Source organism: Pristis pectinata, chromosome 5, assembly GCF_009764475.1.
Source record: "Pristis pectinata isolate sPriPec2 chromosome 5, sPriPec2.1.pri, whole genome shotgun sequence".
NCBI lineage: Eukaryota > Metazoa > Chordata > Chondrichthyes > Rhinopristiformes > Pristidae > Pristis > Pristis pectinata.
The window spans coordinates 78,660,477-78,909,719 of NC_067409.1; the positions used below are offsets into that span (position 1 = coordinate 78,660,477).

General features: G+C 41.9%; 3 protein-coding genes across 8 annotated transcripts; all 3 read left to right on the forward strand.

The window, feature by feature from the left end:
- Positions 1-33,121: 33,121 nt before the first annotated feature.
- On the forward strand, positions 33,122-146,582 carry LOC127570177 (N-acetyllactosaminide beta-1,6-N-acetylglucosaminyl-transferase-like). Of its 3 annotated transcripts, XM_052015432.1 has the most exons (4): positions 33,122-34,201; positions 54,371-54,466; positions 118,361-118,450; positions 145,029-146,582. In XM_052015432.1, exons 1-4 carry the CDS (start codon positions 33,235-33,237, stop codon positions 145,202-145,204), a joined length of 1,329 nt encoding a protein of 442 aa, XP_051871392.1. In that variant the 5' UTR covers positions 33,122-33,234; the 3' UTR covers positions 145,205-146,582. The 3 variants fall into 3 exon arrangements, with proteins under 3 accessions (XP_051871392.1, XP_051871393.1, XP_051871395.1); XM_052015433.1 differs by lacking the exons at positions 118,361-118,450; positions 145,029-146,582 and adding an exon at positions 67,353-72,036; XM_052015435.1 differs by lacking the exons at positions 33,122-34,201; positions 54,371-54,466 and adding an exon at positions 104,584-105,812.
- rbm24a (RNA binding motif protein 24a) lies at positions 81,415-227,964 on the forward strand. Of its 4 annotated transcripts, none has more exons than XM_052015438.1 (5): positions 81,415-81,425; positions 216,352-216,570; positions 216,770-216,893; positions 217,139-217,193; positions 225,929-227,964. In XM_052015438.1, the coding sequence occupies exons 2-5, from the start codon at positions 216,403-216,405 to the stop codon at positions 226,269-226,271; spliced, it is 690 nt and encodes a 229-aa protein (XP_051871398.1). In that variant the 5' UTR covers positions 81,415-81,425; positions 216,352-216,402; the 3' UTR covers positions 226,272-227,964. The 4 variants fall into 4 exon arrangements, with proteins under 4 accessions (XP_051871398.1, XP_051871397.1, XP_051871396.1 ...); XM_052015437.1 differs by lacking the exon at positions 81,415-81,425 and adding an exon at positions 192,619-192,886; XM_052015436.1 differs by lacking the exon at positions 81,415-81,425 and adding an exon at positions 192,619-192,855.
- Positions 161,476-181,593, forward strand: stmnd1 (stathmin domain containing 1). The gene is made up of 5 exons (XM_052016952.1): positions 161,476-161,679; positions 173,607-173,769; positions 178,439-178,596; positions 179,738-179,878; positions 181,152-181,593. The coding sequence occupies exons 1-5, from the start codon at positions 161,476-161,478 to the stop codon at positions 181,482-181,484; spliced, it is 999 nt and encodes a 332-aa protein (XP_051872912.1). The 3' UTR covers positions 181,485-181,593.
- Positions 227,965-249,243: the final 21,279 nt, after the last annotated feature.

Genomic DNA, 249,243 nt, shown 5'->3' on the forward strand with positions numbered 1-249,243 from the left:
GAGACCATTCCATTACACTCCTGACTTGACCCTTGTAGATGGTGGACAGGTTTTGGGGAGTTAGGAGGCGGGTAATTTGCCACAGCATTCATAGTCTCTGACCTGCTCTTGTAGCCACATTGTGTGTATGGGTACTCTAGTTCAGTTCCTGGTCAATGGTAACCCCCAGGATATTGATAATGGGGCATTCAGTGATGGTAAAGCCATTGACTGTCAAGGGGTGATAGCTGGATTTTCTCTTGGTGGATTTTGTCATTGCCTGGCACTTGTATGGCATGAGTACTACTTGCCACCTATCAGCCCAGGCCTGGATATTGTCTAGGTCTTGTTGCATTTGGATCTGGACTGCTTCATTATCTGACAAGTCATGAATGGTGCTGAACATTGTGCAATCATCAGCAAACATCCTTAATTCTGACCTCATGATTGAAGGAAGGTCATTGATGAAGCAGCCTAGGACCCATATGTTCCTACTTTCAGAGGGAGACCTTAAATCAAATATGTAGGCAAATTCCTTAGAAATACGAAAATAACAAGGAGATTTCAACAATCCCAATATAAACTGCAGCAGTAGCAGAGCGAAGGATATATGAAATGCATTCAAAGGAACTATTTATTCGCTTAAATTTGAGGAAGTTTGGAGTCCATTTATTCAATATTTTCACATGATATAGATCCCCTTGTAATAACCTTTCAACTTAGAGGAATGGAGTTGATGACATAATATTGCTCTGTTTCTACTGAGAAATTTTAGTCCAGTTTTTTTTTCCTGTTTGTTTTTTTTTAAATTTTTTTTCCTTAGCTTAGTTTGGTTTGATATACTGTTTATAAATTTTCTTTTATTGTTTTGGTTTTTTTTTTCTTTCTTTTATATTTTATAATAAATCTTTTTCTTTCCTTTCTTTGATATTATATTCATTCACTAAGAGATCATTGGATCTACAGACTTTTTTATATACTTTATTGTTCTTTATGATTATCGATGCCATGATTGTTCTCCCAATCTCTTTGTATGACGTACAAACATTGATGTTATATATTAATCTGTATTAATTTTAAAACTAATAAAAAGATTGAAAAAGAAAGGAACTATTTAATTTCAATCACTGCATAACAAACTCTGCGAGAGTCACGGTGATAGTGGGCTTACTTTGTGAGAATGTTTTGGAGGCAACAGTTCTAATTCAGTTAAATTTAGCACAGGACAAAGAACGAACTATGTGCACAAGTTTTAAACTGACGCAAGGTCAATTTTACCAGGCTGAGGTATGTTTTAGCAGAAGTAAATTGAGAGATAAAACATAGTCAGAACAATAAGATGCACTCAGGAAGGGTCAGATCAAATATGTTCCCAATGTATGGGTAACACCCAAACAGAAACACAGAGTGCATGGGAAAATAAAAGGTAGGTACAAGCTATCAAAGTGAAACACCAATATCAGAAAGTTCAGAGGAGGACAGAAAGAGCTGAGGTGGAATTAAAAAGGAAACTAGGAAAGGAAAGATGGTACACAAAAGAGTACGGTACGGCACGGTAGTGTAGCGGTTAGCGTAACGCTATTACAGTGCCAGTGACCTGGGTTCAATTCCAGTGGCTGCCTGTAAGGAGTTCGTACGTTCTCCCTGTTACTGCATGGGTTTCCTCCAGGTGCTCCAGTTTCCTCCCACATTCCAAAGATGTATGGGTTAGGAGTTATGGGCATACCATGTGGGCGCCGGAAGCATGGCAAAACTTGAGGGCTGCCCCCAGAACACTCTACGCAAAGATGCATTTCACTGTGTTTCAATGTACATGTGACTAATAAAGAAATCTTATCTTATAAAAGAGTATTGACAGGTGAAATCTAGAAAAAGACACATGATTTACATATGCATGCAAAGACAGAGCAGGTCCTATTGGATACTAAAACAGTGGCTAGTGTGTAGAAATGGAGAGCACTTGTTTAATTGTAAGTGAATACTTTGCATTTGTTTCCAAGAACGAGGTGAATGATACAGACAGCAAGGACGGACGTGAGGTATTGGAAATGTTTTGAGAGAGAGAAAGGAAGAGAGAGAGAGACAGAGAGAGAGCACGAGGTGGAGAAGGGGGAGGGGGAGAGGGGGAGGGGGGAGAGGGAGAGAGGGAGAGAGGGAGAGGGAGAGACGGAGAAGTGGACAAGTCAATATGTGAATGTATTCCAGACTCTAGAAAGAAAGGTAGGATCTAGCACAGATTTAACATTGCCAAACCAACATTTAGAGCCATGATGCTGGACAACTGGAAGATGAGTGATGTGGTACCTTTGTTTTAAAGAAGCGAAATGCTGAATAACTACAGGCCAGGCATCAGAACATTGATGATGGGTAAATGATTATAAATTATCACTTATTATCACAGGAAAAGTGGACATGACATTGAATAATGAGATATGTATAGATCGTCCCCAGGTAACAAACAGATTCTCCATGAGTCGATTTTGTCTGTAAGTTGGAAAATACAAATTTCGCTCAATATGATAACTACATCTCCACAGTATTGTAATGAATGACATAACACTGACAGGAAAAAAGTTATTAAGAGTGGAGAAACAGAGGAAACTAGTTCTGCTGTTCGTAGTGTTACGAACCAGCAACAAAAGAAACACACTGAGTCATGATTCAGTGTTAAAAACTATTTTATTAATCACTACTTATGATAATACGAAAAATATAAGTAAAATGTTAGTATGTTAGAGTTCAAAAAAAATGTTAAACCTTGAACATTAACCCCAAAAACTAAACTCTTCGTGTGTGTGTGGCAAAGTCCCAAACTCCAAGTCCAGGAATGGTTCTTAAAGTTCAGTTCCGCAAGCCATAAGGTGAAACACGAGCAAAGGCTTCTTCAACAACCACCGTTGACTGAAGATAAGACGTAGATGTACAGAACATAGGGAGAGTAATTACGAAATCCAAATGTTCCACGATGGAACCCAAACGACACTTTAGTATTTACTCGGTAGTGACTTCCTCACCACGAAAAGCATCCGAATCGTGGTCGTCCACACAAATACCTGTTTCCTTCTACAGGTCAGCAACAAAGTGAACTCCACCGGATTACTTCCAATTTCCATACATGGATTTCAGTGGCAGACAGAGTTATTGTTTCTCATCCATCGATAGAGAAACTAGCAGGCTGGTGTCTCTCTCCCTTCTTCTGACTTCTTCAACAACGTCATTACGTCCTTTATCTTTTATTGACATAAGCACGCCCCACACACACACACACACACACACACACACACACACACACTATCTTAAAGGGACTTTCACCAAGTCCGTAACAGTAGGAACGAATGTATGTACGTTTGTCAGATTTTTGAATTTAATAATATTATGGGAGCTCGTTCATATGTAGGGGGTGTCCGTAAGTGAAGCATTCTTAACCTGGGGATGGCCTATAGAACAGGCTATTTTAAATAAACTAATCAGACTCGAAGGCCATTTGAAAAGGTATCTGAACAGGTTAATGACAAAAGTAAAAACAGCAGATGTTGGAATTGTGAAATAAAAACAGAAAATGTTGGAAGTACTCTGCAGGTCAGACAGCATCAATGGAAAGAGAAACAGCATTCATGGTTCAGGTCATTGACCATTCATCAGATTAAGTTCATCAGTAGAAGAATTAGAGAGTTGAGGAAAAAGATTTTCACTGACTGAAAGGGAGATAAAGGCCTAGAGTCTCAAAACATTTCAATAAATTACTGGATGAGCATTTGAAGCACTGTAATTCATTAACTACAGATCAAACTCTGGTATGCAAGAATAGCTTAAACAGCTTTTTGTTTTGCCTGCTACAGTCTTAATGGCCCAAAGAATCTTCTTCTGTGCCATACATTTCCATGAGTGGAAATATTTTTGATTATTACAGGGCTGAATAAAGTCCTTCCTGTTTGATTCCAACAGAAATAAAGTAATTTTTTTGAAATTAAAAAAAGGTAGTTTTCCCATGGATGATAAATCTATCAACTTTGTGAAAGATACTTTAATCTGCTTGAAACTCACTGGTCTCCAAGTGCAAGGAGCTGTCCACAACCAAATTGTGCAGGTTTGCAAAGATCGAGGACTACGTGGTGAGGGATGGGATGAAGCCTGGTGCAGGTTTTGCAAAGGCTCCACTGCAAGAGTCAAAGGGCGTCCCTCCACTCCACTGCACATTGAGGGGTGGAACTTGTGTACAATTCCCTTGGACTGTTTACTCATAAAACATTTGCGGATGTAGCGTAAATGTAATGATGTGAATGTACCAAAAATGACAACACTGCTGGAATTCTTCCTGGTTAGGCAGCACAAGGCCATTCCACAACTGTCCGTTATGTTTTGAGCTACAAGCAACGGCCCTACCCTGGAACCTACTGTTTGAAAGAGTGGTTGCAGTAGAAAAAGGCACAATTGAGGGATATGACCTACAAGGTAAGAGTTGGGAAATGGATTGCAAATGATTACTTTTCCTCAGCCTGCACTAATGATTTTGTATCACTATTACCTGAAAATTAGGCTGAAATTTCTATAAACCACACAAGAAACGGGCTAAAGGATTACATGAACCTTCTCACCCCGGGGTCCTCTTATCCTGGTCTGTCCTGAATACAAATGGTAACGTCCCAGGGCCACAGAATCAACATGTCCTTGTCTCCTGGACTCTGGATGGCAGGAACCATGTGCAGCCTGTTCCCAAGCACACATACTGTACGCTGCTCAAATCGCACTACATTCCCCAGGCCACACCAGTTGGCACAGTGCGCCAGGAGTCCCCCATACGCAATCCTTTGCTACAGACAACCCGAGCTCTCTCTCTGGGTGCATGGCTCATACCGATAGCTGCTGCGGGTTCCCGGGGTCACCGGTCGGCCAATACTGCAGGAAAGCCCAGCGATCATACACCGCTCAGTGACGGCGAAGGCAGCCACCAGAGACCAGCCTCCAAGCCGACGTGCCTGTGACGTGCACGGCGTCTGCAAGCGCGCCGCCGCCCTGGAGAGCCTTCCCAAGGGCAGAGCCACGGATCCCAACTCATCCCCCTCTGAACGTTATCCATGGACCTGCTTCATGTTCTTCCGAAGAAATTCCCGTTCATTTATCTGGCTGTGAATGACTGCTTCCAGCATATCGTCTAGATTTCTGGTATCATAAAGGAGCACTTTATGGGAACCTTTGCCAAGTTGTCTGCAACTCTCAGCAAAGGCACTTAAGTTGAGGAGAAGGTGTCCACATCCCCTTGTCCTACGTCCAGCAAGCTCTGAGCCCCTGTAACCACGGCTGACAGACAGAAAGGGTGTGATCACATATTGGAGAGTACAATGGGACTGTCTTGGGTGCTTGGGGCATCTAACCAGGACACCCATGTAAGGCGGCTAAAACAATAGTCGTGTCAACACTAGAAAGTTTCATCCTGTTGAAGGGACTCACTGTGAACTTCTCAAGTCACCAGTACTTGTGGAACTGGAGGTTATTCACCCGCAGAAACCAAAACTGGAGTTGTTAAGGCAGCTGGAGAGCAGCTGGTGTTTAGCCAGTGTTAACTTCAACCTTAAGAGCCTAGAGTTGTGTGTGGAACTATCACAAATAGGCCTGGGTGGTGTGTGGTCCTGTATGGAGCTCATGTGGTGGTGGTTCCCAAATGGATCCACTGCTTTGGTTGAGTGGCAGGGCAGGGGCGAGAGTGGGCATCCCTCTTCTGCAGCACTCAAATGAACAAGTTGGTGACAGGCGTAAGTAAATGTAAGTGTCACATGCATTATGCAGCAGGACTATGGAGGTTCAGGTGACCATGGTTCTGGAAGAAAGAGGATAAGAGTGGTTGGGCCACTGCCCCCTTCTCTGCTTCCCAAAGAAATTGCAAGGCTTCACCTGTAACAGGTTCCATCTGTGCTTCAAGAAGAAGTCATTGTCTCATCTGCGTGGATTTCTCAGCCACAGTCCAGGTAAGGTCTACCCTTTTAAGCAGCAGTTGAACCAGCTTTCTTCTGTTAATGCTGCTTTCCAAGCTGAGGTCCTTGCTGTTTTATAGTCACATATTTGTTCTGCAGCATTGCAGGAGCAACATCAAATATGTTGTATGCTGATTAGGGACACTAGCCTGCCTAGGGGATCTCTTGGATTGAAGCAAGCAAATCAATGTCATGTTATGTCACATCACATGCATAATAGAAAGTATAGATTGTATTTTTAATTGATTTTCTACCTCACTTCAATAACCCGGCATATAAAAATCAAGCGCTACTGGATTGAATTTTTAGGCTGGAGGCATTTCAATTTGCCATTATCAGCAGCCAGTTAAGGTTGTGTTCTCAAATGGGCTTTCAAATTGCATACACCAAAATTCAACAGGAAAGCTCATGTAAAGATAGAACCAAATGAGACCTGCTGCACAGACCCATGCCAGGGTTGATTGTTGAATTACTGCTATGCAGGTTGATGCTTCTGCTGAGTCCACAGTGTGCCAGAGAAATAAAGGGAGAGTGATTTCGCATCCCAGAGACTCGTCTCTGGAGTCTGTCTCCAACTTCTCCATCAAAGGTGCACTCTGGCTGCAGACTGTAAGGAATGTGCTGCAGCAGCTCTGCTGAATAGTTGGTGATGTGACAGAGTCCCTGCAGCTTGGTGGGCAAATGAGGAAGAATGTCAACCAGAGGGAGAATTCATATGCAGCAAGTAAGACTCAGAGCATGCATATCTCTGTTGTTCCAGCTAACTCAGTCCAGAAAATGCTGCAGAAACTCAGCAGGTTAGGCAGCGCCTGTGGAGAGAGAATCAGAGTTTCTTTTCATACCCTCTAAAAGGCGGCCATTGTTGTGACCTGTACAACTTTGTTCACCAAGCTATCACAGACATTCCATTTGTTCTTCCCACCCTTCCCTGCAACTTAAAACATATTTTTTCTCACTTTTCCTGTCCTGATGAGGGGTCATTGACCTGAAACTTTAACTCTGTTACTCTCTCTCCAGAGATGCTGCCTGACCTGTCCAGTGTATCCAGCATTTTCTGTTTTTTTTATTTCAGATTGCCATTATATGCAGTTTGGCTTTTTAATTCAGCTTGAGATCACTAGAGCCATATTGATATTTCCCACTAATTATCTCATCATTTTAAAAAAGTATGGGAGTTTAACTGAATGTACAGCTCTCCCTAATACTTGTTATCTTGTAGTTGTCAATTCCCATTATTTCTTTAATTTTGCATTGCTTCTTTCGAAGCTAAAGAATATGCAGCAGAACTAGGAAATATTTCTCCCAGTAATTGACAGGGCACGGTAGTGTAGCGGTTAGCATAACGCTTTACAGCACCAGTGTCCCAGGTTCAAATCCGGCCGCTGTCTGTAAGGAGTTTGTACGTTCTGCCCGTGTCTGTGTGGGTTTCCTCCGGGTGCTCTGGTTTCCTCCCACATTCCAAAGACGTACGGGTTAGGAAGTTGTGGGCATGCTATGTTGGCGCTAGAAGCGTGGCGACACTTGCGGGCTGCCCCCAGAACACTCTACGCAAAAGATGCATTTCACTGTGTGTTTCGATGTACATGTGACTAATAAAGATATCTTATTATTATCTCTCTCTTAGAGTCGTACAGAATGGAAACAGGCCCTTGGTCCACTGTATCTGCTAGCTATCAAGTACCCATCTATGCCGATCCTATTTTCCAGCACTTGGCCTGCAGCTTTCTACGCTGTGGCATTTCTTAAATGTTGTGAAAGTACCTGCCTCTACCACCCAGTTATATTTAAGATGTGACACAGTCAATGGGTCACAGGATTACAATGGTTACAATGTCAAGTTACTGACACCAGTGCATATACACTCATTTTTGACTCATCCAAAAATATAATTCATTCTCTGACAATATAATTGCATGGATTTTGTACCAGCTGCCAGGTACCTATGCAATGCAACCTGTAAAACCAGAATGTGCTCCAGTCTTAATCATGTATTGTCAACAATAAATCTCTATAAAGACAAGTAAGACATTTCTTGGCCACTGTTCCATGTTTTGCATCATGACTCTCATTGATCACGTGTGATCAAGATACTGATATTTAGAATACAATGAAGGTGGCCCTGACAAGGAAATGCAAAAACAATCCAGTGAAGCCTACAAAGGAGAACTCATTCAGGCAACTTGTCGAGAATTTGGAGTAACAGTTGATACTAACGTTTAATAGTTGTAATTACTTTTGGTAGCTTCTTTTGTGTGTTGGAGAAAATTCAGTCTAAACTCCTTATGAACTAAGTCTAATGCAGAGATCAGAACAAGAGGTGGGACTTTAGCAGGAGACAAACACACAGTGTTATAGGTTATCTCATTAACATCTAAAGTTTGCATTTTGAGTCTGCTATGAGTCATGGACATGATGTTAATCCAAATGACATGATTCACCTCAATAGTTTTAAGTCTAACCTCAGAGTTCACAAATGGGGAAGAGGCTTGGAGTTTTTGTTTGTTACAAAGAAAAAAGGGAAGAAGGTAGTGAAAAGGCTGTAGTCAGATTCAAAGAGCTAAGTACTGCTGGGTGCAGTAAAGGTTGCAAAGATAAATAACAGAGCAGAAGCTATCAACAGAACATCCTCTATTGAAAGCAGCAAACTCTCAATTAATGGCAATGTCTGGTACGACAGTTCATCAAAAGTCATTCCACAAAATATGCTCAGGTCCTTACGTTACACTCACACATTACACTAAGATTGTGGACGAAAACATGAATCAGTTAAGATATCTCTGCACGTAACCTCACGCTTAGCAAAATCAAGGGGCTAATCGTTGACTTCAGAGAGGGGAAGTCGGGAGACCATGTAGCAGTTCTCATTGGTGGGTCATAGTTGGAGTGGGTCAGCAGCTTCAAATTCCTGGGCATTATCATCTCCAATGAACTGTCCTGGGCCCAGCACATAGATGCAATCACCAAGAAGGTGTGCCAGCACCTCTACTTTCTTAAAACCTTAAGGAGATTTGGCATGTCACCAAATACTTTAACCAACTTCAACAGATGCACTGTTGGAAGTATCTTGATTGGTTGCGTCATGGCCTGGTATGGCAATTCCAACACAGGAATGCAAGAGGTTGCAGAGAGTTCTGGGCACAGCCCACCTCATCATTGAAACCATCTACTGGAGCGTTGCCTCAAGAAGGTGGCATCTATCATCAAGGATCCCCACCATCGGGGTCATGCCCTCTTCTCGTTGCTACCATCAATCAGAAGGTACAGAAGCCTGAAGTCCCACACCACCACGTTCAGGAACTGCTACATCCATCAGGTTCTTGAACATATCTGCACAATCTTAACCCTACCTCAGCAATGGAACACTGTGGAACACCTCTTACACTACCATGGACTTGTCTTTGATTGCGTCTTTGTTTTTGGAGTAAGGTCTTGCGTTTGCACAGTTTTCATTTTCACTGTATGGTATAATTTTATGTATAATTTATATTCTGTGTATTGTCTGTACCTACATGCCTTTGATGCTACTGCAAGCAAGTTTATCATTGTACTGTACCTCACCATACTTCTGTACAAGACAATAAACTCAACTTGATTTGGTGAGCAATAGGAGCTTAAGTATTGTGAAGGCACAATCAGCACAGTAGGCATTAAAATGATATAGCCAAATAAAAGGTTTGCAAAGTTGCAGATTCACTTACGTCCTGTTGTGCACTTACCTCTAACTCTGTCTTTTCCATCACTCTTCACACCCACTGATCTTTCAGTGACCATTGTTGTTCCATTTTAGTGCATTCCCTCCCCCACCTTCTTCCTTTCATCACTAGCGCTCACTGATCCCACCTCAATAAGCCTCCCATATCTCAGTACATTTCCTCACTGTTGACCAATTCCTAATATGCAGGTCAGTGAAATTCACAATGCGTCTGCTTTATTTGTTACCCTCACTGAATCCATTGGATAACAGCGTGCTGTACTGCTACTCAAACATTAGTCATGCTGTTTTCAAAAGGAGAAAATGCAAAATTCAAGAAAAGAGCAAAAACAGATCCCTTAAAAATTATGTAGTCCTACAGCACAGAAGCAGGCCCTTCAGCCTTCCGAGCCTATCTTGACCATCCAGCACCCATTTACACTCATCCTACACAGATCCTGTTTAATTCTTCCCACATGCCTATCATCTCTCCCAGATTCTACCACTCACCTATACACGAGGCACAACTCACAGCAGCCAGTTAACCTAACAATTTGCATGTCTTTGGAACGTGAGCACCCGGGTGGCCACAGGGAGAACATGCAAACTCCACACAGACAACACAGGAGATCACTATTGAACCTGGATCACTGGAACTGTGAGGTAGTAGATCTACTAATAAGGAAAAGGAGATTATGGAAATGAGTGATGCCTCATCTTTCCTGAGCAGTGAAGATAGTAAAATGGTAATTTTTTTTGCTGCAGGGCCACATAATTAATTGCTCAGATCACAATCAGATTTATTATTACTGTCTTATGACGTGAAATTTGTTGTTTTGCAGCAGCAGTACAGTGCGAAGACATAAAATTACTATAAATTATGAAGTAAATAAATAGTGTAAAACAAAAGGAATAATGAGGTAGTGTTTATGGGTTCATGGACCATCCAGAATTGTTGAATGTGGGTTTTCAGGCTCCAGTACCTCCTCCCTGATGGTAGTAACGAGAAGAGGGCATGTCCCGGATGGTGAGGCTCCTTAAGTGATGCATGCTTCCTTCTTGAGCCACCGCCTCTTGAAGATGTCCTCGATGGTGAGGAGGGTTGTGCCTGTAATGGGGCTGGCTGAGTCTACAAACTTCTGCAGCCTCTTACAATCCTGTGTATTGGAGCCTCCATAACAGGCTGTGATGCAATCAGTCAGAATACTCTCCATTGTACATCTATAGAAATTTGCAAGAGTCTTTGGTGACATACCAAATCTCCACAAACTCCTAACGAAGTAAAGCTGCTGGCATGCCTTCTTCATCATTGCATCAATCTGGTGGGCCCAGGACAGATCCTCTAAGATGTTGACACCCAGAATCTTGAAGCTGCTCACCCTTTACACCACTGACCCCTCAATGAGAACTGGTGCATGTTCTCCTGATGAGATGCTCACAGCTGCATCTCCTACTAAACAAGATTGCTTAACTTGAATTCAGCTCCTAAAGAAATATTATCATCTGAGTCATGTTCATTTCAACATTCGTACATTCTCATACCACATTATGTAGTAATTTCCTCCTAAGAGTTACCATTTCAAAGAATGGCGCTGTTCGCCATGTGTGGTTGAGAATTACTTAAAGATTATTCTTGCTGAGATGGTACAAGTACAGGATGCATGTAATAAGAACCAGAGAATACATGGGCATCTTACTGAGTGTAGTATGAAGGGCCAGGGGTCAGGTGACAGTGACAACACTACTGACTCCCATGGTCGGATGATAGCATTGCCTATCAGGTCGGAAGCTATACCACTGTCAATCAGGGGTCCGGCTCCGCCCCATTAGGTAAACACCTTTGTCTTGCTGGACCACTCGGATTGGTCTGTGCGAGCACCTTTGTTGCTGGGCACATCTACTATTGGCCCATTTAAAACACCTTTGTCCTTGCTGGGCCACCCAGCCCCCCAGCAGCATAAAAGTGCTGTATGTTTGGTTTTTCTTCCTCTTTTTCTGTCTCCGAGGATGTTGAGGTAAGCTGTGCACTACTTCAGGGTGGTTAGTTAAGGACTCCCAAGACCAAAGAGCCAATGTTTGTCCAGAATCAGGGCGTCCAAACATTGTACTGTTTATTCCTTGATCATTTGTACCCAGGTATTTGTGTGTGTGTGTGAGTGTGTGTGTGTGTGTGTGTGCACTTTACCCTCTGTCGCGTTTTCCATCCACATTCGTGCTCCTGCTTGAGAGTGTGTGAGTGTGCATCTGTTCCCATTCATTCTGTCCCTGCGTTTGTCTTTGTTAATAAACCATTTTTAAATTACAAAGACTGTGTGTCCAGATCTTTATTTTTAAGATACCAAAAGAACCTTTCTCACAACACTGAGACATTGTCTGATGTGATCTTATTAGGTGAATTGCAGTTCAAAAATGTGCACTAGCAGAGATCAGGTTAGGACAGCAATGATGAATTGATGACGTGTACTTCATGACAGCACTTCAGAAAGCTGAAAGACCTTCTTTCCAAATTTAGACAGAATAAAGATTCCTCATTTATGTTACACAACAAAGTACATTTTCAAATTGCATCATCAGCATATTACATTCAGGTAAAGGCATTGATCTGAAACGTTAACTCAGATTTTCTCTTTATATATTTTTTTGATCTTAATTTTAGATTTTCAGCATCTATAGTATCTTATTTATATTTAGTAAACCATAGAATATCTGAGAACATAAATATATGATTCTTGTACAGCAGTCAGCTGGGGATGGATATCAGCATAGTAAGGGTAGCAGAGTGGCAGGTAATCCTGCTGTCTCACATTTCCTCCAGTTTAGGTTCAATCCTGACTTCTGATACAATCTGTGTGGAGTTTCTCCCAAGTGCACCAATTTCCTCTCACATCCTAAACATGTACTGGCTAGTAGGTTAATTGCTTTCTGTAAAACATACCCCTGGTGTAGGTTGATGGTAGGAGAATCAGAGTAGAGTTCATGGGGATTGAGAAAGAATAAATTACAGAGCACTGAGTAGACTCACTTGTTCACTCACTGAGTCAATGAGGCTGGCGGGTGGCCACTCTTCCCCTGCCTACTCTCCCATTGCAGCTGCTTCTGTGATCTTCTCCCACACACTGTTTCTGTTCATTTCTGACTTACAAAAAATTCAGGTTATGAACAGTTCTCAGGAACAGAGCCCTGTTGTAACCTGGGACTTGGCTGTATGAGGGGTCTGGGATTATCCTGAGAGCTGGCATAGACTTGATAGACCGAATAACCTCCTTCTATGTTGTATGAAAATATGAGAACATCAAAAATGTTATTAAAGAGAGACACAAGGCACTGCAGATGCTGAAATCTGGAGCAACACACAAAAAACTGGAGGAACTCGGCAGATCAGGCACCATCTAGATGAAGGGTCTCGACCTGAAATGTCAACTATCCATTTCTCTCCATAGATGCTGCCTGACCTGCTGAGTTCCTCCAGCTTTTTGTGTGTTAATTAAAGAGAGAACTTGCAGTATCCTCCATTCTAATTATTTACCCTAATTGCCTATCTACGTGGTTGGACCAGGATAGGTGATGTTCACTCCTAGGAACTTGAACCTCTCAACTCTCTTGACCTCAGCACTGTTGATGTAGACAGGAGCATGTGCACCACCCATCTTCCCGAAGTCAATGACCAGCTCTTTTGTTTTGCTAACATTGAAGGAAAGGTTGTGTCAAGACACCATGTCACTAGGCTCTCTGTCTCCCTCCTGTACTCCGACTCATCGTTATTTGAGATAAGGCCCACTACGGTGGTATCATCTGCAAACTTGTAGATGGTGTTAGAACAGAATCTGGCCACGCAGTTGTAAGTGTACAGGGAGTAGAGTAGGGGGCTGAGGACGCAGCCTTGTGGGGCACCAGTGTTGAGGATAATCCTGGTGGAGGTGTTGCTGCCTATCCTTACTTTTTGCGGTCTGTTGGTCAGGAAGTCAAGGATTCATTTGCAAAGGTCTCAGAGTTTGGAGATGAGTTTACTTGGAATTATAGTATTGAAGGTGGAGCTGTATTCAATAGATAATAGTCCAACGTAGGGGTCTTTACTGTCCGGATGCTCCGGAGATGAGCGTAGGGCCAGGGCGATTGTATCCACCATAGTTCTGTTTCAGCAGTAAGTGATTTGCAGTGGGTTGAGGTTGTTTGAGAGGCTGGAGTTAATGTGTGCCATGACCAGCCTCTCAAAGCACTTCATGATGATGGATGAAGCCACCGGTCGGTAGTCATTAAGGCACGTTACCTTGTTTTTCTTAGGTACCAGAACAATAGTGGACTTCTTAAAGCAGGTGGAAATCTCATCTTGAAGCAGGGAGAGGTTAAAAATGTCTGTAAATACTGCTGCCAGCTGATCTGCACAGGATCTAAAGACACAGCCAGGGACACCATCCAGACCAGATGCTTTCCGCGTGTTCACTCTCCAGAATACTGATCTTACATCCGCAATGGTGACTGTGGGTTCAGGTGCATTGGAGACTGTCAGGGCAGGTAGTGACATTCCAATCCTCTTCTGTTCAAAACGTGCATAGAATGCATTATGCTCATCGGGAAGGGATGCGCTGTTGTTGGCAATGCTGCTCTACTTCATTTTGTAATCCATTATAGCATGTAAGCACAGCTGGTCTGGGACTCGATTTTAGGCAAAATTGAGGGCAGACGATCAGATGGTAGACAGAAAAAGAGATTCAAATACTCACTTAAAACATTGCTGAAGAGTTTCAACATTGACACAGAGCACTGGGAACAACAAGCATTGGATCATCCTGTTTGGTATACCTGCATTAAACGCGGTGCTCACTCATACAAGGAAACTAGAATGAAGGAAACTAGAATGAAGGAAGCAAAGAGGAACAGAGATTCTCCAAAATCAAGAAACACTGATGCCACACCATCCCTATACCTCTGCCATCTGTGTGACAGGAAATTGCGTGTGTTACGGACTCGGTGAATGTTCCTTTAAGATAGAGCATAGTGGTGTGTGTGTGTGTGTGTGTGTGTGTGTGTGTGTGTGTGTGTGTGTGTGTGTGTGTGTGTGTGTGTGTGTGTGTGTGGGTGGCGTGCTTACGTCAACAGAAGATAAAGGACATAATGACATTGTTGAAGAAGGCAGTCGAAGTCAGAGGAGAGAGAGAGAGAGAAAAGGGAGAGAGACACCAGCCTGCTAGTTTTCTCTATCGATGGATGAGAAACAATAACTGTGTCTGTTACTACAATCCATGTATGGAAATTGGGAGTAATCCGGTGGAGTTCACTTTGTTGCTGACAGGTATTTGTGTGGACGCCCACGATTCGGATGCTTTTCGGGGTGAGGAAGTCACTACCGAGTAAACACTGAGGTGTCGTTTGGGTTCCATCATGGAACATTTGGATTTCATAATTACTCTCTCTATGTTCTCTACATCTATGTCTTATCTTCAGACAACGGTGGTTGTTGAAGAGCCTTTGCTCATGTTTCACCTTATGGCTTGCTGAACTGAACTTTAAGAACCATTCCTGGACTTGGAGTTTGGGACTTTGCCACACACACCGAGTTTAGTTTTGCGGTTAATGTTCAAGGTTTAACGTTTTTACTTCTAACATTCTAACATTTTTACTTTTATTTTCCTTATTCTCATAAGTAGTTATTAATAAAGTAGTTTTTAACACTGAATCATGACTCAGTGTGTTTCTTTTGTTGCTGGTTTGTAACAAAATTGGGGGTTTGTCCAGGATTGTTCCCCAGATTGAGAAGATTCATCCGGGATTGTTCCCCAGATCAACGAGATTCATCCAGGATTGAATCCAACGATTGACGAGGGAGGTCTGAGTTTGAACAAATTGGTGTCTTAGTGAATGACTGACTGTGATCGGTCTCATAAATTCTTTTTAATTGGCTTGTGTGTGTGGAAACCAGCAGCAATAGACATTAAGGCATTTTTGGAGTCACCAACCCTAAAGTGATTGGAGGTGGTGAAAAAGGATGATTTGGTAAAAATTGCTACAAGGCTAAACCTTAAAGCAGTAAAGTGGTCTACGAAAAAAGCAGTTATTCATAGAATGATAGTTGACTATTATTTGGAGAAGGAAGTGTTTGAGGTGAGTGAGGTAGTCGAGTTTCCTGAGATTAAACCAGTGATTTCTGATGTGACTTCTCAACCAGTGGAGTTGGAGGATTTGGAGGAGGAAGAGTTAGAAGAGTTTCCTGAGAGTGAGTCAGAGATTCCTGATGGCCAGGTGCAGTTAGCAAAGATGGAGTTAGAACAAATGCGAATGAAGTTCGAGTTGGGACAAAAGAAACTAGAGGCTGAACAAAGGAAACTAGAGTTAGAGGCTGAACGGGAACTAACTTGGTTGAAGTTTGAGGAAAGGAAGGCCCAGATGGAATTGAGGAAGATGGAGTTGGAACAAAAAAGGATGGAGTTAGAAATGAAACAAAAGAGTTCTGATTCTGATGATGGTTTTTTAGCCAGTAGGGAGGTTCGATTAGTCCCTCCTTTTGAAGAAGATCAGGTTGATCAGTATTTCCAATATTTTGAAAAGGTTGCTGTGAGTTCAAACTGGCCTAAGGAAGGATGGGCTTTTACGTTACAGAGTGTAATTAAAGGTAAAGCTCAAAAAGCGTATTCTGCTTTGTCTGTTGAGGATGCAGCTGATTATACAAAGGTAAAACAAGCTGTGTTGAAGGCCTATGATTTGGTACCTGAAGCTTATAGGCAAAAATTTAGAGACTTGAAGAAATCTGCAGATCAGACGTACATGGAATTTGCCAGTGGAAAGAGAATATGTTTTGAACGATGGTACATGGCTAAAAATGTAGATGGGGATTTTGATAAATTGAAAGAATTGATGTTAGTGGAAGACTTTAAAAGATGTGTCCCAGCTGAAATAACAACATATTTAAATGAAAAGGAGGTGGAAACTTTACAAGAAACTGCTAGGTTGGCAGATGATTATGCTTTAACCCATAAATCCAAATGGGGACCACCTAAAACCTTTCAAAAGAGTTATAAATACAATCCAGGTAAACCGGAGATTAAATTGGGAGCTAATCAAAAAGGGAAGGATGAAAAGAAGCCAGTGTTGGAGAAACCCGTTGAGCGTACTTGTTATTACTGTAAGAAACCTGGCCATGTGATATCTAATTGGGCCCTTTTGAAGAAAAGGAAGGAAGCCGTGCCCAATGCTTGTTTTCTGGTAATTAAAAATCAAAAAGGTTTAGGGGATGTTGTTAAAGATCAGTCCTTGCCAGAGGTAAAGGCTGAAAAGTTGGAGGAGGTGAGAAAGGAATTCTGTTCTCATGTATCAGAGGGTTTTGTTTCACTGAGTGATGGGTCACCCCAAGTGCCAGTGAAAATCCTTAGAGATACTGGGGCTTGTCAATCTCTCTTGCTGGACAGTGTTTTACATTTTGGTGAAGAAACTGACACTGGTGAGGTAAATCTAGTGCGAGGTGTTACAGGTGACACCATGTCTGTCCCTTTGCACAAGGTGATTTTAAAGTCAAAGTTTGTAGAAGGACCTGTCGAGATAGGGATACGACCCAGTTTACCAGTGGAAGGAGTTTCTTTGTTATTGGGGAATGACCTTGCGGATGGAGAATTTGTCCCTGTGGTACAATTAACGACCAAACCAAGGATTGATGGGTCTGAGAATGATCCAGATGTTTACCCATCCTGTGCGGTGACTCAAGCTAGAGCTAAAGAATTAGCCAAGGCCGACAGTCCTGTGCAGTCTGATGTTGTTCCCTGTGACAGCCCTAAACAGGAAGAAAATTATGATGCCTTGTCTGAAACTTTTGTGTCTTCACTGGAGGATCAAAATCCTTGTAGTAAGCCTGAATTTAAAGATTTGTCTTTGTCAAGGAAAGATTTTATGGTGGAACAAACGAAAGACCCTGAGCTTACAGAATTGAGAGAAAAAGTACTCTCACGTGATGAGATTGAGAAAGTGTCAATTGGATATTATGTCAAAAATGGAGTGTTAATGAGGAAATGGAGACCTCCTCATGTCCCTGTTAATGAGGAATGGGAAGTTATTCATCAGGTTGTGGTTCCAAAAGTTTATAGGAATGAGATTTTAAATCTGGCCCATAGTATGCCTTTGGGTAGTCATTTTGGTGTGAATAAAGCTGTAGGGAAGATTTTGAAACAACTCTATTGGCCTGGTTTGAGAAAAGATGTGGTGATGTTTTGTCAAACCTGTCACACATGTCAGGTGGTAGGTAAACCAAATCAAAGACCCCATGTGGCTCCTTTGAAACCCATTCCTGCTTTTGGTGAACCCTTTTTGAAGGTGATTGTGGACTGTGTTGGCCCATTGCAAAAGTCTAAGGCTGGAAATCAGTATTTGTTAACCATTATGTGTGCAACTTCTAGATTTCCAGAGGCAATACCCCTTAGAAATATTAAGGCCAAGACGGTGTCAAAGGCTCTTCTAAAATTTAGTTCTTTGGTTGGTTTGCCAAAAGAAATCCAATCTGATCAAGGCAGTAATTTTATGTCTAATTTATTTCAGCAACTAGTCTATGAGCTGGAAGCAAAGCAGATTGTATCATCTGCATATCACCCAGAATCTCAGGGAGCTCTGGAGAGATTTCATTCTACTCTCAAAAATATGCTGAAGACTTGTTGCTTTGAAGACACAAAGGATTGTGACGATGGTGTTCATTTACTTTTGTTTTCCCTGAGAGAATCAATACAGGAGTCATTAGGATTTAGTCCGTTTGAGCTTGTATTTGGACATCGGGTGAGAGGACCTTTAGAGTTGTTAAGAGAACAGTGGGTTAATGAGGAAGTGCATTTGAGTCTGTTGGACTATGTCCAAAAACTTAAAACTCGGTTGGAGAGAGTCTGCCAGCTGGCGACAGAGAATTTGAAAACCAGCCAGATGAGAATGAAGGCATGTTTTGACAGACGTGCTCGGCCCAGGACATTTACAGTGGGGCAAAACGTGTTAGTATTTTTCCCTAGCCAGAACAATCCATTGCAATCTCGTTTTACCGGACCATTTGTTATTGAATCCAAAGTAAATGAATTAAACTATGTAATCAAAACACCAGATAGACGCAAGAAAACACAACTCTGTCATGTAAACATGCTTAAGCCTTATTATGAGAGAGATTCAGTTGTGGCCATGGTGGATGATATGAAGGTTGTTTCGAGAATGTCTGATGTTGATGTTGAGGAAGGCCAATTTAGACCAAATATTGTTCCATCGCAACTAAAAAACCAAAATATCCTGGAGAACCTTGAAACGAAGTTGGACCATTTACAAGTTTCACAAAAACAACAGATGAGAGAATTAATTTTAAAATTTAAAAATCTGTTCCCAGATGTTCCAAACAGAACATCGATAATTACTCATGATGTTGATGTTGGGGATGCAAAACCAATCAAACAACACCCATATCGAATGAATGTGGAAAAAAGTAAACTTGTTGACCAAGAGATTGAATATATGTTAGAAAATGATATTATTAGACGTTCCACTTCAAACTGGAGTTTGCCCTGTGTTATTGTGCCTAAACCTGATGGAACTGTTAGATTTTGCACAGATTACAGGAAAGCGAATGCTGTAACGAAGTCAGATGCTTACCCTATTCCTAGGGTGGATGATTGCATAGACAGAGTGGGAAAGGCTAAACTTCTTACAAAGATTTACTTATTAAAAGGGTACTGGTGTGTTCCATTAACAGATAGAGGAAGGGAAATTTCTGCCTTTGTAACCCCTTCTGGATTGTATGAATATAATGTTTTGCCATTTGGAATGAAAAATGCTCCAGCAACATTTCAAAGAATGATTAATTCAGTGATTCATGGGTTAAAACATACAGATGCCTACATTGACGACTTAGTGACAGGGAATGATACATGGGAGGATCATATCTCTGCATTAGAAAGGTTGTTTGAAAGACTTTCCAAAGCTAACCTTACAGTTAACTTGGCTAAAGGTGAATTTGGCCATGCCACTGTGACATATCTTGGTTATGTTGTAGGTCAAGGCAAGTTAGCTCCTGTTCAGGCAAAAGTTCAAGCAATATCTAAGTTCCCTGTTCCCACAGGTACGAGAACTGTTAGAAGATTTTTGGGAATGGTTGGACATTATCGAAAATTTTGTAAAAATTTTGCTGATGTTGCTCTTCCCCTAACTAATCTTCTGAAGAAGGGAGTGAAGTTTGTTTGGACAGATCCTTGTCAAGAAGCATTTGAGAAACTGAAAGCCATTTCATGCTACTATCCTGTGCTCGAATCACCTGACTTTGAAAAGCCATTTTCATTAGCAGTAGATTCCAGTGATGAAGCTGCAGATGTGTTGTTGCAGAAGGGTGACCTTGATGATATTGACCATCCTGTAGCTTACTTTTCAAAGAAATTTAATGAGCATCAAAAGAATTATTCCACCATAGAGAAAGAATTACTGTCGCTTGTTTTAGCCTTGCAACATTTCAGTGAATATGATTGCACCAGTCAGAAACCATTGACTGTGTATACAGATCATAACCCACTGGTGTTTCTGAGCCGAGTGAAAAACAAAAACAGAAGGCTGTTAAACTGGAGTTTAATTTTGCAAGAGTTTGATCTCATGATAACTCACATTAAAGGCAAAGATAACGTGATCGCTGATTGTCTTTCCCGATGCTAAATGGGAAACATGTATCTTTACTAGTCTGACCTTCTGTAATTGTGTAGAATGATAATTATTAACATTACTAACTGTATGCACAGTTAAAATTTTTCTTGGAAAAAAATTTCTTTTTAGGTGGGAGGTGTGACAGACTCGGTGAATGTCCCTTTAAGATAGAGCATAGTGGTGTGTGTGTGTGTGTGTGTGTGTGTGTGTGTGTGTGTGTGTGTGTGTGTGTGTGTGTGTGTGTGTGTGTGTGTGTGTGTGTGTGTGTGTGTGTGTGGGGCGTGCTTACATCAACAGAAGATAAAGGATGTAATGACATTGTTGAAGAAGGCAGTCGAAGTCAGAGGAGAGAGAGGGAGAAAAGGGAGAGAGACACCAGCCTGCTAGTTTTCTCTATCGATGGATGAGAAACAATAACTGTGTCTGTTATTACAATCCACATATGGAAATTGGGAGTAATCCGGTGGAGTTCACCTTGTTGCTGACCTTTAGAGGGAAACAGGTATTTGTGTGGACGGCCCTGATACGGATGCTTTTCGGGGTGAGGAAGTCACTACCGAGTAAATACTGAGGTGTCGTTTGGGTTCCATCGTGGAACATTTGGATTTCATAATTACTCTCTATGTTCTCTACATCTACGTTTTATCTTCAGACAACGGTGGTTGTTGAAGAAGCCTTTGCTCATGTTTCACCTTATGGCTTGCTGAACTGAACCTTAATAACCATTCCTGGACTTGGAGTTTGGGACTTTGCCATACACACACTATGAGTTTAGTTTTTGGTGTTAATGTTCAAGGTTTAACATTTTTACTTCTAACATTCTAATATTTTTACTTTTATTTTTCTTATTAATAACTACTTATGATAATAAAGTAGTTTTTAACACTGAATCATGACTCAGTGTGTTTCTTTTGTTGCTGGTTCATAACACGAGCCCAGGTTGATCTGGTCAGCCATCTCCATACACATTGTAACACTATGGACTAGGTGTCATGGTCTTGCTCGAGAACAAGTGATGAACAACCTCAACAATCCAGAGATGGTGAAATGTGTATAATACTGATGGTTATGACTTGACAAGGAACTGAAAGCAATGGTGTTCCATGCATCTATTGCCTTGTTCCTAGATGGTAAAGGTTGGGAATTTGAGATGAGAAGAAACTTCTTCACCCATTTGCTGGATTCTACAGAATTCTGGAGGCTCAGTTCCTGGATATATTCAAGAAAGAGATCAATGAATGTTTGGATGTTAAGGGAATTGAGATATGGTGCATGCACTGAGTTAAAAGATCAACTTTGATTTTATTAAGCGGAAGAGAGAGTGCAATGAGCTGAATCGCCTTGTTTCTATTTCTTATATCCTTGTGTTCTCCCATGAGTACAATCATACAGCACGGAAACAGGCCCTTCAGCCCAATTCCTCCATGCCAACCAAGATGTCTATCTGAGCTCGACCCATTTGTGTGCTTTTGGCCCATATTCCTCTAGGCCTTTTCTATTCATGAATCTGTCCAAATGTCTCTTAAATGTTGTAACTGTACCCATCTCTACAGCTTCCTCTGGTAGCTCTTTCCACATAGGCATCACCTTCTGTGTGGAAAATCTTGCCCATCGGATTCTCTTTAAATTTTCCCCCTCTCAACTTAAATCTTTGCCTTCTTTGACTCCCCTACCCTGGGAAAAAGACAGTGATCACTCACCTTATCTATGCCCTTCATGATTTTATATGCTTCTTTAAGGTCACCCCTCAACCTCCTATGCTCCAGGGAAAAAACTCCCAACCTAACCAGCCTCTCCTCAACTCAAGCCCTCCAGTCCCAGTAACATCCTTGAGAGTCTTTCCTGCACCCTTTCCAGTTTAATGATTAATTCCTGATCAATTTTCCATCCAAGTGTAGTCTCACCAACAACTTGTACAGTTGTAAGATTATGTTCCAACTCCCGGACTGATGAAGGCAAGCGTGCCAAACCCCTTCTTCACCACCCTGTCTACTTGTGTCCCCTCTTTCAGGGAACCATGTACCTGTACCCTCAGCCTCTGCTCTACATTTTCCAGGGCCATACCATTTACTGTGTAAGTCCTGTCCTAGTTTAAATGACGAAGTTGCAACACCTCACCCTTGTCCAGGTGAGATTCCATCTGCCATTCTTTGGGCCATTTCCCCAGTCCATCTAGATCCTGTTGTGATCTTAGACAACCTTCTTCACTGTCTACTACGCCGCCAATTTTGGTGTCATCAGCAAATGTACTAACCATTGTTAACAACATTGCATTGATTAAAGGCCAAAAGACATAATTCATGTTTAACTCCACAGACATAATACATAAATGATCACAAGTATTACTTCTGGAAAGTATCTGAGTTACAAAGTAAAATGAAGCAATGGTGTCACACCTTTGCAAGTTCACTTGTACCCTTGTGCCAATGCGGTGCTTTAAGAAGCAAGTCAAGCCCAACCCACGATCAAGGAAAATTTTCAAGCTATTACTCAAAAGGGAGTCAAGGGGTGCCTTTAGTAGCTAACTCAACAGCATGAAGCTGTCTTGAGCCCCTATGATGTGAGGATCAGTGACTATCTATAAAGGTCCCAGTGACAGTTAATACTGGAACAAACTAGCCTGAACCATTGGTTTGGGACAATCTCTTCACAGGAGTGTGTGTCAGTCACAACTTGAGGGTAGCATTCTCACCTTGGAAGCAGAAGCTCCTGACACTGTTACACACTCAAGTGTGTGTGTGTATGATCTTGAAGTGACTAAGATCTTCTCAAGTGTCCAAATTTTGCAGGTAACAAAATTATACATCACTCCCCACTCTGAACACATAATCTAGACTAACATCTTAATGTAGCACTGAAGATGTTACTATTCTCACAGTAAGGGCTTTCTGCAAATGAGGTTTCAACTCTCTCAGGCAGATATAAATAATATCACCAATAAAGGTTTATCTCATTGTTGTTTGGAGAACACCACAATGCACAAACTGTCTTAGATTTAAGCTACATTTCAATAGTGACCAAACCTAAAAAGCACTTAATTGATTGTGAAACATTTTTAGACACTCCAAGGACATGAAAAGCATTATAAAATTGTAAGTTCTTATTGTTGATTGTTTATTGTTGTATAAAATCTGGACAAAAGTTTCAGCTAATAATTCAGCTAAGTAATTACTATAATTAAGTGATTGAGACATATAATTAATGGAACGCATGTGCAATAATCATACATTTTGTAATTGTAACTATAAATTACATTGATTGAATTGTATCCACTTCCAGGCCAAAATTAGTAATATAATCCATGAACTGCTTATTGCTTCCTGCCAACAAAAAACAAGGCTTAATACAGTAAAGTGACTGTACTTCTTTGTACAGCCAGAGATATAATTGTTTATGGAGAGTGAACTGACTTTTTTAACCTCATGCATATGTTTGTGAATACTTTGCAACCTTGTACTTACATCAATTTATCTAGCAAAAGGAATTGTGTGTGTGTATGACCTTGAATTTACTAAGACTGTCCCAAATGTGTAAACTTTGTAGATACCAAAATAATATAAAATGCACATGCAGAATGTGCCAAATTTACATTACAGAAATAGCCATTCAGTGCAGCCGCTCTAAGATGGTGTTTACATTCCACATAAGGTTTCCACTACTCAAATAAGCTCTTCCTACTCCATTCCCATGACTCTCTTTACCTATCTCCCTCATGGTGGACAAATATATTTACATTAATTAATGGAATGAAAGTCTTCGTCCAATGTCATTCTAGTATTATTCAAAATAAAGCATTATTTAACAATATTTTTTATGTCTCAATCAACACTGGCATCTGGTGTGAGAAAGTGAAATGCCATGTACAGTTCAGACATTACAAGTCAACAATGAACATTCAGAAACTGCATTATCATTTAATCATGCAATTAGCCAGGAAGGTAAAAATGTTTAAATGGACCTTCATTCCTTTTTGTTCACTTTATGAGAGAAAGGAACTTAGTTCTAAGATCTGCAAAACAAGGGCCATGCTTTTGTACTATAAGTTTGGGGTTAAGAGGCTTATTTAGAAAAGAAGATATTGAGTAGCATTAGAAGCTTACGTAGCAGAGGATGGAGTAGTGTTCTCCTTCTTCACATGGGTGATTCTTAACTGAATGATTGCAGGCATTCACAAAAATACAGCAGCACTCCTAGGCAAATTAAAACACAGCTTGTGAACGTTGTGGACTGGTGGCTGCTTCCTCTTTATAGACTCAGAAAAACACTGGCAAATATGAAATCTCACTTTGCACTTATTCCTTGGCTCATTTTAATGTTTAAATGAAGCACTTGAAAAATAGATAGGTGTAGGGATGGTGACAGAATTTGTTCAAGAAGGAGATACTGAGCACATTGTACTCTATTTTCTCATATTACAGCCCAACCTTAGATCTTACTGTTTTGAACAATACACTATTGTGCAGCCTTGGTGGTTCCAATAGCTTATTATCTAATTGATGAATGTAATTTCAGCAATTTGGACATATCCACTACCTGATTTTTCTGCAACAGCGTGGAAGAATATGGTTTAATGTTCTAAACACTGCACCTGAAAGTCATTGATACAAGACCTGCTAAAACATGCAGTGGCTGTAATTGCGATCATCTTCAAAAATGTCCCAAAAATGTCATCTACTCATTTCTTGGGATCTAGGCATTACTGGCAAAACCAACAATTATTGCCCATTCCTAATTGCCCTTAAGGAGGTGGTAATGAGCTGTCTGCTTGATTCGAATGTAGTCCTTCCCTGTTATCTGCCACAGAGGAACTTATTACCAGGGTTCACCTCAACCATCTCCTCCCTGTGGTTGAAGAGCTGCTCCCTGAATTGCAGCGTGGATTCCGTTCATATACAGATGCATGGTTAATATGATCTACTTCCCAAGCCAGCTCTAATAGAAATTTAAGGAGCAGCCATTATGCATGGCCTTATTGCTCTCACAAAAGGCTTTTATTACATTAATCAAGAAAGAGTGTGGAGCATCCTTCTCAAATTCGGCGGCCCACCGAAATTTGTCTCCATCACATCTGCTACATGATGGCGTGCAGGTCGTCATCTTAAACAATGGGACCATAATAAACTTCATCTCAGTGCAAACTGGCATCAATCAAGCCTGTATCATTACCCCAACATTTCTCTCAATATTCCTTGCTGCAGTACTGCACCTACAGTCTGTAGCAGAGTCTACAGTTTCCATATTGGGTTCTGAGGTGGCTGATGAAGCCGCGGAACTGGGAATGAAAGCACGTCATATTTGACCCTGCTGGATCATCTAAGAAAAGAACCATTTGAGAAACACTTTTCTATCATCACGAATATCCGTACAACATACTCTGGAACGCTTGGAGAAGAATCTACTGCCATGATCTACAGAGTGATGGCTACATTATGTTTTGCCTTACAGACCAAATATAGGAAGCAATTTGCGTATAATCCATAAAAGAATCCCTCAAGAATGGGCTCTAACCTTAAAGAGGCTGTCATATTAGATGAAGACCCTGCAGAAGGGATTCATGGACTGGTGTAGAACTGCCCAATGGGTGGCATGGTAGTGTGGCGGTTAGTGTAATGCTATTACAGCACCAGCGACCCAGGTTCAACTCCCCCCACTGTCTGTAAGCAGTTTGTATGTTCTTCCTGTGTCTGCATGGGTTTCCTCCGGGTGCTCTAGTTTCCTCCTACATTCCAAAGACCTACAGGTTAGGAGCTGTGGGCATGCTATGTTGGCGCCTGAAGAGTGGCGACACTTGCAGGCTGCCCCCAACACATTCTCAGTAATGCAAAAAGACACATTTCACTGTGTGTTTTGATGTACATGTGACAAATAAATATCTATCCATCTATCTAGAAGAGCCCAGCAGCGGTCAATAGTGCCCCAAGTAGCTACAGATCAGATTTGACTTTCAAGCAAATGTTTCATTAGGGTTATTAATGTCCATTGATTTTGAAAGTGCCAGATGCAGGTAGCACCATCCAGGCACACCAATAATGAAGCCCTCAGAATACCAGAATCCAGACAGGTTGTCAGCGAAACGCTGCATCCAATCAAGTATATCATTTTTTTTTCCCAGTAGGAAATCAGGTTAGTAGAAGCTTGGGTGTGCAGAATTTGGAACAAAGGGAAAAACATTGAGGCAAATTAATTGTTGGTGTTGGAGAGATGTGTGTGTTTGGCCTGACCCTGAATCTGGGTTTCACACAGGGCCCAGTCACCCTCTTAATTACAGCTCAAATCTCATACAGCAGTGGTGAGTTTCTCGAACAAGTCAGTTTATTCATGACCTGTTACAGTATACACTGGGGAGCACTTCGAGTGAGAGCTCAAGGATATTCCACTGACCCAATAAATTCCCAGCAATTTATAGTATTTGCATTACAATAGTTACATGTGGATTTTACAATTTCACAATAAGTTATCAGTAACCCTCTTTTTGCAGAATTCGATTTTTGTCATCTCTGCAGAGGTTACTTCTACTGACAGATGGGTCCTTGTCTTCATATGCCAGACAGCCATTTCCCTTATTCTCTCAGCAACTGGGTGAGAGAACCTTATGGTCTCTGGCAACCTTATGGTCTCATTGTTCTGTCATGACTCCACTTATCTTATGATCAGCTCCCCTGCACTTAGCCTACATCCCAACCTCCACTTGTTTATCTCTGCTCCCGGTGGCTAAGCCTTTTAGTCTAAACACTTCCCTAACCAAATGACTGTTCTTCTCTTGAAATGTGACCTTTAAACCACCTGCACTATTGACCAATTCCCCCATCATCCCTTTCTAGTTTGTATGACACTTAAGTTGACCATATTACCAACTTTCCTGATTTTCTTATGATTCCTGGAGATTTCTTCTTCATTGGCAATATTCCTACACAGTCAATGGATCAAAACATTGTACAGATCATTTTTGTGTGCTTAGTCAAAATAAAGCTGCAACCAATGGAAGGCTGGTATTGATGGTACTGCAAGGTGCTATGTGATAGTTTGGACAAACACATTTGATACGTTAATTGCACATTTAAGAACTAGTGCACCTTCTACACTTACTGAATGGCATTTTGAATGAATGCCTTTAAGACTGGCACTGTCAGAGCCGATCTGGAGGCAGGGATTTACTCACAGAACATCTGGACATTCAAAGAATGAAATCCTTTTTAGTTAATTTATCTGCCAGTTGTTTGTACCATGCTCTGCATTTCTCCTCCTGCCTGCCTTTGAAAACAATTTTTTAAAAAACATTATGCCATTGTTCCCTCTCTCTTTTTATTTGTCTTATTTAGTCACCACCAGTCAGGGAAACATATGAAGGTGCCATTCCCTAGTTGATGATTGCTACATAAAAGACTGCTGCTGATGCACGGCAGGCTCAGCAATAATGCAGGGATTCATTTGGATTTCTGAAAAAACTGCTAAATCTGTGGAATTCTGTTGCTCCACCATGTTGATGCAATTAATTAGTGATGAAAGTGCTGAAATTGTTGGCTCTGCTGAGTAACATATTGAAGCAACAAACTGAGTGACACCGTAGAAACCTCCAGGTAGTCAGGAAGAAGATGCATGAAACTTAAGAATCAAGATGATTATTGTTTTACGACCAGCTCATTTTCACATAATAACAATTTGCAATATGAAATAAAAACAGAAAATTCTGGAAATACTCAGCAGGTTAGATAGCATCTGTTAAGAGCAATACTGAGTTCACCTTTCACGTCAATGCTCTTTCACCAGAACTGGAAAAGTGAGAGAAACAAGCTTGAGTTGTAGACGAGGGAGAGGGGTGGAGATAACAAGATGAATATCTGTGATAGTGTGGAGACCAAGAGAATTCAGATGACACAAGTTCTGCTGGTATATGAAAGAAACAGTGGTGGGCATTTGTTGATCATTGATGACCTGCATGGAAGAGATGCAAGTAGAAGGAAATCAAGGAGGGCAGAAGAGTGAAAAAAACTAGAAGTTGCTGGAAATCTGAAATAAAAGAGAATGCTGGAAATATTCTGCAGATCAGGTGATAACTGTGGGTAGAGAAGAAATGAGATAATATTGTGGGTTGTTGACCTAGCATCAGAACTGGCCAGTTTTGACACAAATGGGATTATTTGAAATTGTTGAATTCAATATTGAATCCCAAGGCTATCTTAATATGGGCTGGAGGGGTCTAGGAATTGGACATCCATGGTGAAAATGAGCCTGTTCAATGTGGAACAGCGAATGACTTGCACTCCTTCTAATCTAGCGTAGTACACACGGTGCTCACAATGCAGCCTCTATATTGGAGAAACCAAATGCAGATTGGATGACAGCTGTCCAGAATACGTCCATTCAGGCTACAGGGGTGACCCTGAGCTTCCAGTTTGGTTCCTGTGCCACTCCACACGTTTCACTCCCAAGTTCTTCAGAAATGGCCTAACAACCTGATGGTTAACAAAAAGACCCACCACCATCTTAACAGGAACAAGTAAGAATTTGTTCCTTGGAAGCAAGTTGAAAAATGTTGCAGTTAGGGAGGAAAAAAAAAGGTGACATATATACTCCATGAACTGATGTTGAAATTGTAAAGCACGGAACTGAAAGTGATCTAGGAATCTTAGCAGATTTGGCACTCAAAATGCAAATCAATACAGAGCAATGATCAAGAAATCTAATTGAATGTTAAACTGTACAGAAGAAGGGTTAGCATAAGTTATAAACAACCATGAAGTGTTCTGGTCAGACCACATCTTCAGGGAAAAACTGAAACACGTCAAAGGAAATGTGTGAGGAAGAGAAATGCATAAAGATCCAGGAAGATACGGTAACTGACATAAACACTGTGGGTTGCCTGGTTCCTTTTGTCACCCACTAAGAAATACTCCCTCCTCAATGATCTTTCATTTTATTCAGGACATTCTGTGCCTTTAACAAGCCAGCAGCCTTCTGTGTCTCCAATCTCTGTTTTTATTGTGTAGAGTGAAAATACTGATCAACTGCAACTAATTGAGTTATCACTTTCACATTGCATCTGAGCCCAAAACAGAATCCAAGGAGATTGCCAATTGAACAGTCTAGTCTAGGGGTATCTAGGTTTAGAGTGAATGTCAGTGGACTATAGGATTACTGCTGGGCACAGATAGGAAATCAGGGTGTTAAATCACTCACTGATTTGTTGTATTACCGTTGGCTCTGAAGGGAGAACAAACAGTATTCCTATTAATTATCAATGAAATTCCAATGACTTACTATTATTTATGGCTAGAATCAAGATTTACTCATTTTCTTAACTGCCCTTTGTGACCTCCTTGCCCACTTTTGATCTTCTCCCTTTATCAGATTCTCCTTTTTTGTGGTGACTTCCTGGTTCTCAGAATAGAGCACACAGATTGAGGCACAAATCAGTAATAGGATATGCTCGACGACAAGCGAAACAACAACATGCCTGATCTGCAGATTATTTCTGGCATCTTCTTGTTTTTATTTCGGATCTTTTACAACCATCTGAAAGGATGGGCTTATGCTTGGTTTAACACCTCATTGAAAACGCAGCACAGTTATACAGCATGGAAACAGGCACTTTGGCCTAACTTGTCCATGCCAACCAAGGTGCCAGTCTGCGCTAATCCCATTTGTCTGTGTTTGGCCCCTTTCGCTCTAAACTTTTCCTACCCATGTATCTGTCCAAGTGTCTCTTACACATTGTAATTGTACCTCCCTCAAGCACTTCATCTGGCAGCTCATTCTACACACCCAACACTGGGTGAAAAACTTGCGCCTCAGATCCCATTTAACTTTCCCGTCTCACCTAAAACCTACGCCATCAAACTTTAGACTCCCCTACTCTGGGAAAACACGGTGACTATCTACCCATTCCACACCCCTCATCATTTTATAAGCCTTTGTGAGGTCACCCCTCAGCTTCCTTTGTTCCAGAGAAAACAGCCCCAGTCTATTCGGTCTCTCCTCAGAATTCAAGCCCTCCAGACCACCTTCTTTCTGTGCCTTAATCGCATGCTTCCTTAGAGTGTGGTGACCAGAACAGGACACAATATTCCAAGTGGGGCCTAACCAATGATTTGTACAGCTGTAACTCTATACTTAATGCCTCGGCTGATGAAGGCAAGCACCATCAAGAATACAGTAGTTCCAACCCTGTACACAAGTGTCAGTGTAAGCTTATGGGCTCCAGACTTTGGAATTGTCACTAAAGGTGAAAACCCCATTTGGAATGCAGTCACCATCAGTGTAGCTGAGGAAATAATTCAAGAGACAACAAGACTATCTGATTTCTCCGGGTCCACCTCTATGACTTCAGTAGAGCAAGAAACAAACCCAAATATTGTCCCTCCCTCTCCTCCATTCAATCCCTCCACAATTAATACAAATATTGTGAATAGACATATTTATGAATATGAATTCAGATGGGCTCATTGGATTTTGTACTCAGTAAAGCACCTCCTGAGCTATGCATTCAAAGAGTTAGGTATTAAATTGTATCAGCACTTTGCCGCCTGCTTAGATATCAACTATCAGTGGGGGGAAGGGGTGGGGGAGAGGAGAGAGGATGTAAGGGGAGAAGGGGGAGGGGAGGAGTTGGGGGAATGGCATTAGAAGGGGGGAAGGGAGGACGGGGGTTGGGGAAATGGGATTGGGGAGGACAGGGGGCAGGGGGAGGGATGAGAGGACGGGGGGAAGTGGGAAGGGGGCAAGGAGGAGGAGGAAGTGGGATAGGGGCGAGGAGGAGGAGGAAGTGGGAAGGGGCAGGAGGGGAGGGGAGGACAGTGGGACGGGGGAGCGGGAGGAAGGAGATAAGGGAAGGAGGAGGCGGGGTAAGGGGAGGGGATTGTGGGGGAGGAGGGAGCAGGAGGAAGCAGGAAGGGGTGAGAAGGAGGAAAAGGGGCAAGGAGGGGGTGGAGGGAAGGAGGTTGGGGGGTGGGGAGGGGGGAAGCAAGGGGTGAGGGGGAAGGGAGGAGGGGGGAGGAGTTGGGGGAATGGCATTAGAAGGGGGAGGGGAGGAAGGGGGGAGGGGAGGACGGGGAGGGGGGAATGGGATTGGGGAGGACAGGGGGGAGGATGGAGGATGGGGGCAGGAGGGGAGGATGGTGGGATGGGGCAAGAAGGGAGGGGGTGAGGAAGAGGGGGAAGTGGAATGGGGAGGGGGGAGAGGGGGGGGGAGGGGGGGGAGGGGGGGAGAGGGGGGGGGAGGGGGGAGAGGGGGGGGAGGGGGGAGAGGGGGGGGAGGGGGGGAGAGGGGGGGAGGGGGGGAGAGGGGGGGAGGGGAGAGAGGGGGGGGAGGGAGAGAGGGGGGGGAGGGAGAGGAGGGGGGGGGAGGGAGAGAGGGGGGGGGAGGGAGAGAGGGGGGGAGGGAGAGAGGGGGGGGGAGGGAGAGAGGGGGGGGAGGGAGAGAGGGGGGGGAGGGAGAGAGGGGGGGAGGGAGAGAGGGGGGGAGGGAGAGGGGGGGGAGGGAGGGGGGGGAGGGAGAGGGGGGGGAGGGAGAGGGGGGAGGGAGAGGGGGGAGGGAGGGGAGGGGAGGGAGAGGGGGGAGGGAGAGGGGGGAGGGAGAGGGGGGAGGGAGAGGGGGGGAGGGAGAGGGGGGGAGGGAGAGGGGGGGAGGGAGAGGGGGGGAGGGAGAGGGGGGGAGGGAGAGGGGGGGAGGGAGAGAGGAAGGGAGAGGGAGAGAGGGGGAGGGAGAGAGGGGAGGGAGAGAGGGGGGGAGGGGGGAGGGAGAGAGGGGGGAGGGGGGAGGGAGAGGGGGGGAGGGGGGAGGGAGAGAGGGGGGAGGGGGGAGGGAGAGGGGGGAGGGGGGAGGGAGAGAGGGGGGGAGGGGGGGAGGGAGAGAGGGGGGGAGGGGGGGAGGGAGGGAGGGGGAGGGGGGGAGGGAGGGAGGGGGAGGGGGAGGGGGAGGGGGGAGGGAGGGGGAGGGGGAGGGGGAGGGGAGGGGGGAGAGGGGGGAGAAGAGGGAGGGGAAGAGGGGGGGGGAGGGGGGAGAGGGGGGGGGGGAGAGGGGGGAGGGGGGAGAGGGGGGGGGAGAGGGGGGGAGGGGGGAGAGGGGGGGGGAGAGGGGGGGAGGGGGGAGAGGGGGGGAGGAGAGGTGAAGGAGGGGGAGAGGGTGGAGGGGGAGAGGGGGGAGAGGTGAGGGAGGTGGGGGAGGGTTGTTTGTGGGACGGGGAGAGGAGGGGGGGAGGGAGGGGAGGGGGAGGGGGGGAGAGGAGGGGGGGAGGGAGGGGAGGGGGAGGGGGGGAGGGAGGGGAGGGGGAGGGGGGGAGGGTGTTTTGTGGGACGGGGAGAGGAGGGGGGGAGGGAGGGGAGGGGGAGAGAGGGAGGGGGAGGGGAAGAAGGGAGGGGGAGAGGGAGGGGGAGGGGGAGAGGGAGGGGGAGGGGGGGGAGAGGGAGGGGGAGGGGGGGGAGAGGGAGGGGGAGGGGGGGGGAGAGGGAGGGGGAGGGGGAGGGGGGGGAGAGGGAGGGGGAGGGGGGGAGAGGGAGGGGGGGAGAGGGAGGGGGAGGGGGGGAGAGGGAGGGGGGGAGAGGGAGGGGAGGGGGGGAGAGGGGAGAGGGAGAGTGGGGAGAGGGAGAGGGGGAGAGGGAGAGGGGGAGGGGGGAGGGGGGAGGGGGGTTTTTTGTTGGGTGGGGTTGTGGGACGGGGAGGTTGGGGGATGGCGAGGATGGTGAGGGGAATGGAAGGCGGGTGCAGGGGGAGGGGTGTAACGGGAGGAGTGCGTTGGTGTGGGGGAGAGAGTGTGTGGAGGGATGAGGGAGCGAGAATGCGAAAGAGGAGGTCAATATCGTGATTTCTGTCACGTGGGTGGAGCCAGAGGAATAGGAGAGCGGGGCAGCCAATGCGGCGAACAGGAGGCCGGTCCTAGTGTGTGTCACCACCGCCCCACGGTCCTGTCTCGCTTGAAGCCCGTGAGAGTATGGCAGCGCCAGCACTCTGAAGCGCCACGGACGCCAATGAATCCTGCCAAACTGAGCGTCCTGTTCTGCGCGGCCGTCAGCGCCTTCGTCTGCCTCTGCATCTACCTACTGAGTAAAGCCAAGAAGCCGGTCGCTCGGGGCTGGAGTTTCGACTGCGCCCGGTGTGGCGACTACCCGGACGAGCTGTGCTCGGCGCTGTTCGATGGCAAGGCGGTCGCCGCCGTGCTGGGAGCCCAATGCGAACAAGTGCACCGGGAGCGGCCCGGATTCGGAGCCGGCCTGCCCGTCAACTGTTCCCGGCTGCTAGCTGACCACTCCTACATCACCAAGCCCCTCTCCCAAGAGGAGGCGGACTTCCCCCTGGCTTATATCTTGGTCGTGCACAAGAACCTGCAGACCCTGGAATGGCTCTTCCGAGCCATCTACATGCCCCAGAACGTCTACTGCATCCACGTCGACCAGAAGGCGCCGGCTGGCTTCAGGCAAGCGGTGGAGGGACTGGCCGCCTGCTTCGACAACGTGTTCCTGGCGTCCCGGACCGAGAGCGTGGTGTACGGGGGTTTCTCGCGGCTCCAGGCCGACCTCAACTGCATGCAGGACCTGGTCCTCTCCAGCGTCCCGTGGAAGTACGCGCTGAACTTGTGCGGCCAGGATTACCCGCTGAAGAGCAACCGGGAGCTGGTGCAGCTGCTGAAACAGCGCTGGAAGGATAAGAACATCACCCCGGGCATCTTGCAGCCCGATCACATCAAGCAGAGGACCACGCACGTTCACCGGGAGTACATCTCCCCGGCCGAGTCGTACGTCGTGAAGACGGAGACCAGAAAGGCTGGGGGCGTGCCCCACGGGCTGAAACTTTACTTTGGCTCGGCTTACTACGCCGTCACCAGGGAGTTTGTGGACTTTGTACTGAAGGACGAGCGGGCTAAGGATCTGCTGCAGTGGTCGAGGGATACCTACAGCCCCGACGAGCACTACTGGGTCACTTTAAATCGCATTTCAGGTAACCAGAGGGAGCAAGGGTGAACATAGAACGGTATAGGAACAGGCCCATGATGTCGGCGTCGAACACGATGTCAAATGAAACTAAATCTATTCTGCCTCTGCATTATCCATTTCTCTCCACTCCCTGCAGTCTAGCAGCCTCTTAAACGCCGTGACCGCATCTGCCTCCACCGCTGGGAGAAACCCCGTTCCAGGCATCTACCACTCTCTTAAAAACCCGCACATTTCCTATGAAACTTTTACTAAGGTCGTGAAACGATGCATTTCTTGGCAGTGCGTCTCCCAATGTAATTACAAAGTCCAACTTCTTTTAAAGTACTTTCCTTTTGAGAGAGAATTAATGGCATTTGCTCCAGTGGTCTGTGAGAACGTTCACCATCCCAGCTCGCCCCCGGCTTTGGTTTGAATTCTTGCTGTAGATACCAAAAAGTCGTCTTCCGTTTTTAGCAGCACTTAACCGCACTTATTTTGTTTACATCAAAAAAAAAATGGGGTCATAAACTTTATATAAGGAAAAAATGCTTGGAGAAACACGTTATGAAGCTGAAGGCAGGGTTTGGGAGATGTGGAAAACTATAACTTTGTTCTGGGTTCTTAACTAGTTTATATTTTCAGGGAATGCATTTTTTTAAAACCTACTTTATTCATAAGAAATATACAGGAAATTCAATACAATTCATTGGTATTTGTCACTTTCTGCTTCTGTACCTCAGAGTAACTGCTAATTTGCTCTTTCCTCCTACATACACCTCCCCTTCACATTGACTATGAATCAGTGAAACTAATTGGTTTCCTCTGATGCAGGGTTGAACATGAGAACGAGCAAGAGTAGGCCATTTGGCCCCTTATGCTTGTTCCACCATTCATCACCATCATGGCTGATCCTGCACCTCCAAGTCATTCTCCTGTACTCTCCCCATACCCCATGAGTCCTCTAATATCCAGAACTCCATCTCACTTTTGAATGAATTCAGTGACAGAATGGTTATAGTACAGGAGGCCTTTCAGCCCCTTGTTCTGTATTGGCCCTCTATCAGCCCAACTCATTAGTACCACCCACCAACCCTTTCATTGTAGCCTTGGAAATTTATCTCCACCATAAAATTATCCAATTCTCTTCATCTAGAATTTCAAAGGTTCCCCAGCCTCCATGTGAAGAAACCTCTTCTCGTGTCAATCCCACATAGTCTGTCCTTCATTTTGAGATTGTGATTCCTGGTTCTAGACTCGGGAACATCCTCCTTGCCTCTATTTCGCTGAGCCCTCTGTGTGTTTTAGCGAGGCTGCTTGTCGATCTTTGGTGAACAATTTTCCATTGAAAGGTCAGTTTCTTCTGAATTTCTGGAATGAACAGGATGCCAGTCTATCACTTCCTGCTGTTAACATCTGTGGAATACAGAGAAGCTCCGTTGAAGCTTTGGATGACAGCAGTTTACAGGTAGTTATTTGTATCAAACTCCCACATGGTACCTGTTGGCACAATGAACTGATAATTTCAAAGGCAGTGCATGCTGTTCGTCAGGTGCAGTTTCTGGTTCGCTAATTGTTACTATTGGATCCAAGCCACAAGTAATGGTGATCCACATTGTTATCAAAGAGTTACAGAGTTGTTGTGACACAGAAGAAGACTATTTGGCTCTCCATAAAGCAATCCAATAGGCCCCATTCCCTTCTCTTTCTAAGTAGTCCTTAATTATTTCTTCTTTAAGTGCCTAGCTCATTCTCTTAGCTGCATTCGTGCTCACGCTCCAGGACAGTGAGTGAGCCAGTTGCCAAACCGTGGGGTTTCTGATTATTGGAATTTTATTGTAGTCGGGAACTGAAAGATGTTGATGTTCAGAAGGACCTGGGTGTCTTTGTGCACAAGTGACTGAAAGCTAACATACCAAAAAACAGTGAGCAATTAGGAAGGCAAAAGGACGTGAGTGCAAGACTAAAGATGTCTTACTGAAATGTCCTGCTGAAGGGTCTCGGCCCAAAACGTCGACTGTTTATTTCCCTCCGTGAATGCTGCCTGACCTGCTGAGTTCCTCCAGCACTCTTTGTGTATTGTTACTGAAATTATATACTGCTCCAGTGAAACTGAACTGGGACATTGTACGTGTCTGGTCTCCTTCCCAAATGAAGGATTTATTTATGATGGAGAGAGGTAAATCACTGTTCACCAGGTTGATTCCTGGGATTCTGGGGGGGAATATAGGGCAGAATGACCAAGAGATATTCAGCAACCTGGGTTCTTGAATTTAGAAGAATGAGAGGTAAGCTTATTGAAACCTTGCAGAATATATACAGGGCTTGACAAAGAGATGAAGGGGTGACTTGACTTCTGCTTGGGCAGTCTTGAACCAGGAGTCAAAATCTCAAAATAAGGGGTCAGTCTTTCAGGGCCAAGATGAGAAGAAATTTCTTTACCCAGAGGCTAGTGAATCTTTGGAAATTCTACCCAAGAGGACTATGAAGACTCATTTTCTGAGTGTACTGAAGATAGAGATGGATAGATCTTTGGATATTAAGGGATTCATTGCAGAAAAATTACATTGAGGTAAAAGATCAGCCGTGATCTTAGTGAATGGTGGAGCAGGTACAAAGGGTTGAATAACCTGCTTCTATTACTTGTTATAAATGTTCAACATAATTTCCTGGCCATTGTACTCTCTGCCTCTTTATAAATCCAAGAATGCATGTACTTCACTAACTGTGTTCTCAATATGTGGTCCCATTTTCAAAGATATACCCAGGTTCCTGCACATCCTTTAGAACTGTCATTTGCTCCAGTATATCAACATGGTATGGTGTCTCAGAATGCTTTGGATAACGTGACACACTGCATAATTTTAGGGAAGACGAGAGCTTTTATTGGGGGAAATGGCATGTGTTTGGATAATGGTATGAAAAGTTGTAAGCAAGTTGGAAGGATTGATGGAAAGGATTTCAGAGTTCAGAGGCAAGATGACAGAAGGCATCTGAATGAATAATTCCCTTTAGATTTGGCTGTTGATACTTGGATGAGAGGGAATATTTTTCCAAAGTGTGTAAGCTTAATAAAACCGCTGTACTTATCTTTTATGTATTGTGCTGTTGAAATCCAGTCATTTAAATATCACAGATTTTTTTAGGTAATTAATCTCCAATGACCTTTGTCGTAACACTTGAGCAGCCCAGCCTTACTCTAACATTGTACACCACTTTAACAGCCTACCTCTAGACTTCAACAACTCTTCACATTATGAATTTGTTTTAGGCCACCTTATTCATTTTTCATGATGTTGATGCCATTGGCATACTGAGCATTTATTGCCCATCCCTACACGGCAGTGAGTAGAGCCCTGCAATCTGACCTGAGCTGTGTGTGTCAGGTTTGGGCCAGGTGTATTGGCCCTGGTTGAGTCAGATTTTGATATTATACCAGAGGAAACCTCTGATATTACTGGATGGGTTGTTTCTGGATTTGGATCCAGTGAGGATGTAGGAACAGCAATAGATTTTCCAAATCAGCCTGGATTGTGGAGAGGAATCTGTGGGTATTGGTGTTTCCACATGAAATTATCATTGTCCTTGGTGGTAGAGGTCATAGGTTTGGGAGTTGCTATTGGATTAGCCTAGGTTTGCAAATGAGTAAATGATATGCATTTTATAGATGGTATACATTGCTGCCATGGTGCCCAATAGAATAAATGTTTAGGGTGGTGGATGGGGTGCAGTCAAGCTCAGCACATGGTCCTGAATGATGCCAACCTTTAGAGTGATCAGTGTTTGCTCAATTAAATCTGACAACAATTGCCAGGCTATGGTTCAGTCCGCATAGTTAACTTGCACTAGTTTTATCATAAACTGCTGACAATAAAAGACCTCTCGTACAGAAAAGCCTGCAAGAAGTATTTTTTTTCACCTTCACCAGTGATAGGTCAAAGGGTAGAATACAGTCTCAACCAATAAAGAGCAAAGCTTCAAATTAGATTAGAGATTACTGTCAAAAGATAGCATAAGGCCACGCAGAGACTTTTTTTTAAAACATATTGGTTTTTCAGAAGCTGAATGTCATGAGCAAAGCCAGCATTTATTGCATCATTCTAATTGTCCTTGAACTGTGTGGGTTGCTGGGCCATTTCGAAGGGCTTTTAAGGGTCAATCACATGGAGGGTCTGGAGTAACATAGGCCAGATCTCATCAGGCCAGCAGATTTCATTCCCTGAAGGACTTCATAGAAACAGATTTTATGACAATCTGGTAGTTTTAGCAATAATTATTACTAAGGCTACAATAATTACTATTACTACAATAATTATTATTTTAGCAATAATTATTACTAAGTTTTTTCCAACTTTCAGATACTAACTGAATTTAAATTTCACAGCTACCCTGGTGACATTTGAATTTGGGTCTCTGGATTATTAGCCCAGGCCTCTGAATTACTAGTCTGGTATTTTAATCACTATGCCACAACTATATCCACGTATAGACAGGTAGATGCATTGGGACAATGTCAAATAACTTTGTTTTTAATATTTTCACATTTTTTAATTTGGGTTTTTTTTAGGGGGAGCGGGAGTGAAATTTCATTAATGGATATTTACAGCAGAGTTCTTGACCATGTGACCTACCTCATCTAGTTTAAAAATAGTTTCTTCAGGTTGTTTTATCTCTGAGCTCCTGAATTGAAAGTAAACTTCTCTCTCCCAGATTATAGCACGACAAAACTGTGTGGAGAAATTACTTCCTGTGCGTAATTATTTGCATTTAGTTTTTAATTAACCTTCTGGTCAACAACAATTGTTTATCAAATGGCAGATCAATGCAAACTAAATGCTTCACCTTCTTAACTTTCATTTGAAGCAGAGACATGCTCTTTGACATTATTGTTAGCTAATTTAGTCTGACCCTAGGGTAAGCATTAAATTTGTTCCTTGTAATTTTGTCCCCCATAAGCCAGTAGCCACCTATATGAGAAAGTTGGCCTCAGCACTGATGGACAGTTGCAAAGAGGAGAACATAATTGAGGAAGGAGGAGCACAGTGCTGTATTCCAGAGTGACCTAATGACTCTGTGTGAAATGTGACGAAAATTTCAGATGGAGCGAGAAGTGTTGATGTAACAGATGATTTCAGCATTGTCGAGGCAGATGTTGTCCAGGGAACCATTCTGTGGGGAAAGGATTCAGGTTTTGATGTGACTGTCAAAACTTTCCAATAACTCTCATCACACACAGATTGTGACCTAATGGATTTCATTAGACCCTTGAGGGATTACTTTACATGTAATGCAGAAACAAAATAAACTGCTAATATCCTAGTGTATTCAAGCAAACAAGATAAAAATGACAACACATCAACATGGATGGTTGTAAGTTAATGATGTCTTCAAGTGTATTCTGATGTATACAAGCCTTTTTCCTATCCTTGCCAGCATGTCAAGTTGTGTTGTGTAATTTTTATTTAGTGCATTTTTATTTGGTGGATCCTGCATTCATTAGATGAGCAATCCGAATACTGGGAATGGAGTAAGCCAGAATCTGGTAGTGCTTTTCTCTCTGTGCTTATGAGGCAGTTCTTCTGCTTCACTGATATAACTTTATCCTACTGCAAAATCTGCCATTTTTGTGACCTCAACAGTTGAGATAGTGGGTTTATATAACACCTATGCCTACTTGAACAGGGGAAATTGAGACTATTTCAATTAATTTGACATTGGGTACTTAAATTTTTAAAAACAAGTGTACCAAATGCTGGATTTGACCTTGGGCTCAACAGCTTAAAAGATCTTGCTTCCAGTCTAGTTATTATCAATCTCTTTCTGTATAAGATGCAGACTTGTCTATTTTTTTCATTTGGTTCAATTGTTCTCAAATAATAGAACATTATCATATGACTTACTTGGAGAAAGTCACGGGTCACAATTATTGAAATGTGACCTAGTCTTTGTATGAAAAGACTATTGGCTATCTTGGATTACATAAAAGGGAAACCAAAAGATTTTTATAAACAGGTGGGCACGGTAGTGTAGCGGTTAGTGTAACGCTATTACAGCGTCAGCGACCCGGGTTCAATTCCAGCTGCTGTCTGTAAGGAATTTGTACATTCTCTCTGTGACTGCATGGATTTCCTCCGGGTGCTCCAGTTTCCTCCCACACTCACAAAGACGTATGGGTTAGGAGTTGTGGGCATACTATGCTGGTGCCAGAAGTGTGACAACACTTGCAAGCTGCCCCCAGAACATTCTACGCAAAGATGCATTTCACTGTGTGTTTTGATGTACATGTGACTAATAAAGAAATCTTAATCTTATAAATTGTGAAAGGATAGCCTCAACTGAATTGGGACCAGAGAAACCATCTTGTACAGAAATGGGTATGGGTTTAGATACCAAATGAGTTCTTTGCATCAGTCTGCATAAAGAAACATAAAATACTGCCAATGTAGCAGTTTAAAAAAGGAGACAGTAGTGATATTGAATAGGATTAAAAATATATAGGGAAGAACAAGTAGAAGTTCAAGACCTTAACAATTTTTCCAGCTTTGTTATTGAAAATCAACAATTTTTCCAGAATGAAAGATGGTGATGATCATCTCTGGGTTGTTTCATGAAAATGGAAATGTGACTGGGCTCTTCTGGATGTGAGTCATGCTTATGCCCCTGAAGAAATCTTCACATCACGATCACTTAGAGTGTTATTGATTTGGAGTACTGCAGGGCAACTTGGACCATATTGTCTTGAAATTGACTAATGTTGTGCACACCTGAGAAAACCTGGTCTTCCCATTGCAACCTGGAATCCTTTTGGGCAAGTCCTTGATTTACATTTCATCCTGTAAAGAATGAAAGCGCAGGTCGACTGTAACACTTGTGCTTTCCCCCTTCCACTGACGTTCTCACTCCTGAGGCTGCCTTCTTTTAATCCTGTGATCTGCTGAGACCCCAGTGAAAATTGCCTCCAACACCAGCCCCCAACCCTATCTTCGTCATTAGTCTTGATCCTCAACTGATTCTTAGCATGGAGTCTCTTCTCACCACTTAAGGAACAAGGTCCTTCTTTCCAAGCTCTCCTCTCCCTCTGCTTCACCACCAATTGCTATACCACTACACTAGGCTCCAATTTGATCCCTGCTTTCCTCACCCATTTAAATTCAAGGGGTATTGATATTACCTCTTTTTCAATCTCCGTCACTCCACCATTGTCATAGTTACTGGTGCCCCAATTTTAGATGCCCCAGAATTTATCAGCCAAGATTCTTAAGGCAAACAGTCCCCAAAGTAGAAGTGTCACAGATTTCAAATGGAATGCATCCCAGGTAAGTGTGGGTGGAAGACTCTGGACATACTTTCTAACTCTTCTTGGATATTATGGTGATGCCAGAGGACTGGTGGATCACAGATATTTTTAAGGAGGAGTAAATCTGGTACTATTGGCCATCAACTATACATGGGTGGTGGGGGAACTTTCAGTGATAATTCAGGGGTTCCTCAGGTTACAGAAGAGCTGACTTAAGGAAATCCGACTTTGTGCTAATTCTTGCAGACTGTACTCTCAGGTATAGTCTTTGAATCTCCTCACCAAGGGAAAAATGCAGAGATCACCTGCAGACAAAGCCAGTGGTTTCTCCAAGCTCTCCCTCGGGTAAGCTCAAACATTACAAACCCTGAGCCACCTCTTGTTAGTGCACTCTTTTATTAAATTGCTGTCAGTTTTCTCACAGATTAGCAGATCAGTTCCTCCTCCCCCATCCCCCATCTCTCCACCTGGGCTGCATTCGGACAAACATTTGTCACAGATTACTTGCTGGTAACAACTACCACCTAAACTGACCTTCCTTAGTCAACTCCTTGCAAATCAGTCTCAATCAGCTGTCGAGGCTAAAAATTTCACATTACAATTTTGGGGGATATTGGTTTATTTCCGATTCAATTCAGTTAACAGACAGTTCTTGGGAACAGAACCCTTGTGTAACCTGGGGACCCCCTGTGATCAGAAGCAAAATTAACTGGCATTTAGTGTAGACTAATAAATGAAAGTCAGCATGGACTTATTGAAGAACTGTGTGCCTACCTTGCTGAAATGTTTTGAGGAAATCAGGGAGGTGGCTCAGCAGGGTAATGTGGCTAACATGTAAATGGGTTTTCAGAAAGCATTTGACAAATTCCTTGATCACCATAGGGTACAGCAGCATCTGCGGAAGCAAAGGGATGGTTGACGTTCTGGGTTGAGGCCCTGCATCAGGACTCAACTTGAAGCAGTGACTGAGGTTGAAATGATCTTGGTTCTAGAGTGTTGACACACAGGTTGAACAGTTGCCTGCTCGTTCTGCAGATCGACTCAACTTGTTGGAGGTGTGGGTGTAATATTTTAGTAAAAAAGACAGAAGAGGATTGATGTGGTGACACAGACTTCCTTAGCACTATATCAGACTCTTGACCCAAAACATTGACTTTCCCTCTGCCTCCATAGATGCTGCCTGACCCATTGAGTTATTCCAGCATTGAGCTTTTTGCTCCAGTTTACAGCATCTGCAGTCTCTGTTTCTCCTCAGTTACCATTCTGCATCCATACAGGATGACGTGAGCTCTGATAGTCCCAATCCCAGTGCCAGGGAAGTCTGTGTCACCATACCAACCCCCTTCATCTTCTTTACCACAATTATACACCTCGCCTCCAACAAGTTGAATTAGAATGAGCGGCCAACTGTTCAAAATGTGTCCCCTCCAGAACCAAGATCACTCCAACCTTGCTTATTGATTTATAACAACACAAGTAAATAAGAGCAAGAGTAGGCCAAATGGATCATTAAGCTTGCCCTACCATTCAATACAATTGTGGCTGATCTGACCCAGGCCTCAACAGCTCTTCTGTGCCAGTTCCCCAAGTTGCTAATCTTTCAAAAATCTATTCATCTCTTAACTACTTCTAAAAACCTGACTTCCACAACCCTCCAGTGTAGAGAATTACAGTGATTTTCTTTTTATTTCCCCACCCTTCTCTGTGGGAAGAATTCCAGAAATTCCTCAACCCCTGTGGGAAGAATTCCAGAGATTCCTCACCCATGCTCTGCAAGAAGAATTCCAGAAATCTCTGTCCTGTCCTTTGCGGAAAGAATGCAAACGTTGTGCACATTTGCAGACTGGGCTCTAATTCATTGGCTTCAGTAAAGGTTGACAATGGGAGAATGAGCCTGCATTAAACAACCAGAAGATGTTTTAAAAGGTCCTTTCCTCACTATTCCCTGCAACTCAAATACTGCCTCTCAGACTATCAAGATTCATTCCAAGCCCTGGAAAACATGGATCACTTCCCATGTCTCTGTCTCCATCTCAGGGAGGAGGTTTGTGAAAACATCCATTACAAGCCCGTGGACTCCCACAGTTATCTCAACTATCCTTGCACTCTGTCCCTTGTAAGGACTCCATAACATTCGCCCAGTCCCTCCCTCTGTTGTATCTGCTCCATTGCCAAGACTTTGCACAGAGGTGCCTCTGATGTCTTCTTGAACTCTGGGTTCCCCTCCATCAAAGCTGAGAGAACCCTGACCACACTTCATCTATTTGCTGCTCTGTTCTTGCCTCCTCTGCTCCTGGACAGAGCAAATACAGTCCTTTCATCCCAATAGCCACTGCATTTAACGAACTATCCTTGGCAAATTATGCCACCTTCAGTTTTATTCCACCACGTCTTCTCTCTTTCCCACCACCCCCCCCCCCCCCCGTCCCCCCCATCAATCCCCTTGCCACTTCAACATTCTGAAGTTACCATTCCTTTCTTGACTCCCTGATCCACTTCCCCAATCACCCCTGCCCTCCTTGCAGCACTTTCCCAAGCAACAGCAGCTGATGCAACATCTGTCTTTTACCACATCCTTCCAGGTGGAGCTGTGATTCACTTGAATTTCTTGCAATATAGCATACTGCATTCAGTGTTCACAATTTGGTCTCCTGTGGAGAAACCAAATGCAGATTGGGTGACTGCTTTTTGGAGCATCTGCATTCACTCCACAAAGGTGACTGAGTTTCTGGTTGCCTGTCACTTTAACTCCTCACCCCACTTCCACTCTGAACTAACTGTGACCTCCTGTACTGTTATAATACAGCTACTATAAGCTTGAGGAGCAGTGCCTCATCTTCTCTCTGGGTACATTACAACTTATAGTACTTGTTACTGAATTCAACAATTTCTTGTAACTTTTTTTGTGTCAGAATTGGTCAGTTCTGCTGTAACATCCACCTGTAACATTGACTCAGGTTTTTCTCTTTCCATTAACATGGTCTGACCTGATGGGCAATTCCTACAGCTCAGCACTTCACAGCTTTTACATTCTTTTGTTTGTGTTCTCTCTCTGTAATGGCCCTCAGTAACCAGATAACTTCTTCAACATCTTATCACCATGGCAACGCTGGTATTGCCCTTTCAAAAATATTCTCCTAGCCCTACCTGTCCATTCCCCACCTTCTCTGCAACTCAAAACTAACATTTTTTTCTCTCTTGTTCTGATAAACATCTCTGACCTGAAACATTAACTGTTTCTCTTTCCAAAACACTGCCTGCCCTGCTGAGTGATTCGAGCATTTTCTGCTTTTGTTTCACTTGCAGCTGGTTGTTTGAGATATGCACACACACAGCTGTTCAGGCTCTGCAGTTTTCTTTCAAACAAAGAAAAGAACTTGAATAAACTATTTCACCTCTTGAGCTTGTTCGGTTTTACATGTAGTTAATTACTGATAAGTAACTCAACTCCATTTACTCACCACTGAGCCCTGGTCACAGCCTGGCCAAACAAAATCCAGTGATTTCCATTTTGATTCTTTCGATTGACCCAGCAAATTGAGGAGCAGAGTTCTAAGTGCAAATCCCCTGTGGTGGGGGGCAAGTGTTTCCTAACTTCTTATCTGCAGGGCCTGGTTCTAAGCTAAGTGCCCCCCCCCCCACTCTTAAAATAGAGGAGAGCAACAATTCTGTATCTACTCAACCATGTCTTTTTAACATTTTAACATTAAACCAGAATTAATTAACCTTCTAACATCAAAGGTTTTAAAATGGAGCAATGTAAATGCTGGTAAGTGGCTTGTTGAAGTCAATGTGATTACCATTCATCAGACAGCTTAATGTAGGGCTCAACAAACATCAAAAGGGGTGCTGGAGACTGTAATATAAACAATATTGTCAATTTTAACATGTATCTCAGAGGAGCAATGTTCTATTACTGTGATGTGCAGCCTGCCTCCCCACCCCCATTTGTTCTACTCTAACTTGTTTCAGGAAGTATTCTTTTCCAAGAATTCTATTTCTGACCTTCTGAAATATCACTCCATTTGACTGTGAGTTCCCTCAAAGAAAATTTCCCAGTATTGAAGTCGTCAGAGAGTCCTAATTCCTTTCCAAAGCCAAGTTGGATGTCACGTACACAGAACAAGAAGCCAGTAGTTGTTGCCTGCAACAAACACTATAAAACTGGTATTGATGTGTGGGACACCAGTGTAACTGCATAACTAATGGTCAGATCAGTGTAAAAGTTGCTAGGTGAAGTGATAGCTTTTTCATAGGGAGAGCTTTTCAGCTTTCCAAAGCTGTGGAAGAGAGAAATTTGAGGCATTACTTGCCCAATAATTCAGAGCACATACTGTACTAACAAGTGGTTGGATTTCACTCTCCAGGCCTAGATGTGAAAGATGTACAGCAGAGGTGGCACAAAGTTATCTGTTGTTCCCTTCTCAAAACTGCATTTGAATTTCCGATGAGCAGCCTGTTTATATTAATATTATAATTTAATTTATATTAAGGGAATTCCTAAAGAAAACCAGTGCAAAACCAAAAACTTTGGAAGCAAAAACTCTGTTAGCATAGAGGGCCTTTTTCATTAGCCTGCACCAAAACAAGAACTGGCTTTTTTGCTGGTAGAAAGGATAACTTGGGAGGTGACTAAGCTAATACAGATAGGTCGCAGTGTCTGGGGGAAGAAAAGAAACAACTTTTGTAAGAAATGAAATGGGCATTGACAGATTAAATTAAGGGAGGATGTAAATGGAAATAAAATAGTTAATAGAATGGCAGTGTAAAATATTGATTTAAAAATTAAGTGAACTGCTTTTAAAAATGAGTAACTGTTTGTACAGTAGTGTACACAGTGTCCATAATAAAACCATGGACTGGAAGCAATAATGTTATAAGGATAAAATGTAATTGTTTAAAATGGCAGAAGATAGGAAGTGAAGTTTTACAAAGATCATCCTTTATTATAACAATTTATATATTGAGAGCACAATGTATAATTTCTGTATTTACAAATGACACCAAAAGTTGTGGGGTGGATAATCAATACAGAAAAGAGTAATAATAAATTATGATGGGATATAATAAATTTGCATATAATTAATGAAAATCAACACAAAATATTAGATTTTGGTAAATATAATGTTGCGCAAGAAGTACAAATCTAAATAGGGTAGAGAAGCTAAGGCCTCTGGGAATACTAATCTACAAATCACAAGTACCTGTACATGCTGATGAGGTTGTTAATGGTGAAAAAGCAAACTAGGTTATTTTTGATGCTTATAATGCACAAAAATTAAGCTGGTTTACTTGGATGACACTTGGAGTAATGTGCGCATTTCTCGTTTCCATATTGTATAAAGGCATTAGTAAGGAATCAGAAAAATTCATAAGAAGGAAACTTGAAATGCGAGATTATCATTAATGGAATAAGTGAATAGGATAGCCCCATTTCTCTTCATAAGAGTATGTTATGGGATGAGCTCATAGAGGTCTTTGAGACTTTGGAAGACTTCCACACTTTTACCATTTCTGTTTCTGTTTTGGATTTTTTTAAATTGACCAATTGTGATAAGTTATTGCTTCACCAGAAATAAACACAGAATGCTGAACAGGTCAAGCAGTGTTTGTGAAAGAGAGATAGATGTAACATGTTTAATGAAAGGTAATTACGTGGCCATCCTGATACAAACTAGAAAGGCTGTTGATCTAAAGTGAAGTCTGAAGACGCAATGCTGTTCCTCAATCTTATGACAGGCTTTGTTGGAACAAGCCAAAATTAGAAAGGTTAGAGTGGGAGTTGTTTGGAGAATTAAAGTGACAGACAATTGCATGCTCAGGGTGTCTGTTGCAGAGTGAGTGAAGGTGTTCTGCAAAGCAATCACCCAATCTGCCTTTGGTTCCTTCAGTATAGAGGCTACTATGTCATGAGCATGGAATTCAGCACACTAAGTTGGAAGAGGTGCAATCAAATTGCATCTTCACTTCAAAGGAAGGTTCAAGTCCCTCCATGGTCAGTAGGAAAGGTAAAAGGTGTCGCATCTCCTATGGTTGCAAGGAAAGGTGCTGTGAGAAAGGAAGTGGACAAAGATGAGCCAGAGCATCACAGAGAAAATGGTCCCTTTGCAGTGCTGGAAGGGGAGTGGGGGTGGGGCAGTCAGAAGAATGGTCTGGTGACATTACATTGAAGGTTTTGGAATTGGAGAGGATGGTCCATTGAATGTGAAGGGTGGTGGGGTGGAAGATGATGAGGGGAACCCTGCCCTTTCTCTGTATTTGACATCCCTTGGATCTCGAGGGATATTGAGGGTTTGGCTTTAAAAAAAAGGAAGCATACGGCAGGTATAGAGCACTGAAAACGGGAGAGACCCTTCAGGAACACAGTATAGGGAGGTACTTTTTTTTTTGAAAAAAGAAATTAGGAGAGCAAAGAACAGCCACGAAATATCACTGGCAGATAAGATTAAGGAAAATCCCAAGGAATTTTGTGTGTATTAAGAGCAATGGGAAAGAGTGGAGCACATTAGTGGTAATCTGTGCTTGGAGCCAGAGCATATGGGTGGTTTTAATTGACTGCAGATTAAGTCCTGATGCAGGGTTTTGACCAGAAGCATCAACAATTTCTTTCCTCCTACTGATGTTGCTTGACCTACTGAGTTCCTCCAGCACATTATTTGTTGCTCCAGATTCCAGCATCTGCAGTCTCTTGTGTCTCTACAGATTGTCTTTCTTTAAGAGAAAGACATTGTAGTTGGAGCTTTCATTTGGGATGGTGAAATTCTAGAGCATATTATAAGATAAGATGTAGACACAAGAGACTACAGATGCTGGAAGCTGGAGGAACTCAGTGGGTCGAGCAGTGTCTATGGGAGGAAAGGAACTGTCGACATTTCAGGTTGAAACTGCATCAGGACTGAAATACAAGATGTCTTGGCAGACATAATGGTGAATAAATCCCCAGGTGTCAGAGAAAACTAACTCTCACCATATAGACTTTGAGGCAAAGAGGTTTTATTCGTGATATCATGGAGGGTCCAACAGGCTGAAATCAGATTACACGGGGATTCAGAGGAGCTCTCAAAGTCCCTCTCATTTATACAGAGAGACAAACAAGTTTTAGTGTAAAGCATATGTACGTAGATGAACCTTGTACGTAGATGAAAGGATGCTTAAACAATGCTTATTGTACAGTTGTCAGCATAATTGTGACAGACAACAGATTCCAGACATGGAACTATTGCCCAAGTCTGGCCTTGAGGTCTGTCCTCAAGGCTTCTTTTAGTCATGTAGTTGCTAGTTTCAGTTCCCTTGCTCTTATTCTCATCAGACTTCAGCTGACTTAGCACCTTAAGCATCAAATTCTTCCACATCTGAAAAGTAAATCATCGGGTCTTTGGGGTTCATCAGCTTTTAAACTCTCCAACTTGTTCAGTTCTTCATTCTTGCTAGGTGCTTGATTCTTTAATACATCCAACAGGTTTTGTGTTCTTTTTCCCCATGAAGATGGTGACAAAGTAATTGTTTAATCCTCCTGCCATTTCCTTATTCCCCATTATAAATTCTTCCTGCATCTGTAAGGCCAAGCACCCTGTCAAGTACAGTGGAGGAAATGTGACAGCAGGTTTAGCCTCCTCTCTTCACAAGAGGATGCTAATGAGCAGAGGAGATGTGGATTAATGTTTCCACTGGTGGCCATCCTTGTGTCTGTGGAAAATGGCACACTGAGATTATAATAAGAAACATTAAGGGAACTTAATTGAGGGAGAAGGGGTTTTGCTAAGTTAGTCAAAGAATCACAGGAAGAGACATGAGTGGAGTATAAACACCAACATGGACTACTTGAGTCAAAAGGTGTCATTCCGTTTTGTGAGTTCTATGTAATTGCGTGTAAAACTTGGTCTTTTTAAATTGATGCCATGTTAATCATGGTCCCTACCAACCCTGAACAGCAACTTTATGTTAATTTATGAATTAATGTGACCATATTGTCAATTCACTGCACAAGGCATGGTCTAAATAATCTAATTGACATGTCATTTTTAAATGACTTGAAGCTCAGGATAAAATTAAGTGGAACACTAAATTACTTTGCTCAGTCTTTCAGATTTTTTTTGTTTATCCATTGTTACTGACAGGAAAATGATGTAACTGTTTGCTGACTTCCTGTGAGCAACATTGCAGGAAACCTGTCAGTAATAAGAAAGATAAATGTGTAAGCAGTTCCTGTCATTTCACTTCACAGAATACACTGGTGCCACATTAGCTGTATCAGACTGGCATTACATATTGATATGTTGTTTCTTTAGAGAGAATAACTCCACCTTGGTATACAGAGGTAAGAGTTTTTTTTAATAACCACATACCTTCTGAAAGACGGAGACTAATACAGCAAAAGGCTCCCTGGACTTTGTGTATCCATTTTGCCTTGTCACTAATGTGGGGAGTGGAATTTACAACCACAAATCATTGATATCAGGAGTTTGTAAGGTGATCAGCTTTGCCTATTTACATCATTGACTTTAAACAAATAAGCATAATGAATAAACATACTATACAACAATGTTGTACATTCAAGTCTACATATCAACCGCTGGTGTTTACTTCAATGTGAGTTTATTAAAAATAAAGCTGCATTACAATTTTTGCACCATTACATTTTCCTTTACATCGGTATATGTCACAAAGTTGCAATTTATCCCAAAGTATTTATAGGGAATGGCAACAATATTGACAAATGTATTTCTGAGCACAAGGGAGGTTTCCAAAGGCCAAGATAATTTGGTAATTGTCACTGGGATTGGGATGAGTCGGGTGTTTAGGGCCCCACAAACCTGGTGATACATGGTTCTGCTATCTACTAGTTAGTATATGTTTTAAAAATTGAATTTTTGTTTTGTTCTTAGAATGTGGATAACACTGGCAAGGCATTTTTTTATTGTCCTCCTTTCACAGCACATGGAACTGTGGATGAATACATGCGGTATGGGACTGGAATTATTGTTAGGGTAGGCTAGACACAGTCAACAGTTTCTAGAACACAGAGAACTGAGCACTAACTCTGTTTCTCTTTCCACAGATGCTTGTTGAGAAGTTCCTGCTCTCTGTGCCTTTATCTCAGATTTACAGCATCTGCAGTTATTTGCATTTTGGTTAGGATCAACAGTGTCTTATTTTTGAATGCCATATATAGGTTGGGTTTTTATGACAATGTTACAGTAGATATCTGGTGTCAGTCCACACATGGTTAGATTGATTGAATTTGCTTCCACAAAGGGCAGCACAGTAGTGCGGCCAGTAGAGCTGCTGCCTCCAAGCTCCAGCGACTCAGGTTCGATCCTGATCTCTGGTCCTGTCTGTGTGGAACTTGCATGTTCTTCTTTCGACCATGTGGGTTTCTTCTGGGCATTTTGGTTTCCTCCCACATCCAAAAGATATGCTAATTAGTAGGTTAACTGGCCACTGTAAATTGCGCAGAGAGTAAATGAGTGGTATAATCTTGGGGGAGTCAATAGGAATATGGGGAGAATAAAGCAGGCTTAGTGTAAAATGGGTGCTTGATGGTCAGTGTGGACTTTGTGGGACAAAGGCCTGTTTGTGTGTTGTATGACTCTATGACTAAGAAGCCGTGATGAGCTTTGAAATTCCAACTTTTGTCAGATAGTCTGGTAATACAGTAACCAGCTGCTGATGGAAGGTAAACACTGGAAGCTGCACAGGCAGGATGATGGTATAAAACAATCAAACAGGGGAAAAAAAAAACCACAGCAACACGAAAATGCTGAAGGAATTTGGCAGGTCAGGCAGCATCTATGGAGGGAAATAGTCAATGTTTTGGGTCGAGACCCTTCATCAGGACCAGAAAGGAAGAGGGTAGAAGCCATAATTTAAAAAAAACAGATTCAGATTTGGTAGATTCGGTGTTGCCCCTTTCATCAGTCATCATAACCTTGGAAGGGCACTTCAGTATGGGTCCAGTACAGGAACAAGTGGTGGATATATCTTTACACATATCATTGGCTTTTCTTCTATGTTGTACAATATTTGTGCACATTTAATTTGCTTTTAAAATATGGAAGGAGGCCATTGGGTTCATGCTGGCTCCTGGCAGAACAATCCCATCAATCCTGTTTCCTCATAAATCCCTGTAACCTGTCGGCCTTCACATGTCTGAACTCCCCTTTGATTCTTCTTGGAACTTGCCAGAATTAACCTTCCAACATCTCCTTGACATAATGCAGCACTAACTATTAGTTATCAGGATTTCCACATGGTACTCTGTGGAAATCCTGATAACTAACAGTTAGTGCTGCAGCTTCATGGTTCCAGGAACTCTGGTTTAATCCTGACCTTGGGTGTTGTCTGTGTAGAGTCTGCACATTGTCCCTGTAACCATGTAGGCTTCTTCCAGATGCTTTAGTTTCCTCTCACATCCCAAACAGATGCTGGTTGGTTAAGTGGCCATTATAAATTGTCCCTTATTGTAAGTAAGTAGTCAAAGAACCTGAAGGGAGTTGTTGGGCAGGTAAAAGAGAGAAGTTTCAGGGGTATAGGGAAATTAGTGGGGGGGGGGGGGGGAAGGAATGGGACTGCAGAATGAATGGTCTCCAGTGTCCATAAGACAAAGGAGCAGAAGTCGGCCATTCGGCCCATCGAGTCTGCTCCGCCATTCTGTCATGAGCTGATCCATTCTCCCATTTAGCCCCACTCCCCTGCCTTCTCACCATAACCTTTGATGCCTTGGCAACTCAGATACCTATCAATCTCTGCCTTAAATACACCCAATGACTTTGCCTCCACAGCCGCCCCTGGCAACAAATTCCACAGATTCATCACCCTCTGGCTAAAGAAACTTCTCCGCATCTCTGTTCTGAATGGACGCCCTTCAATCCTGAAGTCGTGCCCTCTTGTACTAGACTCCCCTACCATGAGAAACAACTTTGCCACATCTGCTCTGTCCAGGCCTTTTAACATTCGAAATGTTTCTGAGGTCCCTCCTCATTCTTCTGAACTCCAAGGAGTACATCCCAAAGCCATCAAATGTTCCTCATATGTTAACCCTCTCATTCCTGGAATCATTCTAGTGAATCTTCTCTGAACCCTCTCCAACGTCAGCACATCCTTCCTTAAATAAGGAGCCCAAAACTGCACACAGTACTCCAAGTGAGGGCTTACCAATGCCTTATAGAGCCTCAACATCACATCCCTGCTCTTATATTCTATTCCTCTAGAAATGAATGCCAACATTGCATTCGCTGCCTTCTCCAGCGACTCAACCTGGAGGTTAACTTTTAGGGTATCCTGCACAAGGACTCCCAAGTCCCTTTGCATCTCTGAATTTTGAATTTTCTCCCCATTTAAATAATAGTCTGCCCGTCTATTTCTTCTACCAAAGTGCATGACCATACACTTTCCAACAGTGTATTTCATTTGCCACTTCTTTGCCCATTCTCCTAGTCTATCCAAGTATCTCTGCAGACTCTCCGTTTCCTCAACACTACCTGCCCCTCCACCTATCTTTATATCATCGGCAAACTTAGCCACAAAACCATTTATTCCATAATCCAAATCGTTGATATACGACGTAAAAAGAAGCGGCCCCAACACGGACCCCTGCGGAACACCACTGGTAACCGGCAGCCAACCAGAATGGGATCCCTTTATTCCCACTCTCTGTTTCTTGCCAATCAGCCAATGCTCTATCCATGCTCGTAACTTTCCTGTAATTCTATGGGCTCTTATCTTGTTTAGCAGCCTCATGTGCGGCATCTTGTCAAAGGCCTTCTGAAAATCCAAATATACAAGATCCACTGCATCTCTTTTGTCTAGCCTGCTTGTAATTTCCTCAAAAAAATTGGAATAGGTTTGTCAGGCAGGATTTTCCTTTAAGGAAGCCATGCTGAGTTCGGCCTATGTGCCTCCAGGTACTCCGTAACCTCATCCTTGACAATCTACTCCAACAACTTCCCAACCACCGATGTCAGGCTAATAGGTCTATAATTTCTTTTTTGCTGCCTCGCACCCTTAAATAGCAGGGTGACGTTTGCAATTTTCCAGTCCTCTGGAACCATGCCAGAATCTATTGATTCTTGAAAAATCATTACTAAAGCCTCCGCAATCTCTACAGCTACTTCCTTCAGAACATAAGAAGTAAGCTGACAATTGTTTGTAATGGTTCCTTTTTTTAAAAAAAAGATAATTGCCCTTGATAACTTTACAGTTCATTTTACCATTAAGCTGCAAAAACATTGGTTTTGATGCTTATGAACTCTAAAGGAAAACCATGTATGGGAAAAGTCAAAAAGGTCTTTGTTTTGAGTAATCATGGTTGGAATGCAATGCAGAAATGTCAAGCCTCTTGTGTATAGAGGATCTCCAGACAGCTCCCAAGTTATCAGTGCCCTTTAGCATTACCAATTCATATTCAAGCATGGATAAAGAGAATGTGGAGGTGCCAAGTAAATTACTTGTATCTGTTTCCAGCACGCACATAAAACTACCTTTCAATAGTACCAAGTTGTACCTGTTGTGACATTCATTGCAAACTAACCTGTCTGGAGTGGGACTAATGCAATAGTACGTTTCCAATGTATTTCAGAGTCACAAGAGACTGCAGATGCTAGAATCTGGAGCAAAAATCAAACTGCTGGAGCAACTCAGCTGGTCAGGCATACTTCATACTGGCTATCTCCCCTCTACTCTTTCAGTCTAGATGCAGGGTTTTGACTTGAAACATCAACTGTCCATTTCCCTCTATAGATGCTGCCTGACCCACTGAGTTCCTCCAACCGTTTGTTTTTGCTCCAATATATTTCAAATGGGCCAGTTGGTATTTATTTTAAGTATGTTCAATTTGAATTCCAGGATTAGGAAGAAGTATTTCATTTAAGTTCACTAAACAGCACTCTTTTTTCTTAACAGATGCACCAGGAGCAGATCCCAGTGCTGAGTGGGAAGGCAGTGTACGATCAATTAAATGGCTGGACCAGGCTACAGTGGCCCACAATGGTTGTAAAGGTAAACTCACTGCAGAATGGCAACACTTTCACTGGGAGTTCTAAGCAAAGCAGCAAGTGCAGATTAAAATTGGTCTTCATGTGGAAGCTGAAATGAATGCTTCTGTGAATATAGAGACTTCGTTGCTGGAGGGGGGAGGTATGAAGGCTTGAAGTAGGAGGAGTGCCTTCAGGTTGATGAAACCTAGGATTATTGTGGAACATTGGAAGAAAGTTCATCAGCAAACCCAGTAATTTGATGATTTAGCCAGATTGATATGGAGAACTTCATGACTGACAGCCAGGCTGTCTCATCATTGAATCTCAAAGTGTAAAGCCAACATTAGAGGTTGAGATTTTCCAACCTTAAAAAGTCTTGCAGAATGCAGGAAGCCAGTACCATGGCAGGTAGGACACTCTTGGTCATATGAACAGCATGAAGTTTAGAATTGTTCATCCTTGCATTTTAGCTAATTAATCTCCAGTGCACATTTGAGATTCAATTATGTTGATTCTTGCCTGTGACCTCTGACCTTGTTTACATAATAAAATCTTGTCCTCTCAATATACCTCATCGTGGCCTTTGCCTTGCCTTTTTGTCTACCTGCTTTCTTTGTAACTGTAACCGTAACACTATATTCTGCCTTCTGTTATTGCTTTTCCCTTGTGCTACCTCAAAGTACTTGTGTCTTGAAATGATCTGTAAGGATTTCATGCAAAACTTAGTTTTTCACTATACATGTGATGATCATAAACCAATTCCAATACCAAAGATGTGTGTTGCTACAGATGGAGACTGTGCACTCTGTGCTCTTCTACAAGGACCCTTGTAGTAAGGTGGCACAATGGCACAGCGTAGAGTTCATAGAGTTATACAGCACGGAAACAGGCCCTCCGGCCCAACTGGTCCATGCTGACCAAGATGCCCCAGCCAGTCTAGACCCATTTGCCAGCATTTAGCCCATCGCAGGTTATTGTGGAGTATTAGCACCTGGGTTTGATCCTAATCTTGGGTGCTATTTGTGTGGAGTTTGCATGTTCTCCCTGTGACTTGGTGGCTGTCCCTAGATATTCTGGTTTCCTCCCACATCTCAAAGATATGCTGGATGGTTAAATATTATGTAAATTACTCCTAATGGTAGAGGAATCAAGAGGAATTCATGGGAGAGAAGAAATTTAATGGGAAATGTGGGAGAATGAGATTGCTTTGAGGGTTGACATAGACTCGATTGGCCTTCATGTTGTAAGAAAATATGAAATATAAAACTATGATCTTAGGCAGGAGACACTTCAACATGGTGATGCATGGAACTTGAGGCACTTGCAAAAGATGTTTGGTCTTGAGGCCTCTGTGTGTAATGTACTTTTCCCAAAAATTGTAATAATACACAATTATTCAATTTAATAAATTATTATGTTGGTATAATAGTTCATAACATCTATTGACAGGCAGCAAATTGTATCATTTCTGACCTTGTAGTGTTTGTAGTTAGGATCTGAATGAAGCATAATCTTCACACAAAAACTTAGGTTATGGTCAGGAGAGAACATTCTGAGCTGGATGAAATAGTTGAGTCCCTTGCTCATTGCACAGTCTTCAAACACTTCTTACCTCTTCCGGTTCTTCAGTTGCACATTGTCCTTTGAAATTGCATCAGCCTTCTGTGTAGCTTTGTAACACTTGAACCAGAAGACAACAATTGCAGTAACTGGTGGTATAACCTAATCTATAGATTTTGATCAAAGTTCCAGAGTCAGAATTTTATATTATTGTTAGGGAAAAAAAAAACATATTGCCATCTATATGAGGTTGATTCGTGGAATTGACAAATTCTGTTTAAGATCAGACATGGATTTTACCGTTGACTCAACAACTGCATGCCAGGTGCTGATCTCTCAGGATCAATAAGTAATAACACTCCAAACTTTTTAAATTAGTCATAGATTCCTTGCCACTTTGCTATCCATGGAGAGGCATCTATATTGGATGAATGTTGCCAGCAAGCTATTGTCACTAGATGTTAGTTATAAAGGGACAACTTAAAACATCAAGTAAGCTGTATATTTTATCTAGTTCAGCACTTGCCAATTAAAAGGTCCCACTGATTTAAGGCTAGGTCAGCCTTGATAGCTTTTGCACTGTTAATTTTTACCTGACTTGCTGCAACTTATGACAAGTTTAGTGTCTGACATGCATAATGTACTAATTACATTAGCACAATTTGGCCTGCTGTAAACCAATATTGAGAAGATGACTATAGAGCCAAGAAAGGTACAATGGAAGAAAAAAATATTGAAAGTAAAACCTTTGGAAAATAATATTTGACTTGAAATATATTTGAAAAATTAAGAGCAAACTAGTCAATATGAAAACATAGATGAATAAAAATTGAAATTAAAAAATGTGGAGTACTAGAAGAGGAAACTGGAGCTGTAGGCTGATGATATCTGTGGTCACTACATGGAGTTCACAGATAACCTCCCGAAAAGCAGGATTTGGAACATGGGATTCATAAGTGTTAATTTGCTTGATTTGAATGTCCTTGGTTTGCTGCTTTTACACTAAGTAGCCACATCTTCCTTCCTCAATATGGACAAGATTTGGGGTCAAACAAACCTTGCACTGTAGGTTAAACCCAACGATCTCCTTTGTTGGGTTTGGATAAGGTACTGGTTTTACATATTGTAGTGGGTCCATGAGTTCTTCCAAAATGTATTGGAGGATGACTTCTGTGATCCAAGACTTCTTGCAGTGGATCAGTAAGGTTGGCATATTTTGAGTTTTGTATGGGGAAAATTCTACATTCTTGTTAAGTGGGACTGACCGCCTACCAGCTGTATTTTGAGGAATGATTCCAGCAAATTCATAGTGGGTCATTGTGATTTAGGACAGGGAGCCATTCACAATGTGTTGATTTTAAGATTCCAGTCACTGCCCACATAGCTGATCTTAAATGGGAAACAGCGGGATAAACATTACAACAGTTTGCCTCTCAGTCAGAAACAAACTTCTGCTGAAATTAACAGGGAAAGTGGAGATGCAAGAGACTGCAGGTGCTGGAATCGGGAGCAAATGACAAACTGCTGGAGGAACTCTGAGTCAGGCAGCATCTGTGGGGAGGAAATGGACAGTCAGCATTTTGGGTTGAGGCCCTTCATCTGAACTGGACCCTTCATTCTGACTTTGATATTAACAATGTCTTCAATGGTTTGAGGAGTGCAGCACCTTAACGTAAGCATCGGAAAAGGTGCACAAAAGGAACACCGACCTTCGTTCCTTGCTGCTGAAGTAAAGACTTGCTTGTATTTTGACCATTCCAAACCCAGCTGGTAACGGGACGCTGGTTGACTCGCAAATTAGACAGATTCTTTTTGAGATGAGGCATTGAAGTATGACACTGAGAATAAGATGATTGCATGCAGCTCCAAGGATTTTTGCAAGGTTTCCCTGGTTTGAGGATTTTGAAGACTTTCGTCTGACACCAAGGATATTTCTGCTGGACACAATTTTATTTTACAGATATGTCAGCCTTGTCTATCCCTAATACCAAGTTTCTTCAGATTCAAAGTATAAACAGTCTATACTGACTGTTTTCCTAATTTGATAACCACAAGTAGTTTATATACTTTAAGGTTTGTGGTCAAGAAATGGGAATGCGTGATCAGCGTAGTTTGAGTGATAGTTCCATGGACTTCCTAAGTTATCAGTGCTTTAGAGTTAATTAGCATCCAGGCTATAATCACATGTGGTGAACTTTTCGGTGGTTGAGCAATGGGACATTCAGTAGCTCTTGAGCAGCAGTGGAGGATGTTCCTATGTCTTTGTCATGAGTATGTGAAGTCTATGCTTGTAGCAGTTTTTCACCAGCTCATAATGTGGACCTCATCCTGGGAGTCAAGAAATGCTTTTGCTGTCTCTGGTCCTGTCTTTGCTTGTAACTAGCTGGAAGTAATCTTGTGTGTGATAGGCAATATACTTATTCCTGTAACCCTGAGCAAAAAAAAACAAATTGCTGGAGGAACACAGTGGGTCAGGCAGCACCTACAGAGGGAAATGGCCAGTCAACATTTTGGGTCAAGAACCTATATCTGGACTCTTCATGTGTTTTCACAGAGGGTGGTGAATCTCTGGAATTCTCTCTAGGAGGATTGTGGAGGTGAGGTCATTGGGGATATTTAAAGAGGAAGTAGGTAAATTATTTGAGGTCAGGAAATCGAGTGCTATGGGAAAGTGATACAGAGGAGGAGACGAGGGCTGGGGCAGGCTTGGGCCTGGTGCTCTACTCCTGTTCCTATTTCCTTATGTTTTCTTCTTAAATGGGATTCTGAATGGGCACTTGCAGAAGACCAAGATCCATGTTGTTGCAAGTTATAGTCTCTTGTTGCTAGTCCATTTTCTCTTCATTGTTCCTGAGAAGGGAGGTTGTTTAATGATATCTAATCTCCTTCTTGGTAGGAGGAGATTAGGTATCCCCATACCACCTCCATCGGCAAGACTTACACTGACAAGTATAGTGAGAGGTTGCCGCCACTATAAAGACCAAAGAAATGGAGATTGATCAGGAAGTAAGACAAAAAAAGAACTGGGAAAGTTAGAAGTATGAAATCAAGTTACAGAAGAGTGTGCAGTTGCATCAAAAGCATTAAAACAATATCCTATATAAAGATAGTATAAATAAAAATTGTGTATAAGGTGCCTTTGAATGGTAAACACAGCCACCTTCCTCAGTGCCATCTCAAGCAAAACTATCTATGGATGATAGCTTAAAATAATTCTTCCCCCCACCCCCTCAACTGCCATTTTGACCTCCTTTTGGTTGTTTGCTTCCCTTCAAATTTTACTTGATAAGGAATTAGAGCTTTTACCATGAATGTTTTCCTGCCCCTTCTCCCACACATACCCAGAGCCAAGCACAATCACAACGATGAGGTCAGTGTGCAAACTTGCCTGTCAACGACACATCTCACTCTGGATATTTTTTGAACCTTTGTGTTTCTCGGTACCCATAATAGGAAAACCTAGCTGGTTTTATCTTCTGCAAAATGTATTGTTAATTTAAAAGCATGAGTGGGAAGACAAATAGAATTTAATCAAGTTCTGAGTACGTACCACTCTAGCATGGATCCACAGAATTCCCTGGAAACTTGTGCATGTTCCCAGATGATTTTCTGTAATGTTTTGCTTCGTGACAACTAATTTTTTTAAAAAAGTAGGGTTTTCTTTTTACTGGTAAGGCTGAAGTTTGGTGCCATTCTTGAAGGTAATTTGCACCATCTTCTTAAATCACTGCAGTATTCCTACAGTGCTGTTATGTGAGGAGTTTCAGGAATTTCGCCCAGCAAAGATTAGGTTTGGCAATATGACAATTCAGGATGGAGGCAACTTAGTGTTCCAATGTCACTCTAGCTTTTGTCCTTCCAGATGATGGGGTTTGGATTAATGAGACAGTGCTGAGGAGATCTTGGCAAGTTGTGTATGACTTTTAACAAGCCATATGGAGACCAGAGTGGATGCAACAGGTCTTTATTTAGCACAACAAAGAGACGTGGACAGGAGACCTGGTGGAAGAATATATAGAGATTGTACTCTTTAATCACATAAATAGGTTCGATAGTTACAATTACACAGCTTACTTCAATATTCCATATGTAAAGATATCATTACATATTCACAATGGGAGCACATCTTGTCTGACAAGACCACTTAATATTCAAACACCTTTGTTGGGAATCTAGACACCCAAAAACGCTTTCTTTCACCACTGCCTTGGGATGGCTCTCTGGATCCACAGACACCCCAAATATTGATTGACAGAACAAATATGCCCTTAACTATATGTTTAGTGACAGGATAGCCAGTCTTGACCTTATCCCTGATCCCATCCTGGAAATTTCCGTGTAGTCCAATTAGGATTAATGTTCATCTGTTGTTTTTAAATTAAATTTTATTTACAGCGTGGTAACAGGCCCTTCCGGCCCAACGAGTCCATGCCGCCCATTTTACACCCAAGTTAACCTACCTGTACGTCTTTGCAATGTGGGAGGAAACCGGAGCACCCGGAGGAAACCCATGCAGACACGGGAGAACGTACAAACACCTTGCAGACAGTGACGGGAATTGAACCCTGATCGCTGGCACTGTAATAGCATCGCGCTAACCGCTACATTTACAGTTGTGCAAAACCAGGATGTCACACAGTTAATGTCAGGTTTCAGTGTTAAAGAATCAATGGGTGCTACATTATTTAATGGAATATCTTTCAATTAGAAGAAATTTTCTTGTCAGTTTGCACATAGTGAGAAAGCTGGTGGTTCTTAGTATTAATGACTAATATATCTTTGGCTGCTTTCTAATATACCCTCCTGCACCCTACACCCTGATTTACTTGCACTGCACCCAATTCTCCTCTGTACATAGCCCTTCTGTGGCTCTGCTTGCACACTATTTAACACATTCCATTCCTTGTCTTTTGTTTATTATTGGAATCGATATGGAAATACTTATAGGAGAGAACGAGGTGTCAGGCACAGAAAGGGGTGCATAGTGCACAAATAGCAGAACTATAGAAGGAAACTGTAATTGTAACAATTGAAAATTATTCAATCACCTGCTGATATCTTTGTTCTTAAAGAGTATAAAGCCTCAATGTACTCAGAACTCAGTTTCCTTGGAGAGATTCTCTCACCATGTCTCCTCTGTGTCCTCTTGATTTGCTGAATAAAGACCTGTTACAACTACAGCTTCAATCTCTGTGTGACTCGTACAAAGTCACAACATCTCGTGGCTAATCTGGGATGCATTTACGACTCATCATATGGCCAGCACCTTCAGCAATCGCACTTTACATCTACCTTTCCGGCCCTGTCCTTATCAATATGTCACAATCTTGTGGTTATTGCCCTTACTGATCTAAGCTACACTTACGCTTACTCACCCTCTGGAGGTTGCTGAAATCACTAACCATGCGAACTTGTCTCAGACAAGTTCCCGAATGTCGTGCCTTTGAATGAGTCACACAGAACTGTAGATGTCAGAGGTCTTAATTCAGCACAAGCAAACACGCAGGGGAGACCTGGTGGAAGAATCTCTCTGAAAAGTACATTGAGGTTTTATGGTCTTTAAGAACAAAGATAACAGCAGGCTTATCTGCACGTAAATCTATTCACATTAAACCTTTTTATCACGTAGTTATTTGTGAAGGTTTCTTCACAGATGCTGCCTTCTATTGAAGGAGCTCCACCTGGTGAAGGTGTGAAGTATTGCACCTGGGTACTGATCTGTGGCGAGAGAGAGAAGCCCTTTGTTGTGGAAGAGAATGCCAGCTGTGTTTTTTTGATACTAGTTTATGCTGGGCTGCAAAGGAGGTCACAAAAAGTGGTTTGACTAGATTGCTATCTTATAATAAGTGAAAAGTATTTACAAAAAAAAAGCAAGGGATTGAAAGCAGTTGGTGTTCAAAGGGACTTGGGTGTCCTTTTACATCATTGAAAGTTAATGTCCAGGTTCAGCTGTGTCTTGAATACACTCAGTGACTGAGCTTCCACAACATTCCTAGGTAGAGAATTCCAAAGATCCATCACCTTCCTCACTTGTGTCCTGTAAGACTGACTGCTTATTCCCCTTTTGCCTCACCTCTTTATACTGGCTGTCATCCCTCTACTCTTTCACAAGCTCACAAGACAAGGGAGCAGAAGTAGGCCATTCTGCCCATCGAGTCTGCTCCAAAGAAAAGAAAGGGAAAAGAAAAAAAGAAATGGGGGAATGTCCATGAGAAAAAAAAACTTCCTTTCTAGCCCCAGTTTCTGGACTTATCCCCATATCCCTTGATACCCTGACTAATTAGATAACTATCTATCTCCCCCTTAAACACCTCCAATGATCAGGCCTCCACTGCTGTACGTGGCAAAGAATTCCATAACTTCACTACCCTCTGGCTAAAGAAATTTCTCCTCAACTCTGTTTTAAACCTGTACCCTCTAGTTCTAAGACTGTGCCCTCTGGTCCTGGACTCGCCCACCAAGGGAAACAGCTTGGCCACATCTACTCTGTCCATTCCTTTCAACATTCTAAATGTTTCTATGAGGTCCCCTCTCATTCTTCTGTACTCCAGTGAGTACAGTCCAAGAGCCGACAAACGCTCATCATATGTAAGCCCTTTCATTCCGGGAATCATCCTCCTAAATCTCCTCTGAACCCTCTCCAACATCAGCACATCCTTCCTAAGATATGGGGCCCAAAACTGCACACGGTATTCCAAATGAGGCCTCACCAGTGCCCCGTAGAACCTCATCAACACCTCCCTACTTTTATACACTATACCTCTTGAAATGAATGTCAAGGTAGCACTCGCTTTCCTTACTGCCAATCCGACCTGGTGGTTAACCTTTAGGGTATCCTGCACGAGAACCCCCAAGTCCCTTTGTACTTCTGTACTTTGAATTTTCTCTCCTTCTAGATAATAATCTGCCCGTTTATTTCTATTCCCAAAGTGTACAATGGCACATTTCTCAATATTGAATCTCATCTGCCATTTCCTTGCCCATTCTTCTAATCTAGGTCTCTCTGCAACCTTCCTGTCTCCTCAATACTCCCTACTCCTCCACCTGTCTTGGTGTCGTCTGCAAACCTAGCCACAAAACCATTTACTCTATCATCTAAATCATTAATGTACAAAGTAAAAAGAAGCAACCCCAACACCGACCCTTGCGGAACACCACTAGTAATCAGTAGCCAACCAGAACAGGATCCTTTTATTCCCACCCTTTGCTTTCTGCCTACCAGCCAATGCTCCACCCATTCCAATATCCTACCTGTAATTCCATGAGCTCTCATCTTATTAATCAGCCTCTTGTGCGGCACCTTGTCGAAGGACTTTTGAAAGTCTAAATGCACAACATCTACAGCTTCTCCCTTATCCACCCTACCTGAGATTTCCTCAAAAAAAACTCCAATAGATTGGTCAGGCAGGATCTTCCCTTCATGAAACCATGCTGGCTTGGACCTATCTTGCCTTGCACCTCTAGGTATTCCATAACCTCATCCTTGAGGATCGATTCTAATAACTTTCCCACCACCGACGTCAGACTAATAGGTCTGTAATTTCCTTTATGCTGCCTTTCCACCTTTCTTATACAGCGGAACTACATTTGCGACCCTCCAGTCCTCCGGAACCATACCGGAGTCTATCGGTTCCTGGAAAATTATCACCAGTGCTTCTGCAATCTCTAAAGCCACTTCCTTCAGAACCCTGGGATGCACCTCATCTGGTCCGGGAGACTTATCTGTCTTTAGTCCATTTAGCTTTCTTAGCACCTTTTCTCTAGTAATCTTAACTGAACTCAGTTCCATTCCATGAGACCTCTGACTATCCGGTATATTGCTGATGTCGTCCACAGTGAAGACCGATGGAAAAATACTCATTTAGTTGCTCTGCCATCTCTTTATTATCCATTATAATCTCTCCTGCACCATTATCGATTGGTCCTATATCAATCCGTGTCTCTCTTTTACTCTTCATATATTTAAAAAAAAAACTCTTACTATCCTTTTGAATGTTATCTACTAACTTACTTTCATAATTCATCTTTTCTTTCCTAATGATCTTCTTAGTTTCTTTCTGCAGGATTTTAAAAGTTTCCCAGTCTTCTGTTTTCCCAGTAATTTTTGCTTCCTTGTATGCCCTCCCTTTTGCTCTTATCTTAGCCTTAACCTCTCTCATTATCCACATTTGTGCCTTTTTTCCATTCAAAACCTTTTTTTCTTGGAATATATCTATCCTGCATTTTCCTTATTTCTTCTAGAAATTCTATCCATTTCTGCTCTGCCATCCCTCCAGCTAGCTTACTCTTCCAATCAATTTGGGCCAGCTCCTCTCTCATGCCACTGTAATTTCCTTTGTTCCACTAAAATATCGATACACCAGTTATCAGATTCTCCTTCTCATACTTGAAGCTGAACTCCGTCATCTTGTGATCACTAGTTCCTAATGGTTCATTTACCTTTAGTTCCCTAATCACCTCCGGATCATTACACAGCACCCAATCCAAAACAGCCGATCCCCTGGTGGGCTCATCAACAAGTTGCTCCAAAAAGCAAAAGTTGCTCCAAATTTCAATCCAGATGAAGGAAGCAAAGACTGCCACTGTATCTTGGTACATGTGATGATAATAAACCAGGTACTAATTACCAATTGCCCGCCACAGATGCTGCCCAACCTGCTGAGTTCTTCCAGCAGTTTGTGTTTTGCTCCATATTCCAGCATCTTGTGTCTCCTGCTTATTATGGAACTCTGACCATTTGCACTAAGCACCCCAGCTAGGGGAAGTATCATACTTGCAGCTATTATGTTAAGCCTCATAAAAATTTTCAATGAGATCACCTCTTAGTCTTCTAAACCCTGAAGGGTATAGGCTCATTCTGCATAATCTCTCCCCGTAGACCAATTTCCACAATCAATCTGATGATTCTCTATCGAACTGTCTCTATCACAAGCATCTTTCTTCAGAGACCAGACCTGTACATAATATTCCAGGTGTGATCCCATGACCCTATATAATTGTAGTATAACATCTTTACTCTTATAGTAAAACCCTATTGCCATTATGACCATTTGCTAATTGTCTGCTGATTCAAACCAATAACTTTCAAATGACTTGTGTGAAGGGGACACCCTTTGAATACTATCTACTTACAATTTCTTGCTTTTTTTTAAAAAAAAACTTTTCATTTAATGTAGGATTGCATTCTCTTCCACACAACAGAAGGTTTCTCTTCCCTCACCACACATAGTACCCGGACAACATATTTTACCTCATCACAAGGTGGAGCTCTTCCAACAGAAATATCAATGTGTCAAGAAAGCAATTTTTTTTGTCTGAAGCAAGCTTCACAAATAACTTTGGTTTAAATAGAATGGTTTAATTAATGTGCATAGATTTACATGCAGATAAACTTATTGCATTTTATTTTTAAAAATGTGCTCCAAACTCAGTATCTAGCACACACAGAAATACATCTGCATAACATATGCATGTGATATAATGTAACCCATGGGACTACAACAGGAGAGTGACTACATTTTGCCATGATCTGTAACCAAGTCTATTAAAACAAGTGTGATAAATTGCATGAGTAGTGAAGACTGAGTTTGTCATGAGGGCGAGATCATGTTACTTATTTTTTTCCCATTATATATGGGATAATTTAAATGTCAAACAGGATAGCCTTTCCCTGAAAGATCTTGGTGAATCAGATGGTAACTGATGTGGTAGTTTCAAGGTTACCATTACTGGGACCAATTCCAGATTAATTTATGAAAGGGAAATCACATTGGAAAAATTTGTTGGAATTTTTTGGCATTGTAACTGGCAGAACAGATTAAAGCAAATCAATGGATGTGGTGTATTTGGACCTTCATTAGATAAGGTACATACAAATTACAAAGGAAGACACTAATTGTGATCAGGAGCAGAAATAGACCACTTGGTACCTCAAGGCTGTTCTGCTGTTTCATTGGATCATGGCTGATCTGGTGCACAAGAGGTCATTAAACAAAATTCAAGCAAATTGGATTGGAGGTGACATTCTTGGATAGATTGAGGATAGACTGAAAATGGGCCTCCTCCTGGTAGGGAGGCAGTGGCTAATGGGGCACTGCAGGAATTGGTGCTGGGAGTGCCAGAGCAATGGGTGCCAATTGTTTTCTGTCTCTTTCAATGATGTAGATGAAGAGCCCAAATATAGAAGATCCAAATTTGCTTTCAAGTTTGTGTGCATCTTGAGGATGATGTAGAGGTGTTTCTGGGAAACGTAATTGGGCTTTGAATGGGTGTTGATGTGGGAAATGGAATATAATGTCAAAAAACCTAAGGTCATCCATTGGTAGGAAAAAAAATTGTAAACGGTGAGGGATTGAGGATGTTGGTGTGGAGGACTGATCATTAAGTATATTCCCAACCGGGATTGATATATTTTTGGTTATTAATGTAATGAAGCAGTAGTCAGTGAAGAAAAGTGATGCTGCAATAAAATATGGTGTAACCTTATTGAATGATGGAGCAATATGGCTTCCTCCTTCTAGTTCTTGTGTTCTATCCTGGACCATTGACCTGAAGAATTGAAATTCGTGTAATTGAATAAGTCTGGAATAATGAACCAGTGTCAGTAATGGTGACCACAAAATGACCAGATTGATGAAAAAACTCGGGCCATACAAGGGCACCACAAATAACTTCAGACCAGTGAAGTCAACTCTTAACTTCCCACTTACATGGTCTGTGGAGCGATGAGGGATGGACAACAATTGCAGTCTTGAAGCACAGTGTGAATAATTTTAAAACATTTATCATTGATTACACTTTCACAGTCATTGGCTAACCAAACTTTGGGATATTATGAATTTGTGAAAGACGTGGTATAAATAGAACTCATTCCCTTCTATAAATACAGTAAACGCATACTGGTGTCAGCTTACAGTCAATACAGTTATCAGGGCAATGCACAGACGTTTTTGCTTTGGTTAGGATATGGAACATCATGCAGGCTCTAACGCAGGCATATTGAGATTTCCTCTTTCCAGTCTCGACACTTTTTACTCTCAAGCAGCCTTTCATACACATCATTGGAAGTCAAATTTGAAAAGCATATTGCTTTGTAATGAGTTTTTTGAGTTTTGGGCAGGACCAGTGGACCTTTTGCAAGTCATAATTCCTTGCAATGTTATTGTACCTTACAGAAAAGAGAAATCTTCCTCCTTTGCAGCGCATCAATCTATTAACATTGGTGTTTGTACATCTCAGTTGGAGACAAATAGAGTTTAATTTTTAAATTGAGACCGTATGATTGTAGTGCTGCTGCTATCATCGTGCATAAATTAAGATGCCTTTTTCATCTATTTTGTTTCCCTCAGGTCATTATGTTCGCAACATCTGTGTGTATGGGTTGGGAGACCTGGAGTGGCTTGTTCAAAGGGACAGTTTATTTGCAAACAAATTTGAAGTTGACAACCGCCCCCTGGTGGCACAGTGCATGGAGCGATGGTTAAGACGAAAAACATTATCTCAGTCTGAAGTACCTATTCCACAAGAATGGCACATTAAAAACAACAAGTGTTTCTTTGACATTGAAGGCAATGACTGCAGTACTACTTCGATGTGATATGGAGATCCTTCACTGTTCAACAATTGAAAAAGTGTTCATTTATCATTTTTAAAAAAAGTAACTGCCTTTCTATCAGTTAAATAGAAAAATGGTTTCTCATTTTCATACACATTTTCCTTTTAGAATTTACATAATCATGTGGCCTTTGTATCTTATTGGAGGTTTTATATTTATTTGTTTCCCAAATTCTTAGTTGCTTTGCTGAACATCATTTATGAGCAGAGAGAGGGGAATAGATGTCCAACTGACCCAAGGTGTCTGCCAATGCTGCTGCATAATCATTTGTTTTAAAGCAAATGTAGAGGAGCAGCCTGGAGTTTTCCCTGTCTTCTCCCTTCAGTTCAGTGGTACTAGTCTCAGTTTGCCAAACAAAGGAACATGGTGGAAGAAGCTGGTGTTAATTTAGAAACTCTGAGCTACTTAATTGTTAATGTGATGAACCTTAATAAGTTATGATCATACTGAACTTTGTGTGAATTTATGTAAATATGTAAATTGACATTAATTTTATGGTTAGTAGGAATCAGGGCATTCATTTTGTTTTAAAGAAGTTCTACTAGTTAATGAGACTAAAGGATCTGATTTTGAGCATTTTTCAAATGTTTATGAACATGCTGACAGTTGAGTGTTTATAGTGATTGAGCAAATAAATCACAGCTAATATTGAAAGTAACCATTACGGGTAAGGAGTATCTACAATAACATATTGATCTTAAAAAGCACCATTTAACATAGATAAATAACTCAATAATAAGGGAAGCTAAGAATGCATTTAAATGAAGGAAGGGGACTAGAAGCTAATGTAGATTACCAAAGACTGAAGTAACCAGTGAGCAGGATTGCATGCAGGATCAGATTGAGACAGTTAAGTTTTTGGATAAATTGAGATTTAGGAAGGTGCAAATGTGTTGCAGAAAAGGTGAATTTTCTTGTCGATAGTATTAAAAGTAATGTTGAGTAAATAGCAGTGCAAAATCATTTAGAACATTTTGTCTTGATCTATGGTCATGGCCAAAACAAAACATGAAGTATTATATTTATGGTCACTGTAATTGTAACATGGAAAATCTTAACAAAAAAGGGAATAAGAATTGTATCCAATTCAACAAGAATGGAATCTATTTTCATTGGAGAAAAGATGAGTAGGATTATACTTGCAATTGCAGCAGTGGTATCAATGTAGCATTTCCAGAGTGAGTACTTAAGCTGACTCCAGCGTGATGTTGGTGCTTTGCTTCATTCTAGAGTCAGCTTGGGCCCTGACTCCTAATTTATTCCAAGTTTGCAGATGACACTAAGATAGGCGGAGCTGTTGGAGGGTAGCATCAGGCTACAGGGTGATACTGATGTGATGGTGAAATGGGCTGAGAAATGGCAGATGGGGTTTAATCCTGATAAATGTAAGATGATGCATTTTGGGAGTACTGATGAGGCCAGGACATATGCCATGAATGGGCCTAGGGTGTACTGAGGGGCCACAGTGTGCAAGTCCAAAAATCCTTGAAGGTGGCAACACAGGTAGATAACGTGGCTAAGAAGGCGTGGAATATTGCCGTTCATTAGTTAGGGCACTAATTACAAAAGCAGGGAGGTCACACTCCAACTTTATAAAACTTTGGTCAGACCTCAGCTGAAGTACTGCATGCATTTGTGGTCACCACACCATAGGAAAGATGTGATAGTGCTGGAGGGGCTGCAGAGGTGATTCACCAAAATGCCTTGAATGGAACGTTGTAATAATGAGTGACTGGAGAGGATGGGTCTGTTTTTCCTGGAGCAGAGAAGGGTAAGAGGGGACATGATTGAGCTACTGTTTATGAAATTGAGGGGTATGGAGAATGTAGACTGCAGGAACTCTTCACCGTATCAGAGGTGAATAAAACAAGAGAGCATAGATTTAGGGTGAGGAGCAAGTAATTTGGAGGGGTTCTGAGGGGGACCTTTTTCACCCAGAGAGTGGTGAGTACCTGGAATGCACTGCCAGAGAGAGTGGTGGAAGCGGAATCACTGACAGCATTTAAGAGATGTCTCGATGAACACTTGAATTGTCTCGGTGTTGGGGGCTACAGGCCAAGTGTTGGCAGATGGGATTAATATGGAAGGTTGCCCACTAGAATGGTGTGGATGTGGTGGACTGAATAGCCTGTGTCCATGCTACATGACTCTGACTTTATTCCAAACTGTTTAGTGAAACAAAGTTGCGTCTGTGCTGCTGTTGTAAAGTAAATGTGGCATAATTGCATAGGAAATTGATGAAATGAATGTGAAGAATATCTTTGTTAAAAAATTTTAACCAGTGATGTATTGGCAGTTTGAAAGTTAGGCATAGTATGTACTAGAGTTAAAGGGTACAAGGAATGGTATTGATATTTGAGTACTTTCCATATTTTGTCGTAAAAAATTATATTTATTAAATTTTATGCTGTGCATATTATACTGAGGTGGAGAAAATACTAGCATTTAACATTACAGTAAACAGTTCTTAACAAAAAAATTTTTTTTATGTTGTTTGGAGTCCAGAAATTAATATTGCTGATAATTAGCTTTATATTCCTGTGTCTGCTACTTTAATGCAGGTGCTAGCTCATTCATATTAAGTTAAAATAGTTCTGGTAAAATCACAGATAAGGAAATGTTAAATGTTCAGCTGGTAGCATTTCCGAAATGAAATGGATAAGATAATAGTGAAAAAAAAAACAGCACCAGCAATAAAATAATGTGGATTGGAAAACTGAAATACGTAGTAGAACCAGAAAATGAAACTCGTACATTCTTTTGCTTCAGAAAAAACTGAAGTTATCTGTGTATCCTGGGAACACTACACCCTTGGTTTTAACATACCAATCATAGGCTAAATGTACTTTAAAAATTGGTTGGATGTATTTATAGTTTGTTCGTATATGTAATAGACTAATAACTGTATGTTACAATCATTGCATCTTCAAAATAATGTTCTTTCTATAATAGTCCCATGACAGTCAATTCAGAATACAATGATATTTCCCACGTATATTGTATTAATTTTATACACTGATAATTTGTTCAAGCATTTATGTGACTGTTGGGGGTGTTCAGACACCAAATGGCAAACTTTGTGTCTTTAAAATGAGTATTGTATGTGGTATTTTACCTCAACTTTTGCTTTTGAGCTTTGTGTTCAGCTCCCTAAAGTGTTATGAAAAACACAGTAGCTAGCTTTTGGCTCCTGTTGACATTCAGCTGTAAATGTTTTTTTAATATAGCTTCTGGGCAGATTCTAATAGTAAACCATGAATGGTAGTATGGCTAAGCTGCCTAAAGTGCTTAATTGCACCAGGATCCTTGTGATTACACATCTTTGAAGATGACAACCAGAATAAAATGAAAGGATATTTTCTTTTTAAAGTAACCCAGAATTTTTGGCATTAGAAACAAAAGGCATAGACTACAAAAAAAAAGCATGCTAAATCTTTGTAACATTAGTTGGGCTGCAGCTGGAGTATTGTGTTCAAGTCTGGCATCACACTTGAGGAAGGGTGTCAAGTTCTTGGAGAGGATGCAAGGATTTACAAGTATGCCATAAGTGACTTCAGTTAAATAAAGATGTTGGAGGACTACTGGGTGAAGACATTTAAATATTTCTAAATTTAGATATTTCTCATCTCATTCCTTATCTGCCAGCCTCGTATCTAGAGGTGTGCCCCCTGGACCTACACTATCCAGTCCAGGAAATGGCTCCTTTGTGTCCACCCCACCAATCCCATTCAGAATCTTCTTTTCTCCCACAATGAAGTTACCTCCTTTGTTTTCTAAATTATGCCAAACTTCCTTAATTTCTCTTCATAGGGTTAGTCCCTTGCCGCCATTAATCAATCTGGTGAATTTACCTGGAACTGTCTCCAAGGCAATTACCTTTTATCAGCTACAATGATTTCAGAAGATAAAAATTCTTCTTATGCAGTGATGTGTGACCTGGAACAGGCTGCCAGGTAGATGAGTCAATAACTATCAATGGGGAACTGAATAAATATTTGGAAATAAACTACAGGGAAGAACTGAGGAAGGAGCAGCAGAGCTGCATTGATTGCATGTAGAAAAGAAAATTGACTAGTCATTCTGTGTGCACCATGATATTGTTAGCTGCATTGTGAATGTGCATGATCTGAATATACAACAGAATTCAGGAGCATCATTATGGTGGGGCCATCCTCGATCCATGTAGCAAAGTGGATGAAAGAAAAATCATTGTGGCTGCACATTATGAAGGCAACTACCTATTGGACAGATTTAATTTCCTTGTGCATGTTATGTACAAAAATATGTGGGAACATAAATGTTTATGCATTTTGTAATTTCATGATTGAGCTGCTTTTCAAATGACTGTTGTTAAAAATTATCCTGCATTTATGCCTGCTTTTTGTGTGAACTTTGTCCATAAAGTATGATGTCAAAATTTAAAATGGCCTTTGTGACTGTTTATTTCGCTCCACTGATGCTCCCTGACCTGCTGAGTTCCTCCAGCATTTTGTGTGTGTTGCCTTTGTGAATTTGTTGCTCTGTAATTACATCCTTGAACCATTAGTTGTGCTATGGCATCTGTGTTGAATCTTTCAATTACTCAGGCTGTGTCAACCTAACTCTGTTGCCAAAGTATGAACAAAAAATTCTTCGTTGCTATGAAGCATGAATGAAAATATTTCTGTGCGGAGACCCCGCATCAGTTTGTGAGGGGATGACAGAGGACCATATTTTCTAATATGAATTCTGTGCAATGTATTGCGCGTGTAAAGTTTCTGAATTGGGACCTTTTGCATCACTGCTTTACAGAAATATTTTTACAGACTGATTTCTTGCATTGTCACACCTGCCATGGTGTTTTTCACTGTCAGTGAAACGTTGTCATAGGAGCTGAGTACCTGTGCCAATGATCATGGTGAATGTTACAACATTCCTGGTTGGTCAGCCTTGTATCCCGACTTGTGTTTTTGTTTTGTATTCCTTGTGACGAAATAGGAACTTGCCTTTGAGATTGAAGATATTGGGACCATGTTTGAAAGTTCCAGGTCTTGGTTCACTCACTGGTGCAACCCCCTGACTGCACCTGAGGTCCCTTAACTTGGACCATCTTAGGCCAAGACCTGTTCCTGTGTCGAAGACCCACACCATTTCCTAAGAATGTATTTGCACTAGAAATATTGCAACAGCAATATCAGGCATGCACTGGGTCAATTGCTGTACTGTGCACCAAGTAGCCTCGATCAATAAGCTATGCTGTACATCTGTAACAGTTGCCAATCAGTGAAAGTTTTTAATTCTAAAACCCAGTCATGCCATTCAATAGAACTTCCTACTCCATGACTTTTACAGTTTATTCATAAACCAGATCAAATCATAGAAAATGAAGATATAGGACTTTAAAATTGGGACTAGATTATGTAATTAAAAAAAACAGAAAATGCTATGAATACAGGCACAACCTGTAGCGTAACTCTGACCATTAACACTGCAGGTCTAAACTAACAGGTAAGTTTTGTTTATAAAAGGTTGTGGAAGCTCTGGTGGTGAAGGAATGATGGAAGAACAATGGGGAAGTTCTGTGATGGTATTTAGGGCAGGAGAATGGCAAAAGATAGTGCAAGGTTGAGAATCATAGTCTTACAGCATAGAAGCAAGCCCTTTGGCCCACCACGTCTATGCTGTCTGTTGTACCTATCTACACTTGGTCCATTTACCTACACCAGGTCTGTGGCCTTCTATGCCTTGGTGATTCCAGTACTTGTATAGATGCTGCTTAACTGTCATGAAAGTACCTGCCTTCAGGCTCCAACCACCCCGTGTTGGGGGAGGGGAGCCTCTCACAAACCTATGCCCTCTTATCTTTGATATCCACCCACCCCCACCCCCACCCCCAAAAAAATCATGGGAAAAATATTTTTACTACCTACCCTATGTCCTCAATTTTATATACCTCCATCAGGTCACCCATTGGCCCCTCCCCCTCAAAGGAAAGCAAACACAGTCTATCCACTCTTGCCTTATAACTAATGTTGCAATCCAGGAAACATCCGAGTAAATCTCCCCTGCACCCTCTACAGCACAATCGCATCCCTCCTGTAGTGCGTCAATCAGAACTACACAATACTCCAGCCCAGCACATCATGGAAACCAGCCTCCCCTCCATGGACTCTGTCTATACCTCTTGCTACCTTGATGCAGCAGCCAGCATAATCAATGACCCCCACCCACCTGGCTCATTCTCTCTTCTCTCCCATCAGGTAGAAAATACAGGAGCCTGAGGGCACATACCACCAGGCTCAAGGACAGCTTCTACCCCATGGTGAAAAGACTATTGAACGGTTCCCTTATACAATAAGATGGACTCTTGACCTCACAATCTACCTTGTTTGACCTTGCACCATTGTCTACTTGCACTGCACTTCCCTGTAGCTGTGACACTTTGCTATGTATTCTGTTGTTTTTACCCTGTACTATCTCTATGCACTGCGTAATGAATTGATCTGTATGTAAGACAAGTTTTTCACTGTACCTCGGTACGGGACAATAATAAACCAATACCAACAGGTGTGGCCTAACCAATGTTTTATAATGACATCACAACTCTTATATTCTATGCCATGACCAATGAAAGCTAGCGTCCTGTATGGAGACGCAAGAGACTGCAGATGCTGGAATCTGGAGCAAGAAACGACCTGCTGGAGGAACTCAGTGGGTTAAGCAGCATCTGTGGGAGGAAAGGAATTGTTGCCATTTTGGGTCCTGATGCAGGGTTTTGACCCAAAGCATCAACAATTCCTTTCTTCCCACGGATGCTACTTGACCTGCTGAGTTCCTCCAGCAGATTGTTTGTTGCTCCTAGTGTCCCATATGCCTTCCCCACCGCTTTAATCTACCTGTTTTGTGACTTTCAAACATTTTTAGACGTACGTCAAGGTCCTTCTGTTCATCAATGCTTCCTAGGGCCCTACTGTGTATATGCTACCCTTGTTTGCCTTCCCAAAATGCATCACCTCACGTTCGTCAGAATTAAGACAAGATATCTTTACTAGTCACATGTATATCGAAACACACAGTGAAATACATCTTTTGCGTAGAGTGTTCTGGGGGCAGCCCACAAGTGTCGCCATGCTTCTGGCGCCAACATAGCATGCCTACAACTTCCTAACCCGTACGTCTTTGGAATTGGGGAGGAAACCGGAGCACCCCGAGGAAACCCACACAGACATGGGGAGAACGTACAAACTCCTTACAGACAGTGGCCGGAATTGAACCTGGGTTGCTGGCGCTATAATAGTGTTATGCTAACTGCTACACTACTGTGCCTGCCCAACCAACTTGGCAATATTGAACAAGTAAGGAAACAAAATGGGCCCAAAGGAGTTATAAATAGCAAAAGAAGAATCATCTGAAATTGTTTAATTCAATGCTGCCTGGACAGCTGTAATGACTTGTGGAAAGAAAGGCACTGTTCTATGAGCTTCCATTGGGCTTCATTGGAGTGGGAATGGGGTGGATAGTTAAAGTGACAGGTTACCAGATGAGAAAGTATCTGCATTGTGAGTAGAGTGTATAGTTTACTGAATTGAAGGGTACATGTGAATGCAGGCTAGATCCATTCAGCCAGCTGATAAACTGTTACGTCTCAAGTTTATTCTTTGATTCTGTATCTTTCAGTAAAACTTTTACTAATTTTCTTTCCCTGGTCAAGAATGCTGTAAGAATCTGTGCTCTGTGCAGCACTGCAGGGTGGATACCAGTGTATGTGGATTTCCATAATACGCTTGTCTCAATTTGTAAACCAAATATGTTTTTCATTTGATAAAAGGGGAATAATACATTACCTTCACACTTGTGTGTGTGTGTGTGTGTGTGTGATATCCAAATGCTTCTGAATCATAGTAAAATATTTTGATTAAAATATTTTGGTTAAAAATATTTTCCATTCAATTCCTTTCAAAAAATAATTTTAATCAGAATCTGCTTGTATCCAGCCTTTAAAATCCATCTTTCTCAACAGTTAGATATTATTTGAACACTACAGTTTGGTATCTAAATATTCTATAGATTGAGAAATTGTATGAAGTTCCCTACTGGGTATTGTACTGAAAAATGTAATTCCAGTTTCCATCACTACATCACCTGTGTGTCTAATGTGTGTCTAAGCTTCTGCACAAAAATAGATAAGCTGGTGCTGCTGATTAACTAAGTGGAGCTGATTGTATTAATGTAAGATTTTCCATATTTTAATAATTGCACATTCCTAACGAATCAAATATTACTGACGGTACTGTGATATCAGATTTGCTCACTTGTGGACCTGGTTATGCAGATCTTTAGTTATTTTGTTCATAATGCACTGTTACAATAATACTTCAAAAATAAAAGTTCAAGTTTAATTTTCCATTAATTTAGTTTCTGTGGATTTACTACAAGGAAAGTCTCTTAATGATTCTTTATAAGCTACACGAGATTCCTCACGCTTTAAGTGACTTGCTGCCATTTTGATATCACCCTGTGATTTGATGTGAGTTTGGTAAATATACTAATGACAATGTTGCATACTATTTATATATACAGGCTTATGCTGATTATTAGGGATGATGGGGGTGTGGGCAATTTATATACTATGTTTTCTTGCATATTCACATTGGGTGCTTGTGCAAATAAAGACAAGACTTGCCTTCACATAGTGCTTTATTGAAAAGCCAAAAACTGCAGTTGCTGGAAATCTTAAATAAAAACAGAAAATGCTTGTTTAAGTAGGTAGCATCCATGGAGAGAGAAACAATGCTTCAGGTCAATGGACCTTCTTCAGAACTGGTTTATGCTATTAACATTGTTTTTCTCTCTACCGATGCTTCCTGACCTGCTGAGTATTACAAGCAATTTCTGGTTTTATTTCAGAAGTAATATTGAAGTTTAGTTCCTTTTGCACTGAGAAATACACAGCAAACGTGTCTACAGATGTCCCTCAAGTAGTGTAATGAAGTTTAATCTGGACAAATGTGAGGTGTAGCATTTTATGCAAGGGGAAAGTATACAGTGAAGATAGGACTCTTAGGAGCATTGATGTACAGAGGGATCATGGGGTGCAAGTCCAGAGCTTCCTGAAAGTGGCAACGCAAGTGGTCAGGGTGGTAAAAAAAAGTGTAGAGCATGCTTGCCTTCATCGATCAGCTCAATGAGTAAAAAAGTTGGGAAGTCATGTTGCGGCTGAATAAAACATTGGTAGGCCACATAGAGTACTACAGCACAGAAACAGGCCCTTCGGCCCATCTAGTCCATGCCAACCTGATCTTCTGCCTGGTCCCATCTACCTGCACCTGGGCCATATCCCTCCAAACCGCTCCCATCCATGTACCTATCCAAACTTCTCTTAAATGTTACAATTGAACCCACATCTACCACTTCCGCTGGCAGCTCGTTCCACACTCACACCACCCTCTGAGTGAGGATGTTTCCCCACAGGTTCCCCTTATATATTTCACCTTTCACCCTAAACCTATGCTCTCTAGTTCTAATCTCACCCAACCTTAGGGGAAAAAGTCTGCATGCATTCACCATATCAATACCCCTCATCATTTTGTATACTTCTATAATATCTCCCCTCATTCTCCTGCGCTCCAGGGAATAAAGTCCTTACCTATTGAAACCTTTCCCTCTAACTCAGGTCCTCCAGTCCAAGCAACATCCTTGTAAATTTTCTCTGCACTCTTTCAAGCTTATTGATATCTTTCCTGTAGGTAGGTGACCAGAACTGCACACAATACTCCAAATTTGGCCTCACCAACATCTTGTACAACTTCAACATAACATCCCAACTCCTGTATTCAATGGCCTGATTTATGAAGGCCAAAATGCCAAAAGCTCTCTTTACTACCCTACCTACTTGTGATGCCACTTTCAAGAAACTATGGGTCTGTATTCCTAAGTCCCTCTGTTCCACCACACACCTCACAGCCCGCAAGTCCTGACTTGGTTTGTCCTCCCAAAGTGCAACACCTCACACTTGTTTGCATTAAATTCCATCAGCCATTTTTCAGCCAATTTTCTTAGCTGGTCAAGATCATGCTGCAAGCTGTGATAGCCTTCCCCGCTGTTCACTACACCCCTGATCTTGGTGTCATCTGCAAATTTGCTGATCCGGTTTACCACATTATCATCTTAATCATTAATACAGATGATAACAACGGACCCAACACCAATCCCTGCGGCACATCACTAGTCACAGGCCTCCAGTCGGAGAGACAACCATCTTCTAGCACTCCCTGGCTTCTCCCGCTAAGCCAATGTTGAATCCAACTGGCTACTTCATCCTGAATGCCAAGTGACTTAACCTTCTGGACCAGCATCCCATTGTGGGGCTTTGTCAAAGGCTCTGCCAAAGTCCATGTAGACAACATCTGGAATATTGTGTGCAGTTCTGGTCATCATGTTATAGAAAGGATGTGGAGGCTTTGGAGAGAGTGCAGAAGAGGTCCACCAGGATGTGGCCTGGATTGGAGTGTATTTGCTATAAGGAGAGGATGGACAAACGTGAATTGGAGTGTTGGAGGCTGGAGGGGCAACCTGATAGAAGTGTATAAATTTATGAAAGGCATAGATAGGGTAGGTAGAGTCTATTTTCCCTGTGTGGAAATGTCAAACACTGGAGAGCATAGGTTTAAGGTGAAAGGGGGGAAGGTTAAAGAAGATTTATGTGGCAAGTTTTTTTTACATAGAGATTGGTGGGTGCCTGGAATGTGCTGAGGTGGTAGAAGCAGATACAATAGCAATGTGTAAGAGACATTTAGACAAGCACATGAATAGGCAGGGAAAAGAGGGATATAGACCATATGCAGGCAGATGAGATTGGTTTGGATAGACATCATAGTCGGCACAGCCATAGTGGGCCAAAGAGCCTGCTCCTGTGCAGTACTTTTCTACGTTGTTTCTAACAGCAGCACAATAATGACTGAAAAGTATATGAGTCGGTAGTAAAGAAAGAAAATGCAATGTTAGCATTCATTTAGAGAGGACTAGAATATAAAAGCAAGGATGTACTGCTGAGGCTTTATATGGTGTTGGTCAGACTGCATTTGGAATATTGTATGGAATTTTGGGCTCCTTATCTAAGGAAGACAAGATATTTATTTATTAATCAGATGTACATTGAAACACACAGTGAAATGCATCTTTTTGAGTTACTGAAAATGTGCTGGGGGCAGTCCGCAGGCATCACCACTCTTCCGGCGCCAACATAGCATGCCCACAACTCCTAACCTGTACATCTTCGGAGTGTGGGAGGAAACTGGAGCACCCGGAGGAAACCCACACAGACACGGGGAGAACGTACAAACTCCTTACAGACAGCAGCGAAATTGAACCCGGGTCACTGGTGCTGTAATAGTGTTACACTACTGGCCCTGGAGAGGGTTCAGAGGACATTCACAAGAATGATCCCAGGAATGAAAGGCTTAACATATGATGAGCATTTGATGTTTTTGGGCCTGTACTCAATGGAGTTAAGAAGGGCAAGGGGAGATCTCATTAAAACCTACCAGATACTGAAAGGCCTAGAAAGAGTGAATGTGGAGAGGCTGTTTCCATTACTAGGAGAATCTAGGATCCAAGGGTGCAGCTTCAGAATAAAGGGATGTCCCTATAAAACTGTGATGAGGAGGAATTTCTTCAGCTAGATGTTAGTGAATCTGTGGGATTTGTTGCCACAGTAAACTGTGGAGGCCAAGTCATTGGATGTACTTAAGGCAGAAATTGATAGGTTCTTGATTGGTAAAGGGGTTAAGGGTTATGGAGAGAATGGGGTTGAAAAAAAATCAACCATGATTGAATAGCAGACTCAATGGGCCAAATAGCCTAATTCTTATTGTCTTATATTTTAGTGATATTGGTCAAGAGATGAATATTAGCCAGGACACAGAGGAGAATTTGTCTTCAAATTAGTACCATCAGATCATAATGTTCACCCAAGAAAGTAGTCAGCTATGGGATAACATCTGACCTCCAAAATAACACCTCTGTTGGTACAACACTCCTTGAGCAAGAATTATGTGCTTGAGGATCTGAAGTGGGCCTTGAAGCTACAAATTTGTGGCTCAAGGGAGGATACTCCCACTGGGCCAGAGAAGCACTGCTCAGGCTTGTCTATGAAGCTGCTTAGATGTGATACCTGAAGACACCCTCAATAAATTGGTGGCTTTGGCAGAGATGAGACAAACATCATGAAAGCAAAATAATTTTAAAAAGTCAATAATGTGAGAAAGATAAAATAAATTTAGGATTTTTCAGAGATTTGTCATACTTGGAAGGGAATGTTCATGCTGGGATTTTGGGATTGAACAAAGTTTCTCTCCACAATTACTGCACTGTGAACAATTAACAATGAAAAGATATGACAATGAAATAAACCTAACAGTGAAAGTTGTGTAATTTTATAACTGTAGATTAACAGTGAATTTTACTTTTTTTATGAAGAGATCAAATAAACTAAACAAGAAGTTAATATTTAATTGACTTAAGGCACATTTTGTAAATATAGGTAGCAAAGTCAACCGTTACTTACAACTGTCTTTGATATGGATGTGCTGGTTGTTAGGTTAATTGGCTGTTTTAATTTAACCCTGGTGTAAATGGGTGGTTGGAGAATCAGAAAGTAAATGTGCCTATGAGAGAATAGGTTACAGGGAAATAAGTGAGGAGATGGGATTCCTCTAAGAGCTGGATTGGACTGGATGAACTGAATGTCCTATTCCATATTGGAATGAGTTATATAATTCTTGCATTGGACTTAATGTTTCTATTCAGACTGTGATCCTGATTGAAATATTCCCATAGGAAGCAGAGTTTTATGTTGCTAAAGAATAGTAAAACAGTGCCAAATGTTTGTTTTTACACTGCTCAAATCCTGTTTTTACACAGCAAATATCGGTCACAGGTTATATTCTTTGTTATCTTTGGCAACTAACATAAAATTTACAGTCAAAATGTTGGATTACTATTGTTTGTACCTTGGCACCTCTCTACATTTAAGGGGTGGATGTTTATTAACTTATCTTGGACTGATCCTTTAGTGTAATTCAAAGAGGAGCATGGGGTCATTCCAGTGTCTGGAAAAAGGAAGCACAAGGAAACAAAGTATATATTACGAGCTGCAAAAGGAAATGCAAAATTTCCAAAAATAAATTAATAAATAAGAAGAGGAGTAGGTCGTCTGGTCCTCCAAGCCTACTCTGCTTTTCCTCAAAATCATGGCTGATTCTCTACCTCAACACTATTTTCCTGCACTATCCCCATATCCTTTGATTTCCTAATCCCAAAATCTATAGATGTCTGTTTCAAATAAACTTACTGACTGAGCCTCCATGGCCCTTCAGTGTAGAGAATTCCATAGATTCACCATCCTTCAAGTGAAGCAATTTCTCCTCATCTCAGTCCTAATGGCCTACCCCATATTCTGAGACTGTGAGCCCTGGTTCTACGCTCCTCCCTGCATCCATTCCCATGAGGCTGATAGACTTGAATGTAGGAGACCTTTCTGGGTGGTTGAATGGTCTTTCTGATCAATTGCTATCATGCAGTCATCCGAAACATGATTGGCGATTTGGCAGGAATGGAACTTTTCTTTGATGTACAGTCTCCACTTGTAGATGGACCTCACAGGTTAGTTCTATTTCAGAATGAGTCAGATTTATTTGTAACAGTAATACTGGATTTTTAAGAAAGGATCAGAAAACATAGAATAAAAAGATGAAAAACACGATGATGCTGGAGGAACTCAGCAGGCTAGGTAGCATCCATGTAGAAAAGCAGGCAGTCAACATTTCGGGTCGGGACCCTTCTTCAGCACTGAAGATAGGAAAAGGGGAAGCCCAATATATAGGAGGGAAAAGCAGAGCAGTGATAGGTGGACAAAATAGGGGAGGCAGGGTGGGCACAAGGTGGTGATAGGTAGATGCAGGTAAGAGTGATAGGCAGGTGTGGGGGAGGAGGGAAGAGCAGATCGACCGGGGGATGGGTCAAAGGTTAAAAAGAGAGAGAAATAAAAAGGGGGGCTAGGAAAGGGAAAAAGAGAAGAGCATGGTGGGGGGTGGGGAAGGGGGTGGGGATTACCTAAAGTGGGCGAATTCAATACTCATGCCGTTAGGCTGCAAGGTTCCAAGAGGGAAAATGAGGTGCTGTTCCTCCAGTTTGCGCTTGGACTTCTGGCAGTGGAGGAGGCCGAGGACTGACGTATCTGTGATGGAGTGGGAGGGGGAGTTGGAGTGACTGCCAACGGGGAGATGCAGGTCGCAGTTACGGACAGAGCGCAGGTGTTCTGCGAAACAGTCGCCTCGTCTGCGTTTGGTCTCACCAATGTAGAGGAGGCCACTATTATATAGAATATAGGCCCTTTTATTCTATAGAATAAAAAGGCCTTTCACTCCAGAAAACTAGTCCTTCTGCAGGCTGCGTACAATCTCTCCTACTTGGAATGAAAATCAAATAACTGCAGATGCTCGAAATCTGAAACAAAAACAGAAAATGCTAGAAATACTCAGCAGGTCATGCAGCACTTGTGGGGAGAGAAATAGAGTTAACAGTCCATGTCAAAGGCATTTCCTCAAAATTATTCATCACAACCATTCTGCTGAAAGGTCATTGACTCTCAAATGTTAACAATATTTCTCCCTTCACAGACCCTGTCTGACCTCTCTGTTACGAACCAGCAACAAAAGAAACACACCGAGTCATGATTCAGTGTTAAAAACTACTTTATTAATAACTACTTATGATAATAAGAAAAATAAAAGTAAGAATGTTAGAATGTTAGAAGTAAAAGTGTTAAACCTTGAACATTGACTCCAAAACTAAACTCGAAGTGTGTGTGTGGCAAATCCCCAAACTCCAAGTCCAGGAATGGTTCTTAAAGTTCCAGTCAGCAAGCCATAAGGTGAAACATGAGCAAAGGCTTCTTCAACAACCACCGTTGTCTGAAGATAAAATGTAGATGTAGAGAGAAAATAGAGAGTAATTACGAAATCCAGATGTTCCACGATGGAACCCAAACAACACCTCAGTGTTTACTTGGTAGTGACTTCCTCACCCTGAAAAGCATCCAAATCGTGGCCGTCCACACAAATACCTGTTTCCTTCTACAGGTCAACAACAAAGTGAACTCCACTGCGTCGTTCCGAAGTATCTGCCACCCCGAAAAGCATCCGAGATGTGGCCGTCCACACAAACACCTGTTTCTCTCCACAGGTTAATGACAAAGTGGACTCCACTGGATTACTCCAAAAATCCATACGTGGATTGTGGTGACAGACACAGTTATTGTTTCTCATCCATCGATAGAGAAACTAGCAGGCTGGTGTCTCTCGCTCTCTCCTCCCTCTCTCTCCTCTGACTGACTTCGTCAACAATGTCCTTTATCTTCTGTTGACATAAGCATACCCCACACACACACACACACTATGCCCTATCTTAAAGGGATATTCAGCAACAGTAACCTAGTCCGTAACACCTCTTATTGGGAACTGTGCTCTGCCTGACTTAATCCGCTGAGGAAGCTTCTTAAAATAATCCAGTTCCCCAAAGGTAAGTATGGAAACAGAACCAATACATCCGATAATTATTCTGCCTCTGTGAATGGAAATGAAAAAAGCTACACCATTTTAGTGGAGACAGGCTATTTCAGTATTGCAGCAATATTTAAAGCCCTCCATAAGATTAAAAACCCAATAGATCCAAAAGAGCATTTTTGTTACTATATACATTGGGATAGCCTTCTTTCCTTCAGTGTTCCAGCTTTTTCCCCCACAAGTGATGGAAAAATAGAAGGCATTCAAGCCTCCACTGCAGAAAAATAATGATGGGAAAGGAACACTATATTCCTGCAACCTGGCCTTGCCGTGCAATCCCAAGGGAGAGGAGAACTCTATATTGGCTCTGCACCATCTCTTGCAGTCCTTGTGGGAGGAGCAGCCTGGGGCTTTTGAGCAACTTCATATCTTGGAGTGAGTTAACAGCTCAGGTGAAAACATGTGACTAGAGGTATTATTACCATTGACGAGGTTGGTCCACAATAATAAAGCATTATAGATGGGCATTATTTTCATTCTCTGTGAAAACTTCAAAACACCTGTAACTTGGGCAGGTCAAAATCTCTGACTGGGATCTTAATTTTGAAAGAAACATTTTTCTTGAGAATACATAAGTAGCAAATGATCCATCCAGTCTCAGAATACACTCCTGAACATTTCATTTGCAGCATATTATTGTACAAATATATTATTCTGATCAGATAATTAACTAGCAATTATTTCACTGTAAAAACTTTCAAAGCACAGAACCTGGACGTAAATATCATCTTTCAAAGTCTTGGGAAATCTCAAAGCATCACTAGAGCTATGAAGTTTGTCTGACACGTAGCCATTTTTGCGACACAGGTCACAAATCTATTTAAATATTTGTTGAAGGATAAGCATTTGTCAGAACACCGAAGGGAAACTTCCTCACTCCTGGAAATCAACATAGGTTCTTTTACTGCTGCTGCAGTACTACACTGGATTGTCCGCTTGGTCACACTGAGGGTTGATCTTGACTTTGTACAATAGTGTAGGAAAGCTGATACTGAATGAACAACTTAGGTTACATCTCTCTGACTTCAATGGGGAGAGATGAGACACAGGTTTTATTTCGCTACTGTTGGTTTTACATTATCACACTGTCACGGAGAAAAGAGAGAGAAACATAGAGGGTATAGTTAACGGAAACAATTGATAATAACCAAGCACCAGTCTTCAACCAATTTCCATTGTATCCTATATTGACATCACAGAGGCCCTAGTATTCTATTGATATTAGAGGCAATTATCGGCAATTGAAATCACCAAAACAGACCTGATTGATAAAGACCGCAGTTGGTTAGAATGGTAAAGGTGTAATGTTAACATGGACGTGACATACTTGGTTCTCAGAATCAACCAGGTGTGGAAGTGTTACAAGTCCCGTGATTTAAGCTCAGCCCACACAAGGCTCAGACAGGGAAACAGACAGTACAGTACCCAGGGCACATAATTGTTAGGGGGAAGAAAGGATGTGCTGGATAACAGACAAGACATGATCAGCTCCATACCCCTGTCCAGTAAACGCAAGTTGGGGTTTTAAAAAAAAGGTTGTGGACCTATTCACTCACTGCCATAACTTCACACAAGGGCCTCTAGCATCAGTGGTCCCAATATGAGCCTCAGTAAAAGCAGGAAGCCCTTTCAGGAAGAAGCTGAGTGGAGACCAGACGAGAAGGTGGCATTTTCTGATATTAAGATCACCCTGGTCTCCACACGTCTTCTGTTTACCACACTCAACACTATCACATTTGCTGTGGCAATGAGGGAAGGTGTAACAACTCAGTAGAGGTACAGATCCAGAGCAACAGAGAAAGGCTCATGCAACACATAAAATGCTGGAGGAGCTCAGTGGGTCAGGCAGCATCTATGGAGGGAAATGGACAGTTGACGTTTCAGGTCGAGACCCTTCATCAGGACTCTGGTCGAGTTTCAGCTTGAGTCCTGATGGTCTCAACCAAAATGTCAACTGTCCATTTCCCTCCACAGATGCTGCCTGACCTGCTGAGTTCCTCCAGCATTTTGTGTGTCGCTCCAGACTTCCAGCATCTGCAGTCTCTCTTGTGTCTACAGAAAGGCTAGTAGCAAGTTATTCCACAAAACCAACTGCCATGGTAATGGGACATCCCTGGGATGTAGCAGCCTTGGACTGTGCAGCAGGTTGGTGTGGGTTAGCTCACCTATATTAACCCTAAAAATCCCACCCCAACAGAGGGGGAAGCACAGAATGTCAGGTGGAAATAGAATAGGAAGTAGATACCAGTGTGACCAGGAAACCTGTTCCTCAGAGGAGGCAGAGTGAGATTTATAGATGGTAGGTCCATGTGGTACATCGATGAAAAGCCATGAACCTGACAGTCCAAGGTAACAGAGGCAGGAGAGGAACATTGCTGGGGGGGGATGTTCAGCCCAGGTGCCAGAGCTGGTGGCACTGATAGAAGCTCCTCTGTATACAGCTCAGGCATATCAGGGAGTCGTAACCTCAGTAGGTGTTGGTGTTCAGCATAGGGGGTTGGTACAAGAATTATTAGCAGTAGTGCAGCTGCCCTCAGAAGCTGCAGTAATCAAGGTGAAAGCACCCTAGAAAGAGGGGAGTGAGAGGCAGAAAGGGAATGAGTGGATGGAGGTGGAGAAAAGAGGGGCCAGGTGATAGCTGTCTCCATGTGGAATTAGGATACACGTTACCCCAGCCTGCTGTGGATTCAGCAATGATGCCACGTATCCTACAGGCCCCTCTGTAATCAACACTACGGATCTGGCAGGATCAGGTTACATCCCCAAGTAGAGCTACAACAGGATGACTGTAAAGGACCAGCATAGTGACTGCTACCTCAGCTCCAGAGTTCTGAGCTCGATCCTGACCTCGGGTGTTGTCCCTGTGACTGTGTGGGCTTCTTCTGGGTGCTCCGGTTTCTTCCCACATCCCAAAGATGTGCTGCTAGGTTAACTGACCTTTAGGTAAAGGGTGAAAAATAAAATCAAAGGGGAGTTGATGGGCAGGTGTGAGAGAAAATAAGTTGCAGGGGTACAGGGAAATAGGAGAGGGGGAACAGGACTAATGGGATTGCTCCCTGGGAGCTGGCACTGTCCTGATGGGTTGAATGGGCCTCCTTCTGTGTCGTGAAAAGCATAAGATAGAGAATGATAGTACACCTACTTGATGTGGTCTGCATCGATGTCAGCACTGATGAAACCCACAATGTAAAAAATAGTCTACTGGAATAACTCATTGCAGCATGAGGCAGCACCTCTGGAGGTAAAGGGACGGTCGACATTTCAGGTCGAAACCTTGCATCAGGACTGGGGAAGGAGAAGGGGAAAGATGGCTAGTGTATAGAAGTGCAGGGGGAGGGGTGGGACAGGAGCTGGTAGGTGATAGGTGGAATTAGATGAGGGGAATGATGGGCAGATGGAGCCAGGTGGGGGAAGTAGGAAGGGATGGAAAAATGTGAAGAAAGGGGGAGAGACCCTGGGTGGACTGGTGGGAGTGGGAAAGGAATACAGGGGGAGTGGGTTACCTTAGACTGGAAGATTCAATGTTCATATCAGTGGGTTGTAGGCTACCCAAGCGGGATATTTATCAAAGAGCAGAATAGCAGTAGAAACAACAGAGGGAGAACTGTGAGAGAGGGTCTCACAGAAGTCCTGTCGACGAGAGGAGGAAAGCTTCATAGAATCAGCATGGAAACAGGCCATTCAGCCCAATACGTCCATGCTGACTAATGGGCACCCTTCTGTAGCAAATCCATCTCCCAGCACATGGCCCACAGCCCTCTGTACTGAAGCGATTCATGTGTTTCTTAAATGCTGTCAGTGACCCAGCTTCAACCACTCTCTCAGGCAGTGCATTCCAAGTACTTATCACCCTCTGGGTGAAGGTCCCCCACAAATCCCCTCTAAATCTCTTCAGCCTCACTATAAACTCACTAGTTTTATCTACTTCTGATATGAGTTTTAACGTGAGAGGGAAAAGAACTTAAAGGGACCAGAGGGACAACTTCTTCATGCAGAAGTTGGTGCATATATGGAACGAGCTGCCAGAGGAAATGGTTGAGGCAGGTACAATAACAACGTTTAAAAGACAGTTGGACAGGTACATGGATAGGAAAGGTTTAAAGGAATAAGGGTCAATTGGGACTAGCTTAGATAGGCATCTTGTTCAGGATGGACAAGTTGGGCTGAAGGACATTTTTCTGTGCTTTATTACTCCATGACTCCTGCATGACCTGACTGCCCTTGCTGATGGTCACCCATCTCCTCTGTTTCTGTACCTGTGGAGTGACCAGCTCACTGAACGTACTGCCTACTATATTCTCTGCATCTATCCACAGCTCCAACTGCTCTAGGCAGTCTGCCAGGAGCTGCAGCTAGACACTTCCTGCAGGTATAATCATCCAGGACACTGGAAATGTTGCTGATCTCCCACATCCTGCAGGTGGAACATATCACTGCCCTGGCTTCCATAACCTTTACAACTACTCCATTTGACTAAGACAGTAAGATAGAGAAAAAAAATCCTTACTTTGTCTCTACTCACCCTGGTCACTGAAACCTGCACTTTGACTTCAACAGCAGCACTTCTACATCAGGAAGCCCCTCAAACTGGCACTCCTGCTAGAGCTCGCCTCCTTTTTATGTGCTGCCAGTAGGTTAGGAAGACCTCACTCTCTTGCCTGGTCCCTGTCTTTTCAAACAGTCACCACCACTGCTGCTCCTCCTCCTTGCTGCTAAGCCTGCTGGTGGGAGAAACTTCTTCAAAGTGGGCATGCCTCAAAGAGAGCTCGCAGTGGGGTAGTAGTACGGAGAAGCAAGAGACTGTTGATGCTGAAATTTGGAGCAAAAAATAAACCACTGGAAGAGCTCAGCGGGTTGAGCAGCATCTGTGGAGGCAAAAGGGATGTGTCCATGTTTAGGGTCAAGACCCTGTATCAAGACTGGGGGTGAAGAGGAGAGATGGCCACTATATAGAAGTGCAGGGGGAGAGGCACAACAGAAAGTGGTAGGTGATAGGTAGAAAAATGAGGAGGGGAATGATGGGCAGAATGGAGCCAGGTGGGGAAGAGGGAAGGGATGGAAAAGCTGAACAAAGGGAGAGATTCCTCCAACCCACAATGTATCCAGGGGAGCAATGCAAAGTGACATAGGTGGAGGGCTCCTCAACCGGGTCAGTGGTCCTTAGCTCTCAATAGACCATGTGAGAGTGGGCTAGTGTATTTTGATCCTCATGGAGACTATTCTACCTGATTTCCTCTGCATGAATGCTTGTATTAAGGGTCATTGCACCCACTGCTCCATTCTCCGAGCGGCTCTTCACCCCCAGCAGCTCAAAGCCAGGATCTACTCCTCTACCCCATTCTTACAAATGTTGGACCTATTTTTATGTCAGGAAAGGCCTTTAGCTCGGTGAAGCCTGTTGTTTTGAGGTAGTGTACAAATGGTCTTGTGAATGTCTGCAACTCACCTGGCCTTGGAAGTTGCAAGCTTTATCTATTCATAGTAGTTTGTTTCATAGTATGGAGCCCAAACATCAAAGCAGCAAGCAGAGTAACCCGGAGAACTAGGAGGCACAAGAGACTGCACACGCTGGAATCTGGAGCAAAAAACAAACTGCTGGAGGAACTCAGCGGGTCAGGCAGCATCTGTAGAGGGAAATGGACAGTCAACATTACAGGTTGACCCCCTTCTTTCGGACTAAAAGAGTAGAGGGGACTTAGCCGATATAAGGAGGTGAGGAGGAGGGGTGGAGCAAGCGATAGGTGGATCCAGGTGAGGGTGGGTGATTGGCAGATGGAGGAGGGACGGGTGGAAATAGTGAAGAGGCTGGGAGGTGATAGGTGGAAGTAACAAAGGGCTGCAGATGATGGAATCTGATAGGAAAGGAATATGGAGCATGGAACCAAATAAGGGAGGTGGGGAGGGCAGGTGGGAACAGTAGGGGGAGGGGACCCAGTGGGAGGAGTGTGTGGTTGATGGCAGATGGTGTAGGTGGGGGAGTTGACAGAAATTATGTGACACGGGGCTGGGGGTTGGGGAGTTGGGTGTGTGTAGGAGAACCTGGGTGTATCAGAAGGAGAGAGAAAGGGGACAGAGGGGGAGCAGGTTACCTGAAATTGGAGGATTCAGTGTTCATGCCATCGGGTTGTAGACTGCCCAAACCAAATATGAAGCATTGTTAAGCATAGGAACTAGTTTTAATTTATTCCTTCGGTTTTAGAAGAAACATTTTGAACCTAGTTCCAAGGTTTCTAATCCATTCCTATTCTTCTGTTTTATCAAGAGCCCTGATAAATAAGAATGCAGCTGAGGGACAACAACAAAGCCTGCACTCAAATAACATCTTTAACATAGCAAAACATCACAAGGTGCCTTGTAGTGGAAATTCAACACCGTGCAGAAGGCAGGAGGAATGAACAGCACAAAAACATGAGAAATAAGTGCATGGAGACACGAGAGACTGCAGAGGCGGGAATCTGGGGTAAAAAAACAAGCTGCTGGAGGAACTCAGTGAGTCAGGCAACATCTGTGGAGGGAAATGGACAGTCAACATTTGTACTGCCTCCCAAACATACTTCATTGTCCAGTAAGATCATTGTTAATCCTTAACAATCCCTCCTTCCTATTTGGTCACCATATACCTTTTGCAGTGCAGAAACAAAATACTGGGGTTGCTGAAAACCTGAAATGAAAACATAAGGTTATAGAAATACCCAGCAGGTTAGGAAGCAGAGAGAGAAAAACAGAGAGTGAATGTTTCATCAGAGTTGGGAAAAGTTAGAGATTGAAGAAGTTTCAAAGGACTGAGAGGAGGGGTGGGGGGGGGGGGAAACAGGAGGGAAGGTCTGTGATAGGGTGGAGACTAGGGAAATCTGAATAACATAAGTGGTGGTGGTGTCTGCTGAGATAGGTTGGTGATGGTTGGTGAATAACACAAGCTGCACCTGAGGGAAGTGTAAATTGAAGATGAAGGAAAGGGAAGATGATTTCCCTACCATGTCAGGATATTTTGCTGTAAGGTTTATGACTCTTTGGCAACTTTTTAAATACTGTAAACATCCATGCTGAAAAGCCTGCAATTGTGATGTTGGTGTGCAAGAGGCATCATGAATGGGGGGAAATCTCATCCTTTTAACTTGCAAGAAACCATTAGAGACCACCTGTGCAGTGGCACATAATGCAAAGAATCTTAGGCTGCTGTGTTTCGTGTGTCAGGACATCCAAATCCATCTAAGTATCAGCATTTAACAGTTTTTCACTATTCAAAAGACATTCTACTTTTCCTTCCTACCAAATAAGCAATCTCTCAATCTGCCACATCTTACTCCATCTGCACCTTCATTATCCTAAGTAACTTGTGGGATGCCATTGATGGCTGGCCAACTATAGGGAAGGTGCACACTCCAGCAACTGACCTGTGTCCACAAGCTCAGCACTGAGTCCTGGGGCAGCTCCTAAATATATTGAACTGAGAGACTGGAATATATTATGCTTCAAGTTCAAAGTTATTGTCATGGGCATACGTACCCAGGTATAAATGCCATGGAAATGAACTTTTTGCAGCAGCAACAACACAGTACATCACAACCATGACAAACATAAATTACATAAACTTACATTAACATAAATTATACATAACTTACACAACAAAATAAACAAAAAAGTAACTTAACAACATTAGTGCAAGTTGAGGGGAATATAGTCCAAGGTAGAATTAAGGGTTTTCAGGTCAGTTCCAGAAGCTGATGGCAGTGGAGAAGAAGCTGTTGTTGAACATTGGGGTATGGTACTTCAGGCTCCTGAACCTCCTGCCTGATGGCAGCATTGAGGAGAGGGTATGGCCCGGATGGTGGGGGTCCTTAATGATGGATGTCGCCTTCCTGAGACATCACCTCTTGTAGATGTCGTAAGTGGTGGGGAGAGCTGTTCCCACGATGGAACTGGCTGAGTCCGTCTCTCTCTGTAGCCTCTTTTTTTCCCTGTGCATTGGAGTTTCCGTACCAGGCCATGGTGCAACCAGTCAGAATGCATCATGTTTGGCCCCCAAGCTATAACTGGTAACAGGTCCTTCTGGCCTGACGAGTCCGCGCCGCCCATTTTAAACCCAAATTAACCTACCCATACATCTTTGCAATGTGGGAGGAAACTGGAGCACTCGGAGGAAACCCACGCAGATACAGGAGAACGTACAAACTCCTTACAGACAGCGACGGGAATTGAACCCCAATTGCTGGCGCTGTAATAGCGTCGCGCTAACTGCTACACTACTATGCCACCCCACCTACGCCACCGTGCCGCCTCACTCTATCTAGCACAGCCCCATTCAATTGACTGGAGTGTCAGACCTTCATTAAAAAGATTTGTGAAGCTAAATGGTTTGAATTGTTTCTGTTAGATAATTAATATGAATGTTTTAATTAATTTACCTATGTTTAGTGTATTAAATCATATTATTTTTCAATTTTTAAAAAAATCTTTTTTTTAAACGAACTTATATGTACAACTTCTCCTCAATGTCTCAGATGAATTTGAGATAGTGGAAACGGCTTCGTGAGCTGTCAGAAGGCCCTCAGGACGGTCTCTCGGCAGAGCCTCGGTTTGTGTGCCTGAGGCTGGGTTGCTGCTTGCAGCCCACTCCACCTTGAGGGATGCCTGTGGCAACAAGGTCTCCAAGATATATATCCTGGATCCTATAAATCCTGGGAGTACAGCACAGGAACAGGCCCTTCAGCCCACAATGTCTGCGCTGAACACGATGCCAAATTAAACTAAATCTCTTCTGCCAGCGCATGATCCATATCCCTCCATCCCCTGCATATTCTTAAAAGGCCTCTTAAATTCCACTATGGTATCTGCCTCCACCACTACCACTTGCAGCCTGTGTAAGAAAAGACTTTCCCCGCACATCTCCTTTAAACATTCCCCTTCTCACCTTAAATGCATGTCCTCTAGTATTTGAGGACATTCATTATCTAGGTTCAAAAACAGAAAATGCTGGAAGAACTCAACTAGTCAAGCAATATCAGCCCGAAACGTTGACAGGTTTCTCTTTCCACAGATGCTGCTTGACGGGCTGAGTTCTTCCAGCATTTCTGTTTTTGTTTCAGATTTCCAGCATCTGCAGTATTATTTAGTCTCCAGGATATTAGGAGCCAAATAGCTGCAAAAAGTGAGCGCCACTGTGGACATCCTGCAGGAAACAAATGCATGGAACAGACTGGGAGGAGGGTGCTCCATCCTATTAACTCCGTTCTTTTTTTAAAAAGAGTCATAGAGTTATACAGCACAGACACAGGACCTTCGGCCCACCGAGTCCATACTGACCATCCCTACCCATTTACACTAATCCTACACTAATCCCATTTTGTTTTATGAATTCAGCCTGAAGAGTATTCCCAGCATCTCTCTTTTTATTTCAGAATTCAGCATTGCCATAATTTGCTTTTGTTGTTAACCTGTTCATATCCCTTTGGAAATAGCCTAGAAATTCAATTGCATTGGGAATCATGCACTTGAGCCAGGATGTGCAAGTTTACTGGCATGGCTCACATCTGAGGTTTATCCAGCTACCTCATTATCAAGATTGCAGTCAGTATCAACAATAGTGTTTAGAGCATTAGTGCAAATCCTTTGGGAGTCACTTGTACCAGCTGAATCTGCCTGCAGCTGATTAAATTAATGACTGCAACCAGTTAAAGGGAGGGAGGTGCTCAACACTCAGAGCACATCTGTTTGTGCTTACAGTGTGAATGCTGACATACATGCGTGTGATAATTCTGTACAGCAGAGCGTGGTCTCCAACTGCCTTGCACCTCATTGCCATTGGTCAAGGACCTCACTCTGTCATTTCCCTCATCTGTTTGCTGCTCCCTCTTTCGTTTCCAATCCCTTGATCACCCTCAGCTACTCACCATTCATTTCATTCACTCACCTGCCCCTCATTCACATCGATAGTGCCTTATTCAATTGCGTGTGCATCTTTCACTCATCATCACGTGTTATCCCAGTAGCTACACATCCACAGGGGCAGAAGTGATTTATTTACTATGGTAGGGAAAGAAAGAGATGGTGGCAAGGACATGGTACAGAGAAGGATTGTGGAGGGCTGGAGCGAGTGGTATTCAGAGAGGGGGTCAGGAGATTAGGTTGGGCAAGTGCTCAGGGAGTGGTGGAGCAGTCGGTCAGGTAGTTGAGGGTGATGGTAGGGCCAGTGATGGAGGATCAGAGTCAGGAGGTCTCCAGAGATTTCTTTGGGTTGGCGTTCTGTGTTCACATTCTCTCCCAGTATATAACTAACTAGGCAGCCAGGGTCTGGGCTGCTTGTATATTTCCCACTTCCTTTAAACTCATTAGGCTCACCAGAAAACGTATTACACTGTGTAACATGTCAAAAAAGTGAAACAAAAATGTGTTGAGGTATTATTACAGTCTTGAAAAATTGGCTTACCACCAAACCCCAATATTGTCAGATTATCAGTACTGCCATGTGCTAACCACTAAAAAAAAGGAAGTGGCAAGAAAGCGGTGAATTCTATAAATGATATAGAACAGCATTGCAAAAACTTGAGCTTCCCTGTTCTCTGCTGTGTAACAAATCACCTGTCATCTCAATGGTCAGAATAGTTTCATGAAATAATCTTTCTTGCCAAGTCAAGTCAGGTTTATTGTCATATGCACAAGGACGTGTTTGCACAAGTGCAATGAAAAACTTACTTGCAGCAGCATCACAGGCACATGGTATTAGAGGCACAACATTCAGAAGAAAAACATAAATTAAGAATACATAAACATGAATTGTACAAGAAAAGAACACAATTAGAGCCAAACAAAATAAACAAAGTTACTTGTCGTGCAAAGTAGTCGTAGTGTTGCTATACTGAGGTAGTGATTAGGGTTGTGTGGTTGGTTCAAGAACCAAAAGGTTGAAGGGAAATAGCTGTTCTTGAACCTGGTGGTGTGGGACTTAAGGCTTCCGTACCTCCTGCCCAGTGGTAGCTGCGAGAGAATAGCATGGCCCAGATGGTGGGGGTCTTTGTTGATAGATGTTGCATTTTTGAGGAGGCACCTTATGTAGATACTACCGATGGTGGGGACCCTTGAATCTGTAATTCCAAACAAAGTCTGTCCCTGAGTTTTCCTTCCAAGTTCAAGTTATACTTTATTGCCATTCACCCATATGCTATAAAAACACATGGAGGAACGAAATGTTGTTTCCCCCCAGACTCACACAACAGAGGACATACATAGAACAGAGATCACGCAATAAATACAGACAAAAAAATTGTGCAAGTACAAATAGTGCAAAAAAACCAGTATATACAGAATGCAAAATTAGTGCAGGGTTAGTGCAAAACCGAGTTGGACAAAAATTGGGTTTAAAATGAGCGGCGTGGACTCGTTGGGCCGGAAGGGCCTGTTACCATGCTGTAAATAAAATTTAAAAATTTAATTTAAAATGTATAAGCACGTTCAGCAGCAGCCAAAGTTCTTATACGCTGTTGTGCAATCCTTCAGCAAGTTTTTGCAATGCTGTTCTAAATCAGAATTCACCACTTTCTTACCTTTACCTGTTAGTTTTTTTTAGTGGTTGGCAGATGGCAGTATTAATAATCTGACAACATCAGGATTTGGTGGTAAGCAAATTAAACTCAACACATTTTTGTTTCACTTTTTGACATGTTACACAGTGTAATACATTTTCTGGTGAGCCCAATGAGTTTAAAGGAAGTGGGAAATATACAAGCACTCCAGACCCTGGCTCCTGCTGCAAATCTACACATGTTCTTGACCACTGCTGTCCCGGACCCAACCCTGGGTCCAGCCACACGCCCAGCCCACAGCATAGACCCCAGCCCCAGCTGCAGTCTAGACCCCTGGCTCTGTCTGCACATCCCACTTGCACCCCTACAACCTTGGCTCACGTTCCAGGCCAATGAGTGATCCAAATGCTGAACCATCTGGATTATTAAAATGTTATTCTATTTCCTCAACATGGCTACTATCTTGTATTTATCCCTCTCTTCAGCGCAGTGCCTACAAGTGGAATAAACTTAATGCTCTTCTACCCTATCACAAAAGGAAAGGTATTGCATGGATTTGTCCTATCTCCTCCCTCCAGCCACAACAAAGTTTTGCCAGACGAACTTGAATACACTCCACTTTTCTGCAACATTTTCATGATGTACAAGCTCTTAAAGTACCCTTGAATGTCTCTTTAAGTACTCTTAAATGTCTCCTTGAAGCTATTGTGTGCACGGTTAGGTTTCGAAGTAACTTTCAAACAACACAGCCAGCTCCAAGATGTTTACCAAAATAAAATGTGAATTGCTTTAACCAATTACCTTCCACCTGCTGCCATCTGTATATTCATAAAGCACACCTGAGGTTTGCTACAAAGTGAACTCGACTTTTTACTTTAAAGTATTTACATAAACTGCAACAATGCAGGCAAGCTTTTTACAGACTGCTCTTGCTGTTAATTTCACAACACAATGGTTCTTTCAAGAACTTTCTGGATCATTGTACATGAAGGAGTGATCAAAAAGGTATATTTTGCATAAGATTTGAAAGGTGCGCACAGATTGGAAAGGTTAAGAAAGAGAATTCCAGAATGTTGTACCACAACATCTGATACTTTGCTGGTGGTGGCTAATTTATGAAAATGGAGATGCACAGTTAAACCACAGGAGAGCAAAGCTAGGGAGTAAGCTGCAAGGAGACTTTATGACAAATCTGAATATGATGACACACTTCCCTGTAGCTGTGACACTTTACTCTGTATTCTGTTATTGTTTTTACCTTGTACTACCACACTGCACTGTGGAATGAATTGACCCGTACGAACGGTATGCAAGTCAAGCTTTTCACTGTACCTTGGTACAAGTGACAATAATAAACCAATACCAATGTGATAGAAAATTGAGTCTAGGAGGCCACTGAGCAGGCTACAGGGACAGTGGCCTCTCCGTGCAATTTCCATGTACAACAGAGGAAAGAGGGAGACAGCCATGACATCGAACCTCTGCCTTCTTTGTACTGCCCAAAGACTTTCAGGGCTCCTCTCACAGGAAAGGGAAAATTGCACCAACTGATAAAAATGAGGGGAATAAGCATAGCAGTGCCTCCTCCCTTCTTGTAGATAAGACCATAAGACACAGGAGCACAAGCAGGCCATATGGTCCATCGAGTCTGCTCCACCATTCGATCATGGCTGATTTATTTTTCCCTCTCAGCCCCATTCTCCTGCCATTTACAATAGTGATTACAGAGTTTTAAGTTAACTTTGCACCTTCCCTCAGATCTATTCCATTAATCTTTGGTGAGCATTCATGAACAGCAGCAGGATTGAGGAGCCAAAGTGCAGAAATTATAATGGGAGCTGAGCAGGCTTTTCATTATTGAGTTGAAGAAAGTTGAGTATAACCCCAATAATCTTGAACACTGCACCATTGTTTGGGGTGGTACTGTAGCACTGACAGTAGATATTTCTAGTGTGCAAATGGAGACCGAATCTACAGTTGCAGTTAATGTTGCTGCGGGTGATGCATTCACTAAGCAGGCAGGGTGGCACCATAGATGTGCTGAATGGGATGGACAAGTCTGGCAGCTCGATACTGGGTAACCTTGCGGAGCTGTGGACCAAAGGCAGCTGCAGAATTGTACTCAACACACAATCTGTAATGTCATAGCCTGACATATCCCTCTCTCTACCATTACTGTCAAGTCAAGGGATGAACCCTGGCTCAATGTAGAAGAGCATGCTGGGAGAAACACCAGGCATACCTAAAAATGACGGGGTATCCATTGAAACTGCAACTGAGGACTACATATGTTTTCCAAAAGCAAAGACAGCATGCAATCGACAGTGGAAATTGACTCAGTGGGTTTATAGTAGACATCAGTGGGTAGTTTGTCTCCTGAGAGCTCCAGAAAAGGGAGAGAGTGTCAGGAAGTGTCCAAGTGAATCCGAGTGCAGGTTGGAAGTTAGTAGGAAAGGTGCTAAAATTGTTGAGTTCCGCATGAAAGCAGGAAACAGAACTAACGCAGCCATTGATGTAGTGCAGAAGTATCCCCCTTTGTCCACCTTTTCCATTGGCCCTCCCCTCCCCATTATATAGATTCATCACCCTCCCCCACCTGGTTCCATCTGTCCAACACCCACGCACCCACCCATCCACCTGGATTTCTTCTCCCTTGGCCGACCCTTCCAATGCCCTCCCCCATCTGTTTCCATCCGCCCATCATCCCTCCCTTGTCTGGTCCCACATATCACCTACCAGCCTCTTTCTCTAAACTTTCCCCCTCCTCCTCCCCATCTGGTCCCACCCACCCATCATCCTCCACCTTGTTCCACCAATCACCAACAGGCCTCTGTCTCACCTCTCTCTCTCTCTCTCTCTCTCACCTCTTTAGACTGGCCATCTTCCCTCTGCACTTTCAGTCCTGATGCAGGGTCTTCACCCAAAACGTCGACATCCTTTTGCCTCCCCAGACGCTGCCTGACCCACGAGTTCCTCCAGCAGTTTTTTTTTGCTCCAGATTCCAGCATCTGCGGGCTATTGTGTCTCTGAGCCACATAAAGAGCATGGCTACAAGAGCAGGTCAGAGGCTGGTTATCCTGCAGTGAGTAACTCACCTCCTGACACCCCGAACACTTTCAACAATCTATAAGACACAAGTCAGGAGCACAATGGAATATTCTCCACTTACCTTAATGAATGCAGGTCCAAAAGCTCTCAAGAAACTCCGCAACATCCAGGATAGAAGAGCCACCTGATTGGAACTCCTTCTATCACACTGAACATTCATTCCCTCCACCACTGGCATAGAGTGACTGCAGAGTATACCATCCACAAAATGCACTGAATTTCTTAGCCTAGACTAATATTATCTTCCAAAGCCATGACTTCTTCCTGCAAGAAGCACATGGATAGCAGGTGCATGGGGACACCACCTCCTGCAGGCTCCCCCTTCCCAGTTACACACGATGCTGATTTGTAAATATATCGCAGGTACCTGTATATTGCAGGTTTAAATCCTGGAATTCCCTACCTAACAGCTCTATGGGAGAACCTTCATCAGCAGACTGCAGTGGTTCAAGAAGAAAGTTCACTAACATCTTCTTGAGGGCAATTAGGGATGGACAATGATGCCCAGATCCCAGAAAATAAATAAATTAATAAGTAACTTTAAAGAACTGTGATATGCTCTACAATATAAAACTGAAAGAAATGTCATCAAAACTGCTGTATTAATTATATTAGATCAGGTAGGAATAGAAAGAATGTGTCATCGTGAACCATAGAAGAGAGGCACTGGAGGAGGAAGATGGAATGGTTGCAAAGAGGAAAATGGACGATAACACACACAAAAACTGCTGCAAAACTCAGCAGGTCAGGCAGCATGTATGGAGGGAAATAAACAGTCGACATTTCAGGTCGAGACCCTTCATCAGGACTGGAAAGGAAGTGGGCAGAATAAGAAGGTAGGGGAATGGGGAGGGGGAAGAGCACACGCAGGCAGGTGATAGGTGAGGTCAGGTGATAGGTGAGGTCAGGTGATAGGTGAGTCCTGGTGAGAGGGGGAAGGTAGGAGGGTGGGGGATGGGGGAAGATGTAAGAGGCTGAGGTGAAAGGTAGAAAAAGCAAAGGGCTGAAGAAGGAGGAATCGCTGGGAGAGGGCAGTGGACCATAGAATAAAGGGAAGGAGGTGGGGAATAGATGGGTAAGTCATAAGGGTGGGGGCAGGTCATGAGGGCAGGGGAAGGGGAAAGAGAAGGGGGTGGGGCCACAGGAATGAGGGAAGGAGGGGGAGGGGTGGGAGAAAAAAAAGGTGAGGGAGAAGACGGGAAGGGTTACCAGAAGTTAGAGAACTCGATGTTGAGGCCATCAGGTTAGAGACTACCAAGGCAGAATACGAGGTGTTGTTCCTCCAACCTTCATGTGACCTCAACCTGGCAGTAGAGGAGGCCATGGATGGACATGTCAGTATGGGAGTGAGATGTGGAATTGAAGTGGCTGGCCACTGGGAGATCCTGGCTTTTGCGGTGGACAGAGTGAAGGTGCTCAACAAAGCGATCACCCAATCTGCGTCAGGTCTCACCGATATGCAGGAGGCCACATCGGGAACACTGGATGCAATAAATGACAACCTCGGATTCACAGGTGAAGCGCTGCCTCACCTGGAAGGACTGTCTAGGGCCCTGAATGGTGGTGAAGGAGGTGGTGTAGGGACAGTGCAGCACTTAGTGCGGTTGCAGGGATAAGTGCTAGGAGGGTCATCTGTGGGGAGGGACGATTGGACAAGGGAGTCGAGGAAAGAGCGACCCCTACAGAAAGTGGGGGGGAGGGGAAGATGTGCCTGATGGTAGGATCCCGTTGGAGGTGGCAGAAGTTGCAGAGAATGACGTGTTGGATGCAGAGACTCGTGAGGTGGTAGGTGAGGACAAGGGGAACCCTGTCCCTGTTATGTCGGGAGGATTGGGAGAGGGCAGACATGCGGGAAATGGAGGAGATATGGGTGAGGACAGCATTGATGGTGGTCGAAGGGAAACCAGGTTTAATGAAAAGGGAGGACATCTCAGATGTCCTGGAATGGAAAGCCTCATCACGGGAACAGATGTGGCTGAGGAACTGGGAGAAGGAGATGCCATCCTTGCAAGTGACAGGGTGGGAGGAGGTGTAGTCAAGGTAACTGTGGGAGCCAGTGGGTTTGTAAAAGATGTCTGTGGTTAATCTTGTCTCCGGAGATTGACACAGAGAGATCCAGAAACGGAGGGGGTGGGGGGGGGGGGGTAGGTGTCAGAGATGGACTATGTAGATTTGAGGCAGGGTGGGAGTTGGAGGTAACATTGAAATTGACGAGCTCAACATGGGTGCAGGAAGCAGCACCAATGCAGTCATCAATGTAGCGGAGAAAGAGTTGGGGAGTGTTTCCAGTGTAGGCTTGCAACATGGACTGTTCCATGTAGCTGACGAAAAGGCAGGCATAGCTGGGGCCCGTGTGGGTGCCCATGGCTACACCTTTAGTTTGGAGAAAGTGGGCAGAGTCAAAAGAGAAGTTGTTGAGGGTGAGTACCAGTTCTACCAGACAGAGGAGGGTGGTGGTGGAGGGGAACTGGTTGGGTCTGTTGTCCAGAAAGAAGCAGAGAGCCTTAAGGCCTTCCTGATGGGGGATAGAAGTGTACAAGGACTCGACGTCCATAGTGAAAATGAGGCAGTCAGGGCCAGGGAACTGAAAGCTGCTGAAGTGATGAAGAGCATGTGAAGTGTCACGGACATAGGTGGGAAGGGACTGGACGAAGGGGGACAAAATGGAGTCAAGGTACGAGGATACGAGTTCAGTGGGGCAGGAGCAGGCAAAAACAATAGGCCTACTGGGGCAGTTGGGTTTATTGATCTTTAGTAAGAGGTAGAAATGGGCAGTGCGGGGTAGGGGAACTACGAGGTTGAAGGCTGTAGAGGGGAGATCTCCAGAGGTGATGAGATCAGTGATAGTGCAGGAGACAATGGCCTGATGCTCCTTAGCGGGGTCAAGGTTGAGGGATAAGTAAGAGGAGGCATCCGAGAGTTGACGTCTGGCCTCAGCAATGTAAAGGTCAGTCCACCAGACTACAACAGCACCAGCCTTGTCTGCGGGTTTGATGGTAAGATTAGGATTAGTACGGAGAGAGTGGAGGGCAGTGCGTTCAGAGGGGGTGAGGTCGGAATAGGTAACAGGAGTGGTGAAGTTGAGACGGTTAATGTCCCGTTGGCAGTTAGAGATGAAGAGATCCAGAGCAGGCAGAAGGCCAGGATGAAGTGTCCAAGAGGAGGAAGAGGGCTTAAAGAGGGAGAAGGGGTCATCCGTAGGAGGTGGGGAATGGAGGATAACAGCATGGATGTAGGTGCACTGGTAACTTTAACAAGATCAGCATTAACATAGTGAGCTACATGGAAATTTGACTGTAACAAAGGCTGGTAAATGCAGATTTAGTTAACAAAGAACATGCAAGGACACTGACAACACTGTAGCACAGCAAGTAGAGAATGCCAGAAACCCAGCTTCAATCCTGACCTCAGGCACTGTCTGTGTGGAGTTTGCACATTCTCCCTGTGACCACATGCTTTTCTTCCGGGTGTTCTAGTTTCCTCCCACATCCCAAAGAGCAATAGGTTGGTAGGTTAACTAGCCATTGTAACTTGTCCCTGGTGTGTAGGTGAGTGGTAGAATCTGGGGGAAGAGTAAAAAATGAAATAAACATAGGATTCGTGTAAAAAGGGTAGGTAATGGTTGGTGCAGACTCACTGGGCCAAAGGACTGTTTCTGTGTTGTATCTCTCTCTGACTTTATGACCTCAATGCAATGACCTAGGTTATGGGCTGAATTAAGTCAGACACGAAGACCTTAGCAAATGTGTAGTGGTTATCAGCCAGAAATATGCAGAACAGGGCTGTCATTTTTGAACTAACTCTGCCCTTAATGTTGCAAAACTGAACACACATTCAAACTCAAGAAGGACTGATAATCAGCAATTTGTCTGTAATCAGTAAGTTATCTCTTTAAATGGCATTTGATTTCTTCTGACTTTGGCTACGATTCTACAAGTGTTTGATGCTGCCTGGAGTACTTGCAAAATGCAAAAGTCTATAAGGGGTGGGGTGGTAGGTTCTGAGGGAATTTTTGCTGACATTGGCTTCTGCCGCAATATTCCAAGAGTAAGAGGGTGATTCCAGAGGACTGGAGAGAATGAAATGTTCAACAAGTAAGGATAACTTCAGCAACTATAGGGTAGTCAAGTTAACCTCAGCGGTGTGAAAGTTTTTATAAACTTTAATCCTGAAAAGGAAAGTGGATTAATTGAGGCAAGCCAGCCCAGATTTGTTAAGGGTAAATGGCATTTAACCAAGTTGATAGTATTTTTTGATGAGATAACTGGTAGCGTTGATGAGGAAAATGTAGTTAATGTGGTGTACTTGGATTTCCAGAAGGCATTTGATAAAGTGCCACATAACAGGCTTATCAGCAAAGTTAAATCACATGGCCTAAAAGGGAGTTTGTTAGTATTGATATGAAGTTAACTGAGTTTCAGACCACAGAGGGTCATGGCAAATGGTTGACTGTCAGACAGGAGATGGGTGAATGGTGATGTTCCCCAGGAATTGGTTTGAGGGCTTTTTTTGCATCATTATTCATGACCTAAACTTGGAGTGCAAAAACTTTGAAATTTCCAGAAGACACAAAACTTAGTAGTGACCCATGAAGAGTTTAGGGATAGGTTGCAGCAGAATATAATCGGGCAGGTGGAATGAGAAGATGCATGAGATGAAGTTTAATGCAGAGAAATGTGAGGTGATGCGTTTTGGTAGGAAGCATGAGTGAAGCAATATGGAAACAATGATACTGTTCTTCAAGGGATGCAGGAGCAGAGGGATATCGAGGTATGTGTGCACAAATCATTTATAGTAGCAGGGCAAATAAAGAAAATGGTTAATAAGGCATACACAGTTCTGATCTTTATCAGTGGCAGGGAGGTTATAATAAACACCCATTAGTCTCAACTGGAGTATTGTGTTCAATTCTGGTCATTATATTACAAGAAGAATGTAATGGATATGATAACAGAGAGGTGTTCAGATCTATCGCTGGAGGGATTCATGAAGATCCTGACATTCCAAGTCAGATTTAGAAGTGGAAGTTAGTGTGGAATAGCTGATGTACACAGACTTAGTGCCATGTTGACTGGAGACCAGATTGATATTATTGCACACACATTGGTGGGCAAGTCTTTAATGGCACTCAGCACATCTGCACTCACTCTATATAAAACTTTAGTCAGACCGCACTTGGAGTATTGTGTGCAGTTCTGGCCGCCCCATTATAGGAAGTATGTGGAGACGGGAAAGGGTGCAGAAGAGGTTTACCAGGATGCTGCCTGGATTAGAGGGCAAGGACAGGCTGGACAAACTGGACAAACTTGAGTTGTTCTTAGAGCGTGGGAGGCTGAGGGGAGACCTGACAGAGGTTTTTAAAATTATGAGAAGCATAGATAGGGTAAACAGTCAATATCTTTTCTCCAAGGTAGAAATGTCAAGCACCAGAGGTCATGCTTTTAAGATTAGAAGACGGAAGTTTAAAGATGACATGAGGGGCAAGTTTTTTTTTTACACAGAGAGTGGCAGGTGCCTGGAATGGCTTACCCAGGGTAGTAATGGAAGCAGGCAGTTTGGTGGAGTTTAAGAGGCTTTTAGATAGACACATGAATATGGAAGGAATGGAGGGATATGGATGATACACAGGAGGAGGACATTTAGTATAAATTGGCATCAAGATCAGCACAACATTTTGGGCCGAATTGCCTATCCAGTGCTGTACTGTTTTACGTTCTATGTATGCCCAGCACAGACTGCCGAAACAGACAGTCTATCCTAAGCTCTGTCATAGGACAAGATTAACAAGAGAAAAGATGCAAGAGTGTACTCAAAGCACCCTTGAAAAATAACAACATCCCCACTGACTCCTGTGACCCTTTGGTCTACGACTGCTCTAATTGGAGAAGTAGCATTCGAGATGCATTTGAGAATCCTGTGGCCTTTCATCAGGACTGTGCAAGCAGTGGACCACCTCACACACTAACCATCCACCCAGTTAGGTACCTCATGCTTCCTCTGTGACAGAGTCTGCGGGCCCTATATGAGCTTCATCAGCCACTTCAAAACCGACAGAACTGGAAGTGGAAGCAAGTCATCCTCAATCCTGAGAGACTGCTTAAGAATAGGACATACACAGTTATCTCTGATTTGTGCTGTGTCCTTTCCATTGGGAAAGCAAAATGAAGGATCTTAACAGCTACGTTTTTTGAATATACAAAAATTTATTCTCCAAAAGCACTACAAAATGACATGCAGTGTTAAAACTACCGTAACTTACACAAAAAAAAAGCCAATACCAAGAAAGAAACCACCCAGACATATTCTAACTACATAACAACAGCAGATAACGGTATCTAAACTACCTCAAAACACACTACTTCAGAAAATAATCTGGTTCACACCATCCACCACACATACTTTCCCCTGAGGGGCCTACCTATCGCGGAATTCAGCCAGGGTGCCCGCCGATACTGCGTGCTCCATATCCAAGGACACCCGCGCACAGACGTAAGCCTGGAAAAGGGGCAAACAGGTGACCCGGCCGGAACCCTCGACCGCCCGACCTCAGCAGCTATTTCACTTTAGAAACGGACTTTGTTGATATTATTAGTTACCAAAAACTGATTTTCCAAAAAAAAGTCAACTTTCCCCCACTTGCGGAAATAACCCATAAATCGTTCTAAATCATTTTAAATTCACCACATCAAAATAAAACCTTGTTCCTCCCACCATTGCGTAAGTTTAAGTGCTGTTTGAGAAGCGGCCACTTTAAAAATAACTAGGAGCTTGAATAATTGTTAAAGACGGCACAGTTTCCGGAACGGGAAGTGTTAGCGTCTGAGTTTTGCCCATTTTGCCTGCGGCCGAAGCACGGGTAGGGACGAAGGTTAGTGGGGGTGCGGGTTGTTGGACCTACCCCGTCTCCGTCCCGCTCCGCCCCAGGGCGGGCGTGAATGGGGTTCACCTCGGGCATCCAGCGCCGCCCGGTGTTACCATTCTGAGCTGTAGACGGCTGTGGAATGAAGGCGAGATGCAGGATCCAAGCCGGTGTCTTGGCGCTGCTGGGGCTGGCGGCGGGCTGCATCTGGATCAAGGGGACTCAGTTGGGCCAGAGCTGGGGCAGAGCCAGGGCTCTTATCAGACTGTCCGAGAGGGGAGTGCCCGGCTGGAGCCTGGAGCCTGTCTGCGATTCCTACTTCCAGGGCAAAAAGGTCTTTCTCTGGAAGAGGAGGAGGGCGGCGGCTGGTGCGGGAGAAGGAGATCCCGAAATGGGTTATTGTCAGCGCCTGCAGCCGCTGCTCCTCTACCGCAGGAGCCCGCTCAGAGTGGAGGAGACCGACTTCCCCCTAGCCTTTATCATCACCGTGCACAAGGATTTCGACACCTTCGAGAGGCTCTTCAGGACCATTTACCGCCCCCACAACCTCTACTGCATCCACGTCGATCAGAAGTCCCCTGGGCATTTTCAGAGGCGCTTGCACCTCCTGGAGACCTGCTTTAGCAACGTCTTCCTCGCTTCCAGGATGGAGCCCATCGTCTACGCCGGGATGTCTCGGTTGGAAGCCGACATCAGGTGCTTGACCGACCTCCTGCAGCTCAAGACCGGCTGGAAGTACGTTCTTAACCTGTGTGGTCAGGACTTCCCCTTGAAAACCAACCTGGAGATCATCCGTCACCTCAAAACCTTCAAAGGGAAGAACATTACTCCTGGCGTTTTGCCCCCAGATCATGCCAAAATCCGCACCAAGTTCGTGTACAAGCAGGTCCTGTCTCCCAATAATTCCTTCGTAATCAGAACTAAGAAACTTAAATCTCCCCCTCCCCACAACATAACTATTTATTTTGGATCTGCATACTATGCTCTGACAATGGAATTCGTAGAATTTATTTTGAAGGACAAGCGTGCCCTGGATTTATTAAATTGGTCAAGGGATACATACAGTCCTGATGAACACTATTGGATAACATTGAACAGGATACCAGGTAGGTACAATGTCTGCATTTTCCACCACAAGGAAGAGTTAGATTCAGTCTTTGGACAGGGAGAACAAATTCAAATCTTTACCGGGTGGTGGGGCAAATGAGTGTCAAGATTGGCAGTGAGAAGATTGCATTCATTTTTGGCTGCCCCATTATAGGAAGGACGTGGAGGTTTTGGAGAGGGTGCAGAAGAGCTTTCTCAGGATGCTGCCTGGATTAGAGGGTATGTGCTATAAGTAAAGGTTGGACAAACTAGAGTTGTTTTCTCTGGAGCAGCGGAGGGGGATCTGATAGAAGTTTATAAGATTATGACAGGCATAGATAGAGTAGACAGCGGGTAACTTTTTCCCAGGGTTGAAATGTCTAATACGAGAGGGTGTGCATATAAGGTCTGAGGGGTCAAGTCCAAAGGAGATGTCTGAGGCATGTTTTTTTAACAGTGTGATGGGTACCTGGAATGCACTGCCAGAGGTGGTAGTGGAGGTAACTAGGATAGAAGCATTTAAGAGGCTCTTGGGCTGAATGTGCAGAGAATGGAGGGATATGGACCTTGAGTAGGCAGAAGAGGTTAGTTTAGTTAGGCGGTTAATTGCTAGTTTAATTAGTTTGGCACAACATTATGGGCCAGAGGGCCTGTTCCTGTGCTGTACTGTTCTATGGTCTATCGTAGGTATAAGTCCACTTCAGAGACTGGAACATATAAACCAAGGAGCAAAAAACAATACACTGGAGGAACCTAGTGGGTAAGGCAGCATCTGTGGAGGGAAATGGTCGAAACCCTTCATCTTGACCACAGATGCTGCCTGACCCACTAAGCTCCTCCAGCATCTTGTGTTTTTTTTTGCTCCATGTTCCAGCATCTGCTGTTTCCTGTATAAACCAAGGCTTTGGCACATTGCTGATGGTGCTGTGCAGTGTCTTTAGTTTTATATTTTCGATAACAGTCATGGCCTCACCTGCTCACTCAGGACATAAAATATCCCAATGCGCTGTTTGAAAGGACTACAGGAAATGGGAGTAGCTGATGCTTATCTTTCAAACATTTGCCAGAGAAGGCTAAGATAAGATTTCTTTATTAGTCATGTACATTGAAACACACAGTGAAATGTATCTTTTGCGTAGAATGTTCTGGGGGCAGCTGCAAGTGTCGCCACGCTTCTGGCGCCAACATAGCATGCCCACAACTTCCTAAGCCATACATCTTTGGAATGTGGGAGGAAACCGGAGCACCCGGAGGAAACCCACGCGCCATGGGGAGAATGTACAAACTCCTTACAGACAGCGGCCGGAATTGAACCTGGGTCTGTGGCACCGTAAAGCGTTACGCTAACCACTACATAAGAGTAGCTGTACTGGAGACATGAAAAACTGACTGTAATGCAGAGAAACATGTTAGTAAGGCAAGTCTAGGTTCCCCACAGTCAGAAATGGAGAAGTTCAGAAAAAAGAAATGTCAGAACAAGTAAACACATTTTAGTTCTCTTCACTAAGGCAACTACAAATACAGAATCCAGAGATCTACAGAGGGGCAGGATCTTGAAGAAATAGTGCTGGGGGAATTAATGGAGCTAAAAGCAGACATATCCCCAGGGCCTGACAATCTGTCTCCCAGAGTATTAAAGGAAATGGCCTTGGAAAAAAGGGTGCATTGGTGCTCATCTTCCAAACTTTGTTAGGCGCTGGAGCAGTTCTTGCAGGTTGAAGAGGAGTAACCCTACTATTCAAAAATGAATAAGGGAATGTAACAAAATTATTTTAAAATCTGTTCCTTGTTCTTTCCTGATTCAGCAACAAGAGGCATTCACAAAGAAGGGAAGCACTGTACACATGTTAAAGGCTACTTTATTAGAGTTATATTAAGAATAACGTACAGAAAGAAAGAAACTTAATGAAATAGAGAAGGAAACAAAATGATACGCATCTGTGAACTGGATGGAAGGAACCCCAGGTGTCTGACAGCCTTTCACGCAGCCTTCTCTCTGTCCCTTGGTACTGGTTGTGACCCAGCCTAAGTGAAGCTTCCAACTTGCACAAAGAAGTTGCCTCTTTCAAAACCTAGCATAATTCCTGCACCAGTTCTTTTCAGTTATGGTACCAGTCTGTACCCCTCTTATCTCTTGATGACCCTTGGCCTAGGCACATATCTCAGAGGCAGAGAGAGCATGGTATATCTCAAAGACAGAGACAGGATGTCGGCAGAATGACGTGTTCGCCATTATTACCTACTCTCAAGGCTCTACGTCAGTACTCCTGTAGGTTCTAAAAGCATTCCCCACATTCCAGGCTGACACCATTTTGTCTTACAACCACCATGTTAGAGTTACACACTTTTGCACATACCAAGAAGGAAACAAATATGACTTCTGCTCAATTTAACTCTCTCCTTACACTCCACCTCTTGATTTCTCATTAGTATGTTGTATAAAATCAAAACACTATATTAAATACAAATTGATTATAACATAAAGGATTAAACAGCAGGATTATCGTAATGTAGGCTCTATATAGATAATAAATCATATGACACAGGAGAGGCCTGGCACTGCAGTCTTCTAACCTCTTGCTTCAGACTGTGAGCTAAAATAATTTGCACTACAAGCACAACCAATATCACAATTATCGAAAGATGTGAAAGGATCCTAAGCTAGGGGTGTATTTGAATGTTTGTTCTCCAATTCCAGAACTGGTTCTACTGGTTCTACTGGTTCTGCCCCTCAGATCCTTACCTACCTCTGTTTCTCAGGCTTGGCCTTCCCTAATGATCCACTCGTGCATCACCTGTTCCCCACGTCTTAATAACCTGTCCAAATTAATCTCTAAATGTGGAATGGGAAGTAATACAGGTCTAACAAGCTTCCACAAATCCTCATCCCTTTTCTCTGCTCTGACATTCAGGGTGCTATTCATTACTTCCTTCGGTCCTTGCCATTTCCATTATACTAATGGAGGATGTCAACCCTTGGATTAGTATGTTATGATCAGGCAGTGAGCAGTTTATTCCCCTCTTGTGGTACTGAAGCCAACATGTAGCTATGTAATGTTACCCTGCCGTGTACAATATTATAGTTCTATTTCTGTTGGGACGGGAGTCAATAGCTATCTTACAGTTATTATAATGGGTAAATCCACACTCTCCCTCAATCGTAGCTAACGCTTCCTCTGGGCAGGCCCAGTGTGTTCCTTTTGTTATGGTATTTCTCCAGCTGTATCCCAATGGGTGTATTACCCTTAACAATGGCATGGTTAGGTGGATGGTGGGGTGCTATCCATAACCCTCTGTCATACCTCCCTATATTACATACCCGAAAAAAAGGGAATATCTTATTGGTCTGCTCTGGGACATGCAAGGTAATGGCCACAATATAATTTCCCCAGCTATCCTGACATGGTCTGTCCACCTGGTTAGCTAAGGTTATCATTCATAATAGGCAGGAGGGGTGAGAAGTCTCACTCCATTCCTGGAGGTGTTTATCCATAATCCAATCTGGCACCTGGTGCAATGCCAGTTGGAGAATACCTCCCCGTACCTGCCATAACAGCCAGCTAGAATATACCCCACATACTTGTGTTCTGTGCTAACTTTGTGACACATTATCTAATCTGTCAATCAATGTATTAATGGTTTCCTGGTAGGGTTTCAACACTTTCAGCCCTTCAGTGATCAGTTGGGCAGCATCTTTGCCCATTTCTGCTATTGACCCCATATCCCTGGATTGCTGTTTCAAAAGTTTCCTAAGAGTATCCTTCGATCGTCGTATCTGTGTGTCTACTTCCACAATATCGTTGGTGTTAACAGTGGACAATCCAGCAGCATAACCAGCTCCTACTAGTTCCACTAGCCCATGTTTCCTCCGAGTTGCACTCACCCCTCGGCCAGCTAATTGCTTTGACAGAAGGTGATGAAATGTCTGCCTAATGCTCACGAGACACCAAAAGGGAATATCCAAACCAGTTAAATTTAAAACTACCTGTACTTGTCAATATCGGGGCACAAATGTTATCTTCTCTTCAAAGGGGGTCATAATCAAGCCAGTGTTTTCATCACATGCTGGGGCAGTGGTGGTGGTTAAAACTGTAGTGGGTGTAGAGGCAGGGGTTGGGGCAGTCAAATTACAATCTATGCTATAGTTGGTCAGAGAGCCAGAAGCCCTGCATGTCAAAATAATGGGCCCACTTACTTGTAGAGTGCACCATAGCCTGGTGTCTACCCCTGCTGAACCCCCATCCTCACATTCCACTGTTGTCACCCTCTGTCCAGGTATCTCAATCCCTCCCTTACATATCACACTAGTCCCAACCGTAGGCTGCATTACAGCCTTGTGCCGGGCATTGAAAATTGGGGTGACAAATTAGTCTCCACGTGGCAGTGCCAATTTTCACTCACCATTCATTCCCCAGTCCCATGCTTTATTTCAAGTGAGGTGAACCCAATTACAATTAATTACTGTTAGATTCCACAAGTGTGTCAGGGGGCTGTGACATCGGAGGATGTCTCCTTTTTCATATTAGGTCTGTGTGTGTTGTTCCTACATATCCAGAGGGTACTCTCTACCCGAAGAAATGCCCATGTCATTAACAGAATTAGTTCCAACACTCTCATTCCACCTAAAGAAGACAAGAACATCTGTTATTATCAGTTTTTCAAAATAAGTTCAGAGATCATTCTGTTTTGTCAACTTCTCCCTGTTTAAACACACCAAATGGTCGAGTACTGACACCCAGTATGTGTAACTGTCTCCGTTTGCCACTATCCTCCCCTTACCAGCATATCCAGGGCTTCAGCTGGCCCCTCCTAGACGGGTCCTCTTAGCAAGATGTCATTGATAAATACTGAGCGACATGTTGTCAGCCCATTTCTCCATTATTTCCTCCACTTGGGCCCAGGTCATAAATTGTCCTCCCACAGGAGGGGCACTAGGCTCAACTTTCTTACTGTCACAGTGATGTTACCATAGGGGGTACATGGTTCCCATGGGAATACCATCAATCTTTGTCTTTTCCATCCCTGCCTTCAACAGGGCCAGAAACATTTCTCTGTGGGTTAACCAGGGGGTGGGGGGTACTGCCTATGTCATTGTTCCTGCCTCCTGCGCCTCCCTTAGACTGCAGGGCCTTGACCTTCGCTTTTCTGTCATCAATCTGCCTCAGTCCCTCCATCCTATCGAGTGCCTCCCACGAGGGATACCCCAGTTGCGGTGCCAAGAGAGCCAACAGGACTCCCTGTAAGTGTGCGGGCACATGTTGAACAAATCTGCTCACGTGTCCCTGATTCAGCCATCTCATCATCCAGGCCATCCCACCTCAATCCGTGATCCCCAAGTGCGTAACTATGGATTGAAGCGTCATAATTCCTTCGTCTATGGTGTGCCAAGGCACACCCTGTTGTTCCCAGTCTACAGCAGAGGGATAAACCCTAAATACCGCGCGTCGGACTTGTGTAAGCAAGTCCGTAAGCTCACCATTCCCATTCTGCACCTGGTTATTAATAGTACCCCGTGTGGAAAAAGGGAGCAAGTCATTGGTCTCCTCCATGGTCAGAGGCACCATGCCAGCACCCGTATCCCATAACCGAGTTAACCATGAGGAGAGAGGCTCCCTAGTCTTTTGCGTATATTTATTCCTTTTCCTCAGCCTTCCATGTCCTGGTCACTCTTTCCTCTTGTGTCATCTGCTCACCTTCTGGTGTTGTTGTGGTTTTACGATCATGGACTGTTACCAGGTGGGTCTGTACATTCAGGTTCTCATATGTGGAGCCCTGCTCACACCTCGGTGGGAGATCCTTGGGACCGTCACCACACCGAATGTCGAGATCATACCATATATTGCCATCCCAGCTGTCGGGGTCCCAACCCTTGGCCGCTAATGCCCTTATTCTGACGGGGTCCGGATCCCAATCCCTCAGCCTTGCCCAATCTTCCTGGCATGCTTTAATCAACCTACAGGCTAGGCTGGTTTGCTGGGTTTCAGCTTTGTCAGCCCATCCGTAGGCTAACTTAGGCGATTCAGATAAGGTGACATTTTGTTGTTGCAGGGCTACTATTTTCCCAGTGAGGGTGGCCACGTTGCTCCACTACCCGTCATATGTCTTTTTCCAGGCGCACAGCAAGATCCAATAGGCCATAACCTTACCCTCCTTGTGTTTGGGAAACCCTACCTCATTCAACAGAGTGACTACCTTACCCAGGAGATCACTACCACCGCTTTCCATCTCAGCTCTCCAACATGTGGGAGGGCAACACGCTCCAAAATCATGGGTGTTGACTGTCAGTACTCTAAACACCAACCCGCCTGCGGCTACCTCCAGTTGTTGGCGAAACATTGTGCTGGATCCTGCTGACTATGCCAATTTTGTAACAAAATTATTTTAAAATTTGTTCCTTGTTTTTTTCTGATTCAGCAACAAGAGGCATTCACAAACAAAGGAGGCACAGTATGCATGTTAAAGGCTACTTTATTTGAGTTATATTAAGAATAACGTACAAAAAGAAAGAAACTTAATAAAATAAAGAAGGAAACAAAATGGTATTCAGTGAACTGATCTACATATTACGGGAGGGAACCCCAAGTGTCTGACAGCCTTTCACGCAACCTTCTCTGTCACTTAGTGTCGGTTGTGACCCCCCCTAAGTGAAGATTCCAACTTGCACAAAAGTTGCCTCTTTTTGTACCTTTCAAAACCTAGCATAATTCCTACACCAGTTCTTTTCAGTTATGGTACCAATCTATACCACCTTATCTCTTGATGACCCTTGGCCTAGATGCATCACGGTAGTGTAGCGGTTAGCGTAACGCTATTACGCTGCCAGTGACCCGGGTTCAATTCTGGCCACTATAAGGAGTTTGTGCATTCTCCCTGTGTTTGTGTGGGTTTCCTCGGGGTGCTCTGGTTTCTTCCCACATTCCAAAGACATATGGGTTAGGAAGTTGTGGGCATTGCTATGTTGGCACCGGAAGTGTGGCAATACTTGCGGGCTGCCCCCAGGACGCTCTACTCAAAGGATGCATTTCACTGTGTATTTCGATGTACATGTGACTAATAAAGATATTTTATCTCAGAGGCAGAGAGATCATGGTATATCTCAAAGACAGAGACAGCATGTCAGCAGAAAGACATGTTCGCCATTATTACTCACTCCTAAGGCTCTACGTCAGTACTCCTGTAGGTTCTAAAAGCATTCCCCACATTCCAGGCTGACAACATTTTGTCTTACAACCACCATTTTAAAGTTGCACATACCAAGGAGGAACCAAATAGGACTTCTGCTCAATTTAACTCTCTCCTTACAGGGAATAAATTGGAATTACAGACCAAAGCCCTAATGTCAGGAATGGGGAAAATGCTAGAATTGAAAATAGAAGACGTAATGACAGAACGCTTGGGGAAAACACTAATAGGATTGGTGAAAGTCAGCATGGGTTTTTGTAAGGGAAATCGTGCTTAACAAATCTACTGGAGTTTTTTTTTGAGGATTTAAGTAGTAGAATACTTGGAGAACCAGTGGATGTGGTGTATTTGGAGTTTCAGAGGGCCTTTGATGAGGCCCCACATGAGAGGTTAGTGTACAGTATTAAAGCTTATGGTATTGAAGGTAAGGTACCAACCTGGATAGAGAATTGGTTGACAGATAGGAAATAGAAAAAAGGGGTCTTTTTTATCTGGGTAGCAGACAGTGACCAGTGAGGTGTTGCTGGGTTCAGTGCTTGGGCATCAATGACTTGGATGAGTGAACTAAACGTAATCTCCAAGTTTGCAGATGACACAAAGCTAGGAGAGGGGGTAGGATACAGTTTGAACTATGAGGAGGGTGTAAGGAGGCTGGAATGTGATTCAGTCACATTGGGTGAGTGGGCAAATGCATGGTGGATGCAATTTAACCTGGATAAATGTGAAATTATCCACTTTGGCTCTAAAAACAAATTATTTGAATGGTGTGAGAAAGGGAGATGCAACCAGACCTAACTTTCCTTGTGCCCCAGTCACTGAAGGCAAACATTCAGGTCAAGAAAAGAATTAGGAAGGTATCTGGTATTTGGTCTTCATTGCAAGAGGATTTGAGTACAGGAGCAAGATATCAATAGTGGGAGAAGTGCTAGAATTAATAATAGAAGATGCAATGTCGGAACACTTGGGAAAACAATGATATCTTGCTGCAGTTCTACAGGGCTTTGGTAAGACACCATTTTGAATCTTGTGTGCAATTTTGGTCTCTTTATCTGAGGAAGGATCTTCTTGTCAGGGAGGAATGCAACAATGTCTTAAGACCATAAGATATGGGAGCAGAATTAGGCCATTCAGCCCATTGAGTCTGCTCCACCATTCAATCATGGCTGAATTTTTTTCAACCCCATTCTCCCTCCTTCTCACTTAACCCAAGAACTGGGGCCACAGCATCTGGATATGGGGAATGCCATTAAAAATGCAGATCTGAATAAATTTCTTCACCCTGGGGAATTCTTGATCACAAAAGATAGTGGAGGGCAAATTGTTAAATATATTAAACAAAGAGGTAGATATATTCCTTAATGTCAAATAGTTCAAGATGTGTGGGAAGAAGACAGAACCTTGTCTCTGAATTGGATGATCAGCCATAATAGTATTGAATGGTGGAGTAGCATCAAAAGACTGGAAGCCCTACTCCTGTCCCTATTTTTCTATGATTCCTAGGGTGGCAGGTCTGTCAATTAAGGAAAGAGTGAGTAGACTGGGCCTTTGTTCTCTAGGGTTTAGAAGAATGAGAGGTAATCTCACTGAAACATCAACATTCTTAGAGGGCTATCAGGGTAGATCTGGGAGTAATATTTCTCATGGCTGAGGAGATGAGAACTGGGGGTTGATTCTAAAAAAAAGATTAGTCTCTTAGGACTGAAATGAGGAGAAAGTTCTTTACTCAAAGAGTGGTGAATCTTTGAAATTTTCTCTCCAGCCCTCTCAACTCTCTTGCCCATATTCCAAGCTTGATCTGATAATGGATTAATCCTCCATACTTAATATTCTCCAAAGACTGCTTCAAGGTTCCTCCCTCCCTTTAACCAACAATCCACCTGACTCATCCCCACCACCAGCACCCACCACTCCAGCTTTCTACCAATTACACAAGCTGATGCCTAACCTCACCAACCTCCTTCACTTTCTACAATCTACAACCCCCCACCCCACCATTACCCTTCATGTATCAGTCAGATTTGTTCCTCTCCAGAATGGAGATGCATGAGACTGCAGATGTTGGAATCTGGAGCAACAAACAAGGTGCTGGAGGAACTCAACTGGTCAGGCAGCACCTGTGGAGGGAAATGGACAGTCAATGTTTCAGATCAAGACTCTTTATCAGGTCTCAACCCGAAATGTCGTATGTCCATTTCACTCCAGAGATGTTGCCTGACCCACTGAGTTTTTACAGAATTTTGTTTGTTTTTCTTCTCCATAATGTCCTTCCCCTCCTGAACAGGGAGTGTGATATCCATCAGTTTATTGTGGACAAGTGCATTAGCATCCTGAAACTTGGTTCACATCCAGTGAGATGCTAGCACTTCCGGACATCTGTCAATTACCGCCTCCACTATGTGACTGGTTCTCTGTTCAGGGCTTCCAGCCCCTTGATCTTCAGCAGTCGACCTCACTGACATCCTCTATCAACTGTTACACATAATGAGATTTATTTCTGGCTTGTGAGGTAATCAGACTATCACTTCTGGAACTGTCCAGTGTGACCAAAGGTCTCTGCCTCTGAGTCTCTTCATTCACCTGGCCTCAATCCAAAAGAGACAAGACTCTATGCAAGAAATAGAGAAAACGTGGAAGGTGGAGTTCTAGAGTGATACAGCACAGAAACAGGCCCCTCAGCCCAAATCACCCAGGCTGACCAAGATGCCCATCTGAGCTAGTCTCATTTGCCTACATTTGGCTCATGACCCTCTAAACATATGGGGAGAGGGGAAGGAGAGCAATGTGAGATTGATACACAGGCAGATAAACAGGAAAGTGAATGACGAGTGGGGAGAGGGAGAGACCATACACTGATACATGAAAAGAGAGAGGGATTGAGAAAGAAAATTGAGAAAACCAGATCCAGATAGTGACGTGCAAAAAAAAATTAGGCTGAGATCAGAGTTGCAACCAGTGAGTAGACAGAAGTCCCATTCTACCATCATCATGGAGGCAAAAGAACTAGTGGAAACTTGCTACCCTCCTTTTCCAATATCCTCAACCTTAGCCCATTGCCAAGTCTTTGCCCAGACTGAATGCCTTGCCCCGCTTACAAATGAGACAGAAAGGCCCTGATTACCAAGGAGGTTGGGAGAAGGGTTGCTTTAAGTTCAGGTCCCTCAGTACCCAGATTCAGAAGAGGGCCAGCTATAAGATGGGTAGCTCTTTGACATTCATTTTGGGTTTACTGAATTCCTCGCTAGCTAGGATTAAAATTGCAAAACATTACACAATATTTCAGAGAAGTATTACGAAGAAATGTGATTGCTAAAAACAAATCTGGTCCCTGCTACAATGTGAACTTGCTGTGTGCAAATTGGCTGTTAAGTTTCCTACATTACAACAACTTCCAACAGTGTTTCATCAGTTGCAAAGCACTAGGATTTTCTAGTGTCATGGAGAGAATGCTATAAATGCAAACCATTCATTGTTGTCGCTGTTGACTGGAGAGATGCTGGTCAAGATGCATTTATATAGTTTTAGTCAAACATTCTTGTGAGCAAAGACCTGGAGTGCAAAACTCTAGATACTAGTCCCATTCAAAAGGCTACAAGATGGTTAATGTGGGAAATTTGTTTGGTAGGCTAAAGTTGTGACATGCTGGGGAGGTTAAAACACACTTTACAATTTCTGGCTGTGCTTAATTCCAAGGTGGGATGTTAGTGGTAAGCACAAAACAATGCTGTTACACCTGAAGTTTAGGATTAAACTTTAAAATTAGGTGATAATTCTTCTTTTGTTTTAATATTCATCCATATCTAGAGTAATAAGTCAAGGTAAACAACAGTTGCTCAATTTTATGTTATATGTTTAGTGGTGTGATTTCCTTTCAGGCTTTACTAGTGTGACAACAGCTACACTTGTCTCCAGGGTCAAAGTGAGGTGCTTGGCTCGATAGAGCAGATTGAGCATTTGTACTGGGGAGGAATATGTTGTCCAGACAAAATGTAAAGGGAAACATCAGGAGGAAATGCAACGAGATGAGCCCATCTAGCGATGGCCTTGTGGATTGTTTAAAGAAAGCAGATTAGCTAGAATGGCAGGTGCCAGCCATGAAGATTGAAATATTTGATATTATAAATCAACCACTGAAATAAAATGAGTGATTTACAGAATTTCAGTGGATGTTATCTCTGGTCTCTGACTTGTACTACAAGTTGAATTATTATACTAGTGGCAAATTATAAAACAAAATGTAATTGAAGGGCAGATGCCAGGGCTAGAGCTGTATCAGGGCAATGGACTGGTTTCCAAATTCCATGAAATATCACATTTTTGCTGAGAGAAATGCCTTTTACTTTCACTTCAAGACTTCTTGCTGAAAGGTGAGGACGTCATCTCCAGATTCGCTGGAAGAATATCTATTTTGCCAATTGTCTGGGCCATTTTATATTTTTGCCATTTAGCTATGCAACCAAATAGAATGCTAACCATGCTATGTTCGTGGTATTGGAGGTCTAGCTTTTATTGGTAGTATTTAGGCTTGAGATCTCAAGTTTATCTTAGAATATCTCTCAGGGTAAAATATTTGTACGTTATGACTTTTGACCCATCTGTGTTCTGTGTTGTTCTTTGTTCCTCTCATAGAGTAAATGTGTACAAGACACTCCCTGGGTTCCAGTAGATAGTTCTGGGAGGATCATAATTTGACCAAGTTTTAAAAGAACTGCAATTTCCTCGACGTGCAGAGTGGAATCTTCTCAACATATCAATGTCTTTGGCCTCTCCATGTTTCAGAGACTTGTAGCCCCGTGTTTCCTGTTCAGATCCATATCTCAAGTAGAGACATTCAGAATGATTGTCCTTCTCAACTGCTTAAAGTCTGATAACATCATTCACAATTTTTATATTAATAACACTCTAGCGCCCATCATAAAAAGTTCAGATTAATATCTTTTGGCAATCTTATTTTCTATTTAAAGTAACTATATGTTCAGTTAAATGCCAATTTTGTTACCATTTACTTTCTATACTGATGGCAACACACCATTGGATGTGTAAGTCAAGATGACCTAATATTCTATAAAGCTTTTATTGTCTGAGAATTAATTCACAATGTCAAACTGCTGCAATGAAAACCACCAGCAGTGAGAAACTTGCATCCAATAGCAGTTGAACTCCTTTTGCTGAAAATGCAGTTTTGGGACAGTAATTCTGTAGAATTAAATCTATAATGGTACTTTTGTGTCTTTTTAACTTCTAAGTGGAAACTTCAGAGGTTTATCAGCACTTTACAAAACTCCAACACACACCTTGTGGCTTTATTGAAAACTGACATGATAGATTCTTGAGGCTTGCAATATTTGTAATTTCTGCCACCTTTTAATACTACATATTCATTCCACAGGTGTACCTGGTTCAATGCCTGCAGCAGGCTGGAAAGGAAACTTGCGTGTTGTAAAATGGAGTGATCGGAAAGACCATGATGGTTGCCATGGTAATTTATTTAAACCTTTAACTTCGAGTCCTACATATATCATTTGTTATTTCAGTAAAACCTATTTACAGAAATTTTGTATGTAAATGTATAATCTCATCCTGGATAGTTGGCAGTTTTATCATTCTTCTACAGTGAGGCTTAACTGCATTAATTATTTGTATGAAATATTAAGTCTTCTGAAATTTGCAGTTTTATTTGTCCTCTTGTGAATTAGGAGTTTTTCTATTTTGGCCACAGATGGAAGCAGCCTTTATTGGTCAAGATACATCCCTGTTGCTTCAATTTGTTTTCCAAATAATTCATTTATGATGGTAGATTGACCACTTAAATCAAGTCATGTTGTAACAAACATGTGTGTTCTGATCAGAAGAGTGATCCAGAGAGCTTTCACCCATTGCAATATAGAGATGTGATTATCTTGCTACTATTTGTGTCATCATGTTATGCGTTTCAAACACTGACTATGCATTTATATCTTTCTGCTGTCTAAAGTATTCCTTCTCATTTTCAACTAAACATGAATTTTTGTATCATCTGCAAATTTCGTCATCGTTCCTCCTACATTTAGGTCAAAATCATTTGTGTTATACTGGGCAAGGGACCAAGTACTGAGCTCTGTAAAACCCAACTGGTAACAGCCTCTGGTCACAAAAACACCTGTCAATCATGAACTTTTACTATACTTCCTTCCACTAAGCCATTTCTGGGTCTAATTTGCCACCGTCCCCTGGATTCCATGAGCTATTCATTTTTGGTTAGTGTAAAATCAAGGTAGGCTATATTAAACATACTGACCTCATGAACCCTCCTGGTTACCTGCTGAAAGATTTCATTCAGATTAGTCATACACTATTTTCCCTTGCCAAATCCATGCTGACTGTCCTTGATTAATCTCTGCCTTTCCAAATGAATGTGTATACTGTACCCTGAAATGGATTCCAGTAATTTGACCATTACTCTACTGAAAGTTGCAGTTACTTGTTTTATTCCTTCCTCCAGTTTTGAACAATAATATAGCATTAGCAGTCCTCTGGCATCACTCCTGTAGCTGGGCAGGATGGAAAAAATTCAAAGCCTCTGCAATTTCTTTCTTGCCTTTTCATAGCTTGGGACATACTTCATCAGGACTTGGTGATTTATCAGTTTTCAAGGTTGATATACTTGACATTTCCTCTTTCACTACAATTACACCATTTACCTTAACTGCAGCATCAGCATTATCCTTCTTTTGTGATGATGGTCACAAAGTAGTATTTAAGAATCCCACCACATCCTTTGCCTCTGTACATTACCTTTTTGTTCCCTAATACTTCATTTCTTCCCTAAGTTATCCTCTTGTTCTTTTTATATTTATAAAATACCTTTGAATTTTCTTTGATTTCACTTGACAGCATTTTTTGTTATTTTTTTCTGTGCTTTCCTAATATTATTCGTTTTAATTTCATTATATTTTCCCGGGCTTTTAGGTGCATTAAGCATCTTTTTTTTTAACTGACCATCTACTCATTATCCAGGAGGCGTTAGATTTATCAGTCTAATGCTTTTTCTGCGGGGGGGGGGGGAGGATAATTATTTTACCCGAACCCCTTAAATCTCCTTTTTAAATGCCTCTCATTCCTCTGACACTGATTTATTTCCAAGTAGCCAGATTACTTCTTGGTCTAATAGAGTTAGTCTTGCCCCAAATTGGAACTATTTCTCCCATTTTGTATTTTCCATAATTATGCTAAATCTAACTGCATTCTGATCACTATACTGCCACTACATTTACCTAAGTGTAAATCATCTCCCACTGATTCTCCTTCCACTTACCCAGCTTCGTTCCCTAAAGCTAAATTTGGAGTTTCCCTTTCATTTGTTGGGGTTGCTATATCAAGAAAAGTTCTTCTGAATGCAGTCCAGTAATTCAATGCCCTTTACCGTAAGTAGTTCTTGCATATGCTAAGTCTAGGTGAGGTGAAATTACAGGATATTGTGTGCTGTTGACACTGAGTGGGTGGATTGTAAAATGTTGGGTGTATAACTGAGCACATGAGATTATCGCCCTTGATGAAAAGTGCTACAGCTTTAGTTGCACAATGCATCCTCTGTGAGCAGGAATGACATGGAGGCTTTGGAAAGAGTGTCGAAGAGGTTTATCAGGATGCTGCCTGAATTAATGGGAATGAGCTATAAGGAGAGGTTGGACAAATTTGCATTGTTTTCTCTGAAATGCTCGAGGCTGTGGCGAGACCTGATAACAGTTTATAAAGCTGAGAGACATAGATAGAGTAGATAGTCGATCTTTTTCCCAGGGTAGAAATGTCAAATACTGGAGAACGTGCATTTAAAGTGAGAGTGGGTAAGTTTTTAATGGAGATGTGCGGGGCAATTTTTTTTGTTTACACAGAAAGTGGTAGGTGCCTGGAATAGGCTGCCAGGGATAGTGGTGGAAGCAGATACATTAGTGGCAGTTAAAAGGCTTTTAGATGCACATAAATATGCAGGGTATGGAGGGATATGGATCATGTTCAGGCAGAAAAGACATAGTTTAATTTGCCATCATGTTTGGCACAGATATCATGGGCTGAAGGGTCTGTTCCTGTGCCATACTGTTTTATGTTCTAAGCCAAATTAACAATTCCATATCTCCCCGATGTAGAACGCATTGTGGATTTTACCCCCTTTTCTGAGAATCCATATGCAGAACCTTCCTGGGCATGTTGTTTGTGGGGACAGTTTACTTTTTCACTTAATTGTTGAAATCCCACCAGGCAAGCACCCTGCTCCTCCACTTGTAAGAGAAATTATGGGACTACATAACTAACCTTGATGTTCCATTATCATTTGTATCTTGTTTAACATCTGCCCAATGTTTTCCACTCTGCAGGGGTTCAGATATGAGGAAGTCTTAATGCTACCACTTCCATAGTTGGGAGGATTATAACCTGTATGATAATCTACCAAGGAAACAAAAGGGCATGTACTTAGAATCCTGGCTCTTTCTTTAGAAGCCTTTGCAATGAATTGTAAAATCTTACAAGCAGCTCTCTTTCTCCCCAAGCAAAACTTGTTTCCCTGAACAAATACTTCAGCATTTTCATTCTGACTTCCACTCTGAAAAGTTCTTCACAGCATCTGAGGATTGGATTTGGGTCAATTTTCGTTCACCATGTGTTGGCATTTTTGCTGAAGGTATGACTACAGCAGTCCACCCACAAGTAACATGTTATAGCCATGGATGCTTCCAACCAGCTGCTCGCATTCTTGCTGTCAGATCCTTGTGCATTAGCTCTCATTGCTGCTGCTTCTTCCTCTGTCATGTTTCTTCTTCAACCCTAGATGTAGGAAATGATGACAGTGACTGATTGGATCACAGTTCTAGTTCAGGGATGTATCAACTGTTGTCCCCCACTCCCACCATTCTATACTTGTTGCCACCATAGAGTACTGCTGATCTTTTGTACATCTCTGTTTCATTCTGTCTTTGTTATCATTCCCATAACATGTGCTGTGTGACATCAAAATCATTTAGCCTTTCAGATATGTTAGTTTGGACTTCCAAGTTTAAGTAAGTCAATCTAAGTTTGTTAACATACTCTTCCAGGTTTGAATTAGGCAATTGATCTGCTGGATCAGTATTAATTTCTCTTTCTTGTTGTCAGGACTGTAGGATTTTATGTTGTATCAACATTCATTGAGTAGGCAAAAAGGTTGGGTGTCTAACAGGGCATGTTCTAGGACAACTGGGCATAATCTCCTCCTGTATTTGTATTTGCAATGAATCTAGCCAGACTCTTCTCTCTCTGTTTTCAATACCCAGGATGGATTTTAATTAGCAACCTAATTAAGAGTAGTTGTGTCACAACCAGAATCATGACAGAATTCTAATCCTTGCAAGTATCCCACTAGGATGAGTAGCCTTTGTTCTACAACCCCTGCTCTCATATGAGGGACCGCCTCCTTAATTATGTTAGGGTGGATATCACTGAATATCATATCCTAATGTTATTGTTCTAGTTACCTCACTACTGTGACTACATTTGCCTTCGTGCAAATACATGTACATTGCAACCCGTGTTTCAAATCCTGCAGGTTGGAGTGGGGTAGATCAAAAGTTATTGACATAGCAACAGACCGAGCTTTTCTGTTGTACTGATGTTCCCTGTGCACCGTGAGCACACAGTACTACCATTTCCCTCTGCGGGCTAATGACACTGAAAGGCATAGCCTGCAGTTCCTGTCAAGGTGCAGTTGCAGGGATCTGTGACCCAACCAAACCCACACCCTGGTGACGAATGCTCAACTATATTACAAAGATGGAAGGAACCTTCTATTGGGTCTGGAGCAGCTTACATTATCAGACCTACCATTGTTTTGTAATTCAGTAGAGCATCATTTTTCATCAGATAATTCCTTTTTGACATCCATCTACTGGTAGCAGAGCTATGCACTATATATTTTAATTCCCCCTCCCCTCCCCTGGATTCATTGTATTAAAAGTTTGCCTTCTTACAGGATGTGGCATTAACTGCTGCATTACTTCTTCCTAGCCCTTATTTCAAAAACCTTAAACATAATCTACAACAAATATTTAACAGTACTGTTAGTGTTTACCCTACTATTTGCTTAATCCACCACAGAGTATTTCCTAAGTAAATGACTTTTGATTTGCAATATCCTATGCTGGTTGCTTCGGCAACAAAGTTAGCCACACAGCAAGAACTCCCTTGACTTCATGGTTGCTTTATCTGCAAAACACAAAAGAAAACACAGCTTTGCCATCAAGTTCTGCACTGTGATACAGGTTCTTGGGTTATCCAACTTGCACTATTTCTTCTAGTACGTATGTCCTTCTGACTGCAATTGTGTGTTGACCTTTTCTGATTGTGGTTCATGGCTTGTACTTGGGAGCAGGTGAATTTTCATAATGTAGATTCATAGAGAGAGACATCATGGAAACAGGTTCCTCAGCAACATTCTCAACAACTCCCCTCAGATTCTACTACTCACCTAAAATACTAGGGGCAATGCACAGAGTCCAAATAACCTACCTATCTGCACATCTTTAGGATGTGGGAAGAAATGGGAGCACCCAGAGGAAGAACATGTAAACTCAACACAGAGTATCAAAGTCAGGATTGAACCGAAGTTTCTGGCATTATGAGACAGCATCTCTGCTAACTGCGCCATGCTTTCATGGCAGCCCATGTTCGTCTTCATTTTATTCCATTACAAACGAACGTGTTCACAAGCCAGCCTGCTATATTGATTTCTTTCATTTGACAAAAACTCAGTAACCCAACTTTGTTTCAGGAAATGTTCCAATTCAGACCTGCTCATTCAAATTCTCAGAATCAAAGCTGTTTCTAAACCAAATCACTCATTTGCATTTTAGGAGCAGGAATGTTTTTCACTCAAGCTGAATTGAAACAAATTTTGAAAAGAAATCCAAAACCATAGAAATCAATTAGAGTATCAAAAGAAAAATCATGAGCAGCATCGACTCAAATCCTCTGGGTAAACAACATTTGAGATTATGGGAAAAAAACAAGTAGATCTGCTGTCTGGATGGCATGCAAAACAAAAGATTTTTACTGTATCTCACTACAGGTTAGTAAACCAATACTGATAACACAAAATCAGAAACTGCTGGATATGCTTAGCATGCAAAGTAGTTTCTGTGGAAAGACAAAAGGTTAACATTTCAGGTTAAACTGTTTCTCTTTTGTTACGGACTCGGTGAATGTCCCTTTAAGATAGAGTTAGTAGTGTGTGTGTGTGTGGGGGGGGGGGGGGGGGGGCATGCTTACGTCAACCAAATATAAAGGACGTAATGATGTTGTTGAAGAAGTCAGTCAGAGGAGAGAGAGAGAAAGGAGAGACAGACACCAGCCTGCTAGTTTCTCTATCGACAGATGAGAAACAATAACTGTGTCTATTACTACAATCCACGTATGGAAATTGGAAGTAATCCAGTGGAGTTCACTTTATCGTTAACCTGTAGAGGGAAACAGGTATTTGTGTGGACGACCACGAGTCGGATGCTTTTCGGGGTGAGGAAGTCACTACCAAGTAAACACTGAGGTGTTGTTTGGCTTCCATCGTGGAACATTTGGATTTCATAATTACTCTCTCTATGTTCTCTACATAACGTCTTATCTTCAGACAACGGTGGTTGTTGAAGAGCCTTTGCTCATGTTTCACCTTATGGCTTGCTGAACTGAACTTTAATAACCATTCCTGGACTTGGAGTTTGGGACTTTGCCACACACACACTATGAGTTTAGTTTTTGGTGTTAATGTTCAAGGTTTAACATTTTTACTTATAACATACTAACATTTTTACTTTTATTTTTCTTATTATCATAAGTAGTGATTAATAAAATAGTTTTTAACACTGAATCATGACTCTGTGTGTTTCTTTTGTTGCTGGTTCGTAACACTTTCCACAGATGGTGCCTAACCTGCTGAGTGTTTATTGGTATTGGTTTATTATTGTCATTTGTACCGACGTACAGTGAAAAACTTGTCTTACAAACTGATCTTACAGGTCAATTCATTATACAGTGCGGTTACATTAAGTTAGTACAGAGTGCATTGATGTAGTACAGGTAAAAAAATCAATAACAGTACAGAGTAAGTGTCACAGCTACAGAAAGTGCAGTGCAAAGGTCACAACAAGGCAGATCGTGAGGTCATAGGTCATAGTCCATCTCATTGTATAAGGGAACTGTTCAATAGTCTTATCACTGTGTGGTAGAAGCTGTCCTTAAGTCTGGTGGTATGTGCCCTCAGGCTCCTGTATCTTCTACCTGATGGAAGAGGAGAGAAGAGAGAATGTCCGGGGTGGGTGGGGTCTTTGATTATGCTGGCTGCTACACTAAGACAACGAGAGGTAAAGACAGAGTCCAAGGCGAGGAGACTGGTGTCCGTAATGCGCTGGGCTGTGTCCACAACTCTCTGCAGCTTCTTGCGGTCTTGGGCAGAGCAGTTGCCATACCAAGCCATGATACATCCTGATAGGATGCTTTCTATGGTGCATCGATAAAAATTGGTGAGAGTCAAAGGGGACAAACCAAATTTCTTTAGCCTCCTAAGGAAGTAGAGGCGCTGGTGAGCTTTCTTGGTCATGGCATCCACATGGTTTGTCCAGGACAGGTTGTTGGTGATGTTCACTCCCAGGAAATTGAAGCTGTCAACCCTCTCGACCTCAGCACCATTGATGTAGACAGGTGCATGTACACCGCCCCCTTTCCTGAGATTTTATTTCAGGTTTCCAGCATCTGCAGTTTTTTCAGTCTCCAGAATATGAGTGTAAACTGGCAAGAAATATATAGAAGTTTTTTTTTACAATCTGCTTTTGTGTGTTTAAAGGAAAAAAAACTGGTGGGTTCCTCACAGATAGAGATGGGAGAAAATATCAAGAGGAGGAAGGAAATGGCAAAGGAGTTAAACAAATACTTTGTGTCTGTCTTCACAGAAGGAAAGACCATAAAACTGCCAGAAATATTGAAGAACCAGGGTTACAAATGTGATCCCATTGTTTAAGAAAGGAGGAAATAGGAACAACTGATTCATTAGTCTGACATTAGTAGTATGGATAAATTCTGCAATCTATAGTGCAGAATGTAACCACAGGACAACGTCAAAGAATAACAAGATTTTACAGAGTCAGCATAGATATATGATAGGAAAATCCTGTTTGACCAGTCTGCTGGAGGTAAGAATGAGGAACTGAAGGAAATGATTTCTATTCAAAAAACAGTACTAGAAAAGTTGGTTTGCCTGAAAGCTGATAAATCCCAAAGACCTAATGATGTACATCCCAGGGTTTTGAAAAAAGATGCCTATGGAGATACAGTAAAACTCTGATAATCCAGCACTCTCCGGACTTGTGGTGTCAGATTAGCAGATCTTCCAGACTTATGGATGTTAGTCCTTCTAATACCCAAAGCACTTTTCACTTTTTTAAAAGATGTTACACAATATCACATTAAGTTTTCCTGTAAACTGCAAGTTTAAAGAGTGTGGAGCTGGGGCTCCGGTGAGTCCAGAAGGGAACACAGGAACCAGGACCCCGATGAGTGAAAACGGGATGCAACAAATATCACCTGGTGAGCAAATGCAGGAACATAGAATGTAGAACAGTCAGTACAGCAACAAGCCCTTTGGCTCACCATGTCTGTGTTGACCATGATGCCAATCTAACTAATCCCATCTAACACCACGTGGTCCTTATCCCTCTATTCCCTGCCTGTTCATGTGTCTGATTAAATGCCTCTTAAGCGTTTTCTATTATACCTACATTTGCGATAGTCATATAGTGGGAGTTTTTGGTGGTGCTCTGGTTATTCTATAGGTTTCGAGATTTGTTCCTGTGGATTGTAGATTAGCAAATGTGACCAACCCCTTGTTAAGAAAAGAGGGAGAGAGAAAATGTGGAATGACTTGACTTGGTGTCTGACATCATGTCGTAGGGGTAAATTCTGCAATCTATGGTGAATGTAACAATAGAACACTTCAAAGAATAATAAGATTTAGCAGAGTCAGCATGGAGAGGTGAAAGGAAAATCACATTTGACCAATCTGCTGGGATGGAAACAGTAGTCAATTTTTGGTGAATGATGACATATCCAAGGAACTTAAATGCATTTCTTGATGCACGTTTTGGCCACTGTCTTCCAGTTAGTGTTATAGTAGTTGAAATCTGCTATTAATACTGTTCTGGTGCTTTTACACATGAAAAATGTGCTTACAAATTGGATGTCCTATCAGTACACTCTCCAATGCTGTAGAAGGGACTGTGTCAATGTTTTGGCGCTTTGATGCGGCTTCAAACTTATTATTACTGGAGTCTACCATGCAGTGTCATGTCTTCTGTGCAGACTCTCTTTCTCTGCTTAATAAGTATATAAGTGGTGAAAGCAGAAACAATAGCAACTGTTAAGAGACTTCAGACAGGGACATGAACAGGCAGAGGATGGTGGGTTATAGATCATGTGTGGGTAGATGGGATTAGTTTGGATTTGCATGATTGGCACAGACATGGTGAGCTGAAGATCCTGTTCCTGTGCCGTGCTGTGCTGTTCTATGAGACTGGGGATAACTCTCTTGCTCTTTTTCAGATTAGTATCATGGAATCATAAACTAAGCAATTGAACATGATGTAACTTTAACCTAGGGATGGAAATAATTTTTAAGGAGATCAAAGGGCTGGATACAGCAAAACCTCTGGGACCAAACAAAACCCCAGCTGGAGTACTGAGACCTGTGCTCCACAACTAGCTGTGTCTCTGGCCAAGTTGTTCCAGTACAGTTACAACACTGTCCACTTTGTCTTTTTCTGAATAAACACCATCCTCTTCCTTGGATGCACACTGTCTTTTTCCAAGGGCTGGAGAATTAAGAACCAGAGGGCATAGGTTAAGGGTGGGAAGGGAAAGATTCAATAGGAACCTGAGGGGCAACTTTTTCACTCAGAGTGTGGTCTGTATATGGAATGAGCTGCCAAAGGAAGTGGTTGAAGCAGGTACATTGACAAGGTTAAAAGACTCTTGGACAGGTACATGGATTGGAAAGGTTTTGAGGGATATGGGCCAAATGCGGGAAAATGGGACTAGCTTAGATGGGCACCTTGGTTGGCATGGACCAGTTGGGTCGAAGGGCCCATTTCCATGCTGTATGACTCTGACTATGGTATGGGTTAATGCAGGAAAATGAAACAGAGGTAAAAGATCAGCTGTGACCTTATTGAATGGCAGATCAGGCAAGAGGAGCCCTATGGCCTACTCCCATTGTGTTTGTTCCTTCGTTATTAATCTGAGTAGGAAGAAAAGGTCTCTTCTTCTTTGAAATTTTACATGAAAGGCTGTGCTTCCAACAATGCAGTGTTTCTTCATTACAGCTCTGAGTGTCAGCCTAGATTGTGTGCTCAAGTCCCTGGAGTGAGGTGCCAACCTGTGATCTGTTGATTTGAGAGTTCTGCCACCCCGAGCTGTTGCTCACACTGGTAGTTGAAAGCTGAGTCGTCATGTTTGTTTCCTGCAACAAAAGAAGTTCAAGTTGAAATATTCAATAGACACAACTCTTCTATAGGGTATTTTGTCACTTTATCAGGTTACATAAGCTTGCCACATTGACTTGTTTGGTATTGGGGTAACAGTTTCAGTTTCTTGACTAAGTTGTAACCCAGCCAAATCCCCTATGAACTTACTGTTTCCCATGGCTTTGTTTACCAGTTTAAAAGCTTTCAAGTCAATCATTGACCTTTAGAGAAAGATTCAGAAGACTTGTATCCACCAGTATCCATTTTCTTAAAAGGGACCTGAAATCTCAATGCATTTCCTCAGTAGCAATGACCTACGGCTTCTGCATGGTTTGTTGTGTATCAATGTCTATTGTATAGAGCGTAAGATTTTATGAATCAGTAATATATCTGTTGATTAATGAAACACTAATTTTAAAATTACTTTCTGTTGTTAAAATTATGGTTGTATATCATATGCAAATACACCTCACATTTGAACAATGTGTAGTAGAGCCTTCAATACTTAGAAATTTTACTCATGCTATGTCCAGTTGTGACCTTTCAATGGTTTGATAATTGTATAGATGCCGTTTACAAATGAGCCAGAGGAAGCCAAATTTCCCACTTGCAAGTTGTTGCATATTCTGCATTCTATTCCAGTGAAAGTAAAACAAAAAATGCTGGAAATATTCAGAAGGTCAGGTTGCATCTGTGGGAGGAAAAACGTCAATGTTTCAGGTCAGGGACCCTTTGTCAGAACTGAAAAGGAGACAAATGAAACTTGAGAAACAAAGGACTGCAGATGCTGGAATCTAGATGAAAAACACAATGATGCTGGAGGAACTCAGCAGGCCAGGCAGCAGCCGTGGAGAAAAGCAGGCGGTCAACATTTTGGATCAGGACCCTTCTTCAAGACTGTAGATAGGAAAAGGGGAAGCCCAGTATATAGGAGGGAATAGCAGAGCAGTGATAGGTGGACAAAAGAGGGGAGGTAGGGTGGGCACAAGGTGGTGATGGGTAGATGCAGGTAAGAGATAGTGATAGGCAGGTGCGGGGAGGAGGGGAGAGCAGATCCACCAGGGGATGGGTCAAAGGTAAGGAGAGAAAGGAAAAAAAAGGTAGAAAAAAAGAGAAAGAGGTTAGGAGAGGGAAGAAGAGAAGAAGCATGGGGGGTGGTTGTGGGGAAAGGGTAGGGATTACTTAAAGTGGGAGAATTCAATGTTCATTGATGTCCTGAAGAAGGGTCCTGACCTGAAACATTGACTGCCTTTACTCCACGGATGCTGCCTGGCCTGCTGAGTTCCTCCGACAAATCAAACTTGTTAAACTGCAGGGAGGGTGGGGGAGGACGGATATCCCTGATATGGCCAGCTCAGTTTTACCCTGGGACTAAATTGTAAACAAGGTTATCCCCTCAATGAGTGAATAGGAGCAGTTAGAGGGTGAGAACATAAACAAAAGAACCTAACAAAAGAATGTGGGAGCTGCAAAATGCAAAGCAGGGGAATTAAAGTGGCAATTCCTCATCCCATTCCCACTCTGACCTATCGGTCAGTGCATCCTGCACCGTTACAATGAGATCCAACACAAGCTGGAGGAACAGCACCTCATCTTCTGTCTAGGCATGTTGCAGTTTTTGGAATTCTACAACTTCAGGTAACTTGATTTCTCGGTCTGTAGAGTCATCCATCTACGATCTGAGCTCAGCTTGTTTGCTTTCCCTCTCTGGGAATGGAGGACGTTCCCAGCCTGACCTGCCAGGCATGTCTTCCTGCTTTGCATTTCACAACTCCCACATTCTTTGGTCGGTCTTGTTCTTTAGTCTATTGTCTCACCCTATAACTGCTCCCATTCACTCACTGACCAGTGTTTACAGCTTATCCCCATGATCATCCTGGTTTTGCCCTACCAGAGATGTGTCCCCCTCTCCCCACCCTCCATGTAGCTTATTTGGCTTCTTTTCTCTCCTTCCTTGTTCTGATAAACAGTCTTTGACCTGAAACATTGACTCTATTTCTCTCCCCACAGATAAGGCCTGACCTGCTGAGTGTTTCCAGCATTTTCTGTTTTTGTTTTAGATTTCCAGCATCTGCATGTTTTTTATATATATTCCAGTGAAGGAGGCATCTGAGTAATAACTTTGTCAGAACCCTGGCTGACCAGAGATATTGAGGTTCTAGTCAGGAAAAAGAAGGAAGCATGCATTGGGTTTAGGAGGTCGGACGAGTGAACCCCTTGATGACTATAAAAAGATTAAGAATGCACTTAAGAGGGAAATCAGGAGGGCAAAGGGAGGGTATGAGATGGATCTGGCAGATAAGGGTAAGGAAAATTCCCAATAGATACTATAGCTGTATTAAGAGTAAAAGAGTGTCCAGGGAGAGAGTAGGTCCCCTCAGAGATCAGCAGGGCCTCCTACGTCTCGAGCGTCAGGAGATGGGTGGAATTTTTAACGAATATTTCTCTTCTGTGTTTACTGATAAGAAAATCATGGTACTCGAGAGATAAGAGAAACAAGTGGAGATATTTTGGAGAACATTCATATTTACCAGGAAGGAGGTATTTGCAGCCTTACAGCACATTAAGGTGGATAAATCCGCAGCGACCCTTGCAGAGATATTTGCTTCAATGTTAGCCACTGGTGAAGTTCCTGAAAACTGTATGGTGGCTAATGTTGTTCTGTTGTTTAAGAAGGAAAGCAAGGACAAGACTAGGACTACAGGCTGGTCAGCCTGACATCAGTGGTGGAGAAGTTACTGGAAGGAATTCTGAGGGACACAGTCTACCAGCATATGGATAGACAGAGTCTGATTAGAATGAGTCAGCATGGCTTTGTGCATGGAAATTCATGCCTGACAAATCTTTTAGAGTTTTTTGAAAAGGTAACCAAAAGGGGAGCTGAAGAAAGGGCAGTGGATCTTGTCTATTTGGACTTTAGCAAGGCCTTCAACAAGGTCCTGCATGGTAGGTTGGTCTGGAAAGTTAGGTCCCATGGAATCCAGGGAGAGCTATTTAGGTGGATTCAATATTGGCTTGGAGGTAGGAAGCAGAGGGTTGCGGTTGAAGGTTGTTTCTCAGAATGGAAACTGGTGACTAGTGGTGTGCCGCAGAGGTTGGTGTTGGGACCCTTGTTATTTTTTATTTATATAAATAGTCTGGATGCGAATGCACAAGGCTAGATTAGTAAGTTTGCAAATGATACAAAATTGGGAGATGTTGATACTGTAGAAGGTTATCATAGGTCACACGGGGATCTTGATCAGATTGGGAAGTGAGCTGAGGAGTGGCAAATGGATTTCAATATAGATTAAGTGTGAGGTGATGCATTTTGGAAAGTCAAATCAGTGTAGTAGGGCAAGTATAATGAACGGTGGGGCACTAGGGAGTGTAATGGAACAGAGAGACCTAAGAGTAGAAGTGTATAGATCATTGAAAGCGGCATCATAGGTAGACAGGGTGGTCAAAAAGGTGTTTAGCACGCTGGCTTTCATCAGACAGGGCACTGAGTATAGGAGTTGGGACATTATGTTGTAGTTGTATAAGTTGTTGGTGAGGCTGCACTTGGAGTTCTGTGTACAGTTTTGGTCACCCTGTTATAAGAAAGATGTAGTTAAAATGGAAAGAGTACAGAAAAGATTTATGAGGATGTTGCCAGGACTAGAGGGCCTGAGTTATAGGGAGAGGTTGGCCAGGCTAGGTTTTATTCCTTGGAACGTAGGAGACTGAGGGGCAACATAGAAGTATTCAAAATTATGAGGAATAGATAAGATGGATGGTAACAGTCTTTTCCCCAGGGTAGGGGAGTCCAAAACTACGGGGCATAGATTTGGGGTGAGAGGGGAAAGATTTAAAAGGGATCTGAGGGGCAACATTTTCACGCAGAGGGTGGTGAGTATATGGAACGAGCTGCCAGAGTAAGTGGTTGAGGTAGGTACAATAATATAATTTAAGAAGAATGAAAAACACGATGATGCTGGAGGAACTCAGCAGGCCAGGCAGCATCCGTGTAGAAAAGCAGGTGGTCAATGTTTCGGGTCAGGACCCTTCTTCAGGACTAAAGATAGGAAAGGTGAAGCCCAATATATAGGAGGGAAAAGCAGTGCAATGATCGGTGGATAAAAGAGGGGAGGCGGGGTGGGCACGAGGTGGTGATAGGTAGTTGCAGGTAAGAGATAGTGATAGGCAGGTGAGGGGAAGGAAGGGAGAGCAGATCACCGGGGGATGGGTCAAAGGTAAGGGGGGATAAAAGGGGGTAGAGAAAAGAAAGAGAAGGAGCATGGTGGGGGAGGGGGTTGTTGTGGGGAAGGTGGGGTAGGGATTACTTAAAGTGGGAGAATTCAATGTTCATGCCATTTAAGAAGCACTTGGATAGGTACATGGAGGGGCAGGGCTTAGAGGGATGTGGGCCGAATGCAGGAAATTGGGACTAGCTGGGTGGGCATTTTGGTCGACGTGGCCTGTATCTGTGCTGTGTTGCTCTATGACTATAATTGGAATCTTGCTTATCTCTAAACTCAAGACATTGAATTAAGTGTTCTCTGTGCTGTTTATATCAGATTGGGCATAGTGGGAATAGAGAGTCAAACCCATAGGTTCAAGTCTCATGTACAGGTAGCTGAACACCATTAGACTAATGCTTCAAAGACGCTCTGAGGGAGTTGTCCACAGTTGGTGTATTTTTTAATAGATGTTGTTATTACCAGGTCTGATGGCATTTCAAGCACCCATGGTACAATTCAGATAATGGAGAGAGTTCTCTCCAATGCCCTACCCAAATTAATGTGAGCAAAGTAGCTACTGTATTGGACAGGCATCCAATTAGATCACACTTTGGAGCCATTTAGTTGGTTCTGAAACCTTTGTATATCTTAATCATGTGGAAGGTACTAATATAAATGTTTTATTTGCTCATTGTGTTGGATAAAACTGCCACCTAATGTTTGGACAGAGCAAATAGTACAAAAGCTGCATTGTGCTCTTTTGTATCAGACCTCTCTCTCCAACCCTGAACTTGTCATTGAGCCCAGAGGTGCCCCACAAGATGCTGTGCTAAGGAGCCAATTACACTTGTCAGTCCCCTCAGAATGTCTGGTACCGTTCCACTTATTTGATGGGGGTCATTGGTTTTGCTTAGAAAGTTAAATTTAGTTTTCTTTATATAAATATCCAATCAAATAATAGTTTAAAGGTTTTTTTATTTTATTCAGATTTCAAAACTCTGACTACTAATAAAAAGCTATAAGGCAGTTCAAGGACGGACATAGCAGCAGAACCTTGCTGATTGAAAGCAGCATTGCTGTAAAAGTGCAGCACAGAACCAGAGGGAAGGGGACCAACAGCAAGCCTCATCTCCAAACCCTTTCTCCCCCACCCCACCCTAGCAGCAGTTCCCCCCACCCAACTCTGCCAGTGACCACCATCATAGTTGGACAGACTAGGGTTGTTTTCTCTGGAGCAGCGGAGGGGAGACCTGATAGAAGTTTATAAGATTATGAGAGGCATAGAGTAGAAAGCCCGTATCTTTTTTCCTAGTGTCGAAATGTCTAATACTAGAGGACATACATTTAAGGTGAGAGGGGGTAAGTTCAAAGGAGATGTGTGGGTCGTGTTTTTTTTACAAAGAGTTGTGGGTGCCTGGAATGCGCTGCCGGGGGTCGTGGTGGAGGCAGATATGATAGAGCCGTTTAAGAGGCTCTTAGGTGGATGTGTGAATATGCAGAGGATAGAGGGATATGAACCATGTGCAGGCAGAAAAGATTAGGTAAATTAGGTGTTATTAGCTTAATTAATTCAGCACAAAATCATGGGCTGAAGAGCCTGTTCTTGTGCTTTAACTGTTCTATGTTCTATCAACACTGAAGAGAGCTTCAATCAGGTCTAAAGCTGTACCTGAACATGGAGTAGATGTAAAGAAAACAAGCTACACCTAGTCACTTGAAGCTTGCAGTGGAATTCCAATGATCAAACCTCCATGCCCAGCTCATTCATCCCATTGGGCACTCTAGAATTTCTAGGTCATTTTGCTTGCAGTTCTCCTATTTACTGTTCCCCAGTAAAATGTTGTTCAGTATTGGATTTTGTATCAACCCTTTGCTGCCACGCATTCACGAGGTCTAAAGAAAGACACTTGAACTGCTAGTTGGTAAGGACCAAAGTAGTTGGGGAGAGAAGGCAGAAAAGGATTGAATGTACAGGGGTGAGGTGCATACGGTGAGGTAAGAGAAAAATAGGGAGAAAATCGGTGCAGTCTGCTTGCTGTCAAAGGATTCATATATCTGCGGCACATAGAAGATCAGTGCAAGTGGAAGGAGCATACCATCTCACAGACTACCTATCTGCCCGCCCATAAGGCAACTCCTGCCCAATTTGTGATGGGGTCTGTGCTTCCCACATTGGCCTCAGCAGCCACCTCAGATCCAACAAATCAGAAGTGGAGTCGGGTCAGCCTCCATCCTGAGGACCAGCAGGTCACGTCATTAATCCCATGATCTTTCGGGAGTCCCATTGCTACCAATATCATTGGCCGATTGGAGGGTCTTATTGTTTATGCTTCCCAGTTTTTAATGGAGGGCTTGAATGAGTGATCCATGATTAGGTTTCAGGATTTCTCCATCTTTAGCATTCAAGGATCTAAGTGGTTTTATTTCATTTTGTTTAGAAAGCTGCATTTAAGTTACTACTTTAAGCAGCAGTACAGTGAATGGATGTGGGGAATGGGGTGGCAGTAAGATGACATGAATTAAAGTTTGAGAATCTTTCTAGAATATTGATACTTCTCTGACCCATTGCAAGAAAATAATATTCATTAATTCATTGCAGGCCTGTGCCTTGTGTTGTTGCATGTCCTGTGTGAGCCACTAAGGCCGTTGAGGCTTTTATGTTTGGTTGATCTTACTAAAGTGAGAAACTTGAAGGGGGATGGGAGCCAGTTTAGTGAGCAGTTGTGGTGGACGAAAGAGGAATCACAGGTCAAGCTCTGGCTTCCTGTCCTGCAAAGACAGAAGTGTGTGGTCAGAAGGCAGACAGCAGATGGGAAGCCTTGAGGATATAGTTGAGCAAACATGTTGCAGGCCTTGATCAGAAGAGCATTCAGTCAGTCATCAGATAGATGTTGACCTATTTAATTTGTTATGACGAGTGATTTTAAAAACACATCAAGGAGCAGTGTGGTACGATTTACAGCAGATGTCGCCTATCCTCCGCTTAACAATTTAAAATTATATAGGTAATTACAAAGTTTAAAGTACATTTCGACAGGTAAGTGGATAGGAAAGGTTCAGAGGGATATGAGCCAAATACAGGCAAATGGGAATATCTTAGATGGGCATCTTGGTTGGCATGGACAAGTTGAGCCAAAGGGCCTGTTTCTGTGCTGTATAACTCTGAGTCTATAATTGTTTTGCAAAAGACTAGATGCTGGACTTTAGACATTTGATTGTAATGGATGTGGGATCTTCATACAGGAGAGACCAGAGATGCTGAGCTTGAACTGTCTATTTAGGATTTGTAACATCTATCTTTCCTTAAAATCTATCTGTTAATAATTAACTTATGATGTAACTTTTCACTCTTAATTCTTGCCTCTTTCTTAGTGCTTCTTAGTCACCTTATCTGTATCATTATATTTTGAAATCCTTGTCCCTTTTCTTAATGTTGCATTTGAATCCTGTGTCTTACAGTAAATTAAATTTGCATAAGAGCAAAATCTACAAGACAAAAGGGGAGGTGGAGGACAGTGATGTGGATTGTTAGTGGATCAACTCTCTGTATTAGAAACATTTTTTGAACATTAAGCAATTCATTGTCATGGAAGGCCCAACAAAGCAGTCACACTCTTAAGCATAATGACATGATTTTGGGCTGAAGCCAGATCTGGATGACTTGCATTTTCTAGGGCACTTGTTTTTTTTAATTTTATTTACAGTGTGGTAACAGGCCCTTCCGGCCCAATGAGTCTGTGCCGCCCATTTTAAACCCCCATATCAACCTACCTGTACGTCTTTGAAATGTGGGAGGAAACCGGAGCACCCGGAGGAAACCCACGCAGACACGGGAGAACGTACAAACTCCTTACAGACAGCAACGGGAATCGAACCCCGATCGCTGGCGCTGCAATAACATCGCGCTAACTGCTACGCTACTGTGCCGCCCACAGAATATTAAATATTACAGAATAATAAATCTAAACTCTGACTATAAAGGGACAACATTTCACTGTAATGACAACCATGTTATTATTTAACATTTGAGGCACAATGGACATGATCTTGACCATGTGACCCATTCAAGGTGCATCTAGAGTGGATGCAGAAAAAATCATATGGTCAGGAAGGAGAGGTTGGATAGGCTGGGATTGTCTTCTCTGGAGCGAAGGAGGCTGAGGGCTGACCTCCTAGAGGTTTATAAAATTGTGAGGAGCATAGATAGGGTAGATAGTTGGTCTTTTTCCCCAGGGTAGGGAAATCTAAAACTAGAAGACATAGATTTAAGGTGAGAGGATAAAGATTTGAAGGGGATCTGAGGGGCAATTTTTTAACACAGAAGGTAGTGGGTACATGGAACGAAATAGTAGAGGCAGGTACAAATACAATGTTTAGAAGACATTTGGACAGGTATTTGGATAAGAGAGGTTCAGAGGGATATGGGCCAAATGCAGGCAAATGGAATTAGCGTAGAAAGGCACCTTGGTCGGCATGGACGTTCAGCCAAACTGCCTGTTTCTGTGCTGTATAACTATACGAATCTATTAAGTGGCTCCTTTAATTTAGTCCAGGGATTGAGAATAGTTTCTTATGAGAAACAAACTGTAAGGCTCTTGGCTATTATCATTCAAAAGGTGAGTGGATGGAGTTTATATAGTTATAGTATTTTTTAAAAAGTGGATGAATGGGTTCCATCCAAACAGATCTTGACATTACCAATCACAATTGTGGCATTCTGATTGCAGTATTCAGAGTAATCTCCCTACCAGGGAAAGTCATTGCAAGAATCCTTAAGTGCTGCCATCTAGTGGCCAAAGAGCTCTTCCCAGGGTTGCCTTGTGGATTCTGCCCCTTGGGAAGCACAATGGAGGTGCTCTTCATCACATGACAAATTCAAGAAAGGTGTAGGGAGCAGCTTCAACCACTATACATGATGTTGTTTGATCTCAGCAAAGTCTACTGAGGGTGCTCATGAAGCACCTTGTTCTAATTTGGCTCACTGCAATAAATATATCCTCATTCTCTGTTCTATTATGATCTGCAAGCCATGGTCCTTGCCAAAAGAATCACAGCAGTTCTAATCCAAATGCAGACGGTGGTCCAGCAAGGCAGTATCATCATGCCAATTCTCTTCTACACTACAATTCTTCAAGGTCATGAATGATGATGTTTGTACACCAGAAAGAACTAAAGATGACACCGTCCTCACCGCCTTCCCTTTATTCCATGGTCCACTATCCTCTCCTATCAGATTCCATCTTCTTCAGCCCTTTGTCACTTCCACCTATCACCTCCCAGCTTCTTACATCATTCCCACCCCCTCCCTCACACTTGCTTATCTTGCCCCTCTCATTTGGATTCATCTATCACTCACCAGCTCTCGCTCCACCCCCCTCCCCCCACCTTTTTATACTGGCTATCTCCCCTCTTTCTTTCCAGTCCTGAAGGAGGGTCTCAACCCAAAACGTCGACTGTCCATTTCCCTCTGTAGATGCTGCCTGGCCCATTGAGATAATCCAGCATTTTGTGTGTTGCTAAAGGTGACACCCTGACATATTTGCTGATCTGGCAATGGGTGCCCACTTCATTGTTCTCGTCCACCTCATTGATCTTCCAAAGTATTGCTTCCACAATGTCCTTAGACATAAACTACCTCCAGCATAAACCCCAGACCCCTGTACTCGGTAGTCCTTGTCAAATCATGTCATTTGTCATGAAGTAAGAGCCAGAGAAAATGTAATAATTCCACAACTTCTAAAATTTAGGGTGTATCTTAGGAAGAGAAAAGTACAACGTAATTTTTTTCCAAATATCTTTGTTATGTCTCTCCAGTGTGTATGTACACTGGATAGCTGAGCTCCAAACCACCACATTTCCTCCTGCTGAAGTGTTCAAGAGGGTAGACCTTGCACCGACCACTTGAAAGAACAAGAGCCTTTGTTATCCTCTCCCTGCTGTCACCATCACCAATCAAGATCTATCATGAGACCAAGTCAAGGTAGATCACTTCCCATATCAGCAGCCACCTCTTGGGGAGGGCTGACGTTGAAATCCAATGTACCAGCAAGGCTGCCAGCAGAGAAAAAAACATTTGAAGAGCATGATCTCAAACCCAGCACCCAGCTTGAGGTAGATTGGGCAGCAATGATCCCTACCCCTTACCCCACCCATCCCCCAACCCTGTGTGTGTGAGAGATCTGAGCATTTTGCAGTAGGTACCTCAAAGCTATGGAGAGATACTACTGATGCTGATTTCACAAGATCCTCCAAATCATGACAAAACCCCTGCCTCTAGGCTGTGGTCATATTCAACCACTGTGGATGGGCCAAGTTTTCCACATGCCTGACTCTCAAAGCATTCTGCTTCAAACACCATTGTGGCAAACGACTTCAAGGAGGATGAGTAAAATACTTTGAGGACCTCCTCAAAACCTCTGGGGGAGAAAAGATGGCTAAAGTAGTGGAATTGTTTCTGTTTGTTATAATGCTTTAAAGATTTTAGATATAATACCAATTTGGCAAAGTCATCTGCTTTACAGACAAAATTTCCGGCTATCAAGAAGATGATTATCTTGACAACCAAATACAGAAAATAGTTTTCCTGGTAGCTATAAAAGTGACCCCCATTCTTCAATGTTTCTCTCCAGTTCCACCCTAGAATCTACGGGAAAGACAGAATCTTGCAGTTCTCTACAAAAAGATGCATTAGGCATATGCTGGATGCTTTAGTTGCTAGGTATGGTATGCAGGCTTTTCTTATGATAGTCGTCAGACTGAGCCAGCATTGGGATTTGTCTCTTTGGCTGACTTTCACTGTAAGGTTCCATTGATTGCATATAGGTGGCAATCTGAGTGACACCACACCGACCAGGGATGCTCTCCACTCCAGAAGATATTAATCCATCCAAATGAGCTGTTGGGATGGAACCCACAATATAGTTCATCCAGATATGCAACAAATCCTTGGAAGCTTTCATTTTGCCTTCACATTGAGACAATTGAACGTGTCAGATTTTTTTCATTCCAGATGGCAGAGTGAAGGCTTCAATAAACATGGGGGATAACCACTTCAGACTTAGTTGGTGACACGTAAAGAACTATTCCAGTAAGATAGAAGTGTGCTCCAGCAGGAACAAGATTACCACCAGGTCTGTCAAATAGCAAACCATTAGAAAGTTGAGTTGTGCTTAATGCACCTTGATAGGTGTAAGGTCAAGAATAGTGCACCACGATGAACTAAGTATGGAGGAAAACAAAGACACCCTGACATCTTTGGATGAGAAGATCATTGAAGTAGATAAGAACAATGAGGAGGGCTCGCATTACCAGATCAGCAAAGTATTGCTTCCACAATGCCCTTGGACAAGTAAACTACCTCCAGCATAAACCCCAGAACCATGTATTCAATTGTCCTCATCAAATCATGTCAGTTGTCATAAAAGGGTAAGACCCAGAGAAAATGTAATAATTCCATAACTTCTTAATTTTGTGTACTTTAAGAAGAGAACATCACAACGTAATATTATTACAGATATATTTGCTCTCCAACTGCTCACATTTCAGTTTTAATGTTCCTTTTGTTTGTGTTCCGTATCAACCAGATGACTTCAATTACAGCTTATCTCCATAATAACCTTGGGGTTATTCTATCAGAGGTATCCCCTTTGTCCTATCTATTTCTCTTCTCCCACCCCCTGTGCAACTTAACCGACATTTCTTTCTTTTCCAATTTTGACAAGTCTTCAATCTGAAACATTAACTGTTTCTCTTTCCAGGGATGTCACCCACTGAATGTTCAAAGCATTTTCTGTTTTTATTTCGGATCTCCAACTTATGGAGTTTTTTTGATTTTGATACGTGTTAAAGCTTTGTTTGTCAAATAACTCTCACATTTGGGTATCCTCCAGTTTTGTGTTACAGCTGTAGAATAATGAAGCATGTTGCTTCCTGCAAAGTGCCAACTTTGAGCACAATTTAAAAGTATTTCCTCATTCTGATAATCAGCCTGAACAATAGTTACAGCTCAGGTTGGATGTATTCCAGTCTTCAAGTGCCCCAGTCAAAAAAGCTTTTGTCCCACATTTAATAGTTTTATAACCAACCATAAACTAACATTCAAAGAAAATGGAAATGAACCCCATATTTTTGCATATATTTTGTTTTTTGCTTTGCAGCACTATCCAAGAGAATTATTGTTCATTCCAAATGGAATACTGTCCTTTCAAAGGAATATACATTGGATTACAACTGTACAAAACCACACCTGGAGAACCATGAACAGTAATGGGCACCACAACATAACAAGGACACATTAACCTTGGCAACACTGTGTATATTTACCAGAAAGATATCTGGACTGCAAGAGTTGAGTTATGAGGAATGATCACATAACCTTCACTTGTACTCTTTGGAACTTGGAATACCAAGGCATAATTTGTGTTGCAGAAAAGCAGGCATCTGCTTCAGAAATCTTTATTGTAGCATGATATCATGGAGAGCTCAGACTTCTAAAAGCGGAGTTCCGCAGCTCTGCCTGACCAAGAGATTACAACGTTTATTTATATTACAAGAGTACTTGACCACAAGCATCCAAGCACGAATAGCAGAAATAAATGGCAGAAGTGAGCAACCGTGGTTTCAGCCTTGGTTTAGCACTCTTGAAGAACAAAGTATAATCAGACTGCCATATCCTGCATGGAACGTGACAGACGAGACACACGGGCCTGAGGCAAAGTTGATCACCTACATCTTTGGTTATGGGCAGAACAAAAGTTGACCCTCTAGCTCCCCTCCTGCAGAAAGTCAAGAACATTCCCAATTGTCTTTCACATTTCTCCCACAATTTGTTTGAAGTTTAGGATATTAAAGGGAGCTGATGGGTAAATAGAAATAAACCATTTCCATTAGGATAGAGGGCCTTGTCTAAAGATTCAATGAAGTTATTATGGCACAAGAGGCCATTGAGTCTGTGCCAGCTCTCAGTAAAGAAGTTCAGTCAGTTATATGTGCCTGCATTCTCACTGTAGCCCTGCCTGTTTATTTCCCTTAATGCCTTTCCAATTCCCCTTTGGAATCATTGATTGTCTCCACTTCTACCGCCCTCAGAGGCTGAAGTTTTCTGGTCATTACCATGTTGCATTTAGAAAAAATATTATTTTTCACATCAACTTCCACGTGTCTTTCATCTGTGACACCCCCCCCCCCCCCCCCCCCCCCCCGGTTCTTGTATTGGGAACAGCTTTTGTTTGTCCATCTCACCACAATCTCTCACAATCATGTGCACATCAATGAAATCTCTCCTCAAATTCCTTTGCTCCACTAAGAACAATTGCAACTTCTCCTCACTAAAATACTTTGTCCATTGAACCATTTTGTAAATCTCTGTACCACCTGAAGAATCTTCCTAGACTCTGGTGACCAGAACAGGATGCAGTACCCTAATTGTGACCTAATCAGAGATTTGTAACTTCAGTTCTTTTGTTCAGTACATCCTACATATGAAACCCAAGATCCCAGATGCTTTGCTATCCACTCTTATGTTGTGCCACCTTCAAAGTTCTAGGCACATGAATCTCCAGGTCTCTCTGTTCCTGCATATTCTTTGGAACTATGCCATCAAATCCATGTTACCTCTCTTTATCCCTTCTTCCAAAATGCATCACCTCACACTTCCATGTTGTATTTCATCTATCACTTGACTGTCAGTCCTGTGAGCCTATCTGTGTCCTATTGCAGTTGATTGGTATTGTCATTGCTGTTTAACATACCCCCAAGTTTCGTATTATCAGCATGTTTTGTAAGTTTGCCCTCCATTCTTAAAAGCAAGTGATGTATAATTTAAAAAAAAGCATTGCTCCTAGCACTGGCCCCCTGGGGAAAACTACTCTTTGTCTTTAAAAAAAAACATTCATTTGCCATGATTTGGTGTTTTCTATCCAAGCAAATTGTTTTTATCCAAACTGACACTGAGCTTTCTATTCCACAAGCCCCAATTTTTTTTTTAACCTGCATTTATGTGGTACTTTGTCAACTACTTTCTTATAATCCATTTGGATAACATTCACTGCATTTGCCTCATCAGCATCCTCCTATTACACCAAAGAAATAAACTAATTAGGTCAAACACTGCCTTTTACAAGTCCATGCATGTTCTCCTTAATTAACTCACTACTGTACTTGCTAATTTTGTTCCATGATTATTGTTTCCAAAACTTTACTACTTGTTTGACAGAATTAATAATTACAGGATCATCATTGCATCTTTTTTAAACAAGGATGTCACATTTACCAGTTTTCTATCCTCTACTAACTCTCCTGAATCACAGGGAAGATGATGAGAAGCCCTCCAGCTATCTCAGTGTCACTTCCCTTAATAACTTGGGATGTAAGCCATCTACACCAGGCAACTTATTGTACCTAAGCACAGCCAATCTTTTCAGTGCATCCTCCCTATCAGTCAATTACCTCTACCGTCCCTCCTCTTCTGATATTTTGTCAACATTATCTTAGTAAATACCAGTATAAAGTACTTGTTAATTGTTCTAGTTTAACCTATGGCTATAAGTAGACATTGCATTCTTTGGGCCTAGTGCATCGCTTTCAAGCTGTGAAGTTAACATACACTATACTTGCAGAGAGTGCTACAAAATTTGGAAACCCACAAAAGGCAACTAATGCTAGCTCATTTAAATCTGAGATGGGTTTGCAATTATCTCAAAGGTATTAAAGGATGTAGGGAAAACCCAGGTAAAGGCATGTAGATCAAACACTGGTCATAATCACACCACACTACAGAAGAGTCTTGAAAAACTAAATGATCTTTTCCTTTCCTTTATTCCTGAAGATTCCTTGATATACCTGGAGGGTTAACAAACATCTCAAATCCATGCCTTGAAGACTTATTTGTGCTGGACATTGACTATTTTTCAAGTGTCTTAAGGGTCCTTTTAAGTTCTTTGACTAATTTTTGTATCCTTAATCACCAAACAATGATGCACACCACTGTTTAATCTTGCAATTGTTAGTTTAATCTCTGTAATACTTTGTGCATTTTAGACACAGGACAAGGAAAAGGCTGGGAGAAGAGAGAGAAGAGGCAGTAAATAAAAATGTTTAACTTTGTTAAGAAGAATAAGTAAACCATAAGTATTGATACTGTGCATTTGTAATGATTTCTAATGGTAGAACTAAAAAAAACCTAGACTTGAAACGTTTTGATTTACTTTGTGTCATGTTTGCTTTGCAGGTATACATACCAATGATACATACATAGGATCACTGCCATTCAATGCATCTGAATGGTGAACTAAAGAGCAGATGGTTTGCTCAAAGTTAACAGAAATGCTGTCTAGGGAAAAAAACTGTAGATACTGGAAATTTGAAATAAAACAAAAAGCTGGAGGTCAGGCAGCAGCTGTGGAAAGAGAAACAGTTAACGTTCTTCAAGGGGGTGTTGAGTACATCCTTGAATCTTTTTCCTCTGTTCTACTCTCTTCCTATGGCAGAGCTTGGGATAGTTTCAGGAGTCCAGTGCCGGGCCTGCCTTGTTTAGCTGACTGGATGTATCTAGGGTCTCCATACTGAGGATGAGGTCTGGGAGAAGATGCTGATGTTTGTTTATCCTTTCAGTGAATTTGGAAGGTTTTGTGGAGACAGCATTGGTGGCGTTTTTCCAGTGCCATTTTGCAACTCTGAATTTCCATGTTAGTTGGCTTGCAGTGGTATGGTATATGTCTTGTATGCAGCTTTTGAGCCAATATCCTAATTTAATGGGTAAATGTAACAGGACTACCTGTTGGCAAAGCTGCCCCATTGTATTGATCACATCAGGACAATGTCTTTCAGCTATAGTTTGGCATTCACATAGAATGGTCAAGTCTATTGGTTGATTTGGGAGCGGGAAAGAATTGTGTTTCCATTCAGCAGCAACATAGAAGGAAGCAAATATATTAATGATATTTCCCATGACAGCCAGCACACTTCCCACACCCTCTTCTCTTGTTCAGAATTTTCCTCCAACCTAATTTTCTTGTGTCTGTTATTGTCACACCACAGGATTTGAAATACAAAATTCTGAGGGAACAAACAATCTGCTGGAGGAACTTGGCAGGTTGAGCAGCAATAGTTACTGAACCTTCCTTGACAGATCAATGGTTCTGTCAACAAATGTATTATTATTATGTTCCTAGTGCTTTCATGCAAGTTTGTTGTTTGAGAACAGGGGTATAATAATCTTTTTTAAATGGATGTTACTAATAATAAACTGCATTGTCCTGTACTTATGTGGTTGAATTGAATGATAAGATTAATGTGGTTGTGAACTTCGGAATGTAAATGATATGTTGAACTATTTTGTGTCTTGCAGGTCATTACTCCAGAAATATTTGTATCTATGGACTTGGGGATTTGAAATGGTTAAGTGAAAAAGACGGATTGTTTGCTAACAAATTTGAACTCCATTCCTATCCACCAACTTTAGAATGCCTTGAATATAGGATCCTCAACCGCATGCTGAGTCAAAATACCATTGCTCTGCAGTGAGATTTTTGGTGGTGGCTTTAAATGGGCAGCAAGTATCACAACATATGAAAACAAGGGAAGGATCATAAACTGAAGCATGGCCTGGGATATACTTGATTACTTGTCTTTCTGCTTGTGCATATGTATCTACTTAAATGGGTTATATTGTCATCAGTTTGGCACTGCAAAAACTTTTGTATACATCCTTTTTTAAAGAAAAATACAAGAGCACTGTATTTTTACTTGAATATAATGGGTATAACCTATTCCATTACATGCTCAATTCATTTTAATAGTCGGGAGTGAAGTGGGGTGTTGTGTGGAACTTAAATGTATTCACTTTATGCACTGGAAGAGTTCACAGTCAGTTGTAAACGAACTTTGTTGGACTTCCTATGAATTACAGAGTACAAAAATGTCAGGAGTTTATTTTCCCCATAGTTGTTGATGTTTCATATGAAAGCTATCAACTCTTTTTCAATGCTGATGAGTGGAAGTACAGGTCAGAAAATGGGCTTGTGCCAAAATTGATTGTGTGGCACCCTTCACTCTCTAGTGATGGTCCACACCAGGAACAGGAAAAAATATAATGCTTTAACTGCTTGCATTTTGAATAAACTCACAATGAATTAAAGTACCATGACTAAATAAAGATATCTGAAAATGATACTAACTACCTAAGAAGCAAATTAGCTCCACTGAGAAATATCTGTGCTGCTTGCAATATCAAAAAAATGTAAAAGACAGGCTTTAGGATTCTCAATTTTTTTGAATTTTTGGAAATGAATTTTCAATGGCAATAAAAATGCAAGGTAGCTGAAAATGGATGTGGGTAGTTTCAAGTCATTTAGCAACTGAATAACAAAGGTGTGTTGGGGATACTTTTCATCGCAATGGAATGAAAGTATCCCACCTGAAACTATAACTATTAACCTCCTCTTCAAGATGCTAACTTGACCCAATATAGTTTGTGAGATTCTTATTTTACTGAAGCAAATGGTTTTGTTTTTTGGTGCATTACCATTTTTGGTAGTTCGAATTTTCAATGATCATCACTACCTTTTGCACGTACAAAGGCCATAAGAAGTACCAATATATTAAGAATAAGATAAATCCAGTTTCTCAATGAGAGATTGGTTTAGCCATTATAAAAACAAGGAATAATAGTGAGGAACCATGTAGTGTATAAAGGCATTGCAATGTATAATTTATCTGTTTCATCTTCTGAAATTTTGTAATGATTTAACTTAAGCTTATATGTGAGAAAATCTTTGTAATAACTTTGTGTTGCAGAATCTGACCAATATCATTGATTCTAAGACGTTTTTCCTGTAAATCTTTTCATAGTGGACTTGGGTGCAATGTTCATAGTGGTCTCAGAAATAAAGAATGATCTCAAGAATTTTAAATGGACAATGTTTAGGAGTTGTATATCCAATATTTGTTCCTTTTACCAGAACTCAACTTTTCTTCAGTAAAGTAATATTCATAATTTGGTATATGTGGGATCAACGTCATCATTTAATAATTTTAATAAGAAAAATTTTATTAAAAGAAGTCAACCAATTATTCATTTATGTTTTAGTCTGATCCAATCATTTTCACACCTGCAAAAGAGCCCGTGGAAGAATTTGGGATTTTCTTCCATTAACAATGAGGCAATTGAGGAAAAACTTGTACAGATTTTTACAATTATAGAATCAACACTGAGCACAAGAATAAATCTTGATGCTTCCTCTTTACTTATAGTTTCTTAAGGAATATCCACTCGACTAGGTGTTTGGGTAACCCTATAGTCTCATTTCAATCAAAATCTCCATTCACTGGTGCACAATGCCCATGGACATGGTAATGCCTGCACTTGCTTAACCATGAGATTCTGTAAGCTCCATCTACCAGAAAAACTTTGATTTATATAACACTTCTCATGGCTTTGACAAACCAGGGAAGTTCTTAGAAATGCCTATTGAGAACCAGATTTTACAAATGAAACCTGATGAACTTCACAAACATTTGGAAATGCTATTATTTTTACACCTAAATTTGTGACTCCACTCATCCCCATTGAAGTTGTTAAACCTCGGTGTTCTATTCTGATCAGTCTGGGAACTACAGCCAAGAAGGTAAGGGGAATGGAATTCAACTTTAGTATTGGTGCTAAATGTGTACATGAATATTACCTGCTCCTTTTGCACTTGTTTCCATGCATTTAGTTCCATCGAAGTTATTTTCCATTTTGTCATTTTTAAGAATCACTTAAGTACTTCAGTCTTAAGTAGTGACTTGATCAATCATTATTCTTCAAATATCATTACGTGCCATAAAGCACAACTGAGATGAGGAAAATAGACATTTTGAAAAGTATTTACAGGTAAGTGTTTGTTGTTGTATTTCAATACACAATTGGGGTCCTCCCCTAAGTAGTGGGTAGTACCTGTCCTTGCAAGCTGTACACCAGCCACCCCTATCTCAGGGGTAGAAAGAACCCAAGATGTTGAGAAGCAGTCACGTACAAGATGGGCCCCAGACCCAGAACTTTCCAGGGCTTTGTGTCATAAAATCAGACATTAGTCCCTTTCCTCTGATCTTCCATGAATTCTATCTTAACTCACTCTGTTCTGTCCATTCTTTGTTCTAAGCTCTCCCTCATTCACCCAAAAATAAATGTGTTTTACTGATTTTAATATCCCATCTTACCCCCTCTCTCAATTCTCTGACCACTCTCTCCTTTCATAATAAACTCATGGTCAGCCCTTCAGCCTTGGTCCTTGACATGGCTTCTCACATAGTTATGATTAAGACTAGACCCCTTCCTTGTATCCCTAATCACTGTGCACTCCACTCTTCTTGCCTCCCCCCACCATTTCAATAGAATAAATTCCTCCCCCAGCCATTTGCAAGTTGGCACTTCATGCACAATGTTAATTCCTCAGCTGTCAATCAGTTCAGCCACTCCTCTACCTTTGATGCCCAATTTCCTATAAAGCGTTAGCTCTCCCACACATTGCTTCCCCTGCTATGATCCCCTTCTTCATTCCCTCAGATCCAATAGGTGCCGAACTCACACCACTTGAACCAGATTGCTTGCAACTTGTTTGGGCTGCCATATCTAATGTACATAGAATGTCTACTTCCACCTAAATCATCGTCTCTGCTCACTTGCTGTCTTCCTCGTCAACTTCCTACTCAACTATTTCAAATTTCTTCTGCTCAGGCTCCAACCAGCAGTCTTTCCCAGTACTCCTTGACTGAATATTTATAATGAGTCACATTACTGTAATGTGTAATGAGTCATAGTCATACAGCATGGAAACAGGCCCTTCAGCCCAACTGGTCCATGCCAACCAAGATTCTCATCTAATCTGGACCTATTTGCCTGCATTTGGCCCATATCCCTCTAAACCTTTTCTATTCATGTACCTTTCCAAGTGCCTTTTAAATGTTGTTAATGTAGTGCCTCAATCACTTCCTCTGGCAGCTTATTCCATATACGGACTACCCTCTGGATGAAATTACTGCCCCTTACGTTGCTATTAAACCTCTCCCCTCTTATCCTAATCCTATGTCCTCAATCCTCAATTGATTCCCCAATCCTGGGAAAAAGACTGTACATTCACCCTATCTGTGCCCCTCATGATTTTATACACCTCTTCAAGATCACCCCTCATTTTCCAACACTCCAATGAATAAAATCCCAGTCTGCTCACTCTCTCTCCATAACTCAGTCCCTTGAGTACCTGCAACATCCTCGTAAATCTCCTCTGCACTCTTTCCAGCTTAATGCCTTCTTTCCTATAGCAGGGTGACCAAAACTGAACACAATATTCTAAATCAGTGTTATCAAAGTCATTACTACCAGACACTATTTTCACATGGTGTTGTTGAGTGCCAGCTAGCAAATGAACGATCAGGAAGGATAGATCCTCAAAACTGGTGCATGGTGTTATGTTTGTTCTTCATCACGAGACAAACTTGGTGTGGGTTTAACATTGGAACATTTATTGAAAAACAACAAAACAACAAAACAACAACAACAGACTGCACAGACTTACAACACCAGGCTGGCTGGCTTTTCCCGCTCTTTCCAGCCACTTCCTGTTCCCCCATGTGACCCCTTGCATTGCCTGCTGGGAACTGTAGTTCTTTTTTATAACTACATAATAACACATCTTCCCCCTTTAAAGAAAAAACAAACACAATACTTTGTCCTTATAAACCTGCCAAGAACCCTTGTCCACTCAGCAGCTTTCAATCAGTCTCTGAGGTGGTCTTATGGTCCTTTTTGGTCTGGTACTTGTTTCCGCAGGTGTGTTGCTTTCATTTGCTGCATTGGTGTTTTCCTGGGAACTCTGGTCCACATGTTCATTTTCTCCATATGCTGGCCCCTTCGTTGTACTGACAGGAGATGGGTCACAGCCATGGGTTGGAGCTTGTGGTTGTAGATCCACGCGGTTCCTCCTCAGAGGTGTCCCTCACTCTGTCTGGATCTGGTATGAATATGGATTTACTTCCTTTGCACAACTCCTTGCATGGACCATGTGCCAGAATCATGATCTCAGATTTGCACTTGATCCCCAGGCTTCAAGACTGGTAGGCTTTTCGCTGTCTTGTGATTCCATTTCTGTTTCTCTTTCCCTTCCTCTTTAGCCTGTTTGACCTTGTGTGCTCCCTCAGATGTCAACAGGTTTTCATATATTGGAAGGTTAGTGCGTATGCGTCAACCCATCAGCATTTAGGCTGGTGAAAGGCCGTTCTGCAGTGGCGCACTTCTGTAAATCATTAGACTTCTATGGAAATCCTCTGGTCCACCTTGCGCTTTCTTCGTGAGACCCTTCACCACCTTAACTGAACTCTCTGCTAGGCCATTAGACTTTGGGTGATGTGGGCTTGAGGTTATATGTCAAAACCCCCAAACATCAGCAAAGGATTCAAATTCACTGCTCGAAAATTGCAGACCATTGTCTGATACTACTTCACATGGAACTCTATGCCTCGCAAACACAGCTTTCAGGAATGTGATAACTGCTTTGCTGGACGTTGATTGCAGTGTCGCAACCTCTGGGTAATTGGAACAGTAGTCTGTTACAACAATATGGCTCTTCCCATTACAGTCAAACAAATCCACTCCAACTCTGAAATATGGCCTGTCTGGTAGAGGGTATGGTGTAAGTGGTTCTGCTTGCTGCTTTGGTCTGTAGGTAAGGCATATTTCACATGAAGCAGTAGTCCGGCTGATGTCTTGGTTCATTCTTGGCCAGTACATCACTTCACGTGCTCTACGTTTACATTTTTCCTCCCCAGACTTGCTTCATCAAGCTTCAATTGCCAAAATCCAGATGATGCATTGAGCTTGCTAAACCATTTGGCACCTGAAAACCGGGACATGATCTCCTCCCATTTTGGCAATTTAAAATGCTGTCTCTTGATGGCTTTATTGAGATCTCTTGGGTCTAGACATATCCGCAATGCTCCAGTTTTCTTTTGCACAATGACCAGTGAACTCACCCAATCTGTTGGATCTTCAGTTTTCTGTATGACATTCATTCGTCCCATGCGTGCTAGTTCTTGTTTAAGTTTATCTCTAAGTTGAAACGGAATTTTTCTGCATGCATGGACAACAGGGGCCACTGCCTCATCTATGTGAATTTTGTGTACACCAGGTAAGCATCTGAACCCCTCAAAGACATCTGCATACTCTTCCATTAGTGTTGTGTGGTCATCTTTGGTCTGTGAAGCTACTATGAAAATTCTTTTCACTAGGTTGAGATTTTCATATGCACTCAGACCTAATATTGGCTGTACTCTCTTTTCTACAATCAGTACCTGTGATTTTAAGTGCTGCCCCTTGTGCTTCAAGGTTATCATACAGCCCCCTTTTACTGGAACTTTCTCTGCAGTGTAGCCTGTCACTTTTAACTTCACAGGGTATATCTTACTATTTACTGTCTTATAATCGTCCAATGGATAACAGATTCACCTGAGCTCCTGTGTCAAGCTTGAATGGAATTACTGTCTCATTCACAGTTACTGGAAAAATCCATTCTGTTTTACCAGCAGCCACAGTCTGTCCAGAATCCACAAAGAATTCCTCCATTTTCTCATCAACTGTGTGCACCTTTCTCTTGTTAGCCCCAGCTTTGCAGCACCTTGCAAAGTGATTCTTCTTCCCACAGCTATTGCAGGACTTCCCATAAGCAGGACCATCTTTGGAATGTGTTTACCTCCACATCTGCTGCATTTGCTGTTTGAGCCTTCCTCTTTGATTTGCTGCTGCTTTTGGAAACACCTTGGGAACTGCTTCTCTGTTTTCACAGCATGTACTGTTGTGTCTGCTCTGTCCAGCTCCTCAGCTTGTGCTCGTGTGGTTTCTGCTGACTGACACATATTCACCGCCTTTTCCGGGGTCAAATCTTTTTCACGCGACAGTCTTTCTCTGAGTCCATTTTCTGGAATTCCACAAACTATTCTGTCTTTAACTAGTGAGTTTCTCAAATCTCCAAATTCACAAGACTTACTCAGTGTGTGAAGCTCAGTCAAGTATTGGTTGAAGCTAACACCTTGCTTCTGGTCACAGGAAAAGAATTTATATCTCTCAAATGTGATGTTTTTACTTGGGATAAAATACTCAAATATTTCCATCAAGGTGCCCAACTCAAAAGCTGTCTCTTCAATTTGAAAGCTGTTATAGATGCCCAAAGCATCTTCGCTAGTCACGTGCAGAAAAATAGACGCTTTCAATTTTTCATTGTTCCTTCCCGCTCCACTAGCATCTAAATATATGTTGAATCGCTGTTTGAAGTGTTTCCAATTATCGGCCAGTAAAATGCATAGACGAGAGAGGACTTAGCTTATCCATAACGGGAACTCTCAGCCTCTCACCTGAATCTCTCTTGGTAAATCCGGTGACTGCTGAGCTTCAGGAACAATGTGCTCCTTCGCCACGCCGGCTGGCTTTATCTCCACCTTTTTACAGCTTTTCTTTCTTACTCACTGAGTCTCTTTCTCAATTGCACACAGTATTCGTTAGCTATCCCTGTTCAGACCTCACACCAAATTCTGACACCATGTTATGATTGTCCTTCATCGTGAGACAAACTTGGCATGGGTTTAACATTTGAACATTTATTAAAACAACAACAACAGACTGCGCAGACTTACAACAGACAAGCTGGCTGCTTTTTCCCACTCTTTTCAACCACTTCCTGTTTTCCCCATGTGACCCCTTGCATTGCCTACTGGGAACTGTAGTTCTTTATTATAACTACATAACAAAACATAGTGACACATCTTCCTCCTTTAAAGAAAAACAAACACAATACTTTGCCCTTATAAACCCTCACCAAGTTTTTCTGGTGATGAAGAACGAACATAACAGGATGTACTGTTGAAAGTATCCTGACAAGTTCCAGCGACGAGAGAGCGGAGATTGCCGGAAAATAACGAGCGAGGTTATTTTTTTCTCTTTCTCGCGTTCGGGACAGCGGCGAGTGACTGCGCAGGCGCGTGACGTCACCCGGAAGCGCGCGGGCGATTTAAAAAGCAGACGAGCATATCTAGCGGGCAGCGTCGGAGCAAGCAGCTGAGCGAGAGGGAGCAGAGTGGGTTCGGCTTTTGCTCAACGGGCTTCGGCGAGAGCGGGAAAGAGGCGAGATTATAAAGAGGGGTGAGTTATTAGTTTAGTTTAGTTGTTGAGCTCAGTGATATTCAGCAGTATGCATCTGGGATTAGTGTTGTGTTTGGAGTGTCAGATGTGGGGCCCCTGGGAGACGACCAGACTCCCTGATAACTACATCTGCGCAAAGTGCACCGAGATGCGGCTCCTCAAGGAACGGATTGGGAGTCTGGAGCAGCAGCTGGATGACCTTCGGTTGGTTAGGGAGAGCGAGCAGGAGATAGACAGGAGTTATAAAGAATATGTAGACAGCACCTCAGTGGCAGTCCCCCTCAAAAACCGATATCTCATTTTAGATTCGGTTGGAGAGGATGACTTCATAGAGGAAGACCTCAGCAGCCAGGACCTTGGCACCGTGTCTGATACTGTGGTCCAGCAGAGGAAGAGACATGCAGTGGTTATTGGGGATTCGATAGTAAGGGGTACGGATAGCAGATTCTGCGATAGTGATAATGAGTCTCGGATGGTGTGTTGCCTCCCTGGTGCCAGGGTACGGGATATCACAGACCGTGTCGAGAATATTCTGAGAGGGGAGGGTGAGCAGCCAGAAATCTTGGTACATGTAGGTACCAATGATGTAGGTAGAAAAAGAGAAGAGGTCCTGAAGGAGGAATACAAGGCATTAGGGAGAAGGTTGAAAAGTAGGACCTCAAGGGTAGTAATCTCAGGAATACTACCCGTGCCGCGTATCAATGACAGGAAGAATAGAAAGCTCTGGCAGTTAAATGCGTGGCTGAGTGACTGGTGCAAGGGGCAGGGCTTCAGATTCTTGGATACCTGGGACCTTTTTGGGGGGAGGCAAGACCTATTTGCTAAGGATGGGTTGCATCTAAACTCCAAAGGGTCCAATATCCTGGCGGGAATGTTTAATTTAGTTGTAGGGGAGGGTTTAAACTGATCTGGCAGGGGGATGGTAACCAGGATGCTAGGTTACAAGATGCTAAGGTGAGGGAGAAAGTGTATAGAAACGAATCCATTGAGGATGGCAAGAATGACAGGCAGGTGATAAGTCAGGATAATTTACTGAATAATAGAAGTACAACAAATCAGGATGTTAGGATACAGAATGTTAGGATCGGGGATGAGGATGTTCGGATACCGAATGTTAGGATAGGGGATGAGGTCTACACGAACATGTCTAAGATAGTAGGTAGCGAAGATAGTAAGAAGGATGGACAGGTAGAAAGTCAGGATAATCTGCTGAACAATAGAAGTACAATAAAATCAATAGCAGATACCAGTCTAAACGTACTATATTTAAATGCACGTAGCATCAGGAATAAAGTAGATGACCTAGTGGCACAACTACAGGTTAATAAATATGACATAGTTGCAATCACTGAGTCGTGGCTTCATGATGGATGTGATTGGGAACTGAATGTCAAGGGGTATACAGTATATAGGAAGGATAGGAGGGTAGGCAGAGGGGGAGATGTGGCCATGATGGTTAGTAGCGATATAAAATCAATAGAAAGGAACGACATTGGGTCAGAGGAGGTGGAATCCTTATCGGTGGAGCTAAGAAATAGCAAGGGTAAAAGGACAATAATAGCAGTCATATATAGGCCCCCAAACAGCAGTCAGGAAGTGGACCATAAGTTGCAGATTGAGATAGAAAAAGCGTGCCAGAGTGACAATGTGAAGATAATTATGGGGGATTTTAACATGAAGGTGGACTGGGAAATGCAGCAAGGCGGTAGTACTCAGGAGAGTGAGTTTGTGGAATGTCTAAGGGATGGTTTTCTGGAGCAACTTATTGAGGAGCCCACCAGGGGATTGGCTGTTTTGGATTGGGTGCTGTGTAGTGAACCCGAGGTGATTAGGGAACTAAAGGTAAAGGAACCACTGGTAACAAGTGATCACAATATGATTGAGTTTAGTTTCAAGTTTGAGAAGGAGAAGCTGATAACTGGTGTATCGATATTTCAGTGGAATAAGGGAAATTACAAAGGTATGAGAGAAGAGTTGGCCCAAATTGATTGGAGGAGTAAGTTAGCTGGAGGGACGGCAGAGGAAAAATGGAAGAAATTTCTACAGGAAATAAGGACAATGCAGGACAGATATATTCCAAGAGAAAAGAAGATTTTGAATGGAAAAAAGGCACAGATGTGGATAACGAGGGAGGTGAAGGATAAAATAAAAGCAAAAGGGGCGGCGTACAAAGTAGCAAAAATTAGTGGGAAAACAGAAGATTGGAACGATTTTAAAAATCTGCAGAGAGAAACTAAGAAGGTCATTAGGAAAGCAAAGATGAGTTACGAAAGGAAGCTGGCGGACAACATTCGGAAGGATTCTAAGAGTTTTTTTAAATACATAAGGAATAAAAGAGAGACACGGGTTGACATAGGACCAATTGATAACGGTGCAGGAGGTATTATAATGGATGATAGTGAGATGGCAAGGGAATTGAATGAATATTTTGCATCGGTCTTCACCGTGGAGGACATAAGCAATGTGCCGGTTAGTCAGGAGTCTCACGAATTGGAACTGAGTTCAGTTGAGATTAATAGGAGCTAGGTGCTAGGAAAACTAAAGGGGCTTAAGACTGATAACTCTCCCGGACCGGATGAGGTGCATCCCCGGGTTCTGAAGGAGGTGGCTGTAGAGATAGCGGAGACATTGGCGATTATTTTTCAGGAATCGATAGATTCTGGCATGGTTCCGGAGGACTGGAGGGTAGCAAATGTAGTTCCGTTGTATAAGAAAGGTGGGAGGCAGCACAAAGGCAATTACAGACCTATTAGTCTGACGTCAGTGGTGGGTAAATTATTGGAATCTATCCTCAAGGAGGAGGTTACCGAATACCTAGAGGCGCAAGGCAAGATTGGACCTAGTCAACATGGTTTTGTGAAGGGGAGGTCCTGTCTGACCAACCTATTGGAGTTTTTTGAAGAAATCACAGGTAGGGTGGATAAGGGAGAGGCGGTAGATGTTGTGTATTTAGACTTTCAAAAGGCCTTCGATAAGGTGCCTCACAAGAGACTGATTAATAAGATGAGAGGTCATGGAATTATGGGTAGGGTATCAAAATGGGTGGAGCATTGGCTGGTTGGCAGGAAGCAAAGGGTGGAAATAAAAGGATCTCGTTCTGGTTGGTTACCGGTTACTAGTGGTGTGCCGCAGGGGTCGGTGTTGGGGCCGCTCCTTTTTACCTTGTACATCAATGATTTGGATGATGGAATAAATGGTTGTGTGGCTAAGTTTGCGGATGACACCAAGATAAGTGGAGGAGTAGGGAGCATAGAGGAAATAGAAAGAATGCAGAGGGACCTAGACAGTTTAGGAGAATGGGCAAGGAAATGGCAGATGAAATTCAATGTTGAGAAATGTGCAGTTGTACACTTTGGAAGCAGAAATAAGCGGGTAGATTATTATCTAGAAGGAGAGAAGATTAATAGTGCGGTAGTACAAAGGGACTTGGGGGTACTCGTACAAGATACCTTAAAAGTTAACCACCAGGTTGGATCGGTGGTTAAGAAAGCGAATGCTATGTTGGCATTCATCTCGAGAGGTATAGTGTATAAAAGTAAGGAAGTGTTGATGAGGCTCTACGGGGCGCTAGTGAGGCCTCATTTGGAATACTGTGCGCAGTTTTGGGCCCCACATCTTAGGAAGGATGTGCTGACGTTGGATAGGGTTCAGAGGAGATTTACGAGAATGATTCCGGGAATGAAAGGGCTTAAGTATGATGAGCGTTTGTCGGCTCTTGGACTGTACTCACTGGAGTACAGAAGGATGAGAGGGGACCTCTTAGCGACATTTAAAATGTTGACAGGTAAGGATATAGTAGATGTGGCTAGGCTGTTTCCCTTGGTGGGCGAGTCCAGGACCAGAGGGCACAATCTTAGAATTAGGGGGTACAGTTTCAAGACAGAGATGAGGAGAAATTTCTTTACCCAGAGGGTGGTGAAATTGTGGAACTCCTTGCCACGCACAGCAGTGGAGGCCAGATCAGTGGGGGTGTTCAAGGAGGAGATAGACAGATATCTAAATAGTCAGGGTATCAAGGGATATGGGGATAAGGCTGGAAAATGGGATTAGAATAGTTTTTTTTTTCTTTTTTTTTCTTTTTCTTTCTTTCTTTTTTTTTCTTTTTCTTTTCTTTTCTTTTTTTCTTTTTTGCCCACCCCATTTCTTTTTCCCTTTTCCTTGGAGCAGACTCGATGGGCCGAATGGCCTGCTTCTGCTCCCTTATCTTGTGATCTTGTGAGGATGGTACAGTCAGTCATGTCAAAGAACTACAGAAAAATCAAGAAGGACAGGGAAAGATAGATGACTTTTGTAATGTATGTTCCCCTATGGGTTTCTAGGCTGTAGTAAAGTAACATGAAAAGTAATATGCAGAAAAATAAAAGATATGCCCGATTTAATCAAGGTTCTTTTCAGACTGTGCACATGCACAAGTACATATACGATCAAATATAAGGGTTTGCATCACCCACCTCTTCCTCAGCATCAGTTCCCTAAACTCCACCACCCCCAATTTTAAATTGTCAGACTGGAGACATGTCTGATTCTAAACTGAGCTTTTGACCACATCTCCCATCACTAAGAGTGCCTGCTTACTGTTGTACTGCTTGATTCCTCCCCTCCCTCAGCACTACTGCAGCTGAAACCCTTCATTGTGTCCTTGTTACCACTAGAGTAATCAATACCATTTTTACTGCCCTCCCTCAACCTTCTGTAAATCTGAGGTCATCTGAGAGTCTGCTCCCCATGTTCTAACCCACACCCAGTCCCATTCACCCACCAACTCCATGACCGTGATTGTTGTTATGGAAATCCAATTCCACGCAGTTAAGGACGTGGACTTCCTCAGCAGCCTTGATAGATATGCAGTCAATACTATATCAGCACAACTGGATCTACAGCAATTTCTACCAGTCTGAAAAGATTTGTTAATTCATATATCTCAATCACATTAACAGGTAGTGATTTTGCCCTTCAGTATTTGTATGTAGATTACTACCGTTCTTCAGCTGCTGTCACTTAGTGCAATCACTGCTGCAATCACTGTACTTTTCACACCTTCTCCTCCACTCCTCATAGAAACTGCTCAAGGCTATTCAGCTTGCCAAGCCCATACCACCTTTCATTTAGGCAATAGTCCCATTTACCCCCTGCCCCGTCTAATTCAAATCCATTGACATTCTTTTGTGACAGGAAATATCTTGATCCCTGAATTGAAAGTTTCGATTTGTCCCAGCGTCACAGCCTTTTAGGTGAGAGGGTTACAGATGTCCAAAGAACTGATTGCAGATCAATCACAAAGTCACATTCAATTCCTGGTACTTCCTTTCATGTTAACCTTTCTTGTACAACCTTATCACATGTCTACAGAAAGTCCACATAAGCACCAAAAGCATGATACTTATCTTATTTTGACCTCCATAGATTCAACCAGGTTAGACAGCCATGAGTTGCCCTTCAATGTCTTGCTGAATCTTCTTGATCAGCTCATATTTGTCCAGCATGATTGGAGCTAGCACAAGTTCTTTTCCTTCTTTTCAGTTCTAATGCAGAATTGGACATCTAGAACACTAATCAGATGGACCTGATATGTATTTCAAACATCTGATGAACTGGTTGGGTTTGGCCACTCCTCAGTTATGTACCTTTGCCATCGTCTAGCTTGACATTTAGAGTATGAAGCTAATCAGACTTTAAAATCTTTCACATAGAATTGGTCTGAGGAAAGGATAGGAACCAGGCACAGTCGAGATACAAGCATTGGGTAAGAGGAATTGGAGGTTGTTGGTTTGTGGAATGTGCTTGAGTATTGACCTCAGATAAAGGCAGCACCTGGATCATTTATGGTGCAGAGTTTTCTTTTGCTTTATAGACTATTTACAAAGACTTGTTTACCTTTCTCATTTATCACTAACTCAATGTAAATTTTATGAAGAAGAAACCATCATGACCACAAACCTGTACACTGACTAGCTTGTTGGAATAAATGTAGGGGAAAAATAACTGGGTTGAATTCCCCTGAAGACTTCACTGAATAAGCTGGAATTGAGTAAAGCACCTTGAGAAAACAGGAGCTAGGAATTCAGTCCCTTGAGCTTTGCATTCTACGGAAACTCACTTTCTAAGGTTTTGACCACTGCACCATAGACAAAAGAAGATAAATGCACGGCACGGTAGCACAGCGGTTAGCACGATGCTATTACAGTGCCAGCGATCGGGGTTCGATTCCCATCGCTGTCTGTAAGGAGTTTGTACGTTCTCCCATGTCTGCGTGGGTTTCCTCCGGGTGCTCCAGTTTCCTCCCACATTCTAAAAAGATGTACAGGTAGGTTAATTTGGGTTTAAAAAATGGGCGACGCGGACTCGTTGGGCCGGAAGGACCTGTTACCACGCTGTAAATAAAATGTTTTAAAACAATTTAATTTTAAAAAAAGTTATAGCTGGTGAATGGGATGGCACAGCTTGCTTTTAGCACCATCTAGTGGCTAACTCTGGTCAGCTGTATTTACAGTGACTGAGTGGATGTTTGCAGTTCAGTAAAACTCCAATAATCCACCTATGTTCACTTTAGCCACCCTTTTCCACTTTATATAATTATAAAAACTTTTGCTATCTGTTTTTATATTTTGAGCTAGTTTACTTTCATGATCTATCTTCTCTTTCCTTATTGCTTGTTTTGTGGTTCTCTGTTGCTTTTAAAATTTTCCCAATCTTCCAGTTTCCCACTACTCTTGCCAACTTTGTATGCATGACTTTTAGTTTGATGCCTTCTTTTATTTCCTTAGTTATCCAAGGCTGGCTCTCTCCACCCTTACTGTCCTTGCTTTTAGCTGGAATATACTTTCGTTGAGCACCGTGAAAAATCTCTTTGAAAGTCTTCCGCTGTTTCTCAACTGTCTCAACTGTCCAACTGTCTCAACTGTTTCCAGTCTACGCTAGCCAACTCCTCCCTCATCCCATTGTAGCCTCCCTTGTTTAGGCATAATACACTGGTTTTAGATCGAACTATTGCACCCTCCATTTGTATGAGAAATTCAATCATACTGTGATCACTCCTTCCAAGAGAATCCCTAACTACAAGATTGTTAATTTTACCTGTCTCGTTGCACAGGAGCGGATCTAAGATAGCATTTTCCTTGTAGGTTCACTAACATGCTGTTCAAGAAAGCTATCACAGATGCATTCTAATGAAGTCCTCCTCAAGACTGCCTCGACCAACTTGATTCATCCAATCTATGTGGAAGTTAAAGTCCCCATGACCTACTGTTCCATTCTTACATGCATTAAATATTTCTTGCTTTATTGCCTGTGCCACTGTAATGTTATTATTCAGTGGTCTATAGACAACTCCCACCAGTGATTTTTTTCCCTTTACTATTCCTAATCTCCATCCAGATGGACTCAACATTCTGCTCCCTGGATCTTATATCATCTCTCACTGTCACCCCTCACTATCGCCCTGATCTCATTCTTAATTAAGAGTGCTACCCCACCTCCCTCACCTTCCATATTACCTGATATCCTTGGATATTTAATTCCCATTCATCTCTACCCTGCAACCACGATTCTGTAATGGCCACTAAATCATACCACTTTGTACTGATTTGTGCCACAAGTTCACTGATCTTGCTTTGAATACTACAGGCATTCAGATAAAATGCCCTTACACTCATTGTCCTTTTAGAATCTAGTAACCTTTGTGTCCTTTGCATTTGACTTTTCTATACTCCACTCTTACTTTTCTCTTTTCTAACTTTTGCTCTGGTCTCTACTTTTCTTCCCTCTGTCTTTCTCCATGGATTCCCATTCTCCTGCCATATTAGTTTAAATCCTCCCCAACAGCACTAGCAAACAATCCCCCAAGGACATTGATCCCAGTCCTGCCCAGGTGTAGACCGTCCAGTCTGTATTGGCCCCAACTCCCCCAGAACTGGTTCCAGTGCCCCAGGAATCTAAATCCCTCCCTCCTGCACCACCGTTCAAGCCACATATTCATCCTAGCTATGCTGCTATTCCTACTCTGACTAACACGTGGGACTGAAACAAGTAAAAGACTGCAATACACAACAGCCAACCACCCTGTGCCCTTCCTGACACAGAGCTCTTACTCACACACACCTCTCCCCGTGCTATTTTTAAATAAGGAAAAGAAAAGCCATGGAAGGATTAGCAAACATGGAAAATTTTAAGTACTGCACATAGAGCAAAATCATTTTGGTGAACTAGTGAACCCCCGGGTGAACAGCCAACCACCCTGCGCCCTTCCTGACACAGAGCTCTTACACACTCACACGCACCTCTCCCCGTGCTATTTTTAAATAAGGAAAAGAAAAGCCATGGAAGGATTTGCAAACATGGAAAATTTTAAGTACTGCACATAGAGCAAAATCATTTTGGTGAACTAATGAACCCCCGGGTGAACCAATTAAGGAGTTATGAGCTTTTTATTTTAAGAGATTGACAAACGGGTGGGCTATTACCAGACGTAACACCACGTCCTTTCCATTTGTTCCTCCGTTTAATCGGAATCTGCCCCATCATTAAATGCAAGGGTCCTGGATGGGAATGCCCTTGAAATTGCCGCCGCTGTTCCCGGGCCAGTGCGCGCGCAGGCAGGCTTGAGTGACGTCTGGTATTGTAGTAACTCGCCATGGTAACGGCGGAGTCCACGGCAACCACAATGGCTGGGCGGGGCGGGGCAGGGCGGGGCGGGGCGAGAGCGCCGGGGGATGTAAACAGCGTGCGGAGGGAGGAGAGAGGCGGCGCGCCAGCCGCAATGGGATGTGGCACGTCCAGAGCCGTATCCACGCAATCGGAGACCGGCGCAGAGGACAGTCTGGAAAGAAAACGCAAGGTAACCGGTGCGGGCAGCCACCTGGCGCTTAGCCCGGTCTCTGACGGCAGAGATAGGCTCTGGGCGCCCCACCAACCACACTCTCTCCAATCTGATGACAGATAGTATCTATCAACACTGAGAGATTAAAACATCACTGGAATCAAGTGCCGCTCTCTCCGATTCCACACGTCCGTTCTACCCTCTCTGTTACCTCGTACTCCCTGAGGTGGTTCCACCTTTATGGATAGGTCCCGGAACAGTGCCATATTCCCGGGACTTTATCTGTGTTGTTTTTAAATTATCTTAAAATCACCATAACTGATTTCACGAAGTTGCATATAGATAACTATGTAAATCCATGTGAAGACCAGATAACGTTAAGGACAGTCTGTGAATTTAGTTATAACGATTTGGGGTAGTTTAAAAAAACATACAGATAAAGTCCCAAGGGTACAGCACTGTTCCAGGAGTTGCCTATAATGATAGAACCACCCCATTATCTTTAGTACTTGGGTACCTTTCTCTTTATGCATGTGTAGATATAAACCTGTTCATCTTTCTGTGTGTTTGTGTATAAATGTGTGCATAGACATAAACTGGTTTACAGGTAGTTGTACCTGTGCCCATACGTGCCCAGATATATTTGTCAGCATGCATATGTACTTGTATTTACATACTTATGTTTGTGTGTCTGTATAAGTGTGTTTTAATATTAATTTCCTATAAAGGTTGTAGAAGAATGATACAGAGAGCATTCACTATGGCACGACATGTGAGAGATGCTGTGATGTAGTTTGGTGTGATGTTTAATGGGCATTTGGACAGGTACATGGATAGGAAAGGTTTAGAGGGATATAGGCCAAACACAGGCAAATGGGACTAGCTTAGTTATACAACTTGGTAAGCACAGATGAGTTGAGCCAAATGGCCTGTTTCTGTGCTGTATAACTCTATGACTCTAATGTTACAGTGTAATGTGCACAATGTACTAACACTACACATGAAGGCAAGAACTAACCTCTGCAATGGAGACAGAAGATACTGCAGATGTAGGAATCATTGGTTCATTTCATTTCTCAGAATTGCATGTCAAAAAGCCATGCTATGTGACAATCAGGTTCATAACTCACATAGAATCCTCATCAAATAAATTAATATGGCGCATAACAATGACTTCACTGCCTGAAAGGCCTGATATCTAATGTACAGCCCATGATTGTTGTTTGTTGCATTCTTCACAACTTTGCTTGAGAATAGGGATAACATGTGAAACCCCCAGTAGGTGAGGACCTTCAGCATAAACAGGGAGACCAACTATTGATGTAGGAGAAGGCGACTCCAACCCTGTTTACAGGAGTTGCTCATTGAAGAGTAAGTTATTACAAAAATCCCTAATCCCCCCTATTAAAACTCATGATTAACAACTGAGTCAATACTTCCATCCTCAAATAAACTACATGTACTCGAAAAAAGCAATACTAATAATCACAAGAAATAATTTGGCAGATTATTCATGTCAAATAATCAATTACTACAGAAATACCCTGCACAAAAGTCTCCAAAAATGTTTATTATTTTACATATTCACATCCATTTCTACCCTTCCTTGAACCTACAGTGCCTATCTTAAATGCCATTTTATCACTTTTGCTGCTCTGATGAATTACTTTCCTTGTGGCTTCAGTATAATTGATAAGAGGCTGCTATGGTTTGATTAAGGAATCTAGAGTGTGGGAGTTTGGGCAGGGCAGTGTCTAACTGCAGACTGTTGCAACTAGATAGCTGTTGAAACAGCCTGGGCCAGCAGGATTCTAGTACCAGAATGAGCATCGGTTGAAGCAGTGACAAGAATCCATACAGAAGTTGAGCTGCTGGAAGAACTCAGCAGGTTAGTCAGCATCTGTGGAGGGACATGGGCAGTCAGGTTGAAACCCTTCATCTGGACTGAAAGAGTAGATGGGAGATGCTCAGTATAAAGAGGTGAGGGGCTGGGGTGGGACAAGAGCTGGCAAGCAAGTGATAGGTGGACCCAGGTGAGGAGGGGTTGATTGGTAGATGGAGTCACGTGGGGGAGAGAAGGGTGGAGATGGCTGCGGAGGCTGGGAGGGCTGCAGATTATGGAATCTGATAAGAAAGAATCCAATCAAGTTGTTTCAAAATTCTGGTAAAATATTTATATTTCTTACCATGCTGCACCCGGCATGTGGCTCCATGACAAAGTTGATATTTAATGTTAAACTTAATTGCCCATAACGAGTTGGTAATGAGTTGCTCACAGAGTGCCCTTAGCAAAGGAGATCTGTGGTTTTAATCCAGAAATGATAAGAAAATATTTTTCTAAGTCAGGCTTTCATGTGACCTTGTTAGTTATGTCACATAACTCAGTATGCGGATTCCATTGTTTAAAATGCATGTGGTAGCTTCATCAGGTTGCATCTCATTTTTAGCTACAGCTGGTGTTGCTCCACAGGGCAGAAGATACAAAAGCTTGAGAGCACATACCACCAGGATCAAGGACAGCTTCCATCCTGCTGTTATCAGGCTCTTGAATGGACCTCTCATATGCTAAAGATGAACTTGTATCAGATCCAGTCTGGCAGTTCAGCTATTCAGGATTTAACCAGTTTATCACTGATGGTGCTTGATATTGAAGTCCCCACCAGGGTACATTCTGTGCCTTTGTTACTATTGGAGCTTCTTTCAGATGTTGTTCAAGATGGAGGCATTCAGATTCACCAGCTGAGGAGGGGAGGGTGGGGTGGGGATGAGATGGTAAACAGTATGAGGTTGTCTAATCCAATGAGGTTTCATTAGGTCAAGCCTTTCATGAGAATGCCATGACCACCACCTCTTGATTGTGGAACTATGCCAGCACATCTCATCAGTCTGTCCTGCCAGTGATACAGGACATAACACAAGGATTGTGATAGAACAGTTTAAGAGATTTCCCGAATGATGTGATTTTACAAGGATGGCAATGTCTGGCTGTTACTTATCCAGTTTGTGACACAGTTCTCACACTTTAGGCTCTGTCCCCAGATGTTCCTAAGGAGGATTTTACAGAGTGAGCTGAGTTGCTGTGTGCCTTTGTCATATTCAAATCCGGTATCAAGGTTGATGCAGAATGTTCAGTCTTTCTATTTTCTTTCTATTTTTCTTGTATTGGTTTAGTACAGCTGAAAGACTTGTTTGATCATTTTTGCAGACAGTGAAGTATCAACTTTACTGTGAATTGGGAATCATACCCCGGTTAGGCAGGATTAGTACAGGAGAAATGTTTCCCTGAAAGATATTACAAAACCAGGTGGGTTTTTTACCACAGTCCAGTAGTTTCATCATTGCCATTATTGGTGGCATCTTTTTCATTGCAGATTATTTAATGAGTTGTATTTAAATTCCCAAACTGCCATGGTGAGATTCAGATCATGTCTCTGGTCCATTAATTTAACCACTATGTGGTGTTCCTTCCCTTGGAACTACGTTTATTCAGCCACTAAGCCACCTCTTTGCATTGCTTCCAGCTGGTCTGACAGAACATCCATCTCTAATTTGGAGAAAAGCAGTTGCAGGATTCAATTCATCCAAAGGACGAAAAGGAGCAAAGGGCGAGATTTGGCACAAGGTTGTAGCATCATCGTGTTGCTCCCCATATTTAGTTACACAGGGTGATGTCCTCGGTGTGCCCATTACTGCTCCTTATTGAGCAAGAGTTGATGATAATGGTAGAATGAGGGAAATGCCAGGCCATAAGGTAAAAGTATGCAAAAGCAAATGAGCACTAACGCAGTTTGTGTAAACAGGAGTCTTAAATTATTGAAGTTCTCCTGACTGTGCTGGCTCTCTGAAAGATCTATCAATTTGTCCCACTTCCAAGCTTTTTCTCCACAGCTCTGTAATTTTCTTTTCCTCGTAAAGCATTTATTCAATTTCTTTTTGAATTTGCTTCTAATGCCTTTTCTAGCAGTGCATCCCAGATCATTGTAACTTGCTACGTGAAAGCAGTTTTTCTCATCTGCTCTGAAGTTCTTTTACCACTTTAAAGCTGTGTCCTCTGGTTACTGACCCTTGCATCAGTGGAAACGATTCCTCCTCATTTACTCATCAAAACCCTTTATGATTTAAATTCTTCTAATGAATATTTTCTTGACTTTCTTCCTGGTATAGAGAAAATTCTGGTTTCCTAATCTTTTTTCAAATCAAGTGTAAAACAAATAGGAAAGAAAATGGTTGAAATGCAGGGAATCCAGCCACACAATCTGTGTTGCACATTTTCTTTCTGAAAAATATTGCCAGTGACTGATGTGATAACGATATTTGTTGTGAACAATAACTGTTTCTTTACGGATTGTGTCATATGACTAACTATTCTCTGGGGTGGCACAATATTTATAGAACATTCCAGAGATGCATTCTGTGAGGAGTCCTTCAATAAAGAGGAAACACCTTGTTTTGTGCTACTTGTGTCTCTTAAGAACAAAAGAACATAAGAAATAGGAGCAGGAGTCGGCCATCAGGCCCATCGAGCCTGCTCCGCCATTCAATAAGATCATGGCTGATCTGGCAGTGGACTCTGTTCCATCTACCTGCCTTTTCCCCATAACCCTTAATTCACCTACTATGCAAAAATCTATCTAACTGTGTCTTAAATATACTTAATGAGGTAGCCTCTACTGCTTCCCTGGGCAGAGAATTCCACAGATTTACTACTCTCTGGGAAAAGCAGTTTCTCCTTAACTCCATCCTAAATCTATTCTCCCAATTCTTGAGGCCTTATCCCTAGTTCTGGTCTCACCTACCAGTGGAAACAACCTTCATGCCTCTATCTTATCTATCCCTTTCATAATTTTATGTTTCTATAAAATCCCCTCTCATTCTTCTGAATTCCAGCGAGTATAGTCCTAGGCGACTCAATCTCTCCTCATAGGCTAACCCCCTCATCTCCAGAATCAACCTGGTGAACGTCCTTTACACTGCCTCCAAAGCCGGTATATCCTTATTCAAGTAAGGAGACCAGACCTGCATATGCAGTACTCCAGGTGTGGCCTCACCAGTACCCTGTACAGTTGCAGCATAACCTTCCTGCTCTTAAATTCAGTCCCTCTAGCAATGAAGGCCAACATTCCATTTGTCTTCTTGATAACCTGTTGCACCTGCAAACCAACCTTTTGTGATTCATGCAAAAGCATTCCCAAGTCCCTCTGCACCACAGCATGCTGCAATCTTTCACCATTTGATAATCTGACCTTCTATTTTTTCCTTCCAAAGTAGATGATCTCACATTTACCGACATTGTACTCCATCTGCCAGACCCTTGCCCACTCAATTAACCTATCTCTATCTCTCTGCAGATTCTCCGCATCCTCTGCACAATTTGCTTTTCCACTCAATTTAATGTCATCAGCAAACTTAGATATGCTACACTCAGTCCCCTCTTCCAAATCGCTAACATATATCCTGAACAGTTGCGGGCTCAGCACTGACCCCTGCGGCACCCCACTCACCACTGATTGCCAACCAGAGAAACACCCATTTATCCCAACTCTGCCTTCGACTGGTTAACCAATCCTCTATCTGTGATAATGCATTACCCCCAACTCCATGCATCCTTATCTTATGGATAAGTCTTTTATGTGGCACCTTATCAAACGCCTTCTGGAAATCCACGTATACAACATCCACCTGTTCCCCTCTATCCGCTGCGCTCATTATATCCTCAAAGAGCTCCGTTAAGTTTGTCATACAGGACTTGCCCTTCCTGGATCCATGCTGTGTCTGCCTGAAGGAACTACGTCTATCCAGATATCTTGCTATTTCTTCCTTAATGATAGCTTCAATCATTTTCCTGACTACGGACGTTAAACTACCTGGTCCATGGTTACTTACCTTTTGCCTACATCATTTTTTAAACTGGTGTGACATTCGTTGTCTTCCAATCTGGTGGGACCTACCCAGAGTCCAGAGAATTTTGGTAAATTATCACAAACGCCTCCACTATAACTTCTGCCATTTCTTTCAGCCCCCTGGGATGCCTTCCATCAGGACCAGGGGACTTGTCTACCTTTAGGCCCACTAGTTTGCTCATCACTACCTCTTCAGTGACAGCGATTATATTGAGGTCCTTACCTTACATCGCATCCATAACCTCTCTTTGGCATGTTAGATGTGTCCTCCACCGTGAAAGACCAACACAAAATAGTCACTCAAGGCCTCTGCCATTTCCACATTACCCAATATTAATTTCCCTTCTCATCTTCCAAGGGACCTACAATCACTTTAGCCACCCTTTTCCGCTTCATATAATTATCAAAACTTCTACTGTCTGTTTTTATATCTTGAGCTAGTTTACTTTCATAATCTATCTTCCTTTTCCTCATTATTTGTCTGCACACTCTGCATATTGATTCAGTTGAATGTTCGGAATCCACAGAGAACAATGTCCCACACTGTTGCTGGGGGTGAGATGGAAAAAGAATCATAGCCATCAAAAGCAGCAGAGTTGTTCTGTGTCGGCAGGGTGAGCCTGGAAAACTCCATGATGAATCGCAGTAAGTTGCAACACTGACCCCAGCACAAAGAGAAAAAGTCGTGCATGCAAAATTGATTGCAGATAAAAGACCAGTCTAGTAACTGATGGAAGTACAACATGGCAGCTAAGGCAGGAAACCCTACTACCTTTGCCATGAAAACCATTCGGCTCAAGCCTGTCAGTGTGAAGCTGCAAAATATGTTGATTGTTGCAAGCAAGGGTACATAGCCTCTGTACCCAAGGCTAAACAGAACACAGCAAACCTGAAGTTAAGCAAAGTCTCAATGAGAGGGAACCAATTACAGTACAAAACCAGAAGGTCAGTTTACTATGCAGCATTAAGAAAGAATGAGCATTGAGAGCAACACTATTTGCATACAATATTTATTACAAGCAGTGACCAGAAACTACAGTGATTTTCAAAAATAAAATGCTGATTAATAATCAAGATATCAAATGAATTGCTGACTGTTCCAGCAAGGACAAGGACACATGACCAGGTGCCAATAGTAAGAAGCATGTTAAAATTAAGACTTGCTTCTAACACCTTTTCTAGCAGTGCATCCCAGATCATTAAGCTTTTACCCTGGTGAAATCCTGCATAATCGGTCTTAGAACATAGAACAATACAGTCTGGAAAGGCCCTTCGGCCCATGATGTTTTCACTGAACACTGTCAAATTAAACTCTTCTGCCTGTACATGATCCATATCCCTCCACTCCCTGCATATTTGTGTATCTATCTAAAAGCCTCTTACACGCCACTAACGTATATGCTTCCACCATTATCCCTGTTCCAGGCACCTGCCACTCTCTGTGTAAACAAAAAAACTTGTCCAGCGCATCTCCTTTAAACTTTCCCCCTCTCACCTTAAATGCATGTCCTCTAGTATTTGACATTTCTATCCCGGGAAAAAGATTCTGACTGTCTACCCTACCTGTGCCTCTCATAATTTTATTAACTTCTATTAGGTCTCCTCTCAGCCTCCAATGCTCCAGAGAAAACCACCCAAGTATGTCCAACCTCTCCTTATAATCCAGGCAACATCCTGGTAAACCTCTTCTGCACCCTTTCCAAAGCCACCACTTCCTTCCTGTAAATGGGGTGACCAGAATTTCACACAATACTCCAAATACAGCCTAACCAAAGTTTTATATAGCTGCAACATGCCACATGATATTAGCCATTGCCCATGAAGAATAATGAGCAATTATATTTACAGAATGACTCTGTTAGGAAAAGACTGGTTAAAAGAATTAGGAATGCATTCAAAAATGTATCCCATGTATGCATGCTTCAGGATTCATATACAAGTATTAAGGGATGTAAAGCTCACATACACATAAAATCAGCTGCCAGACCAATCTATGGTAAACCCTAAGTTTTCCCCTATTCATTGAAAGTGTAGGTAGATGAAGAGCTAAACAAACTTGAGTGGCATGGGGTATTCATGAAAGTATTACCAAGTGAGTGGTTAATGTCCAGTTTAGTAGTCTACAAGGCAGACTAAGTGCTGAGACTACAAAATAATCCTAAATAGAGTAGTGGCTTCATCCAGCGGAAGGTAATTTATTTAGCTGTGTATGTAGATGTTAAAAGCTGCAACTAGTAAAAGTGAATATTGAAGGTGCCATCAAAGCCAGGAAACCCAAAAATGTTACTCTTGGGTTTTTAGACATGATCCAACACTATATGAGATTCCCACCTAATCTTGCAACAGCATTGACACCATTTCATCAATTATTAAAGAAAGATGAAGCATGGTATTGATCAGCAAAAGGCCTGTGACTTTTGCAAGAAAAGCCTCAGTTAGCAGTCATTTTTAGTACATTACAACACTACATGTGTGTTTAAACTGGCTTGCAATGCTTTAGTTTTTATGGTTGATGCACTGTTTAACATGGGTGGTGGCTATGAGAGACATAATGCCTATGCATCCTGCATGCTGACTAAAAGTGAAGAAATAGGTGTAAATTGTCAATAAATCATTATGGATTATATTTGGGAGCAAAAAAATTTCAACACTTCTTGCAGGGAAGAGCGTGTACACCAACCACAAACTGGATACAAAACCTGCAATTTCCACAGGAAGCAGTGTATTGTATGTAATATTGGTTGTGAACAATAATCTTTGCTTTATCTCTCTTCCTTCTTTAAGGATTGTGTCATGCAACTAAAAGTTCTTTGGGCTGAAACAACAGGAAAGATTTAGATTAGTAGATGGGTTTCTACTGCATAGGCCCTTCAGCTCACCATTTCCATGCTGGCTATCAAGTACCTAACTAAACTTATCCTGTCTTCCAGCACATCTAAATCCTTGTTAAATGTTGTGAGAGTCCCTGCCTCTACCATCCCTCAGGCAGTGTGTTTGAGACTTCAAACACTCTGAGTAGGGGAAAAAAAAATCCTTCCTCAAGTCTCCTTTTAATCTGTTACCACTTACCTTAATACCTATGCCCTCTGGTTATAGATACCTCTGCCAAGGAGAAAAGTTGCTCATTATCTACCTTAACTATGGCCTTCATAATTTTGTTTACCTCATTTATTCACCCCTCACCCTTCTCTGCTCCAAACCCAGCCTAGACGGTTTCTGCTCTCAACTGAAACATTCCATCCCAAGCAACTTCCTGGTGAATTTCCTTTGCACCCTCTCCAGTGTAATCACACCCCTCATATAGTGCAGTGAACAGAGTTGTACACAGTGCTCCAGCTCCAAACTATCGTTTCATAAAGTTGTACAAATTTCTCCCTGCTCTTATGTTCTGTGCCTTGACTAATGAAGGAAAGTTTCCCACCTTGTTTCCCTGTGCTGCTGGCTTCAGAGATCCTTGGACACATACACCAAGGTCCTTCTGATCGTCAGTACTCCCTACGACCCTACCATTCATCATATATATCTTAGCCTTATTAGACCTACCAAACTGCACTGTCTCGCACTTATCAGGATTAAATTGCATCTGCCATTGCTCTGCCCATCTTACCAACTCATAATATTGTCTTTAACTTAAGATTGCCCTCCTTACCATTAGTATGCTATTGATTTTCATGTCATTTGCAAACTTACTAATCATACCTTCTGCATTCACATCCAAATTGTTAAGGTATATAACAAATAGCAGGGATCCCAACACTGATCCCTCTGCACACCACTGGTTACAGGCTTCGATTTGCTAAAACATCCCATAACCATTGCCCTTAGCCTCCTAGTATTAGGCCAATCTCAGATCCAATTTGCCAACTTGCACAGGATCCTGTAGCCTCTTTTGGACCAGTCTCCCTTGTGAAGGCCTTACTGAAGTCCATCAACTGTGCTGTCCTCATCAATATACCTTATTACATTGAAATATTCAATCAAGTTGGCCAGACAGGATCTCTCCCTAACAAAGGCATGCTACCTTTGCTTAAGCCCTATATACATGACTCAACCACATTACTGTCAATGAAGCACTTTTGAGTGCAGTCACTGTTGTAATGTAGGCAATATGACCGCTAGTTGTGCATAAACTTTGGCCAAGATATGTAAGAATACCCTGGGGTATCTTGTCTGCCTGATTTGCTACATCCTTGGTTTTGTGTCTCATCCAAAAGGCAGTACCTCCAATACCGTTGCACTCTCTCACTCTGGCACTTCATTTTTATGGCCAAGTCACTGCAATGGGTCTTGAAGCCACTACTTTCTGACCCAGAAATAAGAGCGATACCTACCAAACCAGATCTATTGGTCAAGTTGTAATAACTTCCAGGCTAACGTCTCAGGATGACATCATCTATTTTGATGTACACTGAAACAAGCTTGAAGCTTCAAGCGCAGTCAATAGCCTTGCAGTGGTAAGTAACTATAATGTTCACGACAGCGTACAAACTTGATATTCCTGTATTCTACAGTAGTTGGGTCACCAATGTACACACGTAATGCATCATTTTTATAACAGGCCATGCTCAGTAGGGTGGCATATATGAGGTGTAATTGGATGTGTGTAGTTGAGGCATTTTTATTTAACGTCCTTGTAATTCAGAATCAGGTAATCAGCGTGACTGTATTATTCAAATTAAAAATGAACACATTCTACCTTAATTTACTTTAACCAGGATTCTGCAAATTTTTCCCAATAATTGCCATAGTCATTTCAGCTGCTTCAGTTATTGTGTGTACACTTCTGCTTTAAAGTGGTTAAATTGATGGTTTCTGCCTCTGTATTAACCCAAGAAGGTTGTGAAGCAGGAGGAGGAAGAGGAAGGAAGGGAAAAAAGAAAGTTAGGTGACACTGGAAATGCCATTCTGGTCACACCATAAGAGACAAATTGATTATGTTATGATTTCGCTGAACAAAAAGCTAAGAGTAACACACAAAATGCTGGAGGGACTCAGCAGATCAGGCAGCATCTATGGAGGGAAATGAACAGCTGACGTTTCGGGTTTCGCTTGAGTCTCTGAAAAGCTGAGAGCGTTTGCTATCCGTTCTATGCTAGGATAGCCTCATTCTATATAAAAAAGACAATGTTTAGGTTTGGGCTGATAAGTAGCCAGTAACATTCACCCAAAAAATGCCAGGCAATATCCATATACAACAAGTGGGAGTCTAACCACTCTCAAACGATATCCCACAGGGATGTGTAACACACTGGGAAGAACACACTTATTATCCATCACTAGTTAATGATGAGGAGGTAGAAATGAGCCTGCTCCTTGAAATCTGGCAGTACTTTGAGGTAGGGAGCTACAAGATGTTAACAAAGTAATGATGAAGTTAATACAACCAAGTCCAAATGATGTGTTAGTTGAGTGGGGCTTGGGAGTTTCAAGTGTAATGGTTTTATTTCAATAAAAGTTGTCTTACTCCACTCATTGGCAGATGCCAAAGGGAAGATGCATTTGCCTTAACGGCCTTTATGAGATGCTTCATTCAGCAGCTACAGTGTATTGGAGGGATACCCAATGGGCCCAGTGACTGAGCTTTCATTCATGCAACTGCATCCTGAACACCATGGCTATTACTCCAGCTCTACAATTTTCCCTATCTTTCCTGTAAATGCGATTCCTGAATGGCACTGGGGCACCCACCATTTGCTTTCAACTGCCTCTTTGTCTGTTTGTCTGTCTGTCTCTCCCTCTCTGTCTCTCTCTGGGTAGGCACCTGATACTGAGAAATAAATTGCCATTATGTCAGAAAAGGGGGAATGGATGTTAAAATCTCTCACCCCACCCTTCTGGTGAGCATGGATGGTCTCTTTATCACTGGTAAATATGGAAGCAGTTTTCTATGTGTCTACAACATATATCTCTTTTGTTTGTCAGTTAATTGTAACTAAGTAAGTACAGTGTAGGTGTTGACAGTGCAAAATAGAATATCAGTTTGAAATACGATACTTCAATAACAAATGCATTAATCAAAACAAAATCTTTTATTTTCCCTTTTAGATTAAGAACAATAGGGAAAGCAGCAAATCAAATGTAATTGATGATTTGCCTAGATCCAGAGTGTCAGATGAAGATTTAATTACATTGCCCGGAGCAGTGCAACAGTCCTTGCCACCCTTAAGGAAACCAAACAGGACAGTACTGCGAAATGGATTTAATGATGGTATGGAGTGATCTCATTCACATAGTAAATGAAAAGTATTGTACTTTCTGCAAGGCAGACCATTTGTTTGTAAATAGCTGAGATAGACCAATCCTCCTCGATTTGTAAAGTGCGTATGTTACCTGAGCAACATTGCGGGATATTTGTGTCTATCAGCTAAGTAATGCTTCTATTCTACTAGGCTTTTCATCCTAAAACTACAATAGTTCAGGAAAGAATCTACTGGAAAGATGCTCACAATTGGTAAAGTTGGCTACTGGCAGATCAGATTGTTGAAAAGTGACATGCACATTCTTAGTTGTTGTGGATTGATGTAGCACTTGGCTAAAACATAGCTAGAGGTAAATATTGAGATTAATTTGAATATATAAGATTTTGCTTGCCCAGATCATTGCTGATGTCAGTTGGCATCACCAATTATATCTATTTAATGTTCTTTTTATCTGGCAAGATGGTGAGTAAATAAATACATGGGACAAAATTAATACATCCCTGCAGAAGTTGCTTCGGTTAGTATCTGAAGTCTAACCATCTGGGTGGACACCTGATCATCAGAGTATAAGCCAGGACTGAGAGTTAACTTTCCATTTTCCACTTCCATTGTTAAGTTAGAAGTAAGAATGTTTACTGATGATTCTACACTGTTCAGTTCATTTTGGCACAATTTGATGCTGGAGAAACTGCTGGAAGTAATGATCTGAGGCAAAATTAGCAGTAATTTGGATGTGTGGATTAATAAAGGATAATGAGTATGGATAGTAACTGGGAGGTTTGATGAGGGCAATGCAGTTGATGTTCTGTAGGTGGATTTCTAAAAGGAGTCTATTAAAATGGTACAAAATTGAATTCCATGAAATATAAGGGATATGGCAGGAAATATACAAAGTTGTCTTAGCAGCAAGAAACAGATTAGTTATGAACATTTATTTGTTTGGACTGGAGGTAGGTACACAGTGGTGTGCCCTAGCAATTGGTACAAGGACCACTGCACTTATTTATATATTATATATGTTAATCTTTTTGACTTGGGTGTACAGGACGTAGTTTCATAATTTGCAAGTAACACAAAACCTGGAAGTGTAAACAATGAAGAAGATGATGACGGACTTCAAGTGGGTAAAGAAAGGTTACTGGAACAGTTGGGCAAATGAAACTTAATGCAGAGGTATGGGAACTGGTGCATTTTGGTAGTAAATTCTGAAGGATAGAAGGTTAAAGTGGTGTAGGAGCACAGAAACCTGATGTGCAAATCTTTGAAGGTGGCAGGGCAGGTTCAGAAAGACTATGGGATTCTGTTTATTAAAAGCAAAGGCATAGAGTACATAAGCAAACAGCAATTGTGTAGCACCGTGTCCATTTGTAGGCACCAGACTTTAGGAGACAGTGGAGAATAAAGTAACTATAATCTTCCCGGAGATGAGTGTTTCCAGTGACAAGAATGGATTGGGAAAGCTGAAGTTGTCTTCCTTCAAAAGTTGAGACGAGAGCTGATAGAAATGTTCACGGATGGTCCAGGCAAAGTAAATCAAGAAAAAATCTTGCACTGGTAGAAAGATCATGGACCAGAGGACACAATTTTAACATGATAATCAAGAACCAAAGGAAACAAAATTTATTTAATGTAGCAAGTAATCTTGATCTGAAATCCACAAGGACAGTGGAAGCAGTTTTATTTGTGAATATGAAGGAGGAATTGAATAAATCGTGGTGGGGAAAAGAAGTGCAAAGGCACTGGGAAAGGGCGGAGATTGGGACTGTATTTGCTCTTGCCAAAAGCCTGAACGCACTTGATGGGCTGAATATCCCCCCTCTAGGCTGTAAAGATCCTATGATTCCATGATTCTACTCTTCAGCCCTCGGAGGAATACAAACCAAATTTATGGAACTTGTCTTCACATTTTAACCCTTTAAGCTCAATTTCATTCAGGTGAACCCGCGTTGCACCCACCAAGCCCAATATTTCCTTGTTGAGATGTGGTGCCCAAATCTGAACACAATATTCCAGAAGGTCTCTAACCACAGATACATATAACTGAAGCATAATTTTAATTTGTAATCCAGCCCAAATTAGATATTCATTTTCCTCATGCATTAGTCATACTTAAACATATAAGATATTAAGTACTTTCTTCCCTTTGATTTGATGCCTTCCATTTTCTACAGACATACACACTGTAGTATCAGAATTGTATTCAACTCTAATGACAGGAAGGTTGGAATGTTACAATATATTTTTTGCATTAAAACAGTTTCTCAAATAAGTAATGAATTGTTGTTCAGAATATATTGATACAATAGGTGATCCACAATGCCAAGAGTCAAGTTGAAAAATGTTTTCCAATGACTCTTTCCCCATTTCAGATGGCAAAAGGATTGTTGAATCATGAAATTTTGCTTGACATCTTTCAGCATTTTTATTGGAGGTACAGACCAAATTGTGCGTTTAAAAAAAATGCAGCTTTAATGGGCTGAATGTTATTTTATATTTTCTTATATACCTCTTGATTGCTAAGAGATTTCAAAAACCTTTGAAAAACTGTCATATAAACAGTTGAAGGCCGTGAAATAAAATGAGAAGCAGCAGCATGGTTGGAAATTGGCTGCAAGGAAATGGGGAGCAGTAATGCAGAGTTGTTACTTAGGGCAAGAGGGAGATGTACCATGGAATTTTCCAGCTGTCAGTGCTAGATTCATTAGTTCTCTCAATGTAGAATAATGACTTGAATTTGGTTATAAAGGTCATAATTCCCAAATATACAAATGAGACAAAATTTGGAAGCAAAGTGGATATAGTAGACTGTTAGAAGATATAGATAGGCTGGAGGAATGAGTGTTCAAATGGCAAAAAATGCAGAGTGTTACATTTTGGTAAGAAGAACAAAGAGAGATAGTATAAACTAGAGGGCACAATTCTGAAAGGGGTACAAGAACAGAGAGATCAACAGATATATATGCATCATTGAAATTGACTGGGCAGGTTGGGAAATTGGTTAAAGAAAACATATAGGATTCTGAGGGTTATAAATAGGCAGGAGCAGAGAATCCAGGAACAAGGAAGTCACATTGAATCTTCAGGAAACACTGGCTTGGTTACAACCTGAGAATTGTTCCAGATTTTAGGAAAGTTGTGAAGAACTTAGAAAGAATAGGGTAGAGACTTACTAGAATGATTCCAGGGACGAGGGATTGCAGTTGTATGAATAAACTGGAGAAATTGGAGGTGTTCTCCTTGGAACAGAGGAGGTTGAGAGGGGATCTGAAAGAGTAGATAAAGTTGTGAGAGGTATAGAGAGGTAGAGATAAACTGTTCCCATTGAGGGAAGGGTAGTGAGCTAGGGGACACAGAATGAAAGTGAATTGACAAAAGAAGCACAGGTGACACAAAGGAAAAACATTTTATGCAACATAGCATTAGTGTATGGAAGGGGTAATAGTGGAAGCAGATTAAATTGTGGCATTCAAGAGCAAGTTAGGTAAGTACTGGAAAGGAAAGAACTTGTTCAACTATGGGAAGAGGGCAGAGAGTGGGATTAGTTGAATTGCTCACACGTTGAGCAGGTATGGACCCAAACAAGCCAAGTGGTCTCCTGTGCTGCAACTTCTCCACAGCTCTATGGTTTTGTGGTTTATTCTTTATAAAAAGATTGTAGTATGAATGCTATAATTGCTGAAGAGTAAAAGAGCTTTGGACAAAATACCTCTGAAGACAAACAGGATGTAGAATAAACATCACCATCTGCATTCCTTTCATCCCTATCTCAATCCCACTGCCATACTCCAGCTCTTCAAAATTTTCTTTAACCAGTGAGGAACACTGCCTACTAAACTGCATGATGCCAGCATTTTCTGTATCATCTACACCAGTGGACTCTCTGAATGTGGTTGCCTAATTAGTGATAAATCTTACCCATATTTGCTCTGTGGATTTGAACAGGGTGGAGAGACTATCCCTTCTGGACCATTATTTCTCAAAAAAGATGAAAGTTAATCCTTTCAATCCAAATTCGATTAGAATGCACATTTCCAGCATAAGGGGTAAATATTGTCATTGAGAAGCTCACCTTTCAAACACAGTCTGGATTTGACCTGTTTACAATTAACTCATCAAAAATATGCACTATTTCTGAAGTGTTCAAGAACAAGCAAGTTTAGTTTAATTTGATAAGCATCACAATTTAGATAATTTGTCCTATTTTGTACAAGTCAGATTCACCCAAACAATTTCAAACACCTTTTTCACACAGCAGATCCCACCACCCCACCCCCCCAATCCCCACCAGAATTCCCAGCGAAAGGGTGGTTTCAATAAATATCCAGTGAATTGACTAAGCTAAAGCTTGTTACATAACACTTGCAATGTCTGAGTCAATAAAATATCTTGTAATCTCCAATGGTTGCAGGCAGCATCCAGTGAATTCATGTAGACAATTTCCTATGCTGTGATCACCCAGGAAATGAAACATGAGTCTTCAATTGCAGAAACCTTTGCTATTGATCTTACACAACCTGTGCCTTTAGCAAATTTGTGTAGCTATAATTCAGCTTCAGTTGCCATTCCAAAAATGATGGCACATGCAAAGGAACAATGAGTTGCGCAACACTTACCTGTCAATCATAACCAAATTGAGCACTAGTTGAGCTTATTTCCTTGTTTTTTTTTTAAATCCAGATTTAGCACTTACTACAAGCAGCTTGCTGAAGAAGAATGGACCAATAAATGAAATCAAGGAGAGACCAAGATCTGCTGAGATTTTGCAAGAACTTTTAGTTCAAGGGATCTTAAATCAGGCTCATAATGAAGAATGGCAGGAGGTCTGCAGTCCTCTGGTACATGTTAATTTCTACCTACTGCACATGGAAACATTTTTATTGTTTTATATGTCGTCGTTAAATCATATTAATGCAATGACTTTTGTGACATAAGGAGCAAGAGAAAAACAACTGGAACAAAGTGATCTTGCACATGAATGATTGCCCCCTCCCACCCCCCATCTCACTTTGAATTTAGTTTTTTAAAGTTTCATACCCAAATCCTGATATTAATTATTTCTGGTTCCTTAATTGCATTACATCTGATTAATTTCTGATCACTGTTCCATTTCCTACACAATGTCAAAAGGTCAAAGTGAGCATTTCCTCTCATGGCCTCTATGGCAAGGTGAATTGTGAAGCATTCATATGTTGACATATTAACTCACATTCAAAACTGCTTAGATTTTTCCAGGTTACATTTGCTATTTGAAGTTGCCCGATAAAACAATTTTTCTGTTCTTACAGATGTTTCCTAACTGTTCAAGGAGCACCCTATCCTAATTCTCCTGGTGTTAACTTGTTCTTTAATTGCGCTGAGGAAGTCTAAACACAGCAATTCATATTGTACCTTGCCTTTTCTTGCAGATATCCATGACACATAGGATTTTTGCCACTTTCTGTTCTCTCCTCTCTATCTGGTGGGAACACTGTATGTTACATTCCCTTCTGTCCCATGAATTATTCACTTTTCTGATAACTTCATTCCTTTGTAGTTTTCTTTTAATATAATATCCAGTTCCACTACCTTAATTTTAGTACTTGTAGCCCTACAGATTGAGATTTACTACAGGTTTACCTCCTATCATATACCAAATGTCTGCTGATTCCTGGTGGAATGGCCTGAAAGATGTTAGCTCACAGGATGTTATTTTACTTCCAGCTGTGTAATGCTCCAACATTGAAATATTTGGCCATTTGTTCCAAATTAAAGCAGAAGTGCCTAAGAAAGTGTGTACCCCTTACTCTAAACTAGGATTTTCATATTGATTTCACTGCATACTTTACATTGAAAATGTTTTAACTTAGGAACGGTTCCATGATTCCAATATTCTATCCTTGATTTTTAGATCAATAATTTTCTAAGCACATTGATTTCTTTTGAATATTTACTTTTGAAGTTCATTCCCAATGACAATTTTGTTTATTATCACGTTAGTTTGTTGTGAAGTCAACTGATGGAATCCTAAAGAAGTTTCCGTCCAGACTCGATAAGTTAAGGAAAGAAACAACTAAACAAAAAAATCTAACAATAGAGGAAATTGAAAAGAAAATGATGACAGAAGAAGAAAGAAGAAAGGTAGGGTAACAACCCATATGTGAATATAATCATTTTTAACAACAAATTGACCATTTAAATGGTGCAGATAATTGACTGCCAAATTGGTGTACATTCAAAAATATTGCCATGGAACATACCAATTTCTACCCACAGAACTTTTTGTTGTTGTATAGAAGTATCTATTCAACTTTTTTTTGTCCTATGCCAGTAATAAGAATTCATGGATGAGATGGCATGGATGAGTTAGGCCGAAGGAGCTGTCTTTCATGCTGTATGGCTCTGTAACTCTATGATAAATATGAAATTTTCATATCTTCTTTTGCAAATATGCATCTTAATTATCTTCAGAGGAGCATCATTATCCATTGCATCAGTGTTACCACCCATTACAACCACTACAGTGGACTATTTCAGTTGTTTGCTATGCTCATGACAATCAAAATTCATTTTATGTCATGGCCTCATGCCCTCTAGCAACTGGTTTTTCATACTGTCTCCATTCTATTTATTGGCAATGAATCTGTGAGCAGAGAAAGGAAAATTTTATTTAGTAGGTGCAGCTTGAATTACCAATCTTAAAGTTGAAAGAACAGCATGCAAATCCATCATCTCACCAAATATTCTTCACCTCCCCTGCTTTTCCTTAGTCTGTGAAAACAGCCATTTATAAAATGGGTAGGCAATGCATTGGGATTCTCCAGCCTCCTACTGTGATTAGGCATAAGATTGACAGAACCCCTGGACAAGCAGCATAAAAGAATTCCACCAGTATTACACCAAAGAAACTTCCCTAAGAATCAAAGAACTATAAAATAATATGACACAGAAAGATGCTGTTTGTCCTGTCAGTTCTCTGCCATGGGAAATGTCAGTTGAATGTTCCTTTCCTTAAATGAATAATGAATTAGCATTTTGCACGATACGCCAAAGGCAGGATCAAAATTATGTGGTTTTAAATTGTGGAATTTTACAAAGGGGTAATTTTCCAAAGTCATGCTACCACTGGACAGATTATTCTGCTGAGAATATTACTATGAAAATCTGGGTGCATATTTATCATGGTTTCTCCAGGAATTTTCTGAGAAATCACATACAAGTAATTGTGTTATGTGCTCCCAGCAGATCAAAGTCTGTCCCTGGAATGTCTTTTTCCAAAATTTGCCTAGGTAAATGAAATATTTATTTTTATTGTGCTTTTGATGGTATTTGCAGAAGGAATCCAAGTGAAACTGGGAATTGCAATGAACAAAATTGGCAGTTAATGAATAAAAAAAAGTGATGTTTGTTTTAGATGAAAGAAGTCAAGTTAAAGGAAAGACTGAATAAGTTTAATTCTTCAGTGTTGACAATTGAAGACCAATCTACTGGAAAGCCAACAGTGCCTGACCATGCAAAAATGGAGGAAATTGTTGAGAAAATAACGATCAAACAGAAAGAAATCCAGCAGGAACTGCAGGAGGTGTCAAAGGGAAAAGACAGAGATGATGAACTGGATGATAGGACTGGGCCAATCCAGGAGGAGAGCAAGGTTAATTATGCAGACAGCTGCGCGGTTGTAGAATTAGGTGATGGCCATTATTTGACAACTAAACCAACTGAGAAAGTAATCGTGAACAAAAGCTGAATCAATTTTACAAATCATTCATCAATTTCCAAATGACCTGCTTGTAATGTCTGGGGATTTTTATTTTCCTTCTTAACACCATGTTGCATTGTCTTAAACTAAGAATTGCCAAAGTCTACCAAGCCATTGTGAAAAGAATTATTCTGAGTCAATAAAGGTTGTCCATAATGATTTTGTTTTTATGTTAATTATGTTTGGCTTTTACAAAGATGACAAAGGCGAAAGAGGCACAGAATGATCAGAGAGCACATTGCTGCACAGTGCTCATGGCTGAGTTATCTCAGCCTAAATTTTGTGAGTTTCAGAAGTAACATATATAGAATAACAACATTCCCCACAAGTGGTGAGGATTAGGTGAGCAGCTTTTAGAAGGAGAGAAAACCTGTTGGTACCAAGGAGAATATTTTGCTGTTGTCACATGATGTGCAAGGACCAAAACTAGAGGATAAGGAGACAAAGAAAGCTTTAGAGAAACAGAAAGATGAGTAAGGTCTTGGGCTCAATAATCCTTAGCTGTTTCATCAATTCCTTCCTTCCACCATAAGTATTGATGGTCACTGTTGCACAATGTTCTAATCCATTTGAAACTCCTCTGAAAATAAAGCAGTCCACTTTGGCATTCAACAAAGTCTACACAACATTTAGGCAAGGGCTAATGAACAGCAAAGAATATGTTGGACCATCTCCAACAAGATAGAGTCTGAACATCCAGCCTTGCCAGTCAATGACTCCCACCATCAGTATCCTGGTGGAAACAATTGATCAGAAAATTAACTGGACGAGCTACATAAAATACTGTGGCTATAGATTGGGTCAGAGGCTGTGCATCCTGCTATGAGTGACTCACCTGCTGACACTCCATAGCCATTCCACTATGAACAAGGTACAAGCCAGGAGTGTTGGAATACTCTTTACTCTCTTGGAAGAGAGGAACCCCAACAACAGAATAAGCTTGACACCATCCAGGGCAAAGCACTCAATCCACCAAGCAAAAGATTTACCCCTCTAGCCCCAATATATAATAACTCCAGACTCTGCCATCTACAAATTACAGTGAAGTTCCAATAATCTGGTATCTAATTGTTCAGAAATCATGATAGTTCAGCATCTGTCTCACTCATTAGCACTGATAACCAAATGTGTCTATTCAGGTCCAGTGCACCATTTTCTGAGCTGCAGAATGTGAAGCAAATTGCAGTGCATTGTTTATTTAACATCATTTCTTTATTCTGTGCTGTTCTCTGATATTGGTGAGTAAAGCAAGTGAAATAAAAATGTGTTGGGTGCAGGCAAATTGTGGCTATCTTTTGAAACTCAGTTGCATTGCCAAAAAATATTAACTGGAAAAATATTTATCTTTCTTCAGTGACCCCATGATTTTAAATACCTTGTTGCACATTTCAAGTTGTTCTAACTTTATTAGTAGGTCCAATAATCCAGAAAATGTGCTAGTCCAGCACCACCAAAGTCCCAAGGGTGCCAAATTATGTAGGTTTTACTGTTTGTGGAGTGTTTAGTTATCTGTACCTCCATTTTGTTGACCTGCCATAGCTCATTAAGCATTGATTGCTACAGTTTCTAACTAAAATAAACACCCTTAAGCACTTTATGTTAATTGCCTGGTAACTGTTATCCTCCCGCCGACTCCCAGTTCCCAGTTCGCGATGGTGCAAAATTTTTACCTAACAATTAGATGGGCTAAGATTGAGAATTCTATTTTTTTTTTGTGGCATTCAAAGGCTTCATCATGATTGTGATTTGTTTTCCCCTTTTAAATTATGTTTTTTTCCCCTAATTTCTTTGCTATAGACAACAATTGGCACCACATCTACACACAAAGCCTAAATGAACTGTAAAAGCATGTAAACACTTAATAGAATAATCTGAGATTTATTTCAAAGCTTGAAATAAATCTCAGATATTCCCTGCACTAACATCATGATTTACAGGCCAGGACTAAAGATTATCACAACTTTTAAGGTGTGTGGAAAATTATGAGCTACCCCAGCTGTTCCACTTTCGTGCTGTCTCCTACCATTCTGCGGTATTTACATTATCTTCATGAATCGCATTTGCCATTTGACTTTTTTTCTGTCTAACCATTGATATCACCTGCTTTGCACCCAACATGTCCCATCTTCCCTTGGGTCCCATGTGCCTTTACAGATCAGCCTGCCATGTGGATCTTGTCAAGTGTCTTACCAAAATTCATGTGGGCTACATCAAATGCTTTGTCCACATTGAGCCTCTTGGTTATCTCCTCAAAAATTCAATCAACTTAGTTAGATACAACCTCCCCATTACAAGCCCATGCTGTTAGTTCTTGGTTGATTATGACTTTCAAAATAGTGACTTAAACTCATTCAGGAATTTTCTGACTCATAGAGTTATAGAATTATACAACATGGTAACAGGCCCATGCCAATCAAGATGCTTATCTAAGGTAGTCATTTGCCTGTGTTTTGCCCATATCCCTCTAAACCTTTTCTATCCATCTACCTGTCCAAATGTCATTTAAACATCATAATTGTACCCCGCTCTACAGCTTCCTCTGGCAATTCGTTCCACATACCAACCACCCTCTGTGTGGAAAAGTTTCCCCTCAGGTTCCTTTTAAATCTTTCCCCTCTCACCTTAAATCTATGTCCTCCGGTTTTAGCCTCCCCTATCTGAGAAAAAGACTGTGACTATTAACCTTATCTAAGCCCCTCATGATTTTATATACCTCTGTAAGGTCGCCTCCTCAGCCTCCTATGTTTTAGGGAAGAGAATCCCAGTTTATCCAGCCTCTCTCTGTAACTCAAGCCCTCCAGTCTGGAAACATCCTTGTGAATCTTTCCTGCACCCTTTCTAACTTAAAGGTTAATTTTCCCATCATTGTCCTTAGGCTGAACAACTTGTAAATATTTTTTTTAAACAATGCAACACTAGCAGTCATACTATTTCAGCACTACACATATGGCCTAAAAGGATTAAAAACAAATGATCAGAACCTCTGCTTTTTCCTGCCTGGCTTGTCTTAACGGAATGCATTTTATACAGGCCTAATAATCTATTTCCTTTTAAAATATTGGACTCCTTAACGGTTCCTCTCTATTTTTATCACATCCCTGTATTTTACACTCATTCTCCACAACTTCAACAGTTGCATTAACCCGCAAAAGTCATAAAAGTATTCACTTAGATGCTGTTCTGCATTTCAATTAGATTATTGTTCATCTCTGTTTGCTCCATATCCCTTGATACCCTTACCTAATAAAAAATCTGTTACACGTATACTTATGTCTTTTTGTCTCTAAACAATACCATGTTGCCAGTTTGCAAGATATGAAAGATGACATAGGTACAGTCTCTGATAGCTAGGTGGCTCTGTTGTTACATTGTCTTTGCACTTTTTTACACCATCAACCATTTGGTTTTTATTGTAAAAAAGGAATCAGAAATGCAGAATATCTAATGGTACCATAAAATTAAATGAAAATAAAACACACAGAATTAACAAGTGGTGGGGAAAATGCAAGTAATTTACAGTTTATACTATGAAACATGAATATAAAATGTAAAATTCTCGATATTCTAAGAGCAGAAAATGCTGGAAAAACTCAGCAGACCGGGCGGCATCTGTGGAGAGAGAAACAAAATTAACATTTCAGGCCAGTGACCTATCACCAGGAAAGATTTTGAACAAATAAGAAAAGATTTCCCAGGACTGATATAAGTCATCAGCCTGTGATATTAACCCCGTTCCTCTCTCCACAGAAGCTGCCTGACCTGCAGAGTGTTTCAAACTTTTTCTGTTTTTATTTCAGATTTCTAGTCCCTATAGTTCTTTCCCTTTGCAGCCCAGAAATTACATTACAAGTTACAAAATCTTATGTGGAGCCCAAATTAATCTTACCAAAAACCTGAGCATTAAGCATGATTTATGTCGTCACATTGTACTTCTGGATATTCACTCCAAGACTTTTGGGCATCACGAGGCCCCTTGTGGTGTACAGTGCCTACAAGACATGAGAAAGTCATGGGCTTAACGCAATGAAGCAAGTCTAGAGCACTGGGATGAAGACTGCTTTGTCATTGGTTAGAGGGAATGACCTTACTTGGGCCTCTGCCATGGACTATGAGGTCTCTCATAGAATAATTAAGTTCAAGGAATTAAATCCAGCAGTAAATAAATGTAGTGCAAGTAATAGTGACCATAGATAGTTGTAAAATCTTATCTTTTCACAAATGTCCTTCGTGGTTGCATCATGGTCTGCTATGGCAATTTGAATGCTCAGGAACATCTGCAGAGAGTAGTGCACATCCGTCCCCACTATCTATATGATGCGCTGCTTCAAGAAGGCAGCATTTATCATCAAAGATCCCCACCATCGGGCCATGCCATCTTCTCACAGCTACCATCGGGCAGGAGGTACAGAAGCCTGAAGTCCCACACCACCAGTTCAAGAACAGCTACTTCCCTTCAACCATTTGGTTCTTGAACCAACCTGCACAATCCTAATCACTACTTCAGTATAGCAACACTATGACCACTTTGCAGTACAATGGACTTTGGTTTTTTTGTTCAAATGGCATTCTTTCTTGTTTAATTAATGTCTAATTTATGTTTTTCTTGTGAATGTTGTGTCTCTACTGCTATGTGCCTGTGATACTGCTGCAAGTAAGTTTTTCATTGCACCTGTGCATACATGTACTTGTGCATATGACAATAAACTCCACTTTGACTTTGATCCTGGTAGATCTCCTCTGCACCCTCTCCAATGTAATCATGACTTCCCTAGAGTGTGGCACACATTATTGCACACAATGTTCCAGCTGTGTCCAAACCATGTTTTATAAAGTTGTTCTAAGACTTTCCTGCCCTTGTACTCTGTTTTATATACCTCCATAACATCACCTTTCAGCTTCCTACACTCCAGGGAAAGAAGTCCCAGCCTATTGAGTCTCTCATAACTCAGGCCCTCCAGTCCCGGTAATATCCTCGTGAATCCTTTCAGCACCCTTTCCAGATTAATGACATCTGGCCTATAGCTGTGTGACCAGAACTCCATTAGTACACAAGGATGAGAAATTTAGATTTCAGGCATTTTGGACAGGAAGACAGTATGGATCAATGAATGCAGGACAGGTAAATGAAACTTTGTGTGTTAAGTAAACATTTGGATGAGCTAACATGTTTGAAGAGTGATAGTGGGAGGATGGTCAGGAGAACGTTGGAGCCTGGAAGTATCAGAACCACGCTGAGGGTTTCAGAAGCAGATGGACAGAGGTGAGATACAGACTGGCAATATTATGGAGCTGGAAGTTGTTAATTCTAAGTTGGAATGTGGTGTGGAAGTGTCAATCTAGTCAGGATTCTAGCTGAACAACAAGGGGGCAAAACATTGACACAGCGTGTTGCCACAAGGCACCAAGGATGGCCAACATGAAATCCCATGTCACCATCTTGAAGCTGACTGGAGGAACTCCCTGTTGACCTGATCAATACTAATTTCTTAACCAACACTTAAAGGCAGATCATCTGATTATTATCTCTATGACTTGTGGGACTTTTCTATGTTCCAACTGATATTTCCTAGGTGACTAAGTAATTACATCTCAAAAGTAAGTAATTAGCTGTAGAGAATGTTGAGAGGTGCTGAGACCATATAATGGGATATTTTGCATGTCTTTCCTTGTTAGCAGATTTTGACCTAGACAGCACAAAAGGCCTTTCCAGTCCTTAGTTGATCTCTGGTTTTGCTCATCTTGGTTCAAACATTCTTTGATTGTGCAAGGGCTACAATTAAATATGATAACAATCAATTAATTTTGAAATCCAGAGTCATGTTGAACTGTAATTTGTCTTAAAGCCATTATTTCTGAGTAATGGTTTCTCTCTGCACCTAACTTGCGCTTTTATAAAACTGTTCTATTACTCCCAGTGTGGCTATTACCCTTCAAAATAAAATTGTAAGTTTATGAAGCATACATTCAATACTCACTGGAGGCTTGCTAACCTTTCTTCACTCAAAACGTAAAAAGAAGCCTATGCTTCCCTATATCACAGCATTCACTGGTATTGCTGTAAAATTTTCATCTGTTAGTTGTAAAATGTTTTCCTGCTTAATTTTGTCTACATGTCTAATTTCCAACCATTTGATTTTATTAATGTAATATTCAATTATGGCTCTGATTCCATTAGTGCTATTGATGAAAAATATTAGAAGGCTACCTGGAATAAAAAAAAATTCTTCTTGCTATCAATGGAACAGAAGAAGGATAAACCCCAGCAGGCTTTTCATGTAGGGGAATGTTCACTCAGCACAACATCCTACACTTCTTTGAACAATGCTCTGAGATCCTTCACACCCATTAGCTGACATCTGGCAGGTGAGATTTTATTTGAGTCCAAGCTTGCTTGGTTTCCTTGTGTCCAGGTTACAGGGCTGTGGATTCAGGCCAACGACCTGAGCATATGACCAAGGCAAAAATATTTGTGTGGCACTGCCTGGTTGATTAAATATAGGCCCTGCCTTCCTTTTTAGGTTAATGTCAGAGACTCCCTATCACAATTTGGAGAAGAGTTGAGGAGTTATCCCAATGGTTTGGCCATAGTACGTTGAATGCTGCATGGCATGTTAGGATGAAAAAGATTGTATAAACAAAAGTTCTTCTTGCATTCCTGTTGAAGCACTGTGTTCAAGGGATTGCTGGGAACAGAATCAGATTTGTTCAGAAATAAAGTGCCAACCTGCTTTAAATTGCAACACAGGATTACATTGGTGCTAAGTAGCAAAAGCAGCATTTGATACCCAAAGCAGAGAACTCTGACAACCAGTGGATCAGCTGAAGGAATTACAGTCCTGAAATGTGATGGACAATTAAACAGCTAACAACAAGAAGAGCAGCCATGAACATTCCCATCCACAATGCCAGTAGATCCTAACGCCTGAATGTCAAAACAAGGCTGAAGCATTTGTAACATCTTGACGCAGAAGTGCTCAGCAGGTAATCCATCTCGGCTTCCTCCTGAAGTTTACGCCATCACAGAAACCGTCTTCCATTAACTCAATTCACTCCACAAAAATGATTTAGCAAAAGCTATGGGACCTCACCACACCCTGGCTATAGTTGTGAAGACTCCAGAACTAGTTGTGTCTCCAGCCAAACTATTCTGGTGCAGTTACGGTACTGACATTAACCTAATTATGAGGAAAGTGCCCAGGAATGTCCTGAAAAAAAGAGAGAGATAATCTGGCTAATTACCACCAACACCTTTTACTCACCAATAACCAGCATGCCAATCTACAGCTCATTACAGCCTTGATCCAAACATGGTTAAAGGAGCTGCATTCAAGAGATGAGATGAGACATCCATGACTCAAGGCATCATTTGATTGAGTGTGACATCAAAGAGCCCTGTTAAAGCTGAAGTCAATGGGCATCAAGGGGTAAACATTCCACTGTATGGAGTCATATCTCGTACATGGGAAGATGGTTGTGGTTGTAAGGGGTCAAGTATTCCAGCCCAGGACAACACTATAGGAGATTCTCCGACCCAACCATCTTCAGCAGCTTCATCAATGAACTTCCATCCTAAAGTCAGAGTGGGAATGTTCACTGTTCAATATATGTTTCCATTCACAACTCCTCAGAAAGTAAATTAGAATATATCTGCTTGCAACAAGTCCTAGGAAACATTCAGGCAAAGACTGATACATGCCAAGTATTTACACCATGTAAGTGCCAGACAATTATCATTTATGTCTAAATAGCTGGTGTTCCATGGTATTACCATTGCCATGGCCCACAGCAGTCTGGGGTCAAAATTGATCAGAAATAAAACTGGACCATTCATATAAACACTGTGGCTACAAGAGTAGGCCAAAAGCTTGATTGACTCACCTAGCATACCAAAGCATTCCCACCATCCACAAGGCCCAGGCTGGGTGTGTGATGGAAAACTCCTTACATGCCTGGAAGAGTGCAGCTTTTACAAAATCTCAATACCATCCTGGACAAAGCAGTGCATTTGATTAGTATCCCGCCGGCACCTGTGCACTGTGACTATAGTGTGTACCACCTACAAATGCACTGTACTTACTCATTTGGACTACTTCAAAACTACCTCACAAACTCAGGACCTGTATCACCAAGAAATAACTTCAAAATACGTTAATGCTTCTTCATGGTCACCAGGTCCAAATCCTAGCATCCCCTTGCCAATAACAGCATGAGAATACCTTCACTAGAAAGGCACCACTGACTACCATTTTCTCAAGAGAAGTTAGGTCTAGTTAATAAGAATGGCCTCACAACAATGCTCAAGTTCCATAACTGAATCTAAACAAAAGGATTGCAGGAATTGAAAGACATCTATGGGGAGGAATACCACAAAGTGAGATTTTCTGTCCATTAATCTAAATGGACAGAATATCTGGTAGATTACCCTGCTCAAATATTCTTAATTTTTTTCCCAAGGCATTTTAATATATCACAATCTGTGAACACAAACAGATATCCAAGCATTTACACCAGCATAACCTTTAGCACTCAAGATCATATATGACCCATAATCTTTTAACTCAGGTGTTACTGACTCAACCTTATTGATACATGAAGGCACACACAATGGAAATCAGCTTCATATATTGTTTGATGCCCTTGCTAATTAAAAATGGAGTAGTCCTGAGTTTAAGGTTACTTTTTTAGAATTAGCACCATGGAAACTGCAGCATTGTTTAACTTAAGTGGATATTGAATCTATGTATTTGGTTTCAATTGCAAAGATATCAGGTATCAGTTACTGATAATAAAACTGCTCAGTATTATCATGATTTCACTAAATTAAGAAGAAAACAGTTAAAGAAACACCAAAGGTGATTTATTCCTTTGTTTAGTTTTATTAACAATGTTCCTGCTATATTCTTATATTAATAATATGTTGTAAACATTACTAACTGGTTTAACTTGAAATGGATGCTTATGGCCAGAACAACATTAAGTTAAAGAAGGTTAGAATCATTAATAGATTTGACCTCACAATCTACCTCGTTTTCACCTTGCACCTTATTTTCTACCTGCACTACACTTTCTCTGTAGCTGTGACACTTTACACTGCATTCTGCATTGTTTTACCTTGTACTACCTCAATGCGCTGTGTAATGAATTGACCTGTACGAGCGGTACAAGTGACAATAATAAACCAATTCTAATTCCAACTTGGCTCCCTCCATTCATTAAGTGGCTGGTTCTATAGGTTGTATTTGCTGCTGCTCATCCCAACTGGAAAAGTGAACTTATAACAATAAACAGCATCAATGTCAATGATCTTTATGAAATGTTGCTTTATCGCTTAAGAATAAAGAATCATTGGACCTATTAGGCATAGTCAAGAAATGTCATTTGGGTTATCAATCCCATTCTTGCTACATGGTTAAAGTTATTAGGCCATCATGCCTAGCCTTTTAATATGACTGTTAAAGGTCATTGGGCTGATAAAACCCAGTCATCCTGCCTTTCAAAGGTCCTTGATTCATCACACTCAGCCTTACAACCTCCTTGGACCTTCTAATCAATTAACAGCCTGACTTAAAAATATTATTGACTTAAAGATGTTGTTAATGTTATGTTACATGTTATTCATAATAATAAACACAGCAAATAATACAATTTATTTCTTGCATATTTCAGTCAACAAACCTGTATTAGAAATTCTGCAATGTTTCATTTATTTTTAATAACATAATTTTGCATCTTTGTTGTATTTCACAATTTAGCTTTTTGAGTCAGGGCCGAATTTCTTAAGGGTTGGAAGCATCCCTTAAAGAACTGAATAATCTTCCGTATAAATTGGGCTCTAAAAGCGTTGATGGATATGTAGAACTCTTCTGTTTTTCTTTGAATTGGTGGCATTGAATCAATTGTGACCACCATGAAAAAAACAGCACCTGCAACAGTGCAGCATTCCCTCACTGCTTCGGTGAGGTATTAGCTTAGTTTATACGTTCATAAGGCTATGAATGTTTTCCATCCATGCTATCATAATGGCCTGGACTTTGTGATGACCAGGCCAGTCTGTTGGTGTTTCCTGTCAATACACTGTGAAACTAACAACAATTTCTTGGGTAAACACAAGTACAATTCAATACAGAAACCTGTAGTTTGCTGACTGTGATTCCTTGCCCCTCCACAGAGTGTGCTATGTTGTAGCCTTCACCAATGGAATCAATGAAGTGAATGAACTCAAGAGTTTCTTATGTTGTGAAATTCCTGAAAAAGTTACAAGTATATCACCACCATCACCGCCACTCATCCATTCACCACCAACACCATTCACCACCAACACTTAGATCACCACCCATTCACCAGCGCCACATGTCCATCTCCACCACCACCCTTTCGCTACCACCGCCACCCACCACCACCACCCACACACCTACCACCACCACCACCCACCTACCTACCCACCACCACCACACACCTACCACCACCCACCACCACCATCACCATCTACCCACCACCATCCAACCCCCACCCACCACCACCACCATCCACTTCCACCACCCATCCTCCACTACGATACACCACTACCCCCACACATTCTTCACCACCACCATTCACCACCCACCACTCATGTATCTGCAGCATTTTAACGCTGCGGGTCGATTTTCCATCCCAATTGTGGAAAATTGGTCAGGGCAATCCCTGCGCCAATTAACGCTGAGAGAGGAAAGGAAGGAATCAGAGCCATCGTAATTTTAATCGGTGGCCAAAAATGTTTTTAAAGTAAATCACATCAAGAGTTGAAGGTGCCTTTTAATCGCGATCCTGCCTGACTAATAACGGTTTAATCAGATTCTAGCCGCCTGGCTCACAAAGGTGCCAGGAACATATGAATAGTCTCCAAATTGAATTCAAACCAAAGTGATTCCAAGAATCCTTTGCCAACATGTTACCCCATAAAAGGTAATGATAACGCAGGGTGTGGCGGGGGGAGTGTTATTTCCTCTCGGTGGCTTTAAAAGTTTGTGCACAGGCAAATAAAATTAATCAGAGTTAATTATTTGTACTGGACAGTGGAGGGGGATTGGTTCCGGCAAGGGGAAACGTGTGTAAATAGGATTAGCTGGGGATTTCGGTCTGCCGGATGCGTTCTGCACAAGGCTGGCTGGGGGAACGGGCTGCCGATAGGCGGCGCTCCGAGTCCCCTGTGCTCCGGCTCCGCACAGGGGAAGAGGTTTTGTTTAGGGCAGCGGCTGACAGACCACGTCCAGACTCGCCCCTCGCAGCCCGGCCACCGGGCCACATGACACCGCGGTTCCGAGGCGATGCGAGGTGCATCTGGCGCTCATGAATAAGAGGCGTCCGGTTACAGCCCGATCAGGTAACGTCGTTCAACCAGCTTGCAGCATTGGGTGAGTTCGCATTTAGCCCCAGCATTTCTACCGGGACAACAACAGAAAACAAAAATGTCATGAGGCAAGTTTGCCAAGAGATAGCTCGCCGCTCTAAAATAATGCCGGGAGACCACCTCCTCAACAGTATATAGCTTAAAAAATAAAGTATAAACTACATATACGTTCATAAACTATATACCATCTACTTGTACACAATAGACAAAAGACTGCAGATGCTGGGGTGTTTGTTGCTATTCTTACATTTTTATATTTAATATTCATCAATATGTATTCATAAACTATCTTTGTAAACCGTTGGGGATGGCAACCTGGACAATATCAAATAATTTTACTTTCTTTAGAAGATTCACTGCAGGGTGCTGACGTATTTAGACGAGTTACTTGAAGTTCAGAGGCTCGCTGGTTTTGTGAAATATTTAAATGTAGGCTGTAGGTGTCAGTTGTCCCCGAACTTCCTTGCAATGCTCCTGTCACCGCAAGCTGCGCGTTGAAATAGAGAAATAGCTGAGTATTATTTACATTTTCTCAGTGGCTGTGCGTGTGACATACTGCAAGTTGCTGGCACAACACGGCCTGAACACGGTGTTGACTGTGTGATCTTAGCGCGAGTCTTAGCGGATCAAAACAAAACAGGCTTCTACTAAAGGTCGTTAGATCAATTTGTGTGCGTGTGTGTGTGCAAATGTTTGATTCTGTTTTCGTGTCAGGATCTAACGTGTGTCGATTTGATTAGGTTTGCACTTGTTGATATTTTTTAAAAATCTTCTCATCACTTTTATTCAGCAAAACCAAACTTAATTAAGCAAAGTCATAATGTTTAGCAAACTCCATGGTGACAAGGTCTGTTCAGTCACTGCAACGTGCAGACTCCCGTTCATTCCGCCCCCTGCCTTTACATTGAGGGTAAGAGTTTAACGGCAGTGTCTATTTTCAGGAAGACAGCACCAATTTAACCGACAGTTGCATATAACTCTATCCAAGGAAAAACCGGTGCACTTCGAAAAATGAACCGCCAGTACTTTGCTAACTGGTGGTTAAAGATTTACAGTGAGACTATCTTTCAGCTCTGTATTAAAATGGAATAAGGAAATAATGGCCAACCCAGACGATGTTAAATAAACTTTCATTGTAAAATTTAAAACGCGTGCTTCTTCCAAGTTATACTGAAGCCCGTGCAAAGCTGGAACAGACCAAGGGGCGTTCTTTGAGCTGTTTCCACAGCTAAAGATCAAACTCAAGCCAAGGTCATTTTGGCCTCATTTATATTTCATGTTTTGCATTAGTTCATGCCAAAAGTGCCTTGTAACAGTCTCGTGGACGGAATGCTGTGCTCACACAGTGTCTTTCCTTTCCCTCTAAATTTACAGGAAATTTAAATTGAATTTATTAAACACAGATCAATCATAAAACACATGCATGGTGAACAAAACTTTCATTGCTTTCATTAACATAGTGTAACCTGATGTAACTAATGTACCAGTGTAACCTCTTCCAGTCCTACAATCTTTTTAGATCTCTGGACTTTCCAAAATCTAGCCTTTCCAAAATCTAGCCTTTTGTACATCATCATTTTCTTTCACTCCACAACTGTGGCCATGTCTTCAGGTCACCAGAGCCTAAGCTCTTCCTAAACCCATCTGCCTCTCTGCTTCCCACTGTAAGACATTGCTTAAAGCCTACCTCATTGCTAAGTATTGGTCTCCTTCACCAATGTAATTTCACCAAAATTACATTGCTAAAAGGCCAATTAGGATGTTCTACCATGCTGTTCTAAATAAGTTCAAGTTGATTGGAGATTAATTGTTCTCTCTCACCTTCAGCCATTCATGAATATTATGGTGTGAACAATTATTTGAAATAAGTTAAAGTAGCTTGATAGAAGAATGACGCTTTAAAGAAATTAAACACCACACAACTAATATGTCCTATAGCAGAAGGGCATAAAAATCCATGTAGCATTAAAATAATCAGCTCCAATATGCAAGCACGGTAAACTGATCTAGTATTTTTAAGTCTGGAAATTTACTCATTGTAACAATTTCCACTGATGGGCCAATATCCCTTAATGGAACAGCCAAATAAACAAGACTGGCCTTGGAGTATGTTACATGCTAGGTATCCAAATATATTGGCAAACGTGATTTAAGATCATAGCAGTGCTGGGATAGTTGTTTGAATCCAGCTTAAGAAAGATGCAGCACTTGAAAAATGTGTATAGTTATTCACTCACTCTTATGAAAATCTTACTTATTATGATATATAATAAGCATACATAAAAAAAGACCATCATTAGTTAAAACATGTGTTCCTTGGGAACTTTTAGATCACCACAGGATATAATATGAATGTTTGACCTCTGATTACCCCTGAAGAAAATTTTCAAATAACCCTAATCCTGGGAAAATTGTATGTGCTATTGTGTACTATTGTACTACTGTTCTTTTTTTTAACCTGTTGTAGACATACGAAATGCAAGCATTGGCTCGGCTTTGGGTAAACTCTGAATAGACCTTTGGCACAACATGGTTCCTCTGAGCCTTTCTTAATTTACAAATGAAAAACTATAAGTCAACAGATAATCTATAAACCGCTGTTGGGATACATCTCCTTATTACAGTAATCTTTGCCCTGATTCTATTATGTGATTTACTAAACAAAAAGAGCATTAGCTCCACAATTATAATTAGGTTAAAATTGTCTTTTAATTGTACAACCAATATCCTTCACCAATACACAGAAGGATAAATTTGAATACCAGGCATATTTTTCAATTACAAATAAAAATGAACTAAAATTATATATTAACATGTCAAATAGATAAAGACAATTGCCAGGATCTAGTCAAAACGTATGCTGAGTGAACAGATATGATTTTTTTCAGGCTGTTAACCAGATACCAAATGCATGCCCTAATCAACTAATTAATGACACAACGGTATAACATTTGTTTAATTAGTTTAGAGATTATGTGAATATGGGATTTAAATGTAAATGATAATAGACAATGGGAGATAGGGCAATTAATTTAAAAATAGAATGAGAGCCATTAGACTGGGGTTGGGGGGGAGGGGTGTTATGCGGTGTGTAAAGAGACAGTTATGGTGGCTCTGGTATTTGGTGGGTGAAAGCTTAGTCCAATGGCTTTTTGTTTCTCCTTTGATTGCTTCCTTATTTTGGTCTTCTATTAATCAATTCCAAATTGTTGAGATAGCAATATTTAACACTGCGCTGGAAACGTCATATGTTAGTAAACAAATACTAGGCAGGTGATATCAAAGTTTCACACCAAAATTCCTCACATAGTGAGTTGCTGATTTCGGTACTAATGTTAGCCAAGCTTAAACAGTTCCTATTGATTATAACATATACAGCTTTGATGTGGATAGTCCAGTTTGGGCTGTGATTTATATAATGATAGTGTGGTTTTTGGAGTCTAAAGTCGCATACAGAGATGGACTTGATTTTCCAGTGGAAATGAGAGTGGTCACTTCTCCTTTGAGTAGTCCAGCATTGTGTGATGACTGTCCATATTATCTTTGGCAAGTCTAAGTCTTATAGTATTTTGTGGGATGGGCAATGAGCTGTTTGTTGGCAATATTTCTCTTGTCCCAGTGCACCTTCTATCAGGCCTCACTGTTGACATTTGGCGGCTTGATGCCATTGATGAGAGAGTCCCTTGATGTGTCAAGGTCATTGTGGGTTATTGAAGATGTGGATCTGAGTTCATGCAAATTGTTCCATTACTTGTACTGTTTTCAAGTCACTGAGGTCCTGAGGAAATGCAATACGTCCAACTTCAAATAGACACTCAATCAGACTTCATTTCAGAATCCCAGAGATACTTCTCATTGAAGTACTAAAAGGAGGGATGGCCATCTTCATATGGATGCTCTATTGAGGATGCAGTTAAGTAGACTGGAAGGAGGTTTTGTGAGGTTGATCATCTTGGTATCAGCTCCTCACGATGTTGGCAAATTGAACTGCCTTCATACTGAATGGAGCAATGACCAAAATAGTAATACAAACATAGGAATTACGAGATGAAGCAAGAGACTCATTTCCTTAAATCTGCTCCAACATCTGATAAGATCATGTTCATTCTGTATTCCTGTCTACCTGAGGTAACCTTTCACTTCCTTTTTTTTAATCAGCCTCTGCCTTTATCAACTTCTGCTTCCACTGCTCTCTGAGGAAGAGTGTTCCAAAGACTCAGGAGCCCCTGACAAAAAGCATTTCAGCTCCTGTCTTAAATGGGCAACCTTTACTTTTAAACAGTGACCCCTGGTTCTAGATTCCTAAGAAACAGTGCCAGCAAGGATCACATAGAATGGCTCTTACTCGAAGAACAACATTTTGAGTGAGACCCAAAATGGGCTGAGTATTTCCACTTGACCAGCTGAGCATTTTCTCCCCTCAAAGCCCACATTGCTCCTCTGTCTCACAGATGGGTTTCCTCTCCTCCAATATTTCCTGACCCATTCCCCTGCTGGAACTGAAAGGCCAGGAGATGCACACGTCGAGGCAAAAGTAACAGACGTTGACCCAGCACCTTTAAATCTTTGGCTGCTTTGGTGAAATCCTACTGCCCCCATCGTCCCTCATGGCTGGATGAAACTTCACGTCCTGAAACAATTCCAGAGGGCTGGAGCACCAGCCAGCAGCAGCTTCCCAGAGAACCCCAAAAAAGCTGGGAAGGAGCAGGAGGCACATACATAAGAAACTAGAGACACAAGAGATTGCGGCTGCTGGAATCTGGAACAACAAACAATCTGCTGGAGGAACTCAGCAGGTCAAGCAGCATCTGTGGGGGGTGGGGGGGGGGGAGGAATTATTCTGTGTCAAGATCCTGTGCGTTAGGACAGGGTATGAGAAGAAGTAGGCCACTTGGCCCCTCAAGCCTGCCCCACCATTCAATATGATCATGGCTGATTCACTCCAGGCCCCTTCTATGCTGGTTCCCCATGGCCCTCAATTCCCTGATTTTTTTTTAAATGTATCTACCTGCTCTTTAAATACCCCTAGTGATCTAGCCTCCACAACAACCCTCCAAGGCAGAAAATTCAGAGACACAAGAGACTGCAGATGCTGGAATCTAGAGCAAAAAAACAAACTACTTGAGGAACTCAGCAGGTCAGGCAGCATCTATGGGGAAAGTGGACAGTCGACATTTCAGGTCGAGACCCTTCATCTGGACTGAAAGAGCAGAGGGGAATTGGCCAGTATAAAAAGGTGAGGGGAAGGAGTGGAGCAAGAGGTAGGTGGATCCTGATGAGGGGTGATAGGCATTTGGAGGAGGGAAGGCAGAGTAACGTAGCGGTTAGCATAACGCTATTACAACGCCAGCGATTGGGGTTCAATTATTGCTGCTGTTCGTAGGGAGTTTGTACGTTCTCCCTGTGACTGTGTGGGTTTCCTCTGGGTGCTCCGGTTTCCTCCCACATTCCAGAGATGTGCGGGTAGGTTAACGTGGGTGTAATTGGGCGGTACGGGCTCACTGGGCCGGAAGGGCCTGTTACCGTGCTGTATAAATAAAGAGGAAATGGCAACAGAGGCTGGGAGGTGATAGGGACAAAAAATTCCACAGATCCATCACCCTCTGCCAGAAGAAATTCCTACACACCTCAGTTTTAAATGACCTCACCCCCCAATATTGTCTCCACAAGTTTTTGGTCTCTGGTCAGTTTCCCACATTTTGTGGGTTTTGTTCCAAACATAGTTAGAGTCATAGAGTCATACAGCACAGAAACAGGCCCTTCGGCCCAACTGGTCCATGCTGACCAAGGTGCCCATCTAAGCTAGTCCCATTTGCCCACGTTTGATCCATATCCCTCTGAACCTTTCCTATCCATGTACCTGTCCAAGTGTATTTTAAATGTTGTTAATGCACCTGCATCAACCACTTCCAGTTCTGCGAGATCCAGTTCTAGGAGACCCTGTTTCTCTTGAATTTAGAACTAGGGGTCACTGTTTAATAAGTTAGGAGTTGCCCATTTAAACTGGAGATGAGGGGAGATGTTTTCTCTCGGGGAATCAGGAGTCTTGGGAATTTCCATCCTAAAGGAGCGTTCCTCATCCTAATGCACCCGAGTGGCGTGCCCTGGTTACAAGATTAGGAGACAGTAATTTTAAACAGAGCTGCTAGTAATTTCTGGAGCTGCTTGTCAGACGGTCGCCCTGGAACGGGTCTTGGAGAGCGGCTGATGACACCACAGGCCACCTCCCGTTTGTCCCTGGACAGCAAATCGCCGGCTCCCCATCATCTGGAGGGCCGGGCCGGGCTGGAACCGTTGCAGCCGCCTATGACGAGGAGAGCAGCCGCCGGGACACCATGTCCAGTGTACTGCCGCAAGGCTCAGTCCTAACGCTGTGAGCTGCTCCTACGATATCCCAGCTGCAGCGCAGCGCAAGTACATCTGGGCTGACAGCATCGGTCTCAAGGACGCTCAATGACCCGGATCACTCACGGAAGACCTTGACACAACTCTTAAACTGCGGCAGGACGAGTGCACTTCAGTAAAAGGTAATAATGCTTACTGATGAGGAGAATCGGCCTTTGTAGCAAATCTCTAATTAAATATTCATTGAGCTTTTAATTTCATAAAAGCACTTGCTAGTCAAACTATATATTTCCACAATGATGCAAGTCGGGGTTGTTTAATACAGTTGTAATTTGGAATATTTCATCAGTCTCCGCCAACATCACTGCACCGAAGGAACGTTGCCAACAATCTGCAAATATAATGACAGTGTACTAAAATCTGATTTATGCCCATGGCATAATGATAGTAAGCATAACCGTTAGGGGGCTGCTGCATAGTGGTTAGATTCTGGACCATCTGATCCAAGGTTTAAATCCCGCCATGGCAGCTGGGGAATTAAATTCAAGTGATCCAATAAATCTGGAATTGTTCTAAGAAGAAGCTGACCTTGCCCACCCCCTCCCCGTAACAGTGCATTGTTGTAAAAACCCAGCAACGGATAATCTGCTGGAAGAACTCAGCGGGTCGAGCAGCATCTGTGGGAGGGAAAGGAATTGTCGACATTTTGGGTCGAAACCCTGTATCAGGACTGTTGTAAAAGCCCATCTGGTTTATTGCTATCCTTACCCGGATCTAAAATGGGCCTCCAGACCCTCCAAAGTAGTTGCTTTTAAACTGCTCTCTTCAGGTATTCAGGGATGGGTAATAAATGCCAGCATTGTTGGGAGCATCAACATCCTTTGAAGGACTAAGTTAAGAAAAGCACTGTTTTAATAATACACTACAAGAGGACAGTTTCACTTTGGACCTGGCCTGTGCCTTGCAGTCTTTCCTCAGGCTAACTTCCACCCTACATCTGTGTCAAGCTTTCTGAGGCTCCACAACTCCCAAAGGCCTTGAGCCCCTGTTTCCATGGTTGTTCCACAAAGTAGAGCTGGCTATGAGCATTGGCCAGGCATCAGGTAGTGCAAACTGAAGCTCTGCCCACAGCTTGTGAAGGCTTTCTCACTATTTCCAAATACCTCTGATAACCAGAGATTTAGAAAGACTTGGGAAAAATGTTAATGATTTTTAGAACATTAGTAAACAATTTAACAATAATAAATTCACTTATGAATACAATGACCTGACATAAATTAATTAAAACATTAATATTGTTTAAAATAAAGTTTTAAAATAAGGCAAGCCACTCACCCTAGAGATACAAGAGACTTCAGATGCTGGAATCATTTTGACAATTCCTTTCCTCCCACAGATGCTGTTCGACCCTTTGAGTTCTTCCAGCAGATTGTTTGTTGTTAAACCACTCACCTTCATTACCTTCCTTAATAAAGATTAGAACCCCACTCAAATGAATGGGTCTATACCAGAGTGCAATCTATGACTGGTGTAAAGCTGAAGGTCCAATTACAAAGCATATCAGTTCCCTTGACTAAGGTCATTATGGGAATCCTGACCTAATGCTGAGCAAGGTAAATTGCAAACCACCAAGTTCAGAGACAAAGTCAGAATCGGGTTTATTACCACTGACTTATGTAGTGAAATGTGTTGTTTTGTGGCAGCAGTACAGTGCAAAGACATAAAAGTTACTATAAGTTACAGAATAAATAAATAGTGCAAAAAGAAAGGAATAACGTAGTATTCATGAGTTCATGGGCCATTCAGAAATCTGATGATGGAGGGGAAGAAGCTGTTCCTAAATCATTGCTTGTGGGTCTTTAGGTTCCTGTACCTCCACCCCGATGGTAGTAACTAGAAGAGAGCATATCCCAGATGGTGAGGGCCCTTAATGATGGACGCCACCGCCTTGAGGCACTGCCTCTTGAAGATATCTTTGATGACGGGGAGGGTTGTGCCTGTGATGGAGCTGGCTGAGTCTACAACCCTCTGCAGCTTCTTGCAATCCTGTGCATTGAAACCTCCATACCAGGTTATGATGCAACCAGTCAGAATGCTCTCCACTGTACATCTACAGATGTGGGTGCAGAATGCAGGCACAATTCTGAAATGCACTACAACTCGCTGTCACTTATCTGTGAAACCACTGGCTATCCTTCATCATAATCTGGCCCAAAATTGTAATGAGTCACCGTACTTCATAAAGTCTTTTTCAATCGTCAGGACTCTTCATATTTGTTTATATTGGGTAATAGAGCAAGCATTCATCAGCATATGTTTCAATAGCACATTGGTTTAGACATAGGTCTTTCACCTTTGAGACCTTGTTTTAAGTTTAGTGCAGATTAATGGGATGAAAGGTTTTTTGCCTTCATATTCCAAGAGCTGCATGTGAAATTAACCTTAAATCTAGTTCCCAGTAGGCACGATTTCAATAACACATGAATGATTATAATTGGTGGTTTACTTGCCAGAGACCTATAGTTGTGTGGGTTCTCATTCTAACTAAATGTAATGAATCATTTAGAAATGTGGAGAACTGCTAAAATACAAGCATCTTATTTATTTAACTCTCTCTAACCACACTGTGCATGTGCACATACATAATACATTTGTGTCACATACTGTATTTATATACATCACACCGTTTCCCTCTTTTGTTTGAAAAAAGTGATTCACAAATTTAACCTATGTACAGATTTTCTGAATCTCTTTGATCATCTCAAATAATAGAACAATTTGCACTGACCATTTAACCATACTTTGAAATTGCCCTTCTTCCATCCATTGCTGCTTGTTGCCTAAGGAACGAGCTACCAGAGGAAGCTGTAGAGGCAGGTACAATTACAAGGTTTAAAAGACATTTAGACAGGTACATGGATAGGAAAGGTTTAGAAGGATATGGGCCAAATGCAAATGGAACTAGCTCAGGTAGACACTTTGGTCAGCATGTTGAGCTGAAGGGCCTGTTTCCATGCTGTGTGCAATGTAATGAACACAATGTGCAATGTAAGCCCAATTCTCCATTGTTCATGCTTCAGAACTGTGCATACCCTTTGCCCTGTGGGTTTTTGCTGTAACATTTTTCTTTTTGAGGAGAAATCATTTTACTGATGGTACATTGGTTTTTGAATTGCTCATTGAAGATATTCATACATTTCCTCACAGTCCAGCTAGAAGTCATTCAGATCATCAAGTCCATTCTGATTCCGAGCAATCCCATCAATCTTATTCCCCACCCATTTCCCAACAATCCATTCTCTTTTAAATGCCCATCATTTCCCTTCTGATTCTCCTACCACTCACCCACATTGGAGCAATTTACAATAGGCAATCAACCGAACTACCAATGTATGTCCTATTTTCTGACAGATAAAGAACTTGCTGTTTTGAATTGGTGTATGTGCAGTGAATGGCTTCCATTACATCTGTAGCAGCTATTGGTGCCCGTCTTACCCACATGCTTCAGACTCTGCTTTGCAAATCCAGCCTTCACTACTGCTCTATGACTGTAAAGTGCAGTGTTATTTGTATTTCACATTAGACTGAGTCCTTTTGCATTCCTTGATGCCATTTCTAAAAGTATAACAATTTTGCAGGCAAGATAAAATGTGAAATTGTGAGTGTTAAATAACTTCAGTTGAACTTTTTCATCAGTTAAGTCACAAAGTTGTTAAGCAGTGCATGGTCTAAGAAAGGGCCAAAGTATGGTGTTGAAGCTGGTCCTTTAATGAAACAGTGGGCCAAATTGTGCTGATTAGGACCCATATTTTACATTTGCCTTCTGCTGGATATCCACTGGTGCACTTTTGCATCTAAGTTGCTCCGAACAACCTGTCCAATGCACTGATGTGGCTGCTCTACGAGGTGGAGTCATCTGTGGGCAGTGACTAAGCCACAAGGCCCTGCCCAAGGACCACCTGATGGTCACATGACAGTCCGTACCATCAACGACCTTTGCCACCTTCCAAGTGTCTCTGGTCATCAAAGAAATTCAGAAAGACAAGAAACAGAGTTGGAACAAATTGGCCTTTTTCAGAGTGGCAATAACTAGTGAAGTACCTCAGGGTTCAGTGCTTGGGCCTCAGCTATTCAGGACATATTTCTGATTTGGATGAGGGAATGAAGGGTTGGGGAATCAAGAACTAGGGAACTTAGGTTTAGGATGAGAGGGGAGAGATTTAATAGGAACCTAAGGAGCAACTTTTTCACCGAGAGGGTAGTCCATATATGGAATGATTTACCAGAGGAAACTTAAAAGACATTTGGACAGGTACATGGATTGGAAAGGTTTCGAGGGATATGGGTCAAAAATGGGAAAGTGGGCCTGGTTAGATGGGAATCTTGGTTGGCATGGACTGGTTGGACCAAAGGGCCTGTTTCCATGATGTATGACTCTATGGATAGACAGACTAGAGGTGGGGAGGATGTTTCCACTGGCTGGGGGACTAGAACAAATAGTATCTCAAATAACAGGGCAAGTGAATTAGGACTGAAATAAGAAGATATTTCTACACCCAAAGGGTGGTTAACCCATGACATATGCTACTACAGAGGCCAAGTGGTTGAGTATTTTTAGGAGGTAGATATATTTCTGGATGCAAAAGACATCAAAGTTCAGGGAGAGAGCAGGGAAAGGTTTGGAGCTGATGATCAGCCATGATAGTACTGAATGGTGGAGCAGTACTGAAGGGTTGAATGGTGTGCTCCTGCTCCTATTTTCAATGAACTACATTATGAATGCCCGACTTATGAAGAGTCAGTACATAGGAATGAGCTTTTGGGGGACCAGTAGGATGGATTTGCCGGCTGCTCCGGGCTGCAGACATCTTCTGCCGCATGGGAGCTTGGTTCATGGGTGCGTTTCCAGCTTGCAAACTGTCCTGGTTATGAACAGTTCACAGGAACCTGTCATAACCTGGGAGGACCTGTCGTGGAAAAACATGTAAATTGTTCAAAAATTAAAAACATTAAAATCACATTCATTTAAAACCCCATTCCATGTGAAATATAATTAAAAAATAATATTTATTTGAAGTTTTTAAAAAAACAAACCTCACACCTTTACCAGTCCTGAGGAATGGTCCTGACCTGAAACGTTGACTGCTTGCTTTTCTCCATGGATACTGCCTGACCTGCTGTGTTCCTCCAGCATCATTGTGCCCTTCACCTTGACTAATGTGTTTTGCAAAGTTTGGGGCCATGTTAGATGTACTACTTCTAGTTGGTGTGAAGACGAGGGGCCATATACAAAATGTACCTCACCCTCCACCTCGGGTGTACCTGGCAGGTTACTGAAAATCTGTGCCAACCAACTGACTGGAGTGTTCAAACACATCTTCAACCTCTCACTGCTGCAGTCAGAGGTTCCCACCTGCTTCAAGTAGACAGCAATCATACCGGTGCCCAAGAAGAACAGGGTGAGCTGCCTCAACGACTATTGCCTGGTAGCACTCACTTCTACTGTGATGAAGTGCTTTGAGAGGTTGGTCATGGTTAGAATTTATTCCTGCCTGGGCAAGGACCTGGACCCGCTGTAGTTTGCCTACCGCCACAACAGGTCTATAGCGGATGCAATCTCACTGGCTCTTCACTTGGCTTTGGAGCACCTAGAAACAGCAATGCATGCATCAGGCTGCTGTTTATTGATTACAGCTGGACATTCAAAACCATTATCCCCTTAGTACTAATCAACAAGCTCCAAAACCTGGGCCTCTGCAACTGGATCCTTGACTTCCTTATCAGAAGATCACAGTCAGTGCGGATTGGTAATAACATCTCCTCCTCGCTGACAATCAACACAAGCGCACCTCAAGGATGCATGCTTAGCCCACTGCTCTACTCTCTCTACACTCATAACTGTGTGGCTAGGCACTGCTCCAACACCATCTATAAATTTGCTCATGACACCACTGTTGTTGTTGTTGTTGGCGACGAGGAGGCATACAGGAGTGAGATAGATTGGCTGTTTGAGTGGTGTTGCAACAACAACCCCGCACTCAACATCAGCAAGACCAAGGAATTGATTGCGGACTTCAGGAAGGGGAAGTGGGGAGAACACACGCCGGTCCTCATTGAGGGGTCAGTGGTGGAGAGGGTGAGCAACCTCAAGTTCCTGGGCATCAACATCTCAGAGGATCTATCCTGAGCCCAACACATTGATGCAATCACAAAGAAGGCATGCCTGCGGCTCTACTTCATTAGAGGTTTGAGGAGATTTGGTATGTCACCAAAGACTCTTACAGATTTCTATAGATGTACAGTGGAGAGCATTCGGACTGGTTGCAGCCTGGTATGGAGGATCCAATGTGCAGGATCGCATGAGGCTGCAGACAGTTGTAGACTCAGCCAGCTCCATCACGGGCACAACCCTCCCCACCATCGATGACATATTTAAGAGGCAGTGCCTTATGAAGGCGGCATCCATCCTTAAGGACCCTCACCATCTGGGACATGCCCTCTTCTCATTACTACCATCAGGGAGGAGGTACAGGAGCCTGAAGACCCACACTCGGTTTCAGGAACAGCTTCTTCCCCTCCATCATCAGATTTCTGAACGGTCCATGAACTCTACCTCATTATTCCTCTTTTGCACTATTTTACTTTTTTTGGTAACATAGTAATTTTTATGTATTGCACTGTACTGCTGCTGCAAAATAACAAATTTCATGACATATGTCAGCAATAATAAACCTGATTCTGATTCAGCCATTATAAAATGCCTCCTGTACTTACTGTTGAGCGCAGGAGTGGAGAAAGGGCTCAGAAGAGCTCCTCTCTGACCTCCAGCCATTCAATCCTTCCACGATCCGGCCTAATGTACCAAATTTGTAGCTCTCTACAATTTTTGAGGTCTTAGGATTGCAATGGCCCTGAAACTTCTGCATTACTTTGGTAAACAAAGCATCTTTTGCTTTCCATTTCCCATTTTACTAAGGTGCTGTACACTTCAGAACCTATTTCAGTTACAAAAGTGGCTTTTTCTGTTTCGAGGTCTTTGGAATACCAAATCAGCCCCAATATGTTTACACTAATCCCATTTTATTTTCCCCACATTCCCATCAACTCCCTCCATATTGTACCACTCAACTACACATTAGAGACAATTTATAGTGGCCAATTAACCTACTAACTGCATGTCTTTGGGTGTGGGTGGAAACCCTGGAGTGATAAGGAGAACGTGCAAACTCCACACAGACAGCATCAGAGATCAGGATCGAAATCTGGTCACTGGAGCTGTGAGGCAGCAGCTCTGCTTGTTGTGCCAATAGTTTCTTATGCTCTTACACTCCTATAAACCATTTGTGCAGGCGCATTCTCACCACCAGTATCAGTTTATATTGCTATTTGCTGTTTAAACACTTCCATGCATAAACTGATAGGTTCACACATCTGGCTATGTATACCAAGGCTTCCAAAGAAAATGGCTGAAGTCTGAGCAGCCATTTTGAATACTTCTTATTCCCACCAAACTCATGTTATCATGCAACAGCAGAAATATCCTACCACTTCTGTAGCCTAATAAATTTAATATTTGTGCTGTCTGACTGATTAATTTGACTGCAGCACCTTTGTTGACATGATTCCCATATTGTTGAACTTGTAAGGAGCTCTCCTATCCCAGGATATGCACACCTTTGGTTGTTCCTCTGGCCACACCATGTCACTCTTCTCTGCAAGACTCATACTCGCCCTCACCCAAAGAACTTGCCTTGGAGTCTCTAAAGCCACACTCTTCTGACTACCTAGTGGTCTGCCCTGTGGCCACATTGACTGTTCCTCACTTTACTAAGCAGTGTTACGAGTGTCGCACTTTGCTGCTGTGGTCACCAACCCTAATTTTGGAATTTGTCGATTATTATTGTCATATCTACTGAGATACAGTGAAAAGCTTTTGTTTGTGTGCCATCCAGATAGATTATTCCATATATAAGTACATCAAGGTAAAAAGGGAAAACGGAATTCAGAATGTAGTGTTACAGTTATAGGAAAAACTGCAGTGCACGTAGACAAATAAAGTGCAAGGGCCATGACTGGGTAGATTGGGAGATAGAGAGTTCATCTTTATAAGATGTCAGTTCAACAATCTGCTAATAGTGGGCTAGAAGCTGTCCTTGAGCCTGGTGGTAAGTGTTCTCAGGCTTTAGTATCTTCTGCCGACAGGATGGAGGAGAAGAGAGAATGACCAAGGGTGGGAGGGGTCCTTGGTTATGGCAGCTTTCCCGAGGCAGCGGAAAGTGCAGACAGAGTCACCGGAGGGGAGGCTGGTTTGCATGATGGATTGGGCTGCGTTCAAAAACTCTGCAATTTCACCATGCCACCAGGCTCTATATCTCCTTCCTGTACTCCATCTCATTGTTGTTTGAGATCCAGTCCACTACAGTGGTGTCATCTGCAAACTTGTAAACGGAGTTAGACCAGAATTTGGCCACACAGCCGTGAGTGTACAGGAGTATAGTAAGGGGGTGAGGATGCAGACTTGCGGGGCACTAGCGTTGAGGATTGGCGGAAGTGTTGTTCCCTACCCTCACTGATTTGCGGTCTGTTGGTTAGAAAGTCAAGGATCTAGTTGCAGAGGGATGTGCTGAGCACTAGGTCTAAGAGTTTGGAGGTGAGTTTGCTTAGAATTATGCTATTGAAGGTGAAGCTATAGTCAATAAATAGGAGTCTGATGTGGGTTTGTTTTTACCCTTTTCATGAGGTCTGTTCTTAACATCCTAATTGTCAATTTGTAATGTATGCATCGTTTCTTATTCTAACCGTATGTAGTACCAGGGCTATAAGAATCACTAAGATATCAAGAGCTGCTACAACATCTGCATCTTGTTTATTCCATTCTCTGACTATACTACGCTTGTGCACATACATCATGCATAGATGATACACATTTATATTCACTGTAACTTGTAGAAAATCTGACCCCCTGACTTCTTCACACCCTTCCACAATCATTCATTTTCCTATGCCTTTCTTTTCAACTCCCCACCTGTTTTCCATCCTTTCACCCCTTTAAACACATTGTTACCCAAGCATTTTCCTCACTGGACCATCCACTCAACCCTTTTATTCTTCCCCCTCCTGTCACTCATTTTATTCCTAACATCCAGTTTTCCCCCCTTGTATTTCAGCTCCCCACAGTCCCACAATGGCACTTTAAAGCCTAAATTTCATCAAATCCCTCCTGCTGCCACTCTCCTCAATGAAATTTTGATTGTCAATAAAAAGGAACTTCTTTAAACTGAATTTGGAAAGATCTCTCACTATTTCTCAATGTGCAATTGTCTTCCTCTATATTTTTCCTCACTAATTTTAGAATCTATATCATACTTTTACCTTCTCTATCAACAAACCACTAGAAAGATAATCACGGCTTAAAATGCACCTTTTGTTTTGAAAACCAGAATATAAAATTCCCTCCTTCCCTCTCTCACCTTTCTCCTTTGCTTCAGTCTGTCATGCACTATTCTCTCATTAACTTGTAAATCCTTTATTTGCTCACTTTAAATTCAACTGACAAGATCATAATACATCTGCTGGTAAAATCCCAGGCTTTAAGGAAAAGATGAGATCTACAGATAGAAACTTTAATAAGGCATAGAAAGATAATTGTATTTTGTATCTTTCTATGCCTTATTAAAGTTTCTATCTGTAGAAAGTTTCTGATGATTTTAATTATGTTATTATTAATGAAGTAATTATTCAGAATCTTAAAACTTTACAAGAAACCTTTTGACTTTACGAATTTAATTTCTGGGAGGAAAGAAATGGCAGGTAACAACAACAATTTGCATTTATATAGCATCTTTAACATAATATCCCAAGAGTTCATAGGAGTATTGACAAACAACATATGACACCAAGCCACATAAGGAGGAACAGGGACAAATGACCAAAAGCTTGGTTCTACTTTAACTTATCTTGAGAAGAAGAAGAAGCAATAGAAAATAACTTCCCTCTTTAATCTTGTTGATAGTGAAGATCAAAAAACACATCTCCAAATCTAAATGAATGGAACAAGCCCTATTTTATGCTGTAATCTGGTTGGTCTGTTATAAACAAGAAAATGCATAATATTTTGTGTATAATTTTGCTTTTAATGTACCTAATGAAACAGTAGAAATGTTTGATTTTTAAAGTTGTGTTTCAAATTGAAAGAATACCATTATTCAAAATAGGCAATCATAATTTGTCAAAAGCCATATTGCCACCTCCACTTCTCTGTTGTGAAACTTGGCTCTTAGCCTTGTCGGTAAGCCACTGCAATCTGTTTGCAACTAATCCAGTAGTTTCTTTTCTCACACACGCAGGTGGTTCTCTTTATCAGATATATCAGTGAACAAAGGGGTTGTTGTAACAATTGCCTCACACAACCATATAGATTAGTTAAGAGACACAGGAGACTGCAGATGATGGAATCTGGAGCAAATAAAATATTCAAATCTTCTACCATCCCTTTGCCTTCACAGATGCTGCTTTACCTGCTGAGTTCTTCCAGCAGTTTAGATTCGTTTTCATAGAAAACAAGAACATATATAATCTTCAAATCTAACTTATCAAATCCACATTACCAAAATGAAGCAAGTGACTAGGTTCACTGAAAATAGATGCATGCATTGGCCTGCCTGCAAAGCAAAGTGCCAAGTTTCATAATAGAGGATTGGAGGTGGCATTATCGCACTTGGAACAACACAACAGGTTACTGAGGACTCAGTTGAAGAGCTGCCTTTGCATCTGGCCATTCTGAGTCATTTGTGAATTGTAAAATTGTGACATTGTAAAAGGTGTACTTTGTTTCATACTTAAATTTGGGGTTTCACCCCTGGCTGTCCTCAGCAAGCAGTGGCCTATGAAAGACTTTCTCAATTTTTAGGATATCATGAAGCTCCTCAAGCCAACTAAGAGCTTTTAATCTGTAATAATTGTTTTAAGTTAAGATACCTTTATTAGTCACATGTACATTGAAACACACAGTCAAATACATCTTTTTGCGTAGTGTTCTGGGGGCAGCCCGCAAATGTCGCCACACTTCCAACGCCAACATAGCATGCCCACAACTTCCTAACCTGTACACCTTTGGAATGTGGGAGGAAACCGGAGCACCTGGCGGAAACCCATGCAGACACGGGGAGGACGTACAAACTCCTTACAGACTGTGGCTGGATTTGAACCTGAGTCACAAGCGCTGTAAAGCATTACGCTAACCGCTACACTACCGCACCTGCCCCTATTGTTATTGTTTTTGCTATTTTATTGTTATTGCTATTTTATTGTTGGAAATATAGTAGCCAGTTTGCACTGGACAAGCTCCCTTAAAGAGCAATGAAACAGGTATTCAGTGTTTGGTGGTTTTATTATTGGTAATGGTTTATTATTGTCACTTGTACCGAGGTACAGTGAAAAACTTGTTTTGGATACCATTCATACAGATCAATTCACCAATACCAATACCAATGTTTGGTGGTTTTATTAATTCACAGGATGTGGGCATTATTGACAAGATCAGCATTCATTGCCTATATCTGAGTTTTCTTGGGCAGCCACTTTCCTAAAGCACCACAATCCATGTTGATGGATAGATTTCCAAGATTTTGATTTAGCAAGGATGAAGGAATGATGATGTATTTCCAAGTCAGGATGGTGTGCGCCTTGAATAGGAAATTCTGTTTGGTAGCTGCCCTTTTCATTCCAAGTTGTAAAGTTTACTAATACAGGAGTACTGTCAGAGACACCACAGCTGGTTATTATGATACATATTGTAAAAGATGGTACACACTGCAGCCATGGTATTTCATTGGTGGAAGGAGCAATGTTGTAATACTGGATGGATTGGCAATGAAGTGGGCAACTTTGTCCAGTATAGGGTTGATTTTATCATTCAATTATGATGAAATTCCAGCACATTTTGAACCTGTGCTCTATCAATGGTGGACAGACTTCTTTGAGGAGTCAGAAATTAAGTCACCCATCCCAAAATTCTTGCTGTTATAGCCATTGTATTTTGGGGCTGGGCTGGTTAAGGTTCAAGCCAAGGGTGACACCTTATTGTTGAAGGTGATCATCAACTGGCACTTGTGGGGCACAGATGTTATTTGCTGTGGACAGCTCAATTTGAATGTTGGGTAGGTTATGCCTCATGTAGGTGTGGACTATTTCATTTGCTGAGGGTTTATGAATGGAACTGAACACTGTACTATCATCAGTGAGCTTTACTGTTTCTAACCTTATTTTGAAGGAAAGTTCACCGATGAAACAGCTGAAGATGGTTGGGCTTAGAACACTCAGTAACATTTCTCACTATTCCTTTTTGTCAGTCAAAATATTTATAACTAGGGCCTCAATGACTAATTTTGTTGAGGGTTCCCCAGAATTCTATTCTCATGCATTTGTGTGGGACAGTAAGATGAATATATGTTTTGTCAATTTTACATGGACTTGTAGAATATTCCGTTTATCCTGGTGATATTTTGTTGTGTTTACAGGTTAATTCTCTCTCTTTTATTTAACTCAGTTTGCAGATCAAGGGCCAAGTTGCAAGGTGTCTTAGTAGCATAATGGGGAAGAAATCATATGGAAGTTGAGCAGTTAATCAACTACAGTACCTTGACAGAGGAGTCAGCCACTCAGCTGGCATGTCTCTTCACTGAAGATTCAAGTTGGAAAATCTCCTTTCAGTAGATGGTGATGAATGACATGACATCCAGACCATCGAGGTAGCTGGCATTATGTAAGCTACTTTTGTGGATCCTTCACTATTGCTGTTGTCCATCCTGTAGCCAATGTGGACACAGATAATTTGATTGGCAGTTAATTACCTGAAGGACAAAGGTGGTAATATCAGAAATAGGAGGAGGAAGAGGCCGTTTGGTCCCTCAAGCCTACTCTGCCATTCAATAAGATCATGACTGATCTACTCCCTCAACACTATTCTCCTGCCCTGTATCTAAATCCTTTCATTCCTCTAATATTCAGAAATCTATCGATCTTTGTTTTAAATGAACTCAATGACTGAGCCTCCACAGCCTTCCAGTTTGAAGAATTACAAAGCTTCATCATCCTCTGAGTATTGGTATTGGTTTATTATTGTCACTTGTACTGAGGTACAGATCAATGCATTACACAGTGCATTGAGGAAGTACCGGGTAAAAACAATAACAGAATACAGAGTAAAGTGTCACAGCTACAGGGAAGTGCATTGCAGGTAGACAATAAGGTGCAAGTTCATAACAAGTTAGATTGTGAGGTCAAGAGTCCATCTCATTGTAAAAGGGAACAGTTCAATACTCATATCACTGTGGGATAGAAGCTGTCCTTGACCCTGGTGGTATGTGCCCTCAGGCTCCTGTATCTTCTGCCTGATGGAAGAGGAGAGAAGAGAGAATGACCCAGGTGGATGGGGTATTTGATTATGCTGGCTGCTTCACCAAGGCAGTGAGAGGTATAGACATGGAGGGGAGGCTGGTCTCCGTGATGTGCTGGGCTGTGTTCACAACCCTCTGCAGTTTCTTGTGGTCCCGGGCAGAGCAGTTGCCGTACCAAGCTGTGATGCATCCAGACAGGATGCTTTCTATGGTGCATCAATAAAGGTTGGTGAGTGTCAAAGGGGACATGCCAAATTGCTTTAGCCTCTTGAGGAAGTAGAGGCGCTGGTGAGCTTTCTTGTCCGTGGTGTCTATGTGGTTGGATCAGGACAGGCTATTGGTGACGTTCACTCTTAGGAACTTGAAGCTCTCAACCCTCTCGACCTCAGCACCATTGATGTAGATAGCTGCATGTACACCACTCCCTATCCTGAAGTCAATTCTTTTGTTTTGCTGACATTGAGGGAAAGGTTGTTGTCAGGACACCATGTCACTAAGCTCTCTATCTCCTTCCTGTACTCTAACTCATCATTATTTGAGATACGGCCACTACGGTGGTATCATCTTCAAACTTGTAGATGGAGTTAGAGCAGAATCTGGCCATGCAGTCGTGAGTGTATAGGGAGTAGAGTAGAGGGCTAAGGATGCAGCCTTGTGGGGCACCAGTGTTGAGAATAATCGTGGCAGAGGTATTGCTGCCTGTCCTCACTGATTGTGGTCTGTTGGTCAGAAGTCGAGGATCCAGTTGCAGAGGGAGGTGTTGAATACCAGGTCTTGTAGTTTGGTGATGAGTTTGCTTGGAATTATTTTATCTTAGAGTTATACAGCACGGAAACAGACCCTTCGGCCCAACTGGTCCATGCCAACCAAGTTGTCTACTTGAGCTGGTCCCATTTGCCTGCATTTGGCCCATATTCTTCTAAACCTTTCCTATCCATGTACCTGTCCAGATGTCTTTTAAATGTTGTAATTGTACCTACTTCTACCACTTCCTCTGGCAGCTTGTTCCACATACCCACCGTCCTCTGTGTGATAAACCTGCTCCCACCCTTTTAATCTTTCCCCTCTCACCTTAAATCTGTGCCAGAGAAACAAAGGACTGCAGATGCTGGAATCTAGATGAGAAACACGATGATGCTGGAGGAACTCAGCAGGCCAGGAAGCATCTGTGGAGAAAAGCAGGCGGTCAACATTTCGGGTCAGGACCCTTCTTCAGGACTGAAGATAGGAAAAGCGGAAGCCCAATATATAGGAGGGAAAAGCAGAGCAGTGATAGGTGAACAAAAGAGGGGAGGTGGGGTGGGCACAGGGTGGTGATAGGTGGATGCAGGTAAGGGTGGTGACAGGCAGGTGCGGGGGAGGAGGAGAGATCAGATCCACCAGGGCATGGGTCAAAGGAGAGAAAAAAAGGGGGTTAGAAAAAAGAGGCATGGTGGGGGAGGGGGAGGAAGGGGTGTGGGTGTTACTTAAAGTGGGACCATGAATTATAGTATTGAAGGCGGAGCTGTAGTCAATAAACAATAGTCTAACGGTGTGGCAATTTCTGAGTGAGACAATTTCTCCTCATTTCAGACCTAAGTGGTCTATCCCTTTGAGATTGACCCACTAGTTCTAGACATCTTGTCCTATGGGAAGCATCCTCCCTGAATCCAGCCTGTTGAGCATTCTAAGTACTTAATATGTCTCAGTGAGATCACTTCTTATTCCTCTAAACTCTGACCACATGCTGATGTTCTTCCAAACTGAGAGCACACAACTGTCTATCCAATTCTCAATGCCTGCTGTGATCGTATGGTGGAGAAGCAAACAGCGCCGTCTGAAACTGCAAAATTCCAACCATCCACGGTCACTAGTCAATGAGACGTGATATTTGTTCTTGCTGTGGTTGCATTTAATGGTATATTGGTCAACAACAATGCCATTTTTTGAGGAACTCTTGATACCTAACGTCAAGCAGGGCTTGGACCTCTAACTTGTTGTCTGACAATCGACCAATAACTATCAAGCAGGGATGCACATTGTGTGGTGTGAAGTAGATGAACTTGTGACACAACAGAAGCCAAGCTGATCAGAATTTGATTTCATTTTATTTATATAAGTAGTTGTCTCAATACTGGACAATGTAATAACTCAATTGACTTCATCAACAATTTAAAACATTTAGTTAACATCAGACTTAATAGGCCTAGACATTGGGCATGACTGTGCTTTTCTAATTACAACTATCTGCTATTTCAGCCAGCATTGCAATAGCTTCACTGTCACTCTGGTTAGGTACTGCAGTGCCATGTTCATGCATTTTCTTGTATGATAATGTACTTGTTTACAGAACATCAAAACAACATCAGTTAAATTCTAAAGCTGTTTATTGTAGACCTATGCAAGTTTGGACAAGTTGACCTGTTGTCTTCAATTTCTCAGGCAAATTTCTCTTTCCTTTCTGAATCATTGGGTTCTCTTTCCATTCTATGATACTCTTTCTAGCTTAAGAGATCAGTGAAGTGCCCCAAATTGTCTCCACCCGATGACTTTAATCCGAAGTACGACATGGTGGCACAGCAGCTAGTGCTGCTGCCTCACAGCTCCAAGGATTTGTGGAGATTGCATTCTTTCTGTGACCACGTGGGTCTCCCACGGGTATCCCAAAGCCATGCCGGTACTGTGCATTACCCCCTAGTGTAGGATCATAGCGAAAAGAATGAAAGAGTGGATAGGCATGTATGAGAATGAATTGCAGAATGCAGAGAAATGGGAGTTGAATGAGACTGATGAGATTACTACCCTGGGAACTAACATGGATCCGGCGGGCTGAATGGCTTCATTTTGTGTCATCATGAGAAGATCATTTTCCTTCATCGTGCACAGGACAAATGCCACCGTCCGTTGAAAACCAATCCCTATCTATTCATGGGAAGACAATGAGGTAGTTTGATGATTTTGATCTCTCTTCCCTCTCGCATCATGTTGCATTTTCTTAAGCACATCCTTCTCAACCCTACTACAGTGGAGGAATAAAGCGGAGGTTGCCTTCAATAATTGACTGCTCATTGCAGTGACTACTCCGCTAACTTTCATTAAATTAGCACTAGGAGACCTCTGACTCATTTCGTGTTTCGGTTTGACATCCAAGCCGGTTTGGCGTCACACTTTCCGAGTTGAATTCTTGCGCAACGTCGTATCATAGTTTTTAGCTCTAGCTCGCTCTGCTAAAGATGCTGGGGAGGTGGTATCTCTAAACTATAGCCCCACCCTTTTCGCCGTGAACATCAGTCTAAAAACCCAAATCCCCCTGCAGCCAATTTGCAAGCGACCTGATCTGGAAGCTCCTGCAACGCCACGGCCGGATGATTGACAGGTCTGCGCTGTGCTGTACAGGACGCGAACAATCGAGCCTCCGCTTGTGAGCACCAGAGGATTGGGGCGTGGTCATCACCCAGAACCGGGTGGGCGGGGCTGCATTGGGGGCCTGGCTGAACGACGAGTGAGTGGCAGGAGCAGGTCGGCCGGCAGCGGGCACTTAAAGAGCCCGGGCAGCGGGAAGAGCAGATTACGAGCGGGACGAGCTTATGCCCCACACGCAAAAGTGCATTTTGCATTTCATCTACCTCACGGGGCGGCTGGAAACTTATTTATTTATTGGGGAGGGGAAGGGAGGAGTTCTGCTGTAAGGGGAGGTGCATTTCAATCATTTTGTGTTTCCTCCGCCGCCTCCTTGTGCTTGTTGCAGCCTCGAAGCGCGCCTGCCCGCTGAGTTTTTGCAGCCTGCTCCGGGGGCGAGATGCACACCACCCAGAAGGACACCACTTTCACCAAGATCTTCGTCGGCGGGCTACCCTACCACACCACCGACGCGTCGCTCCGCAAGTACTTCGAGGTCTTCGGCGACATCGAGGAAGCGGTGGTGATCACCGATCGGCAGACCGGCAAGTCTCGCGGCTACGGTTTTGTAAGTACCCCAGCTCAGGAGAAGGGTTTGAAGGTTAAACTGCAACAGTTAATGAACGATAGGCAGCAAACGAACCTTGCTTGTAGGAGTCCACGATACCGCATTGTCTTATTGTTGCTGAGCATTCCCGGGCTGTTCTGCTTTTTTTTTGTTTAACTGACGCCGGGTTGTATCCCCGGTTGCTTTACCTTGCATTCAGGTGACCATGGCTGACCGGGCGGCGGCGGAGCGTGCATGCAAAGATCCCAATCCCATCATCGACGGCAGGAAGGCCAATGTCAACCTGGCGTACCTGGGGGCGAAACCTCGGATCATGCAGCCAGGTGAGTGGGTGCGGATCAGGAACTCGAGACTCCACCAAAAAAGGGTTTAAATTAAATTAAAAGCAAACGTCTTGCAAACAGAGGAAAAAACCACTTGCCTCCCTCCCCCTTTTTAAGTCACGTTAGGAAATTAATCTGGGTACTGTGCATTGCAATAGATGATCAAAGCACTTGTGGTAACTGCATGTCAGTTTCATGCATGCACTGTTTCCATTTGTAACGATTGAATCTGGTTGCCTTGACAGGTTTCGCTTTCGGAGTACAGCAGATTCACCCCGCTTTTGTACCCAGGCCTTATGGGTAAGTGTCGTTCCTCTCCCGCTGCTGTTAATAACCGGTTTCCGTTCCACTTAAAGGCAGATATATTTACACCTTTAACGTCTTCCGACTTCACAGACCTGTGATTAATTAAACGCTGCATCTCAACGCTGCACTTAGAGTGAAAGCCAGCTAGAAAGTGATTAGTTGTCTATTTAGCTAACTATCCTCACTCTGTCATAGGACTGATATAGTTAAACATCCTTCACCAATGACCAACCTAAACTTTTAGAGAGAAAAAGACCTATTGTGCTTTGAAATCTCTCAACGAGTCAAGTTCTGAAAGCGATTCCGTTCAGCCAGCCAGTCATCCAAACACAATACCTTTTTGGTGCTGTACAACGGTGTTATGTACTTATTTTAACAGGTCGACTTTGCCCCCTTTTGGCTTGACTCAATTCTATGTATTTCTTTCTGATCTGACAGGGATCGTTTACAGTTAAGATAACATGATGATGAGAGAAGGATTTGATGATATGAGGTGGAATAGTTACCGAATGAGCAGATCTTAAACTGTAACCAGTAGACTCAAACAAGCTAAAAATGGTGATTAACTGTTGCATGTATGTTATTTCTTAAAGTGTAATAGAGCTGCGTGTGCTTTTTACTTTTAATGAAGTGGTGTTTAGAGCTAAACGAGTAAATTGCGTGCTTTTTAATGAAGAGAGCTGTAGTGAGGACTTTTCTGGAGTTTTCTTTGTTCAAGAGTGTTGATTTGTTTTGCCATTGTGAGCAAGGGGTCCCACTTTATTTTGCTTTGTTGCTGTAGCCTGATTTCCAGTTTAACAATTCAGTTTCTGGGTTGTAGTGAGTGCTAAATCTTGTGTGACTTTATTTTTTGATTACCAAATCCACTCTTTGCGTGCATGTTGCGATGTTTTTTTTAAATTTTATCTTGGTTTGGTTGTTTTTTTTTGTTAACACAAGTGCTTTCATTGTATGTTCTATAAAGTCTTGGATACAGTAATCCATAATTATTCGCAACATCGTAATTAAGCATGATTTCCAAGTGCTACATTTTCCAAAAGAGATTTTGTATGTTGGGTCCATCTAATGCTAGGCTAGGTACCATACCTCATCGTAGTAAAAATATGTGACTCTACACATAGCACTTCTCTGTTTGCCCAATGGACATAATCACTTTAAAAGTTTAAAAAATTTTAAAGCCAAAATTTTTACATTCATATTTTAAATAGTACATACAAACATTACCTGCACATTGTCTTGAATGAGTCCATTTAAAGTTCAGAATATGTGTGAGGGGAAAACTATCGTACTTTTCTTTTTACCCATGATTTTTGGCCAACTATGTCATATTTTGTGTATTTAAAATGTTTTTTAGGGATGGCAGAAAATAAGAAATGAGCAACTGCAAACCCCATAATAAAGTTATTCATAAGGTGTGCATTTAAAATAAGAGCGCACACAATGTGAGTCTGCTAATCTGCTTTTTCCCCCATGAATAAATGATGACATAACAATAAGTTCAGTAAATAATGAATAAGTAAAGCAATGATGCAGGTGGAAAATACCAAGTGGCTTTAACTTTTAAAAGGTGGTGCGGTTATTTCATTATATACTGATATCTGAAGGTCTCATCTAATTTTTATAAGTACAGATCCAATTTAACAAAAGTTCTTTTACATCAATCCACCTGTCCAAATCAATCTAATTTACAAGAATTACTAGATTAAAATACTTGATGTCCAATTATTCAGATCACTTCAAAATCTTTTTCTTCTTCCAAATAATAACTGTGCAGAATTTGAGACCAAATCCAATTGGATCATCATTATTGACATCATAATGCATTTGGTATGGTAAAAATGTCAATTCTGTGTGTTTGTCTTGAATTATAGATTGGACAATTTTTGATCATGACCCTTGTGGGTTACATAAGGAAAGTTGCTCATTTTACCTTATACAGATATTCCTCTTCTTTTGATAGATCCCTTAAGCAGAAAATTAAAAATAGAGTAGGGAGTCATACTGCAGCCTGTCTTGTCAGTCAGCCAGTGTGAAATGGCACAGGCTGGGGAGTGTGCTAAGAGTTCCCTTGAGTTTGAAAGAGAATGACCCTTGGGAGCTCAGGTTTCACGTTCCAGCACCTGTTCAGTTTTCAGTGGATTTCAAGCAAAAGTCCAACAACTCTTGCCCCAACACAAATAGGCTTACTAGTGTCGGATGAAGGGCTGACTTTTGTGCATCTAACACAACAGCAATGAGTACCAAAAATTCTGTCCAGTGTTAGTTTGCACATAGTATAAAATCACACTGGATCCAATTGGGGAAGGTGGGGAGAATCGTATGTGATACCATGATGAAACCAGAACTAAAATATGGAGAAATGGATAGAGGGGGCTTTTATTTTTCTCTCAAATAGAAGATTGAATGGTGACTTTATAAGTTTGATTCTTGTAGATAGTCTAAATCCAAGGGCCATTATTATAAGAGTTGCCAATAAGTCCATGAGTAATCAAAGGGAGACTATTTTGCTCAGTGGTGAGAATATGAAATTCACCATCTATTGGAGTGTTTATGGTAACTAGCACAGGTACATTTAGGGGTAATCCAGATAAGGATATGACAAATACAGGAATATAAGAATATGTTGATAATTTGATTGTGGACTGGGAAGAGACTGGTGTGGAGCGTAATTGAGCCAAGTAATCTACTTGTACTCTAAATTCAATATTTATGCACGTGAAAAATCTTGGATTCTAATCAATGTGCTTTAATTACCATTTGGTGAATGTGGCTTAACTCAAAGAAATTATTTCTCAAGTTCTGAAATGTAAGTTTATAATTGTCATCTGTCGTGGAATATTTAGTAATATCCAGTATAAAAGCCACAGTAATGACTGAACTCGTGTACAGGGCATTATTTGTAACTACAACAGAAAATGTATTCTGTTTAAAATGTCAGTTTTCACTAGGGAATGCTAACAGCACTTTATTTACATCTCACAACAAGTTACCTTTTTTTCGCAACAAGTATTTATTTACTTAAGTACTCATTGACATTTCCTTTTGTTTCTGTTTTGCTCTATGAATAGTATGTTTTGCTGATATAGCGGGATGGCACATTAGATAGGCGACTGATTCCTTTCTGTTGTGTGGGATGATCTAGGGCAGTGGAACTTAATTCTCAACCTCATGATTGGTATAGTTTTAGCTCATGGAAGCCTCCTATTTCAGTTGACTCTTGCAATATTGGGTGATCTGGCAGCTCAGCAATCAGTATATATTCAAGCTGGGAAATCTCCATAATAGTGCATCATGTAACAAACAGGCTATTAGCCTGGCCACTGCTAACCTCCACATGATCCTCATGAGCAGCTTCGTCACTGAAGCTAGACAGAGTGGAGCTGGGAAGCAAGTAACAGAATGAATGGCAAGCTGGTGATAAAATGGAGTGCACAGGTTACAATTAGTTATTCAAAGTCTAGTTTATTGTCATATGCACAAGTACATGTACGCACAGGTGCAATGAAAAACTTACTTGCAGCAGCATCACAGGCACATAGCATCATATAAATAGCATTCACAAGAAAAACCTAAATTAAATATGTTATACACAATTTTTACAAGAAAAAACAAATTAGAACAAAAAAAAAGTCCATTTTAGTTAAAAGTGGTCATAGTATTGTTAAACTGTAGTGATTAGGGTTGTGCCGGTTGGTTGAAGGGAAGTAGCAGTTTCTTGTACCTGATGTTGTGGGACTTCAGGCTTCTGTACCTTGTGCCCAATGGTAGCAGTGAGAATATTGCATGGCCTGACTGGTGGGGATCTTTAGATGTCTTGAGGCAGCGCCTCCTGTAGATACTACCGGTGGTGGGGAGGGTTATAACCGTGATGTATTGGGCAGAGTCGAACAAATGGTGGAAAACTGTCATCTGCAAGAGTCAGAATCAGGATTGGCCCTGACTCCACAATTCTTAGCTGTGTACATAAATAATTTGAATCAGAATCAGGTTTATTTTCACTGACATGTCTTGAAACGTTGTTTTGCAGCAGCAGTACAATGCGAGACATAAGATTACTATAAGTTACAAAATAAATAGTGCAAAAAAAATGAATAACGAATCTGTGTTCATGAGTTCATGGACCATTCAGAAATCTGTTGGTAGAGGGGAAGAAGCTGTTCCTAAGTCATTGAGTGTGGGTCTTTGGGCTCCTATATCTCCTCCACAATGGTAGTAATGAGAAGAGGGCATATCCCAGGTGGTGAGGGTTCTTAGTGATGGACGCTGCCTTCTTGAGGCACCACTTCTTGAAGATGTCATCGATGGTGGGGAGGGTTGTGTCCATGATGGAACTGGCTGAATCGACAACCCTCGTCAGAACTGAGGAAGGATCCTGACCCAAAGCATTGACTGCCTGCTTTTCTCCACTGATGCTGCCTTGACTGTTGAGTTCCTCCAGCATCATTGTGTTTTTCATCATTGAAGAGCAGAAAGATCTGGGGTGTTGTTATTCTAATCAGTAAGAATAACAACATAGTTTAATAATGCCACTATTTTAAAACAATGGAAATAAAACTCTGGGGTTTACTTCTAGAGCGGCAAAAATTGCAAAGTGGGTAAACTGTGTTAAATATTTGTAGTACCTAGGTTAAAGTACACTTGAGAGTTTGGATTTCCATATTATAAGGAGATTATAGAAAAATTGGAATTGATGCAAAATAAGATTTACTGGAAGTATGCCAGAATTGAGAAGTTGTATGAGTTTGGGGGCTGGGGGGGGGGTGATGAACAAGCATGGACTTTTTTTTCCTCCAGAGAATAAAAGACTGAGGGGCAACCTGGCTTTAAGAGTAGGAAAGGTTTAAATAATATAGCTGTTGTGTTCTGCTTGTGGACTAGATCTGAACAGATGCCACAAGTATGAAGTAGCTAAAAAATCTGAAAGAGAATTTGAAACAAAACTCTTTACCCAGCAGTTAGTTAGAATGTGGAATTTGTTACCACAAGGAGTGATTAATTAAATAGCTTAAGAGGCATTTAAAGAGAAGTTAGTCAAACAGATAAAGGAGAAACAAATGGAAGGTTGTGTTGATGAGAGGTTCATGTCGATGCCAAGCAATGGCATGAACCAGCTGCAACAGATACCCTTTTTCTATGACTGCATGATGAAATGGACTTGCCCACAGATACTGCAAGGTTCACCTTCAAGTTTCTTGCGTGTGTCCATTATTCTGTGACTCCCTGATCGGAGAGAAGAACCCCAAAGGCCAGCCTCCAGTGGATAGAAATTGCCAGATGTACTGCTTGATGTGATCCAGGTACATTGCTGATGTGGTGATGACTATATTTTATCTTACCTGAAGTAAGACATTTAATATATTTATACCAGCAATTTGAGGTGCCATGTTTACTAAGCATGAAACAGTAATTTTGTAGTATTAGTGTAGCAACTTGTCACAAAGTCCAGCAAAGCTGAGAGTATTAAGGAGGGAACTAGAAAGCTTTGGGGCCTAGAGAACTGTAGGTACCAAAGTTGAAGCAATAGAAATCAAGGCTATGTGAGTGCCTAGAATTTGATGAATGACGTGACCTTGAGAAGGTTGGAGGTGATGGTTATTTTTAAAAAAAAAAGGAGGGATGAGACTTTGGAAAGATTTTGAAATAACTTCACTAAATTAGGAGTCAACATGGATAATCAAGAACAAGGGTGGCAGCTGAACAAAATTTCGTCTATGTTTGGGTCCAACTTAAGAATTTTAAGTATGAGTTCTTCCAAAGGATGTCTGTTTTCCCCTTTCACACCACAGGACCTGCAATGGTATGTTATCGCATTATAGACCCAGAATACCTTAAAGGGACAACACTGACTATTTTAAGTACTTTCAACTTGTATGTGAAATATAAAACACATTTTATTTTGAAAACCATTCTGCCTCATTTTATTGTTCAGCTGACTACTTGTAATGTGCTTGCTGTTGCTTAATACAGTCATCAGTCTTTAGTTGGTTGAAGAATTGTTTTAATGAACTAGCAGAATTCCAGTTTGTACATGTGTTGAACTGCAGTCATCTGTAATTGTTGGGAGGTTGAATAATTGAACAAAGCTGTAAGATTGAGTTTGTGAAGCTGTAACCTCGTCAAACACTAACTGTATGACAGATCTTTACAATGCTAACTTTATAATCATAGCAATACCTGACAAATTGGTGTCTGTAAAGTATTGTAAGTGACAGAGTTTGAATCCCAGCCTTGACATTATTTGAATACTGCTATTGTCATTTGAATACTAAGCAGGATATTGCATATTAGTGGACTATTCTGCATGGAAGAAGGAAGATAAAAGCTGCCTTGTGTTGCTTAAGCCTTATTTTGACTGGCAAACACTATCTTCAGGCTAGACTGCTCTTCCTCTGATTGAGGATGGTAGGAAAGGCAACAGTGATCAGTGAGGAGCTTTAAAAAAAACTACCTATGTCCAACACATTCCGATTAATTAAGAGAACTTAATTTTATTTCATAGTAACTTGAAACCTTGTTATTGTTATTCAAAGTGTGCTTTATTGCATGAAATAAATCAAAAGCCATATCTTTAATAAGGTAATATCAGCGTGCAGGTTTATGTACACCATATGAAGAAGGTACTTAATTTGCCTGATCTTTTGGGTGTGGTTCATGAGCCTTTGCTTCTAAATTGGATTCCAGTGTTCCATGCAGAACTCCTCATGCCACAGTTCAATCATCATAAATGTGGACCAGATGAAAGGCCCCTTTGCAATTAAAGGAAAATTATAATTTTTCAGTCTGATTCAGCATTTTTGGCAGTTAACAGGCATGCAGGTTCCAGGGCCTACAGTGGTTAAATGTTAATTATCAATACACTTCAGTGATGCTATGACCACAGAGACCAGTGTTAAGGTGAGAATGCTATTGTGATTTTTTTTAAGTTGCCACTGAGTGTTGTTAAGATGTTTTTGAAAAAATAATGATGAAAACAAATAGATTTTCAATAATAACTCCTTAATGATTGTAATCTCATCTACCATGAATTAGAAAGTGCTGCTAGACTTCTAGGTTAAAAGCAATTGATGTACTTGGCCAGTAATAGCTTCTCAGCATCTTATTCACAAAATACCTGAATAATTATGTGTTCCTTCCATATAGACAACACTGAATTTTATTACACACTGAATAATGCAAAGGATTGTTGGGCTAATTCTAAAAGAAGAAAATTACTCCTTCCATTACCCTTAAACTGGGAAAGTAAATGCCATTGTGCTTCTGACAACAGCACCTGTGCTGAATTGGACTTGCCAGCCAACTGCCAATGATCTTTACAGCTACATACATAGAAGTAAAATGGATTTGCCACTTATGAATAAAACAGGACTGCAAGGCAACATGACTGAAAAAGTTGCAAGTAACTGTTGCCATAGGGATCGTAACAAATCATCTAATGTAAAATGAGCTTATAGCTGTGTCCATCCAGCTGCTTGTTGACCAAATCAGTGGATTTCAAAGTTCAGTTCATTCTCACTACTAGATGATGGAGAGTCAAGGTTACTGCTGAACTAATATAATCACCTTCTACACTGGACCTTGAGATGACATGTACATTGCACTGTTTTGGAGTATGGGGTATATAGAGCTATTTGTTGAACTCCTTTCTGAATACCTCATGGATTAGAGCAACTCAAAGATGTAGGTTACCTATCCCTGAAAATATGTACATTATCTTTCTGAAAACAATTGTGTAATTTTCCTTTAGTCTCTACAGTCAAATTTTTCCCTCTCACCTTGACTTGTTTTCCTTTCATCCCCCAATCTTTGTCTTTTAGTGTCTTTTTTTTCTTTTGCGTGTCATTAGGTGGATCGTTGCAGCCATCTGATGGGGTCCAGGTCCTTATGTTTCCGCTTTGCCCAAGGACTTCCTGTGACCTTTTCCTAGAATGTAATGCACATGTACTGGGGTTCAGTGCTGTGTTTTTTTTTTAATAGTGTCTGTTGCTCCCCTATTGGAGCCTCATTGGTGACAAGTGAGAGCCTCACTAGATTTCATGTGTAGAGTGATCTTGCCGTGTGACCATTTGTTTCACCTTGTGGCCTTTGTTTGGTACCTTTTTTTAATTTTGTTTGGTTTTTTTTGCCTGTGTTTTTTTAATTAGGGTGATGGGGTTGTGGATCTGTGAGATGATATGATATTAATGAGTGCTGAGAACTGCATAGCATCACATAGGGTTGCCATGATATTTTTATAACTAATAATGACAAAAATACCAACAGAAGTTCATCGATGTTATAGTGAACTATTGTCAAGGAAATTACTTGAATTTTGAATTTTCAGAAATTGCCCAAAAACCTGGTGGCATATGCAAGTTGCAGAATATTGGTAATTTTCTTGGTGTTATTTTTGTTCTCAGCTTGTGCTGCTAGAAGTAGTATACATTCTCTTTACTAACTAAATGAAATGGGTAATGATAAAGTACAAAATACCAACATTTGCATTGATCAGTTTTAATGCACAAATGTTTCTATTTCTAATCACATTGTATTTTAAGTTGTGGCCAAAAATTTCCATAATCTCTTGCACCTATTCAAAAAATTAAACAATGGATAATTAAACCTTCCCTTATTGTGGCAACCCTATATGCACAATAACATCTAGAAACTTAAAAAAAAATCAGTGTGGACAAATCAAGCTGGAAGTGCTGCTGGCCATTTCTTTACTGGTGTTTTTCTTCCTTATTCCACAGGATTCCTGCTCACTATGTCTACCCACAGGCCTTTATGCAACCTGGAGTCGTCATCCCACATGTCCAACCTGCAGCTGCTGCGTCTCCTTACATCGACTACACGGGGACTGCATACGCGCAGTATTCTGCAGCCACAGCTGCTGCTGCTGCAGCCGCTGCCTACGAGCAGTATCCGTACGCTGCTTCCCCTGCTGCCGCAGCAGCGGCTGCTGGTTACGTCACTGCCGCCGGGTACAGTTATGCGGTGCAGCAGCCCATGCCCAGTGCAGCTCCTGGGGCTGCTGCTGCTGCAGCCTTCAGCCAATACCAGCCCCAGCAGCTGCAGACAGACCGCATGCAATAACAATGGGACAATTTTTTCAAAACGGAAACCTAAAAGTGCACACTACTTTTAGAATCTGGATAACCACCATATATTCCATAACTCCCCAACCAATTACAATTACAGCAACAGATAATGGACATGGGGGTGGGGGTTAAAGTATTCTACTTTCTGATAAGAGAAAAATATTTTTCCAGCTTTTGATTACTGCAAACAGTTGTGCTATATATTGTCATAATAGGAGAAGATGGAACAGCAGAAAAAATGTTTTTTTTTTGTTTACGATCAAGAAAATCTTTTAAGATACAAGTCCAAAGCTTTCAACCAGTCTGCAACTTAACATGCATTAACAACGGGACATAACATAGTATAATTGCTTTGTGAACACTGTTTCTTCATCAGGGAAATCGCTGCAATACTTTCAGCCTGTACCAACTGCAGGAGCTGCATGCAATAACACTGCAACATGCAATAATAATAATTTAAAAATATGAAATGTGCACATCAGGGGGTTAGTGAGATACAGAGACAATTCTACACTATGGTAATGACTACCGTTTGAATTTTAAAGCACTGAATGTCATTCTCTTCTTTTTAAACTCTGACCTATGCAAAGTATTTGGGATATCTGAAGTCTCTCTCGGGCATCGAACAATCAAAGCATATGACCATGTGGCGTGATCGACAGGCACCGAAGTTATTTATTTTTTAATGCATTGTTCACTAATATGCATGAATGGAACTCTGAGCAGGTGATCTGGATTTAATGCACAGAACAGCTGTGCGGACAATCAATAAGGCAGACAGTTCTGGAAATACACATCACTTGTGCGTGTTTGATGACCTGTCACATTTTAATCCCTCCCGTCCTGTTACACTTTTCGGGAAACTTTAACCGCTGCTGTCAGCACTTCGGATTCTGAAATCAGATCAGTCCCTGACAATAACAGTCTCCACTTTCCGTTTTATTGCATCTGTCCATGGTCATTGATTGAAAGTAAAAAAGGAAAGAAAATTGTGAATTTTAAGTCATTGGTTGAAACTGTGCCTTAGAAAATTATTATAAACCTATTTTAAAATTATTTATTGTAAATGTTTTTACAATCCTGCGCACTATAGAAGGGAAAATAAGTGCGAAACTGTGTATGTATTCAGCTCATTGCAGATAAATTATTAAGTAGGTATTAGTTTATATTGTTAAACTATATCAATCTTCAAAATGTTGACTCCAGTTTATTTAAAATATTTCTATGACGCACTATTTGGTGGTATTATCTTGACAGTTGTCAATTTTAGGATATTAAATTAATATTTACTCTGAAGTGTTTCTTTCTAATGTTATTAGCTGCACACATACAGACCTCTGACTATAGAAACATTTAACTTTCGAATTTTTGTTGAAGTATTTCAAACTATTATTAAGCTTTGTGGATAGTTTTAACTGCCTCTGCCTATTTCTAATTCTCAATTGCTTGCTGACTTAAATGTTTCTATTCTTACATGTGCTGCAAACAGGTCATTTTTCTAAATTTTGATTTTTATATATATACTTGAGGGGGGAAAATAATCTAAGATTTTCTTACAAGGGCAAAAAAAACAAGGTTTTTGAAGACTTTTTTCATGTTGCTGAACTATAGTATTCTTCAAATCTTAATCTTCGTAAAACTATTACTATCATGTTTCTATAACTGTAAACTGCTTTATAATATATCAATATTCTCCTCTACTAAATATGTTCAAAATAAAAAAGATTAAAAGTTGGCTGATGCTATTTGTTTTACTGGTAGTTTATATTACAGCTGTTTTACTTTGAATATTCAAATCTTTTTATCATTGAAGTGTGGATGGAGTAAAAGATCAAAACTAATCTTCAGGAGACAAAAGAAAACTGAAGGGACTTTGATTCAATTATCCTTTTTAAGTCTTTTATTTCTAGTGGGTTCTGTGGAAGCTAATGCAGGGAGACCTTGCCCTGATGAAGGGTCTCAACCCAAAATGTTGACTGTTTATTTCCCTCCATAGATGCTGCCTGACCTGCTGAGTTACTCCAGTATTTTGTGTGTATCACTGCATTAATTTTGCCTATTTTACCCTATTACTGAGTCAAAATTACTACCCAGCTAGTATTTGGCAATTCTAGTAGTTGAAGCAAGCTAATATAATTTTGAGCCCAGGTTCAATATATTTAAAAAAAATAAATCCTCTGCTGAACACATGGATAACTGCAGCCTGCAAATTAAAGAAACAAACAACTTCCATTTAGGTAGCACCACTGCTAGCTGAGGAAGTGCTTTTCTTTTTGAAGTATAGGTACCATTACAAGGTAGAAAACATGACAGCCAATCTGCACACAGCAATACCACACCAAAAAAAAGTACTAAGAGATAAATACAGGCTAGGTCATCTATAACAAAGTATTGTGACATCTTGCACACACATCTGACAGGGCAAATTGGGCCTTAGTTTAATGTCTCATTAGATGTCTGACATCTTTGATAATGCAGCACTCACTCAATACTGCATTGCAGTGTCAGATCCTGGTCACATCTCAATATTAGTGGACAAATATTCATGTTTGTAGCATTCCTTTGTAATTGTAGTATTTTCATTGATTATTCTTAAAAGCAAAAGGTTCAGTTTTGTGTTAAAGTTGCAAGGAAAAGAATTCCATGTTATACTCCTAGTTTCATCAGTTCTTAGCTATTAAGCTGCAATTACTAAAGATAAATGATGCCAAAGTATAAGGAAGGAATTAAGCTGTGTTTCAAGACATTTCTGTTGCCAGAGGAAGTGTAATCCCCAGTAAGTCTGCCCAAGGGGCAGTAGTAAATCCAAACCCAGAAAAATGTCATTGTATAAAATATAAAAAGGTATATTTTGAATTGTATATTTTTGAGTAATGAAGAAAGATATTTCAACAATTGTGTGAAGTTCTAGAAATCTAATGCTTGAAAGTAAGTGGTATATTCCAAACAATCTTATTTCCACTATTTATAACTATATTCAATACGTTTCATTTATGATGATGGGGAAGAGATACATTCTAATTTTAAGAATCCCCCTTGTACTCAAGTCTCTTTCAGTGCAACAGCCAATTTTTTTTTCTTGAATCACTGAAGTTTAGCCAGCCTGATGTGCAGTGCTCCTAGTTTTCACCTAATTAAGGAATAGAGTCTAAATATATACTTACTGAATTGTTTCTAAAATCAAAGTTCTGGTGATTTTGTATAGATTGTACAACCAAATGAATTTCACCACAGATTGGCAATCTCTTCTTGTGGCTAATTCATTTTGTAAAGCAATATTGCTCATCAATGTACCTCTCTATCACGACCTCAAATTGGATTAGGAACATTGCAACTACTTGAGATTGAGTTTTTGGAAAATTCCATTGATTGAACATGAACCCAGCTCTTTTAATTGCATTTTTGAAATTAATTAGTTAATGCCTACATGAAAATAGATCGTAAGAGAATTGTGCATTTTGTATAGTAAAATATCACATGATATGACTTCACCTCCCCTAGTTCATGTGGAGGCTTGACTGTGCCCACAACATTTCCAGCATTAGCCACATAACATTGGCGAACTCTTCGAGTACTGCAATTACCTGGGTGTTCTGAAGAGCATCCATGCTGAAATTACTGAACTGACCAATTCTAACCATTTGCAATGTCATCCTAGGACAATGATTGTTTGCTAAGAGATCTTGCAATGGTCACATTGCTGAAGGAAATTCTTGTCCTCTTCTGAGACTATCATTAAGAATATTTTCTGAATTTCCTAGAGAACCAAGCTATTACATATTGATACCATCTACACAATGTGCTAAAGAATTACAAATGGTTTAATGAGTGATGTCATGAGGTTGGGAAAAGTACGACACATAAATTTTCTATCTGGGAAGCAGGAGTTGTAAATGTTGTAAAATTTGACATGAAAGCGAAATGAAATCACCTTAGATTTTTTGAGGTGGAAAAGCTTATGCTTCAGCTGTCAGTAACTGCTATTTCTGCATCACCAACACAGTTTTTAGAGAAGGTGATAAAGATGATTGCTGAGGGGAGGGTAATAGATGTCTATGTGGACTTTAGTAAAGCATTGGAGAAGGTCACTCGTGGTAGGCTGATCCAAAAGATTAAGGCACATAAGATCCACAGTGACTTGGTAGATTGGATTCAAAATTGGCTTGGCCATAAAAGATAGAGGGTAATGGTGGGGATATGTTATTTTGACTGGAGATCTGTGACCAGTGGTGTTCCACAAGGATCAATGCTGTTTGGTGCTACATAAATGATTTGCACAAAAATGTAGGTAGGCTGATTAGTAAATTTGCAAATTACATAAAAATTGGCAAAGTTGTGGCTGGAGAGGAAGGTTGTTGAAAGATACAGCAGGGTATAGAACAGTTGGAAATATGGGCAGAGAAATGACAGATGGAGTTTAATCCAGACAAGTGTGAGGTGTTTCACTTTCAAGAGGTCAAATGTAAGAGGAAAGTATACTGAAAATGGCAGCACCCTTGGGAACATTCATGTACAGAGGGAGCTTGGGGTGCAAGTCCATAGCTCCCTGAAAGTGACAACCAATTAGAGTGGTAAAGAAAGTGTACAGCATATTTGCCACCTTCTGTTGGGGTAGTAAGTAGAAAAGACAGGAAGACACATAGTAGTTGTATAAAACTTCGATTAGGCCACATTTGGATCATTGTGTGCAGTTCTGGTTGCTGCATTACAGGAAGGATCTGGAGACCTTGGAGAGCGTGCAGAAACTGTTCATTGGGATGTTGTCTGCATTGGAGTGTTTTAGCTATAAGGAAAGGTTGGACAAACTTGGATTGTTTTCTCTGGAGTGTTGGAGGCCGAGGGGTGACCTGATTGAAGCAAATAAAACTATGAGAGGCATAGATGGAGAAGATAGTCTTTTTCCCAGGGTAGAAATATCAAATACTAGAGGGCATAGGTTTATAGTGATAGGGGAAAGTTTAAAGGAAATTTATGAGGCAATTTTTTTTTACACAGAGTGCAGTAGGTGCCTGAAACTTGCTGCTAGGGAAGGTGATGGAAGCAAATACAATAGCAATATTTAAGAGGCACGTGAATAGGCAGAAAGAGAGATATAGACCTTGTGCAGTCAGATGGGATTAAATTAATTTGGCATCATGCTCAGCACAGACACCATGAGCTGAAGGGCTGACCATGATGCCAAACTTAATTAATTTAGGCCTGTTTCTGTGCTGTACTGTTTCGTGTTCTATGTTCAGATAATGTTCATGGATGAAAAGGCAAATCATGGAGAGTTAGGCTCAGTTTTAGCAGGTTGAGTGGTCTAAACAGTCATGCTTAAAGATAAAGGATGCTTGTGAAAGGTAAGATTTAACTTTTGAAATAATAATTTTTCCGAAGGCTAGATGTAGTTCTACGGTTGCCCATGTTCCAGCTGGGAATCAAACAGGAAGCTGGTTTATTTTTTTAATTCATTTTCCAGGATCTGGATGCCCCTGGCAAGGTGAACATCTTTTGCCGATCCGTAACTGCCCTTGAGAAGGTGATGGTCAACTACGTTCTTGAACTGCTGCAGTCCTTGTGGTGAAGGTACTTCCACACTGCTCTTGGGTAGGGGGTTCCAGAATTTAAACCAGCAATGATGAAGTATTGCAATAGGTTTTAAGTCCAAATGGTGTGTGACTTGGAGGGAACCTGCAGGTGGTGGCATCCCCATTTGCCTGCTGCCCTTGTCCTTCTTGGAATAAGAGACTGTGATTTTGGGAGGTGCTGTTGGAATAGCCCAGGAAAGGAACTAAAGTGTATTTTGGAGGTGGTGCACACTGCAGTCACAATTAACGGAGGGAATGAATACTTAGGGTGATTCATGGGATGCTAGTCAAGGAGGCTGCTTTGTCCAGGATGCCATTGAGCTTCCTGAAAGTTGCTGGAGCTGCATTCAACCAGGCAAGAGTTCCATCACACTCCAGATTTGTACCTTGTAGATGGTGGAAAAGCTTTGGGGCATGAGGAGGTGAGTCACTCACCAAAGCCTGTGATCTGCTATTGTAGCTACTATAATTATGTGGCTGGTCCACCGCTAATCAGTGGTGACTTTCAGGATATTGATGGTGGAGATCTCTGATAGTAATGTCATTAAGTATCAAGAGTAAATGGTTAGACTTTATTTTGTTGGAGATGGCCATTGCCTGGCATGTTTGAATGACATTTCCCAACTATTGGCTTCTGCCTGAATATCACCTAGGTCTTGCTGCCTGCAGGCATGGAATACTTCATTTCCTGAGGAGATGCAAATGGAACTGAAGACTGCACAATCAACAGCGAAAATTCCTACTTCTGTGCTTACGCTGGAAAGAAGTTCATTGATGTGTATTGATAATGGTTGGGCTTAAGACATTACATAATGTCCTGGGGCTACATGATTGACCTCTGACAACCCCACTCATCATCCTGTGTGGAAAAAATGACTCCAACAATTGGAGTGTTTTTCCTTTTGATGCCCATTGACTTCAATTTACCAGGTCTGTGTGTTCTGAGGTGGCTGATAAGGATGATAGTGAAGATACGTTCCGGTTTGTCACTAGTGGGATTGTCCATAAGTGTCCTGATATTCCAGGCCCTGAACTTCATATGGTGGAGTAGATGTTGCCCTAACATGGTTAGTCATTGCACACCAGCTACCACATGGGTTTCACTGAGCCAGTGACAAGGGGGATAAAGACAACAGGAGACCAGGTTCTGCTGCATGGGTATTAATGTCCACACACGGATATAGGCTCAGGTACAGGACCCCTACCCACTGACCCCTCATTTCCCAGCTCTGCTCTGGCCTCCAGCTCATGGCTGCAAATTTGGTCCTTTCTGTCCGTGGTTCTGGCTACATGACTGGCCCATCTTCTGACCACACAACTAACCATGTTCCCGACCCGGGCTCCAGGTGTTCACCTGACCACGTTCCCAACCCCAAATCCAGCTGCATATCTAACCATAGGCCCAACCACCAGCTCCAGTTGCACTCATTCCCATTTCTTACTGGTTCCACACACCGTCAGCTCTTCAACCATGGGAGAAGGTGTCAGCCCTTAATAGCCCTCAGCTTGCAGTCATGAGCCCAGGCCCATCAACTCAGTGCTCTGGTAGACAGTGCTGGCAATTATTGGAGCATCTATAGCAGTCACCGGAATTGAAATTACTACAAATAAAAGTGCTCTTGTATTTAGTCATCTTTCTCACACCCCACTTGCATTTTATTCTTCCGCCTCTCATTTACAAGCTGCAGATGGTAGAAAAAGGTACTTCTGACTTCAGCTGCAGTCAGCAAAATAACCCCATCCTTGTACCTTCCTTTTGTCATATAGTCAAGAGCGCACTGTTGTCCCAGTAGCAACACAGCACCAAGGCAGAGATGAAAAAGGACATGGCCTTATCTTCCCAAATCCAAGCTGATTCTTCTTTAGTCAGCTGATGTCTTCTCAAATACTCAGTCACCGTCTCTAACGAGAGACTGCAGTAAATATTCAACAGCTAATATTAAGCTGGCTGGCCTGTAGTTAGCTGTTTTCTCCTTCATAACTGACAAGGGGCAATTGAACTTTTCCAACTGAACTTCTCCAGTATGCATCAAAGACCAGTGAAACTTTTCAGCTGAGCTCTGAATCACTGTTATTCCAGTAATCGACGGTACTCATTTGTGGCAAGAAGATACACAATTCATAAATGTGAATAGGTGATGAATTCACTTCATAACAGAAAATGGAATTCAGACCTTTTACATTTAACATCATAATTTTTTTTTCCTGTCTTGGTTGCTTATTGAGAGTGTTGACATGCAAAATCCAGAGCCGTTCAGGAGCTTCAGATTTTACTACAGTTGTGATGAAATTTATTCCTAATTCTCTCCTACATGGTCCAGTTCTAATGTTAAAATCAGCTCCCTCCTCCACCCTTGTCTTACTTCTCCCCAGCACGGGAAATAGTTTCTCTGCATCTACACTACCAAATTAATTTATTGCTTTAAACAACTCAGTTAGATGGATCCTTAGCGCAAACAGGCAAAAATTATGCAAGCATCATCAGCACCTTCATATTTTGATGGTTTTCTTTTGCTTACCTATACTTTGGAGTTTTACAGTGCTGAAGGAGGTTACCAAGGTATGGAGTGGATGTGTCCCTTGGAAGGTATTAAGAACAAGAATGAGACATTGGGAGGTACATTGTAAATGAAAAGTCTAGGGTCAACAAAGCCATGGATGAAGGACCCAGCAGTAGGTGAGGCATGGATTGTGCTGTGTGTAATTACAGGGTTGGGGTGTGGGGTAGAAATGCACCGAACCTCAATACCAGGTCAAGTGTGACATCAAGTTTGTAAACACTCCAGTGTAAAACAGTTGTCAGGGAAAACAGGGACTGGGACTGAGGAATGGAGTTGGTGACAGGGATCAAAGCTGATGGTTGCATTCATTCTGATATATGTTGGTAGTAACTTCTGCTCGTCTAGTGTTGGATTTTGGCCAAGTCACCCCAACAGTTTGATGAAAGTGGAGGGGTAGAGTTGGGTCATCAGCAAACATATGGAAACTAATGTTGTAGCAACAAACAATCTGCTGGAGAAGCTCAATGAGTTGATCAGCATCTGTGGAGAGGGGGAGGAATTGTTGACGTTTTGGGCTGAAACCCTGTATCAGGACTGATGCTGTGTTTTCTGACGATGTTGCACAGGGCCAGTGTGTCAATGAGGGAAAAAAAGAAGCAGCCAAGGGTAAATCCTTGGGGATATCAGAGGTCATGGGAGCAGTTATAGGTAGAGAAACAGCAAGTGATTCTATGACTGCATCTATGACTCCATGGAGGAGTTTTTTTAAGCTGGAATATCTATAGGTTATGTTAAACGTGACTGGGAAACAGTATTTCTGTGGCTATTCATTGTATCTGGTTTCATGACGAAGCATAGCTCTGTGATAGCACTATATTTCAATCCTTGCCACTTTCTACTGGATGAAAAGTCAGAGGAAGCAGAGCCTGAAAGTACACAATAAGAACTGACTGCATAGATCAATGATGACTGCAAAAACTCCCAAAAGTTCACTAAAACCCCCACATTTTTTGAATCAAATCTGGAGAGAACTGGAAAGCAAGCATAGAATTTTGAAATAGAATCAACCAGTGTCAGTATGAGCCAATGCAGGATACATTCTTTATTACGATTGTAGCTTCCAGCTATCAACAACTGCCCTGTTATTGCATCAGCACTCATGCATGGGGAGCAGTTTCATGAGTAGCCAACATCCATTGGTGCTAACTGGAGCTAGTTGAAGCCTTGACTGCACAGCTTAAAGAGGAGGTACTCATTGTCTCCAACCACTGATGTAGGTTGTTCCAAATATTTGGGGGCCTTTCTAAAAGTTGTGATGGAGTATAGCAAGTGGGAATCTCATGTTCCAGACTTGGCTCTGGACACTTTGGTTATTGAGGTGGAGAGGAGGAGAGATGTCCTTTTCATTAAGGAACCCAAGTATCCATCCAGGTCCATCAGATGGAAGCTGATTGTCAGTGAGGTCAACTCCAGAAGCAAAGTACCTAGGATATGGATACAGTGTTATAAAAAGTACCTTGGATCACCTGGATGATCAAGGCCAGTGAAGACACTATCAAATCCCATTTCCAAACAATGGAACAATTTACCTTGCACTTTACACCCCCATCACTTACCTAACAATAGTATCTCAGCAACTATAACTCCTACCTGAGGTTGATATGTCCCATCACATCTATGCTTAGTGCTTATCCAGCACACACCCATAACTAGCAGCTTGTATGTACACCCAGCTTTTCAATTGTAGGTGTCACATCATCCACACCCCTAAGACACTCCTATCTCTCTAGCAGAAGCAGGTGGAACATAACTGCTGCCAGTAGCAGCAGTTATTACCATGCCCATCAGCTGCGTGGCGGAGGAGAAAGAGAGTGCTGACCACTAATGAAGCAGCCCTCGCAGAATCCCTAGCCAGTGGTGGCAGACCTTGTTAATGACATTGGTAATGCTCATATCTAATCTGTCTTCTTACTTGCCACTTCCCCCTCACCCCATCTTCACTTCTGCCTTGCAAGATGCAATTGATGTGAGCCTGCACCTCTTACGCTTGGCTTCCTTTCACCATCACCCTAACCTCGTGCCTTCCCTCTTTCAGACAGCCAAGAACTCTGAACTGCTGAGGAACAAGAAAGCAAAAAAGAACGTACCCTCTCAATCTGCAACCACCAGCTCACTCTGGCTCCATATTTCATTTTGTATTCTTCCTTACGACATCGCAGGAGTTCTTTCTGACCATCAAGTCTATGCCAGTTCATTGAGCAATCCCATTCCCCCAGAAACTTTCTCTGTAACCTAATCTCTTTCCATTCCCATCAACTCCCCCCAGATTTTACCTCTCTCCTATACTCTGGGAGCAATTTACATCGACCAATTAACCCACCAACCTGGACATCTTTGGAATGTGGACAGAAACTAGAGCACGAAAGGAAACGATCACAGGGAGAACATGCAAATTTCACACAGACAGCAATGGCGAATGGGATTGACCCCAGGCTGGAGCTGTGAGGTGGTGGAGTACCAGCTGTGCTACTGTGCTGCCCATACACTTACTCCACAAACTGTAAAGGGTAGTTTAGATGCAGAATCTGCAAATGGTGAGTCACTGGATATGAGTGGCTTCTAGCCAGAGAAGTGGGTACCCTGATGTCCTGAAGGATGAGGAACACACATAAATTCAGCTCCAGTGGACAAAGATCATGACTTCAAGGGGACAGCTTACAAAAGGTTAATGAACAGGCCCATTAAGGACCTTGGGTCGTTGACAGGTCTGACTGAAAGTCTGCATGAACTGTCAAGGAGCATGCAGCAGGCCAGTTCCTACTTACACAGGATTTGTACAGAGCATGGAGTCTATCCTTGCATCATGGAAATGGGCTAGCTCCAACACTTCTGGAGCCAATCATCTTGCAGCATCCATTGGCCAAGGCTTCAGCCTCTATTGCAGCACAGACAGACGTCACCCAATATATATGTGTAATGCAGTGGAAGCTCTCACTTCTGGCAGGCAATCTCAAGACTCAACCATTTTGGCTCTGGAAACCAGTGAACAAGGAGGCTTTGGGGTCGTATCACTCCAGCAATCCATCCCACAAAAATTTATTGCCATTGCACAGGTTCTATTCTGAGGGAGTTGCAGTGGTTAGGCTAAGCACAAATTGGCTACACCATCAAGGCTGTCATTGGAAACCTTTTCCCGGTTAGCCCAGACTGCTGTCATTCAAACATCAAACAAAGGCAGATGCTGGAAATCTGAAATATAAATAGAAAAGGGTGGAAGCACTCAGTGTGTCATAGAGTTATACGGCATGGAAACAGATCCTTCGGCCCAACTCGTCCATGCCAATCAAGTTACCTACCTGAGCTAGTCCCATTTGCCTGTGTTTGACCCATATCCCTTGAAACCTTTCCAATCCATGTACCTGTATTTTAAATGTTGTAATTGTACCCGTCTCTACCACCTCCTTTGGCAGCTCATTCCATATACCCACCACTCTCTGTGTGGAAAAACGTGCTCCTCAGATCACCTTGTAATCTTTCCCCTCTCACTTTAAACCTATGCCCTCTAGTATTACATTCCTCTATCCTGGGAAAAAGACCTCATGATTTTATAAACTTCTATCAAGTCCTGGGAAAACAGTCCCAGCCTATCCAGGCTCTCCTTATAACTCAAGCCCTCCAGTCCTGGTAACATCCTTTTCTGCACCCTCTCTAGCTTAATCACATCCTTCCTATATCATGGCAACCAGAAATGCACATAGTATTCCAAGTACAGTCTCACCAACATCTTGTACACCTGTAACATGATACCCCAATTCTTATACTCCGTGGCCCAATCAATGAAAGGAAGTATGCCATATGCCTTCTTCACCATCTTGCCTACCTGTTTCAGAGACCTATGTACTTGTATCCTTAAGACTCTCTATTCTACCACACAGTGATGCTGTTCACTGTGTATGTCCTGCCCTGGTTTAACTTCCCAAAATGGATCACTTCACACCTGTCTGAGTTAAATTCCATCTGCCATTACTTTTCCCACTTTCCCAGTTGATCTATATCCTGTTGTAACCCTGTCAGGCAGTGAGAAGAGAAATAGTTAACTTTTCAGGTCAGAGATGTTTTCGTCAGAGCTGCCATTCATGATAAGACAATGCATTCTGAAGCTGGACCACCCTCCTGAGGCCACCATCATGTCCATTCGCAGCTTCCTCTACTGCATATAAGCAGTCATCCATTAACTCTGTTTGAGCCACTGTAGGAGCAGTGCGTAGGAGCAGTAAGACAGTTAAGGGCACAGGAGAGATGTCACTAAGGATATACAGGAGGGTGATTAGTTGATGTTTACGTGCATTTGACGGATTAGGTCAGCATTTCATGATTATCCCTAATATCACCCTTGGGAATATGGTAAAGCACCATCTTTCTGATCCACTGTGGTACTTGTGGTAATGGCACTCCCATTGTGCTGTGAACTAGGGGTGGGGGGGAGGGGGGGGTGGTTTGGCTTTTGGCCCAGTAACAAAGGAGACACTGTAAAATCATTCCAAGACAGCATGAACTCAGATGCTGCCCATATTCTTCCTGGAGGTATTCCAGGTGCTGTCAAAAAAGCCTTGCCAAGTTGCTTCAGTGTATTTTGTACATTGTTTTTACTGTAGCCACTGTCTGCCAGTGGTAGACTGTGTTGGCTGACTGCAGTGTCAATCAAACTGGCTGCTTTCTCCTAAGTATCTCAGACTCCCCAGTGTTGTTTTAAGTGCATTCATTTGGGCAAATGAGGGACGTTTCATTTTGCTTTTGCACTATAACTTGTAAATAAAGAGAAGGCTTGGGGGAACCAAGAGGTGAGTCTCACGTTTCAGAATACCCAGCCTCTGATGTGTTCTTGCAGCCTCAACAAGTAAGCTTCTGATAAGTGGTTAGTCATAGGATGTTGTTAGTGGGAAATTCGGTGATGTTAATGCTGCCAAGTATCAAGGGAAGTGATGAGGCATCCTCTTGTTGGAAAACGTCATTGCCTGACGCTGTAAGGTGCATATGTTACTTACCACTTACCAATCCAAGCATGAATATTCTCTAAGTCTTGCTGCTTACAGACACTGACTGCCTCCTGTTCTGAGCTGCTGATTGTGCTGAGTTTCCATATCAAAAGCAAAGGGGGTTGACCAGAATGGGCCTCTCATTGTCACGTCCTCCCTTGATTCTCCCACTCCTCCTCCTCCTCCTCCTCTTCCTCCACCTCTTTCTGCTGTACCTCCTAGCGTAAGCAAAGGCTGACTCTGCATAATAAAGAGATCGGGAAGAACACTGCAAGGATCGGTGAAGTGAAAGGATCTGCCTTGGGTGTATTTGGGAAGGTCTAGACTGGTCAAGCCTCTAATATTGCTGCTTCTTGGCTTCAATGGTGGCCTCAACATATTTCAGATAGGCCATACAACTCTTTGCAGGAGTTCTTCACTCTGATTGTTGGAGCCCTGACTAAAATCAGGAGTCAGGTGGCTAAGGGTTGAAGCTCAGCCCAAGAGCTGCCCATTGGTCAAACATGGAAGCAGGTAAACAACAGGCACAGCTGGATAGCAAAGCCTCAGAGAGTCCTGCAAGCTCCCTGGTGAATAAGATTGACCACCATGGCATTAATTGTAGACTATTTAAACATTAAGGGTGTGAAACCTTTCACAGATTGTAAAAGGTGTAAGTGTTATTGCATGGAGGCATTGAAGTGTACAGTTAATCACCATTGCATCCCAAGAAAGCCCACTATCCTGGGAAATCAATGTACTCATTCTGGCTGCTGTTCCCTACCCAAAGAACAGGAGATGAATTGTCCAGTCTTTGAGTTGAAAGTCTCTTCCGTCTACCTGAAGCTGTAGTATGCTGGAGGTGTGGCTGATTCCTTCCACAGCTGCCTGGAATGAGATGGAGGCTAGCTTGAGGGTAACTGTGGCCTTTACTGCCATAGAGGGCCCAGGCATGGACTGTAAAAGATGGCAGATCTCTATAACTACTTCCTCAGAGAAGCTTAGCCTCCAGACACGTTGCTCCTCAGTCATCTACCTGTACAACTTGTGCTCCCTGAGAATTTGTGGAGGATAAGAATTCCTGGACGGAGCACTTCTCCCTCTCCTTCCTGTGCCAATGGGGCCTGGTTTTCAGCCTCTCTTCTCCTCTGTGACGTGCAACCCAAATACTCATTGATTAAAGCGGAAGTGTTTTTACAGCCAGTTACCAGCAGGTTCCCATCTGTGGAGTTGTTCCCTCCCAATTCTTGTGACCACCAGGACGTAGTCTGTGGATTTTTCTTCTTAGAATACAGAGTGTTACTGGAAGTTTAGAGATATTCGGACTTATAATGGATAATGGGTATCAAAAACAAGAAGGCATCGGTTTAAGGTGAGAGGAAGGAATTTTAAAGGGGATCTGAGGAGTAAGTTGATATCTGGAACATGCAACCAGAGGAGGTAATGGAATCAGATACAATTACCATGCTTAAGAGCCATTTAGACAGACATTTAAGTAGGCAAGGCATAGAAGGATACAGTCCTAATGTGGGCAAGTGGGATTAAGTGTAGATGGGTAAAAAGGTCAGCATGGACGTGGTGGGCTGAAGGGCCCATCTCTGTGCTGTATAAATCTTTGACTCTTTATATACTGATAGGAAGGCTAATAACCATAGATTTTTGATAGTTGGTGAATGTATCAATAGGGTGTGCTGAAAACTCTTTTTAACACAGTGGGTTATTATGATCTGTAATATACTGCCTTAAAAATAGCTCCGTCACAGATAGGGTGATCTCCTATGATTCTATGAACAGGGTACATTGCAAAGCTTCAGTGATAAATAATTGAACTGACCGTACGAACTGCAGTGAGGACCAATGACTGATATTTATCATGTGGGTGTAACGAATGGAATCAGTAGAATGGTGGAGAATTAACTGAAAATGCAGTGGAAACAAACAAGAAGAACTGAAAGCCACTAAGCTACTAATAATTCACAGCCAATTTGTTTATACCATAACAAGTACTTCATAAAAGCAATCGCTGACCCTTACAGCATATACGTACCTCCATTCCTTTCTCCCTTGTGTATCTATCCATCTACCTCTTAAATGCTTTTATACTATTCACTTCAACCCGTAGTTACAAGTTCTAATTTCTAATCACTTTTTTGGAAAATCTGGGTGACTTTTAAGGTATGTTTTTGGAGATAAATAGATTAGTCAAATTGTACTAGTAACTGTACATAAATAAACTGTACCAAACATAATATTTCTGATTGATTAGCTAGCAACAGTTATTTGAGTGTTTGTCTCTTTCATTCCACTCAGTAAGCGCTCAGAATAGCTTGCTCCTCTCTGACAGTCATTATAGTTTAAAGTATGGCTGTGGATACAATTAGATAGAGCCGGAATGAACAGATCTTCACACAATATATCAGATGACACCCACACAGTGTATTCAAATCACTGTGAGAAATGAAAGTGGCTCCACACTATGAAATCTGATTGTTAAGCAAAACTTTCCAATTGAACCAGATGCAAGTCAAGCAAACTCTTGTTTTTTTTTTGCTTTGCTTTGTCAGTTCTGTGATGACTGAGCACTATGCTTGATAAAGCCACATATGCTCTATTGCACATAGGATCAAGTCAGTGGGAGATCTGGGAATGTACTTACACAGTTTTATTGAATGGACAGATAAACCTAATAGGAAACACATACATGGAGGTAATTTTAAACCAAAAAAGGAGTGCGTTTGGATTGGGAGTAGTGGTAAAATATGGAAAATTTCAAACCCAACTATGAACCCCCAACCACCATCAAACCACCAATATACGGCTTTAATAAAGATGAGATAGACATCATAATTCATTGTTGTCAAGTATATCTCCAGTTCCTTTTTGAAAGACATTATTGAATCAACTTCCACCATTTTTTTCCCGATAATGTATAACAGATAATCATCATGCATTCAGAGAGCATTTATCTTCTGGTTACCGTATAGTCTTGTACATTCACAGCCCATGGTTTATTGGTTTCAATTGCACTGTCATGAGGTTGATGGTTTGCTTTGAGAAGACAACACATGTTGCTCTGAAGTCAAGTTGAAATATTACTGATTGTCCTATCACCAACCAGCTTTGCATATCTGTCTGCACTTTTCTAAAGATAACCCTAGCTCGCATGATAGGTGTTCCCTCAGGTTGGCCTCCTGTATTCACAACAAACTGATCTCCAATAAGGGAGTCCCGCCAATCTGCAAAACTGCAATTATCTGTTGCCAGTTTTAGTTCTGCTAAGAAAGTATAAAAGGATTCTTGCTGCTCCTGACTGCAAACAAAGAACTGGTAGTATTCAATTATTTCATTTCTTAGTGGATTGCAATGTATTTGTAGTGCATCTAATTCATTCCCTGTGGTCTTATTTGAGGGCTTTATTGTATGATGCAATTCCTTGCTCTTAGATCCAATGAGATAGAATAACGTCTTCACCTTCATCTGTTCTGGTTTATTCAGTGTAACTCAATATACAGTGTAAAGTTTTCTTTCAACAGGTTACTTGCTTGGAAAACCAGCAGCTCAGGCATCTTTATTTATCTCACATGAATCACAAAGTTTGCTATGTCTCAGTCACAAATATATTAAGTTTCAGATATGAAGTCCAAACTTCCTAGGTTCATTAACCAACACTTCTGAAACCATATGTCAGTATCACTCTCTAAGCTACTGGAAGATAGGAAGAAAGTTAAAGTTATTAAATTTAAGTTTTAAATTTTAAAATTGAAGTTGTTAAAGGTGTTTTTAAGTGCCTTATACAAAAGAACTTAGAGAGAAGTTCTTTCTCTGCTGTGTGTCCACTATACAAAAAAACAGGAAACTGCTTCACAGAAAGAGACTTTCTGAAAACATCTTTCCAAATATCATTGCAATATACGCAAGAGTGCATTTTGTCACATGTTACAGTCCTCAAAGGGGTACATACCCAATATTACATGTGGCAAATATGTTACACAACTATTCAACACCTATCTGCCAACTTATGGTTTTAATGGAGTGCAACAGAGAAAAGTAACCAACTTACTCCCAGGAGATGTGTTCCTAATTTAAATATTTAAAAATAGTTTAATAAGGCTGGGTGTCTCAGATTTAAAACTAATGTTCTCACTTCAAGTAATTGGAACCTCTTGCAATCATTGAAGTAAACATATGATCTCCTATTGTACAGTTCTGAATCCCATAATCTGTGAAGTTAACCCATAATAACCAACCAACCAACCCCTCTCTACCCCTTCTCCTGCCCCTGCAATCACAAAGCCATTGGGCATTCCAACCTCGTGATTACCAACTACCTCGCAACCTGCCACCTTCACCAAATCTCAATCTCCTACCATTACTTCCACCATGGTCGCTGACTCGTCTTCCATGATTGCCAACCCCAGCACAATCACTGAATGCATGGAAGTGACCAACTCCCACTCCGTGCCATCACCCTCCTCTCTTCCTCTGCAGCTGCCAAACCTGTGGCAACCATTGACTGGCTGCTTGGCAATTAGAAACCCTGACAATCATTGAGCCAGACAATCACTGACCTCTTGCTCTGACCCACTCCCACAGTGTTCTCACCCAAAACTACCAAAACCCCACAAACAGCAACCATCCTGTATTCAACAAAGGTGCAACCATCAAACCCACCTACCTCTGCCTGAGCACTTTGCTTCTATTACCTTTGAGACATTAAATTTCTAACACCCACCCCATTCTGAATGGAAAACAAAAACTCCCTTCAACTTCCTTCACTCCATCCTTCCAGCAATCATATTAAATCTATACCTCACAATTATGGACCTCTTTGCAATTCAGTAGATCTTGAATTCTCAAAAATCCATGTCCAAATAAATCTCCCTCAGTCTCTTTTGTTCTAAAGAAACTACCCTTCCCCAAAGCGAACATGTACTCCAGGTCTCTTTGTTCCCCCAATTGTTCAGTGTCCTACCATTTGCAGGGAATTCTCTTGCCTTCTTTACCCCTTCCAAATGCACTACCATATACTTCTCAGGACTGAATTCCTTTGGCATTTTTCAATCCAGCTGACCAGTCCAGTGATATTTCCCCACAGTCCAAAACTTTCTTCAGCAACAATCACAATTTTTGTGTTATCTTAAACTTAAGTCATTGATGAACTTGAAGGGTGCCCAACTCTTGATTTAGTGGGCCGTTTTGAGGTCAGAGCTGGTATCTACCAGCCAGATCTGTTGCTGGTGCTCTCACGCAGATGAAACACTCATGCATTGAGCTGCTGAGCAGGCAGTGTGACATCAGATGGCATTTTACACCTCCAGCATGAATTTCTACTGTGCATCTATGGCTTGTGAGAAAACTAAAACAGGTTTTATCAGGAGGCTGGAGGTATGCTGCATTGTTTGTTAAAGGACTCCATCCTATCTTGGCTGAGGTATCCAACTTCCTACAACATGTCCCATTCACTGCCAATGTCCTCAGCAGTCCATCACTATCTACCCAAACCCTTTCAACCATCTGCTCAATAACGTTCTCAGTTATCTCTTGGAACTCCTGGGGAACATCTGTTAAAGAAACTCAATCTAGTCAAACACATCGTTTGCCTGTGCTTTGCTCTCTTTGTGCATCGAACCTCCCCTCCCCTCTCCCACTAGATTGTACAATCCTTGTTCCAGTTCACTTCCCCTGTGATCTCCACCACAGTGGGGAATGGTCCTGCCACATGGCAGAATACTAGAGGCCCTTCAGTAGAGGCCCTCGAAGAGGTGCCATGTGCCAAACTTGGTGAAAAGTAAGGGACTCAGTAATGAGCTGTTGGAAACGCCATTGCCAACAATTTTCCAATCACTAAAGCATTGTTGACTATTTCTATTTACTTATTGCCACTGAACCAATATAGAATTCAGCTTTCATGTTTTGTTTAAAGTAAAATGCAAAAAAAACAGGTAAAATTGTGAAATATATATGTCATTCTTTTGGTAATCACAAAGGATCAACTGGAGTTGGATCCCATGTGTTTTAACATTCTGACTAGCTTGATTCATCAGACTTTGTCTAAAACCTTGCAGATCAAATCAAGTATGTTACTTTCATTAATCACCCTTGTTATTGCCTTCTGATGAAGGGTCATCAGCCTGAAACACTAACTCTGTTTCACTCTCCACAGATGCTGCTGACCCACTGAGACTCTCCTGCATTTTCTGTTTTTACTTCAAAGGTATTTCTTTAGCTGTAAAGTACTGGGGAGATCTAGAGTTCATGAAAGACATTATATAAGAATTTGTCTTGCTTTTTTTTAGCAGGTTTATGTGAACCTATTTTAAGATTCAAGCATTATACAATGAACAGATGAATGATTCATTCACACTTTGTGTGGGCTTTAGTCTATCCATATTCACTGTGAAAATTAATGCAGAGTGAAGGAAATAACCTTCATAAGTGTGATCCCTATGTAACTACACTGTAAAAAATGATTGGGAACTATTGAGCGATTTATTTTAAAACATTAACAACTTCGCTATGAAATGAACAACTCTTTTTATAATTTTTGTGTACCCTTCGAGAGTTGCGATGTGTTGGACATTCCCAGAGACTTTTCAGGATGTGATTTCTTGTCTGCAGTTTTAACGTGGGAATATATGTGTGGCTAAATTCTCTGATTTTGCGCTGCTGCTAATGAAGCTTCAGCTGACCAGTGTATGCGACAGGAAGCTCCCTGTGGTTTTCGATCCATGCGAGCGATAAACAATGGGAATCACTGCAGTCATTCCCTGACATGAAGGGCCTGATGGCCTATTCCTGATCCTATGTTCTTGTGTATTCCAGGCTGTGAACTGAAGGGAAAACAGGAGGGCAGGGGATGGAGAAGCGGAGGAGGTGCAACAAGAAGGGGCAGGAAAAGGACTAAATGAGAGACAATGAGGCGACACACTGGGACAAAGTCACAAGTTAAGTAAAATATAAAGGGTTTCAACTTGTTAATGTTTACATCGCATTGCAACTGGCCTGATGCATCTCCCCTTTAAGAGGTGCAAGCACGGGTTCAATCAGTACTGGTTAGCTTCAGCTTCACCACAAAACTGGATCCTCCAGATGTATTAAGGTAATAAAGGATGAAGTTATACTGCAGTTATCTCAGTACCCTGGCCGATCTATAAATGCAAGATTACAGCCACTATTGCTCTAGAATGAGTGAATAGAGAGGGATAACTGGTGGGGTATCCAATCCAGTAGGATGGAAAGTCTTTCATTTATGTTGACTGTTTGATGAAGAGTCTTTGACCTGAAACATTAACTCTGTTTCTACAGCTGTTACTTGACCTACTAAGTGTTTACTGCACTTTCTATTATTGTTTCATTTATGTAGTGCCTTTCAAGATCTCATGACATCTTAAAGCACTTTACAACTAATTGAGAACACTCCTTGCCATTGGACCAGGATCTCACTCTGTCATACCCATTGGTAGCCGGTATGCAGTGTCCCCCACCCTCTTGTTAATAGGTTCTTCCATAGAAACAAGTCACCCTTGATCCCAAAGAACTGCTGTGAAAGAGAAGACTTCCTTGACTAAATGTTAGCTATCTGTACTTATGTGATTTGATATTTTAGTATACACATGAAATACCTTGCAAGTGGTTTTACACCCTAAAGCTGTTCTATAAATGCAAGATGCTATTGCTGCTTCCCCATTGCATTAACTTGCACTGTGCACAAGAGCAGCATAGCTCACATCTGCACTCAATTGAACTGGCCACGTTTCATACACTACATGCTCAGCCCCTGCATTTGTTGAATGAAGGATCCTTCAATGGAAGGTCCCGAGTCTGTTAATACTTGGGAACAACCTCTCAAAGTCTCTGCACTCCCAGTAACGATCAGGGTCAAATATGTGTGAGACGCTTTTTCCTTATCATAACTGCCTAGCAGCTGGACTCTATAGTCATGTTAAACCTTGTACAACAAGAAACTTTAGAATAAAGAGGCCCTGGGTTGAGTTTCTTTTCTTCTTAATGCACCATATCTTTTGTTGCCTGAGGGACAGACTGAGATGCTGAATACAGCAGCTAAGTGCCATTGACTACACACTGGTGTGCCAACTGTACCTAGCACAGCACTACATTTCATTGGAGAAGTGAGGACCCCTTTCATCAGTTTGTACTCCTGTCACTCAAGGCTCCACTCATCAGGAGAGGTAACAAGGAGCCTTGTCACGGTGTCAGAGAAAAACTGACTGAAAGCATAACGAAGGGTTCACTGTTCTGGGAACAAAGCATCACCAAGCCTTTCTGCCATTCAGGGCTGACCTGTGTTAAACCCCACCTTACCCTTCATAGCTGCATATCCTATAATGCCCTAGCAGAACAAAAATCCATGAATCACAGTTTTGAAATTTTCAACTGACTCAGTCTCAACAACTTTTTTCTGAAGTTGGATTTGCAACACCCTTTATATAAAGGACTTCTTAATTCTTTGAAAGCTCTAGTAATGATTACTCTCTTGACAGTGATTCTCCAGCAGAGGAAATAGTTTTTAATCTATATACTCCATTCAAATACTTTAGTCATCTCTAACTCTTCAATTTCAACACCTCTCAGAATTCTGCAGCTGTGTTTCAAAATATATTTGTGCTTGGCAAAATGTGCTCCTAAAGGTCAATTCTTGTGACAAGCTGAAATGATGTCTTTTGATGGTCTAGTTTTATCACTCATAGCCAACATTTGACTATCAGATACAGTTTAATCTCTATTCCACATAGACTTTAAGTCATTTTTGCTAGGATGGTGCTTGGAATCGGATAGTGGGGTGAAATTAAATTGGCTTCAAACACTAATGTTTAGGAAAGAGGAAAATATGTCAGAAGTTCAATATCCAGTGATTCCTGGAGGAATTGCGTAACCGGACATTGGCTAAGAACAAGATGTGAGTTGGGTCTGATGCCGCACATGGTTCAACAGCCTGCCATTGCTCATGGTTTAGGTTTACTCTGCAGGATGACAACCTTGGGTAAGGCATCAGTAGCCAGGTGGCACCCATTGATTCTTGTCCCAAAAGAGAAAGCCCACTAAAGAGAGGATGACAAGAATTTAAAGGGTGATATTTTTATAACAAGACAGAATTATGTTGCACAAGGCCACATTAATTGTTGCAGCAGCCTTTCCCAAGAGTTTTGAAGGGATTTATGGGACTGCAATCTACAGGGGTGTGGGCAGGAATTAAATTTGCCAGCTTTGCCACACATGCATCCTAACGTTACAATGTGAATGTGGGCACACCTGTCCAAAAATGCACCATATTCATTTTGTTTGAAGATTACTTGTGAGGAGTCCCAAGGCCCTGTTTTCTCCTCTTCCTTACTGAAGTGAGTTTGGTGAGTTGCAGCGGCATATGTTTTGTAGGTGGTATATGCTGATGGTACAACACTGATGGAGGAAATGGACAGTGAGTCTAGTGGCAGGGATTCCAATCAAACTGGATAGTATCTAGTTTCTTGACTGTTGCTGCAGATGCTCCTATTTTTATCACCTTCCAATATTCTTCTGATGTTTGGAGAGGGCATAATACAGGCAGTCCCCAAGTTATGACAGGTTCCATCCCCAAGAACTGTTCGTAAGTTAGAAATGAAGAGAAACAGTGTGGGGGAGAGGATCGTAGAAACAGCTGGGACGGGAGAGTGAGCAGGCACGGGAAGCCGGCCTCATTGACTCAGTGAGTGGGTGAGTCTGCTCAGTGCTCCCAGCTCTGTTTGATTCAACCCAGCTCCTGATTGGTGCGGATTGGCGGGGGGTGGTGCTAGGGAAAGAAGAGACACAGAACATGGGAGAAGATGCCTGCAGCCCTATAGCAGCTGGCAAATCCATCCCCATTCATCCTGCTGGCCTCTCAG

Coding starts and splice junctions, on each gene's coding strand:
- LOC127570177 (XM_052015432.1), top strand. CDS start 33,235: ATGAATCCTGCCAAACTGAGCGTCCTGTTCTGCGCGGCCGTCAGCGCC. Junction 34,202..54,370: donor CACTTTAAATCGCATTTCAG/GTAACCAGAGGG, acceptor TTTTCTTAACAG/ATGCACCAGGAGCAGATCCC. Junction 118,451..145,028: donor AGACCATGATGGTTGCCATG/GTAATTTATTTA, acceptor TGTGTCTTGCAG/GTCATTACTCCAGAAATATT.
- stmnd1 (XM_052016952.1), top strand. CDS start 161,476: ATGGTAACGGCGGAGTCCACGGCAACCACAATGGCTGGGCGGGGCGGG. Junction 161,680..173,606: donor GTCTGGAAAGAAAACGCAAG/GTAACCGGTGCG, acceptor TTTCCCTTTTAG/ATTAAGAACAATAGGGAAAG. Junction 178,597..179,737: donor AGGAGGTCTGCAGTCCTCTG/GTACATGTTAAT, acceptor TTATCACGTTAG/TTTGTTGTGAAGTCAACTGA.
- rbm24a (XM_052015438.1), top strand. CDS start 216,403: ATGCACACCACCCAGAAGGACACCACTTTCACCAAGATCTTCGTCGGC. Junction 216,571..216,769: donor AGTCTCGCGGCTACGGTTTT/GTAAGTACCCCA, acceptor CCTTGCATTCAG/GTGACCATGGCTGACCGGGC. Junction 217,194..225,928: donor TTTGTACCCAGGCCTTATGG/GTAAGTGTCGTT, acceptor CTTATTCCACAG/GATTCCTGCTCACTATGTCT.